We start from the raw sequence: 258453 nt of genomic DNA, 5'->3' as shown, positions 1-258453 counted from the left end.
CACATTTTAAAACGAGACAATATAACTCAGGAAAGTAAAACCGTCAAACACATTTTTTCTACCTTAAGAACAGTAAAGTACAGCCCATATATTTTATACAACAGATGAAAGAAAAAAGTCTCCAGTATTTCTGCTACTTAGCTCCCATTCCTGTCATCAGCTGATCTTCCTCAACGTTTCCTGATCAAATGTGTAATAGCAAGCAGATGAAAATGCTAATGAAAAATATGAAGCCACCATTAGAACTATTCTTAAACATAATCCTATTCTTCCAAAAACAAAGTGACCCTTCCGTTTGAAAGCAGAACGTATGTGCCAACTTGATGTTATGTGCTTATTTATTTGCAACAAAGTGTTGCTTTATTTTCACATGGAAAAATTAATATTTACAGAGGTATATACTACCACTGCCTTCTATCAAAAGTACCTCAACGCAGTAATGTACCAGTGAAATGAGCACACATTGTGCCCTTTTAACCAGTCATGTGAAAATAAGATCTTGGCCAAGTAAGTTGGCTGCAGAAACAAAGACTTAGCACTCAGCCTTCTGTCATATTAATTAGTAATTGTTCTTGCTGTATGTTGTCCATGGCTTTATACCATTAATTACAATCCATTACAATTATTTAGAAAGTTAATAAGCAGCTAGTTGTTCAGAAGATCATCTGATCAAGTGCTTTAGGTTAAGTTGTCTATTAGTCAGGTCATTACGTAAGTGCCATTCAAAAACAATGCCTCAGCAGAACTCAATTTGACTTTAAATATCCGCCAAAATGACTGTTCTATGAACCAAGTGAAGCAATAGTAAATTTCCAACTGTGATCAGCCATTCAGCTTCCTCAGAAAGAGGGTGGTAAATGGAGCAAAAGTTACCTAGAAAGGATCTGTCATAAGTCAGAGAGCAATAGGTTAAGCATTGGTAAACAATATAGTTGCCTCTATCTCTGAGGCTGAGGTCTGAGCAACAGACACACATGGATCCAGGAGTGACAAAAGGCAATTAAAAACCCCTGTATCAAACATATTTCTTACACATCTGTTCTCCTCCAGTTTCATTAATAAAGTTACTTTCACATATCATATAAAATTGCAGCCATTTGTCCTTCAAGCAACAAGAGCATAATGAAACTTCAAACACCTAATTCACCTTACTCCCAAGAGAGTTAGAAATTAGATTTTATGAGAAATCAATTCTGTTTACAGAAGTGTGAAGAAAGCAAGTTTTACAGGTCCTATTTCTAGAAAGCTTCAGAAAGGTGAAGGTTACTTTGCCAACATATACTGGCAACTAATACAAATTTAGAAATTGTATTAAAGATTAAAAATAATAATAATAATAAAAAAAAGGTAGTGTGAAAAAGAAGTTTAGCAGTTATCTTGGAACAGCTTCTTCTGCTCCTCTCTCCCTATCCAAAGTCTACAAACATAAAACATACATCTTAAGAACTTTTTAAAACTTAAGGTTTCCTTAAAGAGAAAGAAAATCAACCCCTTGAAGGAGATAAAGAGAAGGTCATCTAAAGGATTTGTGTTTTTTTTAAGCTTTCTTTTCCCTACATATTCATACAGTGCACTCTGTGACAACAGTAGAGGTTGTGGAGTTAAGCAATTGATGACTAGTTACTTCATGAGAACTTCCAGCAGTAGTTGAATCTTTAATTGGATGTGATTACTTCTCAGAGCAAGTTGTTAAGAAACCATACAACTAAAGACTGAAAGAAAAGCACATCTGTGTCTACAAATTACAAAAAAGATAAACTGACATGTTTAATTCCCTCACAAACCTATCTGAAATTTACTGGTTTTCTACCTTCCTAACTTAGAGTCTGGAGAGCGTTCTTGTTGTTGGTGGTAAGTAAACCCATTAAGTGGAGCTTTGCTTGTGAAAAACAGACTTTGGAAAATCACCTACTCTGCTTGAAGTTAATACATCATTTCCTGCAAGGTTAATCATGTTGTTCACCCCTCTGAAGGCAGTCTGGTCTCTATTCCACTACTGCCTTTTAACAAGTAGCTTGCAAAGCACAAGCTTATCTCAACATTAAAGCTATGCGTCATATGTGTCACTCTTGAGCCAGTTTACAGGACTTCCAAGATACTAGTTTCAAGTAGAGAACTCTTTGTCATCACATAGTTTTCAACTGCAAACTCCTCCAGTTGTCGTGGAGGAATGTACACTCAGCTTTATTGCTGGAAGACTGTTCAGAGTATCCACTTATAAACCTAGAGGAACACAACTGCGAATTTGAAACACACATTCTTATATCAACTTTGGAATAGATGTCTGTCTACTCCAGACCCATGTGATACGCAACTTGGTAAAATACATTAGGAAGCTATATGACACCATGAAACCTGGCAGAGCTCCAGCTGCTGTTTTGGATTCTTCAGGATTAGAGAGACAATGCAGGCAGGCATTTTCCGCATAGCCACTCAAATGCCAGCTCAAAATACAAATTACTTCTCAGCTGAACCAATACAGGATGAAGGATAGGATGCAATTCACTCTCTCCTATGGAGAGAAAATAAGTAGAAGTACTGCAGATGGAGTGAAAGAAATCTTGTGACTGATTTCTGCACTAGCTGTGCAGGTAGATAAGTTACTCGATTGTCATTTCCTAGTATTGCTACTGGGTCCCAGGGTTTCCAGACAATTTGTAAAAATATGACCAAAGACATAGGATCAAGAAAAGATACACTGACACACTTACAAATTACTGCATGGAATCATTGAATTACATATAAATTGGCATTCTAATTGCTGGTGGTTACCAGCTTATCTTCCACATAGCAGATGCTGCAAGCTACTGTCATTAGCATAAATTTGAGTCAGGATATAAATGAATACATTATTTATTTTCAGAATAAATGCTTTCAGAAATAGGAATTAAAGCTCTTTCCCTCCAAGTGTTTTGCTGCAGCAAAACCAAAGGAATCCACTTCTTTCTTGTGGCATGTGAAATAACAAGTGTCCAAGAAAATAGACATGGAAAGAGAAATCTGAGTGTAAGAAGCTGTGACTACAGCAAATAATTTACAGAAGTCTCCCAAAACTTCTACTGTAACCTGAGGTCAAAAAGGCAGTTATCACTACATGGTAACTAGATGACAGCTGGATTAAAACTTGTTTCTCAAGTTGTTTATCAAGGAGAAACAGCAAACTGCAGAGTACAGAGATGCAGAGCTCTCTCCTGAAACACAGTCACAACTCCCTCAGGAGGACTGTTAGCGAGATGCTTCAGCACTGTTGGGAGAAACTCCTACCACTGTTTACTAAGGAGGCCCCAATCTTGATGCCGCGGGCAGCAGGGATGATTCTTTTCAGCTACTATTTTCCTGTATTAATGAGTGTCCTGTTTTTGGCCAGGACTGGGTTAATTTTCATCCTACTAGCTGGTATGGTGCTGTGTTTTGGATTTAGGATGAGAATAATACTGGTAACACATCAATGTTTTAGTTGCTGCTGAGCAGTGCCTGCACAGAGCCAGACTGTTTCCTGCTTCTGGTGCTGTCCTGCCAGCGAGGAGGCTGGGGGCGCACCAGGAGCTGGGAGGGGACAGCCAGGACAGCGGGCCCACACCAACCAGAGGGATGTCCCACGCCATAAGGCATTGTCCAGTAGCAGCAGTGCAAGAGCAGAGATGCTCTGTGCTAGATCCTCTCCTACCCGGTGCATGAGCATACATGTAAGTCTCAGACAGTGAAGACTAGATGATTACATGGATGCCCCAAACAGAGAAGATTGCAATCTAAGCAAGACAAAATGCTAGACTTCCTCTTGGAATACACGCTGACACATTCCTAGAGAGATTAAAGCAAGAGAATTCAGGCAATGATCTCCTCCTGTGCAATGACCTTTCCAGGTAAAATTAATTAGACTATGTTGCCTTTCAACCTCAGCTGTTACACAAGGGTTTTCTTTTACAATTCACAGATTGAAAATCTGTTATTTTTGAAAAACTCGATTAAACTGAGTGTTGTTTCTTAAGAGGACTTTCAACTAAATGTACAACCAGTTCATTCTGCCACTGTTAAAGCTTCTTATTCATGAACACTGCATGAGATATTGTGGGAAAAACAAACAAACAAACAAACAAAAACTAACCACACACACAAAACCAAAAAACACCATACCAAAGAATAAGAAAACAGTAAATTTGCTTATTTTAAATTCTCACCTTAAAATAAATTAATCTTAGGTTTTACCTGGCTAGCTAGGTAGCATTAAAATAGTACACTGCAAAGAAGAAGTAACTCTAAGTTTTACTACTATTAGTATCACTTACTAATAAAAGGTATATAAGAACATTCAAATTAGATAAAGTGATACACAGCCAAATTTAACATTAACATACAAATAGGGCTGTATCTGAACCACACATTTTGACAGCCACTAGGCACTCAAAATCTAGAGTTCACTCCAGTAGCACACTATATTCTTTTTCCTGACAGAACAGTTCCACAGCTTCCACAGCTATATTCCAACACAGGAATTCAAGAACAAAAAGTAATCTGTTAACACTTAGTAAGGACATTTCCACAAAGAGTTTTCCTGTCCCCACTGCTACATGTTTCAACAGCTCAGGAATCCAGCCCTGGTATTTCCATATTTACTTAGACCACAAAGATTAGCATTCCAGTAACTGTCAGCAACAAATCAGCTCAGCATAGCAGCAGTGGTGTGAACAGGCATGCACAACGGGCTCAAAGTTTTAACAGCTATGTTATGAATACTTATAAAAACATACTCAACTCCTGTAAAACTGAAGGCAAAGCATTTCACCAGATTTTCTTTTGTGTAGTGACCACTACCAGAAGAACAAACACTGCCTCTACTGCACTCTAATGGAAGTAATGGAACAAAAACAGCGTAAGAAACATTTCTCATCTGTTATCTCACAGGAAAAAAAAAAAAAAAAAAGAACAAAAAACAAAGACCACATCATACACTAAGTAGCTATACAACATTTCTAAATCAGGAAACTCTGTAGAAAACTACTTTTGGAAACATAACAAAACTACAAAAGACTTTGCAACATTTGTATGTTCACATTCAACTGTAAAAGCAGTGTAACTGTTGCTCATCTGTTACAGCATTCTATACATGAAACATACAAAGATACACAAAACAAGTCCTTTCCTTGGCCTGCCCCCTATACTGCTCTTTTTAACAATTCAGCTCTTACTGCTGTAGGCATATTCAAACCACTAGGAGACAAATACCAGTTCCTTCCAATTCAAATTAAGCAGTGAAAATATGACTGTTTTAATAGCAATTTTTCAGGTTGTCTCAGAAAGATGTTAGTTATAGTAGCTCTAACAGGAAGATGTCAAAAAAGCTGCTATAACTAACATTTTCCTTACCTGCACAAATAACAGCAAAAACGATTGCCTCACTACCGCTAAAAGATATCTGATCTGTTTTGTAACTCCAATTCTGCAACCCAATTTAAGGTGCAAACAAACCACAAAAGAAGGTTTGTTCGTTGGGTTGTCGGTGGCGTAGGAAGTACATGCAGGAGGGAGCAGAAGAGACACAGAAAGAAGGACGAATTGACAAGAGTTTGAAAACTGGGAGCTAACGGCATACTCACATATGCGACTGTCAAGTGTAAGAACACAAGTGCTCCAAAATCAGACAGAGGTGACACTATGAGAATTACACAACAGAGAAGCTGAGGAGTAGTCTGCATTTGTTGCTTTTAGTAAGCCACTCGGCTGTACCCAAAGGCCTACCACAGCTCCCACACTGTCAGATGAAAAGCCATGGCCTATGTTAAAGACAACTGCAAACAGGCCAAATTCCTTCCGTTTACAGGAATGCCACAAATATTTTGTACACTGTTCCAAAACCATTCTCATGTAGTACTTCACGTATTACTCAACCAGAAAAATTAACAGCTCCCTTTCCACAACTGAGAGTGACCAATCTTTCAGTTTCACTTCACTGCTCTACTAAAACCTGAAGAAGCATTCTGAACAACCAACAAGAGCCGGTAGTCTTCCTTGACAGTTATTTGCTCCAAATGTTTTCCCTGTCCTGTTAATTATTGCACTGTTACCTGCACTCCATCTTCAGCTCTTAAGTGCACAGGTGCTTTTACTCACGCTTTTTTTTTTTTTCCTGCTTGGTAACCACAAAGACGTTTTTCTGATAAACCCCTTGAAACCACTGAGACAGGAGGGAACAGAAACAGTGTTTGCCCTGCTCCACTCAAATGCTCTGACCATTAGGCTGCCATAATCCAACTGCATGATCCCCATTCACCAACAGTTTTCTTTAAAGCTGTGGGTTTCTTCTAACAAGAGAGAGCTCCCTGCTCCAGGTTCCAAGTGGAAAGTACCTACTGTGCCAAAACTTAACAGCGTGATGCCTATGCTCCAGACCAACAGGAGTCCACCTTACTGGCATTTTCTACCAGAAACAACTGTGGCTGGTGCTACTTGCAGAGGGGCTTATATTTCTTGAAATAACATAGTTGGACTAGCCTACGAACTACAGTTGCCCAAATCTGCCAGATACATGGATGTTTTTACCCAAGAACCGTACTACCTACATGCTTGTGCCTAATGTGGGGTTTCAACCTGACCCACCGTATCACCACAGCATAGCCCTGCCGACTAAAACTTTACAGCTGCTCACAACCATATGAACCAGGGTTCTGTTAAAAAGCCAGCTTACAGACAGCAAAGACATGCGCTTTATGTTGTTGAAGAATGAGGTTTCTAGTCTTAAAACACAATGGCCATAGTTTTCAGACAGTAACCTGTTGGCTGATTTACCCGTGTTTGATTTCATTCCTAGTGATTCTGCAGTTAAGCAAAATATTTCTAGACATTTCGTGTTAACAAAGTGAAATATCTTTTCAACGCAAATATCTTTCCCTCATCAAATTATTCACTTGCAGAATCGCTTTTTTCCTAACATCTCATTGTTTAAAAGTACTACTCTTCTGCATGTGTATGGAGGTCTGCTGAAACCTACTCAGAGTTTTAAATTGAGGCACCCCGAATACTGCATTTACCACAGCCTTCAACCCCTTAGCAGTCAGAGAGTGGAAATGGGAAAATCAACCAGTAAAATAATTCAACACAAGAGTCAGAACTACCTTAAGAGAAAAAAAAAAAAAAAAAAAAAGCATTCTGCTGAACATCACTGTCCTCCCTTCAAGACAGAAAAGGAGAACTTTTTAAAACAGGCAAACAAACCGAGGTTTGGCATGCACGGCCAGCGCTCCCGCACAGCCACGGCGCAGAAAACCCGCATGCCACGAACCGCCCAGTCCATTCCCCAGCCGAACCTGGCCGAACACACCGCACGCAGCCACCGATGCTCGCAGCGACTCCGGGCGTTCGGAGGGAAGGGCGCCTTTTGGCGGAGACCCGATTCGGGAACGCGAAAGCAGCCCCTCCTCCGCCTTCTCGCGGGCAGAGGCGCCTCTTTCTCCGACTTTCGACTTGCAGAGATGCGACAGCCCAGCCCAGCCCAGCCCAGCCCCACAGCCCCGGCAGCCCCTGCAGGCCCGCTCCCCTCTCACCGCAGCGGCCCGGAGCACCGCCCAGGCAGCGCACGGGAGCCGCCCCCCCGGCCCCACGCTCCTCACACGGTCGCGCCCCGCCAGCACCGGCTGCACCCCCGCGCGGCTTTGTTACGGCCCGAGCCTTGGGCACTGCGGAGCTGGGGGGGACCGGGACGAGGGGGGCGGGCGCTCCGAGGGCCCCCCAACCGCCGCCAACGGCCCCCAACGGTCCCCAACCGCCGCCAGCCTCGCCTCGCCTCGCCTCGCCTCACCTGCGCGTGGCGCCGGCGCCGCCCCCGCCCCCCTCCCATGGAGGAGCCGCCGCCGCCCCGTGCTCGTGCCCGTGCCCGTGCACGAGCGCCCGCGCTCTTTCCCGCGCCCCGCCCCCCGCGGCTTGGGCCCCGCCCCCGCCGCTCCCCGCCCCATACTGGCCGCCGCCGCCGCCGCCGCTGCGCTTCCGGGAGCGCCACATAAGTCGCGTCTGAGGGGCAGCGGCCGCCGTGGGGAGCAGGGCGGAGGGGAGCGGCCGCGGTACCTCGGCTGCAGCCGGTGAGTGCGCGGCGGCGGCGCCCCGCGGCCGGTTGGGGGCCCGGGGGCGCGGCGCGCAGGGCGGGGAGAGGTGGGAGGGGGGAAGGAAAAAAAGATCGCATCGGCGCCGCTCTGCGCATGCGCGGGTCTTGCCGCGCTGAGGTGCCCACACCCGGCGTGGGCGGGGCGGTGGCTGAGGGCGGCGCGGTGCATGATGGGGGTTGTAGTCTGGAGGGCGTGGCGGGAGGGGGACGGCGGGGGTCTCTTCCCGCCCCGTGGGCTGCCATGGCCGCGGGCAGGCGGCGCCATCTTGGCAGCCCCCCGTGGCGCCCTGGTGCCGAAAGGTGCGGCCGGGGGTGCTGGCTGTGGGGCTGGAAACCGCCTCGCAGTTACTGTGGTGTTCGTGCGGGAAAGTGGGCGTTAAAAAGCGAATTAGCCGAGTGTTGCGAGCCACAACTGCTTTGGCTAAGATGCTGAAACAAAGAGTTATAGGGAACTTCCACCTTCTGCTTTCTTCTCCTCCTCCTTAAAAGGTGTTGAGAGCTGATTAGCACCTGTATAATTATGCCATTTTTATAGAGTCCCATATACAAGTAATGGCAGAGGTAGCACGTGAATTACCTGTAGCAATGATTTTTTCTAAAATAAAACTGGAAGATCACGTAACTTGTTGTCTTCAGATTTACTTTTTTTCCTAAGATAGAGCAAAACAAACTATAAAGATCTTAACACTGGGGGGAAAAATGAGCAGGGACACAGGAAACCAAATATACAGGCAGGAAGCACTCTTAATGTCTCCCTTCTGGGCAGTGATCCAGCAATCTGCTCCAGTACTTAAATCAGTTGCTTTAGGTTCCTGCTCGGTACACTAAATGCATGTGGATGCTACGTAATGTGTTCTTTCTTCCCCGGCTTATGTGCACACCACCCAGTTTTTATAGCAGAAACTGGCACAGCAGGAATGAGGACAGTTTCTCCTCAGCTGAAAAGAGCTGTGGTCCTGCTCACATGTATCTTCTGGATGTGCAACATTGTTAATTTTTTTAGAGCCCACAGCCATGTGCTGCAGAGGAAACATTCACTGTCTCAAACAAGACATGCACAATAAGCAAAAACTACAGGAAGAATACAGGCTATTCTGGAATGTGTTTTCTTGCCATGTGTGAAAATCTGTCAAACCAAAATGGTCCATTATCCCAATGTTTCAGTGAGGAATTATACCTAGCTACTTTTGACTTCCAGATGTGCTTGGGTAACTGCTGATTCACATTCAGGAGAAGCCCTGAGCGAAGCTTAAGTGCATATCCCTTGTAGATAGAGTGCTGGTAAAGAACAGTTAAAATAATCTTTTCTTATCAGATATACTAGTTAATCAACTGCTTTAAAACAACAAAAATAATACTTTTATCATGGTAGCCTCACCTTCCTTCCTGCTCTTATCCAATTTACCAACTCTGTCAAGTGTTTTGGCTTGTACTATCAGCTCTAAGTTTCCAAGAAACTGCTCTGCCAGCCAAGATTGCTAGAAACAGTGCCATGTTCTGGCTTCACTCCTTCCTATTCTGAAACACCCTCTTTCCTGGTAGAGAGGGTTGTACTGCTAAGCATTTTATCTGTACGAGTTCTCTCAATTAGGGGAATTTTGCTTTAAAATTGTAATGTTGAATGACAAGAGACTTGGCTGTTTGTGAAAGCCAGGTCTTGGTTATGTAAAACAAAGTATTCAGTGGGGCAAAGGTCTTGTCATTACTTGAATGTGAAGTTCCTGGCATTCATTTGACGTTGATAACACAGCCCAGCTATATACGAGGAATATGATATTCTATAAATAACATACAGCATTTTACTTTCTGGGAGAAACAGTGTGACTAAAAGCAGACATAATCACAGTAGAGCTCTTTACCTCTTTCCAGTTCCCGGTGTAGTAAAGGCAGGTGAGAATCTCCAAATTGGAAAATAAATATCCCAACTTACACATTAATCTTTCAAATAGCATCACTGCATGATGAAATTGCATGGATGCTGGAGTGACTGGATATTGTCGTTATCCCTACAATCATGTGCCACTTAGCAGATAGGGCAGACTACCTGATTATTGCTTTTAGCAGGCTATGCATTGCCATGCTGTGTAGTCTTGGGACACTGCAAAGATCAGAAATTTGGCGAATGCTCTGGATAACCAGCATTCATTAAAAAATTATGACATGGCAGACTCCGAGTCTGATCATGCTCTTGTAGGAGGCAATTAGAGCAGGATCAAAGAGCTGCTTCATCTACTAGTTTATTAATGCAGGAGCAGACCTTAAAAAACAACAACAACAAAAAACAACCCTGAAATCACACAGTGTCTGCATGAATATGTCTGCCTATCATTAATTGATAATTATTTTGAGGCTACTCATGGTAGACCTAAACTTTTCCTGTGCCAATGACGCATTTTCCTAATGATATTTTAGTTTATTAATATGATCAGAACAGTCAGCCCATGTCAGGGAATTAACTGCCTACTTATGTGCAGAATCACGTTTGGGACTTCAGAATCCAGTTGTCAGACGAATTAATGATGAAAATAAATTTGTCAGTCTCTGTCTGGGGAGTTGGTTTCTCCTATTTGTCTGTTTTCTCATCAGGGTGTCTATTTGGACACATTTAATCCCCAGCACAACTGTATGGGGAAACTATCCAAATGTTTAAGAAAAATTATTTCTTTCTGGTTTCATTTTCCTCCCCATTCTGCAATGAATACAGTGGAAGACTCCATCATTCAGAAGTTTTAAAATATACATTGACAAAACTAACCTTGTATACAACAGAGTAGCGTGCTCAATAGTGTTCCTTATCCTTATCTCTCATGTTGATGACAGCATGGGTTATCAAAAGCAGTGCAGTGCATGGTGTGATAGGCTCTCAGGGGCACAAAGCTTGAAAGATACGAAGCAATTCATAGGATTAAAATACAGCTGCCCTAAGCTTTCTGGAGAGAGAGCTCAATTGGATCAGTCAACATGCTGCATTATCAGGATACCTCTGTCTAACTATAGTAATCCAGTAAATTAAACTAGCCTAAACAAGGAGAAACTTGAAGATATGCTGCTGTGGCAGTTGCTCCATCTGACAAATATTGTGCATTTTGTGCAGGTTAGCAATGGTACGCAGTGGAAAAAATGGTGGCCTCCACCTGAAGCAGATTGAATACTACAAAAGAACGGGGGAATATCATCCCACCACGTTATCAAGTGAAAGAAGTGGAATCAGGAGAGCAGCCAAAAAATTTGTTTTCAAAGGTAAACATATTATTTCAAACTAATTGGAAATTTTAATTTTTTAGGTGAAGATGTACTGATACAAGAATTGAAAGTGCTATCTTGCTCTGCAGAATGCTATGATGTTAATATACATCCTTCATGAAACACACAGGCCGCCTATCCCACGTTAATATATAACAGAATGTTTGCAGAAACACTACCTGCTTGAGTCCTTACTGGAAAGGTTTTATGTATCTGTCTGAAAGCCAAGCCTTGTTTTAGATACTAGGTTTGTATCCATTGCAACCCACGATTCATAGAACTGCAGGAGGACAAGCCCTGGTCTGCAGCTATTGACAGGGAACATTTGACCCTGGGCTGGAGCACCCTGGATGTGGGCAGCAATGCAAGCATGGGTTTGCTGTCTGTCACCTTGGAGCCTCCACACCCACCCTAGCTTTGTTGTATCCTCAGGAAGAAATCTGCAGGTATTGAGCCTTGGTGGTTTGCTTTGTGCTCTCAATCCCATCAAACCTGCCCAGCCTTTGCAGAGAAAAAAAGCAGGAAGGAGTTAAAGCTGCGGATCACAACGTACAGTTACTTGGCAGGGAGGCAATATGTCTCATAACAAATCCTGCATTCCCTTCTCACTCCCAGCACTAGGTTTAGTTTCTGATGGACTTCCCATGAGACCATAGTTTGCAGTCTGACTTGACCTTGTAACACCTCATGTCCAGGTTAATAAATACTGGTGAATGCTTGGCTCTTGGGAGAAAATAGTTAAAAAGAAAATTCAAACAAACACACAGACAAAAACAAACAAAACACCAAAAACAAAACAAAACCTACTTTCACACAAAGGTAAAATGAAGATGGCTTATTAAATTCTATACTGGGTCATGCCCTGTAGTTTACTAAACTAAACAACTGCAGAAGGCAAAGCACTCATGTATAACTTCCTGGTATTTTTCTTCCAGAAAATAAATTGTTCTATGTTGGAAAAGACAGAAAACAAATGCGCCTGGTAATTGTTTCAGATGAAGAGAAGAAAAAAGTGCTTGCGAAATGCCATGAAAATGCTGCAGGCACACATCACGGTATATCAAGGACACTGACTTTAGTGGAATCTAATTACTACTGGACCTCTATAACAAATGATGTCAAACAGTGGGTATGGTTTCATAGCTACAGGATATTTTTTTAATGTAGTCTGTGTTGCAAGCATTTTGTAATCATATGACTTTGATACAGTAATCACCCATACTGCTTCATGATGAGGAAACATAAGCTAACAATCAAACTGTAAATTGACTGTATGCCGAAGCACAGTGCTTTCTTTTTCTTTTTTCTTTTATTATTGACCTTGTAGTTTGCAGTATGTTAGCCAATGGTAGGGAGCCATACTGCATTTCAGTATGCGGGTCACATGGGGTCTTTTGGAGAGATTTCTTTGGCAAGCTGTATTGCCTATCTTCATTAAGATGCGGTGTACAGCTGGCCAGAGTGGCTGCTGGCAGATGAAAATTGGCTTCTGCCTTCAAACTAGGTGTGTTTGGGAAGCAAGTAAGCAAATTGATGCTTAGGACAGTTCCTTCTCCTCCTTCACCCAAATATATGTTCACATAATCCCTAGGCAGAACATGATCCATGAGCAAACCCTATGTAAAAATGTTCCTTGTGGCAAAATTATTGCTGCTATCAGCTTGCTGTATCACCTAAGTATTTAGAGTCCATGTGCAACTGTAGCATGAACTGAAAATGAGTCTTTGCTTTCGCTTCAGACTTAGAAAAGTCTGGTTCTGTCCTGTAGCTAAAGCTGACCCGTGTTCTGTATGGCTGATGGTGCTTACTGCCAATGTTTGACAGCCACAGCATACTCAAAAGAACCAAAAGGGAAATTATTGGGATTTTTTTCCTTTCAATCCAGATGTTCCATACTTCCTTTAGCATTTACAGATTATCGTTTTAAAGTTTATACTATGGACCTGAAAGAGCGCAGTGCTCTCAGGATGAGCACAGTTCATCCTGAACTGCTGTGCATTTCCTTTCCCTGGCCTTCACTATTTGGTTTTGTTTTGTTTTTATCCTGGGGCTGAAAAACCTAATGACAAAAAATCATAGGAAAAGATAAAAACGAGTTCATCTGACATTGCCTGGGTCTGACCTGACCTAGAGAGGAATAATGGAGATTTATGATATTTTGTTGTTGTAAACCTTCTACATCACTTTTTATTGATAGCATCTCCCCTGGTTTCTGCACTAGGTATATGCATGCCAGCATTGCCAAGTGGCAAAGAATACAACCACCACCACGCCCAAACCACACCCTATCAAAGCAGAGGACCCCTGGACAGCAGTCACTGTAGCCCTAGTGGGACCTTTTAATGTTACCAACAGAAGCCACAAGTATATCATAATCATGATAGATTTGTTCACAAAATGGGCTGTTATTTTGCCTCTGCATGACACTTCAGCAGCTGAAATTGCTAAGGCAATCATCAATGTATTTTTCTTATATGGACCACCTCAAAAAATGCCTATTGATCAAGGGAAGGAGCTTGCTCATCAGGTATGTCTTTACATAGGTTTTGTTTGTTTGTTTTTGAGAAAAATACTTTTTTTTTTTCCCCATAATAATTTTAGGCCATTCTTGTGGGAAAAAAAATACATAAATCCGATACCCGAATGTTTATTTTCTTTAATCAAAAAAAGTAGGTTCAGAAATTGACAAACTGATTATTTGCAATTGTAATATTATGCAGCATTTCCCAGGGTTGTTTTCTTTTGGTAAAGAGCAAAAAATGCATAATGTGTATCTTGCCACTTAATTGGAGTGGCTCAAACTTTCACATACCAACATGTTGCTGTATTTCGTCTGTCAAGTATTTCATATTGCTCAGTATAGCAGATAGGCTAATGTCAAAAATATCCTTAGATACAGTGATAAAGAAGAATTACTCACTCTTTGATCCCTTCAGAGATCATGAAATCATGAGGCTATGATATGGAAAAAATGACAAATTGTGTTAGTGGCAGAAGTGCTTTTAGAAACCATCTATTACTGGCTCCAGAGCTATACTGATTCCTTTAGCTCTCATTCCTAAGTCTGGACTGTTACGTGGGAATATGTATAGAAGAGTTTTGCTTGGCCATCATCTTACCAACAAAGTAGGTAGAAACTTTCAATAATTGTCTTCTTTTTCTTTTTAAGATAAACAAAGAACTATTTGCGCTGTTTGGAATGAAACAAATAGTATTGTCTTATCCTCAGACTGATGAAGTAAATGAAAGAACGTGCAAGACAATCAAAGCTTTCCTTAACAAATACTGCACAGACCATCCAAATGATTGGGATGAACATTTGTCTGCTATTGCCTATGCATTCAATTTGACTAATTTGGTAAGTCAAAGTTCTTCCTTTTTTGACTGAAGTCCTCCAAAATGCCTGCAAAATGGTATGTTAAATTTGCTTGCTTTTTGCTCCCCACTTAAACAGGAGCCAGATCAAACCACTCCCTATTTCCAAATGTTTAATCGTAACCCATATGTTGTTGAACCAATGAATGTATGTATGGAAGAAGACAATATGTTTGCCAAAATATTTGAAGCAACCAAAAGAGCCAGTCAAGCACTGGAAGAAGAGAAAACCTCAGACTGTCAGGTAAATGGTGTAATTTCAAATTTTCCTAGGATGGGGACAGAAGAGAGAAAAGATGGAAAGACTTGAGGTTCAAAGTATAACCTTTAGCAATATATTTTTTTTCTTCTCTTTGGCCTGGGGTCCCTAGATTCCAGCGTACGTATGCTTGTATGCATATGGAAGGAGTAAACTTGAGAGGAGACCTATTTCCAGGAGATTCATGTTTGACTTTGAGGGCTAAGTATGCATGGAAGCTGAAAAACATTGCCTATGGACTATTGACTTAGAACATGAAGATAAAATCCCCTTCTACAGAACTCTCTAGCTTTACACATTATGAATTACACACATCTAAAGACATCTAATATTTTTGATATTGCATTATTAACCAATGTTATGAAAATACATGATTACTTCTGGAAAAAGAAAATGTACTTCATATCTATATCTTTTGCAGGTGGAGAAAACCTCTTCAGATGAACAGAAAACCAGAAACAAAATCACTGTCAAAAAGAAGACAAAGCAATTAAATACCCTTCAACTTAAAGTTGGTCATGAAGTTCTCAGACAAAGAAAAAACTGGTGGAAAGATGGTCGTTTCCAGTCAGAATGGGTTGGTCCATGTATTATAGATTATATCACAGATAATGGCTGTGCAATTTTAAGAGATGCTACAGGATCCAGGTTGAAAAGACCCATCAAGATGTCTCACCTCAAGCCATACATAAGAGGGTCCAATGAAAAAGGTATATACGTGTGTATTTTATGTGTGTGTATATGTTTGTATGTATTTTTGTTAAGTTTTCCTGTCATGTCTTGGTGTTAGGTGAGGTAGTGAGCAAGTATCATTCACTCACTAGTGTGAATTAAACCACTGGGTAGTAATTACTGTAATCAATTTTCAGTAATGAGAGCAGTGAGTGTGAGTGGCTTTAAACCTATGCAGAACATGGAACAGAGCTAATGAATCATGTTTAAAGCCTGTGTAAAAATAGTTTCCATTACAGTTGCTTTTAATATGTGGTTTGGCCCTGTTAATGCTGGCTGGCCAAAACATGTGAGAAGTATAATTCAGCTGAACTATATTCAAAGAGCATTTTTTAACTCGTATGTTCCTGTTTTGATATAGACAGGATTCACATTAATTTTCCTCATGCAATGGGAATGTAATTTCTTTTGCCTTATCTGACTAGTATATATGGTACCTGTTTAGAGTTTATTTTTGAGCAACCAAAACAGCCTATTTGCTAAAACCTTAAAAAACAAAGACTACCTCAGAGAGCTGATTTTTGAAGAGTTAGTTTTAAGTTTCAGTACTGAAGAGGTAAACAGATTTCTTGTCCCAGAGCAATAAAATGTCATGCTCAAAAGTAGAATTTGCGGAAATTCCCAAACACTTGGGAAATCAACTGACAATGTTACTCTTACACATTCAGTGTACTCTTTTGCAATGGTGCTGCTTTAATCAAACAACAGCAGCTGTTTCTTTTCTGCTGATGCTATCTTTGGGTCACTTCAGGCATTTGGAATAAAACAAGTACTCAGTGTTCGGAAGACTTTTGTCTCAGAACTGCTTTGTTCAGGGTTCTTGAAATGAAATTCCTACCCTCTTGGCATGTGTGGTTAAGTCCTGATTCTTCAAAATGCATAAACTGCATTGAGACAGCCACCTCTTCCATCACCTCCTAAAACTGAGGAGCTTGCAAAGCTGAAACTAATTCTGGAATTTCACATAGGAAGCTGGTATTGAGGCCACTTGTCAGCCTCCATTGCAGTTTGAGTAAACAAGAACAGCAGTGTCACATTGCTTCTCCTGGACACTGCTCTGCATCTCATTCTGCATCTTCCAGCTCTTTGCTGAATTACTGAGCTGTATGGAGGAAGTCACATATGTGTCCTGCAGGCAGGTCCTCTCCAGCTGCTGCAATGACTTCGGAATGTGGAAAAAGTGCATCTTAGGTGAGGTATCTGTGGTCTGTAGGTGTTATTAAGTATTTTGCTTACACTTCAGATTTTGGAGCAGCGTATCTTCTCTGTATAACACTAGAAGCATGGATTTAGACTCTTTAAGCAGGAAAGACAAGTCCTGGAAATGGAGTGCTTATTTTTTTTACATGATTTGAAAATCTTCTGCAGGTAAGAAAGGGCAAATAGAAGCAAGGTATTTTTCAAACCTTTTGTAACAATCTTGACCTAAAGATTACTCTTGAGTCAGTGCATTGATATATGCTCTTGGTATAGGCATTACAGATTAAAAGTCTGTGTGGACCTGGGTTGTTTCTTGCTACCCAGATGTTTGTATAGCCTAGTAGAGGTTGCAGGACACCATGCAGATGTACGTAAGTACATCCGTGTGTCTGAAGCAATACTTTTTCTTGTTTGAGTGTTGTTTATTTTAAATATTAATCTCAATAGAATCCCAGTGGCTCCAGTGCTCAGACAATTCAGAAGTGCAAATACTTTGCACTTCAGATTGAGGACACATCTGTCAAGAAACATAACTTGCGAAGGAATTTGTAGCCCCTAAAATACTTGATTTGATGTAAGGGTCCTCATTTGAGTAAGAAAGTTGGCCCTAAGTCATCTTCCAAAACAAAAGTATAAACCCCATGAGGACAGTTACACATTTAATTTGGCTGGTCAGACTATTTTTATTTTATTTGAACTCACTTGGAAAAATCAAACATAGCAAGCATATGCTAGATAGAAGAAAAGTTCAGTAGTACCATACAGAAGCAATCAACATTATGGCCTTTACATTCCATAAAACTGTTTTATTTCTTTATTTCTTAAAGTCTATTGTTTTGAATTGTGATTTCCCAGCAATAGTTAGGAGATGACACATTACTTTGTGAGTTGGTGTACAACATGGAAGAATCCACATGCCTGTTCTTGTTTGGTATTATTAGTTCAGTAGCTGACTATGACAAGCCTCAAGCTAGTCCACTGACGTAGCAAAAAAAGAAGAAAAAAAAAAAAAGGCAAACTTTCCTTCTTAACATGAAGTACTGCAAGCATTATTTTATGGATATATGAGATGCAACCAAATATTTGGTGCTTAGTGAAATTAGCACCATGTAATCAGATTCCTGCCACTCAAACTTTCTTGTCATCTTACAAAAATAGTTTTGAAAAGTAAGTTGGCAACTCACTATCATTTTAAGTATGGCTTTCAGTAAACTAGGACCATCTACTTTAATGGGTGCTTTTATTTTGCAGACAACCACTACTTCTTACAAGGTGCAGTAGTTGTTGACCATGACTACATTGGTGTATCTGAAAGATCATATACTCCAAGCCAGCAAGACCCTATTGCTGAAGGGGAAATAAACACCTATGCAAGAGGTGTCATGTCTGTGGCGCAAGTGCCACTTTCAGCCTGCAAAGACCAAGATCCAACAGATGGCAAACATCAGTCTGAGGCAACAGAAGATCATTGCATTGAACCAAACAATGCAAAGCCAGAGCAATGGCCTTCACCTTGCTGGACACTTCCGACCAAGATAGAAGACACTTAAGCAAGCTGTCTCCTGTCATAGTTCAGTGGCAGTTTGGAGCGCCTGTGGCAGACTGAACGGTTCTAAATTCCACAGCCAAATCCACTTTACTCTATGAATTTAAGAATACTGCAGGTATTCAGTGGTTAATTTATATAGGCATTAAGAAGCAATCACTCTGTTAACAAAATGTAGGCACAACCTAGTAAAAGCACATGTTCTACTACTGTTTGAATTTAAGAGCACTATAAGTGTTCTTAAGTGTAAGTGGTTAATTTACGTGGGCATTGAGAAGTAATCACTGGAGTACCAGAAATACTGTCCCAACCTAGTGAAAGTGTAAGTAGTTTTCATTGTGCATTTGAATTCCAATTTTTGCTGGTAAAATGGCAATATGGCCCAACCCTACTGTCACCCTCTCAGGACACAGCACATCCTTTCACAGTAATGACATTTTCATTAATCCTTACCTGACTCATTGCTAATATGTAGACGTATTGTGGGATAAATATGAACTAAGCAACTTAAAATATTTTTTTTCTCCCCTGTACAAATGTAAAGAAGATTATGTTGTCATTTTCTTGTTAAAGAACTGTTTCTCATTCTTTCTGAGAAGCTGCAAGCTTGGACTTTCACAGGTTTTAATTTGTAGTCTAACTCACCCCTCTAAGATCTCACAAAACAGTAAAGCCATCAAAATCAAATACAGCGAGTATTTTGCATATGAAACAGTGCGGCTTTCGCTGCTCCCTGCTCATCAAAGCTCTGCTAAGGAGAGCAATTTCAGTTCCTCACATGTGGCAGAATCTTAGCAGTGGTCAGCATTCATTTGTGCTTTCCTCACAAACATCTGGTTTCCCTGACTTCTTCCCAGATCTAGCGTGGGTTTGGAGATTTCCGCTGACAGTTCTCTAGGAAAGGTGAGGACCAGCATTACTTATTCTCTGAATTCCTTGAGTAAGTTATTACAGGCTTCCTGCAAGGAAGACTCTATTTCATGGTAAGATGAAAACATATCTACTGCTAAAGTTACGTGAACAGGAACTCTTTCACGTGTAAAACTGATGAGGGCAAGCTGGTTCTATTTATAGGGGAGTGACAGGAAGAGGAAGAATGCTAGTAGAGAGCTGAATTTAGAAATGCAGCAACTTATGTCAGTTGCTGAGGAGGACTTGCTTATCTTGCTCTCTGAATAGCTGTATTCTGTCATCTTTGCTGCTGGATGTCATGTGACATAATACAGGTGGCTTTTAGTTAGCTTAAATGGCTGGATGCATTGCTATTGTCTCTTGTCAAAATCTAGAAGAAGAAAGTATTGTTTATTAAAGGTTTTCAGCTAATCTTAGGTAAAAAGACTTTGTCCTCAAGGCTAATGAGATATTTAGCTTATGCAGAAATTCACACCCATTGTGCAGTATGCCCACAGTGTCATGGGCCTGAGCTGTGTAAAAGAACAGCGCAGCACAATGGTGGTATTCCAGCGTCTGATCTTAAAACCCCTCTGAAAGTGCTTAATTCTCAGTACTTTTTCCCCACTGAGACTGAGAAGGCAGTTGCGGGGAGGCAACTGGGGATGTGGGCTGTACAGAATGGTGTGCAGCCCACAGTATTTGCGGTGGGTGTGGACAGCAGCAAAACATATTTATTAACTGCTGCTACCTGCAGGTTGTGCCGCCCTCTGGGGACTGCTGCTCTTCGGATCTCTGCTCTAGTGCAGTCAAGGTACGGTTGGGAAAATATGCCTGTTGTCTTTTTTGTTGTTGTTGTTTGTTTGTTTATTTTTATTTTTTTATTTTTTTTAAGAAAAAAGCTAGGGAATTCTTTGAAATTACATTGAACTATTTGAACATTGAATAGAAAAAAAAAAAGCTTGCAAACGGGATGTAACTGGAGCATTGGCCTTACTTGGATTTTATTTTTTCCACCAGTAGTGAGCGCTGTGGTCACACAGTATTTTTTTTTTTCTCCAGAACAGCAATATAAAGAGAACAGCCAGTTCAGGTGCTGTGCCCAGTTTCATGGGCAGCGGCAATTCAAGTCCTGAACCTTCCCGAGCAACCAGAACGGTGGCTACCAGATCCTTTAACAGAGACCCAGGTTATTTAAACCAATCCCTCCTCCTTCATATCTGCCTTTATTTCTTCCACTACGCAGAGTGATCACTACCCAGAATAACATCTGCTAGGATGGCTTTATATTGTTAGATGCATTGTGTGTGTGTGTGAAATATATATATAATTATATATTATATATATTTTTGCTTTACCTTCCCTGTTCCTTATTCAGACGCAGTTCAGTGGAGCCCTTTTCTGTGGTAGGTGTGCAGGGGAGCTCTAGGGTAACGAGTGCTGTGTACTTGTTATAGCTACATTGGAGAGAAATAAAATGCTAAACTGGTAGTGGATAGGAAAAACAGCAACTATTTAACAAACTGTGTAATGCTGATCATTCAGGTTTCCTAGTAATTGCGATATACTGTGTTAACAGGCAGCCATTAGTGCCTCTTGGATGCTCCCAAATGAGACCTTCTCTGCACATGGGAGGTTTATTGAAATAAAATACAGGAGTTTCAAGCTAGCAACTCAAAAAGCAATCACTGGAAACTGAAAAAAGATGCCACCAGGAAAACTGAGACATAGCAAGCAGCATGCTGTGCTTGGTAAGCTGAGGGAAACCTCACACCTTGGCCTAGTGAAGCATTCCTCAGTATGTCCCTATGCCCACAGTGAGTCGTCAGCACCAGCTTCTGGCTCATGTTTTGACCAACCTGTATAAAATTACTAATGCCCATCTGTAATCGTCTTCTCCACTGGCACACAGGTCTGATTTACGATGGGATAGTAGTGGAAGACTACTGTTGCCGTAAAAGCGTTCATGGAAATTCTGTTTTCACATAGAGTTTGTGCCCCCTCATGGCCTCTTTCTCAGAGAAGAGAAATAGAAGGGAGCACAGCATGAAGGAACTGACAATTCCCTTGTTTCTTCCAGAGCAGAAATATGAGCGTTTTTCCTTTGGGTTTGCTACTACCACTAATTACCACCTCCTGTTTGTACTGGGTCTGGCTGGGATGTTAACTTTCCCTGCAGCAGCCCATACTGTGCTGTGCTCTGCACTTGTAGTTGGAACAGCAGTGTTATCCACACCAGTGTTGTGTCTACTGCTGAGCAGCACTGGCACAGCATTGGGCCTCTCTCTAACCCTCCTAAGGGGTGGGCAAAAAGTGTGAAGAGAAACATCACCAGGGCAGCTGACCTAAACCAGCCAAAGGGATATTCCATACCATGTGATGCCACACCCAGCAATAAAAGGTGGAAACAGGAAGAAGAGGGGAGGGGTGGGCTCTTGTTGGGAAAATGTAGGTCCTCCTCCCAAACACCAGCTATGTGTGTTGAGGCCCTGCTTCAAGGATGTGGTCAATCATCGCTCATTTGTGGGAAGTAGAGAGTAATTTGTTTCCTCTGCACTTCCACATAGCCTTCATTTGTTTTATTTGTTTGTTTTCCTACTTTTTTTTTTTTTTATTTCCCCTTTCCCTTTTTATTTCCCTTTAGTTAAATTGTTTAGTTCATAATAATCTTTACTTATTATTATTATTTCCCTTTAATTAAATTATCCATATCTCAACCTGTGAGTTGTTCTTTGCTTTACTTCTAAAAAAGATTTTCATCTAAAAAGAGGGGGGAGTGAGAGAGTGGCTGTGGGGTTTAGCTGCCCAGTATGGTAAAACAACCACACCGTTTTATTAAATTTAAAACATCCCAGAAAACAACAATCTTTCACTAAAAGTATTCTAAGCAAGCACTCACAGTGTTTCAGCATGAAATAAAAAAGTATCTCTCTTATACGTATCTCTCTTATTTGAATACTGCCTGAACTTTTGTGTAGCATTTGCCCATTTTTTGCTAAAGTGCTCTTCCATTCCAGCTTCAGACAATACTTGTCATTTTAAAGTTTTTTCCCTCCATCTCCCTAGAACTGAATGTTCCCTGCTGGAGGACGGATGAGTCATGATTTGTTTTTCACAATAAGCAGTTAAATCTTCTGGAAATACTGCTTTTGAGATATAGATAAGTTTCCTTTATGCATTTGGGTACAACATCTGTCTGTCTCAATGACCTTTAGTAGCTGTATCGTTTCTGTAATGACCTAGCATCAAAATCTGTTTGCACAGTAACCTTGGTATTTTCAAAATAAGTAATGGAATATTTTATTTTTATTCTCATGGCAGTTGAGTGGATGCTTTCAATTAACTTATTGGAGTACCTGAAAATAAAACATGCAAGCACCCCCAATGCCAGAAACTCAGCACAGCGGCAGCTGTCCATCATGGCCTGAGAGCGTGCTGCTTTCCTGTGAATTCCACGGAAGAAAATGACACCTTAGAAGTCTGTAAGACAGGACACTTCAATTAGAAGGCTGAATAAATGAGGGGGAAATAGCAGTGTCTCCAGGAGATAATGGGTTTTACCTCTTCTACGCATACTGGAGGACCTATGGGCCTGGTGCTAGGCCTGCTATATAGGCCTGCAGGAACTGTTAATCCTGACAGGTGCATTCCCCTGCCACTTCTCCTTTCCTCCTGTGCTTTTACACTTGCAAACACAGTATGGGGCTGTGTAAGTTTGCAAACCACTGTATGTGAGTTGTGTGAGCTGCCTGCGAATTTGTCCCATGTATTGCTGCAGGCTCTGAGGGTCTGGGTGTCTAAACCACAGGGCTCCTGGCTGTGGTCTGTGCAGTGCTTCTTGCCCTGGTGCTGTGCAGAGCGTGATGGTGAGGAAGGGACCTGCAGCAGCTTCAGTAGCAGAAATTGCTGTGCTGTGAGCAGGGCAGGTCATAGGAAGTGCAGCAATCTCCGTCTGCAAGGCAGTGCTGCCCTGCTGCAGATTGCCGGTGCAGTGGCCCACAAATCACATGGATAAAACTTTCCATAATTTACAGGTTGTAATGTATGTGGTCCTTTTCTGGTGCTTGGTAAGAATTGCTGAGCTTTGATCAGAAGGAAGGGAGTACCCAGAACTGCAGCTGACAGCAAGAAGCAGTGCCTTGAATGTATAAAGTGATATGCAAGTGGGTTAAAAAGGAACAAATCAGATTTCACAAACTCAGTACTTCAAAGTATTTGACATTTTTTGACAATTTATGCCTTAAATCTCTCTACGCCTCACTGCCGCCTTCTGTACAAAATGAATAGCACCATGTCAGTTCTCAGGCATACTAAAAAAAAAATAATCATAACTTCACAAAGCTGGCAGGCACAGCAGTGAAAACCTCCTAGAAAAAAAAAAAAAAAAAAAAAGTCCATAGAAAAATGAGTTCTGTATTTTGCGCAGAATTTCAGTGATAGGTGGTTAATAATGCACGGGGTTCCCCATCAGAGGGATTAACTTGACTTTGAATGTTTGTCTTGTCAGATGCCATCCATCATTTCCACAGATTAAAGACCTAGAAAAAGAGCAGGAACTGTTCCTGTAGCAACAGGACAGGATTTGGCAAACTTTCAGCGGTATTTTAGTTTAGTTTTTCCATTTAGTTTAACTTCCATGCTCTGCGGGCCCAGGTACCTGGCGTGGTTGTGGGGTAGCCGCCTGTCCTGGAGGCCTTCACACCCTGTGCCCGGCACTGCCTCAGCCTCTGAGGCACTGAGAAAGTGGGGCAGCTACCAAAACTGTTTCTCCAGGAAGGCATTTCCTTCCCAGACTATGCTCTCATAAAAGGCTGCACATCGGTGTTTTGGCACTGGCTCTGTAGTTACACAACAGTTTTAGCATGTCAACTGAAAAAGAATTAACAATTTAACGCTTACTTCAAATGTAACTGTAGCCATACACACAGGCTTAGTATTTGGCTGAGTCAACACATTCCTGATTTTGTCAGTGGGCTGTAGTTCATTGCAGGTAGGGAAGGGAAATCCCTTGGAAACAACGATGGGAGGAAGGTTCTGGAAGCCACCAGCAGGTTAAACGCAACCTGGAGCATGCTGCCTCCTGCTGGCACATTGGTTTGGGGGCACTGGCAGCCACTAGCTCAAGGACTAGTTAAAAGACATCTGTGTGTGGAGGGGCAGGGAGAAATAAAGTATGATTGAATAGGTAGAAATGTTCCTGGGGAAATAGCACAGGCATCTGCCTGCCATTTTTGTGTCACTGGCTCTTTGCTTCTTCATGCAGAGGGAGTCAGCAAAACCTTAGGCAGGTAATGGAGTGGGAAACATCAGAATGTTAACTGGAGCCAGATAATTATGGAGATATAGATGTATTTCTGGGAGCAATGCAACCAGCGTTGTTTGAATGCTGCATGCCTGACCTTTCATGTAAGATATGTATCAAAATAGTCTGCTGGAGCACTAGGTAGCTCACACCATAACTGCCACTGGTGACAAATATTCAGTATAGCTTTGCAGTTTCCTGAGATCCAGCCTTCTTTAAGTACCCATTGAACTTTGGTGGCTGTGATCATGATCTTACAGAGAAGTGCCTGGAAAAAGCCACCCTTGCAGTTCAATGTGAGTGGTGCAGGGTGGGACCTAAGAGACACAACTTAAAAAGAAATGGCAACATTGTCCTTTTTGCATTAAGACTTTTTTTTAAGCAAACAAGTCTCTCCTGAGCTGCAGCTTTAGGACATGCCAAGAAAGCAATAACAAATGTTGTGGCAGTTGTGGTTATCAAAGCACTGTGGGCTGGACCTGCAGTGGCTGGGACAGGGTTCTGCTCTTAACACCCGTGTAATTAGAAAACAGATTCAACCTGCTATTGCTTGTGATGGCTAGGAACATGGGTTGCCATATCCCATTCTTACTTTTTTTTTTTCTTTTCTTTTTATTTTACATTCTAATAATAATACTAAAAAGATTTCAGTTTCTCATATTTGTCAGTTTGAAAACTAACTGTAGTCAGCAATTAGTAATTGTTTACCAAGTTTGCTTAACTGTTACGCCGATTTGCTAGGAACAAATTGTTCCATGGCGTTGTTAAAATGATACTTTTGGCATAGGTCCCTAAAAAAAATTTGCATCTACGTCTTTTATGTTTTTTTTTTTGTTTGTTTTTGTTTTTTGTTTTTTGTTCAATGAAATCACTCAAAGGATCACTTGCAGAATCTGTTGCTTCACATGCAACAAATTAATCGAAACACTAGCAGAAAGGACCTGAAGAAAAGATCAGTTTAGTATTTAGAAACATCTAGAGCAACTTGCAAGTTGTGTCTGATATAGCTCTCCCATGCACCTCTCCAAATACTTGTGTAGCAAAGCCAGGTAAATGCTTCTTTTTGTTTTGAAAGCCCTATGTCCAGAAACAGCAAGAAGTTTGCAGGTTTTGCTTGGTTATGCAGATGAATCTCAATATTTCACAGGAACTGAGGAGGAATTTGAGAGCAGTTACAACATAACATAAATTTTGCTAACAATTTTTGGTAATTTGCAATGACGAAAAAATATTTTCACTTTTAAGAATTAAAAACAAACAAACAAAAACCAGGCTTGCTTATACATAAAGGAAAACCAGGGTGCTAAAACTTTAGGGTTTACTACCATCTATTTTACATAGAAAGTGCACTAGCATAATTTCAGCTCTTAACTGACATGAACTTTTTTTTTCTTTCAGTACATGGTTTCTGTACTGTGACCAACACTTAATCCTAACCCACTGTAACATGACAGATATTACTGACCTAAAAGTTCTGATAAGACATAAATAAATCTTTGCCGAGAAAGAAGCTGCTGCCATTTATTGTATTGATCTATAAATCCTCATTAACTACTACAGTGCACAGCATAATTAGAAAACCCTACTTAATCAAGATGCTTCCCAAGGAATCAATTAGCACCTAATGATACTTGTGGCAAGGATAGCCGCTTAATTGGGGTGGTAGTTCCATTAATTCCATTTAACTGGGACACCTCCAGGTGACTTGGTGTTACCTGCCCGCTACAATCCAGTTCTCCCCATGACCGCTTGCAGTTACCTCCATGTGCCCCACGTGCAGCTGGCACACAGATGGCTCGCAGCTGGCTGCTGAATCACCCTGCACTGGTAGCCCGCTCCGCACAGCCTCTGCCTTTCCTACCACTCCCAAGGGCCCCTGTTCAAAACAGGGAGATAGGCTTGGTACTGCACCACCACAGAGAACAGTGCCTTGCTGGCTCATCAGCCTAAGTTGAATGGCAATATTCAGCCCCCAAAACAGCCAAGATTCTTCCATCTCAAAGCCATCAGCAGCTCTTGAAAGTTAGCATCATGTCTTTGGAGTTTTAAGATGGGCAAGTCTGTGTTTATTAAAAAACATGGTCTTACCAGAGACAATTGCTGTAATTTAATTAATCACAGGCATTCCAAATCCACTAGCTGAGACCAGATAACCAGCATTCAACACTTAATATATAAATAACAGTATTAGCGGCTATAACCTGCTAGGCTAGAGGATGGTCCATTCATTTATTAAAATCCTAGCGATGATTAAAGTCTTCCTTTATTGTATTCTTAAGATGCATCTTACTAAGGGTAACAGAGAAAGAACATCCAGCACCTTTAAGCAGGTTCAGATTTTCTGCCACCGTACCTGCACAAATTTAGAGGTGCACCCTTCCCTCAGAGGCACTCGCTGCTGGGAGGCAGTAGCTTGCCTGCCAACCCAGCTGTCTGCCCATGGCTTCTTTTAGAAACCAGCCTCTGAATTCTGGCAAGCAGGGACTGTGGCTGGTTTTGAATTACTCTGCCCTCACTCATACTTGTCATTGAACTGTGTTCAGCTACTCTTCTCTCAATATTTTTTTTGTTTTCAATTGGCGATAAAGATAAAATAAATGTCAGGAGGAAGGAGGTAGCTATATATAATCTTCAATAATCTAAAACCTGGAAGCAAAGAACACCCAATATCAGATTGGCATAATGTGAGCTATTCACGTGATAGAAAAACACATCCTCACTGATCACGTCTGATAAAAAGCTGATGATCTTTTAGATTTGATGACACATATACCACCTATGTTAGCAGTGCCACCACAGCTTTAATAGCTCTCATCAGAAACGTCCTGTAAACTAGTAATTACTTTTTTTTTTTTTTCCAGAAAATTTAAAAAAGATCCTTCCTACCTTACGTCTTTATCCTTATATAAGATGACCAAAAGCCACAGCTAAAATAACATTGCCTTGCTTCCAAAAGCAAGACAGAAAAAGTCTGTTTTCAGTGTAACATTAGGAAAATATAAAATAGTTGGAGAGGAAGCAACACTGAATACAGGCTATGAAATGGAGTTCTTTTCATCGCCAGCACTAGTCCGTTACAACACCTGCAATGACGATAATGAAGCAGTTTCATAAAACCCTGTGGCAATTACAGCTGTGTACACTCTGCTCATAATACAGTTTTTAAAAGAAGATTAATCATGCTCTGATCCTCAAACTAGACTGATAAATCGTGACAGCGTCACACAATGATTCACACCTAATTATCCTGGCTGTGAGTCATCTATCTAGCAGCTCTTCCAGAAGTCTTCTATTCAAAGAGGGAGTACATTACTGGAATTGGGACTACTCTTGTGTGAATGAAAAAGGAAGAGAGGAGAAACAAGAAAATCAGTACTACAAATCAGGTAGCACTGATGCCTACCCTGACTAATTTTCGTATGTAATTTGAGACACGGGTTTCCTCTTAGCTGTGACCATGTTTTATTAAAGTAAATACCCTGCAGTTTTATAATACAAGTATATTTCCTCTTTAAATCTTTAAGCTTGACTTTGTACATGTATATTAGTTATTAGTCTTAAAAAAAAAAACAAAAACAAACAACCCCCCCCAATAAAGCAAACCTTGTGACATAGCAAAATATTTTCCAGCTTCCATACAAAATAGCACGTTTTATCTGCTAGTAGAAGACATTAAATCTTTTACTGTATTAAGTGGTCTGTGTAACTTTTACAAAAGTTGTATACAAAAAACTTAGAAAGTATGCAAAAATTCCAAAGTACACTCTGACAGCTAATGCTCTGCGAACACTTTATTACACAAATTACATTCAGCTTCTGAAAATAGTGTTCTAACAGTGGTACCATCTAAAAATAAGACATCCCAGAAACACATCAAGTCAAGAAGAAGAAAAAAACAATTAAATAGATACTTTTTTTTTTTTTTCTTCAATGCAATATAATGCTAGTGATTTTAAAAAAATAGAAGAAGATTTAGCAGCTTCATTTTCTTGTGGCACTGTATTTTCTCTGTACTGCAACAGGTTAAGGACATTGAAGAGGAAAGGCACAAAAAAGAAATTGGCAACTGAATATTTATAGGAAAAATACTTTGTTGAAGCAGGTAATACGACTTATTTACAAATACAGAAAAGATCCCCAAGTTGATATGAGAAAATACTACTGCTTTAAATCAGTGCTGCAATTAGAAGAAGACTGTTTGTTTTATTAAGATGTTCACATAAAAAAAAAAAAACAACGGCACTGATATGAAACTTCCATACACTCCTCCACTTAAAAAACAGAACGAAAACCAAACAAAAATTAAAGAAACCAGTGTACAGCCCCACACAGACTAGTACAGTTTACAATTAAATACACAAAAATCTTAAACGTGCTTAAGGGAAATGGAATCTGACATTCTGGATTGAATCATATAATGGAGAACGCAAAGGTTGTCTTCATTCAGGATGATGAAGGTGCTGGTGGGGGTGGAGGTGCCGAGTACTCTTCTTCTGAATCTGTGCCATCATCTTCATCCTTCTCTTGGTCACTTCCTTCCGTGCTGAGTCGGTCAAAGCCTTTTCGGCTGTAGCCTTTATGACTTGCAAAGAAGTTCCCCAGGTTAAGGCCACCACCACCTTTCCCTGTGGAAAAGAAACCCTTGTCAGAAGCTTTGCTTTCTTGTATGGGGGAATAAATATCTACGCAGTCAGCACTTCTTTTAAGTATCCTTCCAGAAAGTTTTTTTTAAAGGTCAGTAAAAGGCAAAAGAACTAATTATATACATTATGGAAGAGAAGGAAATTTGTCTTTAAAATAAAAGTTTCAAATGACTTTTTTTCCAGCATACATTGTTCCATTAAGAAGAGTCTTTATGCAGGTATCTGTGTTCCTACCACCTTGTCATTTTGACCATAATCTCAGAGCACTTCATCCCATTCACCAGATATGCTATGAGCACCACTCATCTTCCAGTGGTAGTGACACATCCTTTTCAGCAGGCAGATACTGACAGATGAGGAGTTTTAAAAGATACTTCCACAGAACACCTGTGGTTTGCCCCCGAGTCCTTGTTCTGAGAAAGTTCCGTCAAATCTCTTGTTCACAAAAAGTGAACAAACGAAAAAGCCTTCATTTGCTGAGTGCTTATAAGATCTTAACTGTTTCTTACCTCTAAGTCTGCCTAAAACTCTGCTCGAATTTGAGTCAAGTTTGTGTTCCCCATCAGCTGAAAAATAAGGTAGATTTAAAAAATGAGCTTAAAAATCATACCCTATGTTTAAGTAATTTTCTCTATTTTCTGACACAGAGCACAGACATTCATAAAAATTGATCAACAGCACTAAGAACACTGAATTTTCAGCTTCTTGATTAAGGTGAAGTTATAATTCCTAACAGAACAATCATGCAACAAATGCTTATTTTATGCCATTCAGCCATTAAGAAGATTCACATGTAAGTTATTTCTGAGAATTTCATTACTTTAGCTGTAACTTATAACATGCACTACATTCTGGCACACTGAAAAACACGGTGTGACATTTGAAGGTGGTATATATTCCATTCAGGCATGACTGGCTTTCTTGAAAGACAGCGATCTGTAAATTTCTTCAGATATGTTGGAGGATATATACTCTTGTTCAGCAGAGTATACTCTTCCCTGATTAATATTGCTATCCTTGATTTGAAGAAAAATAAAATGCCACCAAACCGTTTTTCTGTATATAGTACTCAGTTTCCATAAATTTGTGCAAGTTTATTTTACCAGTGTCACTCTTCGACACTGTAAATTCAGACACAGCTTCAATCAGAATCCAATGCAAAGATGCTGCTGTAGATCACAAGCATTAATGACAGTACTGTAACAGTCTAGAGCATTAGCACACCAAGTGCTTGAACACTGAAAACAGTCTGAAGCAGATTTTAACACAGCAAATAAACATCCAACTCAGTTACACTGTTGCACTATCAGACTGCTTAATTACCTAGTCTTTTACAGTATGTCCTAGCCAATGACAGTACTGTTATTTGCCAAAATATATATATTTTTGTTGTTTATCTTGATAAAGCTGTTTATGGCATACAGAAAAAAAAAGAAGAAAAAGAAGTGTAATGATCAAACTCGACTACAGTCTGTCAGTGTCTCAGAAACAATGCTATTATATAATATGAATTAAGAACAAATTTACATAACATTGTAATTATCAAGCAAAGATCTCATAGCAATGGAGAAAGGTGCATCACGGAAACATCTCAAAATTCATAAGATGGTAGGGAATAAGAATATACCATCTCAGAAATTTTATCTGTTTGCATTTTTATGCCTCTCTAATACCCACAGAGTCCTCTGTTGTCAAGAATTTAAAGATCCCAAGCTGAATAATCAATTCTGAACTGAGTATTAAAATTAATGCATTCTAGACAATAACATGAATGTATTTTTGATGCCAATTAAAGGAAAGCATTTGACACGTTGTGAAAAAACGGTGGCTTAAGGTGAAAGGCATTGTTGTGTGCATGCTGATGGTTAGTTTGCATGCAGCATCACCACAACTGTGTACAAGGGAAAAGGGACAGCAGGCCTCTTTCTTCATACTGTTGTCCCTCAATATTCAGCGATGTGTTTAAATGAACAATAAAAGACTGTTAGTCATGGTTACCTCCATAGACTATTGTCTTCCTCCAACGAATAAATACTAAAATTGCCAGCAGGACAACAACAGGGATAATTAGAAGAGTCGTAATAAGAACAAAGGAAACTCCAGTGCTGGCCTGTCGGACCAGATGTTGTTTTTCCTGCTTCTTTAGAGGGTCTGTTGGTTCTGGGTTGTTTTTCAGTCTGGCTTCCACAACTGTCTCCGATTCTTTAAAAAGAAGACAATTTAAACAGGCAATCCATATGCATCAAGCAACAAAGAACAAGGAGCTAAAGAAAAAAACAAGCTAGAATATCTAAAGAAAAAAACAAGCTAGAAGTGATGAACAACAAGGAAACAAAAGGCAAACATTTATGGAACCAGTTTTAGCTCTTGCTGATGTTATCCCAAATATAAGACAGAGTCTGAGCGATACCACTCCAGCAAGAATGCCCTCTCCTTTTCTCAGATGGGGAAAGGAGAAGTGTCACGGAGATTTTTGCCTTAAAAAACATCTACCATTTAAAATATGGGCAAATCCTGCAAAAAGGCGTATTGGCAAATAGTGATCTAACGATAGTGATCTACTATCATTTAATATCTCCTTTTGGTATTAACATTTCCACAATAAATACAGAAATCCAGTGTGTGTTGTATTATCACGGACAAAAAGGAAAACATTTATATTTATTTTCAATAAGTTTGTGACAGAGAGTCAAATTCTCCTAACAGCTAAATCCCATGAAAGGCCTTTGGCTCTGAAAGTCTGTAGAGCTTTAGAAGACTGCATCCACTCACTCCTGGATATTTTGTTATCACTCCATCTACCGCAAGAAAAATAATTTCAGTAAAATCCTCTACACAGTGTTGTGATTGTGTATAAAAGATGACATTCTTCATGCTAACTTTTAATGAATAAAACTGTCCTGCTATGTATTTTAACATTTGATCTAACAGCAGATCTTAGCTGCATTGGAGACACTGAATACAATTGTTAACTCTGTAACAAGTTTTAAATGACGTTCTGTTCTGGATGAACAGTAGAGGCTTCAATTTTCATATAACACTACTACAAAGATAACCTGCTGTCTGTTCAAGTAGTAGTAACACACTTTTTTTCCACTAGCACCTTGCCCAGCTCTGAGGAGTGGTTCAGTTCTCCACATTTTCCCTTTAGAGCTTCTTACTTAAAAACTGTTTCTTACCCATGTGATACTATTTCGTGATTCCCTGTAGCATTAGAAATGTCAGCCAGCATGGTATCTTCCTAAAGAAAGCTGAAATGCATTGACATACCCCTAGATTAGCTATACTGTGGATGCTGTGCTGTCCACACTTGCCCTTTTGAGTGCTTCAGGAGGACTTATGTACCAATAGAGATAAAACAGAAGGACAACAGTTCTCACAGTAAGAATTTCACTGTTTTATAAGGCCAGCCTAGTTTATTCTACTATATGTTGTAATTGGCAGGTGGAATCTTTGGTATATTGCATGAAGCAAACCACAGAAACACTGAATTCAACCAAAGAAAACCACTTAAGAACTTCTGAACATTTTTTTGGTGTCTGAGAATTGTGGAGCAAGGGAAAGGTTGCTGGGGAGTAACACTCACATTTCAGAGCTTTCTCTGCATCTAAGGGGGCTAACAGACATACCAGATGGTAATGTGGAGTTAATCTACTAGTTAAATTTTCATCTTAGTGTCTGTGAAGCACATCACCACTGAAAAAAAAAATGTTGCTTGGTTGTAAATTAGTGTCTACTAGGTACAATGGTTACAAGCTGCTTTGTCTTACTACCTGTGGCAGCTTGGTTTATGTACAGTAACTGTATGAAACAGTGGTGAAAAACAAAACAACAATCAAACTAGTTAGCATTTTTTCCTCCAGGGTGGCAGAAACAGTCATAGCCTATGTGAAAATACCAGTTCCTTCATTTCTATTCAGAATCAGACTAACCTTTTATTTCCTGTACCTCAATACCAGCCTTTTTAACTGACCGATGTTCCATTTCTGTAAAACAAAATTATTCTTCAGGACAACTGACATTTTGAAGACACTCAGTGACATTTTCCTGCTAGCTCTGTCAAATGTACAGTACAATCCTACAGTAAACAATCCTATTAGCATCTGAACTTCACCAAGCAGAGCCAATGTAAACTATTCAATAGCTTACAATACCATGAAAAAAAAAAGAGAGATGTTGATTCATAAAAGCTGTTTGCAATAATTAACTCTTAATGCCACAGAGACACTTTATGGGCATGTGTAAGGGTTCAGGGAGTCCCATAAAAATATCACTATTAATTACAATCAAAATCATGACGGATTAAAGACTGGTTGAATCAGGACTCTTTAGCTACTGCAATGTTATACTGCAGTTTCAGTCAAAAAGAAAATAAGATACATGGACTTTTCTCATCTAACCTCTAAGTGATGAAGAAATAAATTATTTTTTTGTTTTTATGTTACTTTGAATAGAAGTCTAGAAATGCTCTTTTTCAGGTTAATACATTCAGAAACAAGCCACATCCAGTCAGACTTACAATTTATCTGGTCCAGTGTCCTGTTACTAACAGCATCTGATACCAGATGACCCACAAGAAAATCAATAAAATATAAACAGACAAATGCGGAATAACTGGCTTAGTCAGAAGTTTATTTATAATAACAGATTGTTACTGGTTGACTAACACCGTGAAGCCTGAGGCTTTCTCCCTCATACATTTTTTATCTGATATAATGTAACAGTAGATTATATTTTTATTCCTTAAAAGTATATTTGTAAATCCTTACATAATCTTGTTTCTTTTATTCCTCTCTCTGAATCCTACTAAACTGATGCCTGATTCATTGGGTTCCTCTCCATGATGTCAGGCTGTTTGGCTTGGGGGTTAGTGGATTAAAACTGGGAAGTGTTTCCCCTTGATCGGAATAGGGTTTCAAATTATACTAGATTAATTTTCTAATGATAAATATTCCCAAAGAAGTTTAAAATTGACGTCTGTTTTTATTTCAGCCCCTGAGAGTTTCTGATATAACTTCAAAGAAAGCAGTGAACTTGTCAGCAAATGACACATTAAAAGACCTAAAATGCAAAAAAACTCATACTTTTAAGCATATACTGATATGATAAGGTACAAATCTACCGTAAGGCAAATGCATTTGGATTTCTCCTCCTGTGAAAAATCAGCTCACACATCCTGGACTCTTCTTTGGCAGAGTAATGCTGAAGAACAATCACTTTACACAACTTCTGCAGTTGTTCTGTACTTAAATCATTGTCATTAAACCAGTACCAGATAAGTGACACTGATCTCAAGATACAAAATGTGAAGTTGTGGCATTAAGAACAAAAAACATACTTTCTGTGGATGCAAACTTCCACACTGTTCTGGCATGAACATCTCCAACGAATACTGTTTTGTCTTCTGAAGCAACTACATCATGTGGCATCTCAAAGCTCTGTGAAGAAAAGGAGTGACAGATTACTTTTAGCTGTCTACACATTGTCATATCCAGTCCTGGAAAAAACAGCAGGTCTAATGTGAGTGAAGGGAAGAGGAATTACATTTCCATTATATGTTTGCCTTCTCAAGGGATAATATCTTAGAGATTATCAGATACATTCATGCTAAACAATTCACATTTATGTTCTTGCATTTAGTTTTATCCTGTGAAATATAATATGCATAGTGCACATACACAGTGGTAAGTAAGTTATTATGTTGAGAAAATTGAAATATCAAAAAAGGTGGACTTTTTGAGATACTACATAGTGATGTACAGTGTATGTACTCCAAGAGCAGCTGTAAGCATTGACACTAGACCATTCATTCTCCACCAAATCTAGCAAAGGTCTGAGCTAACTTGTTCTTTTTTTTTTTTTTTTTTTTTTTTTTTTTTTAAATCAAGGAAGCATATTGGAATGCTATGCCAATTTATTATTGTTTACAGATATAACATTTGGAACAGGTGAACAGAAGATCCTATTTTGCTATCTAGGAGTGTAATGAATGAAACACCAGAATTTAACAAAAAATACATTGCAATTTTTGTAGGGCAGATCAGGAGAAAAAGATAATAAGTTTGGCCATGTTGCTTTTAGTTTATCCAGAATGGTCTTCTCATGTCTTTAGAATTCACATTTATTCCCTGACCTGAGTTATTGTCCTTGATACCTACAGACTTCAATGAGAAGCAATAAGCTGCCACATGACAAGCACATTCCAAAGCAGCACCTAAACCATCTGCAACTTAAAATTAGTAAAACTACGAGAAGAACAAAAAAATCATCTGACTCTGTTTTGAATAAATGTCTCTTCCCTATTTTTTACTCTTTTTACTACTTTTACTGTTCCCAGAAAAAGGTTTCAAGAGTAAGGGGCAGTTCACTTTCCTACCACTGAGAAACCAAAGAACCTGGAATAAAAACCTGGGGTAAGGTTTTTATTAAACTATCTTTGTAGTTAACATGTGTTGTTCTGTTAACATGTAGTTAACATGTGTAGTTAACATGTGTTGTTCTGGCCTAAATACCTTTCCTGAGGATGTACTATTTTAGTCTAGATTCCTCCCTAAAACAAGATTCTCAACACTTCCAGATCTATTTCAGCAACTCATATTAAGAATTTTTCCTTTTTGTGAGTAGACTGAAAAACTGAGTATTGTGAACTACCTTACCAGGGTAAGTTCTGGTAAGTGGTCTATTTCAGATCTCAGGACTAAATAGTGCATCCTGTATACACCATTATCACAAAGAATTGCTTACTGAAAAAAAAAACAAAAATCAAATACAAACCACCAAACCAAAAAAAAACAAACAACATCAAAACAACAAAAAAATAATAATTAAAGAAAATAATCCCTGTAATCCAAACTATGTTTCTTTGTGTGAGAAATTGTTTGTGAACCAAATAGGATGGAAGTGATGTATATAACAGATGTTATGTATTAGCAGAAGATTTCAGTAGTCATCCTTCCAAAACATTAATAAATGAGACAGACTTTCATCACTTAAATTCTGTTTTTCATTATCTTTCTTATAAGTTTTTTTTTCCCAAATCAAGGAAAAAAAGTGAATATTTTACTTGTATGTATAATATTCCATAAATACATGAAAAACAATTCAGAAGTAAGAAGTTTGAACTTGGAGTATTTTCATTTGTCTTGTGCCAAGCTATTCCTGGTTTAAAGACTGATCTTGGATCACCTTATGAAAGCTGTACACCTGCTCTACTGTCTGAAGTCAACATTTAATACAGTAATTTTCTACAGTGATCTGTAACTGTGCACAGATAGTTAACATTATCTAATCCCTACTGAATCTCAAAACAATGATAAATCCACTCTCAGTTTTTGTCAGTTTGTAGACAGTACAGCTATTTGCTATACTTAAAAAGAAATATCTTTCTGTAGTATCCCTTAAAACTGGGCTGCAAATCATTGAGCATATGTGCTACCCAGAAATGGGAGTCATTCTTTAATCTAAGACAATCTATTTATTTTTTAAGAAACATTTTTAAACTTTATTTTGCACAACACTTTATAAATAACATCTAGCCCTCAAACTAATCTTCTACAAAGAACAGATATAACCATACAACTCAGTTTTATTCCTGCATAGAAATACACTTTTTTGGACATGTAATGGACATTAGTATCTAATTCTATAAATATTTCTGGACCTTTATTCTTCTTTTAAATTAGCTTTTAATAACTATCTGCCAACAATAAAGTGAACTTATCCTAACTAAAGGTATTATCTGTAGGGATCATCTCAAAGGTGGTGTAATTTTTGAGCATTTAATACATGTAGAAACTAAGATCTGAAATTCTAGCATCTCCACTAAGTTTGGATTATGAGGAATTCCTTTGAATACTATACATTTTAAAACACCTGATTTCCTGTAATAGTTGTATAAAAGTTAGAGAAGTAGGATGTTACCAACAATCTCCTGTACATAATTACATACACCAGGCACTCTGCAATACTCTACCTTTCTAAGCGGAACGAAAGTATCAATTATTTCTCCAGTAGAGAAGTTCATCACAAATCCTTGCACTGGTTCTGCTTCTCCAGGGTAAGGCATTCCATTAACAGCGAAGAGGAGACCACCTGCAACAATATTGGATTTTCTTTAACAACCCACACCTTGCAAACTACAGTGCAGGTCAATAGTAATTGTATTGATGTAAAAAGCTGTCTGAGAAAATTGGAATGACTGACAGAGACAGAGGTAACTCAACAGGAAACTAAATCACAACAGAAAAGTTAAGTAAGGTATCACAGGGAAAAACTGTGGACAACCAGTCTATAGAGAGATGCTATAAAGAAGTGGTCAGAAGCTACTTCCTAACAGTCTTAAATAAACTGGTTGTGGGTGCATGGGAAGCAGGAGAGGAGTGGACTACAAAATGGAGTCAGACTTGCTCACTCTCCCTACAATGCATCTCCTGCTGTCAGAGACAGCAATGGGCTACAAATACTGAGTATCCTAACTTGTACATCATTTCTTAAATTCTAGGCAAACGCATCAGAGATTACCTTGATATTAAATTTGATATCAACTACAGAGTCAGGAGACTGACATTCCAAAATTCCTTGTCCAGCTGTTGACATTCCCACCACCTTCAGTATTGGTATTAAAAATCTGACTACAACCTTTAATACAGCTATTGCATTAATTATCAGATTTTGATAATAAACTACATAACTTCTAAATAAAAACTGTTTGTTTTCAGATTTTATATTTTAAAAAACTCAACTCTTGATGGCTTGGAAGCTCGTTAAGTTTGCTCTCTTCGATGGAGTTTGAAATGAATATTTTAAAACATCATTACTAACTAATTATGGACTGTGCCATCACTAGGAAGCAAACAATATAATCTGCTTGTTGACAGTACATTTAGAGAGTCTAATCAGTCATTTCTCAGGAGTAGAAATTATATGAAAGCTTCTTTCATCCCCCCCCCCCCCCCCACTGCAAACAGGAAAATAGGATAGTTCTAAAATTTTCCATTACATCAGCACTACTTTGAAAAAGAATAAATACCTGGCTAAAGATACATGATAGCACTCTTTATGAAATGACATTGTACACAGTGACATACTGGCATTAAAGAACTACTTGAAATCTGAAGAATGGGGAAAAAAAATATTACCTGGAACATAGGAAACTGCAAACAACTCTCTTCCAAATGACTTGTGCTTGATCTCTCTTATGAACTCCCCAGTTCCTAATCTGAAACACTGAATTCGACCATTTTCCCTGTCTGCAACACAGAGCTGACTGAAGTCAGGGATCAGGGCTAAGCTGTGGGGGATATGAAACTGTCCAGGTCTGCCTGAAGAAGTCTCTGCAACACAAAATACACACATTTGTGTTGTATTTTAACACGTTCTGCTTAGAAATAGCAATATTTCACATAATGCAGCATAACATTAGGAAAAGTTTTTTGTTCTCCTAACAGTTTTACTCATTTAGGTAAACTCTTGTAGACTTTTGCATTATCTTTGTAAAACCTGAATTTGTAAATTAGCTATTTCTCTATAATAGCATAATCCCCGATGCATAAATCTGAGTTGGACAGAAATGTAATGATTCACAAAACTTAAAATAGATGGGATCATGGCATAAATCTTAGAAAAAATGGTAAAGGCTTACCATTTGACCACACTTTTAGAAAAAGATATTATTACTTTTGAAAGTTTAAATATTTTATTGCTAAGAAAGGACGTGCTGATACTTGGGTTGAATGCATGCTAACAGACTCTTATTTTTTATTTTTTTAGGGAATATATAAATACCCACTACAACTAGCTGTATAAACATTAGAGAAAAAACTGGAATTTGATAAGAAGGGCAAAATTGAACTGGGACCTTGATAGTATTACTATAATAGACGTTTATAAATGACACTAATAATAGTATCAACAATCTCACAGCTGATGATAACATGAATTCATGATAGCAGAGTATCAGTGAGCTCTGACCTCCTCCCCACTGCATGATGTACAATCCATTTGGAGAGAACTGGATGATTCGGCTGTTACAGTAGCCGTCAGATACATAAACGCTGCCGGAGATCGGATCCACAGCCACATCAGTTGGTTGACAGAAATGATTTTTGTCAGTGCCTGGTTGCAAAGCTACTCCTAGGGTCAGTAATGGCTCTTTCGCATCTGCTCCCAGTTTGAAAACCTTTTAAATCAATAGAGAAAGATAAGAGGTTTCAATTATGGAGGGTGAAATACAAGACGGATGTCTGCCTATGAAAAGGATATCTATTCACTCTGTATAAAATAAATGTATATACTGAACACAACCTTAATATCTTGACTATGACATCTATTATCAGTTTTATAACCATTCTGATTGTGGGAAATTTATGCATAAAATATAATTTCCTGTGATTACAGCAAACAAATTAGTTTCATATTCTGAGCTTGAATGCATAGGAAAATTGATAAGCAAAGACGTAGCAGAAAAATCTGTTCTCTTTCAAACGAATTGCTGTTTTAAAACAGGTACTTTTAGTTCTAAATACGTTGCTCAAATTATTCTACACAACTATTTTCCAAGAAGGCTATAGGCATATAAAGCTATAGGCATATAGGCATATATTTCCATACGCATATTCTTAATGTTTGTCTTAACAAGCCTACATAAACAGTTTACATCATAATCGTAAGTTTATGTAAATCTCTAGGAGAACAAACAAACAAAAATGGCAAAACACTAAGTCTCTTGTGTTAAAGGTTCAAAAACATACCTGATGGAGAGCTACATCAGTGACCCAGTAGTTACCATTCTTATCTATACTCAAACCATGTGGTAAGTAAAACCTGCAAACACAAATGCAGAAGAATCAAGTTAAAGACATCTTTCAGGAAGAATGATATAAAGTAGATTTGAAGATTTTCTTTTTTATCTACAGATCAAGAAATGCTCTAAAAATAACAACCTGTTAGTATTTCACAAAAAATATACACTATAACTATAGAATTTTCTTGACAAGAGTGTCTCAAATCTGGAATTCACTTGATCTCTACTTTCTCAGTCTGACTAACATTTGGTATCTTTAAAGAAAATATACAATACTCTTCAGCTCTGCATTTCTGTTAATCTGGCTGGTAGATGAAATTATACGAATTACCAGATAACAGATGTAGTGAAGATGGCAAATGATTGTTATTATTGTTTGCAGAGCTTTTTTAGTTGTACAAATAAACACAAAATCATATAATGTAATACAAAACAGATATGTGAAAATGGCTTGGTGACTTTTGAGGCAAAATACGTAGAAATTGTAATAGTTCTATTAATAAAAACAACAACAACAAAAAGAAAAACAAAAAACTTACAGACTTTTGCCTGTGGAATGCAGCAATTTTGCAGTACTTGGATTCAGGACAAGAATTGTGTTCTGTTCAATTGGTCCAAGTCCTCTTTGTTGATAAACAAATTTGCTGTCAAAAGAACTACACAAAAATATGTAACACAAAGACAGCATTAGAGAACAGTCCAATGATGACCACTACACATGCAACTTCAAGTTAGGTTTTGTAGTTTAATTCCAGTGTGGGTTACTAGCACCTTTTGTTTTGTTTTTAAATAAGCATTGTAACATTGTATGATCATAAGGGTTCTAATGTTGGGATGTCTGCATTTCCTACTGAAGTTATGACTTCCTCACTAAAGGAGTACCAAATCATCTCAGCAATAATTAAGACAATCCCAAAGCAAGCAAGCAAACAACAAAAAAATCAATTTTTTTTAAGTTGTTAGTTTGCTTTTTTATTTACTGTGGCAAGTTAGAAGTGGGAAATAAAACAATTTAGTAAGAACATAGCAAGAACATAGCTATAGAACATAGCTAATCAGCAGGGCAAAATTACCTGTATGAACTTGTATACTTTGTACTAAGGTAGGCTGTGTTCATGCTTTTTTTGTTTTTTGTTTTCTTTGCAAACATAATTTGTTATTTTGCCAGAACCTGCTACAGTAACATTCAGATCTTAAGGTTCTAATCCTTAAGAACCTGTGCCCTTGCAAGAAACTAAAGGACATGAGATGTGTTTCTCTTAACCCCACAACTCCACATGTAATTTTCAAGGTACATGGAATATATTAATAGAAACATTTAAACATGCTGCTATATAATTCAGACATAAAGAATGAGCATTGCTTAACCTTCTAGAATGCACTGGCCAGGTGTAAAATTATCATGCACTTAACAAAGAATAGTTTAGTCATCTGTACCCGTACAGAGAAGCTGGCTATTACAGTAGCCTGTTGAAATGTGTTCAGACTTCAGTGAAGGTAAATAGAGCACGTAAAACATTTTGAAAAACAATTAAGCCTAAATGTTGGAAAAGGATATTTGATTATGGATAAAAAACACGTGAATGCATGACACACTCTTCCCTCCTGTCTTATATTTTTAAAGCTGTTTATTAATCCCCCCAAGATAAATCCAGCTATGACTGATGCAACTTGGTAAACAGGAACACGATTTTTAGTCACAGACCAGACTATGAATAAAGCTATTAAAACTTTATATGGTACAGTACTGGTAGCCCAGCCTCTCCATAACATTAAATATTTACATGTCTAGAATTTTCAATGCGGAAAGGCAATACTGGTTTCATATATAACCAGAAAAAATCTGACAGAACGTGTTCTAATTCTTCCATAGGCTACAATTAGAAATAGTGTTTAGGTATTATCTTTATCTATGGTAACTATCTGTGCCTATTTCTTCAGCCTCTGACAGGAATCAATATACCCTTGTCACTGTGACTGGTTACACACAAGGCATTACTAAATCTCTCTACTGCACTGTCCTGAACACTCTGCCGTGATGCTGCGATGAGACACACAGAATGGCTGAGGTTGGCAAAGACCTCTGGAGGTCATCTGGTGATAACCCCTGCTCCCACAGGACCAGCAGGTTGACCAGGACCATGTCCAGATGGCTTCTGAAGATCTCCAGGGAGGGAGACTGCCCCAGGCTTTCTGGGCAGCTTGTGTCACCCATACAGCGAGGCAGCACTCCTGGTGTTCAGAGGGAACCTGTGCTCCTGTCTGTGCCCACTGCCTCTTGTCATGGCACAGGGCACCACTAAAACGAGCCTGTCTCCATCCTCTCTGCACCATACCTTCATGTATTTCTACACATCAACAGCTGAAGCTTCTCCAGGCTGAACTGTTGCAGCCCTCTCAGCCTCTCCTCACAGGAGAGGTGCTCCAGCCCCTTCGTCACTGTCATGCACTGTACACCAGGTGTGGCTTCACCAGCACTGTGTAGAGGAGAAAGGCCACCTCACCCCTGTTGATCTGCAGGCAGTACTCTGCCTAGTGCAGCCAGGAACAATGTTAGCTTTCTTGGTGGCACGGACACATTGATGGCATGTAGCTAACAAGGGTACTACATTGTGTGCTACTGATACACAATGCCATACTGATATTTATTTGCTTATTTAATGATGGCCCAGTAGATTTTGGTTTTTATCATTATTGAAAGTTATATTCTAAGGCAAGTTATTTTGTTTTCAAGCGTTGTTTTTATTTATTTATTTTTTTAAAACAAAAACAAACAAAAGATCCAGTAACAAAAGCTCCCACAAAATTAAAAATAAAAAAGCCCCAACCCACAATGCTTTTCAGTAAATGACAGGGGCCCAGGAATCTAACACTCCTAAGGTACAGATGACCACAACTGTAAGACCAACACTGGACAGATTGAACGAATGTTTGGCAGCAGAACAGAAGCTTCTGAGGTGCTTGGCTTATGTTATACCTTTATGTATGCATGCAAATAACTGGGCTTAGGGTCAAATATTTTACTCCAACACATGGATGATTTTTCTCCTTTCCACAGCTGCATGATGAATGCTTGCTTGCTAGCTATTTACCTTTGCTAAAATGTTTTAGTTTATCTTACGTTAATGGATATGGATGAAAACAACCTTTTTAGGCTCAAGCTCTGTGAAGACTATTATTATTAATCAGCACAGATAATCACAGATGAGAATCTTAGCGAGGGTAGGTATTGTACAGAAACAGCAACAGCAATAACAAGAAGGAAACAAGATTCTACCTCTTTGCAGAACTGACTAGGTAGACGGTTTAAAAACTGATTGTTTTTCCTTATTATTATTCCTGATCCTAGTAACGGTCCTGTCCAGACTTCTAAGCATTTCCTGTTAACAACTACCCAGCTCTGCTGGGAACCGAGTGCTTTCAGCATAAGTATGAGATTGCATGGTATTTTCAGCAAAGGAAGCTTAGTGAACTTTGAAATGAGGTTATGGGACTGATCTTTTGTGTGTATTCTCCCTGACAAATATCTTTTTCTAGCAGTAAGACTGGTATGCTAGAGAGTCACTCTTTCCTTTCCAGGGCTTATGAACATTTTCCAAGCTATTCTGTGCTTCTTTGTTTTATTTGATAAATGAGGACCCAGACTACACTGACTCTTTCTAGCTTAAAAGAAGCAAAAGCAGACCAAGAAAAGAATTAAAACCTTACTGTTGTATGTCATATTACTCTGCTCTCAGCATGGCTTTCTAATAGGTTCTAAAGTTTCATGTTAACGGACAACTGAAACATGCTGCATCTGTCACAACTTCTAATTTCAAGCTCCAATACAATTTCATAGCATGTTTTCTACTTCAGCTGGCCACTTCACACTAATGCAAACAATTTATTGCTACATCTGCTTTTCTTCTGGTGTGCTACATATTAAAATCTAGATGGACCACCTGATCTCATAAACCTTGAAAGTACAAGCCTGAGCTCTACTCTTAATCAATAATCCATCACCACTGTGGCATCTTCCTCAGCCTAAATTAACCTACCTAGCTTGTTAAGAATGCAGCAGCAGATGTTCAAGAATGCATTATATATTCTGTATTATGTCTTTTATAAGTTGCACACATGGTCAATCATTTCTCATCGCAAATTCCAGAAGAATTCTCAGCTGATTCATTGCTCAGCCTGTTGAATAGTTCATATATATATATATATAATAGTTTATATTTATATATAAACATTTACATTTTGAATAGCACACACTGAATATGGTACGAAAGACATAAAACTGAGGACAGCGTGTGGTAAAAGAAGATGACTCATTAAAGGAGTATTTTTTATTTTTTTTTTTTTTAACCATGCCCAGAAGGAATGTTAGAGCCGCTGAAAAGCTGATACTATATTACAGAGCTTGTCATTTTGTAACCGTTTTTGCTCTCTAAAGCAGACTGAAGTTGCCTTACAGGAGCACAGACCATTCATCCAGCTGTATTTAGTTGAATGAGGATCCAGCTTTTATGGCATATATTAATAATGCATTGGAAACATTTGCACAGTGCCTAACAGCACAGATAATTTTATTTTATTTTATTTTTAATTTGTTTCTGTACTGTGACAGAAGCACTGAAACAGAGAAAATATATTCTGGGCTTTCAGGCTCAACTCATGTTTATGTTTTGCCGAGGAATATTATACTTCGTTACTTGTGTATTTGCTGCTAATGATAAACATTAACTTACAAGCCTGATAACTTCTTATCCCTCTTCTACATATAAAAACCATGATAATTCCCTTTCAAAATAATCTTTTTCTATTCCTTCTTAATGAAAAATAAGAACAGATACGTTACTTTTTTTTTTTCTTTTTTTTTTTCAGCACAGCCCATGAAACAGTCCCCAAACTATTTCATATGCGCATGAAATAAATGAAAATAGAAAGGGAGGCTCACTGGTTGAGCACACAAAAGTATGCATATTTCCTATGCAGCAAGATTTGGAACAAATATTTAGCTTCAGTTATGTTTTCAACATACATTGTTTTAAAATCACTCTAAATATAGGCCCACAGAATTTTTAGTTTATCTATTTTAAGGGCTCCTAACAGCACTAGGCTTCACAGAATCGCAGAATGGCTCAGGTTGGAAGGAAGCTGAAAGACCATCCAGCTCCAACCCCCTGCCATGGGCAGGGATTCCACCCACAATATTGGGTTGTTCAGGGCCCCATCTGGCTTGGGCTTGAACACCTCCAGGGATGGGGCATCCACAGCTTCTCTGGACAACCTGTGCCAGTGCCTCACTTCCCTCTGAGTGAAGAATTTCTTCCTAACTTTTAATCAAAATCTCCCCTCTTTTAGTTTAAAACCATTCCCCCTTGTCCTGTCATTATCTGACTGAGCAAAAAGTCACTCTCCGTCTTTTTTATAAGCCCCCTTTAAGTATTGAAGTGTTGCCATAAGGTCATTCCAGAGCCTTCTCTTCTTTGGGCTGAACAGCCCCAGCTCTCTCAGTCTTTCTTCATAGAAAAGAAATAAATTTCATATGAACTATTCAGCTATGCTCCACAAGAGGAAGAATAAAACAACACTTGAGAACAAAACAAGTGAATCCTTAAGTGAATCAGGATTCTACACATAGATATCTTCAGTCAGGAAGTTTTACTTTTTTCCAACTCCAGTCCGTGCATGATGGCAAATAGGTGAGCCTCCACACTAAACTCACGTGCAGATTAACACGTGATATTTTACCATTACTACGTGGAAACATTTAGCACATTTCATAAAATAACCAGGTTAATTACCAATTGACAGAAAGAAGCTGTCAGCTGTTAGCTCTAAGGTGCTAGCTCAAGGCTGACTACTCAGTGGCAGACAAACGAGTGAATACAATGTTATACATTATTCAGAAAGAACAAAGAATGGAAGAGAGAAGGTGCTTTAAACCTATAACCCTGAAGCATACTTCCTTTCCCCCATTTCAGGAAGTAAGAACTAGAAGAAGATATAGAGATGACAGTAATAGTGATGAATTATTTTGATACAAAGGGGACCAAATGCACTGGGACTCTCATGGAAATACCTCACTGGAAATGAGGGAACTGATAGGGATATTAAAGAAGCTCAAAGAAATTATGAGTGTCAGGAGAAGATAAACTGGAAATGATTGTGTATTGTTGGCAGAAGCAAAATGATGAACATAAAATGAGTGATGAGGTAGCAGGTGCAATACTTTTAAGACAAGGTCTTTTTCACACTTAGTGCAACAGTCAAAATGCAGAACTCACTGGTAAGGGTGTAAAGGTTTTATACAACTTCCAAAACCATAAGTAACCTGGCACATTTATTGATGGGGAAACTCCCTAGAGATTATAAACATAAGTAGTTTTTTGTTTTGTTTTGCTTTCTTCCCCTCCTAGGAAGTCCCTTAGTCAAGCTTCTAATACTCAGAATATGGGCATCTGCTGTTGTCCAGGACTGGACTGGAATAAGTCAATCTTTAGTGTGACCCAGCACAGGTATTGGGTACATCAATTTCTAGATTTCAGACCACAACTCTGATCCTCTGCACCCGCACCATAAGAAGTTTTTGTTTTATTTAGAATCACAGACTCATAGATTGGTTTGTAGGGGACCTTAAAGACCATCTAGTTCCAACCCCCCTGCCATGGGCAGGGACACCTCCCTCCAGACCAGGCTGCCCAAAGCCCCATCCAGCCTGGCTTTGAGCACCTCCAGGGATGGGGCATCCACAGCTTCTCTGGGCAGCCCGGGCCAGTGCCTCACCGCCCTCAGAGTAAGAAATATTTCTACCTAATATCTGATCTAAACCTACCTTCTTTCAGCTTAAAACTACTTCCCCTGGCCCTGTGACTACAGGCTCTGGTTAAAAGCCTTTCTCCTTTTTATAAGCTGCTTTTATACACTGGAAGATGGTTATATTGTCTCACCAGAGCATTCTCTTCTCCAGGCTGAACAACCCCAACTCTCTAAGCCTCTGTGCACAGGAGAGGTGCTTCAGCCCTCTGAACATTCCTGTGGCTTCCTATGGACCTGCTCTAACAGGCCCATGTCCTTCTTGTGCTGGGGCCCCCAGAGCTGGCCACGATCCTTTCGATGCAGCCCATCAGGATACAGCTGGCTTTCTGGGCTGCAAGTGTACATTGCCAGCTCGCATCCAATTTTCCATCTACCACTATTCCAAGGTCCTTCTCTGCAGGGCTGCACTCAACCACTTCATCACCCAGACTATATTGATTGTCCTGACCCAGATGCAGCATCCTGCACTTGGCCATGTTGAACCTCATGAGGTTCACCTGGGCCTACCTCTCAAATCTGTCCAGGTACCTCTGGATGGCATCCCTTCCCCAGTAAAGTGTTTACTGCACCACTGAGTTTGGTGTCAACCGCAAACTTGCTGAGGGTACCTGTGTCATTAATTAAGATAATAAATACTATTGGTCTCAGTATGGACCGTTGAGGGACACCACTGATTACTGGTTTCAATTTGGACATTGAGCCATGGACTAACTCTTTGGATGAGGTCATCCAGCCAATTCTTTATCCATCAAATAGCTCTTCCACCAAATTTAAAGTTTAAGTTTAACCTCTGTAGACTTCCTAAAGACTGCTTGGTCCCAAACTCCAGTTTTGTGCTCTGGGCTGTGGGTATACCTCAGTTGTCAGAATCCCCCAAAATATACATTTCAGAAGTGAGAAATGAACAAAACTGCCAGATTATTTTCAAATGTTTTTTCAGTACTTTCTTCAATGACGCAAAGAAGAAAATTTATATTCATCTGTAGGAGGATGAGAAAAAACAAATCAATACCAGCTTTTAGTTGAAGATTGAGTAATACAAGTTGCAGCATGCATCATCCTTTCAAGTTTGACAGTCTACACTTGCATACTCTTGAGCTGGAGAGATCACTGATACCATGCACAAGAAACTTAAATGATTGCCTTACCTTCTACATTACATCACTTAGCCAAAAAACAACTGATTTTTCTCCATAGAAGAGTATTCTAAGCATCATTTTACTATAACACTGAGAAAGCTGCCTCCTCTAATTTTCAGAAAATATCTTCTCTTAAAATATATTCATCAAGAGTTGGAAAAAAAACACCATACTGTTTAGCCTTGTAAGTATCAAGAACAGATACTTAGAAGAAAGATTTAAAAAGCACACTTACAAGGAGTACTATATAGTATTCTGTTATAAACTAGCATTAATTACTCCCAGTGTTCTGTTGCAGTTTCACGAAGTGTTTTTTTTTTTGGCAACTAAATGGTTAGATATACTGTTTAAAAGCTGAAAGACATAATGAGATATATTCCAGGACTCTGGAATGTTCTGCTTTTAAAATAATAAATAGCCAACATAAAATCTTGATTTTGTGATGACACTAGTTTTTAATGATGAAAGTCTGTTTCGAATGAATGCTCTACATGCCCCCCATCCCTCCCATTTGTTTTTTTCAGCACTGAAGCTAGCTTTGCATGTCTTAAACCCAAGTATTAATAGTAGTGTACCTTACTAAAACAGCATTCTCCCCAACCTATTGTTCCAGCCGAAGACATGGACAAGCAGGGATAAGTTTTGGGACATAATGTACAATATTTTTTTTTCTCTGGAGACATATTCTTACCGTCTAAAGATCTAGCAACCCTATAGCCCTGACGACGTCAGTCGACACTTAAATTCTGAGTCTCCTGAAGGCACTTTCAGCCAAAGAGCTGAATCTTAAACAGAAAGGAACTGCAATCTATTTTGTTTCTTTGAGAAGATGCACAAGATATATACACTAAATTGACCTTTTAACAAGCCATTCTGCAAAATGTCTACTTACTTTTCATCCCAAACATGATCACCTCTGTGGAAGACAACTAAGTTATTTTCAAGGTCCAGAGCCAAGCCAGAAACTTGGCCCAGCTTGAGGTCTAACCCAGGCCACTCCACAGCCTCTTCTATGTGGAAATCTGACCAAAGAAACGAACAACGACAAAAAAAGGCAGACATTAATGTAGCACATTTATACTAATAAAACACACACGCACACACACACAAAAGAAAGAATATAAATCTGGTTAACTGGCTTTTTGCATGTATGGACATACTCTTGCATGCAGAATTTCCATGAATGCATTGCAATTTAATTCCAAGCATAGCTTTATGCTTTTTAAGTAAAGCATGCACAAACATTGGTATCCTGCTAGTAGTCTGGAAGGACGATAGAAACTTCACAGCTTTGTTAATACTTTCTAATATTGGTTGATTGGTTGATTACAGAAACATACAAATACTATCCAAAATAAGCAAGCAAATTTAAATAATAACCTATCAGTATTTTATTTAAAAAGCATAATGGAAGAATAGGAATCACTAGTCTATCTATAAATCTGAAGTGGCTGATTCACAACTTTTTTCAAAAAAGTTTTTAACACAAAGAAAAAAAAACCACAATGCAGAGAAGCAAGATAAACAGCAAGATAAACAGCAAAGAGAAACAAATAAAACAGTACTTTTGTGAAGTTTCTTCTCCTATGACATTTCTTAAAACAAACATATGCACTAATTAGCTGTAGTTAGTGTTTGTATCCTAATGCAAAGATTACAGGCATGAATAGGAAATAGATGTCTAAACCTGATGAAAGAAATGAAGGAGGGTATCTGTCACTGTTTATGTATTAGGGCACTTTTTAAGAACATATGCTGGAAGTTTTTGAATAACACAAATGTGATTTTCACACTAAGCCAAAAATACAGGATTTAGCAAGGGAACCACTACTAAAAAAAATGGATACTTTCTGTTTTTGTCTTAAGTAGTAAAACTCCTCAATGAAGGGAGAAAAATATAGCTGCAAATTAAGATTAAAAAAAGACTGAAATCAGACTTTTAAAAAAAAAGTTTGCTTCAAGCTAAGTATGCTTTATATAAAAGTAGACTTACAATGATTAAATGTGTGAACAGAGATGTCCAAAACTTGGAAAAGCAGCAGAATGTTGGCTGCAAGGATTAATTTCTTACAAATAGACTGCTTAATATGCAATTTGAAAGAGGTTGGTCTGGATTGCTCTTGCATTATTGACAGATAATTGAACTGTATTCCCCAAAATAAAAAATACAACCACAAGAAAAATGTTACTAAAACTGATAAAACAAAAAAGAAAACAAAATCTGTTAAGAAGCTTTCTATATGTTAGAAAATCCATCACTCCTTTCTTTTGGATGTGAATTTATTCAACGTAATTCAGATATTTCTAAGGTACAGGCTTTGTATGTAGGTACACACTGACAAATTGAAGGTGAATAGAAAAGAGTTTTTTTTCAGTTATCTGAAACTGGAGCTGTTCCAGTAGTATTCAAACTGTCTGCTAGCATCTTTTTCGCTATTTTCAGTTTTGCAAATTTTAGCTCAACCTGAAGTTTGTGTATTTTGCTGTGATCCTCAAAACCAATCATTGGGGTACAACCTAGCCACATGTAATACTACATACAATCTCCATTCACAGAGTGCTGAAAGATCAGTGTTTTGAAACAAGTTCTCAACACAAATTACCCAAGGAATACAAGAGGCTTCACTTGGAAGTGTTATTCTCATGAAAGGAAAAATAAAAAGGGACAATATCCCCAAAATCTTAATCGCAACCTCTGCAACCCAGCTTTCTGGTAAGTGTAATTCCCACTTCCTTTTTACTTGGAAGAGATGCAGTCTGAGGAGAAAAAGCAAACATGGTGGAGGGAAAAGTATTTTCTACAATCTACACAGGGAAAAGAGAAAAACAGTGCTGAAAACTTAGCACAGACTAGGAGATATTTTACCTTTGTAGTTCTAGATACCTAGCTGTGAGTAGCTAACAGAGAAATTCTGTTGGGTAAAGCAAACCTAAGACAAATCTAAGATAGTCACCACCAGTGAATATAAAAAAGCAATCAGAAAATTCAAAACCAAGAATCCTAATGCAGCAGTTTTAGGTGAAAAAAAGTTCCAAACTAAGAGAGGATAAAAATAAAATTAAACATATTCATAAAAACCACAGTACTTTGGTACTGTTGAGTTGGTAGCAGCAGGTGCAATACCAGGTATGTTCACCTGTACCAGGACACCAGGATTTTGTAAGCAATAAAAGGACAGAAAACCAGTGTCTGCTTCATCAGTTGCTAAAAGTTAGCCTGCATGAAACTTACATACATTTAATGTTTCAGTGCCCCGTGGTCATTGAGACTTTTCCCAAAAACATAGAAAAACTAAAGTCTCAATACAGAAAGCCTGTATTTTGTCCTTTGTAAAATTCAGTTTCCAAAAAGGCATGCAGGATACACAATTTTTATAGTTACTTTTAAAGGACAAAAATATTTCTCATAGATGAAAACATTAAAATCATAGAATCATTTAGATTGGAAACACCCTTCAGAATGAAGTCCGAACATCAAACAGTGTAATGTAGTCTAATTACAAGAACTCCAGCTACACAACCTTTGGATTTTCTCAGTTTTTCAGAATTGGTTTACTGTTATTTTTTCTTGTTCATGTACAGGTTTCATATTGAAAGTCCTTCCATGAAGGGAATTAACTTTTTACATAAGCTTACTTACTAAATGTATGTATCATATATTCATATATCTAAGACTGGTTGTTAATTCCCTGCAGAACTAAGTAGTCCATAGACCTTAGTTCTATATATATGAAACCAAACACAATTACATTTCCCTATTAAAACAAATTAAAGTTACTTTTTCAAGTATATAGATACACACTCATTGCTTTTGTTGTAAATGAGATTTCTAAACTAAAAGATCAGATCTTCTATACTGTAATTTAGAGTAATTCATTTGGTTCAATAAAACTCTTAAGAATTAAATAGCATTAAAACACGCAAGTCAGATTTTAATCTCCCTACAAGTGAAAGTCTAAAGCCCCTATTTATTAGTAAAATTGCAACTTACTGTCCGTAAATCCCTAGCAGCTATTTTTTGTTCTTATCTACAAGTTTTATTCATGTTACATTTACTCCCTGCCATCAGAGTAGTCATTTATATTTTGACAGATGTAAATAAGCACTGTAAAAGGAGTTTTAAAACTTGGAAAATTATACTTCTTGCTGTAATTAGAAGGTGTAATTGTACCAGTTGCAGTGATGTTGAACAACTCGCTTGACTAGTGTTCACTCACAGGGTGGTAATATAACAGCAGTACAGGAAGGTTATAAGTAGTATAAAGTTATACACATAATATTTATAACAATCTTAATTAATGTATTGTTTGCTTGCTATTTCAGGTCTGTTACATGTTAGAAAAATGAGGATTTCTAAGACTAAAAATGTTAAACTTTTGGAATTCTGGTAATTACTAAATAGTTAAATGAAGTTAATACTATAATTTAACACAAGCCAGTCTTCCTTTTTTTTTTTTTTAATTCAATTTAACAAAGAATTTTATGAAGGGTGCAATTATTTTTTTTAAAATTAAATCAAGACAACATGAAACCACTTCACATTCCACTCTTTCCTCCTTTAAATGAAAATCTGTTAGAGAAGCAGGTTTGTATTCTTCTAATATGTAAAATTCCAAAACAGAATTTAAACGTATGCTTGAAGATTTTTTGCAATAAAAGTTCTTTTGCCAAAAGATGGCGCTGATAGCTTCTGAAGTTCAGAATTTCTGTAGTTAGTATCAGAAACATTGGAAAAGAATGCTAAGATCATTTCAGTTTTGCTTTTTGCTGTATCTCATTTCAGAGTCATTTCAAAGTCCATTTATTAGCACTCCACCAACAAATTCCCCCACCAGATGAATATATAACTACTAAAGTAGCAGAGCAAACAATTTCTACAGTCAGAATTCATGCCATATGGTGTTGCAACTTAGGTATTTATTCAGTTCACTGACACTCCCTCTTCTGAATCAGTTAAAACAAAGAATTTTCTTAGCTTTTTTCCTCTCTACACATCACATATGATTATTTTGAGGTTAACAAACTTTTTTTTCTTTTTTTTTCCCAGAAACAGACACATTACTCTTCCAATCATTTAATTCCAGCATTGCCTATGGAATTTTTTATGATTATCACTTGTCAAGGCACATGATAACATTGCGCTGTTTTTTTTGCTTCTATGCCAATACTTTGATAGGTTCTCATTTAACCAACTAAAACAATACAACGTTGGAAAGTCCTCATTTTTGGCCTTCTGTTAAATACAAGCCCAGAATTAAACTGAATTTGAATACTGTGACAGAATCTCATGTAAACAGAGATACTGCATATTCACATTTTGAACAGAAATAAAAATCAAATGGATGACATATGATATGTATTTGTATACAACAGTACTTGGAAACATCAAGCTGGGTGGTTGCAACATAAAAGCAAGCATGTGTTGCTACAGCTTATGCATACAGATGACTTGCATGCATACGTATTTTTTTTATGAGATACTTATCACATACTGTATTATCTGGCTTTCCACATTAGCAAGACTAAGCACAATCAATATCACACAGACGAAAATGCAAGTAAAACAAACACAACACTTCCACGGTTTCTGCTGTCATAGAAACCTGAAGGGAATGAATTATAATCCTAGTATAATAAAACAGCCAGCCCAAGAATATTAGGATAGCCAAAGCCAATTTGAAATGAATATGCACCATGTTTTTCTTCTGAAGAATTTTTCATGACTCTTCTGAATGAGAGAAAAACAGCCGATAGGATTACAGCAATAAACCTCATAAAATCTTGTGTCTGACAAACCAAGGTAAATCAGAAAGCTCATAAAATACATAGGTTATCCCAGTGATCATTTCACAATCATTAATCATATTAAAAAAATCCATGGTCCCTGACTTTTATATTCTCTTGTGTTTAGCTTGTTTTATAATTGATATGTTTTATAATTGATACCAAATAATTAAGTACAAGTCTTGAGAGTGGAAAAAATACTCTATATTCCAAACAGTACTGGCATTCTGCTATTGGTATACGTTCCTTCTTCACATAGAGAAAAGAAGCCACTGAAACAGCTATAAAAGAAAGGCAGAATATTTCCATAATTAGAAAAGCCATTATGCAAAATACTTCCAAGCATCAATTGATATTCCCTTCAGATTTTGCTAATGTGGATCACAGCTCTTACATTGCATTTCACTGTATAAAATTAACCCCTAACCCACCTCCTGTATGTTCTTTATCCCAGCTTCCCTCACCATGCTTAGGATGCTGTAAAGAGAAATGTCTGCTTTCTGGTGGCCTCAGAGTAGACTCTAATCTGTGAAATTTGTGAATTCTGTCTCTTACAAGAATAGCATTGTCCCTCTCATCATGATTTGTGATTTCTCTGGCAAGGTCCTTCTTTTGGACTACATTAGCAATCTCAGCTACAAGATCTGTTTCTGCCTTTTCTGTAGGGTTTTGCTTATGCACACGAGCAACATCTTCCCTTTCTCCTAGCAGCTTGGAAAGAAGTGAATAGAAATCACCTGTACAGAAAAGAGAAAAGATAAGAGGAAAGGAAGGAAGAAAACAAAACAAAACAAAACAAAAAAAAACACACACAAAACAATTATAACAGATCAAATTGTTTTAGAAAACTTCAGCAAAGCACATGTAACATAACTAGTCAAACAATCGTCAATCGTATCATTAGAGTGAACTGTGTCTTAGGAATTGAATGAGCCAAGTCTGTGGTATAAAAAGATAATGTCAAATCATTATAATCTTCATTTACATAGAACAGTCCACTTTTACCTGACATTTTGCCATCAAAAAATCATTACCTCTGTGCAGATGTTCTTGAGGAAGAAAAAAAAAGGGTGAGCATAATTTCAGAAAATAATATTTATGACACAATTATCTAGATTTGCCAGGTTACTGCTGCATTATTCTATTTTTATATAATAGAGATGCAAAAACTCCACAGTTTTATCAATTTACTCACTCATAAAGACAATCATATACTTAGATGCATGTCAAACTATATTCCTTTGAAATCTGTCATCAAATAAGGAGCTTAGGCTGAAAGAAAACAAACCTTTACAGATCTTATACAGCATACTGCTGAAAGAAGACTGCCTAGTGAAACTCTGAGTGGTCCACTACATTTTTGATGCACCAATTTAGTCTGGGTTCTGCCCCTCCTCTCCCCACAAACAGTAACAGCCATCAGCCATGATATCAGCTGGCAATGCAGGGAACAGTACTTTGTCAAGTTGCTTAACATGGTCATCACTATAGATTTCTTAGAAACTAATAAGCATTTCAGTAAATTCCAGAACAGCAGCTAAAAGGATACAACCTGAAATGCAATAAATACAACTTGCCTCATAAAATATACAAGTCATCTGAACTGTTTTTGAAGTCCATTCTCAATTCATGACATGCCTACTAACCAGCAGGTTAACAGTATAAACCCTACTAACAAGCAGGTACCCAACTTGTTTGAATTTACTAACCAAGAATCTTGGCTGTCTGAAACTATTACAAACTGCAGTTACACCATTGGAGTAGAATGAGTCATTCAACTCACATTTAGATTGAATTCAAATAAGTGCACTTCTATTTCATTTTAAGTACAAATCACTCATTATTAAAAATCTGTATTATCTTATACCGATTTCAGGATATATTAAGCACTATTTAGACAAGCAAACTATAAATAATAAAATTTTCATGCAAAAAATCACACAGAATCAGAAACTATGATCTGCAGCCCAGAAATGTTGTCTTTTGGAAATGTCCTTAAGGGGATCTGTCATGTTTATAAACAGTTTGAGTAGCCTTCTATTCCTTGCCCATGCAAATGGAATATTCCAGGTGAAAATGTCTGTCAGAAAATAATTATTGAAGTAACAGGGCCAATTTTAATGAAATTAAATGACCAAAGCAAATTAGGTAAGAGAAAAAAATGTTAAGCTATATTAAAAAAAAAGGCAATATTTGCTTCAAATATAATTATGAAGCTAGTATGCCTCAAAACCCTCATAGCGTCATTCAGCTAGTTCAACAACTGATTGAACTAGTTCAAGAAGTATGACATAATAGAAGCTTTGGATACAAAACATACATATTCTGATAAAGTTTTATAACTCTGTTAATCAAGTTTTATAGTCACTAAAAGCATCCAGGAATTGGTGCTGATATAGGAACACCTTTGGAATCTTTACTTAAGGAACAACTTTTGGTATTAAAATAGTTTTCATTGTCTTTAACTATTTTTTTTGCACCATTTTAGATATTAAACAAAATTTGTAAGTACAAGAGTTTTTGGTTTTATCCATGGATTGAGATCTGCAGATAAGAAAACTTTTTTTATATGCAGTCATTTCTAAAGGTGAGGTTTGAATGGTAAAAGCAGTGTTCGTAATGTAACTATGACATGTTTCCCCACAGCAAGCAAGCCTGGTGGTGTTTTAAACTTCAGACCTTTTTAAGGCACCTTTAGTGCTCTTTGACCAGTTCACTCTTTCCTAGTTGCATATCAACAGTCAATTCAACATATTAATTTGCTTGTAATTCTTTGTCACAATGAGAAAATGTGACAGTTTGTATAAAGGTTTCAGCTTCCTAACTCATAATTCATATGCTCATTCATTTTAAACAAGTTTTCCAGCTTTTTGCTTCTGCCAAAGACACCACATTCTACGTCTGATGTGTACTGTTTGACTTAGAACTATTAATTCACCCTCTAAGATTTATAGCACTTGCTGCTTTTTCTTTCTTAAAAAAAAAAAAAAAAAAAAAGAAAAAAAAAAGAAAAAAGCTTTAGTTTACAAAAAAGTTTCAGTTTACCTGTCCAAAACTAGCTTTAATTACTACAAAGAATGCTGTGAAATAGGACTCAGTGGATTACGAGAACTAAGAAGAAAAGAGGAATCTAACTTAGAAACAACAAAAGTCAAGGGAAAACTGTCAGAACAAGGTGCTTTCAGGGAGAATTCCTGTGGACTTCTCAGGAACTACTAATCAGGGACTCAACTTCAAACAGGTTGATCAGATTTAGTTTACTCCCAGGACCAATCATAAGAGATGTTAGGTATTTTCAAGCACTTTTCAAGTACTGGTGTACTAAGTAAGGGAGGTTGGACAGGTCACTATCAGTGGCTGTAGACCAGGTATTTTCCAAATTTCCTGAAAGGCTTTCAGTACGGAGCAGGGTTGTAACCACAATAGATATGAATATTCAAGAACTGCCTGCAAGTATGGAAAAGGGCACGACTCACAGAGTGAAGGTGGTGTGAAGTGCAGCTGCTCTGAAACTGTGAACTTTAGCCTAAGTAAATGTGTTTCTTTGACAAAATAAATATGAAATCCCTATACCTAAAATTCCAAAAGACATCCACGAGGCTTACAATGTATTTGCCCAACATCTCTATATGCTTGGCACAAACAGCAGGCTGAAGTCTTCTGTCAGTTTCTTGGCAACTTTACACTGCTCACAGTATTTACAAAGCAGAAAAGATGTGTGTAGATACCAAAGATTCCTAATTACTCAATGTAACCAACCGATTCCTGAACTCCACACATTTGAATTCCAGTCCCATATAATCTGGAACCAGGCTTTCTCAGCTTTGGTTATGAACCACAGGCAGACTCCAATAAACTTGTGAGCAGCATCATTTTAAGAAGTTATTCAGAATCCACTACAGATAACTTACAAAGAGTAGGCTCATGTTGTCTCTGATTAACTGTTGGCTCTCTGCAAAGTCGTATCCAGCAAATGTCAAAGCAAGAGCTCATGCTGCAGCTTTACATGTTTTGTAATAGCTGGAACAGCTGAAGGATGCTGCTTACCTGAAGATATTCAGTGTGAAAGGCACACCAGCAAGATGTACTGTGTTACTTGTTTGGTTTTGTTTGAGATGAGACAACCTGACCTTTAGAATGACTTGAAGACAACACGGTTGAATGAATCACTTGCTTTTGTTGAAATAACTGAAATCTAGCATGAATAATTTATTTTCTTCCAGTACTCAGTCCAGTCTCAGGGATGCTGGCTGATTAGGTGAGTTTCAGAGAGGATACTTACATGTACTTATTCTTAAGCTGTCAGGACACTTCCCTCTATGTAATACAGTATAAGACGATTGGCTACAAATAGCTGGAGTTAATTCTGTTCTGGAGGAATCAAAGCTGTTAAGACCAACAACTCCAGAATTAAAAAACACAAAAGCTGTTAGTTAGTTTAACCTTAAGTTCTATGGCACTTCTATGCTAGTCAAATTCTTTTACAGAACCTGACTTGACCTTGGTGTAGAGCTGGATTAGTTGAAGACAATACAACGGTTTAGTATGTTGACCACAACGGTCTGGGTAGAATCCTGAAAGAGTTGAACTGCCCATGAATAAAATCAGACTTCTTTTTTTTCACCTCTATGTTGTAATCTTCCAGACTTTCAGAGAACAGTCTCTGTCCATGGTTCTTAAGCTTCAGACCATCATGCAGTTGGAAGTACCAACTTCTTGTCTGTAGGAAGTATCTGGCCATGGTGCTGCAAGATCGAGCTAAGGGATGGATAGAAAATTCAACCTTTCAAACACCAAGACTTTCGGCAGAATGATATCTTGCCAGGAAATAAACAGAATTGAAAGAATTGAGAGCAAAAGCCTGTCTATGGCTTATCTACATAGACAACGTACTGCTACTGCAAAGTTGATTTGTGTGATGCTGCAGTTAGTTTTAACTGAAGTGTGAACACTTGCATTGAAAGTCATCTCTTTTTGAACACGTCTGATCTGATATAGAATCAGTATGGCGGTCCTTCTAAACTCCAGTGTTTCAGCCTATTATGATTGCAATAAGAGACAAAACTTCATGGTTAGCTTTGGTTTTCCAAATTATATCTGAATAAAATCTAGTGTATTCTGAAAATATATCTCTGTCTTATCAGAAAATGTTTCTTTTTATCCTGTTGGTCTGGCAAAAATAGTGACTGATTTTTATTTATTTTTTTTATTTGTTATTTTTTTTGGAAAGTCATGAAATCAGGGTCCAAATGGTATGAACTCCAACTATGACATAGCCTCATTGTAAATTTCAGCCTAATAATACCTAAGTGCTATATCAATAGTTGTATCAGAGAAATGCACCCTTTAGATGACTAACTATCCTATCAATGAAGAAATCAAAATCTGTCCGTCAATATCACCTTCATGACTGTGCCCTCATGACTGAATGCCTTCCAAATATTTATCAGTATTTGTTAAAGCAAAAGTTCCATTTTCTGTATCTGTTTAACCATGCCTTCTTTGACTTCCACATGAAGCTAGTGAGCGTGCTTGAACAGACATACATGAGATAACACTGCTGGTAGAAAAGAGAGAAGAAAAGCAGGGAAAGACAGTGCAGAAGTGTGCAAAATCCAATGTCTGTTTATTTATAGTAAGTTATATTAGACACAGTTTGACGTAACGACCCAAATCAATTTTCAAAATGTTTTCTAGTCTAATATTTTTCACAAATCCTACCGTTCTGATTTAATCTGCTGTTTTGATGAAAGCATTGGAAAGATTCCTCAGAACTAAAAACTGTTAAATAAGAGTGTTTCTTTATGAAGGAATATGAAGGGGCGGAGGACAGAGGTATAACTAAGGAGGAAATGAAAACTGTTAAGTTACTCTAAAGGTTGTTGGTCCCCATCATTGTGCCCTAGGTGATGTACACTTAAAGCACAAACTGACATGTTTGAAGAAATGGAATTGCCTCTGTTCTCAAGCCATTTTAAAGCAGATTAGAGAAGAAAAATGGTGGAAGCAAAGGTTGCAAAATAGTATCATTAGCTTTGGTTGACAGTAACACAATTTTCTGTTTTGTTCTATGTCTGCATGTTCCTAAGAAGGGCTTTTACTACTATTCCAATGTAAATCTGGCTTCCTTTGTTTTTAATTCAACCATCAAAATATTTTAATATACAGATGAATACAGTTTATAAAGTCACTAGGTCGAAGGATTTTGTAACTGCAAAGACAGAGATAAGCGTTAGAGAAAACATAAAAGAACTTCCACTTAAGAACCACTCTTTGGTACAGATGGGGGTTTCTTCCCCAGCAAGTTGGAACTTGACATTCAAACCCCAAGCTGGTCACAATTTATTCTCCAGACAAAACAGTAGTTCCTCAACTTCATGAGCGTATCAACATAGCAAAGTAAATTTCTGCCTGTTATTACCAGGACATATATATTTATATATTACGGATACCTAAGTATCCTTGTTTTTGGTCATTTTTATTTAAGATCTATCATCATCATTCTTTAAGATATGCAAATTATAAGAAAGAAACATTTTGCACAGAATAAAAAAAAAAAGTATTCTGTTTAATGAGTTTTATATTTGTGCTACAGTTTTACTTGAACAACTATGAAAACAGCTCAGAATTCTCTGAACTCTTCCTAGACTAACACAATGCCTATTTTCAATTCTTCAGACACGTTGATATTATAACCAGGTTTTGCAGCTGTTCAGTGTTAAATAAATATATATTTTTTGGCATTACATAAAATACCTAAGTGAAGCCCCTCTGTAATTCAAGAACTTAAACCATGTGTCAAACAGTGAAGACTGAAACACACAATTTAAAATAGTTTCTTTTCATGCTTGTTATATTCTTCTCCTGCTTAGGTAGCCAACCCATACCAATTGCCATGTTTTGCTTAGATCTGATGCTCCCTTTTCTACTGTGCTGAAAATGTTTTTGTAAAGATTATGAATAATCCTATTCTAACCTAATTTGAGCCTCATCTTTTATTTACAGCTTCCAGCAGGGTCTTTTAGTGCTAAAACAACAAACAGATTTTTAATCTTTGTAATTCTACTTCTCTAACTGTAAATATTGCTCTTAGTACTTCTTAGTAGCATTGTCTTCCAAGTTTTAATGCAGATACTTTTATTGCTGCACCCTATTTAAGGAACCTCATCCGATCTCTGTGCACCAAAGAAACATTCCAGGGCTAAAATATGTGGAATTTCTCTAATACTTGGCCTTAATCTAAAACACATCCATTCTATTCCATTCCACATCAATACTGGAAAATAAATTTGTCTTCTCTTTCAAACCTCATATTTTCTCCATCAACCTCAAGAATTTTAGCCATCTACCATACTGAACTCCTCCCTTTTCTTAAGAACAGCACACAAGCTAGAAAAAGTAAACTTTTAAGGTAAACTATGACAACTTTATTTTAGAAAGGAATGTAACTTATGAGTACATGTGTTGGCATAAACATACATCAGGTCTCACAGTTTGACACTATCATTACGTAATATCACAGAAACATGCTACTTCATGACTTGAAAAAATCAAGGATCTGCTTGCATGCTGATTCTGCTTTGTTTCTCCTTTCACCCCACCTCTGCTTGGAAATCATAGACATTTTCTGCTTTGTTTCTCCTTTCACCCCACCTCTGCTTGGAAATCATAGACATTTCCTCCCTTTTTCATTCTTATAAGAAGGAAACAAAACAGAGATAAGACAGAAAGAGGAAAACTGTAAGCTCTCGTTTCACTTAAATCATTAATTTCTATCCCAGGTATTAAGAGACTTGTTTAGTATATTTTTATTGTATAAAATTTCATAGAGATGCACAAGTAAACAGAAGAATACTACACAGTAAACAGACATTTCAGCTTCTCAACTCACAGATTCTGCTACAACCTAGCAAAATATTTCTAGCAGTGTCACAAAAATGTTGGGGAAAAATATTTATCCATGTGTGGATGTGCACACATGCATGTGCGATTATAGCTTACAACAACTGAAAATGATTTAAAGATCAGGTAGGCATCTAACAGGTAATAAATACCAGAATTATATGTAACCTTAATTCACCTCCCATTTTGTATGGATTATGGTGTCACTTTTTCTTACTTGGATGCATACTATTTTTCCAAAGAATTGCTGTTTTACAATCAATGGGCAGTCCCTATTCCCTATATTTAACCTCATCCAAAGAATACTCCAAGCACCCCTGAAAAAATGTTTAACTGAACAGATAGACTTCTCCTTAACATTTCTGTTAAAAATTAAATAGAAACTTTTATGAAACACACTAAATTACTTCATTACCATAGCCTGTCCCATAAAATTAGGATCCATAATTACTACTATTCTGCTAGAGATTCCAGCCAGAATTGCCATTTAGTATCCATTAATTTTGGTTGTTCACCTAGAAACGTCTCAAAAAACGATTTTACAGGATACTTAACATTGTATTTCACATCATGTATTCAAACCATAACTACACTGAGTTTCAGCAGGAGCTGTCTATATGAAAGAGAGATTTAATTGTTTGTTTCTGTACAACCGATCTTACCACCAGGTCTGCAACCATGATCACAGACTTAAAGCTCTCCTTTATAAAAACTAAAATCTGTTTGTTTGCTTGTTTTTTTGTTTGTTTTTGACATCATTTTAAATATTAGTTTAAATGTAGGAGGTTTTAATAGGATTTCAGTTAACACACTCAACCGTGCAAAGGGGATAGTCTGGCTGGGACATTCAAAAAGAGATTTTGAATTCTCTTGTATTGAACTTCACCATTCAAGCTCCCGGAATAGCCTGTGTTCATAGTAATCATGAAATAATGGGGGATGAGAAAAAAAATATCCAAATGTATTGCCAATACAATTCACCAATTCTGAAGGCAAATGAATGACTTCCATGACTTCCACTTCAGATTCCAACACAACAGGCAAAATGATAGGAGCTATTTTTTGGTACTAATTTCTGAATTCCCTAAGCCAGACACAATAAAAACATGTAGATTTTTATTTTTTACAGTATCACAGTAAACATTAATATAGTAAGAAATAAGATGAAAACCGCTTCCTTTTTGTCAGCTGTACATGTGCAAGTAACACATACATGTGTATGCAACAAACCCTTCTGAAACAAAAAATCAACTTTGAATTTTGTTTTATAGGCTGCAAATGAATTTTCAGTTCAAGCCAGCCTTGAAATATACAAACTGTTTATGCATAATTATATTGGCTTTACTAGAAAAAATATTTGCCTTTTCTGCTTCAAAGGAAAGTTTATTACCACATCTAATGCATACAAAGTGCACTATCAAATCACGAGCCACAAGCCAACAGTTTAAATAATGCACATTTGATTTACCATCACCTGTATATTCCCTCTTGTTATTGAGAAACAACTCCTGCTGTTGTGTCTACACAGCTTTCAGGTATAGCAGCAACTGACTGTCTTGATAGTAAGGCAGCTTTACTGCTTGCACATCAAAACAAACCTACGCTGCATTATACCATACCACAGTCTATGGCAGGGATAATGTTGAGCAAACAATGAAAAACATTTAAGCCTTTTTTCTACAAGGAAAGATGAGACATCTAAAGATGTGGGAAATATTATGAAAAGATAATAGTTTTTTCAGTACTGTATCTGTTGAATCTAATTTTATTAAACTTCTCTTGATGAAAAAAAAATAATGTTTTTGTGCTGGAGAGTTTGTGCTTCAGCAGGAACAGAAAACACTCAAATATGCACAAGTGTTTAAATCAACTGCATTTCCTGCAGTAAGTAACTTTTTATGAACAGTTTATCCTTACCAGGCAATGACACTGTTGCTTCAGAAAAAATATAATGAGGTCAGCTTCATTAATGCAAGTTCATTTTAATTTTGACATCAGAGGGATTTAGCTTTGTCTTCATGCTGAGTGATGATTCACTGTGTGATGAATACTACTTATTTCAGTATATTTACAGCATTTCTTAACATGCTTCTCATTGAAGATGTTGGAATCAAGAATTTAGAGTAAAAGCAATGGTAACTCCAGGAGGTATCAGTAATATAAACCAGCTACATGTAGAAGTAAATCTGCTAAAACTATGTCCAGGTAATCATGTAAATTATTAGCAAGCTGATATTATTAAACAGCATACATTTATTCTTTTTCCCTTTTGAGGCAAACACTTAAATTTAATACTAGCCACACCAAAATTTGTCGCCATCATCATCATGTATCTATCTCCCTGGATTTGCTAATATTTCCAGGGCAATGTAATTACTATTTGAATTTTAGTGAAGTAACAATGTTTATTTCAATTACCTGAAAATAAGAAGAGTAAAATGAAGTTGCTCCAGCATGAGTGATGAAGAAAAAAGTAAAATGCAAGGGTAAAACACAGTTGTGGAAAAATCACTGAAGTATTATCTTCAGAGTGAGTGAAAGGCTGAATTTAATAAGCAACAGCTCAGCAGCAATAGAACTAATCAAAACCTAACTCTTGGTGGATCTGTGTCTTGAAGATAAGTTTATCATACAGAGTATTTCACATCACACCATAAATAAATTTTAAAAAGCTATAAACTTTACCTCAGTATTTATTTGCTTCTGTGTGGGTTGGGGATCCACCACCCCACGCTGTGCTGTAGAACTTTCATTCTGTCACCTATAAGACTTTGTTCCAATTTGGTTGATACTGGCTAACTCACTAAGGTTATTGCAGAAGATAGACAAAACCACTTTCAGGTCATGATTTTCCCAGTGTGTTTTACCAAACAATCATGTAGACCCAGAAAGCACTTCTAAAAAAAGCCTTACAACTTCCTCTCTTTGTAGACAAAAATAAAACCAAAGTCTTTTAATTATTGCTTTTGCTTTTTTTTTTTTTGGCTTACATACATATAATTGAACTGAAGTTTCAGGTGCCTCAATGCAAAATTGAAGCCAGGGTCCTGTAAATGACGGAAGAATTTATCTTAAGCTAACAGCTAAGAACATGAAACAAAATTTGCTCATTGGAACTACTGTGTTTTGATATTTCACATCACGATCCTACCTAACTTCAAACAGACAGTGCAATGAAGTCTGTTTCCATAGAAACATGTTAGATGAGGATGTATACCAACTAGTGGTCTAAGCAAACAAAACTGCACTACAGAAATGTTGCTTTGAAACACATCTCAAACACAACTGAAAAGTATTTTAGAAAGAGCATCTTGTTTCAAACATTAATGAATTCAATAAAGCACATGGGTAACATCCTCAACCAAGGCTAATACACTTTCTAGTAACATAAGGGTGAAGCTGCTTATCAGCATAAACTTTCATATATATATTTGTAAGCAGCTAGCTCATACTGGTCTGGAATAGGCTTAAGAAGCAAATATTTTTTGAGTTGTATTTATTTGTAAAAAAAAAAAAAATCTGTTTTAAATTTTTTAAGGTAAGTTTCAAATTTGCAATTGTAAATATTGCCTATAGTAATTTACAATACCTTAAGTAAAGATGCTCTTACACTCCAGAAGCTAGTTTTTAATGTAACTGTAACTTAATTATTTGAGTTAACTTCACAAAATAGCAGTGCATATAGAAAGCTTAACCCCTTTGGGAGATGTTAGTAAATTTCCTTCCACCTTTAATGAAAACAAAGATTAGAAAGTGCACAGATTATCATCTCCCAAATATTCAGACTATTCCCTTAATACCACAAGAGTACAGCTAATACTGAGTACATTTAAAAAAAATAAAATTGTATTTGATATATATTTTATGAATTCATTCTTCCTTAGCAGTCCAGTTTCATCATAGGCATCTGACTTTAATTTTACATTTTATACTAGAATCATAGAATCACTACAGTTGGAAAAGACCTCCAAGATCTTCTGGTTCAACCGTCCCCCTACCACCAACTAGGTAGGTACTAACAATACTAAGCTTAAGGCCCATTCAGCATGAAAATGGGTGAGAATAGTCAACATACACAGAAGCTTATCCAAAGTCCTACAAGCCTCAGCAATGTTCAATTAACAGAGAATGAAAGTATACCTGAAAAGGATTTCTCCTCCTGAAAAAAAACCTCTTGATACTAACCTAGTGTCAGATAATATACTATCCAAAAGAACTTCAACGTACAGCCATATTTTAATAACTCTGAAACCTAAGTAACAATCAGCATATTTCTAGACACATTAGTCATGCTTTTTGCTACAACTAAATATTGTACACATCCATGCATGAGTTGTTACGCGTATATGAAGACATACATATTTCGTGAAAAAGATTTAGCATTAAACATTAATAGCACTCAATCCACAGCATGTACTACCAATATTGAAGCGTAGTAACATACATACGCACAGCAATACAAACCAAGGAATAGAAGGAGAGCTAATAGCACGTTACATAAATCACCACATTAAAGAGTGAATGAATTCTCTTTCTATTGGACTGCTACAACTTCTTCGTGTGCATTCTCCAGGATTGCATTTACAGATAAATTACAACCTTCTTTAACAAAGTAAAACAAAATCAGAAAAATCTAATGAGATTATAATGCACTAATAAATTTTACCTACAATGTCTTATATAACTTCCAATATTATTATCTGAATAGAACATTACATACTGCATCAGATAAAGGAAAAAAAGATTTAAAACTTCATTATCATCTACAATCAGGAGTTTTAATTTATCACAATTTAACATTAATGAGTTCCTTACTTGAAAACGAAATAAACAAGTACATACCCTGATCCAGAATCTCTCCCTCTTCTCCTTTTGACAGTTGCAAAGAACTTTTATCAGTATCCTTGGTTTCTAAAAAAAGGAAATTTAGAATATGTTATTCATTTCTGCATGCTAATGGGACTAAACATCATCTACTAATGGAAATAGTCCTTCTGAACCGAATACGTGTTGTTTTTTTTTCTTCCCCTCCATCATCTATAGTAGGTACACCAACCAGTGTAGCAGTAAACCAACTAGAATAAATAATTAAGATTTTCACAAGTAACAGGATAGAAGGAAGGTTTAGATAGAAATTTAGAACACTACATCCACCTCTCTATCCATCATAACCTAGGCAGACACATTACACAGTTGTAGTAAAATCTAGGGTATTTTTTTTTTTTTTGAAATTCTTAAATTAAAAACAATATAGGTAACTGATATGAAATCTTGTGCTATGCAAGTTTCATAAAAACTTTGTGAAAGGGTAGCATAAACCTGCTTGATCAATGGGTCAAAGCTTAATTTATATAGCAGTCCCAAGTCAATGAAGTCAGCAGAAAAAAAAAATAAATTATTACTCAGTAACTAGGATGAAATACATTCCAACTTTTATGACTTGTAGTGCCTAAGGATTGCCCAACAAAAATGCAACAAATGATTCCAAGAGAACTAACTACAGAATGAGAAATGATCTAGTCCTGTCTGGGCAGTATTTTGCCATAACTAGTTATTAGCTTTCCAAGCGCTTGTTAAAGCATTCTGCCTCTAATATCTGCTGCCCTGCATGGAACTGTACTTTACTACACTGACATATGTGCCATATTGCTTCTGAATAATACTGCTGTGCCAACATATATGCACAGTAGTGTTTAACAGACATTTGATTCCTTCCATATCAAGGTACTAGGACCTAGAAAACTGGGATCTGGAAATGCTATGCTTCAACTTCACAGGAAATAGAAGCTAAAGCAACTATTAAAAAAATGTTAATGTTAAGTGCTGATATTTACCATAGCAAAGAGGTCAATCTTTGGGGTATATAGCTCAGTTAGCTATAAAAGTATGTAGGAAATTGAAAGACGACAACAGGAGAAAATAGGCAAAAGTCTTAGAGACATTTTTCACCAAAATCAAGAGTAGAATCTCATAATGCTCTATAATAAACAATTTGGATTTTATTCAAAATTGCATTTCTTTTCTATGAAAGTTTATCATAATAAAGCAACGCAGACAAACATATCAGTCAGCAAAAAAAAAAAAAGGCCTAAAATCAAATGGATTGCAAGTTTTGTTTTTCACCTTCATGATGTCCATGAGTCATCTTTAGCATATCAGGCTTGACTGGAATAGGGATATTTGCTTCCTGTGGTATGTTTCTGAACATCTCAGGGTTTGCATTCTGTGTGCAGGTCATATATGAGACAGCATGTTTGGCTTCCATATAGTACATAATGTAAAAATTGCACATTTCATCATTGGCTGTTCCCCTATACAATACAGAAAAGATGCAGCAGTTAGAAGAGGAAAATTAGCTCGATATAGAAATTATCTAATTCATCTAAAATGCTTAACAGAATATTAAAAAAGTTGCAATTAAATGTTTAGAAGTCCCACACTAAAACACTTCATGGCTTCACCAGTATCAGAAGTTTCTCTAGAAGAGAATGAGTCTCATTAGGAACTACCAGCTTGCACAAGCTCCTCTAGTATCTCAGGAATTCCTGAGAACTAAGTTTTGACTCTAGAAAAAATGGCATCAGTCATTTAAACTGCTCTTCCTTCTCCTCTTTTGTACAGTACACTCTTCATATTCCCCAATGTGTCATCAACTATGTACATGTTCTGATGAAAAAGACAGAACTGTAACATTCATTATAACATATATTTTTGACTACCTGGGGTAAACTTGATTTAAAGTCACTTGATTTAAAATCATTGGAAATAACTTCTATGTTTAATTTCAGCAGCTATCATTTAAGACAGTTGTTTTCCTCCACATTCAAGTACATGCATTCAATAGCCAGTAACAGTGGTTCCAAAACAGCAAAACTTGATTACATATTAAGATACCATAAATAACTCTTAAAGAAAATATATCATTGCCATCTTGAGAATAACTCGATCACAAGCTTCTGTACGAAGAAACATGACTAAACAGTAGGCAAAATCTAGTTCTTTGACAGCTGTTATGCATGTACTTGAAACAGAAGAGGCTCTTCTGTATTGCTATATAATCCTGCCTTCAATACAAAGTTCAGCTGGTATGAGAAAGAATTTTCTCTGAAAAACTTTACTTTATGCAGCAGACAATACCGGGGCTGTTTGCAACTGTGATCTGTTTCTGTTTATTTATGCCATATGTGCTGACGCCTTTTATGATAGATATAGCCCTGACAATGGAATAAGCTATAACTTAAAAAGAAAGGTTCACAAAGTAAAGGGTTTTATGTTAAGACTTTTTAATCAGCTTTCACAATTAACCAGTGAGCCCACACTCATAAAATGACACGGGGGTGGCCTATTAGCTGTTCGCAAAAGACGTCAGTGCTGACTTTTCCAGCAGCATACTGCAGCATTCATTTATTCACCATAGCAACAATAATGACACCAGCCAGAGGGGGGACCGAAGGAACATGGGAGAAGAGACTGTTTCAAAAGGGGAATTGGTATTTTTCCGTGGAATGAAAATTTACTGTCCCTTGGAGACCACAAAAATCAGACTCTGACTTGGCAAGCTCTGCCTAAGCTTTTAGAAAGCATTCACTTCACTGTTGTACTCCAACTATGATGGTTGCTATTACAAAAAGGGAATGGGGAAGTTGCATGAACTCTGGTTCACCTGACATATAACTGTAAAAAATTTTAAATTATAAACCCTGAAATGCATAGACACAGTAAAAAACAAACAAAAAAACACTATCAACAACAGTTTTAGTAAATTCATAGAAAACACAGAATCCTTCCATTAAATGCTTGAACTACTAAGAAATCCCGTTTTGTGAATGAGTTTAACGAGTAGAAATGCTAATGTACAAATTAAAAAAAAATTAAAATCACATAAACCACCTTCATATCACAGCCACAGATATCTAGAAGTATGTCTAAAAGTGTATTCAGATCTTGGTATATGATCAATACACAGTGAAGTGAAACTAAAACAGGATGTAGCATCAAAAAGCAAGATAATACAGTTAAAGAGTCTTTAATACTGAATATGGAACATTTTGCTACAGGCACATGAACCTTCTCTGGAATGGTACAATACTTGTTTATTTTTGAAAATTATAATTTCTGAAATTTATATTGATGAAAATAAAAATGTTTATTTTTGAAAGGGAAAGATACAGCTTATATGGTTTTCCATCCATTAAGAGTTCCGTGCAATACACTGAATTACAACTGGATAAAAAATGGTCAGTGGCACTTTCCTCTACAAAGACATGAACCTTACATTGACTGGGCTCCAATTCTTTGAAGTTCTTTAGACTACCAAATTACATATTGCTTGACACAACATCAACTCTAATTTTTACTCTGAAACATCATTATGTTATCTGTTATAAAACTGTAGTGGGTCTTTGCATGGAGTACTTACTGGTTTCTAGGAAAAAAAAAAAAGAAAAAAAATCCTTTGTAAATTAGTAATTATTCTTATAGTTGTTGATCATACTTGACAGAGGATAATTCAATCCTCTGTTATGAAGTTTGAGTTTGAGGAGAAATACAGATAAATGAAACTGTTAAAGAGATGACTCCTGCCTCACCTATCTACAACGGAGACTTTAAGTCTGTGATCTTGCAATTACCTTGAAAATATACACTGTCAACAGCACAAGCAAAATCAGGTTTCATTTCTAAAACTTTTTTAGTCAGAGATACATACGTATACGCATGCCTCAATACCACATTTGATTTTTTCAGACTAGGAGAAGAGAAGGCTAAAAAAGGCTAATGCGAGCAATGGACGTCATGAAATAACAGAATAAGATAACAGACATGAGCTAGTGTAACTAAATGAAATCATGGAAAAAAAATCTAACGTGCAAAGAAACAGACAACACAGCTATGAAGGGTCTAAATACAAAACAAGAACATCTAATACTACTTCATATGTAAGTAGAAGAGGAAGGAAAGACTTGGGCAAAAATGGCAATTTCAATCTTAATTGGATAAAAATGCAAAGAAATTGAGGTAAAAATAAACTAAGCGAGCATTGCATTACAAAAAAGACAATCACTCAGCATTTTGAATGACAGTGCACTTGGACGTTATTATAGACAAAATGTTAAAACAGTAAGTGCACAACAGCCATTGAGAAAGGCAGCAAGAAAGAATATCAAAGATCTATCGTGGACACAGTATTCATCAAGATAATTTGAGTGAAGCATAGAATACAATAATATGATAAGGTGTCCACTCCTTCAGAAATTCAGAATATAATGAAAGTAACATAAAGTAACTCAAAAAATGTCAAGCAAAAGAACGAGTGCATTCATATGCAAGGCACTAGTTGGCTATTGCAGAAATTACAACACTATTAAGGAACTATAACACTGAAAACATGATTTAATGACAGGCAGAAAGCATATACTAGGAATAGTTAAGCTTTTTTAATAAGTTAAGCTTTGAAAGGGGGAACAGACAAAGCAAATCCATAAGTTTGTTTTAGCCCAGCTTTCTATGTATATTAAAGATAAACCACATAAGGAATTTAAGATCTTTTTCAGATAGTTCAATAGTTCAAAGATAAACAAAATAGTTCAAAGAAAAACAAAAAATTCAAGCAGAAAATTACAGACCGGGAAAGTGAACATGCAGACTTGATCTGATCCTTTTCAGGTATGTATTACTTCACAGTTTTCCTTTCACACTTGCATTTCCTGTTTATTTTCCAGTGTACATTTGAAGCTTAAAGGATGGAACTCAAAAAAAAATTTTTTTGTGGGGGAGGGAGTGGGCGGATGTGTCATTCCAAACAGAAGTAAGACAACGGCAATATAAGGAAAACACTTTCTAAGATTTAAACAACGCTCATACATTTTAACTGTTACATATACCCATTATTGTTGGGAACACATTCCTTTTTATCCTTCCATTTCATATTTATGGTGATAGTTATTTCCCCATGTTTTTATACATAGTTCCAAATTTTGCATTACTTTTTGTGTATTATTTTAATTTTTGCTTAAAATGTTTGTGTATTTTTTCCTCAAAATTTACAAGCAAAAATTACATAATAAAAGTTCCTATCACTTCTTTCTCATTGGAAGGTTATCAGCACATTGAAAATGAAGATCATAATTCTCCTGGGACTGTTTCTTATTCAACAAACAGAAAGTACTTTGCACGATGTTATAGAAACATGACAGAATTTTAGAACTTCAAAAGGTCTACTGTTGAATGTTACATAAAGGTTTTGGATATTACTGTTATGACCTTTGTAAAAACCACTTCTCAAACAATTCATTTTAGTTCAGCATTTTAACTGCCAATGAAAAAGAGTTAAATTTCTGTTGAGCTCTTAAACCTACACTGAGATGTAATCTTAGCATGCGTAGAGTGTGAAACAAGTCATCCCTTGAGGTGCTGGTGCATTTACTTCCACTAAAGAAAGACTTCTGCAAGGTATGTTCATATCTCTACATATCCAGTAAATTATAGTTTAGAGAACTGGTGCCAGTTAAGAGAATATTAATATTGCATGTATTTTTAAGGATGAATTTGTCAGCTTGACCTTATAGGGCCCTCTCTGTCATCTTTGGCTAAGCAGCATCACTAACAGTTCAGATTTTTCTATTTGTTATTAGTCACTTAATTGTTTTTCATAAAAACATGTAATTTTTTTATATTGAGAAAAAGGCAACTGGAACATTATTCTGAGCTTTAAGATTTGATTTCATGATGGGTCAGAATTTATCGCTGTTTTATAAACTTACAGAAATCTTGTTTCTGAAATAGTGAAAAGAAATTGCAAAGCTTTATTATTTTATTTTAAATGGTCAATAACTTCAATTTATTAAAAATACTGTTTTTATAACTGACATTCTGATCATTGCTCTAAGCGCAGAACCACCCAACATCTGAGCAAGACCTTTGGTAGCATAGCTTCAGCTGAGAGATGTTCTGAACATTTCAGAAAAGTTATTATTCAAAAAAGAAAGGCTATGAACATACTGTAGAGTTAAATCCAGCAAACCAGACAGCAAAACAGATCGCTCCAGTGGAATTTAAGTTTCACAGAATCACAGAATCATCTAGGTTGGAATAGACCTCCAAGATCACCAAGTCCAACCTCTGACCAAACACTAACAAGTCTGCCACTAAACCGTATCACTAAGCTCTACATCTAAACGTCTTTTAAAGACCTCCAGGGATGGTGACTCAACCAGTTCCCTGGGCAGCCCATTCCAATGCCTCACAACCCTCTCAGTAAAGAAGTTCTTCCTAAGATCCAACCTAAACCTCCCCTGGTGCAACTTTAGCCCATTCCCCCTTGTCCTGTCACCAGGCACGTGGGAGAATCCAACCTTGCTACTGCCTGCTTTAAGATACCTGTAGAGTGCAATAAGGTCACCCCTGAGTCTTCTCTTCCCCAGGCTGAACAAACCCAGCCCCCTCAGCTGCTCCTCGTAGGACTTGTTCTCCAGGCCCCTCAACAGCTTCATTGCCTTTCTCTGGACTTTCTCAAGCACCTCGATGTCCTTCTTATAGTGAGGGGCCCAAAACTGAACACAGTACACGACGTGCAGCCTCACCAGAGCCAAGTACAGGGGGACAATTACTTCCCTAGCCCTGCTGGCCACGCTGCTGCTGATACAAGCCAGGATGCTGTTGGCCTTCTTGGCCACCTGAGCACACTGCTGACTCATATTCAGCCAACTATCAAGCAATACTGGTTGAGTATCAACCACGTCCTTCTCCACCAGGCAGCTTTCTAACCACTCATCTCCCAGTGTGTAGCATTGCTTGGGGTTGTTGTGCCCCAAGTGCAGGACCCGGTACTTGGCCATGTTGAACATCATACAGTTGAGTTTGTTAGAACTATGTTACAAGAAGACAAAAAAAAATTATTTCTGCACATAACCAATACCTTGGATAAAAAAGTAGTTATAGAAGAATCGGCAAAATAGAGAAGATTTACCCTATATGTGTTTCTGTAGTTCTGCCTTCACCACTGAACACACATCTAGCTGCCAGGATATCATCATAGCTAACATCAACAGGATGTTCTACTGGATAAAATGCCTGAAAGAGAGGATGATTCACTGTAATTAGTAAAAGTGTCTCATTGACGTCAGTTTGCACACAAGAAGGACAGTACTACATGTCTGAAAAGTAATTTCAGAAAGGTTTTTACATCATAATGTAATCACAATAATACTTGTCAGTATTCATGCTTAGTGGCACAATAGTGCGCACCAGTGGAAACGTTATGATGCAGACCTATGGCCACATGACTGTTAGATAAATTTATTAGTTTTAAATAGAGACAATTAAAAATTTAAAGCTATAATGACAAATAAATAAAACACAACAACAACCAACCTGCGGTAGCTGTGGACTCTGTCTACCAATTAATGTCCATTGACCATTTCTCACTCTGTATCCACTCACTACTTTTCCTGTAATATACAAATGTGCACAGGGATATCAGATACACTTCTAGAAAAACATGTTGCAGGCTCAGTATTTTTCTATTAAATACTTTAAAATCCTAATGTTGCAATAAAATTCTTACCTAGTCTGTGTGTATGAACTCTGTAGGCAAAAAGGTGCATTGGAAACCTTTTGTAATGGCAGGCAATGTCTGCATCAACCACTGTTAAAATATGATGGCAATAAACACATATAAACATATTATTTACTAAACAGAGGAAAGCTACACTACTGTATTTCATTCAGCATGAAACTAGTTTACAAAAAGCACACCTACACTGGACAGACAATTTTAAAAGAGGATGGATAATATCTTTTATTTCTGTAGTATCTATCTCAAGACATCTTAAAATAAAAACAAGTAAAATGTATTACATATACTTACTTTCTGTGATGATCCAAAAGTTGCACTTTTTACTGTGTACACTACCACTATTTAATGAAGTATAATGCATTTTCTTACAGAGTGCATTCAGGGACATTTAAGATATGCTATGATAAACAAATAGTCTACTCTGGGAGAAATTAAAATAAACATAATTCTAAAACAATATAGTTTATAATGAAAGCCTGATTTTAAGATCATATAGTTATAGACCCACTCTTACAGATTTAGATACAGACATTGTCAAAGAGGTGTGGTACAGACAACACCTGCAAGCTAGTAGTTAGGTGCAGGATCAGTAGCTAAGGGGTAGTCTACAGAGAAATTCCTCTGCAGACGCCTCATAGAGAAGTACAAGGGGACTGGCTGATGTTTTCCTGTGTGTATCAAACTCGATGCCTTACTTAAGGGCAGCAAATTTGAAGGAACATGAAAAGGCAGTAACTACTTGTTACTAACAGGTATAGAACTGGTTTTGTTCTCCCTTCTCTAATCCTATACAACTGAAAAATTCATTTCTACGCTAATGAAGTATTTCAGTAGAGGGGAAAAAATAGTGGGATGTTTTTAGATTAAACAGCAAAATAGCTAATTTTCAGTTCAAACTAAAAAGAGATTTCAAGTTGCTGAATTCATTGAATAGATGGGAGTCAGTTAACCACATCATCCTATTTGGGCAGCTAAGTTGTAACTGGGAAAAGTGGCATCTTCAGATATCCAATTTGAAACTCAAGCATAGCAAAAGAAAATGCAACTTCTATGTTCAACTTAGAACATTCCAGGCTAGCTTGAAAAAAATGATATTAGGACTATTTAATCTGAGTTTTAGATACATTCTACCAAGCATGATTCTGAATAGGAACCGATCAGAAATTTCATTTTGCAGTTGTTTTTTTTTTCAACATTTTGGCCCTTTAACCAACAAGGAATATAGGAATAAAATTTTTAAAGAGCAGATCCTTCCTGATAGAAATTCATTTATTGAAAACGACCTTTTAAAAAAATCACAAATGTATAGCATGAATGATAAATGTAGATAAAAGAGTCCAAATTTTACGGATTTATGGGAGAGGGGAGAAAATAGGTAGGACCTTTTTGGTAAAATATTGCTTAGGAGGACAACAAATCAAGTAAATACTTTTAAGAATCCTAGTAATGTCAATGCTGCATGGATCATTGTTGTTTTGTACAGTATTACTTTCTACAATATTGACTGCCTCTGCAGATATAGATGACTAGGAAATAGTGATAATTGTAAAATTATATCCTATTTTTAATTATTTGTTTATTTTAACAATTAACTCTTCCATCAACTAGTCTCCAAAAATATTTTCTTTCACAATCGGCAGAAAATAAAAATCATAATGAAATTACATGGCATTCTGTAGAATTACAACTTACCTTTCTCGCCTGGTGGTATTACAGTGTTCACAGACATCATGAGATACATTCCAGCAATCAAAGGCTGCCTGCAATTCAAAACCCAAGCTCTTCTAACCAATCTTTTTGTAAAACCAGACTGCAAGTGACATGATATGTTCAATACCATTAATTTCTAAATGTTGGATTACTTTCAAAACTGGTCTACAGGAAAAGAAGCCATTACACAACACTTACTCTTCCCTCCTTTTATATTCTGACCTACAGTTTTTAAAGCATCTACTACAAAGTGTATGAAATAGGACAAAATGATTATCTACATAATTGCTACCCTCTTCCCACATTTCTAAATGTGAACCTCTTCAACTCTGTCCTTATAGCAACCTATAACCAGATCTCATAGCAGGAATAAAACTTTTGCCAGCAGATGACACATGGCTTCATATTGTAAGTACGTAATATTTTTATTTCTTTTTTTTTTTTTTTCCAAGAAATCTAAAGGTTTCAAAGTCTTCTCTATTGATGAAAAAAAAAGTTGTAATAGGTATATATTTTTAAATGTACTTACTTTTGATGTGTCAGATGTAAAGTTACACCAGAGCAATCCTTGTGCTTATCTGTACAAATTACAAAACAGTTTAATCATCGGAAATGAACGCATGAAAAAGTACTGCACATAGATAATATTCTTCTGGTGTATAACAAACAGCAGACAAAATAAGTTTTAACCTTACTGTTTTCAGTAAAACATTCATGCTGCATTAATATTACTCAAATTTGCACAAACCTGAACATCACAGGGCTGTATTTATAGCAAAGTCTGTACAAAGTTATTGTGGATGAAAAACTAAACTTGTTTTTTGACACTAGAAACTGCAGATCTTTGTGAACTAGCATCTGGGAAATGAAACCATGATGTTTTTACAATAGCAAGAAAAACTACTTTGCATCAAAAAAATGTATTTTGACAAAAATTAGAAAAAAGATTTGGGGATAATTTTTATTTTAGCCATTTATATATGTTAGCCAACAATGAACAAAACAGAAAACCTTGTAATAAAATTGGCATGTGAACTTGACATATCTGTACATACAACTTCATTTAATGTTGGATAGCCTACAAAGGCAATAAAAAAACCCCTCACAGATATTAGACTTTACTTTCAATACATTCACAAAATAGACAGTCACTATTTCTACGTAATATAAAATTCAGTATATGTGTTATGAGAGTGAAAAAGCTGCTGATCCAATCTCACTCGATTTCCATAATGTCCATTGTCATGTGTCCTGAGAATTCTTACTTTCTCCAGTTTTGTGTCTCTCAACAAACACTTCTTTATCTAATAATATGAACCAATAAGCGACAGCAGTGATACCTTTAAAAATAACAATGAAAAGAAAAATCCAGTCTTTGTTTGTATGGTAGCTCTTTCATTTAAACTACTTAATCCTGTAGCTGCATTGAATGAATTAGGAAGGCATGCCTAGTTAGAATTTTTGAAACTAGGTGCAACAAAGCAGAAGGAAAACTGCTGGAAATTCAAGTGGCACTGCAGAAAGAAAAGAGGATCAATGCAATGCAGATGGAATAGAGTAACAGTCAGGGGACACGAAATCTGCATGGATGAGCAAGTAGCTCCTGGCAAGACACAAACAGAAGAAGGAAGTATATGGAATGTGGAAAAAGGGACAGGCCACTTGAGGGAAATATAGGAACAATGTCAAAGTATGCAAGGGTGTAATGAGGAAGGCCAAGGTCCATTTGGAATTAAATCTGACAAGGAATGTCAAGGACAAGAAGAAGAATTTCTTCAAATACATCAGTAGAAAAAGGAAGATGGGAAATGTCGGCCCACTTCTGAATGGGTGCCCTGGTGAGAAAGGATACGGAGCAGGCAGAGTTGCTGAACTCGTTTTTAAATTCAGTCTTTATTGCTAAGATCAATGCTCAGGAATCTCAGACCCCGGAGACAAGAGAGGAAGTCCAGAGAAAGGAGGACTTTCTCTTAGTCAAAGAAGATTGGGTCAGAGATCATTTAAGCAAGCCTGACATCCACAAATCTATGGGCCCTGATGGAATGCACTCACAGGTGCTGAGTGAAATAGTTAATGTTATTGCTAGGCCACTCTCCATCACCTTTGAAAGGCTATGAAGCACAGAAGAGGTGCCTGAGGACTGGAAGAAAGCCAATGTCTCACCAGTCTTCAAAAAGGGCGAGAAGAAGGATACAGGCAACTACAGGCCAGTCAGCCTTACCTCCATCCCTGAAAAAGTGATGGAACAGCTCATCCTGGAGGTCATCTCCAAGAATGTGGAGGAAGAGAAGGTGATCTAGAATAGTCAGCATGGATTCACTGGGAGTCAGTCATGGTTAACCGATTTGATAACCTTCTATAATGAAACTGACTGGCTGTGTAGATGGGGTAGAACAGTGGCTTGAGTTTGGCAAGGCTTTTGACACTGTCTCCCAGAACATCCTCATAGACAAGCTCAGGGAAGTGCTGCCTAGATGAGTGGACAGTGAGGTGGATTGATAATTGGCTGGATGGAAGAGCTCAGAAGGTTGTGCTTAGTGGTACGGAGTCTAGATGGAGGCCTGTAGCTAGTGGTGTCCCCCAGGGGTCAGTACTGGGTCCAGTCTTGTTTAACTTACTCATCAACAACCTGGACAATGGAACAGAGTGCACCCTCTACGAGTTTGCTGATGGCACAAAGCTGGGAGGAGTGGCTGATACTGCAGTGTGTCTCCACTGGTCACAAACCAAGGCGACAGAGCCATCAATACCTTAACAAGCTAGTGGAAATTCATAAACTAGAGAGGTGAGACCCCAAATTATGTTCAGTTTTTGTACAGAGTGAATCCACCGTGATGTTTATGCTGCTTGTGTCACATGTGTGTCTAGAGTCCTTCGGCAAATGCCATCCGTAGGATAATCCTGTAATTATTTTTTAATTAGGGGATTGTTTCCTTCGGTTTCTTTTTTTTTTTTTTTTTTTTTTTTTTTTTTTTTGTGCTTGCATGTGTGAACAGTAAACCACAGCAAGGAGTTCAGAGATCTGATCTGCATATTGAAGAAGTGGGAATTACTGTAAAGGTTTATTTCCTCTCTTTTAGCATGCTTGTTCAACCCACTTCATGGTAAATCAAGGTGAAAAAAAATAAAGAAAAAAGACAAACAAATCAAAACACCAGCCTAACCCAACAGTCTTTGTAACATCTGGGGTAAGGTGCTACAGGCCCTGTGGGGCAGATGGCCCATGGTGATGTCACTGAGTGAGGGGCTGTGACCCTATAGCCCTCACTGCTTATCTTGCGGCACCAGCAGAGGCCACGTCAGCCTGGCTCATAACTGGCCTCCAGCTGAGCATGTGCCTGAGGCTTGGAGCGTTGAGCAAGAGAGTGGTGGAGCTGTGCTGTGGGGCTGCTGGCAGCCTCTCACAGTGCCCATCCCTGCAGCCATTCGCGTGTTTCCCTGGCCCTGCCTCGCTCAGGGGTGGCTGGTGGGGGGCACAGGACAGCGAAGGTGCAGGGCCAGGGGGTTTTCTGCTGAGGGGCTGGGTATTGTGCTGGGGTGGGCAGCAGCAATGAGTGCCTCTGGCCTCTCTCCATTGTGCAGCTTGGGGCAAACCTTCAACAGCTGCAGTGCTGAGGCAGACGAGCAGCTCCTTGACCTCAGCTCTCCCCAGCCCATGAAAGAGTTTGATGGTCATGGATGTACCATTAGACTGGACCTGCCCAGGCTGTGGGCACAGTCGGGACGATGTCGCCTATGTGACCCCCGTCTCCACCAGCTTTGCTATGGCTGTGCACTGCGGTAGGCAAAGAAAAATCCAAGTTACCTCCTCTGCAGGAAGACAATTAACAGGACGAAAGAGTTGTTAGGCATTCGAATGTGCTGCCCAGGGTAGTGGTTGAGTTACCATCCCTGGAGGTATTTAGAAAACGTTTAGATGCAGAGCTTAGTGATATGGTTTAGTGGAGGACTGGTTAGTTTAGGTCAGAGGTTGGACTAGGTGATCTTGGAAGTCTCTTCCAACCTAGATAATTCTGTGATTCTGTAAAATACATCAGTAGCAAGAGGAAGATTTGGGAGAATGTGGGTCCACTACTGAATGGTGCAGGTGCTCTTCTGATAATGGATGCAGAGAAGAAAGTTACTGAAGCCCTCTTTGCTTCACTCTTTACTGCAGATCTCAGGAATCCCAAACCCTAGAGACAAGACAAACTCTGGAGAAAGGAAGATTTTCCCTTGTTTGAGTAGTACTGGGTTAGAGATCATTTAGGCAAGCCTGATAGCTTGCCACGTTGCATGGGGCTTTGAGCAACCTGGCCTAGTGGGAGGTGTCCCTGCCCATGGCAGGGGAGTTAGAATTAGATGGTCTGTAAGTGTGGAGGGAGCTGATGGATGTTACAACTAAGCAACTCTCCATCATCTTTGAAAAGTGATGGAGAACAGGTGAGGTACCTGAGATCTGGAAGAAAGTCAATGTCATTTCAATATTCAAAAAGGGCAAGAAGGAGGACATGGGAAATGACAAGCCAGTTGGCCTCACCTTCATCCCTGGAAAGGTGATGGAACAGCTCATTCCTGGAAGTCATCTCCAAGCATATGGAGGAAAAGAAGGTGATCAGGAGTAGTCAGCATGCATTCACCAAGGAATGCATGCTGACGCTTAACGAATGACGCTTAATGAATCTGATAGCTTTCTATGATGGGATGACTGGCTGGGTAGATGAGAGACTGTCTGGGAGAGCAGTGGATGTTGTCCACCTTGACTTCAGCAAGGCTTTTGACACTGTCTCCCAGAACATCCTCAAACAAGCTTGAAAAGCGTGGGTTAGATGAGTGGACAGTGAGGTGGATTGAGAACTGGCTGGATAGAAGAGCTCAGAGGGTTGTGTTGAGTGGAACGGAATCTACTTGGAGGCCTGGAGCTAGCGGTGCCCCCTCAGGGGTCAGTACTGCATCCAGTCTCGTTCAACTTATCCATCAATTACTTGGATGAAGGATCAGAGAGCACCCTCAGGAAGTTTGCTGATGATACAAAACTGTGAAGGAGCGGCTGACAAACTGAAATGCTGTGCTGCCAGAGAGACCTGGACAGGCTGGAGAGTAGGCTGGAAAAGAACCTCATGAAGTTCAACAAAGGAAACTGCAGGGTCCTGCACATGGGATGGAAAAAACAGGACAGGTTAAATGTTGACCTGTTGGAAAGCAGCTGTGTGGAGAAGGACCTGTGAGTCCTGGTGGACAACAAATTAAGCATGAACCAGCAATGTTCTGTTATGGACAAGAAGGCCAGTGGTATCCTGGGGTTCATTACGGAGTGTTTCCAGCAGGTCAAGAAATGTTATCTTCCCTCTCTACTCAGCCCTAGTGAGGCCACATCTGGAGTACTGTGTCCAGTTCTGGGCTCCTCAGTACAAGAAAGGCATGGAGTTTCTGGAGACAGTCCAGTAGAGTTATATGATGATGATGATTAGGGGACTGCAGCATATCTCTTAGGAGGAAAGGCTGAGAGACCTGGGCTTCTTCAGCCTGGAGAAGAGAAAGCTGAGAGTGGATTTTAATGAGGAATACAAATATTTTAAGGAAGGATGTCAAGATGATGGGGCCAGACTTTTTGGTGGAGCCCAGCAGCAGATGTTCCATCTGAATGTAAGGAAAGACTTCATTACTGTGAGACTGAGAGCGCACTGGAAAAGGCTGAACAGAGAGGCTGTGGAGTCTCCTCCTTGGAGATCTTCAAAGCTTCCCTGGATGTGGTGTTGTGCAACATGCTCTAGGTGACCCTGCATGAGCAGGGGAGTTGAACTAGATGACCTCCGGATGTCCCTACCAACTTCAACCATTCTGGCATTCCATGAATTTCTGACTGTCCTTCCTAAGGTACACGTAATATTGCCTCAGATACAGAGATTTAGGTACCTATATTTCATACAATGGAGTGAGTATTGGTTTGGTAGAGCACTGACAAATGCACAAGTTCACTTGCAATTACACTACAAGTATTTTAACTACTAACACACACACAAAGCTAGCCAGCCAGTTATTGTCACTGTATTGACCATGTTTTAGCTGTTTTATAAAAACAGCCAAATGAACAATGCACTGTATAAAATAGAATTTTTCAGTAAAATACAACACAGTCTTGTATACAGCATTTCTGTGCAATTATGTGCAGAAAAATATTAGACACTAATAAATTAATTTGAACTTTAAGATAAAAATACTCTTATTTAAAATAGTCTTTAAAACACATTTGAAATACAGTCTTTGAGCACTTTAAGTTACTTTTTAAAACCAAGAACAAGTTTTTTTTTTAGAAAAACTCTGCTCTGCTGGGGGTGGCAGAGAGGGAGGAAGAGAAGAAGATGATGAGGATGAAGTAGAGAAGGGACTGGACCAAATAAAAGACTAAGTTACAGCAGATAACAGCAGGTGACAAGAATTAATGTATTGTCAGAACTGGCTTTAAACAATGAAACAGGTTACAGAGATAGCAAATGATGGAATGTGACTAACCTGTTTTAACTGGTTCTGAAAGCTATTGATAACTACTTTGATTCTAGAGAATAAGGTCTATATTCTCACATCTGCTGGGAACTACTAAAGTAATAGTACGACAGGTTAGAAACAACATTAGTCTTTGTTACAAGGGCAGGAAAAAAATCTAGGGATTGGAAGAAAAAGTATTTTTTAAATCAGATTTGAAATCACTTATACAGAAGAATGAATCATGAATAGTATGACAACTTCACTTTATATCACTAAAACCCAAATTTTAAATTTTGATAGCAGAGCATAAAATGCATACCTAAACATGGATATTTAAATGTGGATTATAGCTAAGAGAAAAGTAAAGCATAATTAGCTTAATAACTGGTTAATGAAATGAAGAAATATCCTTTTTACAAATAATTGAAAATGAGTGTTGATAAATTTTAACTATATTTTTCTCCCCAAAGTGGATAGGAGGTAGAATTGGGTGCTAATACATAAACAATTACTATTTCAAGCCAAATATTTTATATTTGCAATGATTTACAGGTCAGAAAATTAAACTCTGAACAATGCTTCTGAATTCTTGATACACTACTGGAAGCATAATAAGGTAACTGAGTATATTTCATCATTTGTCATCTATTATGAACTGCACCAACTGTGCAATGATTATGCAAAGTGTAATGACTATATTCTTACATTTTGAAAAGCCACATTTATCAACAGACATCTCATTCCACACAAAAATAGTTTCAGATAATTCCTGAAGTTTAAAAGTATCTCTAAAAGTAGTCTAAGGTTCTGTATTATATATTCTTCAACACAACAGTCAAGGTTTAGGGGACTTTAAATTACTAGGACTTCAATTACTTAAATTATATTTTCTCCTCTGGAATTTTCACAGGCAGAATAAATTAGAAGTATCTTCTCACAAAAACAGTAAAAGAAATGTAATTACTTTTCACTTAAACACAGTATCAGACTACCAAATAAAACAGCGAAAGCACCAAAACTAAAGCAGAGTACATCCTGTCATACTCCTCATCTGCTGAAACAGTACACGACACTAGTACTGTCTCATAAACTATATCCTTCTTAGCAGCTCACACTTCTTAAACTTCCATCTTTCTGCAGGTTTGTATCCCTGACATCAATTCACAGTCAAAAAAAAGGAAAGATGCGCCATGCTAGCACACCATTTTTTATTTCCAGTTTTAACTTATTTCACTACTTTCTCTCTTTGAGCAAGAGGATTTTTTGACTATAAAATTTCAGAACTACATTGATTTATTAATAAAAAAATTCTAACACATCCTGAACTAATGCACAAGTTATTCTTCTAATTTACTTCATTTTTTTAAAATAACAACATAGACATAAATTATACTTACGAGTGAATATAAACATTGAGAACTCTCACAGTCCACAGGCAATAATGAAGACAAGGTTCTCAACAGAGGTTTTCTTCAGAGGTTTGTAACTTTAATTATTTGTGATTTTAGCAGGCAAAGAATTGCACAGGATGTACAAGTCCATGAAAATAAATACTTTCAACTTCTGGTCATGCACTTTTGCACATGTGCTCCATTTAAAAGGTCTGGCACACTCAGTTCCTTCCTCTTTGTCCTTGCCCAACAGCATTACTGCCATTAAACCACAATACATCTTCGTATCATGAAGTAAACTGTACCATCAACCTCAGACAAGTAATAAAGACAGTAGGACATTGTTACCAAAAAATCTAGATGAGTATTGCTCAAACTTGGCAGCGAAGAGGTGTACCTAAGAAGCTGCATTGCACAGGGAAGCCGCTAGCTAGCGGCTAACAGGGTTACTTCTCTCTTCAAAACCAAATACAGGTGCAAACATAAAACCTGTACCAACGTACAGGTTTTTTACCAAGGTACCACAGAAGGATTCAGAAGCCATGAGCATAGCTCAGGAACTACCAGTGTAATGCATATTCCTCGCTGTTCCTTCTACAGCTGTAACTTTTGTTTTGTGCTTCTGGTTTATGGTGTTTTTTTTTGAAGTGACTTTTATATTATCCTCTCATTATTAGGTAATCAGTCTCACAGGTAATGGTACTGAAACCAAGACAGATTTTTAAAGTATATTTCTTGCTATGCATATTTTCAAAAAGGCTATAACTTTTCCTTTTTTGTGTGGTATTATTCAGTTTACTTTCCCTTTCTGAAGTCCAACATTTTTATTATCAGTTAGTCTGTGAGAACCTGTACATCCTAGTCTAAATTCTACACAGTAATGTATTACAGGAGAGCTCCCAGAGAAAGAAGATCCACAGGTTTCTTTGTTCTTCAATGCAACAGAAGCCCTTATGAAAGATTCGACTCAGAATGTGATTCACATAAATAAAAACAAGAATTTATGCCTATCAAAAGTGTCAGAATAAGGCACTTGATGTTTAAAGAACATACTGCAGCATGAAATAAATAATAAAAAAAGTTAAATAATCTTTTTCCAAAACACTCAAGTCAGACAGAGAGGAGCAGCCTCATGTTCACAAGCTGTGTCCGTCATGGGCAACTTCAGCCACCCTGATATCCGGTAGGAGGTTAGCAAGACAGGTAATAAGCAATCCAGGGGTTCCTGGAGCACACGGATTTAGAGAAGTTAGAGAAGGAGCCTACATGGAGAGCTGCTATGCTGGATTTTGTTCTCACCAACAGGGAAGGATGTGTGGGGACTGTGAAGCTCAAGAGCAGCCTTGTCTATAGTGACTCTGAAATGGTGTAACAGTGCCCTAGATCCCTAGGGCAATAAGGAGGGCACACGGCAAGCTCACAGCCCAGGACTTCAGGACAGTGGAATTAGGCCTCTTCAGGGTTCTGCTCGTTAGAGTACCACGGGATAAAGCCCTGGAAGAGGAAGCTCACTAATATTCAAGGATAACCTACTCCAAGCTCAAAGGCGATGCATTCCAATGAAGAGGAAGTCAGGCAAAAATGCCAGGAGGCATGCATGGATGGACAAGGAACACCTGGCCAAACTCAAACACAAAGAAGCAGCCAAGGTGGCTTCTGCAAAACAGAAGGCAGAAAGAAGAGGTAGCCTGGGATGGATATAGAGAAATTGTCCAAGTAGCCAGGGATCAGGTTAGGAAAGCTAATGCCCTGACAGAATTAGATCTGGACAGGAATGTCAAGGGCAACAAGTAAAGCTTCTCTAAGTAATCAAAGGAAAAATAGGGAAACTGTGGGCACTATATCTAGAAGGAAATGGGAGACCTGGTTAGAAGTCGAGGCAGAGAAGGTCGAGGTACTCAGTGACTTTTTTGCCTCAATCTTCAATGGCCAAGTGCACTAAACATACCACCCAAATCACAAAAGACAAAGGCAGGGACAGGAATAATGAAGCACCAACCACTGTAGGAGAAGGCCAAGTTCAAGACCATCTAAGGAACCTGAATGTGCCTTCAGGTGCATACCATGGGACCTGGTAAGGTACGGCTAAGGGTCCTGAGGGAACTGGCAGATGAAGCTGCTAAGCAAATATCCATCATATCTCAAAAGTTGCAGCAGCCCAGTGAAGTTCCCACTGACTGGAAGAGGGGAAACATAACCCCCAGTTTTAAAAATGGAAAAAAGGAGGAAAAAAGGAACTACAGGTCAATCAGTCTCAACTCTGTGCCTGGCAAGATCACAGAGCAGATCCTCCTGGAAACTGCACTAAGACACATGGGAAATAAGGAGGTGATTGGTGATAGCCAACATGGCTTCACTAAGGGCAGCTCTTGCCTGACATATCTGGTGGCCTTCTGTGATGGGGTTACAGCAGGATAAGGGAAGAGCAACTGACATAATCTACCTGGACTTGTGCAAAGCATTTGTCAATGACTCCCTTGATATCCTTGTCTCTGAATTGGAAGGACGTGCATTTGACGGATGGACCTCTCAATATGTAAGGAACTGGCTGGATGGTTGCACTCAAAGAGTTGCGGTTAACTGTTACATGTCCAAGTGGAGATCAGTGATGAGTGGTGTTCCTCAGGGGTCAGTACTGGGACCAGTGCTGTTTCACATCTTTGTTGGTGCCATGGACATGGACAGTGAAATGGACTGTACCCTTAGCAAGTTTGCTGATGACACCAAGCAGTGTGGCGTGGCCAACATGCTGGAGGGAAGTGATGACATCTAGAGGGACCTGGATAGGCTTGAGAGGTGGGCCTGTGCCAACCTCACAAGGCCAAGTACAAGGTCCTGCACCTGGGTCAAGGCAATGCCAAGCACAGATGCAGGCTGGGAAGAGAATGGGTTGATAGCAGCCCTCAGGAGAAGGATTTGGGGGCACTTGTTGATGAGAAGCTCAACATGAGCCAGCAATGTGTGCTTGCAGCCTAGAGAGCCAACAGTATCCTGGGCTAGATCAAAAGATGAATGGCCAGTGGGTCAAGGGAGGTGATTCTCCCCCTCTGCGCTGCTCTTGTGAGACTCTACCTGGGGCACTATATTCAGCTCTGGGGCCTCAAGCACAAGAAGGACATGGGTGTGTTAGAATGACTTCGGAGGAGGGCCACGAGATGATCAGAGGGCTGGAGGCACCTTTCCTGTGAATACAGGCTGAGGGAGTTGCAGCTGTTCAGCCTGGAGAAGAGAAGGCTACCTTATAGAAGACTTCCAGTACTCAAAGGGGACCTACGGGAAAGCTGGGGAGGGACTCTTTGTCAAGGACAAGAAGTAATGGCTTTGAACTAAAAGGGGGTAGACGAAGAAATTCTTTACTTAGAGGGTGGTGAGGCACTGGAACAGGTTGTTCAGAGAAGCTGTAGATGCCCCATCCCTGGAAGTCTTCAAGGCCAGGCTGGATGGGGCTTTGAGGAACCTGGCCTAGTGCCCACGGCTGGTGTGTTGGAACCAGGTCTTTAACGTCCCTTCCAATCCGAGCCATTTCATGAGTCTACAATCCTATGACTTTTGGAATGTGCATTAATGAAAGCCAAATGCCCTCTCACAATAATAAGCATGATTTACGACTTTTAGAATTGCAAACACAGATACTGTATTTGACTGGCATACATACTGTATGTCATCTTCCCCACCAGCTATTCAAGTGTGGTTAGCCGTTTTCATGTGTGTTTGTTCCAACTTCCTTAAATACAATGCTGAATTATACAGTCACAAAGGCATTTCTCCCTAAACTTAAGATTATTCATCTATTTAATTCACCTGATCTCGATCTTTAAAACAAATCTGTTCACCGGAAATAAAGCAAGTTTATAAAGAAATCAAATTAATATACAACCTTAATTACAAATATGCCAGATGATGTTTATCTTTGTGGATGGTACTAACAGAAAAAATACTTTGTGCAGATTATGTAAATATAAAGACATTTATATTCTGAATTTTTCTAACTGATACAGCAATGAACGAAACTCAAAAATACCTACCTCTAAATGCACTGATATCACCATAATGTACCTGGAGTACAAAAAACTTGCCACCTGTTTCTCCCCCAACTCTGAATCCAACACCTAAGGGAAGGAAAACACATTAAATAAAAGGCAGGTTTTGCCATCCCTGTAGGATTTGGTAGAACTTTCATCTTCGAATCTCTTACAGCTTGTAGCCTTCACAGTAACACTTATTGTGAACATATGAAAATTAAAAGGAAACAAAAATTCAAAGTAAAATATTTTTAGTTGAAAATTAACATTGTACACTAAGAAAAATCTTGTGGAATTTATGAAGCTCTGTTGCTTGCTGAGAGAAATAACAATAGGCACAAAAAATGGAGGAATTTGAAATAAGTTCAGTAATTGCAAAACATCACCATCACCAAAGAGATTTTTCTAAACTGGTCCTACAATTAAAATTCCTGGAAAGAAGCAGTGAAAGCAATTTCTACTTAGAAAAATACTGAGTCCCACTAGATTAAAAACTGCCAGTGGCAAAAGTGGTAAAGTGGACTGCAGCCTCTCTGTGCACAAAGGAATATCGTTATGATAAAAAAAACACTCCATACGTGATATTTACGAGCAGCTTAAAGACAAGAAAATTATTACTAGCTGAGGTTTAACAGCAGAGCAAACACCAGGTTTTCACAGAATCCTTGAAGTGTCAATTTTTTTAATTGACATTTTAATAACCAGATCAATCAATATTTCTGGTGTAAAAATTGATTATTTAAAATTAACTGCTTCATGATACTGCTCCCAATTATGAAATTAGGCAATAAAATATAAGAGAAACAGAATTTCAAATTCCAGGTATTTTACATGTATATACATACATTTATTTATATATAAACTAATAGATGCTGGATGTTTCTAATACTACTGGAGGTAATTAGAAAAAAAGCACTTCTCCCTGTCTTCCTAGTAGCCTACAGAATTTTTATTTTGAATCAGCAAAGTGATTCATTAATTCATCAAACAAAAGTGAAAATAAACATGTTCAGCTACATGAAAACATCAAGAAATGAAAAAAAAAAAAAAAACCCACAAAATTATTCAGTATATTTAACACAGAAAAAAAATAAATCAATATTTAGATTGAATTTGTTTGTGCTTTCTCAAACACACAAAAACATTGTTATGCAATTTCAGAGAGACGGCATAAACTGTGCCATTGACAGGTATATAAATAGTACCTTTCAAATAACATACAGTTCAAGATTAATGCAATATATATTATGCTATTAATTCCTCATCACCTTTTCTCCCCATAATGATAGTGCAATTTTAGCACTATTCCCAATTATATTCCCAACTATATTCCCAATTTATGAAGTTAAAGTTTATACAGTTTCCATCAGCTAAACACAGTTTTATATAAAGTTCCCAGATATGCCAGCTGCTTATTTCCACATCCTCTTTTCTCCCCTGCACCTGCACAAGAAGACTTCACATTAAAGGCACGATACCTTTGGGTAGCCTGGTGGGTGGAGCATTTCTTGCCCAAGCATACAAAATGTTTGATTTGTCTTTGCATGTTCCTTCATCACAGTCCCTACAAACATGAAAAAAGGATTATTTTTTTTTTTTTTAGTTCTGAAATCAGAAAACAGCAAGTGAATTACATGGAAGACACTAATTTTAAGATCTGTGATGATGTTTTTGGTTCTATTTTGAGTAAATGCAGTTCTTCTAATGAAGTCTGCTTTCCTGGCTATCATTATTAGATCCTACACCTTCTTCACTTTTTTCCTTCCTCTGCTTTAAGATAATATTAGGCAAACAGACTCAAAACCACAAAATTCTTACAGCCTCTTGCCAGTCTAGTAGCCACTATTAAGAAATAAGGAACCTTTTTGTGAGAAAGACCCATCTGGAAATTTCTAGCACTATTAGCTCAAGTGCCACAAAATGGCAACAGATGCCATACTTACACAGAGGGACAGAGTTATAAAATACACAAAAATGCAAGACACGGAAGTTTTAAGTCAAAACTGATATTTAAAATTCATCTAAAGATTGTTGGCAAAAAAGAAGTATGCTACAGGTGGTTGTATGTGAAGCAAGTAGAAGGTATTCATGCTCCTCCCTTTCACAGAAGGAAAAATATGATATCATATAAGATATGCTATCATATAAGATATGATTTTCTAAGATTTCCAATAGCCTTAGCTATTATGTTTTCTTCTAACTGAAAGCACTGCCATAAATACGAGGCTTCCATCAGCGAAGGGCACAGGATACTTCTTTCCCTTTGCTAATTTTGCTCATAACACATATTTCTAGACCTTCACGATTACTAATTTGGAGATCACTTCACTACACCCTCCACCCCCTGGCTCCCCAGTGAAACATATCTAAAGAGGAACTTCATTTCTAGACAAGACAAACAGATTCAAGTGTAAGTGAATCGTCTCATCACTAACGATTCATACAGCTGCAGGTAAAATCTGCGCAGCTTTCAAATGCTAAAAGCTAAAAATACAAAAGACTCCAGGGATCTAACCAGCCACTGGGCTGCACAGGTCAGAAATACATTAATGATATTGGCTAGGAGGATCAACAGCAGAAACCACAAGCACAGTCACAATTCCACCACCACAAAGCGGGACAGCTAGCCTTCCTTTATATCACAGTATTTAAGACCCTAGCAAAAAAAATATTCTATCACATTAACTAGGTAAACCAAAACAAAACAAAAGGGTAGGCTGTTCCAAATTTTCCTCCTGAGGCACCAGGAAAGGAAAGAATGAAACATTCATGCTGTTCTTTCATTACACTTTAAAAATGGTCAACTTTAATTTAGGCGTAATTGCTGGTCTTGAAACTTCAAGTTTTCATTTCTTAACCAAAGTCAAAGGAAATTCAAAAAAAAAGATAGTTGAGGAACAAATTTAAAAGCAGCAAAAAGCACTAGCACTAACAGTAGCTGGTAAAAGCTAGTAAAAATATGTTTACAAGCACAAATAAAACGACCTATCACTTGGGAACAGGGCTTCTTGTCCATTTCCTCCTATCTTCTCTACTTTTTCTAAATTCTTATGGACTTTCCAAATGCATTCTCCTGAGCCTTGAGTAAGCTTAGGAGCTGGAGTTTTTAATGTCACTTTGATTGAAATATGAAATGATGAGTCTGAAAGCAAAATATTTAACTGTCAACAAGACTAGTATTTTGCCATCTTTTTAGAATACCTACATTGTTTAAAACAGCAAAGATCTTTTTCCATTTCTTTCTCTATTATTTGAGGTTATTGAGTAAGAAAAATTATCACATCTAGTTCTCAAGCTGAATAGTGCAGAACATTCTCCATTCACCACTAGGCAGTGACGGTACTAGTAAACTATGCTTGGACATATAAATCTTTATACTGTTCTCCCTCTCACCTAAGCAGTGAAATACTTAGCTTACGGAACCAGTCTTGACATCTGTTGCAACCTTTTGCTGGAACTATTGATGCAGTTCTTCTAGTCAAAAGCTGCCAAAGCCATGCTCTGTTGCCAACAGAAGCACCTAATCCGATAGAGGAATTTTTGGGTGGTGATCTATGGCCTGTTCTTTTACATTCGTTTAGATTAGATGAGCTATATAAAGTTGCCCTGCCTGATCTCAATAAAGACTATGCCTATGAATCATCTGAAATGGGAGCTCATTTCAGTGTTCAGTTTGACACAGCGTGAGGCTTGTCTTGCCAGGAGGGTCTGAAGTTCCAAATAATTCAACAATTTCTTTAAGCCATCCAAGTGTATTCTTGATTACCCATGAATTTTCAATGAATCAGCTCAACCATGCATCTTCAATATCAGTAGTTTATCAGCTCAGATAAAACTGGTGAGAGCAGCTGAACTGTTTTAAGGCTGACTACGATCAAGGAGCAGAAGCTGCTACCTGTTGATTTTTTGTTGTTGTTTTTGTTTGTTTGTTTTATGTGCTGGGCAACAGCAGAGCACATGAGCCCTGTGAATCTACTTTATTTCTGAGGAAATTTTAACAGCCTGTACTGTTTCTGTTGAAATACCAAGCCCTAAGGTAGGGAAAAACAGCTGTGCATCTCTTCAGCATTTGTTCAAAGACTCTCCCACGCTGCAGTAAACATGTCACTCTCTGAAGAGTCAGTGCAGGTCCAACACTGTAACGCAGCCTTACACAGTCTATACACATACATACTACATTATTCATATGCATACACAGATGTATACCAGCTATTTACACAACATTACCTAAGTGTGCCAAAAAGGTATGAATGCAGAACTCTAAAGCCTATTTTCTGTAGAACTGAGTGATCACCTTTCTTTCTAGCCTTGCAGGTTACCACGGGCAGAGCGAAATGAAATGGTACAACATTTTGCAACAATAGTAATATGAAATGATGAGACAGTGAACAAAGAGTTTTTAAGAATATAAAACAAATATTAAGCTTCAGAAGCTACATACAGAAAAAAGCAGTAAGATTTAATCAAAATCCGGATGTGAAAAAATCAGAAAGATCACAAAAATACAACACTAATTATGTGTTTCATCATTTGACAATCCGCTTTTTAAGTACAGCAGCCAAGAACAAATTCAGTATCAACTGTTATGCAGCACACACTGCCACTGCTGAGTCCCTCTCTGCTGGGCAATCACTCTCCTCCAAGAAAATGATAATATAGTCAGGAAACAAAAAATACCTCAACCCTAGTCTCAAGCCTGATTTGTGTCTGATTCAGCTCTGAAGAACTTTAAGACTTTCAAGCTTTTGATCCATCTGATCTTGTACAAGCTCAGGAAGTAAACATTTAAGTTAAATCTTCAGAACATCAGCTAGATGTGAGTTTAGCACAAACAGAACAATTTCCAGACACTTTAAAACAAAACACACTACGAGCAAAGTTTAGATGGTTTTAAGTAACACACTCAAGATGTAAACTGGTTTTCAAAGAACACACAGTCTTATGTTGGTATATTTTTGACATAAATTTCAACTCTTTAAAAAACACATTCTACTATATAACATAAGCCTCAATAAAAAGAATTAAAAAGTCTGTTTGCTGAGAAAATAAATCAACAGAAAGTAATGTTTTCATAGCGTATTTTTTACCTGAACATTTTTAGCACCTACTTTTCTTGCAAGACAAGATTGTAACATTTTTAATCAGTAACAGAAATGTTAGTTAATAAGTAGAAGGTAAATATAACTTTTGATGAATATTTGTTATATGTTCAAAATATCAAATTATCTCCCCAAATCATGTAGAACGGCTAAATTATTTTTAAAGAATAAAATATACTATACTACTAAAATCCATCTCTATTTATCTTTTTGATAACCTCAAATTTTCTTTTAAATGCTTACAGAGCTCTGTCAGAAATGTTTTAAAACTGCTACACAGATAACAGTAAATTGTACGAATTTTGTAGTGTCAAACTATCCCACCTGCTCTTCCCTGAAAACTTGGAAAAATTGTGGGAAATTTCTGATAGACTAGTAATTTCTCCAGATAGCCCCGCCTTTACCTTCTCAGCTGTTTGGCTCCTACATCAGTTTTAGAAGCACTCAGAGCTTGGCTCTCATAGGTTAGGCATTTTGAAAGGTAAGTCAACTACCACATTACTTGACATAAAGTACCTTCTTTAGCTTACTTTTTGCTTAGTTTCCTTCTGTACACCTGATACTATAATTTTCCATACTCAGAAGAGAAGCAACCCACACATAAAGATGGATCTCTGATCTTAAACTACCACTAGCATTTCTCCTGTAATACACTGAAAAATGATGAAGATAAGAACAATGAGGAATGCATAAAATTATACTTGTGCAGAAAACTATAATGTAGGAAAAATGCAACATGGATCTTTATTTATTTATTTATTTAAAGTAAAAAGTGGATACAACCCCACTTTTAGAGAAATTAAGGCATGAGGTTTGGTTATTGACTGCTGATGCTAACAATTTGAAAGTTGACTACAAAAGTCAAAAATAACACAAATAAAAAATAAAATAAAAGTCAAAAAAAACCCACAAAAATAATGGGGGAAAAAAAGAGAAGGCTTTGTCATATGCCTATTTAACTCAAACTGACAATTCATATACATGTGGTAACTTCAATTTGGCTTTTGGTTCACAAGATCTGTCAAGAATTAGGATTACAGAACATCTTTTGAAGTCTTCATGACCAATCTCTCCAAGGTACAGAACCTTCTCAAATTCTTATTTGAGAAGAAAATTCTTATCTTCAAGAATTAAATCACATTCATCTTGCTAGGAACTTTAAGCACAACTTTACATCTGTTCCAGTCCACAAAATCTTTTTTATGTAAAAAGGTTTCTCATGATTCAGGGGAGGAGGCAACGTTATCCTGAAACCAAAAAAAACCTTATTTCAAGAATGCTTTCTAAGCTCATAAGAGAGAACCCCTTAGATACAGATTTACTAATTATTTGCAGTAACTTCATCTAGATACTGTAAGTGGCATGTTTGTCATAACAAAAAAGTAAACGCTGAAATTTTGACAAAAAGCTACGTATATTTTTGTAAATTTTATTTAGCAAATTTGTCTCTTAGCACAAGAACTCTTTACATACACATATATCTTTGTACACATAGCTTCATATATATATCAATTATATTAATAGTACACTATCTCATTAAAATATTTAAATATATGTAATTTTATATATGCAGGTGTGTGTATAAATATTAATTAACTAGAGAGACCACAGCTACATTAAAGTCCACTGGCAACTTATAATAAACAAACAAAAAGCTTAAAATTTTTATCCTGACCAGGATAAACCATCAACACAGAAATCTTTTGGAGAAGAAACTATAGTCTGCTTAACAGTTGCCATCAATAAGGTCATTTCCTTAGTGACTCCTGATATGCCTCACAGGATTTGTTTCTTTTGAAGAGCAGGTTACTGAAAAACAGGTTACTGATTTAGTCTTCTAAATACAAATTAGCAGCCTAGATTTCTTGGTATCCAGTGGCGCCCTGCCACTATAGCTCCTGTCTCCTTCTCAGAGATAGGGAATTAGTCATAACGAATCAGAAAATCTTTTATCCGCCTTACAAAGGAGTCAGCTAAAAAAAAAAAAAAAGATAGGTGTAGAAAGACAGGAACATCATGAATTTCTTCTTCCTTCTAAGTTTTTCTACTTTTCAAAAAACTGTGACACTGGAAAAGGTTTTTGTGGAAACAAGCAACACAAGAACAATGTGGTGATTTTACACAGCTGGGCAGCTGAGCTGCAGCACATCCACTCTCTCACTCCTCCTCCTCAAGAAAACAAGGGAGAAAATACAATGGGTCAGGGTTTGAGATAAGGACAGGGAGATCACTCAACAATTATTGTCATGGGCAAAGGAGACTTAGCATAGGGAGATTAATATGATTTATTGCTTATCACTCGTATACTAGCACAGTGAAAAACTAAAAGCAAACTAAAAGCTGCTCCAGCACGGGTCCCCCACGGGTGGACGGCAGCTCCCGCCAGACCCCCTGCTCCTGCGTGGGCTCCTCTCCACTGGCTGCAGCTCCGGCCCGGGGCCTGCTCCTGCGGGGGCTCTCCATGGGCCGCAGCCTCCTCCAGGCCACATCCACCTGCTCCACCGGGGGCTCCTCCACCCATGGGGGGGCTGCAGCGTGGAGATCTGCTCCATGTGGGACCCATGGGCTGCAGGGGGACAGCCTGCTCCACCAGGCGCCTCTCCCTGCACAGGCTGCAGGGGAACTGCTGCTGCCTGCCTGGAGCACCTCCTGCTGCACTCACCTGGGGGGCTGCCGGGCTGCTTCTCACTCCCCCTGCTGCTGTTGTGCAGCTTCCCCCCCCCCCCCCTTTTTTAAATCTGCTCTCACAGAGGCGCAAGCAACACCATTTATTGGTTTGACTCTGGGCAGCAGCAGGTCTCTTTGCAGCTGACTGAAACTGCCTCTTATCTATCATGTGGCAGCTGCTACATTCTTCTCACAAAGGCCACCCCTGCAGCCCCCTGCTATAAAAACCTTTCCTCAAAAACACACTACAAACAATTAGATACAATAACAAAAGCAAGTCTGCATCTCTTACCAGTAATTTTCGGTAGAAGAGGGTTCATTACATCCAAAGAGTAACATGTGATGGACAGTGTCCATGCTGGCATGAGGTTTAAAGTCAACTGAAAAACAAAATAAAAGAATATCCTTACTCTCACGATGATTTACATAAGGAAGAGCATTTCATGCTATTATTTCTCTGTAATACTGAAAAAATTGGAAATATCCCAAACCACAATTTTTGTTGTAACCAGCCTAGTACAAATCTTAGCTTCAAAATCTGCATTTCTGCATTCGTGATTTAACAGAATTGTGTTGTTTTTTTTTTTTTTGTTTTGTTTTGTTTTTTGACTTCTTCAAAGATACAAACATTAAATTACAGTTAAGAGCAAGTAGTACCTTGTGCATTGGTTGGAGCAATATCTTCATGATGTATTTCATTTTGTTTACGCTTTTACTGCACATTTCTTGGGACAATAGCTCTAAGAATAGAATTATGATTTATTCCCACTAATGTGACAACCGTTTTGGAAAGGAAAACAACGTCCGCTTAAAGTCAACACACTCGTTGCCCAAATATTTCTCATTATTAGAAACTTAGATGAAGGTGAATGTATGTCAGCACTCCAATGTCTCTGTTCTTTATCCAATGCCACAAAACCACTATTTTTGTTTCTCAAATATTTCAGTTCTGTTCAGTACTGAAAAAAGTTTACTAGATCACACTGTAGTAATATTGATCATAAATGTACAATACACAGCATTTCTAAAAATAAAACAAGATACATTGTGCAACTTCCTCTGTTATTACTGTGCCAGATGCAGGGAATGTGAAGGAATTTTTCTTCAGGCGAGACAAAGAAGAGGGTTGGAGGTTTTTAACCTTATTTTACAGCAGAAATTCCAAAACTGAGTCACTCCTTGCACTACATGTACATAAGCATTTAGGAGCCTCCAAGTAAGTGTCTTTTAGCTCTACGAGTGTTAGTATAGGCACATCAAGAAGCTGTAAACCACAGAAATGATTTCTACTTCAGAATTTTGCAGATTTACTTGCACTCTGAACTCAATATGTTAACAGCAGCTAATGCAGAGCTCCTGAAGTGAATGATGATGTGGATTATTGTCCTAGATTTTGAGAGGGGGAAAAAGAAAACAAAACAACAAAAATGGACAGCTTTCAACCCCTACTTTTTGGAGCTGAGATTTACAGTAAGAAATGAGGTAAAACAGCCACATGTTAAAGCATGGAAGTCGAAAGCTAGCTTGAATACATAAGGCTAACAGGTAGATTGTAAGAAATGAGCTTGTGGGGGGCCTGGTCTGGGAAATAAGAGATGCATCCACATGACCAGGGAAAAGAGGAAGCCAAAGTTACTTTAAGTGCTACATATTTTTAGGAATGAGTTTGCAGAAGTGATAAAGTCAGCAGCATGAAAGTCCAAAGATTGTGTAACATCTTTCTTCCTACTAGCAAATGTTACTCATTCCTTAGCTGTAAACTAATCTGTGTTACATAATGATCTTATGTTTTGGTATTTTTATGACTAACAATTAGTAGTGAAACCATGATTTACCCTTGCATGGGGCAGATAATGCATTATGTTATATGGACTTCCTATCTTAGTTTTCAGGTGTTTTAAGCTACTATTGCCAATGCAAGCAAGAGAGGAAATTTCTGAAGGCATTCATCAGGAGTTTGTTCACAGATGTGAAATTTAATGATCTTTATTGCAGAACTCAATACCTGTACAAAAGGTACTGCAGCAACACATTGAAAAACAGCCTTCAATAAAGGTTAAATTAAAGATTGGGCTTTTCATCTGCTGGAGACACTACCTCTTCTACTGTCTTAATGTTTCTCTTTAATCTCCTGCCACTCTCTCATTCTCTATAATTACTGTAATGAGTGAGTCAAGAGGTCTCTTATTCTTTACACAGTGTCCACCTACAATGACATTCTGGTGCATGAATGGGACCTTCAAGCACCATTATAAAACTTACTCTTAATAGCATAACAAATACTACTAGTATAAATAAAAAATAGAGCACTACAATTAACAAATTAAAACCAGATTTCTATGTGAACCACTTACACACATTACTCAAGCTTACATTTCATCATTCCTTCTGAAAGAATAATAAAAATGCTCGTGAGCTAAAGAAAGCTTTGCAAGAGTCAGCTACTCTTTTCTGGTATAGATATTTTCTTGGCAACACTGCCAGGTTTATACCAGTTTCCCAAAAAAAAAGATATAAAAAACTGATATAAAAAAAATGATATTTTGACCCTGGGGGGTCAAAGCTAACCACACAAAAACCATCAACCCAAAACAATAAAAAATAAAAAATGGTAAAAGCCATAAAAATTAGTGTCAGTTTCAAACCAAATACAATACCTGTTACAAACAAAGGCTTAAGAAATATCAAACAAAAGCCTCTAGTTACATTTCTAGCCTATACATTTTGTAAAAAATGAATACAACACAAATCAATATGTAAAAGATTTGATTTCCTGTAGAAGAAAAAATCATAGTTTTGGAAAAACACAGTATCAACACCTGAGAATGGTATAAGTGGTATAGTTGGACAACACTTCATACTTGAGAGTTATACACAAGATTGAGAAGAAAGCCTGAAAAGACTTTCACAGTTCAAAATTAGAGAAATAATAAACTCTGTATCAGTGATATTTACCTATTGTAGTATGTGACTGGAATTGTACTGTTTGCTTACATGACTACAAACTGACCCAAGAGATTGGTATTTTTCTTACTAAAGCACTCAAAATGAGATATGAATTCAGCATTTTTAAATAAAAAAAAAAAAACTTCTAAAAAATCTGAATTATTACTGTTTCTCATTTTTTTTTTTATTTTTATTTTTACTAACTGGTTATATTAGTTAATAATACTCTATTTAAAACCAAATGTTTGAAAAACAAAAAACAGGAAAAAACACAATACCACTTCTGATTTAGTTTCTTTTCAGGTATAGCCATCAAATAAATTTTAACTTTTTTATTATTATTTTTCAATGCACAGAGAAGCACTACAAAGTGATTAGTGAAATATGAGGAAGAGTTTCAGTATATAAACTAAATCCGAATCAAGTTTTACTTACTTTCCTGACAAAATACTACTATGAATTATGAACTCTAGAAGAAACAGGATAGGAATGAACAGACAGGACATTAATTAAAACATAACAGTATCTAGCTGAGGTATGGTCATAAAAAATAGATTTCTATGAAGTTTATCTTTACAAACAGCAATCCAATGATTGTTGATATTCTTTAAAAAAAACTAGCTCTTTCAGTATAATTGAGTTTAATCATATCAACACATCAATGTCCACAGTTTGACAGATTAGAGGTCTTCAATACAGTCAAGTCCCTATATAAACTTTGCTATTGCCAAGTAATATGCCACACTAGAGAAATAAACTTGCAGCATCTGAGAAGCATATACAGAAGGAAAATAATAAATCATCTATTTCCTTTTGTGTTGTTGAGTGTTATAGGTTTCATCTCATTTCTACAGCACATTCTGACAGATAGGGACTTACCATGAGTCTCCAAGAAAAAGACATGTTTATTTACTGGTCACCCATGTAAATGCACGTCAGAAGGTGATGATGACAGTCAAATTTCTTGGCTGAGTGACTCGCTGTCAGACTCGATTCTTAACAGTGTCTGTAGAACACCCTTTAGCTATCACTACAGCTCAGTAGTCAAAAGTTGATATTTATCGACGCCTGCGCCATTAAAGACTCAATCTGTTTTTCTGGTTTGTCTGTTTATCCATAAACATTAATCGGAAAGGAAGTGTAAAGACAAAACCATTATGTGATTTTCAGATGTGATCGGAATAATACTTTCTTGAAAAATTACATATTGATATCATTCATTAATATTTTTTGCATATAATTCTCATAGTCATTTCATTTCTCTTATTATGACTAATTGTCGGTCATAATTAGGAGCAAAAGGTATGCTCCTAATATCAACCTAAATGCAGAACAGCCCAATACATAAGTGAACACTCCTCAACGTCCAGCATTTGCAGATCTTTCACCACAGAAAAGAGACTGGTTCAAACAGAATCCTCACCCTTGACAATCTGATCCTCTACTTAACAGCATCTGCAGCAATACACAGGTACATTCTTGAAAAAGACCTTTAAGGCAAAACTCGCTGTACTCATCCTAGTTGATAACACTTCATAAGTAAGCTCAATCAGTTTCTTCATTTGATACTGTCTGAAAACTGACTCTGAACTAGCTGGCATATTCTGGTACAGTATTCTTCCAGTTTTGCACAATGAAGTTATATACCCTTTGTCCCTGTACAAGCATGGCAGTCTACTGGTTCCAAATATTTAGGAAAATAACAAAGCTGAAATCTGAACTCAAACCTGGGGGTGTTGGTTGAGAGGAAACTCAGTATAACTCACTGTAGTGGGTAACATGGCAAGGTTTTGGTAGTGGGGGGCTGCCGGGGTGGCTTCTGTGAGAAGAATCCAGTAGCTGTCCCGTGTTAGATAAGGGCCAGTTTCAGCCAGCTCCAAAGGGACCTGCTGCTTGCCAGAGTCAAGCCAATAAAGCATGCTGTTTGTGCCTCTGTAAGAGCAGAGATGAGGAAAAGGAAAAGAAAACAAAAACAACAACAACAACAAAAACTGCTGCACAATAGCAGCTGCAAGAGTGAGGAACGAGAACCACCCCAGGATGCTGGGGCCCATGGAGAGCCCCCACAGGAGCTGGCCCCGGGCCGGAGCTGCAGCCCGTGGAGAGGAGCCCATGAAGGAGCAGGGGGTCTGGGGGGAGCTGCCGCCCACCCGTGGGGGACCCGTGCTGGAGCAGTTTGCTCCTGGGGGATGGATGGAGCCCATGGGACGGAGCCGTGTGGGAGCAGTGCTTGAAGAGCTGCTGCCTGTGGGCAGCCCCTGCAGGCTCAGTTCGGGGAGGAGGTGTCCATCCTGTAGGAGGGACACCACATGGAGCAGGGGCAGAGAGCGACTGTGAGGGAGTGGCAGAGATGAAGCATCAGCGACCGACCCCATTCCCAGTTCCCCTGCACTGCTTGGGGGGAGGAAGTAGAAGAGGGTGGATAGGGGGAAGGTGGTTTTAGTTTGTTGCCTTTCTTTCTCACTTCTCTAGCTTGTTAGTAATAGGCAATTTCTCTAATTTCTCTTACCTCCCTACGCTAAGTCTGTTTTGCCCATCACAATAATTCTTGAGTGATCTCCCTGTCCTTATCTCAACCCTTGAGACCTTTCCATTGTATTTTCACTCCCTTTCCTTTAAGGAGGGGGAGTGAAAGAGTGATTGTGGTGGAGCTCAGCTGCCCATCTAAGTAAGACCACCACAGCTAACAATGTGAGCTTGCAGCCCAGAAAGTCAATGATAACCCAGGCTGCATCAAAAGAAGCACTGCCAGCAGCTCAAGGCAGGTGATTCTTCCCCTCTACTCTGCTCTTGCAAGACTCCACCTGGAGCCTCACATTCCGCTCTGGGGACCCTACCACATGAATCACAGAATCATACAATCATTAGGGTTGGAAGAGACTTCCAAGATCACCTGGTCCAACCATCACCCTACTATCAACGTCACCCACTAAACCACATCCCGAAGAACCACATCCAACCTTTCCTTGAACACCCCCAGGGACGGTGACTCCACCACCTCCCTGGGCAACCCATTCCAATACCCGACTACTCTTTCTGAGAATAAATGTCTCAGAATTTCCAACCTAAACATCCCCGGTGCAACTTGAAGCCATTCGCTCTAGTCCTATCACAAGTTACCTGCAAGAGGAGGCTGACTACCAGTTCCCCACACCTTCCTTTCAGGTAGTTGTAGAGAGCAATAAGGTCTTCCATGAGCCTTCTCTTCTCCAGACTAAACAACCCTCAACCACTTCTCATAGGACTTGTGTTCTAGGTCCTTCACCAGCTTTGTAGCCCTTCTCTGGACATGCTCCAGGGCCTCAATGTACTTAGGGGCCCAAAACTGAACACAGTGCTCAAGGTGCAGCCTCACCAGAGCAGAGTGCAAGGGGATGATCACCTCCCTGGTCCTGCTGGCTATACTGTTCCTGATAGAAGCCAGGATGCCAGTGGCCTTCTTGGCCACCTGGGCACACTACTAGTTCATGGTCAGGCAAGCATTAGTCAACGCCTCCAGCTCCTTTTCCTCTGCACAGCTTTCCAGCCATTCTGCCCTGAACCTGTAGCGTAGCGCTGCATGGGGTTGCTGTGGCCGAAGTGCAAGACCCAGCGCTTAGCCATGTTGAACCTCATCCCATTGGCCTCTGCCCATTGACCCATCCTGTCCAGGGCCCTCCTACCCTCCAGCAGATCAACACTTCCACCCAACTTGGTGTTGTCTGCAAACTTACTGAGGGTGCTCTCAATTTCCTCATTCAAATCATCAATAAAGATATTAAAGAGTATGGGCCCTAGCACCAACCCATGGGAACACAACTGGTGACCTGCTGCCAGCTGGATTTCACTCTGTTCACCACCACTCTCTGGGCCTGGCCATACAGCCAGTTTTTAACCCAGCAAAGAGTGTACCTGTCCAAGCCATGGGATGCCAGTTTCTCCAGGAGAATACTCTGGGAGACCATGTCAAAGTCTCTGTTGAAGCCTATGTAGGCTACATCAACAGCCTACCACCTCATCCATCGTGCAGAAGGACATGTTGGGTGAGTTAGGGCTGTTCAGCCTGGAGAAGAGAAGGCTCCAGAGAGACCTTATAGCAGACTTCCAGTTCCTAAAGGTGGCCTACAGAAAAGCTAGGGAGGGACTCTTTGTCAGTGGATGTAGTGACAGGACAATGAGCTTTGAACTAAAAGAGGGTAGGTTTAGATTAGATGAGGGTGGTGAGGCACTGAAACAGGTTGACAACTAGTAGCTGTGGATGCCCCATCCCTCAGGTAATTTATGCAGCTAAAACAACAAGTCCTCTCTTCCAAGGCCCTTATATTTCATCAATATACAACAAAACAGTGCTGCTGCAGGTTCTTTTAACAGAACCTGCTCTTCCATGCTCTGTTGGAAGGAGGAGGAGAGAGGCCAAAACCACGAAAATAAAGGAAAGCATAAAAATATATACCAAAGAGAAGAGAAAACATTTACTTAGCGGTATTGAGTGTAAATAAATTGAATTGGAGGCAGAACACAGATTCTGGTCTTAGATTTATCACTATACTGTCTCAGAAACTCATTTTGTTTTCATTATGCATATTCACACCTATTGAGAGAACATACTGTCTTTTCAATACATTACTGAAAAAACAGCCAGTATGTCAAATCATCTTTTATTTTTTTTAATGCTGTCACAAAGATAAACAGGAATTAATGAGGGTTAATTATGTCATCTATTTGCAATGCAATGAATGCAGATTTTGCTTAAACCATTTGAAAATATAGACAAGATCCTATTAGAAAGATATATTTAATTTTCTATGTCAATATAATGATTATTAAAACAACACAAAATACTTGCATGCAAGTAAGTAAATACTAGGTTTTGTAGCACTTGAAGATATTAAGTTAAATTTCTTGGATGACGCCTATTGTAAAAATCTCTTTCCTGAGAAGAAGTTGAAATTTCTATTTATGTATTTTGTAAGATAGGTCAGTTTGTGTTCTTTGTATTTGCTACAGTCAGATATGTTTGAGTCTGGTCCTTCCAGTAATTAGGCAACTTGCATTGGTTGTGAAGACTCTAATCTGACAAACCTTTTCAACGTGAAGTCAATGAAAAGTGATTTCACTGAAGTCAGATGGAACTGATCACATGCTTAAGATTGACCCCAAGCTAATAATACATATTGGTGGAAGTGACCAAAGAGGAAAAAAATAATTTAAATTTATTTTCAAAATATCCAAATATAAGATGTTGTAAGCAATACTCTTGAGGGAAATCTTCATGTTCACAGAACTGGATTTTCTTTTTAATTTGCTGATCATGTTCCTATTGCTCTCCAAAGCTTCATATAACAACTAGAATGGTTTTGTTGCCCAGACCTTGTATTGCTTTGTATTATGTGTATTCAAGCACAGTGATCATTGGAAAGATGATTAAATCTGGTCAAAATCTGATTAAAAAAAGGAAACATGAAAACAAGAAGTTTCTCAGTTGTCAGAGAAAAAATTGGTTTTCTGGCTGAATCACATTGAGATTTTGCACAAATTCCATTTTTAATTATTTTAGTAGGTCTTTCTAAACGTATATACCACTAGAAGTATTTTGTATGGATTTAATACATGTAAACACCAAATGACAGAAATAAATGTGCAGCAATCTAATAAATAATTAAACTATGCAATTTTGCAACTCAATGAAGCACTAAAAAATAAACTGCTTAAACAGCAGGTTAGTGGTATGCCTTTCTATGAATTACTTGAAAGCAGAAGAGTCAATCGCATGCATTGCATGGTAAGCTGCAGAGTTTATCAGAGAATGAACATTCAATTCCTTTCATTATTTATTTTTTTTTCCTGGGGTCAGACTCACACATAAAACGTAATTTCATGGTCAGGGGCCAACTTCTTTGCTAAGCAGAAATACAGGGAAAGCATTGAAGAAAAAATAACTTTTTTTTTTTTTTTTCAGTTACCAAAATGTAACATGAAAGACTGAAAACAAGACTCCATATCCTAAAGGATTTCCACATAGAAATCTACATGGAACAATAGTCTCATAATACTCTAAAACAAAAATACAGAATTTCTATCATATTTACTATAAATGCAGATATTCTGAAAGACAACAAGGGATAATAATATAGACATTTTCAGTTTAAAGAACATACTGATAGTGAAACTATCTAAAGAAAAATCATCATGCTTTCTCTCTACTTGAACAACTGCAGGTTCACAAGCAAGGAAAACAAAATTGAAAGTACCCTCAAAAACCTTCTGAACAGATGGTATTGCTTTGCAGATCTGTATGATCTCTGTGCTGGTACACTATTTCCCACTGTTTGTCTGCCACCTTTTTCAAGCTACAAAATTAAAAAAAAATGGAGGGGAGAAGTTTTTTTTTTTTTTCCTCTTTTCTTTTCTTTTTTTTTTTTTTCCTTCTTCTTCTCTTCCCTGGATAAGTAAAATCTTACTGCAGCCAATGCAGACTGTAAGTGCAAAGGATTTACAGCCTCCACCAGTAGGTAAATAAACAGTGTGTTCAGTGGAGCAGAATTAAGTATCCGGCCAGAAGACAGGAAACCAATACTTTACAAATGAGGCTGTTTGATATTGACTGCCAGAGGCATCTGCATGCAGCTCCTTAACTACTATTACTCATGAATCTCTCCAGATACAGTTTGTTACCTTGACTCTAAGTAGCGCTCTCTAGTTTGTTTCTGCATTAGTCATGATGAATGCATTTTAGAAACTTTGACAGCCAAAGATTAAGTCAATATCAGTCAAAGAAAAAAAAAAAGAAAATTCTGACCTTCTTCAAAATGGTTCGCTTAAGTTCTTATAGTAAACCAATACTTACCTACATAAGCTTCATCATCCACTGGCAGGGGTACTGACATGCAGAGGTAGGTATCAGACTGTTTAAAGAGAAAAGAAGAGAAATTTTCATTTTAAAATGAAAAGATGAAATCAACTTTAGGTCCTACAGAAGTGCCATCAAGGAAAAACACCACTTGCTTTACCAAGATATTTGTCCAGCAATTATGTAGGATGTCTAGATTACTGTAAGAAATTAATTCATTGCTATATTTATATGTAACAGAGATTACTCTATAAGGTCATGGATATGGTTTGTAGGTTGACAGTTATGCTACCATCTAATTTAAATTTTATTTTTCATACTTAAGGCTGTTTAAGAAAGAAAAGATCATCAAATACTGGCATTTGTCTACAACTATGAACTCCAAATCTGACAGGACTTTCTCTTTCATGAGGACTGGGCAAAGCAGACAAAGAAAAAATTCCTCCTACAAGAAGCTTCAAATTAATTAAAGATACTAAAGATAGGCTTAAACATTTTGGAAGCCACTGAGAAGGAAAGACAGGTACAATGGTGATAACAATAAGTGATTACACAGGGCAACAATGTGCACAGATAAGAAACTGACTTTGGTGTTTTTGATAGATGATGGGAAGTATGAACAAAGGTCAGCTTATGCAACTGATATGAATGCCTTTGTGAACTCTAGGTATATGCAGCTACACAGGGAACATTGAACATGCAAACTGAAAAGGAAATAGGTTTTTTTTCTATTTTGCCTGGATTTTGAAGTAATTAAATATATATATATATATTTTAAACTTCATTTGAACCTTATACCCAAACTTTGAAAGTCAACAGCAGAAATGCTTCACAGCGTGAAAGACATAAAAAACAAAGAATCTGCTGTTTATTTATAACGCAAACTTGAGTTTAGTCACGCAAACTGCCTGGACCAAAAATAAAGACAAAATGTACTTTTTTGAAAGCATTGTTTACCCAATTGCAAATTAAATTAGTTAAGGACAGAGTATTACGAGTGAACAGAGACATAATGGAATGAGATTTTATAACTTGTGACTTAATGTCTACACAGATTATTAGAAGTTTAAATGAATCCATATTTTTGTCTTTCTTTTCGTAATCAAAGATTGTCATCTGGAAGTTGCAAATGTATTAAAAATGGTATTGTGCTACTTATTTATGTGAGCTGTTGCAGAACTGTTACGTCTCTTTGGCTTGCTGTTCTAACACATCTACAAGTAGCAACTGTCTCAACTGAACATCTTTCATGCTCTCTGTCATCTCTCTTCAATGCTTATAATCTCTCTTACGTAGTATATATATAGTGTAGTTTAGACAGTCTTTGTTAATCTGATCTGCATTTAGGAAGGCTCATGTATTAATCCAATGGATGAGTGAAAAACAGCAACAAAAAGACTTCCTGCTTTGCAAAAAAAAAATTAAAGAAGGAATATTCAAAGTCTTTTACTTCCATCTATCTGTTATCATTTATATTGCTGTAGGATAGCCACTTTCAGATTGTTCTCCAAGGTAATCCGAAGCAAATTCCTCCAAACAATGAGTTTTTAATGGTTCTTTTAACACGCTGAGCCTACAGATCATCAGTACAGGCAAAGCCATGAATTGTTCCCAACCCATTCTATACAAGGCATAGTTTCATATCCCTTACCCCTGTCCTTAAAGTAGTTCCATTCCACAACCCCATATTATTTTCAGTTTGTCCCCCTCTTCTTTCCTAAAAGCAGAGAAACTAAGAAACAAACCTGCTAAATTACCCTAAACACAACCTCCGCTTAAAATATTTCCAATAGCTGTAAAATAAAAAGCACTGAAGCACATTTGAAGAAAAAATATGCCAAGATAATAGATGAATTAAAAGTAGTATTACAAATTAATAACAAAGAACTATCATTATCTGTTAAACATAACAATCTGGACTAAAACTCCAAGCCAATAGACCAGGTTGCCCACGGCCCTGCCCAGCCTGCCCTTGAACACTTCCAGGGATGGGGCATCCACAGCTTCTAGCTGGCAACTTGTTCTAGTGCCTCACCACCCTCCAAGTGCAGAATTTCCTCGTAACATCTAGTCTAAATCTCCCCTCTTTTAGTTTATAGAGTCACAGAACATCAATAGTTGTAAGGGACCCATGAGGATCATCAAGTCTCATGGCTCCACACAGGACCACATGTCTGAGAACATTGTCCAAATGTTTCTTGAACTCCGACAGACTCAGTGCTGTGACCACTTCCTTGGGGAGCCTGTTCCATTGTGCGACCACCTTCTCGATGGAGAACCTTTTCCTAATATCCACCCTGATGCAGTCTCATGCCATTCATATTCTTGGGTCCTATCACTGGTCCCCAGAGAGCGGAGCTCAGAGCCCACCCCTCCACTCCCCTTCTGAGGAAGCTGTAGGCCACAATGAGGCCTCCCCTCAGTCTCCTCTTTTCTAGACTAAGCAAACCAAGTGACCTCAGTCACCCCTCATGTATCTTGAAATGCATGCTTCAAGTATAAAACTGTTCTCCCTTGTCCTATCACTATCTGCCTGAGTAAAAAGTCACTCTCCATCTTTTTTACAAGCCCCCTTTTAAGTACTGAAAGGCCACAATGAGACTGCAGGGAAACTTGAAGCTGTCTTTTCTCCAAGCCGCACATGTCCAGTTCTCTCTGCCTTTCTTCATAGTAAAGTAACTTCAGACCTCTGATCATCTTCTTATGTTCCTTTTATATGCATCTGCTGTTAAACGTAGTTAGAGAAAAGATGACTTGTTCAAATAGATCATGCAGTCAATTAATGCAATCATTCTGAAGTCTTTGTCATTACTGGTGTGAAAACTCATGCTGGCATAGTTGGAGGGATTTTCCATGTAATTTATTTTATTTTATTTTATTTTTTACATACAAGTCAGGTTTTATTTAGATTATAAAGAAAACAAATGAAAAATCAGCTAGTGTATTCACAAAAGAATTTCTGGTAGTTTATCTTGAATTATCAGCACCACAGTTTTTCCCCTTCCATCTCCTGCCCTCCTTCCCCTCTTCTATTCATTAAAGGAAGAACCCTTGTCATTAACATCCATTATTGACTCATAATTGCATTATTTCTCATAAAGCTCTGGTATTGACATTCACTGTGCCAGGGTCCAGATTGATATTTAACAGAATTTTACTTTTTGCAGAATTTCACCATAAGAAATAATCAAGTCATTCACACAATTTTCTCCAGAGTCAGAGTCAGTCTTGGGATCTTTGGATGAGGTCTCAACTTGACTGTCTTAGTTAAACTAAAGAGGTGCCAGTAATTTATGGGTATCTGACATAGGACATTTGCTCCCTGTTTTATGTGTTGTTATCTGATACAGTATACCCACACAAACTGGAGATGAGAAATTATAACCAAGGATGTCAAACTTACTTAGTTCTTAGAAATAAAACTACAAACTTGGGTATACAGGTATTACAAGTCACCATACTGGCAGAAGTTCGAGATAAGCAAAACGTACAAAAGATGCTCAAGATCACAGAATCACAGAATCTCAGAATTTCTAGGTTGGAAGAGACCTCCAGATCATCGAGTCCAACCTCTGACCTAACACTAACAGTCCCCACTAAACCATATCCCTAAGCTCTACATCTAAACGTCTTTTAAAGACTTCCAGGGATGGTGACTCCACCACTTCCCTGGGCAGCCTGTTCCAATGCCTCACAACCCTTTCAGTGAAGAAGTTCTTCCTAACATCTAACCTAAAACTCCCCTGGCTCAACTTTAGCCCATTCCCCCTTGTCCTGTCACCAGGCACGTGGGAGAACAAACCAACCCCCACCTCACTACAGCCTCCCTTGAGGTATCTGTAGAGAGCGATAAGGTCGCCCCTGAGCCTCCTCTTCTCCAGGCTGAACAAGCCCAGCTCCCTCAGCCGCTCCTCGTAGGACTTGTTCTCCAGGCCCCTCACCAGCTTCGTCGCCCTTCTCTGCACCCGCTCAAGCACCTTGATGTCCTTCTTGTAGCGAGGGGCCCAAAACTGAACACAGTACTCGAGGTGCGGCCTCACCAGAGCTGAGTACAGGGGGACGATCACCTCCCTCGCCCTGCTGGTCACGCTGTTCCTGATACAAGCCAGGATGCCATTGGCCTTCTTGGCCACCTGAGCACACTGCTGGCTCATATTCAGCCGACTATCCACCATCACTCCCAGGTCCTTCTCTGCCAGGCAGTTCTCCAACCATTCCTCTCCCAGCCTGTAGCTCTGCTTGGGGTTATTGCACCCCAGGTGCAGGACCCGGCACTTGGCCTTGTTGAACTTCATGCAGTTGACCTCAGCCCATCAGTGCAGCCTATCCAGATCCTCCTGCAGAGCTTTCCTACCCTCAAGCAGATCGACACACGTGCATAGCTTGGTGTCATCTGCAAACTTACTGAGGGTGCACTCAATGCCCTCGTCCAGATCATCGATGAAGATATTAAAGAGGACCGGCCCCAGCACCGAGCCCTGGGGGAAAGATATATATAAAAAAATCACAAAAGAAAGCAAAAAACTTGTAGAATCCATTAAACAAGAGAAACTCTACACACAGCCTTCCCACACCAACAGTATCTCACTAAATTACATCTTTTATCACTTTTTGCACTTTTAGCAGTGCAAAGTTTCAAATGATTATTTAAGAACTCAACCAATACTGTACCAAATTAATGTAGAAAAGAAGAGTTCGTCCAGACTCAAATACAGTAGTGATAAATTAAAAAAAATCCCTATTTTTAATCACACAGAATGACTTGAGATACAGTGTTAATTGAACTGCAATATATTATCAGCATTTCTTACTTGCTTTGTAGCAAACACAGGTATTCACAACAGCAAAAATGTATTACTGGCAGAGTAAATATGTTTACCTGCATTCTCAATAACACTTTCACAAAATAGCCTTCACTTTGCTTAACAATACTGGTTTTGTATTGTGTTTGCTCAAATTTAGCTGATCCCATCCCTTTTTAGAAGATAAAACGTGCTGCTTCACATTTAAATAATCAGTCCTTGAGTAGTATTAATTTACTGTGAAGAACAATAATTTTTATACCTTTCTCAAGTATAAGGAATGATTTATAGAATGTTTCCCTCAGATCTGCAAAAGCACCACAGCCGTCCTCTCCACAGCTCCTAAATTTCTTCCATCCTTCAGCACCACACCAAAATTATTCTTCACATGACATATTAGCGGCAATTTTTTCTTACTGTGCAATTAGAATAAGCATTAAGAAAAAAAAAAAAAAAAAAAAAAACAGAATATTTATGTACTGCAGGTATTTTTCCCCCACATCTAAGAAGTGGTAGCATTTGAAAGCACCAAGAAATATAAAATATTTATTAACCAAGTCAGAAAACTATTCTACTTCACTGGTTTTCCGATTTGTATTGCTTGAATATACACTTCAGTGATGTTGTTCACAAAGGCTGCTTGGAACATTTTCACAGGCATGTTTGTGTTTGACATTTATGCCAAAAGAATGCACAACCCAGGGGCAGATTCTCACAGTTAGCAAACTTCTAACCCATGTAAAGTAGATGGTTCTCTCTGATTCACTCACAGGGAAGCAGGGCAGACAGAGCTACAGAACATAAGGCAAAAAAGAACTACAACAACAAAAAACAACAACACAAAGTCACTGAGTATAGGTAATCATTAGAATAAAACGCATGTTTTTCATAGCAACCTTTCCACTGCCTAGACAGCATAAGATACATTCTCTTAATGCAGGGGCACACAGATAACCTAACAATACAAGGACAGACTTGGTTCCAGACATGTTCAAATCTTTCCACCAAGAATTACACCACCTTCATCATAATATGGAGCTACCTGTGCAGACCATACAAATGGTCGGAGTTTCTTTCTCCTCCACCACCTCCTGCCATTTGGAAGTGTGTACCTATTGCTCTGTGAGCCACCTGTGTATTTTATATGTTAGCTGTAAGCTCCTGCATTAAGAGAATTCAATGATTCCTACAAAAAAGGCATTCCAGAACAACTATGTGAATATTCATATGTGGTGGTTTTACCGTGCTGGGCAGCTAAACCCCACAACCGCTCTCTCACTCCCCCTCCTTTAGATAAGGAGGGGGAGAAGTAAAGCAAAGAACAACTCACGGGTTGAGATAAGGATAATTTAATTAAAGGGAAATAATTATAATAATTAAATAAAGATTATTATGAACTAAACAATTTAACTAAGGGGAAATAAAAGGGAAAGGGGAAAAAGGGAGGAAAACAAACAAACAAAATAAATGAAAGCTATATGGAAGTGCAGAGGAAAGAAATTACTCTCTACTTCCCACAAATGAGCGATGATTGACCACGTCCTTGAAGCAAGGCCTCAACGCACGCAGCCGGTGTTCGAGAGGAGGACCGACGTCTTCTCAACGAGAGCCCACCCCTCCCCTCTTCTTCCTGTTTCCACCTTTTATTGCTGAGTGTGACACCACATGGTATGGAATATCCCTTTGATTGGTTTAGGTCAGCTGCCCTGGTGATGTTTCTCTCCTCACTTTTTGCCCAACCCCTAGGAGGGTTAGAGAAAGGCCCAATGCTGTGCCACTGCTGCTCAGCAGTAGACACAACACTGGTGTGATAACACTGCTGTTCCAGCTACAAGTACAGAGTACGGCACTGTATGGGCTGCTGCCGGGAAAGTTAACATTCCAGCCAGACCCAGTACATCATAATCCACAAAGACTCTTCATGGTATTATCAAAAATTCACGTCAATTTCAGAGAATACATACAGATGGTTAGACTTTCCAGAATCCAAAAAGTTTGTTTCATTTTTAGCATCTGTTTTCAATGAGAATTACTGAGAAATACAATGGACTTTGGAAAATAAAACTAAATGTAACTGCCTACAGAGACACTATGGAAGACCTCACTTCAGCGGCAGAATTATTTCAGTAGTTCCCATTCTTTTTCAGGTCTGGGGATATTTTTGACTAAACAAGCAATAACTCAAGCCCTTCTAGAACAATTCTTATGTTACACAAACCTTCTGATTGCAGGTCTATCACAGGTCACACAAGTCCACTGGTCATGAATTATAAACAAAGCACTAATTAGTTCCATTAGACACCTTTCTGCTCACTGTGATTCTAGACAGAAATATGACTGTCACATTTGTGAACCACCAACACAGAAGGAGGACAGAATTATGTTTGTGACATCTACTCAAGGTATCAATCTGTGTCCAAGCAGGGAATTCAGCAAGTTGTAATCCTACATGTTGCTGGGAAAAAGAGAAAGCTGGCATTGAAACTTTCAGTTTACCTGAGTTTAGAGTAGTCACAAAAATTAGCACTTTACAGTTTTAAGTTATGCAAGTAAATTCAAAAAACAGATAATCCGAAGACACAGCAAACACAATACAGTTTTCTGAACAGTTACTAGTGCCATCATAGTTAGCTAAAGTTGTGCTGTCTAGTCTCCAGCTGCCTTACTCTTTTGAAAGCACTAGCTTCCAGTATGAGTTGAATCCTATTTGTCAACCTCTCACAAACGTAGTTGTTTCAGAAAATTTGAAATGGTGTGTGGTACCTACGTTTATTTAGCTAAATACATATATTTTTGTGAGGCTGTGTTTTAATCATTCAGAAAACTGAACTCAAGCTTACTTAAATTACTCGACATGCATGTTTAAAATAAGATAGTTGATTTACTGAGAAATGGTGAAATGAGAAACAGAACTTATAAGATAAAGCATATCTCAGAAATTTAGGATAAAATCTCTTAACATAACCTTTCCAGCATTTTTTTTGTGAGCAGAACACACTGACAGAAACTCTTACTAAGAAACTTGCAAAGCTGCCCAGTATCAGGTTTCTCACCTTTAGAAGGTCCTAATGCTATCTAGTTATTTAAATTAAAAAATAGTATGCAAGAAGCAATTCAAAGAGTTTTGTAGAAACAAGTATTTCCAATGTCAAAGAAAATGCTTAAGAGCAATAATGAAGTTAATTGGTGGCAGAAGGAGGCGGAAGAGCTGAAGTTGTTTCGTGATACAATTCATGGCATACAGAAAATATCTTAAAATTGTAAAAATTCAGCCACTAAGTTTGTAGAAACAAGTGGGCAACTGGGCATTTAAATGTGGTTTACAAATACCTTTTTCAAGAAGAAGCAAACAGCCCAACCCCCCCCCCTTTTTTTTTTTTTTTTTTTTTTTGGCACTGTGGCTGTTTAGTAGTTGCCTAATAGCCTTTTTCCATACACACTATTATTTTTATGTTCTTTGTGAAGGACATGATGTAAAAGAAGAAGTCTTTCACACCACAAAAAAAGATATCGCTCAGTTTGTCAGATTAACCATTTGCTTATCTAAATAAAAGTTCCACTTCTTTGCATTAAATCACAGCTTAATGATCTAGCTGAAGTGTAAGACATGATGAAGAACAGACCATATGGAACATACTGGTGTTACTCTACAGATACTATTTTTTTCTCTAGAATTTAACTCATTCACAACTTCTCTAATAATTTCTGTTCATCCTCCTTTTTATGTTTTTTTTTTTTCATTTTTACCATAAAAATTGTTAAGATTCAGAACTCAGGAACTGAATTTAGTCACAACCAAAATAACAATACATCTCCAGAAATCTGTTACCAAAGCATTTTAAAAATTGCACTCGTCCCCTTGCTCATTGGCATCTTTCATGAATAAAGATAAACTTACAGATAGGCCCTGGAATTACAAACCTGTATATGCTTCTATGTAACTGTTAGTATGGACAACTTGCAGATCTGCAGTCACTGACCACATAAATCTGCCAACAATTAGGGCCAAAAGACACATGAAGAAGATAGCAAGGTAGTAAACTGCTACTACAGAAGAATTTCCTCTCTAAAGATGATTATTCACGATTAGCCACAAGTGAACTAACTGCACTGAAACTAAGAAGCTGTTGGTTAATTCCTTTTGTGAACCACAAGAAAATAAGCAACAATGACCGGAAAGGCAATCTTTGCTGTGGATATAAGAGTTTAAGCTGCCTAAATAGCAACCGGGTTTCCTGTTCAGCTACTGTGGGGCAGTGTGGAAGGAGGAGGGGAAATAGAGGGGGCAAGGGGAAAGAGTTGGTGAAACAAAGAAAGGAAAGTATGAGCTGGACAGTGGCATATAAGGCTAGGAATTATTATTACCTTTTAAAGAATTAGTTTGGAAAGTTGCTTTCTATTGCTGTCTGTCTTCTCCATCCCTCCCCCAAATCTATACTACAGCGTAACATTTAAGTTCATGTAAAAGCTGCTGGATATAAGCATACAGGCACTTGAAGAGAATTATTTCCCAACAACTATTATTATAGCCTTAACTAAAACTTATGTAATTACAAATGTTCACCTTGAAGAATTCAAAGTACTTTTCACTCTCTCAGAAAGGAATGTTTAATGTTTTGTTGCAGGCAAGTTAGATAAAATAGAAGAGCAACACTCCTGTTTGCAATTACTGGAATGACATCACTTGCTCTAAATTATATGTTCCAAAGGGGTGGTCCCCAATAACTGAAAACCTCATTTTCCCTTCAGTATTTTTTGAAACTGCTATCTGCAACAATGAGTCATCAGCTACTGCAGCACAACATCCTGCTCTTTCCAAGCATCTGCAGCCCTTTAAAAGGGACGTGGTCTTTTAATGAAATATATAGTTCCCTGCATTGCCTCACTGAAAATTAAAAAAACAAGAAGCCACGCACTGTTTATCTTCCTTAATGAAACTACACGATAGTAGAAACACAGACTTTTAAGTGAATCTTAAAAATGTTGATGTTAGAACTCCTAACTAGTTTCTTTAACTGACTTGGCTCAATAGATAAGCAACTTCAAGCTCGAAAGAGTATGGAAATATAACTGATTTACAGTAGCTGTTCTGGAATATTTTAAGGCTTAAAATACTATTATTAAGCTTGTGAAATGCTTTCTGTTTTTTCTCTCAGTTTGTCAAAGTTGCAGCAATGTTCAATTTCATGGAACTAAATCCACTGAGGCCCTATCTGAGATTTGGTTTAAGCTCAAATTCTAAATTTTTGTCTCAATAGCACAGCTGCATATGTTTCACTTTAATAAAACTCATTCTTTTAACAAGCTTCAGCAATTCAGCTTATGAAACCAACGTATTACAAACAACACTAGTCAGATGAAAATTTTTCAATCATTTGAAATTACTTTTCAGATTCCTACTTTCCTCTGGACATACACTAATCTACTAGAGTTACTGTTTTCTTTGTTCAGTTTATATTAGTGATATTTTAGGCAAGGATGCATTTTTCTGGCCTACAAGGGAAAACAGTAGGTGGCAAAAAGAAAAAAAAATCATTTTTCTCACCTGCTTAGGCGTCACTCCAGGCATGCGAATGTCCAATGCAAAATCTGACAGTCCAAGTGAAATCACTGGCCTGTCACTTCCAAGGCATTCACTGGAAAGAGATCTAGTAGCATCTTTATACCTAAAAAGGAGGACACATTTCAAAAATACTGATTTTTACTCTACCTTTCTGGAAGAATAGGCCTTAAGAACTAGAAAAGAAGTTTGACAACATGGGAGTAAAACTGGCAGTTTCACTTCTTCATGTGCTCTGGAAAACATTTTAATGAACCATCAGATGGACTAGTCTGGAAAACATTAGCTGAAAATGTAATCTGTCATTTCATCTAGGTAACTGTCTGAGGTAGATGGATGTACAGACAGAATTATTTCACTAGAATAGGTTAAGTAGCATTAGTCACTCAAGACAGAAGTATTTTTGGTTGTTTTTGTTTTAAGACTATGTATCTGTTGCATAATTCAATACAAATTAAATTTAAATAATGTGTAAAGGGGAAATTTTTTAACTCTAACAGCATTACATATATAGCAATCCCCATTACAAGCAGAAAAGCAAAACAGCAGGTTTTGCCAATTCACATGAATATCAATATCTATATTGACTGCAACATATAAACAAATTAAAAAAACAATATAGTAAAATACTTCCAGGAGAGAAAAAAGGCTATTTCTCTTGTGCACCCTACATTCAAGTTTGCCTATGCAATTTTACATTCAACCTCCTCCTTTAAAGTTTCCCAGATTTCCCAAAGTAAATTTGTTAACACTTTTTTGATAAAAAACATCATTTTAGAGTGCTAGCTATCTAGGGTAGGTAAAACGTATTTACTCACCATGTAAAGTCTGAAATATACCCGTAGCATTACGTAAAATGTTACTAATTAATTATAATTAGTTATAATTATCATTAACAATATTGTTTTTAGCATCCTGATGATAAGCATCCTAAACTCCCATTTTAGAACTACCTGTGGAAAAAAACAGTTTCTGTCATTAATGACGAGAGTGCCATTTAAATTTTTGCAAATAAAACTCAGAACAGATGATCAAAACCAAACAAATAGCATATACATTTTTGCCTAGGACATGCTTTTTCATACTTTCATTATATAATAAGTGATCGCAGCCCTAAGAAGCATGCATTCAACACGTCTTCTTGCATAACCCACCTCTTGAAAACAGAAAGTGGGCTTCTGAAACCCAAGCAGTTGTTTTGAAAAACAAGAAACAGTATTAGCAGGTTGTTAACGAGGCCAGCCATGTCCACCCTGCTGTTCCTGGCCCGATTAAGGGAGCAGAAAAAGGGCAGTGCAGCTCGATCAGCTGTGATCCTGACAATTAGACAGCAGCAGCAGCATCAATTCACTACTTCATTATTACGTGCTCTGCAGGCATCCTCCAGCTTCTGACAGACCATCTGTCTTGGAAGGTGATGAACTGTAAATCAGGAAACTGGATGACGCTATGTTGTCTTTATTATTAGCTGTAAAAATCTGTTGAAGGATCTTCCCTTGGAGATCGATGACACCGTGCCTTCGTTCACTTAAGGAGCTGAAACGAAGTAGCACTCCTGTTCTTTCTCCCCAGGTTGTGCAGTTAAATCTGCATGTTCTTTATCAGTCCACGGTGCCAGAGACTCCCAGTGGCATCACAGAGACCAGCGTCAGTCATCTTTCAGAACCTGTAAAAATAGAAGCAGATAAAGGATGACTAACAGATGACAGCATTAGTTCTTAGCAAATCCCCATTGAGGATTTTTGACACATTGGGAAGTACTTTCACCAGACAGCCCAACCCAGTGAAGAATGCTCCACGTCTATCGATTCCTCCCCCCTCCTCCACACAGAATCCAGAACTGATACGCAGAACTCACTCTGGAACACATTTTACATCTTCGGAAAAATCCCCAACAAAACATTAACAGGTAAAAGGCAAAATTTGGAGCATTTCGTGTATATTCTATAAGCAGTTAAAAAAGCCAAACACTGATACAGCAAGAACCAAGGTCTGCAAATGTTATCAACTATCACTAAATGATTCTGCATTTATAGCAGGCTGGGATAATGTTTTATTTTTAATACAACCTGTAATATACCATTATGTCATTAATGTATCTGCTCCTTGTGTACTGTAGTTATTATTGTTATCCATTTCAGATAATTGATACTAACAAATCATTTTCAGAAATACTAAAACAAGAACTACTGAGATCAGAGTGCTTTATGTTACTTGAATACTTATTTCTATATTTTTCTCTTATGGTTATTTCAGCTTCAGCCATTACTCTCCTCATTGCTTTAATTAACTTCAACTTTAACTGCCTTTATCTCCCTACTTTAGCTGATTACACACTCAATTTCAAAAATTTAAAAGGTTTTTATAAGTATGTTAGAAAGTAATAGTGTGTGTTACTGAAAATATATACAAATGGTTGGGGGTTCTTTTTGAGCATTACTACTCCAGCAGAAGAAAAATTTCAAGTCACTAATAAAACCGATCTTTAAAATGTATTATTTAGTAATTCTTTAAAAATTAATATTAAATACAAAACCAATGTAAATAAGAAGAAAACTACCTTCCAGCCCCTGAAAAACATGGACAAAATATTGCTATAAGGATGAAGAAGCAAAAAACTGTTCCGAAATGAATTCCCATTTCAAGAAAAATCACTTCCATTTCAAGGCATACTCACTGAAAAGGTTTCAAAAAGTGCTTATGGATAGACTAAAATCCATGCTGGCAACTTGCCTGATGTTTAGCAGATACGCTGCTTTTGCACTGAACAATTTTTAAGAGATAACAATTTAAAAACTTTTTTAAATTAAACATTATTAAAGATTCTATTCTTTATTATTAAAGAATCTATTCTTCACTGAAGGATGACACAAAAGATTCCATCACAACGAGAAATAGACTTAGATTTCAGCTTGCCAAAAACATGCCAAATCTGTCTAAAATTCATGCAAGCGTTGAAACGAGACTAATTCTTTTTGTTTATGTAAATTCTCATGTCTTCCTTTCTGTGATCTTTATCTTGACTAGTGAACTATGGAAAACTGCAGAACATGTCAAGGATTGCACTATGATGAAAACTGAACATTATTTTAAAAAAAGAGTGAGATACACTTCACAAAAAGTAGACAACTATAAAGATGGAGGATTACTTTTACTCTTGAGGGCCTAATTATACAACAGTAACTGAGTAGCATCTTCGCAAGTTATTTGAAGTTCTAGCATAGCTTCAGTACATATGCAAGAAAGGAAAACTGGTCATCACAGACAGAAAAAAAACACATACTTACGACCTTTTCATAGACATGCACACATACAAAATTATTTCTTATCAAAACTGAAAATTACATTACACTGACACACCTAACTGTGAGATTCAAATCCAAAACAGAACTGGGGGCACTTTGCAGAATACTGATTCAACTTGATACATTTTTTCTAGTAAGTTAAAAAATGAATATTGACGTACTACAAACAAACATTCTTTGATTGTTTTGCTCCCATGTGTCAGTTCTTTTTGTGTAGATTTTCATCAATATATTCAATATTAGTTTTTTTTTCTGTATTACTTGTGAGCACAAAATTGTTAAAAAATTATTAATATTTACCTAGATATACCTACCTTTCAGTTAACTTTTCAGTTATTTAACTTACTGTTTCATTATAAAATTTGAAAAGTTGAATGACTGAATAAACCTGAAGGTTTAAAAGTCTACTTAACACATTTGCTAAAGACTAACAGAGTAGATAGTGCTTGTGTTTTTTTTGTTTGTTTTGTTTGTTTTGTTTTTTAATCATATTACTCAAGAAACTATGTCTTCATTCTAAAAACTTGCTTGTCACTTGATAAGCAAGATCTGTGAAGAAAATAGGCAGAAGGAATACACTGGACTTTAACATACAGTTACAATGTTCTAACTTAATTTTCTGGAACGTGAAAAGATACTTTCTAGTGACTAGAAATAAAAAAAAAAAAAACAACTATTTCTTCAGCTTTAATAACTCTGATATTATTTATACCAAGTCTGTTATAAACATCTACCTGCTACATGAATTAATAAAAGGAAGCTATTGTGAAACCTCATCAATTATAGTCCTCCCTCATCCCAAATATGAGTTTCTTTACAGCAGCTTTCAATTCTCCCCATAGAGTTAAACACGGTAATAGTGAAAATGACTAGAATACGTCTTAATATTGCAGTGAACTGCCTGATGACTCATGTGTAGCTTTTACAACACTGATCACTGACAAAAAAAAAAAAAAAAAAAGGAATAATACTCTGGAATTATCTAACAAAGCAAAGAAATCTCTAGTGAGATGAATATATATATACTTAATATCTGTATATTCTTGTTAAAAAAATGGGCCAACTTATTCTACAAGCTTTGTTACCACCTACAGTTTCATCAGCTATATGGATATGGACATGGTTAAAAATTTAATGCATCTGGTACTTAACATTAGGCTCTTGCACAACTTTATTTAACATCTAGGGACATGATGAAGAAAAAAAAAAAAAAAAAGGAAACTAACCTGAAGAGATCTCAATCTAATTTTAGATATGATGCAATAAGCAAGAATGCCAAACAACAAGGGAAAAACTGAGGATGAGAGATTCAATAATAAGATTACATGGTTACTTAGGTTCATTACGTGGACATCCTGATGCCACAGTTCTGCTTTCAATTTGGAGTAAGAGAACCCAAAGGAACAGGAAAAAAGTGAAGTAAAAAAGATGTAATTAATTACAAAGACTGTAGTAAAAGGAGAGAAAGGTAGATGAAAATTAGCTTGAGCAACATAAGCATGATATTCTAACCCTGACACCCCCATCAGATACTATAGAGGACAGATATATATATTAAAAAAAAAAAAAGGAATGTAGAAAAAACAAGGTAGACAACAGCAACTAGCAGCAAGACATCTTACTGAACAAGCTGAGAAAAATCAGAAAAAGAAGGGGTCAAGAAGATGCAATTAAAAATACAACTGAAAATAGCATGAAAAAATAAAAGTAGTAATTTTTCAGTGTGATTGCATAAAAACTAAACAGTGAAATTTCTAAAAGAGTACTAATTAAATGACCGATTTCCAAAAGGAACTACTGATAGAAAAAGCTTTGCATTAATCAGTTTCACAAAGCATGCTGTAATAATTTTTTGTTTGCAGTTTCATAATTAGAACATTTTACACAAAGTAGAAAGTGAGCATGCCACAAGCAAAAGTCTCATCTTCAACCGCCACTACCTCCAAAGGAAAAAAAATAAAAAAAAATGTTCAACACTAAAAAGTCTTGATCCAAATGTTCATCAAGGGCATTAATTTCTCACAGATGAATCTTGTTTCGTGTTTCTCATTTACTGAGATCATGGAACTGAGAATGGACAACATGATTTCTGTCTTCAGCTATAGCACGGAGTCAGTGTTTTATCTTTGACTAAGTGTCAAGCTTAAACAACTCAGCTTTGCCATCTTTAGATCACAATTAGATCACAAACAAGTATATTTTGCAACCTCTGTTGTCAAAAATGAGGTTAAAATTAATGTTTACGAAGTAATTTTTGAATGCCTGTCTGAAAATGCAGACTATTTGATGAGGAGTATCCATTTACTGACATCCTCATAAAAGAGGATTTTATTTATTTATTAAATTTTGGAACTTTTAGCATGTGTTGTTTTAGAGCTGGGATAACTCTGACAGTAGACAATTTTGATTCTCCAAAACTCAAGAGTGTGACACTGAGACATTCATATATTGCCTACTTTTGTCAAGGCGACATCCTAGCTCTTCATGAAATAATTACAGAGAACACTGAGAAGGTATCTGATAGTTGGATATACAGGCATGCTGCTGTACCTCAGGTATACAAACAAGAGTGCCAGTTCAACATACTGAGGCATTTCATTTCTTTCTTTGTTATTTCCTTCTTTCTTTCTTTGCTATTACACTGCAACATCAGCATGTTGTGGGATCAGCTTTGGTCACATTCATTACTGCACTGACTGCCGCCACTCACAACACTTTGGTCAGAGATGCATACAAAAAGTGTTTGGCACAAGACCATCGAATTAACCCTTCTCAACAGAACCTAAAACACCCAGGAAAACAGTCAGATACAGAGGAGATGGGAGAGCTGTTGTCAGGAACATGCACATGTATGCAGATGACCCAAAAGTACCTGAGGGCTGTGGTGCCCTGAGGGGCCTGGACAGGCTGTGAAATGGACTGACAAACCTCAGGATTCAGCAAGGGGACATGCAAAGTCCTGAAAAGTTGCTTTACGCTCATTTCCAGCTGCAGTACAGGTCCCAGGGGTCACACTTGTGGACACCAAGTTGAGTATGTCCAATAAATGTGGTAGATTCATCTGTCTCAGTGACCTCTGCAGTAAGATTTGAGAGAAATACATGGCAGGTGAAGGGTCTTCCCTATGAGTTTTAGGGATTAAAGTTCTAGCATTCTCTTTGATACAAAGATAAAGGCACCAGGAATAGATGGTACCAAGGATTTTCTCTGTGGATTTTGGCAGGTAAAGGTGAAAACTTTCTCTTCCAAACTGAGGTCTCTTGGTCACTTTTACAACCCCAATGTCTTTACAGGGGAATGAATCAGTAAGATGATGGCCAGAAGCACAGAAAAGTCTTCCCCAGATAAGCTGGTTTTACAGTTTATATAATTCTTTGGAAAACAATGAATTCATGATTACAGAAAATTACAGGAAACACATATCTTTTAATGTTACTAAGGTCAGATAAATGTAGCCCTGCATTTAGAGATTTAAAGAAAAATACATAAAAAACCAAAAAAAAATATTGACTTCTATGTCATATTTTACTAAACTTTTAGAATAAGTAACACACCAGCTTAAAAAAAAACAAAACACTTTTTTTTTTTTTTTTAATGTTTTGAGATGTTGTTTTTGTGCAGAAATTTCACTTTCATTGAAACAACTCACCTTTAAATAGTTTTACAGGAAAATATTTAGAGCATGATTATAAATAATTCAAAAAACCTAAGGAGCTTCCTATAGTAGAAGCTGCTGCTGCAGCAAACTAGACTTCATTGGTCTGTTCCTCCAAAAAAATTAAGATGAACTTCCATCCTAAACACTATTGTACTTGTAGGCTGTCTTAGCTTTGCTTCCTCTTCTTGCTCTGGAGTTGTTCATCAAGCTGATGCCCTCCTCATCCCACCCCAGCAGAGTGCTACTTTTCCATCCAACCGATCAGCCAACGTGCCAGTCTGCACTGCTCTACATCTGTCTGTCAGTAAAGAAATGGTGCGAGAACACAGCTGGAAAGTATCCCATTTCAGCAGCAGTCCAAACCGGATTAGGAGTAATATAATACTCATTTTAAAATCATTTATCTTCATGAGTTGTCTCATATAGTTGGCCTCTTGGTTAATTTAGATTTTGCAAAATTTTACCTTCTGCTACCAAAAACTTTTGCAGATATGGATATCCAAGAAAAAACAAACAAAAACCCTACTATTGTTTTTATGAACAACTTTTTCTATGGTTTGATCAGCTGAGCATAAGTATGGTGTGCATTTTTAAAATAAATGTTTGTGATGACAAGCAATCTACTGTTTGTTCTATGGAAAGAAATACAGCATTTATACTTTGAATGAAGAACTGTGACTTGATTTTTCTTCTATATATTACAGCAGTTTAATTGGATGCTTTCTAAATGGATTTACTCTGCATGCTTTCAGAATATATTGAATGTGGAAAAGAAGTTTTTTTCCGTCTTTTTAACTGTAAGTATTAAATTCACACAAAGAAGTGCAAAAGAAAAAAAAAAAAAAGAGAGAGAGAGACTGCCTGAATACTTAAATTCATTTTGAGGGATTTTGCTGATCTGTTAGCATTTTTGTTGGTATCCTATTGAGAAACGAGTTCCATATATACATATATGAAAACAACCTATCTATACCAAGAAAAATCCTTGCAATTTCAGTAGGTATTGAGAGTTTTACCTACTGGACAGCTTTCTTTTGAGATTAATTGAAGCTTTCTACAGCAAAGGGATAGGGGATTAGAAACTGTCATTTACACTCTGCCTTTCATTTTTGGAGATCAACAGGTTGACAATACAATTTGTAGGTTCTTAACCACTGTAAAGAGCGAGAATCTCAAATATCATAAACCTTATCATCCAAGCCGTAAGTACACCCTTCTTAGTGAACAATAAAGGAAATGTTTAAATTATACTTAGTAGGCTACATGTGCAGCAAAAGAGGTTACAGAAATTAAAAATAAAAGGAGGTATAAAAAACAATAAGAGATCACAGAATCACAGAATTGTCTAGGTTGGAAAAGACCTCAAGATCATCGAGTCCAACCTCTAACCTAACACTAACAAGTCTGCCACTAAACCATATCACTAAGTTCAACATCTAAACGTCTTTTAAAGACCTCCAGGGATGGTGACTCCACCACTTCCCTGGGCAGCCCATTCCAATGCCTAACAACCCTCTCAGTTGTAATACACAATAAATGTTTGTTCATTGTCTTTTGTATTATAAAACAAGGAGTTCCGTTTGAGGAGCAGGAGTCGCAAAAGCTTCCTGCTGAAGTAAGGAGATGTATAATACTTGGCTAGACACTATGAAAATTCTTTTGCTTAATGTAACAAATGAGAACCCCCTCCCCTTCTCTCCTTCTGCATCTCAGTTGCCTCTTTTGTTCAAAGACACTGCTGCAAAGTTCATGTAACCATCTCCTGATAAGTTGCTAAACTAGTGTATCAACATCCTGCATTCCTGTCTCATGCTGGGCCAACATGACCAAATAAAAAAAGAAGTTGAACCACAACGCTGAGGAAGACTACAGCCTTTATCTTCATGACCACCAGAGGGACAGAGATGACCCCCTAGCAACAGTGCGCGCAGTCGCAGAATATACCAGGATGTGCTGCGTAATCCCGGAATTACCAAGATATAAAAAGGGACCCTGGCGGGGGTGAGGTGCGCGCCGTTGAAGGAGCCGAGACTCCCCAGCCGCCCAGCGCTGTTTTGCTTGCTGTTGCTTACTCAATAAATTCCTTTCTATTATTAATACAATGCTCTCTGAAAATTAATTAAGGGGACAATTTATAACATCAGTAAAGAGGTTCTTCCTAATATCCAACCTAAACCTCGCCTGGCACAACTTAAGCCCATTCCCCCTCATCCTGTCACCAGGCACATGGGAGAACAGACCAACCCCCAACTCGCTACAGCCTCCTTTAATGTACTTATAAAGAGCGACAAGGTTGCCCCTGAGCCTCCTTTTCTCCAGGCTGAACAAACCCAGCTCCCTCAGCCGCTCCTCATAAGAATTGTTCTCCAGACCCCTCATCAGATATACTTATGCAAAGAAAGAATATGGACATTAATTCCAGGAGGGTTAGGTTTATTATTGTCTGCTAATTTACAAAATATGATGACATTAGAAACAGGCTCAGAACTCTCCTGCAAGCATCAAGAGATGCTTGCAGAAGCATCCATGAGGAAAAACAGACAAACCAAGAGAAGCGAAAATTTAATTTACTGTCTAACATTTCTTCCCTCATTACTTTAAGATTCATGCAGCACATTTAAATCAATAGTTAAATGATGTTCGCAAGCACAGATGTTTAAACTACATTCCTGTTTCATCTTTGACATGGATGGACAGCATCTGCGTGCATAACTAAGACGGAACAGAAGCTTTTTGGAAAAGGAGTCACAGTGACAAAGTCAAAAACACACATACTGAAAGTGTCAAAAAAAAGTTTAATTTCTTATTTATAAAAAATGATTTATCATAAGTGTTTTTTACATAGTAGAAGATAAGAAAATAAGGAATTTTGTAATGAGACAAATGCCACTAAGGTGTTTGATGACAGCCAGTAACTCTCAAGAGGAGAATGCTGAGAGATTGTGAAAGCTGAGCAAGCTGGACACTGAAATTACAATTCTGTACCAATTGTTTTGGGATGCAAACTGTCAGAATGGCTGCCACCAGAGGCTCTGAGGTCTGCCCACAGCTGCTGTCACAAGCTCCTAGAGGACAACTGAAAGGGGCAGACTTCAAAGTCCAGACATCTCTGATTTTGTCAGAACAACTTCTAAAATAGTCAATTTCATAAAGAGTGAAAATTAATAGAAAATGCATATTAAAGAGAAAGCAAAAAATATTTACCCGCCGTTTCACAGAGATCTTACAGAGCAGCCCTTGCTTAGCTGCCAACAAGTAGATCTGTCTCACCAACCATATTTTCCCCTTGCCCAAAGTTTGGGACATATGCATTGTTACCACGTCCTTTTCTCCAAACAAGATTTAACCTATGTTAGAAACTTGCTATAGAAAAACCAAGAAAAGATACAAATTACAAATGCTACTTCTCAAAATGATGGAAAAAGTTAATTATGATATCACTCAGATGTGAGACTAATTTCTGAAAAGAAGGAAACATAACATTATGTATCCTACAGATATGCATTGGTATGTTTCAGGCCAAAATAAAACTAACTTTCTTGGAATTTATTCATTTTCTCCATCATCACACCGTGAACTATTGGGTATAAACTTGTTTAAGAATGCAAGATTGTACTTTTGCTACAGAGATAAGCAAAAAAAAAAAATCATTTCCTGCTCACATTAATGTATAAATATTCTAGCATTACTAACGTGTGAGAAGATTTCAAGCAGGAGTTCATTTTTATAACCTGATTTTTCATTCTTCCACATCCACAGACAGAAAACACGATAGTAAAACATCAGGCAAATTGCACATCTTTATTGCACATCTTTTCAGAAATTCTGATAATGAAAGGCTTCTTTTTTACTTTTTCCTTATCTTATAGAACTAATTAGCAATTATCCAGTTTCTAAGTCAATAGTCCTTAATAAATTGATACTAAAATCTTACATAATTCTCAAATATCTGCTGGTGAAACTGCTTGAAACACTCTAATATGAGATGCAAGAAGTCTTTCCCTTCTTGTGGGAGTCATGCCTTCTCAGAAGCTTGAAGACCAAAGAGATTACATTTAAAATGGCCATTCTGCATTTCCATGGCATTTGAAATGCATTTTATTTCAAAATAAACCACGTTGTAATCCTTCTGCTTTGACCAACCATCAAAATAAGAAAAGTTCTCTTGTCAAGGAAGATCAATGCTTTTAACTGAAAGATGACACCTTCGCTAAATACTAATTTCATACTCTGAAAAAATGAACGAGTTGGATGGTACTAATTACTTGCTTAAAAAGGGAAACATCTGAGAAGCTTCCTGTTTCATTTTAATATTTAGATCACTATCAGTAGCAAACGCAATAACGATAAAGGTTCACTGAAGTGTCCTTTGTTTTCCCTTTGCTGTGGAAAAAAAAAGAAGAGAAATTTACTAAAGGCAGGATGTTTAACAGAATTTGGATTAGCCTCCAAGGATAAAGCAAATGAGAGATCATGAGGAATATTTAAGTTGAATTATGCTTTACAGATGGATGAATTAAATTAATCGCATGTTCCTTCACTAAAAAGGACTTCAAAACATGCTCACTGAGTTCCTTATACATATATATATATATATATATATATGCACTTGTACAGGAACAAAAGCAACATTTTTTTTCAGTCACAACGTGCAGAATTTTTTCAGCATAGCTATTTGGTGTTTTTCAAAGGGCCTCGTTCCAAACACTTGTGGGGTGGCTGTACAAGCAGGCAGCAGGCCCTGGGAGCATCTCCTAGCAGAGTATTTCATTTGAGAGACACCAAGGACAGAAGGCTGATGGTATTCTACCCCCAACCCAACCAAACATTTTTTTTTTCTTGTGTTGTAGCAGGACACTCTTGACTGTGTCCTACTGCAGATTAGAACCTGGAAAGTGTCAAAGTGACATAGTCAAACTGCAATTTGTAGCATTTTTGCTTCATTAAAATCACAAGCTACTTTAGATTTGCAATACACTCACACAAACTTCTTTAAGTTATATTCATTAATTAATCTGGTAGTCGTTCCTTGTTCCAAAAAGCTCAAATAGTAACACCTCTTAATGAAAGAAGTGATAACGAAAAGAGTGAAAGTCATTGTATCTAATTCAATTTATCATTAGTTAACTGAACAAGATAAGATGCAAACAAAAACTCTTACAGTTCCTATTTTATGGCACAAACTTTTTCCTAATGTGTGTGTGTGTGTGTATATATATTTATTTACAACTAGCATCAATGGAAGTGAAAATGATTCTGCAGTCATCAACAATGGTTGGAAATCTGGTAATGGGAAGTAACTTCAGATTTTCAGTATCAAAAAAATCTAATAGAACTAATTAGCAAGGTTGTTTTATTGAACACAATAAAATAGACCAGTATTTCAACTGAACACAATATTAAGTGGAATTTTTAAAGAGCAAAAAGAAAAGTAAAAAGACGAATTGCCTGTGATTACACAAGCAGCAGGCTTTTCTGTCTACATAGATGGGAGTTGTATAGAATATAAATGGATAATCAAGTAGCCCAAGTTTCTTTTGTAGAAGTCACCACTACATACAGAAAAGCAAAAGAAGATCACATGAGAAGACAGAAGAAAAACAGAGCAGAAGGAGAAAGGAAGAGTAAAGAAAAAAAGCAGAAACCAAAACCAATGTGAGAAACAAACACTGAGAACATACTAGGCTCAGTTACGCTGGAAGAATCAGTATCTACTCTTTTCAAGCAAAGAGCAAGTCAGATGAAATAATTATCTCCTGTTAAAGCCTAATCAAATTTAACAGAACGAATTCGTGCTCAGAAAAGGTCAAGCCTTCCACAGAAAAATAAGTTTGTGTAATAGGTATCTGTTGTTAAGAATGATGTCTGAAACCATGCACTCGAAATTGCAATAATAGTGCTTTCAAAAGGCATCCATAATACAACAAACCTGCCACCATAATGGGGAAATGCATTTACTATAGAACAAAAGTCTCATGAAAATTATTCAATACCGGAAAACAGTAGCTATCAGTTACATGGAAAACATACAGGTTGATCCAAAGATTTTAAGCTTAGAATTAGTAAAATGCAAAAAGATTGTACAAATCTTGGCATATATACATAGAGCTTACACTAAAAATTTTGCTGCCTTAACTGTGAGCAGGATCAGTATGAACAGTACCACGTAGGAAAGAGAAGGCATTAGGCAATACTGTATTGCCTAATGAGAAGAGAAGAAGTAAGAGAAGGCAATACTGTATGCTACCTGAAAAAAAATAAAGGAGGAAGGAAAAATGCATATCAAAATAAAGCTCCCCTTTACATCTGTGCAAACGTTGGGCAATATTCCAACTGTCAGCCAACTTGATAACTTAATGGGTAATATTAGCAAAAGCTACTCTCAATAACATGTATTTTGTCTTTGTATGAAATGTTGTAAGAAGCAAAAGGAAATTAGCTGCAATTTGCCTTGAGAGAAGAGTATAAATGGTGATGAAGTTTATGACTGATACTTTTTTTCTGTGTTTGGTGTCTCAGTCAAGCAAAATAAGGCAAAACAGATATAAGCTTTGGGGAAAGGTGCGGGGGGTGCAGGAAACAAATCATTTTCAGTGTCTAAAATTTCCCTGCAAACACGTGCCTTACACAACTACTGGTCTAAGGGGAGGAGATTGCAGGGTGTGAATGTATAGAACTTTTACTTCGCTCAAGCCTGTTCATTGAGTCCAGTGCTCCTGGTTGGGAAATGCTATTCAGCTGTACACCAGTAGGACTAGGAAAGGCAATACAGGAAAAATAATATGGTGTTTTGTTTTCTTCAAACTACATTTTAATTTAAGACTCGATACCTAAATAAACGGAATCACTGCCAAATAAATAATTAAAAAGGAAATATTTCTAGGAGCACAGGATATGAAATTAAATCTATGCAGGATTGGAAAAAATAGCTTAGCCTTTCTGTGATTTTAAAAAAACATGTTTTAAAATGTATTAATGTAGAAGATGTTTTCAAAATGTAGGATTTTTCCATAATTCTGCTAAATGGCAGTTCAAATTATTCTTAATCTTTTTGTTTGTTTGTTTTTGGCAGAGGCAGAAAACCCATTTTAGTCCAAGATATTCCAGTAACTCTATTGTCTGCCTTAGCTCATGCAGCAGTCAATTTGACTTAGGAGGATGGGCATTTTTAATTCACATTTCTTTTTCTTCCGTTATTTGTTCAGACGAAAGCATATATAGGCATCAGGGAAGACTCATGTACCTTTCCTCTCCTCTTAATAAGCTATTCAAACAATTACTTATTACATACCTGAGATCAACGGTACATGCAATTTTAAAAGCTTACTGACGTACTGGTTATTCCGAATTGTGAGTAGCATTAGCTTACATTTATTCTCAAAATCATGGCTGGCATTTAAAACAATATTCTAATTATACTCTATGCTAACAGCCATGGGTCATACCAATTTTTTCTCTTCCAGAGTCTGCTCACTAATTTCATAGGCAACAAGTTACCTTAAGGATAAACAAAACTAATTCATTATTGCTAGTGTACTTGCAGCATGCAATTAAAAAGCAAACCTGTTCTTGATCAAATGAACAGAAATCAGATACCACTGAACACACAAGAAGGAGGAAGAGGCTACTACTGAAGTAAAGTCTTTCATGTATCAAGAGGTCCTTGTGAGTGCCAAAATTAAAGATATGCTCTCTTTTTTAAAGATCTGGCCTCCCCTGTCTGATACAGCACGCAAATGCTCTGAACCTGAAAAAATGTATTAGCTTCCTTATTAGAGAAATAAAGAGAACATTTTAATAACAAATCTGTGAATACACACACATTCTTTTAGTTAAATTCTGAACTGTGAAAAAAAATCATGACTATCTAATGTCACAATATATCATAATATTTCTAATGAATGAGTGTTAACAGACGAGCTCTTGCTGTAAAGGGCAGACAACTGCACACTGCTGGAAGTAGAGAACTGCTGTCCAGGGGAGAACAAATCCAGAAAGTACATACAAAGCTGTACTGTGCAATTCTGCTCAACAACGTTCAAGAGCAACTTAATTTCTCACATAATTGAAATTCAGGTTTAGTAGATACACACAGATGTACAGTGCTAATATCAAAATCCTCAAGCTTTGTGTTTTCTGATTCCAGCAGGATGGCTGTGATTTAAGAATGATCCACTCTAATAAAAAGGAAAACAAAGGACAGAAGACTTAGCTTGTCCTTACTAATTTCAACAAATTAATTAAGAAGCACTTCTGCTTGTACAGAATCTAAGAACTCAAGGCCAGCTGTAAGGAAATTTCTTCAGCTTTAAAAAAAGGACTTAGTTTTTCGACTCAGTAAAAGTCTCATTGTTTATGGCCACTCTTACAGGCCTTATATTGGTATAGCAAGGAATTTCCCCTCACCTCTCATTCAATACAACACTGGCAAAAGCTGCAATTTGGTAGGTAAATGCAAAGTTTAACCTACTTTCATATAAAAACATTACCTGAGAATCACTGCATGTATGTATTTTACGCTGATTGCCTTTTTCTTCACAACTCAATCTCTCCCCTATCCTATTCCATTTGTCAGGTGATAATTTTGATTCTTGGAGAGCAGAAATTAAAGCAGCTGTGACTTATCATGTCAAAACACCGTCTTTTATTAAGTATGATGTAATTGATTTATGCCAGCAGACCATTCTGATGCTTGTTAAGTAACAGCAGCTGTGAAAGGAGGTAGTGAACCAGAAAGGACTCAGGACCCCAGAAGTTACCAGGAAAAGATCAGTTACTGGTAGCACAGCTTGATAAACCAATGGCAACAGATAAAACGTCACAGAAAGCAAGAGTTTAAACACCTTTCAGTAATTTTAATAACCTATGACTTCTCTATTCTCATTCTACTTGGAGATTTCTTATTATGAAAGAGAACTAAGATAAACTCAACAATACTATAACTTAACAGCCTACAAAAAAAATTATGGTACTTTCTTATTTGTCCAGTTTACCTTTCCCCTGATTAGTCCACACTTCTACTTGAGTATAGCTTAGTGTCCTTTGTCAGTAAACAAATATAGAATAAAAGTAGCCAGGCAGAAACTTAAACATTTATCCCATTTTTACCGATCTACTTTTTTTTTTTTTTTTTTAAATAATCTGATTTTACTTTCAGAGTGTGAAAGCTAGAGGGCTGGAGATAGAAGAAATAAATACAAGTCACTCATATTCCGGATAAAAATAGCAGTAGAAAAGCTAGAACAACAACAACAACAAAAGAGAACAATGTTGAATATTCTGTTCAAAAATCCCAATTTTATCTTGCAGCATTTTGTTGTTGTTGTTTTTGTTTGTTTGTTTTACATGTAAAATATGAAAATGTCATTTTGTTTTCCTGCCTAAAGTCCTCATGGGGCACGAATATGCATTTATGCAGGAAAAGAAAAAATAAAAATCAGTATAGGGTTTTCCGCAATACTCATTTAAAAATATATTTATAAAGTACTACATATTGAGCTAGTATACAGCCAGAAACATCTACCTCTCAAATGCTAAGCAGAACATTATAGCAATTTTTAGCATAAACATTATTTCTACTTTCAGACGTACTTTCAGAAGTAAATTATTCAAGCTGAATCCCCAAAACTGAAACCCAAAAGACTTCAAAAGTGCAGTACTTGAAAGTATTCAGATTGAAATTTTGGTACTTTGCTTACAAGTCTAAGATTGAAGTTTTTAGGTCAGCATTAAAAATTGTTTACAGAAATATTTCATTGTCCTGTTTTAAGTCCTCCTTAACCATTGATTAAAAAAAAAAAAGTGAAAAGAAATGAGACCTTGTTATGTATCTTGGTATGAAGTATGACAATTTATAACAACAAAAAAAAAAGTGCTCAGCTCACAACAGGAAAAGCAGACTTGAGCACACTACCAGAAAGGTAATCTGTACCTATATCACTTGTTGGGAACAGCTAACATTTTCAACACCATTACTATCTTAAGTGAGGAAGCATTTTTGTCCAATGGGTTACTTTAGCTGACAGCTTAATATAACACAGATTATTTCACAGACTAATAAAATAAATAGGTGTAAAGTAAAAATTAGCTTGCAATCCCAATAAAGTGTTCTCAAAAATCTGACCACATCAGGTAGCCCATAGAAACTGGACAGCATAAACAGTGGTCACGGATAGAGTAGAAAGGTTTTAGCATTACATATTCATATTCATTCATTACATATTCCTTCCATTTCTGAAATTCGTAACGCCCATATGGAGGTATACAGCTTAGCAGAGAACGTGCATTACTCCAAACTCAACTTGGAGTATACAGCTTTCCTGCATTTACCATTTGAAACTAACCTTATAATTTCCAAATTTATCATAAATCTGTTGGTTCTACCTGAACAACCTTGTGGCACTTCACGCTTGAAATCAAGGTACTGGAGAATCTATTGTAACAAGGCAAAGACTAACTTCCAAGCCAATGATGGAAGCTAGGTGACAAAATAACAAAGATAGACAGTAATTCTGGAATTTCATAATTGACGTGGCTTTTTTCAGACGAAATCTTCAGACATCCTAAGCGTTAGAAACAGGAGCAGAACTCATACAGCTGAACCTTCACACCAGCAGGACATCTTTTTCCTGTGGTTCAAATCAAATCCTACACTTTTTTACAAAATACAGACGTACAAGAGATGCTAGCAGGCACCTGGTCCTTGAGTCTCACAGACAGGTATAATGACATTAGAAACTGAAACATGGGAAACGTCACGTCTGAGAGAAAGAAACTCCATGGGCTAAACTGCACTTTGTACCCAGAGACTAGGACATTGTAAACTGATTGTGAACTAAAAACAAGGAGTATTGATTTTAGATACAAACATCCTTCTGAAAATTAGGCCTCAAAACTCAATGTCAATTTTCTCTACTCAAAGCTGGATTACTGTAGCAACTACTCATGCCAGTCCACTGAGCAGTTGCAATTTTCTTTGGTAAAATATTTTTACAACCCTCCTTGTATGGCTGTTTAATGGATTATATAAAGTCCCATTGTTTGTGAGCAATGAGGAATTATCACACAGTGCTGTTTCTCTGCAGTGAATGAACGTCATTTCTAACTAAAGCTTTCAAGAGGTAAATCTGTGTTCTGTATCAGCAAAGACCTCACATCTTCCACTTATGTGAGAATTAATCACAGCACTTTATCAGATCTTTATAAATCATATTAATGGTGTTTTTTCATAAAATACTTGAAAGCAGAGGTGACTCAAATGCCAAGCAATTGGCTAGCATCTCATCAAAAAATTACACAGTAGACTTCTTTGTGCACTTGTGTAATAAAAGTTTAAGAAATGCTTATGTATGATTCTTATGAGATTACCATATAAAAAATAATCACAGTATTTATTATTAAGATAAGACTGACAAAGTGAGGATAGCTGGTCAAAACATTGAAGAGAATGAGGGAAAAATGGCTATTACCTTGTAAAGGTCCTTGTAACTCCCTCCTGCATTACACCTTCTCACACTCTGAATTATGCCATACCTGTCCCTGAGCCACCAGCATCTCCCTGCAGGTGCTCAAATGCACAAAAATTCTATGACATATTTTAGAGTTAACTTTTAAATATCGTATCATTTAACCCTTAACTATAGATACAGATTTACAACAGAGAGAGATGTACGGAGAGGGGGAGATGCAGAGAGGTACCAGGGGGTGGGAAGGGTCAGCCAGGTAAGCAATAAGGAAACTTGTTACATTCTTTATCCAACTGTTACCTGATGAAACCTGCTGGGAATTTTTCAGTTTTCCCACACATTGCAACTGAGTGTTCTCACCTTGCTAATGAATAACCTACACTGTTATTTTGTACAGTGCTCTCCTTAAACCTTCCCTGCATTCTGCAACCACTGCATGTCACTATTAAAAAGACTAAGGAAGATTTTAGTAAGGTTTATGTAGATGGAGCCTGCTGTTACGAAGGTAAAAGCCATGTTAAGAATATGAAGCTGACACTGCCTGTTTAAAAACATTAAATAAAAGCAAATTAAAACAACAACAAGGAAAAAACAAACAAACAAACAAAACAACACAGACATGTTTTGGTATCTAAACTTGCAAACAGGAAAGCTGAAGGTCTTTTAAGTTCTATCTGTATGGTATTTAAGAAAATATGAAGTAAATAGACATCAGTTGGGACACTGCTTAGCACAGAGTAAGATAACGCATGCTACGTGTATTGGGAGGGGGCCACCCTACACAGAGATGTGTCAGTTCCAAAGCCTCCTTCCTCTCCAGAGCAACAGAAACAACGGTTTTAACACCAACACTGAATGCTACTCTTTTGTTGAAGACAGGTAATGAATGAAACAGAAGTTCGTACTGGAAAAATAACTGCCTTTCAGTTTGCACACCTGATTTATTCCTTGCAGAACTCTACAGAAACAGTGTAAGAAATTAATACTCACTCTTGGAGAAACATAACCCTCCTTACTCTCCATTTCCAAAGTTATGGTTTCAGTCTACTGAAACCATACTCATATATCTGGAAGCACAGCTCCCCATCTAGGTTTGTATGCAGTTTGCTACTTTCTCAACGCAAGCTACCTGAAACAAACAGTAGAGATGGCCACCTCTTTGGAGCTGCGCCGCAACTTGTGTACAAGCACCATGAGACAAACTGTGGCAGACTGCCAAAAGCCTGAGCCCCACGGTTGAGGTAGGTTTACACAGGATTTCAATCACAGATAAAAGCTTTATTTATTGGTGCTGTAATGGCAGAAAATACATCAGAGTCACACAATGCGTCACGTAGCTATAGCTTCCTAACAGGCAGCCTTCGGAGGTGTAACAAACCCTATGGGCCACGCAGAAATAAGCCCCTTTGAAATACCAGGCAGCCAGGTCACTACTCCACCTGCACCCAGATGTCTCTCAGAGGACCTAGACAGCACCATTTGTGCTCCATGCTCCCTGTGAGGGTGCGCAGCCGTGCACAGAGCTGGGCTGGAGGTAAGATGACAGAGGCAGAACAACCGTGGTGTTGCCATGAGGAAGCCCAGTGCCACTCAGATGCAGGCACTCACTCCTTACACACCCATAGTTACTTACATAACTCACTCCTTACACACCATAGTTACTTACATAACTACTAGAAGGTCAGCTTCCTCCTTACCATGCAACCGCCACGTGGAGGAACTTTCCAGAAACATACGACTAGCAGTGGAGTTACCTCCCACCGGCTTTCACTCTGTTTTAACAGATTTTAATGCTGGCCAAGGAACTGAGCTTGAGGTTTTAAAGGGAGATGCTGCAATCATTCTCCAGTAAGAATATATAAAGTTGGTTCTAACATTGCTTCTTGTTTTCCCTATATGCTTGATTTTTTTTTCCTTTTCATCCCTTTCTGAAAGGAGGTAATTCAACTTAATTTGTAATTACTTATCTAGATTATGTTTTCGTTGGTGTTTTGTATCAAATGACAAAACAGCTGCATCATTTACAAGTCTTGTCACTCTGCTTTGACTCAAGAGAATCAATTCAGACCCTGCATTAAGCTGCAAAGAAAAACATGTTCTCAAGTTGTTTACCAGGTAGAGAGGCTTGATACAATAATTTGAAGATCACTGTGATGTTTTGGGAGGGAAAAAAAAAAAAAAAAAGAGTGTCCTTTTCATTATTAATTCAGGCTATATATGACATTCCATGAATAAAAGCCAACACTGTGCTCTTTCAACACAACTTTGGCCATATCAAGTAGAGAGTCTGACAGCTTTCTGGAGGGCTAGTTTTGACTAGATGAGAGATAAAGAAAAAAAATCTCACAAGGATTCAGTTTAAAAATAAATAAGTTCTCCATTGTTAAAAAAAAAAAAAAAAAAGGCAAGAAACACCAAATAAATTTTTATACAAACATTTCACAGGTCTAAGCTTAACTTAGAATTTTCTCAAATCCTGGAATAGTTCTCCTATGTAGACAAAATTTTAAAATATGTGATCTCCAAAACAAAATGTAATAATAAAAATTAAGAATCTACATAAACCAGTCCATGGTATTGCCTAAGATTGGAAACATTCTTGCTTTGATTTTAATGTGCTACTAACTAATTATTAGACGCATCAGCGGACACAAATATTCAAAAAATTTACTGACCAATGTTTTAACTAAAATAATCACTTTTTCCATCTCATCCAACAGTGGAGATCTGTTTTCCAATTATATTTAATATCTTTGGGCAGGAGACAGATAACTTGCTAAGTAGGAAAGTTAAAATTACCTCATAATAATCACAAGAAATTCTCCTGAGACCACCCTTTGCAATCAGGCTGAAAACAGATGGTGCCCATGTTCAGCACCAAGTAACACTGACCACAATATCTGCCACTCAAAAACACTTGAAGGATGAGCTCCATCTGCGTCTTAATTACTGCTATAGTAAAATCATCCACTGTAACGGCAACAGCTCCATGATTTTGTAACATTAAAAGATAAAGCATTTTATAGCTAAAGGATGTTACACAGGACTAGCCATTATGAAAAATTTCACTTCACTTTAACCAATTTCATTTCACTTTAACCAGTGAAAGAGGTTAAAATCTTGAAATATGAACAAAGTTGAATAGCTTCCTAAAAAAAAAAAAAAATAAAGAGAGAAAGCAATACATCTTCTGTGAAAGCATATGTTTTAAATACATCCTTAAATAAACTCTCATTCACTCACTAAAATAAAAAAGCAAATTTTAGGCTTATATTTTGCATGGAAGTATTGCGAATAATACCATGTTTAGAAAAATGTAACAATACTGTATTTGTTTTCATTTTTGAAGTGTTCTGTAACATGAAGCATAAAGCTTTTAGGCATAGAATAACACACCAGAATTTCATACTCTGTTGTCACACAAACTTGACAAATAGAAGTAAAAGATAAGAGATATAACCTACCTCCGTTATATTCAACATAACACAAAGAGCAGTGTTAAATCATACTTGTAAAGCACACACATTATGGAGCTCTGAAATAGCAAACAAAGCTATGGAAAAAAAGTACTACTGGTGAGTTACAAAATCATTCCTTAAGAATACTTACGATGAAGAATACAAAACATACATAAAACAACTGTCTGGGTACTTCTGTAATACGTGGGTATTTATCTCAACAGCTAGTTATATCTAAACAGATCAATTCACAAGCATCACTAAATTCTTTTCCTAGAGCTTCCATGACGTTAGGAGGTAGCTAATTCACCATACAGACTGGAAACTGAAACACATGACCCTTCACGGCATCTTGGGACCAAGCCAAGAACTAAATCAAGTCCACCGGCACCAAAGTGCTGTTCACAACCCATCATCATAACTGATTCTCATAAAGTCACAATGTCCTCAATAAAACTCAGAGCTAGAATAGCCCATAATTTGACTGGACATTTCTAAAAGCTTACATTAGAGCTATGAGTGACAGATGTGTATTTTCCTATTATGATATTAAATTCTAATTACAGGAGGACAGAAATACAATATTTATCATTCATAATTTTTACATGGTAGCTCTTCTTATTGTCGGGCTACTGTAACTAACAGGTAAAATAACACGGACATTGTGTACTTCATTCCTAGGTATCATGACCAGAACTGTTTCAAGATCTCTTTCTTCCCTTTTTTTTTTTTTTTTTTTTTTCTTTTAAGCTGATGAATTGAAAAGGTTTTGTATTAAAACAAACTTGAGACTTTCTCAAACAAATAAAAGAAATTGCCTACTGTTGTCTTCTCAGGAGGAGAGAAACAGGTTCAACCCCTTTTACTGACACAAATGCAGTGGCCTTTCACCTCTCACCTCCCAGAATAGAAGCAAACTTTGTACTGTCATGTTCATAGTCTTTGAATATAAATCCCAGTTTAAACTCCAAGTCACTGCCATACTGATGTTCTACCCTACTTTTCTGAAGAAGATGGCATGCTCCTTTCTTGCCCTTCAAAACTAGTCTCACTTCCCTTTGATTAACCACAGAGTAAACTACAACCCTCTTTTCATGGATGCCTTACTGATAATATAAAAGCATTAAATTTACACTGAATTTATTATTTTTTTTTTAATAAATAAAGTCAACGTAGCTAAAAGGTAGAAATCAAATCTTTCTCCTTCACTAACCCTACAGTGGCATTTCTCTGTGGCTGAAGCACTTAAGGAACACAGTGACTGATCTTTCACCGCTCAATTCTTTGTGCACTGAAGCTTCTTTCAGGTATGTTTTAAGGACACAAGCAGGTGGCAAGAGATCCCTTACACACTATCAAGCGAATTTAATTAATCAGGCTGATCAATCTTTTAACTATTGGACTTGCTCAGAAAGTATCAGAAGTCAGACACTGATATCTTGCACAGGTACACAACTGCTTTATTTCTGTAGAAGTCTAGGTTTAGTTCTGGAATTAAAGCACCCTTCTGACTCCCACTTCTTTCCACTGTTAGTCACTTACAGACTTACATTCTGACAATCTCAAATTAATTTCATCCCTAGTTTAAACTGTGCAGCTTTCACTAAAGTCAACATGATTTTTCAAGCATGATTCTTGCAGCACCCCCAGAAGACCACCATTTCCTTTTATATAAATTTTAGTGCACTAAAAAGAATGGTACTGTTTTAAAAAGAGAAAAGAAAAAAAAAAAAAAAGAGAGAGAAAAGAAAAAAAAGAAAAAAGAACAAAGAATACATCCCTCACCTACAACCTCTCTGAGGTAATACATGATGGTACTACAGAAACAGAGGTACTTAATTGAATCATAAATTAATGTCTCTGTTAGAACCACAGCACTGCTTCTGTTCTGAGGTTAAATAGTCAAAAGACAGAGAGAGAGCAAGAAAGCAAAATAATTGTGTGGCTTCACCATTTTGACTTCTATTCAGGTCACAAACTAACACCACCACAAATTGAGAGGTGAAGAGGAGGAGGTTTGAAGACCAAAACATAAACAAAAACCACATAAACCCCAAATGAAATCCTATAAAAAATACTGCAGTCCTACTTCCCCCCTCATGCAGAACATGCCTAATAGGAATTATTTTGATTTTTAAAGAAGTTCTCCAGAATTAGGTGCTGCAGTTAGACACTGGAGACACAAAATACCCAGCTCAGGATAACACAAGCTCTACTGAATGCTAAAACATTTTTCTCAGTACACTATTACTTATATTTTCTACTTGCCTTTATACACTTCAAAGAATGATTACCTAAATTACCCACCAGTGCAGAGTAATCATATATACAGGATATCATAATAATCCCCAAACCAGGAAGTCATAGTTTTAGAACAGAAGAATATCAATTTGAAAATCAGAACACCACTGGAGCAAAAACAGGTTAGTAGTCAATATGTACTGAAAGTATGTGTAAACCCCCAGAACTTCAAGAATCCCTTTAAAAGAACAGAAGTTCTAACTACTATTTCTACCTCTTTTATCATCATTTTGTTAAACACGTTTAGTCACAAATGTTTACATGGTTTCAGGCAAAAGAAAGGCATACTGAACTTGAAAGACAGACAGTTAAAAGAATTTTATGCAGATTGTTTTTCATTTTCATATGGCTACAGAGGGAAAATGCTACATCTTCAGGACAGAGCAGAAAAGTTTTCAGGGAGATTTTTGGAACAATGCAGAAAAAGACACACAAGTGTTGCACATGGATTTTTCTACCTTTGTAGTCCTCCTGACTGAAGGATCCAAGTTTCTAAAAATCATACATGCTTATCTCTAAGTCATTCTATTTATTAAGACTAAAATACTACACACATCCTGTCAGTAAATCTTAGCCAGACTGGGACACAATTTGTCTCATATTGACTTAAATGCAAGCTGCATAGCCTTCATCTCCGCATTCCACATACATCTGTACAAATAAAGCCATAACAGACAGGATGCAGTTGAGTAAACACCAGTGATTGATTCTCAAAGACTACACATTTCCTCCATTATAATTAACTTCTGTGGAAAAAAAAAGGGCAGATGCACCATCCCATGGAGACAAAAGTACGCAAAAGAGCTTAAAAACTTTGTGTTAAGGGGGAAAGTCTGGCCAGAGATAGAAGGCTGAGAAAGCTGAGGCAGCTATGGCTCCTCATCCACAGGAGTGGCCAGAAGTGAGATCAGGTGTGTCTTCTCAGGAGGCACACCACCCTGTGGCCTCACCACCAGCCAGCTGGCCTCTCCTGGTCTTTTAACCAGCCATCTCCTCCCATGGCCTCAACCTCACAGGTACTTATACATCTGCTTCCCTGGGCACCTCAACCACCCACCAGCCAGCCTGGCTTCACCTATGGTGGGTCACCACAGGTGGTCCCACGGCCCCACACCCCACTCCAGCTGCCAGCCCTTAAACCCACCCACACATGGGCACCACAAAGGGAGGGTCCCTCCATCCTGTGGTCGGACCCCCATGGTGGTGCCCTGGCCCCCTGCGTGCACAGATCAGAGCCCTCGCCAGGGAAAGGGCCTGAAGGGAATCTGACAAGATGGCAGGAAGCAAGGTGCTTCGAGACCATGGTGCCAACCTGCATGCTATCTATAAACAGCTGGCCCTTTTTAACTCCTTCCACCCTGTCTTTGCTTGAAAGATTGTTTTTTGTTTGTTTGTTTGTTTTTTGTTTTTTTTTTTTTTTATTTTGGTCATCATTTAAGAACATCATGCTCCTTGTGTCAGATCTTGAAATGGATTCTCTTGTTCAAACAAGGTCAGAAAATTACCTGTGATTTCTATCTGAATAGTAACTTTACAAAATCTTAGTGAAAATATTCAGAAATTTGCAATTCAAATTAAGTAAAAATCAATTCACTAAAATCACTTGTACCAGCTCTTGTCTTTAACAGCTGTCTCAAACAGAGAGATTTTAAAAGCCACAAAACCCCACCAAAATGCTAGGGCGTGGTTTCACTTTACAACTGAGCCAAAACACAAAACAAAACAAACAGGGCATGCTCAGGTGCCTATGCTCTGTGTGCCAGTTTGTTGTGTCTTCTTGACTATGACAGAATTTGTGATTCCACAGATTAAAGTGGAATAGGTTCATCTTGCTAATTTGGTGGAAAACCTACTTGTTTTGTTACAGATTATGTTTCTGTCGTATCATCCAGACAGTCAAATTTACCCTATGACTGATAGTGAGAGAACGGTACCAGGAGAGTGAGTCCAAGGAAAGCAAGAGCAAAACTGCTCTTTTCTGCAGCAGCCAGACAATGAATTTTGATGTTAAGTAAATTTAATATGTCATTATGTTTATTATGTAACCTTGTTTTCTTGTTATATAATAGAAACAGAAAGGGCTCCTAATTTACCCTGCTCAAGTCTTTTTTTGCTTAATAACTTCTTCTTCAGTCCATTTTTAAGGTATGTATCTCCATCGCTTCATTCTCAGTATTGTTTTAAAACTCCCCATAATTCCGCAATGTCCTCAAGCTGTATGGCCTGTATTCAACTTTGTTTTTCTTAAAAAAAAATAAAAAAATTAAAGTGTACTATTTTTCCTTTCCCTTATTCCCCCTATTATCTTACTTGTTTTCTACTCAGAATACTGAGAATGGAGAAAACATGCCAATGATTAATGATGCCACTCTAATAGAGGATCTCAAGTACTTTTACAAGTATTACAACACAGAGTCCACCCAAACGTGAACCCCTATAAACGACCTTACAGGATTATAGTGGAAGAACAAACACAAAGCTTGTTTTCATTAAGAATTGTTTGACTGTGACATGTGAACAGAGTCTGGAGCTCTGGTGGGAAAGAAAGGAAAGGAACAAAGAAAGGGAAAAAAAAGTAAGAAGCTCACAAGCCCAATCTACTGCTATCTCCTTAGCTGGGGACATTAAACAAACAGTTGTGCATTGGACAATCACCACTCCCCTTGCTACATGGGTTATATACTGGACGGTTGTATCTAATCTACCAAAGCAAAATTTTTTCTTACAACTGCTCCTCAAAAGCAATACTAAATAATTTATGTTGGGTGCATAAATTCATGCTGCCTCCTCTGCCAAGGATACAAAGCAGGAAGAACTCCTGAATAGGTATAAAAAAATAAAGTCAGGTTTCCACCCATGTTGTAGCTGCCAGGTATCTGCCACTAACCAGACACAGCTTAGTTTTCCTTCCTTTCTAAAACCACTTGAGTAACTATTCAAGATGCCATTACCCAGAATTAAAATGAAATAGGACTGGAATTTAATCTCCATCTATGTATGTGATCATCAACAAACTGCTGATGTGAGCTGTGGTCAGATCATTAATCTTTACTACAGCATCATATGACAAAATTTTCCCCAATGACTTTAAAAAATAAAACAAAAACCAACAAAAAATTGTTTCCTTTCAGTGATAACCATGTAACATTGTTTGCATCCAGAAGACAATACAACCAAAGCAGTTTAAAAGCAAATTTAGGCAGTAACAATTGATAGCTAATTGTCATTTCAACCCCTTTAAGACATGTTTAAAAGCATGTTGCTTTTAATTGGGACTGTAGTTAAGAGCAAACGCATATGCTGGAGAGAAACGACAATGATACAGAAGGTAATTAATACAATGCTGTCTTTTGGGACAAGAAATACTGTTCTAAAGATTAGAAAAATGGCTATGTCATCACCATTAGCCCATACTACAAAAAGTAACACTTGAAACTACTAATTCCCTTTCAGAGGTTAAATATGCTACAAGAGTATTTGTTAGTATCTAGATTAATTGTTAGTATCTGGCTTAACTAGTAGGGTAGAATTATAAACTCAATATATATATAATATATAATTATATCAATGTATAATAATATATATATAATAATTACAATCAATACATAATTCAATGTCATGATCTGAAAAAGACATTTTGAGTAAATAATGCGCTATAACAATTTTCCCATTCCCCTCCCCCCTCCATACCCAATCAACTTGTGGCCAAAACGGGGCTTATATACATATAAGTGTAGTAGGAACTCCAAATTAGAGTGTAACTGGACTGGCAAAGTATTTATGTTTGTATGCAATTTTTTAAAATTTATTTTGTCACATTCAAAATGCTTATTCAAAAAAGCTAAGCAAGTTAGAACTTCTAAAATTAAATTAATATCGTAATCACTTTTACCTTAAAAATTACAATTACAAATTAACTTCATGCCCAGTGGAGAGTATTATTTTTTTTCTTTAAGAATCTTTCCTTTTTCTTTCTTTTTTATAAAACATTTGATATGTTCTTTAATATATATAGTAACCTAATATATATTATATATGTGTATGTATATATATATATAGATATAGATATAGATATATATAGATATAGATATATATAAAAACCTAACTTGCAAATCACCTTTTTATGTATAGATTCAAATTGGCCCACTGAAAAGTATACAGAAACCTGTTCAATTAAAAGAACTTACAAACTACAAGTACAGTCTACTACAGAAACTACAGTCTACTGCTCTCATATGTACTTCAGATATTCATTCTTTTTTTTTTTTGTTCTGATTGAAATCTGTTTTCTAATACAGTTTCTGGTTAAAAAAGTGTTCCCAGTATTTTTATTTTATTTTATTTTTTAATATTCCTAGTGTTTGCATCCTAATCTTGTTTGCAGTTAGGCCCACCATTAACATTCTTAATTTCATGAGAAACTGCAATAGGTAACAAAATATATGCAACTTGAAATATGTTTCCTTATTTCCATAATACGGAACTGCTCACATTGAATTCAATTGAAAAAACACAAAATCCTCATAATCAGCTCTTTTCCCATCACTTTTAGAAGGGAAAATTATGAGTCAATCTTTAATCTCAATTGCATGTGTCCAAACAATATAAATCTTTTGACATTTAATACAAGTAGTGTCAAAACAAAAAGACTACGGAAACTTTGAGTGTATTTTTTTTTTCCAAAACAGAGCACCTAAAAGTGATAAATAACAGAGTATACTGTGATCAATACAAGATTGCTTTTAGAACACACATAGATAAACAATTTTTTGTAAGTACCAAACATGAAAGTTAAAAGACATCAACACTGGAAGGGAAAGTAGCTTCTTCAGTTTAACTGAAATAATCTTTATTACAGTAGGCAATATTTAGTCAGTCAAGTAGAAGAAAAAATAGCACATTTATCTTTGTATTAGAAAGGAAAATCCTTAGTCTACATGAGCTTAAAAAAAATCCAAGAAAAGACATGATCATCACTAGACAGTCTAATTTTTCTAGTGCATCTTGCCTACAATGATTAATAAGTTTCCAGTGATCTTACACACAGCATTAGACTGCCTAAGTGCCTTATTTAATAGCCAGTGCATACTAAGTACTTTCAGGACCCCACTCCCAGACAATTTAGTATCTAAATAAAACAATGGACATTACGGTCAAAACACCCAGAATAAAACAAGAAGAGAGGGAAAAATATATGTAAGTATTTTTAAAGTACGCATGCTGTATAGTTAACCAGAAAAAAAGGTAAATTGACTTGTACAAAATTCACTTCATGTGCATTAATGTATGTTCTCCTGCAACACCAAAATCTCCTTTTACAAACTTGTTTTCACTTGTACTAATAGTTATTTCCTCACTGCCCACCCCAAACATTTTTTGTTTTAATTTTAAGTATTAAATACACAGATTTTTATTTTTAAACAGATAAAATCCCATAGAATTTTCAGGGTGGAGAAATCAAAGAACAATAAACCCAAAATGAAGTTATACGACATTACATGAAGACACAAAAAGAAGACATTATTTATTATAATTCTGCAGCTCAGCTCCTCCAGTTGTTTTTTTGTTTTGTTTTGATAGAAGACTGAATTAAAAACTAAACACTGGGCATAGCCAGTTGCAACAATGTAGATGTAAAGCAATGCAGAAAGTGGACTGGAAAAAAAAAAAATCCACCTGTGAAACCAAATAGTTCATGGCTTTTCATCTTGGGCTTACTAATAAACTTAGCTTGTAAGACCAAAATGTACAAGAGCCTTGTCAGTTTCTCATAAAAATCAGTGTGTTCAGTGTTTTATTACACTTTTCCACTACTCAATATAAAAACCAGAACCTCTGCTTTGCTGAAGAGTGACAACATAATTTCAATAAGAATTCAAAATTCTTGCTATAACCGAAATTGCATACAGAACAATTGCATGTGTACTCTGTTTATCCACTGCTCCATTATCCACATAACTAACCCACAATTCAAATTACTTTTTTTCCCCTATTTTATTTATCTTTATTTTTTTCTTATTAAAAGCTTCATCTTGTTTCTCTTAAGTAATGCTCCCATTACATATTTTGTGTTCTCTTCTGTTGATTAGAAATAAGAGCTCAGGGAATTTAAATTGGTAAATAGAAAAAACAAAACAAAACAAAAAAAAAACAACAACTACTTACTTAGTAAAGCAGTTTTTAACTTAAAGAATTTTTAGTTTCTATTCTTCATATTGTTGAAGATTATTTAGACTTTGCCAAGTTTAAATTACACAAGCTATGCAATTAGTTCACATAAAACACACTTTATGTATTTTGTGGACGACTGCAACAGAGGATAAAAAAAGCAATGCCTCACAGCGTTAGGATATAAAAAAAAAAATAAAAAATTATTAAATATGAAGCAAAAGCCACTTACCTTCCAGCTTCATGAATTTCTAAAATGATGCTATACAATAGAACATATGGAGGGGCGCTTATGATCTTTAGCAAGGGCTGAATCATCTTTATGTAGATGCTCTGAATAGCCCCTGTATGCATACTGACATCATCAGTAAAGACTTGTAGGCAGAGGATACTATGGTAACCATGCAATGTGCTGCAAGAGAGAAGCCTTTAATTGCTTTAACAACTTCCTGAGGCTCTTGCTACCAGGCTTCGATTTGCTAAGTAGGAAATGAAGGCTGTCACAGAGGCAACGAGTGTGACACTGTGCGGGAAAAAACCCTCACTGAATCCTGAATCTCTTAATTGCGATGTGACTTTTTAAGTGACAAATGTCATAGCCTGAATCCATTACTGACATTTTCTGACACCTGCAAGCTCTGCCAGAAGCCATAGGTCAAGAAATAATACTGTCAGGTAGCAATTTTATAAGCATTTGTATTTTGCTTTCTTATTTGCACATGTTGATACCGATGCATCGAGATGTTATTTTCTCCAAGTAATGTCACAGCATTCAGTACAGGATGCTCTTCGCTAACAGGGGGTCAACGGACCAGTCACAACAAAATCTGAAGTCCAGATACTGCGGCTCAGGTACAGCATTGACTGGCATGCTGTAAAATCTTAAGGCCGCCACATATTTACCCCACCGTCTCTCAATTTCAGTAACTGTCTGTCACTATATCACATATGAAGCACAAAGCTCACATAAATATTAGCAGCAGTGACATGATATAACCAACAAATAGCTGTATATGAGGTTTTGGCAAAACTTTCAAAAGAGCTGTAGTATTTTCTCTTAATTTTGCATATAAATAGCTCAGCTCTTTTTTTTTTTTTTTTTTTTTTTTTTTTCCTTTTTTTCCCCCCCTATTTTAAAAATTAAAAGCTAACAACATGAATAGCAAGAATTACACAAAACCAAAAAGCAAGCCTTGGAGCAGGAATGGGATCCTACCCAGTCACATTGTTTTTTGTTTTCAGTTCCAACCAGTTTGGGGTTTTTGTTTCTTAAGGGGCATGATGGATGGGGGAAAGAATCATTGTCTGTAGGTTTGACTTAAGCATGACAGTGTTATCCTGAAATCAATTTCACTTCTTTAACACAAATATGACACACATTGCAAAACAACAATACCAACATTGCAGTTTTGAATTCCCCAGGAACTCAGCCTCCCCTTCTTGATCTTCTCCCAAGCTAATGCTCCGCTTGAGCACTGAGATCAATTAAGAATTATTCTAGATGGAGTGTGATAGTTACCCAGAAACGACAGAATCAATCATTTACATCTATTGCTTTTGGCTCAAAACTGCAAGATAGAATTTTATTTTTTCTTCCCTTAAAAATGCAACTATTGGGAAATCTTTAACAACTTCTGTTTCAGTCTAGTCCTCAACTCCCATTTGCCACAAGTATTAGATATTTAAAAAAATAAACAGTAAAAAATGCTTTCTTAATGTATAAATACATTATACATTGGAAGAGTAATGCTACCAAAATGTCATTGCTTCTGTGAATACTTGGAAGTCTAAACCTATACATTGATTATAGATGATTATAGAAGTACTTCAACACCACAGCTGAGGTGGTCGGTTCATACTCTGTACCTGTGGAAAAAGAACAGCATACCATGCTGAACTGTACGGCCGGCAGTCTGATCTCCACACACATCATTATCATATGGTATCAAGCACAATTGCCAATTAAAATGTTCAGGTTTATGTTTAGACTCCAGTCTGCCAATGCAGAAACATTTCTTTCTTTCTAGAGAAATCAAAACTACTTCCTGTGCAGGAGGCTGATGTCAGCTTCCCACAAACACATGGAGATCCTAGGCACGCTTTATCGTTAGGATTCCCCCTGATATCTGAAACAAATGTCTAGAAGAGCTGCTGAAATGGGTTGTTTAATAAGTGCCATAGTTTCAATTCTAACATTAATCAAATCCTTGCAAGGAAGCTGTGCTTCCCACAGGTAGGTAGAAAATTCTGACATGGTAGATTAAGAAGGCTTTTAAGGCCTTATATGCCATCCACTTCCACAATTAGCTGTCATTCAACAGATCAAATTTTGTACTTTTTAAAAAACAACCAAAGAAAAGCTTGCTGGTCTTTTTTCAAGTACAAGCACAGAACACATCTATTTTACACACACAGACTGCTTTTCACAGCAAACTTTCTGTATGCACGCCTGGTTTAAAAACTACTGAACCACGGTACAAAGAAGCATATTGCTCTCCATCACAGCCTTTGCTACTTCATACATTTAATGTTATGTAATTGGTAGGAAAAATGTATGGAACAGTTGGAGAACTGTCATTATCAAGAAATTAAATATACAGAACTCAAACAAGTTCCCGCCAACTGCAGCGAGGCAGAAAGCCATAGCTAGTTATTTTCCTTATTTCTCTGCTGAGGCAGGATTAGGACCCTAATGGACACTAACAGCCCTTATCTTCGTAGGTGAGCGGGTTCAGAGACAAAAAGCAGCTCAAAACAGAAGCAGAAAATGGCATAGACACTCTGCCCCCTCTGGCTCTGCCATCAGACTGGCACAACAAGCTGGTTAGCGCAGGTGAAGGTGCCCGATCAGAAGTCAAAAGGGCCAGAGGAGTGTCAGGAGTGAAGCTCCTTCTAAAGCCAGGGTGTGAAAGGTGCATGCCATTTCCAACTGGTTCTTGAATGACTACAGAGAAGGAGGAAAAAAAAAAAAAGGCAGACAAGTATGCAACCAAATATAAAAGCCTGTTCTAGAATGGAAGAATGAAGTGCTAGTATCTTGACTGTGTAGTTGAAAATGTAGTTGCACAGGACAAAAATGAAAACCTACGCAACCTTAAACTGCTAAATGACACATATGGCATTTCAAGTGACATTCATCTACAAAACTTTTCCCACAACACCCTTTCAGTTTTGGGATGAGGAGCGACAGGCAGTATCTGGCACCTCGAAGAAATTAAATCCATCCCCTCAGAAGATGTAAAAATAAATAAATCCAAAAAATCCATTACCTCAGAGTCTTGATTTAGTAACTAAGTGACTGTGTCAGTTTCTTCAGTTAGAATATCTTATGAAAAGTATTTTTCTGGGAAAATTCTACAACCTCCTCTTCCATCTCAAGCTAACCCACCTACAACTCATTTAAAAAGAAAATAAAAATAAAGGGTAGTCATCTGTTCCTTGAGCATTCTTGTAGCTTAATTTGATATGGAAAGTTGATACTGTCAGCCATAAAGCTTTGTCTGTATAATGTTACGTTTTTTAATCTCCACCACAAAAAAAAAAAAATAGGCCAAGAAAGTACAAGTATCAATTACAAGGAAACAACAAAAAAAAGAAATAGAAAAAGAACAAAATTCCAAGTAACAGTTTGGCATGCTTGTTCAGCTCAAATCAAGCCTCTAAGAAAGTGTGGGTTCTAAGAGGAAAAACAATAAGCAATCACGCTATTTTGGACTAAGACTGTAGACAGGCACAAGGTTAGGGCATCGGCATATGTTAGAATGGGATTGCAAATTACAATGAGAGACAAGCACACAAATTTCTTCTTAAGGTCAAAAAGCCAAGTACTGAAATATTAAGGTTGGTGTATATAAAACAGCAATCTTGACTTCATTTTTGCAGACACATGCAATTGTTTCCTCATATGTGTAAGCTTCTAAGACTCCATAATCATCCAAAAATCTCATTTCAACAGCAATAGAAAGGATGGAGGAAAAAAAATCTGTTTGCATTCTTTAGCAATCATGACAGCATATTCTGAAGTACTGTTCTTATTAAAAGGCATTCCAAACTGCTTACATCTGTATATTTCACTAACCTCTTCCCCCACACCCAATCTCTCTTGAAAGAGACCAAAAACATGCACACAAAATTTACCCAGAACATAGTGTTACATACCCAGTGTTTACCCCTATTCCTACTGAAACCTGTGCATAAGCCATGTAAGTCAGTAGGTGTTGAACAGGTGGGTACAGGACATGCTATAAGAGGTACCACCTGTAAGGTGGTACCACCTGTAAGGTGGTACCTCTTATAGCATGTCCTGTACCCACCTGTTCTTATAGCATGTCCTGTACCACCTGTAAGAGGTGGTACCTCTTATAGCATGTCCTGTATAAGCTATAAGAAGTGCTGAATATTCAACGCATTAACACCTAGCAATAGATCAAAAATAGCTGAAAATAAGCAGATGGATTTAAGTTTAAAATATGTGAAAAATATTATGATGCAATATAAAGGATTATGAATAGAAAATTCAATTAGAAAACTTTTGAATTAGAAGATTACTGTGCTTACTTCATATATATACATATATGTGTGTGTATATATATGTAAATATAAATGAATATATATATATACACACACACACACACACCTCCAAATTTAGGAGTTGTCTATTCCTCTATAGTCATTAACACATTGAAATAGAGTAGCAGTTCTTATCACCACTAACACTAGTGGTAAAAAGGAAGGCAAAGAACCTCAGGCAGGATCTCCTTACTCTATCACATGGATTCCTGAACCTAGCCACATCACTGAGTGTACGAAGGGTAAATAACACACACAGCCACTTCAGGCCAAGCAAAATATTTTTAAATGCTTCACCTGGTTCTACCACCAAACCTACTCAAATCTAGCTCTTACTTGGCACCAGCCCCACTTAAAGTCTATTATGGACTGCATAGTCCTAGAAGTCTCTCACAGAAGCAGGGTAGTATCAAACTGCTATCATAGCTTTCTCTTTATAGACTGTGCCTGGATGTTTGTTCTTGCACTCAACTCCATAACAAACATCTTTCCTGATACTGGGAAGGGACCAACACGTGCACATGCTTCAGGAATGACCACCACCACTGCTGCCCATCTCTTCAATGGTCTCAGAGCTGACAAAAGGCACTCAACCATCCTGCTACCTGTTACAAAACACCCAGTAAAAACAAAAGCTATGATCACATTACAGCTGGGAGCAGTGGGGAGTGGGTGTGGGGAAAGGAAGATAAAAATGAAAAAAAAAAAAAAAAAAAAAAGAAAAGAAAAGATGCACAGCTATTCTCAACAAGTGACTTTGTCTCCAGATACCCAACTCTTTCTCATTTAACCACCTAAAAAATGTCCTATTTTTCTCAGTCTGTGCATCCCTTCAGTTAGGGTCTGCTGCTTGGGCGGGCTTGCTTTATGCAATACCCAGGGATTAGCTACAAAAATAAAACTCAGAATCAGGACTAGGCATTTCTGAAATAGTTATGTCACAACATATTTACAAACAGCATGCACCCGGGCACTTGTAGTGATAGATTCGTATTTGAAAAACTGTAGTAAAAGATGCCCCACAGATTATTCCTACAGTTCAAAGCCTAGCTTTGAATATTAACATCTAAATACAAACACTGTACTACAATACTGATTGACACAATTAATGCTTGTAAATACTGATACATGACACATATGAGCAGTTTTCTTGTAGAAGGCAAAAACTTCTCACATCTGATACATTTCCTTAAAAGGAACATCAATGCACACAATGATATCTACTTACATTTGTAAGGGTGGAATAGTTCACCTTGAGAGCGAAGAATGAGGTATATAGCAAGACTAGTCCTACCGTTCATTTCATTTTACATTTCTGCATTTCAGACAAAAATTCCAAACTAAACCACAACTTTCCATCATCTAAAAATACCCTAGTGTCGCTCTGTCCAAATGCTCCTCACAGACACAGAAAAAAAAAAAAAAACATTTTAATTTCCTTCCACTCTCTTAGCTTCGTGTATTCATGGTTGTCAGGTAGATTTTGCAGCTCTGCCAATGGAATGTCAGCACAGCTTTTTGTTCAATCCACAGAAACTTTCCTGCTTTGCCCTAAAATAGTGTTATCCTTCAGTCACTGTATGCCACCATTTCTTTACTGTGTTACTGCCCTAAGAGCTAATTAAGCAAATCGAAGGCCAGCTAAACACTAGACAGAAACAAATATATATTCCTCAATCCATTCCACTAATTTTGTCCAGTAATTTTAACACTTTCACTTCAGGGGACATACCGAGTTTATGCCATTTGCAAATCTCAAAAATGTCTTGGTGATAAGTGAAGACTTTGTTTTCCAAAGTTGGCAACTTGGCTCTAGAAGAATGACTTTGCCAGATTAACCACATTTTGAGATGCACACTTTTAGGACCTAAAGGGGGTCCCTAGAAGAAAGGTAGGAACTCTTTGTCAGGGTGTGTAGTGATAAGACAAGGGATAATAGCTTTAAACTAAAAGAGGGTAGGTTTAGGTTAGATAATGGGAAGAAATCCTTCACTCAGACAGTGTGGTGAGGCCAGGTTGCCCAGAGAAGCTGTGGATGCCCCATCCCTGAAGTGTTTAAGTCCAGGTTGGATGGGGCTTTGAGCAGCCTGGTCTGGTGGGAGCTGTTCCTTCTGTCCATGGCAGGGGGGGTGGAACTGGGTGTTCGTGAAGGCCCCTTACAACCCAAACCATTCCACGATTCTATGCTTCCAGCTTTTATTATAGCAAACTGGGTTATGGTATGATCTCAGACTGCTTATGGAACAAGAGTTGTGTATTTGCCATAGATGTTCCCAGCCTCAGACACTGTCACTGTTACACAAATGGAGTCACTGTCCTGAACTAAGTGGGTCACTTTTCCAGGTAAGAAAATCCCAGCTGAAGGGAAAGATGAGGAAACTTAACACGGTAATTACAACCTATTTCCTGTTTCATGCTGAAACACGATTTACTGTTCATGATTTACTGTTTCATAGCACTATAAAACTTTCAAATTTCAGCACCGAATACTTCACAGCAGAAGTGTACTACATCTGTGATACCCACTAGCTCCTGTCAAGCTTTTAGACAGAAACACAGAAGGTAAATTTTGATGAAGAAAATTTTAGTATCTGCTTAGGACAAGATAATGCTTTATGGAACATCTGGCAAGCAAGCTTAGCAAGGCAAGCACTCCCTAAATGAGCTCAGCAGAGACTTCACAGTGAAATCTTACACCTTACACTGCCATTTGTTTTTCCATGTTGGCCTTACAGGTGAGCAAACAGATTATGTTGACAAGTTTATTTTTATTTAAAGATGACTCAAAGCATCCAGCTTTATTACAAGTCAGAGACATGCTTGAATTAGTCAACTAAAATAAAGGATTTGAATCATTTCATTAATAGTGAAACAAAAACACAAAATCATAGCAAAATCTACACAAAACACTTAAAAGGCCAGTATCCAGAGCTGTAACATTTTCCTCAAGAAGAGTTCACATATTAAGAAGCATAGATAGAAGAAGAAAACAGAAACCATTGCAAATGCATCACGTTTCATTATTGATTCATTTATTTGCCCTACGCATAAAGTACCCAGGTAGGCATAAAGAACACAGATTTATAATTCTATGTCAGAGCACAAAATGAATAGGAAATTGCTTCTGGTGGTGATTTGTCATTTTCGTGGAACCTCCTATAGCAGTGTGCAAAAGAAGTAAATAGTATCAGTGAAAAGAATTTCTTAAAAGTATATTGAAAAGACAGAGCATGCTAAGTGAAGCAGTTTAACAAGCCTTTAAGCAAAGCACTTTTTGCTTATTTACATGTAAATCCAATTTCTTAGCTCTCCTTTGAAAATAAACAACAGCAGCAGCAACAAGCACACACAGAGTTATAATCCTAAACCCATATCTACTGGTAACACATGCAACACTTGTCCTTAACAGCAGTTTAAATAAAAACAAACCACTCCATTGTAACAGTCAGTTTGAGTTTCACCATGAAATAGCAAACAGTTCTAACAAAACAATGAACAACGGATATGATGCTACCACTCTTGATAATTATCCCAAGTCATAGACTGCTTGGAAGGCAAAACAACAAGCTACTGTAGTAACCAACTAACTGTACAATACAGTTAGCATATCTAATATATCTAATCCAGTCAATCATATTTTGGTGTGGTTTGAGAGGAGAATGATGTTGTGTCGGGTAGCACCATACAGAGATACTGCTGAAAACTTGTCCTAATGCCTCAGTGGAGGCAGAAGTTCACAGCAAATGCTCTCATTATCTCCCAACAACAAAAAGGCTTGAGGCATTCCTCCGGCAGCAGGCACCATACCAACACCCAAATATCTCACCCCCAGAAAGTTTCAGTGTTTCTTGCTAAGAGCTGATGCTGCCATGTCAACACAGCACTTAAGGGAGGACTAAAAGCTTGGGGTACTTTCTATGTCTGTGCATAGTCTACAAAATGAACACCAAGAAAACGCTATGGAGATGTGCATTAAAATTTTAGCAAAATCAAAGATACTAAAGAAAAGGCAGTTTGACATAGCTCATAAGAACTTACAGATGACAAACCGACTTAGATTTTGATACAAATGAAGGACGTATGGCAAAGATCAGTGTACAGATAGCAGGTGCATCACATTCTTCATGTCCACGGTGCGACATGACTGCTTTGTATTTTACTTAACTGTAAAATACAGTTATGAATATATAATTACTTGTATAAGCATAAAACGGGAACATAGAATAAACGTAACTATTCATTACATTGCCAACTTTTAGTTACTTTTCTCAGTCTGAGAACATGACAGCCCCCACTGTTAAAGTTCTGGCTTGCAAATGAGTCAGAAATAACAGTCGCAAAATTGAATATCCTGGTCCTAATCCTATCTGATTGTGTGTGATTAAGATGAAACAATGTGATTTTCCTTAATTCTCCTTTGAAAGAAAGAAATAACTCAGGGTATAGTTCGTGGAAATTTAGTACTGTAATCACTTAAGACCTGCTATGGACACCTCAGAGTTTAAGAAAATTAAAAAATAAACAACCCAACAGCTTATGTACAGCAAAGAGAAAAGGCCTCAGAGAATTCATATATGCAAGATGCTAGAATTGTATATAGATGAGAAATGGTTTGCTCCTTTACAAAGCCTGTGTTACTGTCCTTTTTCCAGAAGCTTTGTTAAATCAGGGACAAAAATACAGGCTATAATAATATTTGCTTTATTGGGTTCAGAGTGCATTCTTTGAGCAAACACTAACAATGTTTAAGTTTGAAATTGGAGGATAGGTAAGAAGTAAGACAGTTTTCTGTGTAAAAGTGCAGCTGACAAGAGCTGCAGGGGCTGAAATAACTGCCCACCGATGTGCCTAGGATGTGTGTCCTAGCCTAAATATCACATTTAATTTAAAAGTATATCCGTCTACCATCAGATCAACACCAGTGTGACAGGCAGAAGAGAGCTCCAAGGCAGACAGCTGGCCACAGCTCTACTCTCTCACGTACTAGAAAAACGCTAACCCAGAGCAGAGCAGGAGCTGATGTGGCTAACAGCAGCAGCCACCACAATCAAAATAAATAAAACCTATTTAATCACTACAGAATAAGTTTTGTGCCCACATAGAAGCAAATAATTAAGCTTATTCAAACCAATCTGTTGGCCTCTTTCTACACTAGAAAACGTGAGGAGACATCATATTAAACATAACCACCTCACAGGCATGGATGCCAGTACAAAGTCCGAAGCAAGGAAAATGCATCCTTGGTGGAAGAGGACTGGGTCAGGGAATACTCAAGCGAACTGAACAGACATAAGCCCATGGGCCTTATGGGATCCACACAAGTGCTGAGGGAGATGGTAGATGTCATTTTAAGGCCACACTCGATAACGTTTGAAAAATCCTGGTGACCCAAGTAGGTATACAAGGTCAGGAGGATAGCAAATGGTCACTCAAATCCTCAAAAAGGGTAGGAAGGAGGACCCAGGGAATTACTGGCTGGTCAACCTCATCTCAACCCCTGGGAATATTAGGCAGCAAATTATCGAAACCATTTCCAGGCAAAAGAAGAAGAAAACCATCAGAAGGATTCAGCACAGATTCACCGAGTAGAAGTCATACTCAGCCAGCTTCAAAAGCTTCTACAGTGAAATGAAAGGCCTGGTACATAAGGGGAGAGCAGTGGGTATCATCTACTTTGCCTTACTTCAGTAAGTTTTTTGAAACTGTCCTCAGCAAGATTGTCATAGACAAGCTGTTGAGATGGATAAGCAGACAGTGAGGTGGACTGAGAGCTGGATGTAAGGATAGGCCCATAGGGTGGTTATCAGTGACATGATGTCTAGTTGGAGGCCAGTAACTAGTGGCATACCCAAAGGGTCAATACTGTGTCAGTCCTGTTTAACATCTTCATTAATGAACTGGATCATGGAGCAGTGTGCCCTCAGAAGCTTTGCTGATGACACAAAACTCGAAGCAATGCTTCATACACCAGCGGGTCATGCTACCATCCAGAGGGACCTCAACATGCTGGAAAAATGGTCTGAGAGGAACCTCATGAAGTTCAGCTAAGGAAAATGTGAAGTCCTGCACCAAAGGAGGAAAGAAGCTTGGCAGAAAAGAACCTGTGGTGCATCCATATGGACACCAAGTTGAACATGAGCTCTCAATGTGCCCTTGCAGCAAAGAAGGCCAGATGTGACTGCACAAGGAACAGTGTCATCAGCTCACCAAGGGAGGTGGTCCTTCCCCTCTCCTCAGCACTCGTGAGGCCACATATGGAGTATAGTGCCCCATTCCAGGCTCCTCAATACAAGAAAGACATGGGCATACCAGAGGGAGTCCAACGAAGGGCCACAAAGTCGAGTCCAGAGAAGAGATGTCTCGGGGGGTGGTTTTTATCAACTTCGATAAATACCTGAAGGGAAGGTGCAAAGAGGGTGGAGCCAGACACTTTTCAGTTGTGTCCAGTGACAGGACAAGAAGCAAGGGGCACAAAATGAAACACACAAGGCTTCTTCTGAACATTAGGAAGCATTCCTCTACTGCGCGTGTGACCAAGTACTTCTAGTTTTTGTCTTTGTTTCTCAACAACTACTCTATTTTTAAGTGGCAATTATCTTAATTTTCCAAGCCTAGTCTGTTTTGCTTGTAATAGTGACTGGTAGGCCATTCACTTGTCTTTATATGGACCCACAAGTTTTCCCGCCTTATTCTCTCTCCACTGTTGAGGAGGCGGAGAAAGAGAGTGGCTTGGTGGGGGTCTGGTAGACATTGAAGTGAAGTGGTTATGCAACTCTAAAACAAAGTAGGCCAGTTTTAGATGCAAGTATACCATCATAACTCCAAGAGTAACATCAGTTTGCAGTGCGTAAAAAGGTCAGCATGTGAAAATTCCTGCCCTTGAGTACTACCATCCATTCATTTTAAAGATTAAAAAAAATGAAAATAAAAAACAACCCTCCCCAACAACTTCAAATAAAATGAATATCCCAAATAGCATACCGCTTGATAAAGATCTTACCTCAAAGATCGATTTTATAGATACTGTCTCAGTGTCAGTTCTGAGGTAATAACTAAATATATACTACTTTGATTGAAAAGAAATTATATATTCAATTCATATCTCTCTCACACACACACACATAGAGTAACTCAAAAATTTTTCCTAAGCCAACTGACATAATTGTATGTAGGTCAAGTTGTCCTGACAGTGATGAAAAAGATGAAATAAGACAGAGATAGAGATCTTCATAATTTAAAAATCCTCCAAAAGAAAAAGCCCTGGTGCTTACCAAAACCAACCACAGACACAGTCCTGTTGTGAACATACAGTTTCTTCATCACTGTGTGACAGAATACATCTTGCATATTAATGGAAAATATATTCAAAAAATTTTTTTTGAAATACTTACTCCTAGCACAAACTTGAGAGTTCAGGTCAGTCTGTATAAAGAGGGCATACAGTTTTTGGCAGTGGTCTTCCAATTTCAGTAAAGCGTTGATTTCCCTAACTCAACTGCTTAAAGAGAAAAGTACTCTGTATTAAATGAAAATACTACCTGACAAAAATTAATCAAGTGCAAAAGAGGGCAAAAAGCTAATTAATTATAAACAGAGAAGAAAAATGAAGCAAAAACTGTATAAAGACAGTCCAACTTAGAAAAGCCAATTATAGATAAACAACTGTTTTAAATAAGTATTTTGAAGATGTAGTTACAAAGCTGAGAGTTATTTTGTCTCAAAAACAGAAAAAGTTTGTCTTGAAGTGACAAACCAATGAGATAATCCACTAATACTTAATGATAAACAGTTGTTATAAATAGGAATGTTTAATAAATTAATATTAATTAAATTAAATTAATAAATTAAAACAAACCAAAAAGCATACAAGTGTCAAACACGACAGCTTTAGTACTCTCTCCTTGTGAGTTAGGATAGTATTGTCAAAATAGCACACTTCCCCTCCCCAAAATATTCAACTTGATAGACATAAAGGTTTTAAAGAGACCTTTAGAGAGACTGGTCTGGTTCCACGTTCTGTTATCTGACCTAGCAGTAGGAAAATACTTCCTGCCCCCCACATTTTTTTTTTAAATTTTTTAATTTTTTTTTTTTTTGCAACTCCCTTACCATCATAACAGAAAAGAAATGCCCCAGTCTCAGATCAGGTGGGACAGATGCCTGGGTATTGCAAAGGAAGACAAAACCAGAAGAACAACGTTCAGAAAAAATGGTCTACAATGAAATTTGATAGGTTGAAGAAATGAAAAATGGAGACTGGCTAAACAGTGAGACAGGAAAAAACAGATAAAAGGTTCAGGCTGGCTAAGACCTAGTGCGAAGATGGGTTTCCTGTGTCTTAGGGTCAAGAATCAAGAGGCAGGAGTGGCAGTCAGCTCTGCCCACAGCCGGAAAGGTCCATTAAATTTCATCTTGGCAGCATCAAGAAATTCAATGACGTGGCTTTATGCCACAGTTAGCTGCCTTCTGGCACACTTTTTTCCATCAAGTTTGTATCAACAAACCTTAGTAACTACAGACAGTACCTTATAGGTGAAGCTGCCAACACTGTAAGAAATTAACCGTGAGAAACTTTCATATTGTATTTCACAGTGAATAGAAATTCTTCAAAAAGCACTCAAGTGTAACAAGATAATTATTTATAGTCTATTTTGCAGGCATATTTAGTACAAACATGTCCACTAAATGGATAGTCAGAACAGAGTATGAATAAAAGAGGTCAAACAGAATAACTAAATAACAAGAATGCTATTTATAGCTGCAAAAAACTGCAAATTGCCTGAAGATGACAGGAAACTGCACTTATGCAAATGAAGAGAGTTGAGCTTGAGATTAATTAAATCATTAATCCTTTTTGTTTGCAACTCATTTTCAGAAAACACTTCAGCTTGACATTAGGAAAGTACTGTATGTGCAATAGTTTATACAAGTCATCTTGAACATTTTGATATTGCTTCTGTATTCATAAGAAAAAATCCTTAGTTTGCAGTTTCTGAAGCTTTTTTCTACCTTCTTTTTGTTGTTTAAGCCTGTTTTCCAGAGCAAATTCATTCTGAAATCTCCTTGAGACCACCTTATTTGTTTACTTCTTGCTGTCATATAGGATCCTGAAAAAGCAAGGTGCTACACTATGAAGCACTAGGCAATAGGTCTACCAAAAATTAAAAAAATATAGTGAAATACAATTCATCAAGGCAAGGTGCTTCTGATTCACTTTTCTAGGCTTTACCATTAGATATTACAGAATACAGCTAACCTCACCCAGAGGGACCTTCCTCCTGCAAAAACAAAACTTCCAGCTCTAAGTAGGAAATGTATCATAACAATTCTAAAAGCCTCAGTACAGGTATTCTAAAATGTCTAAGCACTAATATACACCCAAGAGCATTGCTTAACATTGCTACACTGTGCTGAAGCTCTATTTCACTCTTTTTTTTTGACACACAATACCAGTGTCACTCTTTTTAACCTTGTAATGTTTTTTTTTTTTTTTTTTTCAATTTTAATTTTAAACAGTTGAAATATCAGAAATGGCAGTAAAGGAACTGTTTGTAATGAAAAGTTGAATTCTTTTCCCTAAAGACACAGAGAAGCATTGGGTTTGTTTCCTACCTGCACAAAGCTTCTGGATCTACAGCACAGCCATTTCAAAAATAAATGAAACCACTTCAATTTAACTGATAACTAACTAAAGGTAACTACCCTGGATTAAGTAAAAAGTAGCAAACAACAACAACAAAATCTATATTCTACACAATTATTTAGTTTAATTTCTGTAATGAAATACATTTTTAAAAGAATTTACAGACTGAATGATACAGGTCTCATAAGGTGCACTTCTTTTAAAGCCTTGATAATAATTTAAATCCCATATGAACTTAAAAGCTCAATCTTGAATACATATCCCCTCAAAACATGCCACTGGAATGTATGCCTCCTGAAAATATGCCCTTGAATCTCCCACCTACAATGTACTGTAATTTGACTGCAACTGTAGACTCATCTCTGTAACTGTTGCATAGCTAAAAAGTTTTATATCAAATAAGTTTGAAGAAATCCACTGTTAAAGTATGAAGATATTTCAAGTAAAGACAAAGATTAGTAACAGAGGAACACCTCTGTTTATATTCTCTATAAAAGCAACAAATAAAATGTAATTTTTTAGGCATTCTCTTGAAGCTCAAGGCTGTAAAACACAGTAGTAAGAATAAAAGTTTTCCATAACATACCCACTGAGAATACTAGCTACATTTCTAGTACTTACCTAAAACTTCCAGTACTTAACTGGAAAGTGAGAGAATTGGTGCTAAAAGCTAATTATTTACTCCTAAGCAGCAAGAACAAGATAAAGACAAACCTCAGAGTGAGCCAGAGGATAGCTTTGGGATGACCAAATGACAAAAGAACCAAATGTTTCCACAGATCAGATACTCTTTCACAATCAAGTGGTGGTCTGATACTAAGCACAGACATCTGAAGAAATCTACATCACTTCAAAGTGAATTTTTCAAAATAAATTGATTTTAATTCTTCTGTAGTGATAGTTTGTCAAAATTGTATTTGCAATTAATTCCTGAATCAGCAGCTATTGCAAGTTATAACAGCAGGTAATTAAACGAACAGATAATATCCTTGATACATTAGATAACAATAGAATACTTTCACAACAGGTCAAAAGATGTCACAGAAGCAACACGGCCTCAACATGAATAATTCCTACTATGGATGAACAAACCCACAATGCTGTCGTAGTGGTAGAAGTACATCTAACAAATCGGTCTGACTTTTGCATGTGGCCAAAACAACTTTCTCAAATCCTTAACTTGGTGCTACCTCTGATCATGCCCCCTTTCTCCTCCCACCCCCCCAGCCAAAAAAAAAAAAACAAAAAACAATTCTGCTTCCCCTCTGATTAGATTCAAATGCCAACTATGGCAAGAAAGACTGAATTTATCTTCAATTCAATACAAGTGACCCAAATCTCCACGGAAATATATCATGAGTGCAATGGCAATTCCCTGATACAATAACACAGATAATGTAGCATTGCTACCTGTATTATCCTCACTAACTCTTAAGAAAAAAGGCTAAGCAGCACATTACAATGAAATCACTTTTAGAATACCAACCTGCAAATCACAGCCAGTCTTTTGAAGACGTTTATTGAAAAAAAAATAAAATAAAGACGTCTATTTGCCAAAAGCAAAACGTCTATTTGCCAAAAAAAAAAAAAAAAGAGAAGATTTTGTAGGTATTCACTTCATTCAATTCAATTTGCTCTGAAGATGAAATGGACCACGTTAGATAAAAAGCAGTGAAAATGAAGAAATGGGTATTTCATAAATCCCATGGGATGTGGTAGGGAACCAAAACAGTACTATAATATGGACCAAAACAAAGGCAGACGAATACAATGTCCTTTTGTTTGATCTTTTCACAAAGAAGGGTAAAAAAGCTTCACTCTTTTTCATGGTATCTGGCTCTCCTCGTTTTGTTTCAAGACATGTATAGTTCTAACTGTAAGAGTTTTTTGACCATACAGCATCAACACATGAATATGCTTCATGGGCATTTCTGCTTTCACAAGTTTTGTGACTATGAGCCTAAAAAAAAGACCTATTTTTTTAAAACAAACAAACAAAAAAAATATGAAAAGAAGCCTGCTCTGAAAAGTTTAATTCCCTACCTCTTCTTTAAACTTTGGGCCAATCATTCCAAAAACACCACACCATGATGTTGTGTGCCACGCAGCAGACATTTTGTCCAAGATCACCAACTCCTCAAACAAGCCACACCTGCCCTACTGGGCCTTGTACTCAAGGCATGGGAAGTCTGAACACCAGCATGAGCAGCTGCTGTAAGGGAACATGATGGAGTGCCCCAGGGTGGCCTGTGCTGCACACTGGTGGACTAGATGAAAGAGATAACATTACAGCATGTTAGGCAATGATATGTCATTATATATAAATTCTGTAGATTAGCCTCAAAAGTGCTAACCAAAAAAAGATACTTTTAGCTTTACTTCAATCTGAAGTCCCAAATGACAAAACTGTTGGAACTCTACTTTATTTATGGGAAAAGTATAAGCAAGTGAAAGGGAAAAAGAGACCACAGGACAGTGGATAGACCGATGGTGCCCTCTGCTTCCACACTCAGCTGAGAAAAGGAGAACACACTAGAAGCAATTAATTACCCCTACCTTTTGCAGTGATTTTACCCTTCCGGGCAACTGAACTCCACCACAACCACTCCCTCACTCCCCTTCCTCAAAGGGAAAGAGGGAAAAAATATGATGAAAAGGGATAAAGGGGTGAGATAAGGACAGGAAAGTCACTCTACAACTATCATAACAGGCAAAAACAGAGTCAGCACAAGGAGATGAATAAAATCTATTACCTATCACTAGCAGACTAGAGAAGTGAGAAATTAAACTAAAACCCCCCTTCTCCCTATCTACTCTCTTCTACTTTCTCCCCCCGAGCAGCACAGGGAAATGGGCAATGGGGGCTGCAGTCAGTGCCTAACGCTTCGTCTCCGCCGCTCCCCCACAGTCCCTCTCTGCTCATGCTCCCCATGGGGGCCCTCCCACGGGATACCGTCCTTCCCAAACTGAGCCTGCGGGGGCTGCACACAGGCAGCAGCTCTTCAAGCCCTGGTCCCACATGGCTCCGTCCCACAGGGTCCATCCATCCATCCCCCAGGAGCAAACTGCTCCAGCATGGGTCCCCCATGGGTGGGCGGCAGCTCCCCCTAGACCCCCTGCTCCTGCATGGGCTCCTCTCCACAGGCTGCAGCTCCAGCCCGGGGCCTGCTCCTGCAGGGGCTCTCCATGGGCCGCAGCCTCCTCCAGGCCACATCCACCTGCTCCACCGGGGGCTTCTCCACAGGCTGCAGCGTTTTTGTTATCACTGTGCAAAAGGTGGTTATGGGTCCTGGTGGTTTGGGCCCTCTCCCAAACAGACTGCATCGAAACAGTACAGACTGCCCTGAGATCACTCGGATGACCACACATCCACCATTAGAGGCTGGAACAACTGGAGAGTTCAGCCTGCTCCTCTCTCATTTGCCCCAGTTGGTCAACAAAAACACCGGGCAGCTTCTGACAAAACAACAACAGGTTATTGATTATCATATCAGGTTCCCACACCCCCACAGCTGTAGCACCCAGCATTGCCATTCTCCTTCAGTTAGTTGAGTCTGAAGCCGTGGCACCATCCAGACAGAAAAATCCTTGGCAGTCCAGCTGCTAAGGAACTGCAGGAGCAACCGATGCACTCCTGGCATGCTGCTGCCCTGAGCTATTGACACAGCCCCATCATTCACAATGGGTTGGCAGCCCCACATTTGGAAGATTTCAATGTTTCTCTCATGCAGTAGATCACTCAACTGTGTGGATTCTGTTATGCACATCGCTCGTCCCACAGAGGGAGAAGTGGGAGAAGCACTGAGTGATACTATGGAGACTATGCAAAATCATGGCTGGGGAACTGACAACCAAAATATTCAGAAATATAACAAAGAAGTAAAATTTGGAAGGATAATTTGGCAGGGCCATTGTAGAAAGATACCCAAACCAGCTACACAAAACATTCTATATAGCAGAAATGCAGAGTAGAAGTACAAATTTATTAGTCTTTGGGGTCTTGGAGGCAATGTATGCCATATTCAGTCCAGACATTAATACCATTATAAACAAGGAAAAAAAAATACTCTTTCAGGAAAAAATGGAAGCAACCACCTCTGATCAAGAAAAGCAACTGCTTCTTAAGCAGTGTTAGCCCAAAAGCTAGCCAATAAGCCTTTCAAGCTCCAAGCACTGGATGAGGCTCATTGGAGCCTGTGACAGCAAAGAAACAGGCTACATACACAGTTGGGATTTTGTTCGTAGAGGTTGCCCCCATCGGTGCAAAACTAAAAACTTGAGCTGTTTTTTCAGCCCTGGATGAAACAAAGAACCACCCAGTTGGCCAAGGTAACTAATAGTGGGGCTTCTGGCTTTGCAGTGGGTACCACCAAATGATTGTATTCAATAAATTGGGAAGACATAACAGACTACTACTATGAAATGGAAATGGTGAATTTCTGTGTGGCCTATACCAGTCCAACTACAGTGAGTGCTTTACAGGAGAAAATAGTATAAATTGGCTTGGGTAATGACATTTTCTATCCAGTCTGGTCTGCCTCCATCTTGGCTGCAGTAGGCTTCACCATATGAGCAATTAACCCAAGAGCAGAAGCAAAATGCATGGTTCACTGATCAGTCAACAAGATAATGCTAAAGAGAAACAGCAATGGAAAGCAGCAGCTTTTATAATGGCTCAACAAGCCTTCCTAAACTACCAAGAGAACAGGAGGAACAGCCAATATGTCAAACTGATAGTCGTGGCTATGGTGCTGGAAGAGCTGACAGCCTCAGAAATCTTTATACTGGCTCTTGGGCAGTATATAAAGGTCTCACACTGTAGTCTAGTGATGATAAGCAGATGACTGGATGATATGCAGCAAACCTCTCTGGAGTCAGAATTTGGAGAACACCCAGCCACACCCAGAAGACAAATCATACTGGGCTACTGCCAGAGTCAAAATTTATAGTCAGGTGATGGTAGCAAACAACTAGCTGTATTTCCTCCTGTACATGCTGACCAGAAGGCCACTATCAAAGGTCTTTGCTTATTAAGCCAATGGTGAGGTATTTCCACTTGTATTCAAACAGTTAATGGCTCGCAAGACAAACAGTCCAGAAGAGGCTGGTGAAAACCACGTAAAATGAGTTTATCACACACTCCATCATCCTTGGGGAACCAGTTTAGTAGAGCATAATAATATCTTACTAAAAGAACATTTGTGAATTCTTCCACCTACGCACACCTTGTAGAACCAGCCAGCAGTGCTGGCACAAGCAGTAGTAAGTCTGATTAGAGGGGGGAGAGTCCAAGGCTACACCACCTACCAACTATTGTTAGGTCACCACCACACAAATGTCTACTGGGTTTGTGTCTGAAACAGGAGACAAATTTAATCTCAGCACAGGACAGATGATAATATTTAGAGAGGACTCTGTCAGGCAAACTTCTCTCTTCCAAAATGCTGGTCCAAGGGCAGGAGGCTATATTCTTAATCTTGGAATGCTCAGCCAATACTCTTTAATATGCTCCACAGACGTGATTTCAACCTGTTTTGCAGAAAGTGGATATGGGTAGTCTCCTTGAGAAGTCTCAGTATTGCACAAATCCACAGCGACATCTGTCGGCAACCTTTGGATTACACTGATGCTCCAAGTCTTACCAGACCAGAATATTTTGGGGGGTCAATGAGTACTATGGTTGGAGCTGAAATACCCACGTTTAAGCAGATGCCTATGCTGGTTGACATCTCAGGGTGTCGGGAATGGGAATCTCAGAAAAGTGTGTGTATGTTGGGGGTAGAGGAGGCCCAACGGGGGAAGGACCTCCATGTTTTGACCCTTGCAGATTGCTATATATTGCTGACCACTTAGAGATGGAAAAACAGATTATATTCATCAGTAACAGTTTCACAGAATCACAGAATGGCTGAGGTTGGAAGGGACCTCTGAAGATCATCAAGTCTAACCCCCCTACTGAGCAGGATCACCTAGAGCATATTGCACAGGACGGCATCCAGGCAGGTTTGAATATCTCCAGAAAATGGGACTTCACGACCTTTAGGCAACCTGCTCTAGGTTCACTCATCTAGGCTGCACTTCTCAAGCTTGTTTATGAGGATGTTACAGGAGACAGTGTCAAAAGCCTTTCTGAAGTCAAGGTAGACCACATCCACCGCTCTCCCCTCATCTACCCAGCTAGATTTATATGAAAGAAAGCTAATAACTAACTTTAAAATATCTTTAGTACAATAGAGTTATTCATTGAGTTATTGTCATTCGACAATGGAAAGACTGTAATAACTCACTGCTACTACCATCACAGCTTGTGACTTATAGAAGATACAAAAGATAACTGTCTTCCCTGAGTGAATTATATGGTCAATTTCTTATGGGAGTTACATGGTGTTATCATATAATGCACTGTCTTAACAATTTAAACAAACTTTAAATGTTGAGACCTTACTCTAAACAAACACATTTTCAGGCCTGCAAAGCTACTGCGAGCAAAGAACAACCTCAAACTGTTGCTGGAGTTGGACCTTTACCATGCAGCAGCAGATTCACTCAGAACCCCCATATAAGCACTATCATTCTCCATGAAGTTCCAGAACAGCACACTGTTTCAAAGAACTGTTATTTTAAGTACACAGTCTAAATCACCCAGCCATGTACATTTTGCACAGTTTTTCATAATATCCTCATAGACAAAGTGATGAAAAACAGTCTAGAGGAATAGACAGTGAAGAGGACTGACTGAGCTGCCAGGCTCATATGTGATCAACAAAGACCAACCATAAGCTGATCACCAACATTATACCCCAGGAATAAATACTGGGTCCAATCCTGTTCAACATCTGCCTTAATGATCTGGGTGGTGGGGAATACTGTACCCTCAGCACATTTGCAGATAACACAAAACTGGGAGGAGTGGCTGACAGGGAAAGTCCTGCACCAGGGGAAGAACAACACTGTGCATTGGTATAGGCTGAGGACTCACCAGGTGGAAAGTAGTTTTGCAAGAAAGACCCCGACGGTTCTGAAGGACAATGTAGAAACGAGACAGCAACTCATTGCACTGGTGGCAAAGCCAGCCTGGGACATCCTGGTCTGCATGAAGAACAGAATGACCAGGTCAAAGGAAGTGATCCTTCACTTCTAGTCAGCCCTAGTGAGGCCACACCTTGAGTACTGTGTCCAGTTCTGGGCTCCCTAGAAGCATGAACATACTGGACAGGGTTCAGGAACAGGCTAAAGAAATTATGATACTGGGACTGGAACATCAGTCATGTGAGGAGTGGTAGGACTGTTTAGCCTGGGGGTGAGGAGAATCAAGGGGGGAGAGGGTGGAATCTTATCAGTATATATATAATTATCAGATTGATGCAGATACGGGCAAAGACAACAGTGCTAGGTTCTTCTCAGCAGCACCCACTGACCAGGCAAGAGGCATGAACTGAAACACAAGCAGACACCTCCTTATGAGGGTGGCCAAAAATGGCCACACCCTGCCCAGAGAAGCTGTGGAGTACGCATCCGTGAAGGTATTCAAAAGCCAGCTGGACACAGTCCTGGTCTACTTGGTCTAGCTGAACTTGCTTAAGTGGGGTGGGGGATTACATGTATTAAATTACTTCCAAAGGCTCCTTTCAACTTCAGCCATTCTGTGATTTTGTATTGATATCTCTGGGAAAAAGGCATTCCTCTAAGTGGTAAGACAAGGAAAAAAAAAAAAAAAAAAAAAAGCACTAAAGCATATTTTCGCTGTCAAAAAAGAAACGAGAAAAACAAAAATAGACATCACTTTAATTAACATTTTCATCAACTGTCAGGAGTAATAAAAGCTATGTAACATTTTACACTGTTTTTTAAATGTATGTATCACAGAAAGATCTTCTGAAAGGACTACTCTGAATTAACAAACTTTAGAAAACTAATAATTTTGTGATCAAAATATATTAACAGTGTTCCAGCAAAAACATCAGTAAGCAAGTAAAAAGCAAAAGGTATTTTGTTTAAACCACCATAAAGATTTATTAAAATCCACCACAGAAATCCTAATCTCTACCATAATGAGATTGGAATTCTTAGTACCATGCAATCCAGCTCCTTAACTGAGTTCAGAGTACAACACACATAGAAAAGAATTAAAATCCAACCACTCTAAATATAAATAATCCACAGAAAACCAAGTAATATAACATGGAAGTCTGAAATAGAGCACTGGTGTTTTAAAAATAAAGTATAGCTTTTCTCTCTCTCCATCCATCCCCCTTCCCTTTTAAATGCACTGTTTAGGCATGAGAACTGATCAAGTCAGCTTTGCAATTTTCTTCTCTCTACTCCTTAAAACATCTAGCTTTAGGACCCATGAACGACGCCTAAGGAGAAAATAACTCTATTATAGCTGACTTGTAAAGCAAAATAATCACTGGGATTCCAGAATCAAAACCAATCCCCAAGCAATAAGTAAGCACTGTTGTTGTGGATAAAACACTGGGGTATAACTGACTTCAATACCTGAACAGATGTAAAGGTGTAGTTTCACACTGAGTAGACTCAACTGAGGAGGGGACAGGGAGGAATCTGCTTCCAAGAGAAAGTTCTGTGGCTTCCTGGAACAACGCAGACGGTAGTATAACAGTGCATCGCTGATGTTGGATTGTGAATGCATACTAATGAACATCACAGTTACACCCAATAATTATTGATGTCATCCACAAGTACAGAAGTTGGGAATGTTTTAAGCACCTGTTAATGAAGACGTGAGAAGTAACACATTTGCTGCAATACAAGTTAGATACATGAGCCTGTTCTTGACTGCCTCCTGTCTTCTACCCCACTTCACATCAGCTTCTTCTTCACTCTTCCAGTGACACCACATTTCTCTGTACACTGGCTTGCTTCAGGGCACTTACCTTCATCTCAGCTTCTCTACTTCTCAGTTCCCCTACCTCTATTCTCTTCAGAGCAAAGCTAGACCTCAACCCCAACATGGAATGGCTCACCACCAACACTTAAATTTGTCCATACTAAAAGCTACTGACCTCTGAAACTTACTGTGGGAAGCACCAGACAGACAACTTTTTGGTTGACATCATCCTGTAGCTTAGAAATATACTTTGGAACTACTTCTATTTACTATCTACATACCTGCATGTAAGTTCACTTTAGTTTCACTGAAGGTACATTTAATAAAACAGAATCAAATAGAAGGGGAAACCAAACAGATTCTTAAGTAAGGAATAATTAGAGACAGAAGGAAGTGAGTAATGGAGTGCCAGAAGAAATTAAATATTAAATTATTTACGTTGCATTGGCAGATTATGCTGTTGTTCTTTGATGAAATAAAAGATCCTCCCTCCAGACAAAATAAAACACAGAAGAGTTGGTCTAGTGGGAACTGTGTATATTTTCAGACATACTATAGCATGAAAGATTATTAGTTAAGCTAGAATACACTGCACTGGAAGATAGATTAAAAAAAAAAGAAAGTATGAAACTCATCAAGGAAGGACAACCACAACCTTCATTCAAATAAGGATGATGTGACAGAGTTCCATTAATTCGGACTAAATCAAAAAAATATTCACATAAATATTCTAATATTCACATAAAGGAGACAGAAACAAAATACAAAGTTCTTCAACACTGCATCAGCAGATTCCATAGGCGCAGAGGAATCTGTAGAGGAATCTCATTCACTGTAAGTTCAGAATATGATAAAAAAGAAATGGACAATTTTGTGAATCCAAACAAGTATTTTTAAAGTTTTGTTCTTAAATCAAACATGTAGGGATTTTCTGTTCTTATCTACCATTTTATCAGCTGTAAAGAGGAGATGTAACTAGTGAGCATACAATCGAAGCTACTATTATGTATTCATAACAACAAATAATAATAAAAAACAATTTTATGGGTTATCCATTCCAATTTATCTCCATTACCTATCTGTTATACTAGCGTCATTGTGTTTGTCTGGAAGATCAGGTACAGTCCCAGTCGTTGTGTACAAGAAAGATACATTCAAGCTGTAGCCAGCAGGAAAAAGGGCAACTAGGATCACAACAAGCTCTTAATTTTCCTGGTATAAAACAAGTGAAAGCTTGAATCATTCAACCTAGCAGTAAAAAGTCTAAGACAAAACATGATTGTTCTTTATAAAGAAACCAGAGTAAATACTACAGGGAAAGAAGTAAGAATTAAACTACTGCATCATATTAAACAAGAACAGGTGAGTATATGAAGACCATGAACAATTATATGCTGGAAACTAGATGGACATTTTTGAAACAATCCAGAAAACAAAGACAATCCACAGTATGCCCTAACATGAGTAAGTGTCTTATTGTAAAGATTGGAAGACGTGACTTACAGGCCTACAACACAAAGCAAATGCACAGCTAAACAAAAACTCTCGTGTCCTTGGAGGATAAAAGCAAACCAAACATTTATAGTTTTACAGTGGTCCTCTAGGTTTAATCTAGTACCACAGCTTTAAAAGTCAAAAACCTTTAATCTGAAAACGAATAGGCCACTTCCTACACCCAATGGGAGTGTCAGAAGCAAATACACATATTCACTTTTAAGTTAAGCCTCGATTAACCCATCACACTAAGGATCATGACAGAATGATAGATGATTTTAAAAGGGAGCACAAACAAATGTTCAGATTCATAAAATATTCCTTCAACCAACCTTCTGAGATACCCTTCTTTTATAGAAATTTATATAGTAAACATTATACTGGCATACCAGGAGCATGAATGCAAAACAGCACAGACTAAAAAATCAGAGCAAGAGGAAGAGGAACGGCATGCACGCTGCAAATAAAGAAATCAAGAACAGCCATAAAATCCAAGAAAGAGTATTGATAACAAAAGGAACTGTCAGGCTCCGATGGAACATGCAGTAGTATACCAGGTTATGTGGAACCACAAGTATGTGGCATGACTCATCCTCTTCCTTCTTTGTCAAAAGCGAACATAAATGCAGCAAAGATCATGCAACATCATTACCAGTCACAAATAACCCGAACGACATGATAAGGACTTGGCAGGCAGCATCCCTTACCCCTGGCCAGACCGACAGGATACCTCCATCTGCCCTGGTATTCATGAACATAGGAGCGTGAAAGAATGAGTACAAAAGGATGAAAAAGACCTATGAGAAAATAAATGCAAGTGACTGAAGTGGGTTTTGTTCAAAGTAAAAGCTTTATGTCTCTGTATGCAGTATTGCCTGTGAACTGCTTTCACCTGTTTGACTTGCTCTGATTACAAACTCTGTTTGGCTGTTACAGAACCACAGCATCTTAAAACAGACTGTTTTTGTCGAGATGGCCGTTGTGTCAAATGTAGTAAGTTCAACTCTGCAGCCAGAATAACCTGGGTTATCATTTGTTGCCTTTCAGTTTCTGCAAAGCACAGATTTTTTTTCTTCTTTGTGTTGAATGGTGGGATTCCAAAGATTTGAATAAAGATAATAAAATACATGGGTAGATAGAGGGAGAGAGAGAGAGAGAGACATCTTTCACTGCAAAAACTATGGTTCGTGCTCAAGATACATGGAGTGCTGCTGAGACAGAGCACTTCAAACTCATTACTGCCAAGCCTCTCCCTTAGACATAAGTCAGTCAGCTTGATTCAATTAACTAAATCAGAAAAGCTTCCTTCCCATTGGCATCTCTTCATGCATAATCTCCACACATCCTCTAAACACTATTTCTACATTTCATTCACTTTCTCACATACAGATGAAAAAGATGCCCTCTGCACAATTTGATGCAAACAAACACACACAAAAAAAAAATAAAACAAACAACAGTACCATCAAGATTTCTATCCAAAGAATGGTGAGTTTCAAAAGCCAGTACTGCACATGAATTGTGTTTCTTATTTATACCCGTGTTACCTTTCTTTGTCAGTACTTTTCTCATGTGGTCACAACCTACATCTCAATCCGCACATTTATTCCCACATAATTCTAGTAGCAAATTTGCAAAAGCTGGTTTTAACACAAGTTACAAAGTAACCCATAGTCATTATGAAATACTCAATTGAAATATTTTTCAATAACACCTTTACATCTTTCCATAGCAATACACTGAATCACTATTTAAAAAAATAATAATTCAGAACATTAGGAAGGATTCCTCCATTATCACAGAGAAACAAAGAGGATTATTCATTAAGGAGAAAACCTCACTGCCTTTCAGCAGCCCAGTGTATGTCCATTTTATATATTCTCATTTACTGCCTTAAAAAAAAAAAAAAAAAAAAGAAAAAAGGAAAGCAGAAAAAAAAAAAGCTTAGAAGCAGAGAGAAGGGAAGGCTACCGTTGGACAGATCTTAAATCTACAAATACTAAGAGTCTCAATGGTTACACCACTTTCCAATTTGCAGTTTTCTGTAATCGGAAAATACTTAGTTGTGCCTTGGGAAAACACCCTGCATTTACTTGATGAAACCAAATTCTGCAGCATGAGAAAAAAAAAACAGAACTTCAACAATACTATGTAGTTACAGTACATCCAGTGTTTCTTTCTGTCTCTTTAGCATTACACTGAACTATGATGCTTTAACTGTTTGTTTTCCTTCTTTTTTTTTTTTTTTTTTTTTTTTTTAAATTGCTTGAAATACTTTGACATGAAGAATACAAAGTGTTATTCTAGACCAGACTTGTAAGCCAGTCTAGCAACAATTCAGCTGCATGGCCAATTCCAGATATCCTTCTGAAGACACAAGAACAGAGTAATACGGTATAACCTGCTGTACGGAACATGGAAGGTACAGTATAATCTATAATCTTGTCCATGAAGTGTTTAACCGTAATTGTTAGAAGTTATTTTCACATGCAAGTCAGACAATTTCTCTAGCTTGTTTGGCTCAATTTGTGATCATTTACAAATCTTTGTTTGTTTGCACTTGCAACTCTAAGTTTAGATATAATTACACACATAAGTATCCCAGGAGCTCTACTAAATTCTTCATCTCAAATATCATCAGTGACAGTCAGATCAAACTGTTATGTGGAAAACTGGCAAGTTACACAGTGACTTTTAAAAACAGTCTTCGTTTCACTGCACACGCCATTGTTCTTGAGCACGCAACATGGGTACTTCCCTCAACCTGTCAGAGGAGGACTGCAGCAGAAATCCTGAGCCATGACTACTTGTAAAACCAGGCAACATGCCAGGAACAAGATTGTCTGTAGTACGTATGCCTTTATCACCACAGTTCCTTAGGATCTACACACAAGGAATCAAGAAGAAAATTTCTCTCAAACTTAACATTTTCCTGAAATCAACCACATGCAGGGAAATAATATCTGAAAAAGCAGATTAGTTCGTATGCTATTCTATTCAACACACAGTGCGTTGGAGGGCATCTCACTTGACTAGAAAACCGACAAAGCAACGCAGAGGTGGACCTGTACTCTGGGTCAGATCTCTCTGCCTCCACGAGCCTGAGGGAGAAAGGTATGCGTGATCCCCACATGCTCTTGGCTGCACCCGTGGGCCTCTCCTTTCTACCTGCACCCGCACTGGGACCAGCACAGAAACTAGACAAGTTCAGGACTCAGAGTTCAAACCAAATTCAACATGCTTTCTATTTTTTCTGCAAGCATGAGCTGGCACATGCTCACCAGCCTCTGTCAGAATTATTTTTAATCTCCTGATGTTGAGGTGCTGCTACAGGTTGCCCAGAGAAGCTGTGGATGCCCCATCCCTGGAGGTGCTCAAGGCCAGGCTGGATGGGGCTTTGGGCAACCTGGTCTGGTGGGAGGTGGCCCTGCCCATGGCAGGGGGGTGGAACTGGGTGGGCTTTCAGGTCCCTTCCAACCCGAGCTGTTCTGTGACAACAGGCACTGAGTGAAAACAATAACATTCTACAAAAAAAAATCGGTTAAGAAAATGATATTTGGGGACTGAGCTGTAGCTGCCTGAACGCAGGATTTGTCACCAACCCTGTTAACACGAAGATGCAGAAGGGCCACCCCCCACGCCCGGGAGGCAGCACAGGGGACGGAGAGCGCCGGGCTCCCGCAGCCACAACTTGCGGTCCCCGCGCCTGCACCCTGCCCACACCGCTGCCTGCCGGCGGGGGCTGCCCGCTGCTTCCCTCGTTTTTCCCTTTTCTCCTCCCGAGGAGCCCGGGGCCGGCGCCGGTGTCACCGGGGCCCCTCCGGCAGCCGCCGCCGCCACCAAGTTGGGGAGAGGCGAACAAACCCCGGACGGGTGCGTGCGGCACAAAATAAGAGACTTAAAATAAATAAATAAATAAATAAATAAAGGAAAGAACAAGAAAGAAAGAAGGAAAGCAGCAGCCGCCGCCGCTCGCAGGGCGGTGGGAGCCATAACACCGCGGCTCTACACACCCGCCTCGGGGCGGCAGCGAGCGGAGACCCCCCTCGGTGTTTTGGGGGTCCCCCGGGGGCTCAGCGCCGCCGTCTGCGGCGTCCCCACGGCCCCGCAGGAAACTTCGCCGGCTGGGGAGCGGCGCCGCCGGGCAGCCGGGACGAGGCACAGCCCCGGACCCGGTCCTGATCCCGGCCCCGGTCCCTCTGGCAGCTCCAGCCCCGCCGGCCGGGACACCACCCTCCCGGGAAAGGCGGCCCCGTCCCGCCCGGTCCCGTCCCGCCCGGTCCCGTCCCGTCCCGTCCCGTCCCGCCCGGCGGTGCGCAGCGCCCGGGGCCCCTCCGTCCGCAGCCACCAGCCGCCTCCTCCTGCTCCTGGCCGCCCGTCCCCACTCACTCACTCGCTCGCTCGCTCGCTCGCTCGCTCGCTCGCTCACTCACCGCGGCGGCCGCACTCCGCTGGCGGCGGCAGCGACACCCAAGGCTGCCGCGCTCCGCCGCCGCCGCCGCGACCCCTTCCTGCCACCGCCCCGCACCGCCCCGGGGCGGAGACAGCCCCGCCACCGCCCCCCGCCCCGCACCGCCCGCCCCGCACCGCCCCGACCGGGACGCGGCGCCGCGCACGTCGCCCTCTGCCGAGCGGTTCCCGGCGGCGGGGCCGGGCTGCCCCGGGGCGCTTCGCTCCCCGGCGGCGGCACGACCGCATCGCGCGGCGGCGCTTCTCCCTGTCGGCAGCGCCTGACTTGGTGCCGGGCTGCTCGCCTCCCGGCCGGGAAGCTGAAGGCCCGGCCGAAGGGCTGCGGGCCTTACCCTGGGCCATAAGCTCGCGATGGGTTTGGGGAAGGAGCCCCAAACAGTCCCGGCGACGCAAACCTTCCCTGGGGCTGTCTTCAGGGAATAGCGGGGTCCTCCAAAGCCGGCCCTCCTTGTGAGAGCAGCAGCTCTGACCTGAAGGTATTAACACACGGAGCCAAAGCCTCTGAAAAGGGAAATTGAAAAAAGCACTGAAGAATTAACGCTGTCGCCTTTTTGAAAAGGAAGGGGGAAGTTTGAGGAGGATTTTCTTTAAGACGTTGCTTCGGATTTTTCAAAGCGCTGTCTTCAAAGTTGGAGGAAATGAACATTTCAGCTTTTTGTGAATACCTTTATATAGAGGAGGTCACTAATTTAACTCCTATAGTAAACATCATGCAATCTACCTTAGACTTCATGTTTAATGGCCCTCTAAATAATTCTGCTGTACTTACTTCCATTTGCCTATATCGCTTTCATTACTTTGAGTGTTGTTTGATTTTTTTTTTAACTTTAATCTCACTTATGTTACTTGTCTCTTTGCCAAGTGAATCCATACTGATTCACAAAGGCCATAAAATGGATACATTAAAACATGCTGTTTAACTTCTGCCTCCTCATCTTCTGAACCCTGAGATTAGACTTTCCATGTCCTTTTCTTTGAATATGATATATCCTGGCATAGAAAAATAAAACAGCTTTTTTTATTTTGCAACTTAAACTGTAGCCTCCTAGCATGAAGTGCGGAAAAATAAATTTACTACACATTAGTCCCTCTAATTTCCTGTAAGGAAATTAAACCGAGTTTTAAAAATATTTGTCATCATATGTGATTGGGTATATACTCTTAACATCTTTTTAATAAAGTCAAAGTATCCCAAATGTTCTTTTTCATAAAAGATAATTTATTATAAGGCTTTTGTGGGAAATAAAACTGTGTGTATGGTTTGGGGGGTAGGGAGTCCTTTAAATCTATAGACTCCTGCATTAGGTCCTAATTCAACAAATGCTTCAAATATTTGGAAGGTAGATACATGCTTAAGTAACAAAATTTGAGGTGAAATTTATATCACATTGTAGAATGATTTCTTTGGTCTGTGGATACAATGTCATAGTAATGCAATTGGACTTCTTAGTATGCAGGAATGGACTGAATTCTATGTCCTAAACTTTGTGGCAAGTATACTCATTCATCTGTCAGAGATGTTCATTATGAATGCCAAGTGTGGAGTTGCCACATGCCAGTTATAGACGTATGAGAAAGTATTATTTGAATGTGTCCAAAAAGCTTCTGAGTCATGCAGTCCTCTCGTGTGCACTTCCAAAACACAGTAGTATTGGCACCGACAAACAGCTATAGTAAATGTTAAATCATAAAGGCTGCTAGCATATATCTTGATGAAATATTTTAGCTGGATGAATAAACACATAGATACATAGATAGATTGAATGATTGAAAGCTGTTTTGTTCTTTATTTTGAGTATCATCTCCTCTGTTTCTGGCAGAGAAGCTCATTTCCTTTTCCTCCTCCCTTTTAGGCAGAACAAAATGCCACCCTTCCCTTTTTTATCTAGCATATATAAAAGCGTAGACAGCATATACACTGGAGAGCAGCGTGGAGATTTTACTTTGCAAATGGAGCAGCATGCTGGCAGCATAAAGGATGAAAGTCTTTGAAGAGCTCTTTTGAGGATAGAAATCAGCCCATGAACTCCTTCAGGCTGCAGTCTTATTCATCGTTATTTCCAAGATTTTTTCAAGATCTATCTTTTTCAAGATAAATTCCAATTTTTAAAAAAAGAGAACCACTGAGCTGGATATGTATTATATAGATATATAACACAGACATAGTGTACTTCTCATACCTCAACATAATGCAAAAATACCACAAAACAAATACCTTTCCATTGGAGATTTAATTTTGTCTGGGTAAACAGGGAAATATTCCACAAATTCAATTACCTCTGCTAGCACCCTTAACTTTGCTAAGGTTAACACCTTTGTGCAATAAATGGTCTCTGTGGATTGCAGAGGATGTCAGCTTTTTGTGGCACTGCTGTCTTTCCTATGAACAGAAGATATTAATCTTTAGCTCTGCCAGGCCAATAGCTAAAAAACTGTAAATAAAAATCATTCATAACTATTGTATAGAATGATGCCATATTTTACATACAGCAGAAATTATTGTTGGATCTCTCTGATCTATTTGGGGTTTTGCTAGCCCACATATACACTAGTCTTTGATCATAAGGCATATGAGAAATCTGACATGACTGAATGTGTGTGCCAGTGATTACTGGTGCCCCAGTGCTAGCAATTCAGTTGTTGTCATTAATCTGAATGTGCCAACACAAATAACCATCCTTGAAAATTATCCTGAGGCCTATGATGTGTCTTTAAATAACCTTACTCTTGCCCATTTGCCTCTGGTCTCACTAAAAATGTATTTGAGACCTACAAAGGTCTCACTAAAATGTATTTATTTGTTTATTTATTACATGTATATATATATAGTGTGTATATATATATATACTCAGTTGTTTTTTTCTCTTTTCTTTTTTTTTTTTTTTTTTCTCTTTTTTCTCAAAACAATTGGATGTCTGTGATAATAATGAAGGGAGACTTGCCAAAGTGTTAAGTAGATGTGAACCAGACCTTAGACTCCATCTTAGACTTTGTCTAAGTATTTGATGTAAAGAAAACAGTACTTCAACATTCATGGCTGGTACTTGACTGTGTTAAGCTGACTGATGCCAGATACCAGCGCACCACTTGTTTCTGCCATACATACCTGATGACTAAGGTGTCTAGTGTCAGTGAGAGTGAGTGATTAGTGATTCTAAAGGTTATCTAACGTCATTCGAAAAGGTTACATCTTCCTAATGTAACAATGCTTGTTTATAAAAAGGGAAGTAACAGTAAATTTTTAAAGTGTTTTGAGCAAATCTGGCCGTAGTCCTCTATGCTTGACGGGGAATTGTGCTGCTGCTACATTGCAAGGATTTAAGAAGTCTTACCATTACTCTGTTTTAAGATGAGATTCCAAAATAGTGACAGATTTCATAAAACTTACCATAGGCCCACTAATAAGGAGGGAGGCCCGGTACTGTTATGAAACCTTGAAAGAGTAGCTGTGGACAGAGGATTTGAAGGAAGATAAAGAGAGAAGACTAGTGATGCCAAATTGTCCTCTGCATATACTTCCGTAATTGACTGTACCTATAAATGTTTGTTTGCATAGAACAAGACAAAATCTGCCAGCAAAGTCCACTGAACAAACAACAATTGTTTAACTTTTAGAGGCAATTTGTTCTATGCTAACATCATTTTTTTAAAGGTAACTGCAGCCAGGGGCACATGAACAGAGCAGCAGTTCTTGAGGCCAGAGCAAATCATACAGTGGCAGCTATGTATAAATAAGTAGATTTATGGTTTAAAGTGTGAGAAACAAGTACTGCAAAACAAACAATTGGAAAAAAAAAAAAAAAAGTAAATGTTTAGCCACAATTTATTCAGGGGAAAATTTACCAGTGTTGGGCTGGAATTAAAGCACTTTTCGATGGGTTGAGTCATGCATCCACACCCTTTTAAAATCTAAATAGCTGGAGTTGTCATGGGCTAACTGATGGTAGGTTCATTGCAAGCTAATTATTACGCACAAACAATGTAAAATGTCACCAAAGTTACCGGTCTGGACAAGGATGTAGCTTCAGAATGAGTGCTGGGCAGATCATTCAATCACAAATACAGATCATGGCCAAGTCTGTATGTGCTATGACAAGCAGTAGGATGCTGGATGGGTGCCAGCTCTTACTTTGCTTCAGTCACTCAGTAAAATCAATAATATCCTGTTCAAAATTAATGCGAAAGAATGATGTTATGACACTGGTAAGAGAAAGAGTGAAATAATTTAATATTTACTTACTACTTTAGGTTTATTATAGAGTATTTAAATGCTAACTAACTGAGCTTTGCAACAACAATGTAAAGAAGATAAGGCATTTCCCCCCATTTCTACCATGTTCCACAGAATCTGGTCAACTATTCGGTTTTCTAAGACTAAAAACAAAGATACCTAGTTGTGGATATAGAACTAATTAGATAATCTACCAAACTCCCAAGGTATTGCTCTTTTATTAAGCTATCAGTCAATAACACTTAGTTAATCTATTTCCCTTATTCTTCTTTATTCCAGAAATTGTTTGTTTGAGTTCTACAAGTATTGTAAAGCAAAAGAGTCACTAGGAATCATCTCAGAAAGCAGAGTTCTTGAGCTATTCCCCTTTCCCAGAGTGAAGGAGGCAAGATCCCATCACTGTGAAATGTTTGAGGGTGGTGGCCAAATTACCTGTTCTTGAAAAGAGAGCATCCAGTTCAGACATCCAGTTTCACTTTGTGTGACAAAGAAGACAACCATTACTTGAGGCCTCTGAGGAAAGGAAGATATCTGACTTTTTTTTTTTTTTTTTTTCCCCAGATTTACTCCATCTGCTCCAAAGAGACCCTTGGAAATTCATTTAATCCTTAAAACAGGAACTCATCTTCCCCCTCCTTGTAATGTGTACATTCATTTTCCTTCCTTTGTCTTGGATTGATCCTTGCTAGCCAGAAGATTAGCCCTGGAAGCACCTCTAACCAGATGAAGAAAGCAGCAGGATAAAATGCTGAAGTCTGGCAGATGGCCTTTGGGTTAATAATTAGATATTTCATTGTGGAGGTCATTGTCCCTCAAGTGTACAATGCTCACCTACAGAGAATGATAGCAAGCCACTAAGTGAATTTGGAATATGTGGGGGATATGACTGCACAGCATGCCACCAAGACCAATTCTTTCTTGGCTCACAGGCAGAAAGCTGAGCAGAGTATGCAAACCTACCTGAAATTCCCCCATGCATGACATGCTTTTGTCTGTGTCCAGTGAACCCAGATTTCCAGAAACTGAATCCTTTCACTTGGTCCTGCAACAGAGCAGATAATAACATCTGAGTCTAATTTTTATCCTGATATATAATTATTCTGAAATAATTGAGCATAGTGTTGCTAGAGCCAACTACATTGTTTTTCATCCATTTTCATTTCTTACATTGTGGCAGATATATCCACTCCTATTATGTTGCTGGAGTCCTCTAAATATAAACCCAAAGGTTTAACTCCATTCTATAATCCATTATAAATTATATATATAAATTGCCTGTTTTTATGGGGAAATGCTGGACTGAAATGAGTATTGACTAAAATGCAGATAGTGCTTTTGGCACCTGCCACAGACAAAGACGCAGAATAGTTTTTAAACCATAAACAAGATCTTTTTTTTTTTTTGTTTTCCTCTTGAAGGACATAAAATCCAAATATCTTGTGAAATACCTGTTCGTGTCTTGTAGATTTCAGTATTTTTTCCTCTGATTTTTGTAGTCCTTTGATATATATAGTTTGATATATATACATGTATATATATTTCTAAGATGCTACTAATCTGTCTTCCTTATGATTTATAAACCAAGGAATTCTATCTCCAAGTCTAAAATCAAATTCAGTCATTGGCTAGATCTGCTGTACATCACGACTATATTCACATGGCATGAAAACCCAGAACATCTATGCAAACAATAAACATTTGAAGTACCACATTATTTCAATCCCTATTGAATTTCCTTTGCCATTTAGTGCAAATTCCTTAAAGTGAATAAACAATGCAAAAGCAGGAATGTTTCAGTAGTGCTTTTATATGCAAATACTCTTTGCATTCAGAGCAGACATGTTTGTATACATGTAAATGCTTATATGAGATTCCTCTGTTTCTGTACCAAAACGGTGTTTTGGTACACCATGTGTACCCCACATCTTCAGTCAGCCTAATGCAGCAGAGATATAAAGATTTCCACCATGGAAGCTACTTGTTATGGATGTAAACTTCAAGCACAAACCACAGTTGTAAATATGTATGTAGACTGCTAATGACAGGTTATGACTTATCCATCAGAACAACTAACAGCAATTCTTGGAGCTTTGTCTTTTTTCAAGAATAGGTGAGAAATACTTATCAGAGTCTTAGTAATTCCCGTCCATGTCACTGAACTCCGGAGGAAGGAGCCTAGATGCTTCCTTATCAAACAGCCAAGTCAATCTTTTGCTGAATGCATAGAGTTTCTAATGAAAATAGTGTAAAGTTAGTGTAACATACAAGTTGGTCAGTAGAAAAATTACGTGTGCTTAAATAGATCTTCTGGTTCTTATAGGAGCAGGTTTTTGGGGGGAGGAGTGTGGAGAAAAAATGTTTGTGAGTTAAAGCTGCTGTTATACTATTTGTCTTATAGTTAAGTAGAAGTTCAGTGAAACACTAAAGTAACACCATTGTCTGTCTTCTGATCCACATGTGGTATGGCTGAAACTTGTCCAAGTGTCCAAATGATCTACAGTTGCAGTAATCATCCCCAGGTAGGTCTCATGGAAAATATGAATGTGGCAGAAACACCCTAGCATGTATGTTTGATGGTAAGTTGTGCCATGCTCCATCAATTAAATATACATGTACATATAATTAAATATACATGTATTCTTAAGAGAGGATTTCTTCTTGTCTCTATATTCTTGAATTTACATTTGACTTCAGCCCTGATTCAGGCATACGAACAGTGAAAAACTGAAAGGTTCAGTATGACTGCCTTTTGTCCTTTCCTTTTATTTTCTCTAGTTTAAATTTAGAGGATTTCCTGCTCAGCATGTACATGTTTCAGGTCACCTTTTATAGTTTGCTGTTTTTTTTTAGGACATCTGACTCATTCCCCATATTGTATATGGAGCCCAGAAGGCTACCCCTAATCCTCTGTTTTGAGGATTCACTTCCACTAAGTGAAATTCTGCCCTTGAAATACTGCATTTGTACAAGTTTTTTTTTTTTTTTTTTTTTTTTTTTTTTTTTTTTAGTCAGCTTTCCCTCACTTGAACTTTCCTTCGTACCACAGATATAAACATAATTTTATGAAAGAAAATATTTGTTCTGTTAAACCGCATTTTCTAATAGTGGCCCTGTTGTTTGGGATGGCAGAGTGACAAAAGACTTACAGTCAGGCTCTTTGTGAGCTTTATACTGTAGATCATAAAATAAAGTAGCTATATTTCCATTAAACTCTCTTAACAGCAGGGGTGGGGTTACATTATTCAGACAAGCTACCATTAAACTCTTCATTTTAACCATAGCAGAGAGGGCAGTAGAAAATGTGGGGCAGAAGGTTATTCTATTCATAACTATGAATTAGTATGGCTATTAGTATGACTTTTGTGTAAGAAATAAAGAAGTATTTCAAAAGAGGTGGTGCCCATAGTGTACAGTGTGCTGATCTTCATTGAATAAGAGTGAAAATATTCCCTTTAGGAGACAGTGTCCCTATTGGAGAAAATTACTAACTGCTTTCTCATAAATAATTAAATAAATAAATAAAAGCATGCACAAACAAGCCAAAGCCAGGTGACACACTATAATAACTGAGAAATGCTTTAACATTTTGGCAAATATCCTGAAAATACATACGAAGAATTCTAAGTGTTCCTGCTTAGAATAATAATAGTGGATGCTTACTTGCTTTTTCACTAGAATTCTGAAAGAGAAAAGCTCCTGTAAAACTTGTTTCTGGGTTTTATGGTTTACTTTAATACATTTTCCCAAAGGTGAAATATATATTTCTGTTCACACACTGCAGAGATTTCAAGAAAGCCTGGTCTTGCTCCCTGAAAACACACAAGCATTGCACTTGATATGTCAGGAATCCTCACTTATTCCTGTCCACAAACTCTACCTGGTAATGACTTAATATATATCAGGAAATTGTGAAAATACAGAATGCAAATTGCAGATAATCTTCCAGTCACTGCTGTGTCTTTGTGTACGAGAATGTACTAAAGTTATCACTGCTAGTTTCCATATATTTTTTTTTCAAATATTCTGTTGATATTTTCTTTTATGAAATTCAAAATTATTAGAAATATGTCTCATTTCAATGCCATTGCTGTCTCAGAAGTTCCTCAGAATGCTGTAAGCATTACCTTGTTAAAGAGAAGTCGAACGCGTTTGTTGATGTCACGTATATAGGTCCTTTCATTAAACTAATTTGAAAGCTTTATTTTAAACTAAGTAATATTATAATAGAATAATGAATATACAAGGAAAACAGCCAGGTCTTCTTAAAGCTTAGGAGGAGCTGAAGGGTTAGCTGAGGCCAGCTCGGACTCCCATTAGTGAGTTATCCACAAAGCCAGACACAACCAACTGAAGTGAACTGTCTTGAAAGAACACATCACTGGGACAAGGGGATTCGCTGTTAAGGACTTTGGCTCAAACTCATGAGTTTGGCAGACTCTCTGAAATGCACATGTCTATCCTCACTCAAATTTTGCTGTGTCATCACAGGTGCAGCTGTGCTAGATAATTCAATTCCAGAATGCTATTATAAAAATCTATGTGAATCTATGTAAATTTATTTATACTTCTGCGTTACAATGAATTAAAATGACAATAATTTATGTAAATTCTAGTAATCAGCTGGACAGATTTCTTTGGGTATCCCTCTGATATTGTTTATCATGAAATGAAGACATCCAACATAAAGCAAATCCATCAGCTTACAAATGCATTTTTAAAATAATTCATTCCATATTTTTTGTTATTTGTAACTGAAGTATTGAGAAGAGTACTGATGTTATGTATATCCTTTAGAGACATCTGCCAGTACAGCTTATTTGGCACAAGGTATTAAAGAAAATGAAAATATTCACAGAAACAGTAATTCCTCAGTAAAACTTTAATGTCTTGTTTGTGAAAACTTTGTTCATATAGTGGAGTGAAAGAGAGCCCAGAAAGTTACCTGTTCCATTACACTGCTACAAAGCAAGGTCATTATGTCTAAAATGAATACTTTTTCAGTTAAGTACTTCTGTGGGTTGTAGACAGATATATCTTATATCTGTCTTCTTTCAAATTAAATAATTTTGGAAAAAAGAGCTTTTTGAAAACTAATGTGATCATAGTGCATATTTATTAGTGTTTCCGTTAACATTTTTCTTTGACAGTATACCAGCAGGCAATATTAAACATACTCCATTTATTTTATTTTATTTGACTTTTCCTTTTTACTGTCAGCACCTGGGCACATTATCACATTATATACACTACTAGATAAATACTACTTTTTTTTTTTTTTTTTTTTTTTTTTTAACTCATAGCAGACGGTAAATGAGATAGGAAGGTGGCCCTTTGAACGTTTTTGACCTTGGACAGCAGACACTGAAAAATGCATGCTGTTCTAAAAGCAGGTTGTCTCAATTTGTTTACTAATGATCCAGAGGACAAGGATCGTGTGTTTATCTCTGGTGCATTATGCATTGGATTCCTGCTCCTGATCCAAGTGTAAGTGTGGCAGTTGCGACATATTTTTAACCCTTCAGCATAGACCTGAAATTAGAGCACCCTAATCGTTCAACCACTAAAAGTAATTAAGTAATTTTTCCTTATTTTGGGATCCAATTGGAATTTTTTATTTTTTATTATTTATTTATTTGTTTGTTTGTTTGTTTGTTTGTTTATTTATTTTAATATAGTACTGCTGGAAAATCAGATTCACTCAAATGGACTAAATAAAACAATGCTCTTCGTTCATAAGCTGATGCAGAACAGTAAGGTATGTTTGAAGATCTATAAAATAACTTCATGCCACAAATGTCTATCCACTATAGTCTGAATACATCGTATCCCTCTGAACTTCAAACACTGAATCATAACCAGTGTTTTATGGTGCTGTGAATGGTGTGAATGGTGCCTACAGGCTAATGAAAAGTAGATGCAACCTTAGAAACTTTTCCTTCCTGTTTGTCTCTTCATCACTTTTCATGCTAAATGCATACTACTTTTGGAGAATATTTAGAAATTTTGGGGAAATTCAGAGACTTTAGTTCCCCCACTCCAACACCCCCATAACCTGCATATGTTCATACCGGTGCTTGTTTGAATACTTGTTCTTGTGCTAGGAATAAAGCAGGTGGGTTACCTGATTTACAAAGCATGGCAGGTTTCCCAGGGAAAGCTGATGGGCAAGCCCTACTCTGTTGCCACCTTTCTGAATGCCAGTAGCTTGTTTCAGGGCATGGTTAGTCTTACTGCCTCCAACCAACAGCAGATGGCCACAGGTGTTTTTAACAGTGGTGTTTTTACAGCCTAGATATTGTAGTAGCACACAATTACCTGCTCAGGAGAATATAGGAGGTCAGAAACAACACTACCATTGGTGAGTTGTATTGTAAATGTGCATGCCAAGAGTTTCCCATTGATGTAAGGCAGAAGAGAACGTGAGGACACGTTTAAAATTGACACTGGAAATACATGTATAATGTGATTCTTGATGCTTAAGAAATTTGTAGCGCAACTTAACAAACATTCCATTAGCACTGATTTAAAGGGCAATGTATTCCCAACCTTAATGATATAATCGCAAGGTTATTTGCCTTGGAATATGTAAATACCCAGCAGATTTACTCATTTAGGATTTTGGTTCATTTAACAGATTAGGCAGTAGTTCAGTAATTACATCACATCATTTGCTACATGGGGTTTCTAGTTATATAAAATTTTAATTGTTTTTATTTCATATTTGTTTGAGATTTTATAGGGGGAACAAAACTTTAATAATCTAGAAGAGTGTCTTGCCTAACAAACATTTCTTTTTCTTAGTAATTATGCTGATGCTATATAGCTGGCATGCTTACCATGTGTGAAAAGTGACTGTACATCATAAAAATCTCTCCATGACCGAGAAGTAAATTCAACCTTGACATCATGGAGACTGAAGCTGAAGAGCAAATTAATTGTTCATTTCATCAGTCAAAAATACCTTCTCTTGGAGGGGCTTAGCCCACAATGGCAACCAAGTCAGAGCTCCTAGCCAAAATGAGAAAACGTGCCCTTCAGAGCTCTGCAAATACCTCTCCACTGAGCTGTCAGGTATCTTTCTTCCTTTTGGAAACTGTCAGCGAGACTCATACCGGTGCATTGCTTCCAGGGATCAGGCTTAACCACATGCTGTTCTGAACAAAGCACAGACCCTTCAAAAGGGGAGAAAGGAGGGGGAGGAAATGACATGAAGAATAGCAATACAGAAAAGAAGCGAGGTTTTGCTAAAAGGAATGGGAAACAGGTAGGAGTGATTAGGGGACAAGGACGATGAAATGGGCAACACAGTGCCAGCAGGCAGGCATGCTGTGAGTTTACTACCCATGTTTACAACCCAGCTGGTGCTGCTGGGTTGTCCCCGGTGCCTGTGCAGGATGGTGAGAAGCCACAGTGCAGTGGCTGGGGCAGTGAGACCACAGTGTGGGGCTGCACCATGCCCAGGCAGGCTGTGCTACAGGCCCTGCATGGGCCCTTCCCACTCATGGCCAGGGTGGCCTGTGGCCTGCTCCTGGGAGGGGAGAGCGAGGCACCACGACCCTCCTTGTGTTCACACCTCCTTTCTCTTTCTTCCTCTCATCTCACCCCCCACCTCATCCTATTACAAACAAATGCCCTGAAAGAGGAGAGTATCCTCGGTGCCATTCTTCTAAGTGCAAGGGATTTGCGCAAGCTGCTTCATTCGTGTTTTAGATCCTGGATAGGATGATGTTGGGGTATTGAGGATATTGTGGGATAAAGATTATTTCCTGAGCTGGATGTAGAAAATCAGGCAGATGAGATGATATGGAAAGACTTCTGATGCTCTCCATCTTACTCTCTCTGTATATATATACAAATGTGTCTGTTCTGTTAGTGTGTACGTGCATATACGTGTGTTAATAAATCATACCTAAAGGCAAAAATTTCAAAAAAATCATTGTTTCTGTCAATCATTCCAGGGCTGGGGCTTCTCCTAAGGACCTGCAATTGCACATGCAGCTGGGTACATTAAGGAAAATACACATTCAGAATATAAATTATATTTCTGTGTGTAGATGGAGCGTTAACTCTAAAGCTAGTTAGCTGGCCAGCAAAGTATGGAAATAGTGGATTTCACTGTGTCAAAATGGAGTCACTTTGTTATATCATTTTACACAATTCTACCTTCATGCTTCATAAACTGGCATAAAACCACTCCCTTTTGGTCAAGCAGCCTATGTGGCTGTTCTCCCCAGCAAAGTACTTTTGCCCAGATGATATGCAATCATATACAGCTGAACATTCTTTGCTTTGCATGAACTCTCTTCGCTTTTCAGGGCAGAGGAAGCTTTTGCCATTGGAATAGGGCAGAGGATAGGAATGAGTACAGAACAGGACCTGTTTTGAATTTAAGAAGGACCATGCTAAAAAGGTTCTTTTACAGCTTTCCTTCCTTGTAGCCCATGGAAACCAGAGTTTCTCTTATTTTCTTTAAATTTTATTCATGTGTTAGAGAGCTAACTGCTCAGTGCTCAGAGAATATGAGTAATGTGTTTCTTTAAATAGAGGAGGCAGAAGGAAAACTGACAAAAGGGACTGAAAACGAAGGAAATAAGAGGTCAACTGGCTTACTGGCTTTCCTAAGTTCATACTGCTTCTAGTATTATTGGTAGTATCCACCTTCCCATATCCTTCAAGTCTCTCAACAGTATCTTAGACCAGAGGCCAATGCTGCTTACTGTTGTTATGACTTACTGCTTGTTTGTGTCATGGCAGGCAATTCTACCATCTTCATTTCCTAGCCATGTATCCGGTCCTGTCCTGAACTTACCAATTCACTCGTCCTTTATAATTACAACTCTGAATGAAGGGGATAAATTAACCTTATAATTATCCCCTCCGTTTTAATAATAATAAAAGGAAAATCTTGCTATGTTTACAAAATCAAAGTCAATGGAAAATTCCACAGCTTAAATAAATTAGACAGAATAAATTAGACCAACAAATACCATTGCGAAAAAGATTTAAGGAGAATGCAGCTAGAAGTTATGCTGGTTACAGATGCAATATGTACGATATTTTATGAAAATTAAACTGCTGTAAGGTCAGAGACAAGACTTATTTTTCCCTTTTTTGACCTAGACTGATCTTAATTGGGCAATTACAGGACAATATTTTGCTCAGGCTTCAGCTGTTTTCTTTCTGTTTCCCTGAGATGTTATAAGCACCATCTCTATTCCCATATCCATTATTAAAATGTGCATTTTTTTTTTTTTTTCTCTGAAGATGTAAGTGGAACCAACACCGAGGCTTGTAAAAAGCCCATGCCACCACAGCTGAACAAAAATATTTTAGCAGGAGGCCAGGTTTACAAAAGAAACAGAAAAGTCTCCCCAGGGGTTCCTGCTTTATTCACAGCTTGAGTGACCTAAAAATAACATATTACTGCATAGAATCACAGCCATATTATTCCCCATGCAGTTCTACCAACATTTCAAACTAAATTAAAGAAGCCATTCTAAGTTTAGTTTCCTGAAGCTGTTTTCCAGCTCATCTTTCCATCTTCTCTGACTTCCACTTTATAACCACTCATTTTTTCTGCTTAATTAGGTGAATACTGTTTTATTCCTCATATGACTGTCTTGATAATGAATATCAACATTTTCCCCTATTCCCAAATCAGAAATATATTCCTACATGCACATGTTCTCCTGTAGTTCTGTTTCCAGAAACCCACAAGATTTGTTGATGATACAGACAAGAGTTTAATATTTTCCTCGTCTCTCAGCAGTAACTGAATAAAATAGCTTGAAACATATCAAGGGCATTTCAAAGAATCTTTGGAGCTTATTATATCATAGACGAGGTTGTGTTGCCAGATGTATTTTCTTTATTTTGATCCTTAGTATTGCTTCACTTATTAAAAAGAGCAGAGCAAGATGACATAGTATGCCCCTTTGTCGAAGGCTAAATTTATATTAAATTAATCTTACACAGATATTTGTGTTGGTCAATTCTTTCTAGTTGATTACAGCTACAATGCCAATGGCAGATAGAAATAAGTATGTGTATGCGAATTAATGTTCACTGGATTGTTTTGACAATGTAACCTCTCATTTCCAATTTGCATTATATAATGCTCATCGGTCAGTGTCGGGAGCTGTATGTATGGTGGTAACCATACATACATACATCTGGAACATTAGTTGCTGTGCAGTGTGTGAAAGCTAGTCATCCTCTGTTAGGAAATGGAAAGACTGTGTCATTGGGTTGTGATCACATTCTCACTCATAATAAAGTGGACACAAAAGTTCTTATCAACATCTGTATCTAATGAAAAATACAATTTTTGCTGGAAATTGAGAGTTAGGAAACAACCATCTTCTATATCTTTTTCAGCGTTCACAGCTTTTCTCTCAATGCTGTTGCATATGCATGTTTACTTCTTTTAGAAAGGCCTTATGAAACTTTAAAAGAAGAATTATGAAAAGAAAGGGTATAGACTTTTCCCCAAATAGTAGAAGACCTGTCAGTTTCTGTCAATGTGCAAACCATGTATTCTATGGATGGAACAGAGGAACCTTTGGGCAAGGCTGCTGGGGAAAGCAGAGAACTTCTCCAGGTTCTATACAATTGCCTCTGCCTGAATGAGTTGCCAAAAGTAAGAAAATGCTAGCATTTAGAACATATAGTGCAGCTATATCTGCTTATGTACTGTACGCTATATGAACTTCCCTTGCCTTCAGGTTATTTTCGTTCACAGTACTCCAGTGCTGCATAGTGCTTTTGTCGGTTAAGAGAAGGAAGCATTACAGCATTACCACCAAAACAGCTGCTTCTTGCACCAAAATGAGCCATCAGTAACCAGAAAGAGAACACATATATATGTGCACATATATAAACAAGACCAGAATGCAATAGCTAATAATGTTGATGTTTAAATAATAATCACTAAGCACATGTATTAATTCGTTAAGGAAATGAATGAAACCGCTCCATTTCCTTCAAGTGTACCACATTCATCCCCTATTTGGTCTCATTTACATTCTGAATTGCTTCTATTTAGAAAGAAGAGAGAGAGAAGACACTGGAGACTAGAACAGTGATTTCTTATAGAAAGTTTGTACAGATAATATTAACTGTATCAAAACTTAGCCTATTATAAGGCTGAAACATGATCTGAGACCTTGATGCCTGAGATGGCATTAAGCTTGACATTTCTAGCTCTGCCTGAAGTCCAGATTAATTTGTGTTTTGACATTGGTTACATTGGTAGGGGTTAAAGGAGAGGAAGAGCAGTTGGAAAAAACAAACAAAAAAACAAACAAACAAACAAACAAAAAACAGGGAAGAAGGGGATTGCAGGTAGTTGCAGCACATCAAACTGATCAGCTTTTTCTTCAAGTGCTAAGTGTGCAGAAATTTGCTAGAATGAACTCATTGCACTGGCGTGTGTGGAAATTGGGAAGCTATAACATGACTTTTCAGAGGCAGACTGTCAGTTTTGTAAAATACTTTCTGCCAGTCCAACTCTAATTTACATAACTCGGTTACTCAATTATGCCTCCAGAGGACAGAGCTGTAGTTTTTCTTCTTTGAAACAAGAACCCACAAGCACCTTCATCATATTGCTGTTGCTTATTTAACCTACTGCCATTTAAGGAAAGGGTTTCTGTTGCTGGTTGTTAGCTGCTGCAGAAATGTGGTTTGGCAATATATACGAGCTTCCAGACACTAGTAATGCAACTGATCTCACCTATTCTATCCTCTTTTCATATAATGACATTTGGTTTCCATTAATCTACTTCTATTCTGTTTTTTGTTTGTTTCTTTGGTTGGCTGGCTTGTTTTGTTTTCTTTTGGAAAAATTAATAGTTTATTTTACATCACCTTTAAAATGTTTTGCTTCATTGAAAATTGTATTAAATATATATATACATATACAAATACAAACAACAACAAAACAAAAACACAAAAAACTGCTTTCAAAAGTAACCACATCACCGTATCCTTTCATAAACTTTTCCATGTAAACTGAATAATTCATGATTCAATTTCAGGACACTCCCCGAAGGTTCAGGATCCAGTCAGCCTGAGCATTATGTGGGATTCTGGTCTTCATTTATGTATAGATTCTTTACTAAGATTTTTTTTTTTCCTTCTCATGTTCTCAAATACATAAATATCCATCCTAAGACCATACATTTTGGACTACTTTTCAGGGATAGACATGATTTGAAAAAGCTGGTGAGAATCTGCACCCTTGAAAGCTGTTTTTCTTGTGCTACTCACTGTTTCCATCTTTTATGTAGGCCATTATAACCAGGCACAGAAGAGAACACAACACACACTGTAGAAACTTCACGTAAACTTAAGAAACTAAGTGATTGTTATTTGTAGATGCTAGTAAAAGTTTCAGTAAGGTACATTGTGAGTATAAATAAGATTGTGTTGAATGTTGCCCACTCTACTCAACTGTGGTAGAAATAAATATTTCCCATATTCTGATATGAGATTTACAGGGCAACATGTTATATAATGCTGAAACAATTACTAAATTTAAACTTCATAATAGACAGAAAGCAAACCAAGAATATAGTGAGAACAGCAAAAATGTAGAACTTACACATTAAGTTAGTTGTTTTCAATATGAGAAGATAATATATTATTAAAACCACTCCACACAGTGCCATTGCAGACATAAAGTTGGTGACAGGCAGGGAGTTTAACAGGATGTCTTCCACAAGAACACACTGCTATAGAAAAAAACTTTTAACATAAATATTACACGTTTTTCTTCTCAGTAACAGATCAGTCCTGGAAACTTGCAGGATACAAAGCCCCAAATAGGCACAAAATGGCTGTAATAGAAAAAAAAAATAAAGAAAAGTTGTCCTTTTGGGAACATAAGCAAAAGACTTAAAAACTGGAACAGCAAATTAGAAGGCAACTGGAACTAAAAAGACGTTTAGATGTAGAGCTTAGTGATATGGTTTAGTGGAGGACTTGTTAGTGTTAGGTCAGGGGTTGTACTCGGTGATCTTGGAGGTCTCTTCCAACCTAGATGATTCTGTGATTTTGTAAATGAAAGCAAGTTCTGAAGTTGAATGATAGCTGTACTCAGTGTAAAGATTCAGGGATTCAGTGACTTTCCATCAGTTTTCCATGGAAAACTCATGTTCTCACTTTAGGCCTAAAGGAAGCTTCTAAACAGAGAAGAGACACATGCAGCCATTGCTCCATTTTAAAGGTAGTGAATGAAGAAAATGAACCTTTGACAAGTACCTGAGTCAGTGAAAATGCAGCATCTAAAGCAGCTCTATCCTCTAATTCTCTCAGTGAATGTTCTCTTGTGCATGCCATCTTGATAGTTTTCAGAGAAGAGATCTTGGTGTTTGTTTTGTTTTGTTTTAACAGAAAATTACTGTTATTTAACTAATAAGAACATTAAAAATAACGCGTTTTGATTTTTATGATTACCTCTTAAAAAAGTATCAATTCTAATGTAGAAATAAATGGTAAATTCTGATATTTCTTCCCTTCATTCTTTCAAAGCTCTGGTTCCAATCACTGTGATTATCTTTGCTGGACAATCAAGATATCTGCAGGTCAAGCACAGCAACACAAATTCCTCTTAAAAAACACAGATGTCAGTCTCAATATCTCTTCTCACTATTCCTTGTATAATCAAAAGGGCTTGAAGAACAAGCAGGATTAGACTTTTCGAAGATATTAGTTATGCTATTGTTCTGTCTGTCCCACCTTCTGCTGCCGGGTGCAGTACATGTGTCTGATTACATGTCAAGAGAATACCTGTGCACCCTCTCTCATCCATTAGAAACAGCCCTGTATGACAAGCACATAATGTGTTGTTCTTGCCTTTATTTATTTTAACTTTGAATCTGATATTCCATTTCAAAAATAAAATAAAATACAAATCTTGATTTATGTATCAAGCAATACATAAACTGATAAAGTGATAATTTCTAAGAAGAAAGGAGGAAGGGCTTTTGGGGTTGCCTGTTGCGACTCTTGGGTACTCATAATATTTTAAAATGTCTGAAACTTACGCAGTGGTAAAATCAATGTGCAGGAGGAGAGCAGGCTTTTGCTTTTGTGAAACAAGACATTCACACAGGTGTTTGCCTGCTTTCTGTCTAAGTACAAACAGCACACAGTGCATGTATTCATGTCATGGCCTTCACTACCTTTTGAAATGTTATCCTGGAAAGATTTAATCAAAGGATTAAAGAAACCACTGGGCCACTTCAAACTGATACTGGACAGTTTATAAGCAGGAGATGCCTAAATGGTGGCAACACTGTTAAACACTTTGCATCTTTCTTTACAGAGGAACGCAAGAGATCAGATCAGTTCAAGTCAGAGATCAGTTTACATGTAATGACAGAGAATGAACTAGACCATGTACAGATTAGAGTATTACTTCTTAAAGGCTTAGATCCACTTATTGCAGACAAAGCAGGCTGCCCTGATGGCATGAGCCTGTAAGTCTTAGAGGTTACAAGTGAGGAAATGAGCAAAGCAGTAGCTGACTTGTTCCCTCTCTTTTAGGGGATTAGCAAGTAGATTTCATTATTTAAATTTATTTGAAAAGATAGGAAAGCAAAACATAACAGTAAGTATAAAGAGTTATTTTTTTTTCTTTTTGGAGAAATCCTGGAATTTGAGGCAACGTTAGGGAATCAAAAGAAAGGAGAGAAGAAAAGGAAACAACTATCAAAATCACAGAGGGAAGTTTAACTTAATAACTGCTATGCTGCTTTGAATGTGATAAAATACCTGCCACATACTTGAACTCCAAAGAATACGATAGACTGCAGACAAATAAAAGCAAAACAGACTAGCCAGATTTCCTACTTTGTGTAAGTAGATGCCCACCCCCTGTATCCTTGTGGGCCCATTAAATGAGGTGCCACATGCTGGACTTTCTTGCGAGGTCACCCTGGAGCCCATCATATGAGAAGATGAGTTATGACATGATGTTGCCAGTGATGGGGTGTAAGTCTCTGACAGCTTTTGACTTTTTCAATGCAAAGTAAAAATCCTGCTCACTGGCTCTGCATCAGAAAGTAGCAGATATTTGGATCTGTAGGTGAAGAGGGCTGATGTGGGCTCAGGCCTCATCTCCCTGAAAGCACAACAGCTTTACAGCTGTTCTCAGTCCTGCTGGGAACATGGTGCAGAGCAGAGAGCAAACCAGCCCATCTATTTTAAAGGCATTTGGAAACGTGGGTGAATGAGTCATGAGGGAAAGGATGTTTCTCACTAAATGACCAGATTTTGTGTGTGTGTGTTTGTACTTGTTGTTATTATGTTCTCATTTTAATTTTATTGTCACAATCGTATTCTCAATATTTTGTTGTGGTGCCTTGGTGCTTCTCTGAAATTGAGGAGGAAATGACTCTGGAGTGCTATGAAAATATGACAAGGTCTGTTTCTACCCAAGACTTGATTCACTTCCAGGTTGTCCTGTTCATTTTCAGAATAGCAGGGCAAAAAGCAATGCTCCAGTTAACAGTTTTTCAGAACTTGTAGTTTACACAACATAGACAACATGTTAAAAAATATATTATTATTATTATTTTAATTTTGTATTTTTGTCCTAAAGCTGTGGCAATACTGGGAGAAATTATGAGTGGTTAAACTGTTCTGCGCAAACCAGAAGCAAGTATATAAGAATATGAGGAACCCAGTAGGAGGCATGAACACATTGTAGTTAAATGGAAGTGTAACATTTTATTTATTTCCGGCATTTCTTTGTTTTAGACAATCCAGGGAAAGATCTGGAGGCTGTACCTCTGGGTTGATGAAAGATATTTGAGTAGATCTTTAGGTCACCCATGTAGTCTAGCCACAAATGCTGATGCCAAAAATTACTCATTATTGATGCTGAAGGAGGAACATCTTCTATATTTCCATTACAGCCCTAGATTTTCTTGTCATGGAAGCACCTACCATAAACACACATGGATAAACCATCACACTGGGACAAAACTGACAAGTCTAGTTTTTCTTGTTAGCTTTCAGCCTTGCTCAGTCCTCTTGCAGCCTCTCTCCTTGCCTTTCCATAGTCACACCTCATCCCTCTCCTCTTGCACAGCCAAAACACGTCCCAACTGCCAGCATATTCCTGTGGCTCTTGCTGCTGTATGCCAGAGTGGCATCACCTGGTAGCCTATGAGATAGGTGCTGGAGGTCCCTGCTGTGGCTGCTCCTCTTTGACTGCAGCAACAGAATGGTCAGAAGCTGATGCACAAAGTTGTATTTAGTTACATGATTCAGGATGCCCCATAGGCTTCCTAAGAAGGAGATGCAGTAAGTTAGAATATATTCAGCTATGTTGTGTTTTGTTTCTTATTTTCTTCCTTTCCTTACATTGCTTCCTCCTCTTCATCCTGCAATTTCATCATAAGGAGCTCACCACAAGGTGATGAATTGAAATCGGTATGTATGCTCACAGCCTTTAAGGTTTCCTCTGCAACTGAAGTTGGTAAAGTTGTTAAGATGCAATGTAAATGAAAAAAACAAACAAACAAACAAAAAACAAACAAACAAACAAAAACAACACATATCTCCTGTTGATCTAGCTTCCTTCATAGTAATCAGCTAATAGTTGGTAAATACATTAAAATTGTTTTAATAATATACTCATATTGAATGGAGTGTCTTATTCCCTGATTTTGTAAAAAATTCTGTCTACACAGCCATGTCTTATTAAGGACAAGCTATGCCATAGTGTTATTTATTATCTAAAGCTATTTATTTTTTTGGAACCTAAATATTTCAGATGTGTTTTATGACGTGATGTCATTACTAAGAAGGGGCAAATTGTCATCCATTGTCTCCATTTTTAAAACTCCTTGTCAAATTTATAGAAGTAATTTTTTTTGTGACAAATTATTTTGGATTTGTTGCCTCTATGAACAAGAGTCTGACTTCTTACATGAAAACAAAACTTTGGACAGCAACCTGGCTGTCACCCATGTTTATATACTGGAGAACTGAAACACGGAGTTACAGATTCATAAAAATTCCGTAGGTAAATTTTCAAAAGTTTCTTAACTAGAAAATATTATAATACCTTCTTGTAGTTACTTTGTATACAATGGATGTTAAAAAGTTAATGGAAGTTTAAAAGGGTGGTTACACAGTTTATAATTAAGATAGTAATATTCACAAAACAAAACAAAACAAAACACCACCACCACCACCAAAAAAACCCCACAGATATACCATAACACAATATTTACCCAGCCATATTTTCCACCTGAGCAAGTAATATGACATCTGGATAAAGCATTTTGTGCCTCAGTAGAATAACTGAATAGCTAAAATTGCATTCACAAGAAAAAAGGTATGGGGGTAGGCACACATGCATGCACATGCGCACACACACCTATGTATCAGACATTACATTATTATCTGAAGGAATGAGACGAAATTGCAAAGCTGTCTTGAAGAGCAGCTTCTAACTGGGTTAAGATATTTGATCTGGCTTTGCTGTCTTTATCGTGAGGTAACATGGATAAAGACCTGTTAAGCCACTGACTCCTGGCTTAATGAGATCTGTATTCTAGGAGCAAACCCCAAACACCATCTGGCTAGCTCTCAGCAGCGTAGAAAAAGTCAGCCAGAGGAAATGGAGGATTGAATTTAAGGCAGGAAAAAAAAAAAAAAAAAAAAAGGAAAAGACGTGAGTGTTGTTGGTGAATTTATTAGCAGGACACTGAGTGTAAATTTAAGTGTTCTCCCAGATACATTGAAATAAATAATGAACGATCAAATAATAATAGTATTACAGAAGAAACTCTGCAGTCACATTCCCATTTGAATGAATCAAACACATTTTTTAACCAAATCATTGAAAACAATGCTCCACAACTCAATTGCTCTAGAAAGAGCTCTTTCTGCATGTTGTTCCTGGCAGTCGCCAGCAGGTCAGGATAGAACATGCTGAGCTCTGGCTGCCTTGTGCACAGGGCTTTAATTTCCAGTACACATTCCCTGGATAAAGATTTCTATGTAGAAATGAAAGGCATTAGACAGCAGTTGAGCCCTAATCAGTGGCTAATCGCCCCAGTTTTTCTTCTGCTAGAAAAAACAGATTACGAGGTATCATATTTATGTAATTAAAAATATGATTTTTTTTTTGTTATTAAAAAAAATGAACCGAAGTTAAAAAAAAAAAAAAAGTATGCTATACATTGAGGTGGAAGTAAAAGAAAAAGGAAAAGATGTGCAGAGTCACTGCAAGTTTTCCAGTTTTCTGGATTTTGGAGCAAGTGTCACTGCAAGACTGCAGTAGCCTTCAGTGGTCTGCAGACCAGCCACAGTCCCCAGCGCCCCCCGGATGTGGCAGAAGCACCAGACCCACAGCAGCCACATCCCCATGCCAGAACACTCTGGCAAACACAAGCAGCCCAGGCTTGCTCAGATGCTGGTTCAAGTGGATTTGTGCTTTATTTTGCTAGCAGAAACCACAGAAACAAGCCACACTGGAAAGCAGAATTAATGAGAATGTGTGAGATTTGATCATGTTCCAATTACTGTAGAAATGGAAACTTTCACAATTCCTGAAGTGCTTTTATCTTGGTGACCAATGTAGTAATTTGTGAGGTGGTACACTTAGCCAATATGTTTAAGGAAGGAAGCGTGGTTTTGTGGTAAAGGCAATGGACTAACCTTCCATTTCTTGCTCTGCTAAAGGCTCCTTGTTTGACCCTGAGAAGGAATTTTACTCCTGCAATAAGACTTGTCCTACATATTCCAGACTTTTAATTTGCAGCACCTGCAGCAGAGCTTCTTGAAAATTAACAGAAGTGCAGTGGTTTGTAGTTAATAAAGCCCAGAATATTAGGTGGGTGATTTTATACAGTAGAAAAGGTGAATTAGTCATTGGTTGTCTGGTTTAAATTAGGAAAACTTTGACAGGAACTGCTTTCCAAATTCATGGAGTTGCCCTTCCTCTTTTTTTTTTTTTTTTTTTTTTTTTTTTCTCCTCAGGGGAAAGAGAAAGTATTTTCTCTCGAATAGCCTGGACTCATCAACCCTGACTAGTTTAGCTCCTACAGTGACCTAAGTCAGTGGTAAGCAGTGGAGAATAAGAGCTGCCTTTCAGTTCAGTGTGAAAAATATCAGAGAAAACTACTGCTGTATGTAACACATACACTACAGTTGTTACTCTAGCTAGTGCTTTACATTACAAAATACATTTGAACTCATTGAGCCATATGAAGCAAATTTTTAAAATGCCAAATCTGTAGTAGAGGATTGTCCCTAGAGGCAGAGGGGGTGACATTTGTGCTGCTCTGCTGGCGTTATCAGCCAAGGAAGAGGAATACATCTGGCATCACATTTAGACTGATAAATATGATGATAACAAGAAAAAAAAATCCTTAAGCATCAGCAGCATGTATTTACTGCTCCAAACCCATCATGGCTGTCATATTGTATAAAGGAAACAGAACAGAAGAGTTGCAGGGAATAGGCTATGTAAGAAGATTAGACCAATAGCAGTCAGGCATCTAAGTATGTCCTTCAGCAGTACAGATTGTCTCCTTGTCCATAGGATTCCATTTTCCCCTTTAAATACTCACTATATCACCTACAGCTACTGTAAGAGCTACCTGTATGTGAGGATAAATCACAGCAGTCCTGGGCTCTGCAGCACAAATTGCAGAGGGTTTCTTGAGGTAAATCTGCAAACAGGAGAGGGCTGTGCTCATGTTTCTCCTTTCTGGCATTTACAAAAAACAACAGCACAAATATGAACATCTGATGTTTGAAACAGAAAATCACTCAACTGATAGAAGGATCAGGAGCTAATGAAGCAGGAAAATACTGAGTACAAATGAATACAGCTTCAGTGGCATTAGTTAGATAATTGTGCACAGCAAAATTAGGGAGATACCCAGTAGGAAATCTCTGTGTGGAGGGATGTGCTAAGATTTCCATTATCAACTACATTTTTCAGGGGTCAGCAGTTCATCATCACCATCTTTTCAGGCAGAGATTTTCTTTTGATATTTTAAGTTCAGTTTTTTATCAGTTGGGTGTCAAAAATAAAAAACCTTGATTTGAATCATGTGGAGGCATTAACAGTAATAAGCACTTTGACAGTAATTTCTTCTATCCAAAATATGGAATTATTTCACAGTGATTAAGGACAACATATTTAAAAGCTTATCTGAAGCCAGCCACCTGGGGACACGAACAGTGATTTTCAAAGGAGCAGAACAGGTAGACTTTCATTGCACATGTGCTTTTGCTTGGGTGTTCAGTCTGAAGGAAGGATGAGATTATTAAGGAGCATATGGGCTGGTTTACTTATATCTCTGTTCTCCTAACTGTAGTCAAAGTTGTGGTATGTAAGCCATGTTAAAATATTTTTTTTTCCCTGAATGACATACTCCTGGGTAAGGGACAGGTTTTTCTCTCATTCTTTCTCTTTCTCTCTCCATTTCTCTCTTTTCTTTCTTTCTTTCTTTCTTTCTTTCTTTCTTTCTTTCTTTCTTTCTTTCTTTCTTTCTTTCTTTCTTTCTTTCTTTCTTTCTTTCTTTCTTTCTTTCTTTCTTTCTTTCTTTCTTTCTTTCTTTCTTTCTTTCTTTCTTTCTTTCTTTCTTTCTTTCTTTTCTCTCTCTCTCCCTCCCTCCTCCCTCCCTCCCTCCCTTCCTTCCTTCCTTCCTTCCTTCCTTCCTTCCTTCCTTCCTTCCTTCCTTCCTTCCTTCCTTCCTTCCTTCCTTCCTTCCTTCCTTCCTTCCTTCCTTCCTTCCTTCCTTCCTTCCTTCCTCCCTTCCTCCCTTCCTCCCTTCCTCCCTTCCTCCCTTCCTCCCTTCCTCCCTTCCTCCCTTCCTCCCTTCCTCCCTTCCTCTCTCTCTCTCACTCTCTCTCTCTCTCTTTTTTTTTTTCTCCCTCTCTCACTCTTTTCTCTCTTTCCTTTTATTTATTTATTTATTTATTTTTAAACTATTTTTTTCCTCCCCTCCTCCCAGCAGATAATTCCTCTGTACAGTGATTTGTAGTGGCAGGTTTACAGCCTTCTCAGTCAGCTCCATCGAACACTTTGAAGTGCTGATTCTGTGGCTGGGCAGCTTTCTCCTCTTGTCTTGAGCTGAAATGTGTTGTCTAGCAACAGACAGCTCTCTTTGCCACACTAGAAGAAATATGATGCTTATCTCACCTGTTGCCTTTTCTCCATTTTTCTATCTGACAAAAAGAAAAAAAAAAAGCTAAGTATATGAAAGTTTAGCAGGGAGTGCTTTATGTACTGAATCAGAGACTCATGCAAGAATTTCAGCTGTGCTGAGACTGTATACTCATGCAGTAACATTGTAGGTCAGTCTGAATCAAATGCTTTTCTAACTGAAATCTGAAACTTTAGAAAGGAGTAGTCTGTGAAATAGTTTAAATTAAACTATTTTTCTCTTATTATTAAGATTTCTTTTCAGGATTAATAGAGTTTTTGATGATAGCTATCCAGGATAACAGCCTATGGAACATACGGCTGTACAGGGGAAACATTTGGATGGCAGACAGCAGAAACTGCCTTCATACACAGTGAATACAGTCACACCCCTAGGCACACACAACTCTCCAGATTTTATGGAGAAATCAAAATATTACAAATGTTCCCATGTTCTGAGAAACTCTAGTTTACATGTTCTGTTTAAGGAGTTATCTCTGAAAACATGGTTGTAAATTATTATACTTTGCAGTGGTTCTTTGTGGTTGGCAAAAGAATATTATTTTACACCTGACAGAAAATCCTGGATACACAACTGAGTGCCACATGGGGACAACTATGATGTGATGAGAAGTCTGTCCTCTGACACAGTGCTAACAGCAACCAAAATTCAATATTTCTTCCTCAGGTCAGCGAGGGAAATAAATGAGCATGTAAATGCAATACCTAATGGAGATGTGTTAGGAAAAGAAAACCAGTACACAGACTAGCATGACTGCTAATCCTTTCTCAAGCCTATGGCAGCAGTGGGCATAAATCAACCCTAAACTGCTTTGTATTATTCTTGCAAGGTAACCTGAAGATCACATGTAACATCAACTTCAACTATTCTCATTGGTTGCCCTTTAGACAGCAACAAAATAAAAAAGTTAAGATATTATTTAGAATGTAACCTCTTCTTAAAATTTAAGTTAGAATTGAAGAAAGTGCTTTTTTTTTTTTAATATATATATATTTTAGGACTTAATGAAAATATTTTCTGTGCTCCTATCCAAGAAATTGTCTGTTACATGAAATTTAAAAGCAAATTCATGTATGTGCCTAAGTGTTTTCCAGGACCAACTACTTATAATTTATCATATAATTAAATCTGAAAGCTCATTATTTTAAATACACTTGAATTTGAGTGCTGTGTATGTATAGCACTTTTATTGTGTTCTGAACATCAGTGTCTTTTTTAGCATCACAGAAGCTATACTTCATAAACTGCATGTTACAGAAGATGCCTAATCTGATGAGGGTTTAAATATTACTTAGGTATGGACAAATCTGTCCTTTCTTATAACTGTGTGACTCTAAAGTACTTTTGTTTACCTTGATAGTCTTCAAATGGTAATTTCAAAAAAATTTTTTTTAGGCACAGCTGACATCCTATTATATACAGTAGTATAACTACTCTGTGTATAAAATCTCCCATACTGATCATGAAAGTGTGAAAAATTAATACATGTAAAAAGGGGTTGAGCAAGATTTTCAGACATCTGTTCTGGACTGCATTTAATGAATTCCGGTGAAATTGCATGGGTTCAGATTTCCATTATATCCATTAGAAACATCCCTGGAGTGTAATGGTAGGCAGAATACTTGAATGGGTCTCTTCTGTATTCTCCTAACTTCCACCTAAAATACATGCCAGGAGCTCACCAAGGTATAATAAAAGGGTATGTTCATATAAGTGCTCTTCCAGCTCTGGTCGCTCTGAGTCTTACCCAGGGTAGTATTTTCTTTCAATATTCTATACTAAGCTTAAAATAAAGCAGACCTATGCATAAGTCAAATATTTGAAACGTTTTGTCCCTATGCCCTGCTCAGGAGAGTCAGGTCAGCCTAGTTATTTAATATATCATGTGCCTAAAGGTTGATAAAAGGATAACTAGAGGTATGATGATAAAAGCCCATGCTGCTTCATGCAGAACTGAAAACTAGAAAGTTGAATTTCTTTGAAATTTTACATTTGTCTGTGATGTTTATGTTTTAATGAAATAGTGTCATATGAGAAAGACAACATCCATATTAAATAGAGAGGCACATTTAGAAGCAGAATATGCGGCATCCATCCACGATGTGTGGCAGAGTGCCCACTGACATAACATTCAGTTTGCACAGCTAACTGTATCACAGACAGCAAATATGAAACATATGCATTTCCATGAAGCTCCCGGATGAAACTTCATCCAGAAGAGCAATCCTTAAAGTAAATGTGCAAAGACAAATTAAACAGAAGAAAAAAAAAAATGTTTCTCTGGCTCTAAACCAAAACTATGCAAGAGCCAAGAACAGTCTGAAAACCAATTTCATGCTAATAAGCAAAAACTAGTAAATTATGATATTTTATAAACGATTTTCAGTAGAAGTACTTTTACATACTTCAGTGGTTTGTAAGATAAGTATTATTTATCCCCATTTCACAGACAATGAAAATGAGGGTGATAAAGCTGCTTGTCTCAGGACAAGTTCTTCTAATTCTTTCTCTCCAAGGCTCCATACTAACTGTCCCTATGCTCTAGCTTACAAAGTTCTGGTCAGAATTAAGATATTTAGTTTCCTGGGCATTACTTAAAATTCAATAAGTTTCTGTGTTGAATTCTCTATTTTTTATTAAAGGCAATTCATGTCAGGAGTCTATTACCATGCCAGCTACTGCAGGCAGCTGTAAACCAACCATCTGGCATATGAGAATAATGATCCTGATACATATTCAGTGCCTTTCACTGAGCCCTCTGGAAATCAGATGCACTTCAGGAGTAAATTAGGAGGGATGAGAGATCTGGGAACACAGCTATCTGAGGCAGTATTCTGCCTGCAGTATTTGCAGAAACAGTGAAGCATAAGAAGATGATGAGCCTGTCACTAGGACCTCTGTGTGTCCCTTCCCTCCTTTGCAAGCCACACCTCAGTGGTTCAGAGGAAGGAACAGAAGGAGCACATCCTTCATGAAATGCAGACTGGGTTCACTCATGGAACACATGGATGTGAGGCTGATGTTTTACCCAAGACAGGCATATTTGAAAGTCTGGTTACTACACTTTGTAACATCAGTTACAAAGTTTCTGGCAGTTGCATCCCTTAGGCTGAAACATCCTTCCTGCCCCTTTTTCAGTCAATTCTGTTACAAAAAAGGGAAGTATCTTCCAAACTATTATTTCATCTTTTGTCTTGGCATGAACGTTAAGAACCTGTTGAAATGAAGACATAACTGCTGAACTCCTATTTTGCAAAGCAAACAGAAAAGAAGTTACTCAACTAGAAGGTCTGTGGTAAAATGCTGAAGCTCTTGTGAGGAAAGATCTTATACACAGAAGCCACAGAACTGACTAAAAACCAAAAACCTGTGAAAAAATAATTCATTTTTTATCATGTGCTTTTTGATTAATGTCCATAATTACTCATTAGCCTACTGTTGCAGTAGTGACTTCTTCAAGGGCTCTTGACTGAGAAATCCAGCAGATGGTGAGGAGATGCCCACCTGCTCTGTAGAATCAGTTAGGAATATAATATGATGCTTCTGTAAGGACTTCCTTTGAAGCAGACAGAAATCATCTGCTAATTTATAGTCATTTGTCAATCCTTTCTGAGTGCCTGTTCTGCATTTTTTCATGGCTGAAAACTATTGCAGTGCAAATTATTTCCTTTCCTTTCTATGCTGAGATTACAACAGGCAAGGTGACCAAAGAACACAAATACTCCTGGGGTAATGTCATACCTTCAGAGCTGGCGTTTGATTCATAAACCTCATTCTATGCTTTAAGCAGTGGCATCCATCATAGCTGCTATGGCTTCTTGTTGGGAAAACATTTTGATGTTCAGAATAAACTTCCTTGCAGAGAATCAAAAGTAGTCCTGGAAGATAATTCATCATCTTTTTTTTTTTTTTTTTTTTTTTTCTCAAATGTATGAATATTTAAAATGGTAATGTCTATTACATTAATTACTGGAAAAAAAATGTATACAAAATGGACATTCATTTAAGAGTTTTCACTTAATTCACTGAAAAGGTAGGAAATGCCAGAATTAGACACTTTTTAGTGTATTCATTGTGACAGAATTAGATTCTTTTTGATATATCAACTTTATACTGTCTTTACTGAAATTAATGGTCTCAAGTTGCACCAGAGGAGCTTTTGTTTGGCTATTAGGAAGAACTGTTCTATAGAGAGGGTGGCCAAGCATAGAAACGGGCTGCCAAACAAAGTGGTAGAGTCCCCAGGCTTTGAGATATTCAAGAGACATGTGGATGTAACACTAAAGGACACAGTTTTGTGATGGGATTTGGTAGGTTATGTTGATTGTTTGACTTGATGACTTTGAAGGACTTTTCCAATCTAAATGACTCTAAGATTCTATGACCAGATTTACTTGCAGATGTGGAAAAATGTTGCAAAACAACAGATGTACTCTCATTTAGAATGGTGGGGGATGTACATGTATGCTTCTTTTCTTTGGAGATTGGGAGAACTCTTTTAATACTTCCCCTCAGAAGTATGATTTTTAGCTTTTATCTCTACTCACCACAGGAAATGGTGTTTGGGGAATTAATCAAAATTATGATAAGATACCACACCAGAAGGTGCCATAATGATTGTGTTTAACTTCTCTTCTTGCAGGCATTGTCCTTCATCTAAGTTCGGAGATTAGTCTGATAATATCTCTTATTGTTATTTTACAAGTCATATACAAAGAGCTTCAGGCCAGACACAAAGAGCTTCAGCTGCCAACAACCTGCTTCATTGATTCTCTGACCAGTGACATCCTGAACGAAAAATCCAGCCTCTACAGGAGATTATTGTGAATGCATAAGCTATGGGTTCTCCCCAAGGGACCATTTCTCACCTGAGACATGACACCTGATATTAGCACAGGAGAGTTCTTTGAACATGACATTAAATTTACACTTAGTTCCTACACCCAGAACATCCTGTTGTTTTCCTTCTCTGTTGGGAGGAATTGAAAGCAAGGGCTTTTGGAGATAGAAATTAGAATCTTTTTTTTTTTTTTTTTTTTTTTTTTTTTTTACACTTCTCATACTGTTTTCTTGGTTGTTCCTTGTATACTTATTTTGGCTGGGGTAGAGTTAATTTTCCTCATAGCAGCTGGTATGGTACTGTATTTTGGAATGAAAATCATGTTGATAACACGCTTATGTTCTAGGTGTTACTGAGCACTGACTTTTCAGCTTCTGGTGCTGCCCAGACATCCAGGCTGGGGCATAGCCAGCACGGTTGACTGTGAGGAATATCCTATAATATATAACATCATGCTCAGCAATAAAAGCTGAGGAAAAGAAGAAGGATGTGGGGTGGACATAATTGAAGTGGATGATTTCTTTCCTAAGAAACCATGCCACATGATGAGCCCTGCTTTCCTGCAAGTGTCTGACACCTGCCTGCTGATGGGAAGCAACAAATGAATTCCTTGTTTTGCCTTGCTTGCAAGTACAGCTTTTGCTTTACATGGTAAACAGCCTTTATCTTATCCCATGAGCTCCTTCACTTTTCCCTTTCAATTCACTCCCCCATCCCACCTGGGGAGAGTGAGTGAACAGCTGTGTGAGGCTGAGCTGCCCACTGGGGTTAGCACACAACGCACCTCAAAGCAGCTTCCCCTCTAGCTCCGCTCATTTGTAGTATTTAACACCTCCAGAACTTTTGTGTCAGAGTGCTAGGCAGAGAAACAGGAACTTATGTTTGCTCACATTCCAATGCTGGAGAGATTTTCAGAAAAGGAAATTAAGTAAGTCATTTAATTTTCTTTGGAGAACAAACACAATATTATTATGTACTCAAAATCAATATCACTAATGGCAGTGTTGGCTGTACCTATAAGTAGGTGTACAGTAGAAATCCTCCCTCCATCCAAGTTAAAACTACATAAGGGTGAACATACTTTTCAATCTGTTGGTCTGGGAAAAGGTAGCTATATTCTTCTGGTGTCTCTGAGACGGGATTTTGTATGAAGAAAATGGGCCCTGCATTGTGAAGAGGAATTTCTGCCTGGCCAGTGTGCGTAGCAGTCATTCTACAGTTTGACCTATGTTGAGATATTCAATGGCAGAAAAGGGAAGTTTATGAATGTTTTTAGTAATATAGGGCCAAATTCTGCATACATAAGGATCAGTTTCTTCTAATATTTTAGGAACACCATTAATTATGTAGTACTTTGTGGACTTTATTTTCTTCTGTACATGTGCCTATGCATTTAGTTTAGTTAATAAAGCAATGAAATCTGTAAACATGGTTCCATACACAGACTTTGATCTACCTGGGCTCTGTAGGAAAGGTTAGTCCATAATGGCAGTCTACATGTCAGTTCTGTGATCTTTCTATAAATGGTCCAAAGCAAGATCATTATTAGCTTTTGAACACACATTTCAAAATTTTTGAGCCTTTGGGTGCTTGACATTTGTAATGACAAATGTCAAGCACCCAAAGGCTCAAAAATTAAAAGCTGTTCACTTTACCTAGCAATTTGTACTCTCCAAAGTTTTCTGAAGCACAGTGCATTCCAATGCTCCCTATGTTGGTCTGTCCTATAATTACGATCCACTGCTATTAGATTTCCTCAGTTGTATCCTAATAGTAGCACTACCAGCTTAGTGGAGGCGAATCTTACTTTCTGAGGTTCACCCATCAGCTTGTTTTGCTTTGGGAGTTAATTGATTCCTTAGAAATCCAGAACATCCACTGAAAAAGGTGGGAGTTGTTGCAAAAGTAATGTTGGATTATGGCTGGGATACCTTATTAAAGTTCAGTTAAAAGACTTGCTGAAGGTAAAATGGTGCAGCAATATTGTTTCAAACTTGAAATAGCCTCAGTGGTCCTGTGGACCAAAGTAATGTGTTTATGTATTACATGCAGAGTAAAGCTTAGCTGTACTAATAGTTCCGTGAAAAGAAAATCCTGCTAAAATTAAACAATCAAAGAAGATAGGTGAGATGTGACTTTATGTAGTAAACAGTGATTGAAGAAAGAAGAGAAAACAGCAGGACCCTGCATGAAGCAAATTAATTCATGCTGGAGTTTCACGCTCCTGAAGAAATTAAATTGCCCACTTCTTAATCAGCACAGCTCCCTGCCATGTCAATTCTTTTCTTCATATTTCCTCTCCCATATTTAGCATAATTTGTTCTGTATGAAAATCCCCTAATTTATGCTTTTAATATATCTTAAATATTTTTTTTTCAATTATTTTACAAGAGTCTGCCTTTCTTTGCATTACTTTAAGAAAATCATCATACAGCTGTTCCTTATTCTTGCTCTTGCAGATATAACTTCGTCTTGGCCCTTGGTTTCCTTATTTCTTCTTTCTTTTTTTTCCATAAAAGTGAAGTATGTAGCTATGCCACTACTGCATCTTTGAAACATAATAATGCTAAATATTTTGTGTGGCATAAACATATCAAATACACTACTTGAAAGGTAAATGAAGACAGTGAGCTTTTAAACTACATATGGAAGTAAAATCAAATCAAAAAGCAAGAACAAAACTATAAGAGTAAAGTAAAAATAGATAAAGAGCTAATTTAAAATACTAATTCTAAATATATTTTTTTCTTTTTGAGGATGTTTGGAACTGAAAGATCCATTCCAGATCTTAAATTAGCAACGCATTAATACACAAATATTATGATTGGAGTAGTGAAGTATTATTTTCCCTCATCCAGCTGAGTCTCTAAATCTGGCAGCATGAGTGTCATCCATTCTTCTGAAATGCTAGCAGCAACTGCAGAGAAAATGTAAATACCCATTATATGTTGTAAAGGAACACTGAGATAAATCAGAGCATTTTGGAGATGACATCAGTATTATACTGCAAGCTAAAATACAGGCTTTGTACTGTACACAGTTCTTTCAGCTTTCTTTGTTATTAGGTATTCTTAAAATAAACCCGTTATACGTGCACTCTTTTTTTTTTTTTTTTTTTTTTTTTTGCATAAATTGTTATGATAATTATCATAATCTAAAACCTCTGTTGAACAAAGTGACATTTTGACTGAACAGAAAGTATAAAGAAAATGGCTTTGTCAGAACCTCTCATTCTCCAGACTCAGGCCCAGATTCAGAAAAGCACTTTAGCAAATGACTAAGTATAAACATGTGTTTCAGTTTGTGCTTTTTCAATCAGGAATCAGCTTAAGCATGTACTTAATGTGTTTAACTGAGCTGGGGCCAGAGTTCTGAAAGTGAGCTTTAAGCTGTGTGTTGTTTTGATGGTAGGAATACAACCCACACGTAGCACAGCTGGCACATTGAAATTTGCATTATTTCAAATGGATGTCATTTTCCATTGATACCTTATGAGAAGAGCTCATCAGATTTTGTCACTGACTGTGAACCTTGGCATGATCTGGCCTTGAGCCCAGACACTAAGCTTTAGCTTAAAACCTGGTTCGGATCTGACTCTGAACACTTTGTCAGCTCGTTGTTGCACTATGTGCTATGGAAAGTGAATTATCTTTTAGCCTGGAGATCTACATTGTGGAATATCACTGGCATATCTACTATGGAAAAAGGAGAAATTGGTCCTTGGGACTTTCATATCTGCATCTATCCTTACCACTACATTTCCTTTAGCATTTTGTATTTCTGTTTTAAGGCTCAGCATCCTCAGTATGACATGCACCTGAAAAGATTACAAAACAAACAAACAGTAAATTTGACTCTGCATGTAACTGGATCTAAAATTTCTAGAGAGCTATTCAAATTATTACTAATATATATAGCTTGCTAAATGGTGCTATAACATTTGCAGTTTGTTTTCAGGTTAACCATCTCAAGCCTTTTCTTCATGTAAGATTTTATGTATATATATATATATAAATATATTTATATATTTATATAATTATATATATATATAAATATATATAATATATAATATAATAAATATATAATATTATATTAATAATATATTATTAATATTAATAATATATTAATAATATACTATTATTAATAATATAAAATTATTATTAATAATATTAAATGTATATATTTATATATATATATTTTTTGGGGGGGGGGGAGTAGGAGAATTGTCTTTACTGTTGTTTTTTCTTTGTTTGCTTGTGTGTGTGTCTTTGTGTATTTTCTCTTTCTGCAGAAGAATATATGAAATTGTGAATTCCCAGTCTACTCCCTACTTGCTATTTTATTCTTCATCTGACAAGCTAACATGCACACAGTTCCAAGTATCTGCATTACCATTACTCACAACATGCAGAGGTTAACTTCAGGTAGTGTCTCCTTCAATTCTGACAAGGAAGAGACCGAAAGAACCAGATGATAAAACTGGTATTTAACACCATCATAATGAATAACTGTACTACTAGCAAATGGGATATGATAAATTAAAATAATGAGTTGTAATTAAAGAAATGGAACTCATAAAGTCCTTGCTTGTTATAAAACTTTATTCTTCTTTTAAGTCTTGAAACATAAGGTCCATCAGACCAGTGAGATCAAATTATTTAGCCAAAACTCCTGTTTCCAGGAGCACATTAGTAGATGCTTAAAGAAAAGTCATAGAACAGTGCAGACACTGAGTAACCTTTGCCCCAATAACAAATACAGTAGCTGAAATTTCTGTACAATTTCTGCATCTAGATGGTTACTTCATAGTATTCAACAGACCTTGCTGCATGAATGTGTCTAATTCCTTTGTGAGTTTCCTTATCAGTATTACTCTTCTCACAGATAACTAGTGATAGGACTAGAGGGAATGGCCTCAAGTTGCACCAGGGGAGGTTTAGGTTGGAAACTAGGAGAAATTTCTTCTCAGAAGAAATTGACTCAGTCAGGCATTGGAATGGGTTGCCCAGGGTGGTGATGGAGTCACTGTCCCTGGGGGTGTTCAAGGAAAGGTTGGACATGGTGTTTATGGACATGGTTTAGTGCATGACGTTGGTAGTAGGGAAATGGTTGGACCAGATGAGTTTTTTTTCAGTCTTAATGACTCTATGATTCTATGATTCCTTATTATTTTCCAACAGTAATATATAATCAGCTCATTTTGTATTATTATTATTATATTTTTTTCTCTAAAAGAAAGTCTACCAGTTTCTTGGGCTCAGAACAAACAGTCATGTCATGAGACTCATATTTTCCTTCAGAAGTATGATATTTTATGCAATATTACATGAGTGACCAGATATATAAACATCTCTAAGTTCTCACAGATCAAGGAACAAGTTGCTGTGAGTGCATAAGCTTGTCTGTGATGGATAATTTTTTTTACCATGTCTTTAAAACACAGATTCTGCCTGTTCTGTGTGAAGGACCTTAATCATTTTAGGGGTGCTATTTCGTATTACTTCAAGTGGTAGAAACCTGGACTCAACAGACGTACCTGTGATGCCCCCTGTGACAAAAGACTTTTGGCTATAGCAAGTACCTTTGGTATAGCAGGCCAAATGGTCACCTTTGAAACACAGTACCTTTATATAAACTAATTACGATTTCCAAGCTTGATATGTCAGTGAGATTTATAATGCTAAGGCACTTTGGCACAGAACTTCAAGATCTATATGTTAAATACAGCGTCTCTGTGACAAAGCAATATATGTGCTTTTAGTGTACTTTAACATTGTTTTTCTATTCTCTGTGTTGCACATGCATGCATGCATGCCTAAGTAGAGGAACACGATGGATAAACAAGTATTGTCAGTTGCATATTGGATAAGGCAGGAATTTTATGAGCTTGGTGAGCAGTACTAATCATTTAATTTAACAGTCTGGTGACAAGTTCATGCTATTTCTTTCAGGTTTAGCACCCAATCACAACATTAAAAAAAATAAAAATTGGAATGCCCCTGAATTTTTCAGAGTAAGCCAAGTTTACAAAATGCCAAGAACATATTTAGCTTCTACATTTTTTAAAAAAGGTTTAGAGCAAGAGAATGAATATGAAATTCTATGTGGCTCTCCATAATAAATATTCATTTCACCAAGTATAAGGAAATGCATATTCCATCTCAATGTTCCAAAAATACAATTGAACATCATCATACCATCTGTTTCTCCAGCTTAGACAGCAGCATTTTTACTTGACTTCCTAGAAACACTTTTGAGAAATACTTTGAATTATCCTCTGACAACAGTTTTTGCCACTAGCAGTTTTTAACAGTATGTTAGTAGAAAAAAAAAAGTGCCAGTTGTAGATATGGGAAGTGCATCAGATACAGTGCACAGACCCTTAGGAAAAGCAGTGAAGGGAGCATCTTTCTTGGGTTAATTGAAGGCTTTCTGGCTGATTAAGAGACATTATTGTCTGAAGCACTTGTTCTCAGTCATGGTTCAAAGTGCACTGTTGCATACAGAAAGACATGATTATAACAAAGTCTGTTTTGGGGGAGGAGGATTTGGGGAAGAAGATGGATTTTTGATATCATCTACTATCTTGAAAAAAGAATTTCTGAGGGTCCACTGTCTCAGATAATTCTATGACAAATGTGTAAAATAGGGATAAATACTGATCTTTGAATTGATATAAGAGTTTGAAAATTTTCCACAAACTATAAAAAACTGTAGTTTACCATAGAATTTTAGCAAAATATCTCACTACTTTCAGTATGCAAGCTATCTGTTCAAAAGAATCAAAAAGATAATAAAAAATAAATAAATCATGGTTTCTATTTTAATATTTTTCACTAATTTCTTTGGTTTTGTTTGAAAGCACTTTTATTTTTGAAAACTTACTGTTGTACCAAGGGACATAGCAATAGCATGTTACACCCCTGAAGTGGCTGCTTTTCAGTAAAGTGTAAGTAAACCTTAAATTACGCACATTACTTTCAGTCATAGGAAACAAAAAAATAGGCAATGCTATTATTACTTGTTCTTTGACGCAGACCTATCCTGGGTGATATGCTTTTGTTGCTATAAAGTAGATCTCCAGAAAAATGTACTGAGAAAATGCTCTCTCTTTTATTTTGTTTTGAACGTGTTCATTCTTGAGCTAGAATGAATCATTGAAGCTAATGTTTTGGCTCTTAGTCATCTGATGGATTCATTCCTTTGTTACACAGAAGAAAATATGGAACCCTTCCAGGAAATCAGAAGTATACATTCTATTCTAAAATAATTGGACTAATTTTGCGTGTCATAACTGGACTTCATGACTCTGTCTTCATTTTATGTTGAAGAATCTTAAAAATCTAACTGAAAAAAACACACACACAAATATTTTATCAATGTATAATTTATATGCAGCTATAATTTATATACAGTTCTGGAGAATTACACTAGCTTTGGAATGGGAAATAATCTAACATTTTGGATGTTATGTTAGTCAGAAGGACTCCAGGATCTCTTTAAGGTCAATGTGCTTACAGTAAGAGAGGATTTATTGGACTTAATGTTACTACTACAGCCTTGAAAATGTACATCAAGAGCAACTGATGGATGTCTAGTTTCTGAGATCCAACATTACATAACCCATCTCTTTATCTTAATTAAAAATCATCCCTGCTGTTCTTTGTGTGCCATCTAATGTTATTATGAGATATTTCATGCTATAAGCAACTGTCATGGCAAATGGCAGTCTTGTTCACAATCCGAAAGCAAAGGAACAGTATCTATGTTAATTTATTGGCCTACTAAACAACTTTAAGACACAAGAATGTGTGAGCTTGCTAGGGAAAATTGAATCCACTGCACTACTAAAAGACTCACATAGCAAAGCTTGTAGCGTAATTAAAAAGTGAAAAGCATTTGCAGCCTAGTTTTTTTGGCATGGTAAAACCTGAATGACATTTCAGGCATGACCCATGAAAACAAGGTCTCATATTTGTAAATTCTCATTCATTTAGATTAGATTAGAATAGTTCAGTTGGAAGAGACCTACAAACATCATTGAGTTCAACTGCCTGAGCACTTCAGGGCTAACCAAAAGCTAAAGCATATTATTGAGAATATTATCTCTTGAACGTGTAAAGGTATGGGGCATCAAGCACATCTCTAGGAAGCCTATTCAAGTTTTGACCACCGTCATGGTAAACAGTTTTTTCCTAATGCTCAGAATGAACCTACCTGGATCAGTTTTGTGCTGTTCCCATGCATCCTGTCATTGGTTAGCAGGGAGCAGAGATCTGCACCACCGTCTCTGCTTCACCTCCTCAGGAAGTTGCAGAGAGCTATGAGGTCCACCTCTTGGCCTTTTTTTTTCCAGACTAGACGACCAAGGTGTCCTCAGCCTCTCCTAACAGGACATAACCTTCCAGCCCTTTTAACATCTTTGTTGTGCTCCTCTGGATGTTTTCAAGCACATTAATGTCCTTTTCTTACCATGGAGGCCAGAACTATACATAATACTTAAGGTGAGGCTGCACTGATTCTAGATGTAGCAAGAGTAAAACCTCTTTTGACTGGTTAGCAATGCTGTGTTTAATGCACCTCACAATGTTGTTTGCCCTCTTGGCTGCCAGGGCATGTTGCTGCTCATGCTGAGCCTGCTGTCAGCCACAGCTGGGTGGCCCTTGGCCTGACTGGGCCTGGAGACCTGGGAGATGCCCTGTGCCTGGGGCTGCCCTGGTGGCCCCTGTTGCCTGGATGTGGTGGTGGCATGAGCTCAGACCCAGCCCCCACCATTTCTGACCCCACAACTTCCAGGAAGTTTCTCACTCATGTGGCACTCTGATGCATGATAAACAACACAAATAAATTGACAGGGTCTGTACTTCACTGTATCTTCCATTTTAGTGAAGAAGAGAGTCTTTTGATACAACCAGGCTAGGGCATCTCAGATTCTCAGTTCACAGAATCATGGAATAGTTTGTGTTGGAATTGATGTTATTCCATTCCATCTCATTCCAACCTGCCACCATGGGCAGGGACACCTCCCACCAGACCAGGTTGCCCAAAGTCCCATCCAGCCTGGCCTTGAGCACTTCCAGGGATAGGGCATCCACAGCTTCTCTGGGCAATCTGTTCCAGTGCCTTACCATGCTCTGAGTGAAGAGTTTCTTTCTTATATCTACTCTAAATCTACCTTTTTCTAGCTTAAAACTGTTTCCCCTTGTACTGTCTCTATGCTACCTAAGAACAAATCTCTCCTCGTCTTTCCTGTAGGCGCCGTGGAAGGCCACCATAATTCTCTTCTCAAGGCTTCCCATTCCCTTCTACAGGTCAGAAGATTGGTTCTTATTGGTAGGAAAGCCAACTGAAGGTTTCTCAATGAAGCAATTCTGCATTTCAGTCCTGGAGAAGAGAGTCAAAAATTATCCACTCTTTCTGTGCTTGTGAAAGTGTGAAAGAGGAGCAATGGCTGAGCCAAATAGTGGAAAATGAAAGTTATTTTCACTGCTACTACTGAAATAATTTCTAGAACACAATTTGAGCAGTTGATTCTGAAGAAGGATGCTTTACTTACCTTCTCATATTCTCAGTGGTCTTCTATCAGTCTTGACCTCTCCTTCAGCTGGAACACTGAAGGACCCAGATGTTTTCCCGCTCTAGTTAATATACTGCTTATTTTTTTTTTATCTCTCTTGTTTGCTGGTAAAATGGTTTCATTTTCTCATCCTTTCAATGTATTCCCTAAAGGACACCAGAAACACAAGACTTTTGTCTGTTTGAGCAGCTCTATTCTGTTCACTGAAAGTCCTGGAAAGAGGCAGTTAGCTACCTGATCAACCTTGCTGCATAACTTGGGATGAATTAATGAAAAAAAAAGCAACATATTGTACTGGAACTACCATGGCAATAAAACAAATATTGTCTTTTCTCAAAGACCTTGCTCAAACTGTCCAGGAAGCCATCCACAAGGGAAAGTGTTACCTCAGCTTCCAAACTTCCTTCTGAATTCCGAAAGAAGCTGTTAGACCCAAAGCTATGCTACAACAGGGAAAGTGCATTATTCTAGGTCTGTTACCGTTGTGATGTGGTGTTCCTGAACTTTCTTTGGGCACAGCACCTAGAATCCTTCACAAACATTAGGAGAACACCTCTGCCTAGACGAGTTTTTTGTGTTGGCACATGCATGAGTCAGCTGGGTAACCAAATCTAGGTGTATTTACTCTGCAGAGCCTCCTGGGGTACTGGGGGCCTGATACTGTAACCTAGTGTTACTCCCAGTGCCGTGTTGCAGCAAGCCCTAAATCTGTGTGCAAGGAGTCCATTTATGAATGGCTTGACTGGCTGGTGTTGAGAAGGATTATGTTGCTGTTTTATTAAGTGTTTGGAATTCTCCAAGATAGATTTATGAAAGGTCTGAACTTCATGTCCCATAGATGGTAGAATACTGGGAGTGTCAAGACTATCTTGAGGTATACTGAGAAAGAAGAGAAAGAACTAAATAAGTAGACGTTACTCATGGTAATATTTTTATAGCATTAAAGTATGAACTAAATACACCATGAAGTAGCTTAAATCTGCTTAGGTTAGAGCTCTCTCTGATTTGGTATATACCAGACACAGCTCTGCCAAAGTGACCTGTGCTAATGTGATTCTTTTAAAGTACAGCCACTTAAAGCATGGTGTCACACTGTGGGAGGGATTCTGTCCACCAGCTCAAAAGCAGCCTTTTCTGTTACACATTCAGTCAAATGGTGTTTTTTTCAGAGCAAAAATTGCAGGTAGTGGTTTCATTTTGTGCCTACCTTTTCATGTATACTTTTATTGGTAAATTTTATTGGTAAATAGGAAAATGCTTTCCCCTACATTTAGCCTAAGGCCATGTCTTGAAAATTCCTGCTCAAGTACAAAAAAATACTCTGAATTTAGAAGAATACATAAGCCATGGTAATACAAAACCTCTACTGGGTGCAGACACACACTTCCATTCTTAAATCAAGTACTTTTATAATGCCTTAAAGAACCTTCTGAGAAATTGTTATGCATTATCAGGCTTCCAAACACTCTGCATATAAAGAACAAGCAAAGCACAATCTGCTGCATTCATAGACTACATTTTATGTGTTGAATGATAGACTTAATCAAATATATATGACAGACAGAGAAAGCAACAGCACTATTAAAAAAACATTTATCTTCCTTGAAGAGCCTTTGTTAATTGGCTTGCAATCTTTTTACTTACTCCTTTTCAGTTAACTGTTTACATCTTACAGAAATTCATAGTGAAATAATAAACTTAGTGCCTGAATCATTATATTCTTTATAAGCAATAATTAAGCTGTGTGCTTAAAATAAATAGTTTGCACATAGATTTGTTTAATGTTTCACTCGTATATCATTTTAATGCTGAATAGCTTCTTTGCAGGGAATTCAGCCTGTCACTGGATGTTTAAATTTTCAGTGTCTGTTGTCATGACAACGAGAATTGACTCTGGTACCCACTGTGTTCAACATAAATTAATTTAAAGACATAGCATTTAGAAACATTTTATTCTTAAAAAAAAAATCTTGATTTTCCTTAGATACATTGCAGTAAAAAATAACTATATTTGAAATAATATTAAAAACACATTGATTCTCAGTTAATTGTTAGTTTTATTTGAAGAATTCAATAGATTGTACTTAATAAATAATGTATGCATGGAAATTTGTTCCTCCGTTTCTTGTGGAACTGTACTTTTCAAATAATATTACTGATATATTTCAGCCATTTTTTACTTTGAATTCTTTTACTTTCAGATTACAGTTTCAGCATTTTTAAATCTGCACATTAGATTCTCCAAGTGAAATGTTACTATTTGTGATTTCATCAAGTTTCCTTATTCTTTTGCAGGTTTGTCATGATTCCATGAAAACTGCTAACTTACATCTTAGTTTAGCCTATTAACCTTTATGAAACAATCTTTAAAATACAACTATGTATATGATGGAAATAGAGTGCTTCATGTGTGAGATCCCCTGGGATTCTCACAGTTCCAAAGAGGATTAAGAAGAAATATTAAATGCTTGTGTTAAGAGAGGGAAGATGGTTCCAACGGGCATAATAAAATATTTTTTCATAATATTTGTAAAGTGCAGTCATTTACAGCATGGCTGTAAATCATCATCTTATATTTCAGACTAAAAAGAGTAGTTTATGTCATTGTCTAGGGTGCCTCAGAAGAGGAAGCTGTAAATGATTGTATTTTGCATAACAGTATCATAACAGTATTGACATTTAAAGAAGAAATCTGTGCTTTAACCTTCCTGGTACAGGTAGTTTTACATACTTCATTCCTTATGTTTTCTGTTGTACATATACTTTTTGTGTGACTATTGCTGAAACAGTTCTTTGACAGAGCAAAGTTTCAGTTTTATTTTATGATGAAAATATCATTTAATGATTTCATAATGCATGTGAACAAAACATGATCCTTGTTGAAAATGCAATTATCTTGAAAAAATAACATTTTGAAAGAAGTATTTTTTTTCCCCTAGGCAATCAAAGCCATAGTTTTTATAGTTTATTCTGAAAACCTTGAAAAAAAATATCCCATTTTAATTTGAACAATCACCTCCTGGATATTGAGTCTTACATAATGAAACACTTTACAATGTAATACAACATGTTGCTCAGATCCTGTTTCATTTCTGCATGGAAAACACTGATTAATATTTAGGGCTTTAAAAATTACTGCTGAAATTCAGATGTTAATGTCTGTTGGTGTCTCTGTGTGTCTAGCAGTTGTAACCTTGCCATATTGACACATACTGTAATGAGACATTTAAGAAAACAGAAATCTGCTGCAGCTCTGCATGACTCATTTGCACCAGCCACACACACTCATTAATAACCCAGCAGAGACAACAAATCTGAATCCAAGGTTCCTGTAGGGATTTGTGTTGCAACATTTTCTACAAAAATGTTAATGGCTGCAAACTTTCCTCATTTGGATTAAATCTTCCAAACACCTCTATTTCTTAATGAGTATGCTGTCACTCATTATGTTAAATCTTCTGTAACGAGCTTCTGAGGAGTAAGGCTCTGTTCTCATCTGTTACTGATGGAACAATTATGGTCTTATAAATGACTTCATTTTGTAGACTGCTTGATTCAAACCACAAGTGAAATGGAATCTTCTCACTCCTGAATTACTGAGAGGGTTTTTCTTTTAGGTTCAGTAAGCAGTAAGTATCATAAAGTTCACAGTGACATTGTAGAGTCACAAGGGTGTATTTTTAAACAAATGTGGACTTAGCTATCACATCAATAAATGCCTTCCATAGCACAGAACTTTATTTTCAAGTTTACTGCAGACTGCTGATTGCGGACAGCTGATGAACCATTTATTGAGTCCCTCCTTTCCTTGAAAAAGAGAACCAGTTCATCACTATTAGCCAGGTCTTGCAGTAGGCATTGTTAGGCGCACTCAAGATGTTGTATAATCCAGGATCTTTTACTTGTGCTATTAATTTTTAAAACATCTGTTTAGGGACCCTTTCAGCTGATCATTCTGAAATTTTCTTTAAGCAGTTTGCTAATCTTAAATTCTTTTCCTGCTACAAGTAAATAAAGTGGTGCCTCTTTAAGATAAGCAGATCTGACACATATTTCATTTCAGGTTTGATTTCTCTAAAGTAATTGTTATTTTCATACTACTAAATACCATTTTTGAGAGCATGAATGACTTAACTAACACCTGGCAGATAGTGAGTAGAGTATTACATAGCTTGGCTTCACCAAGGAGATGGTAAAAACAAAATAATATCAAGTCTGTTGCATGTTTGAGAATGCATACCATATGCTTCAGAAAGGACTTTTGCTATAATTTCTCCTCATAAATGGAGAACAGACTCCAAGTCTTTTACAAAAATATGGAATAACAGCACTATGAGTATATAGTAGGTTCACTTTTTGAAATGTTTTGCAAAATTTCCTTAAATAAATCATACTTAATGTCTTTGCTGTTACTCTAGGTTAAATCAGATAGAAGAAACCAAACTTCCAATGATAATGGTGTAATTTTCATTTATTTGGAAATCTGTTTGCCAGTTGGTTTTTTTTTTTTTTGGTTCAGTGAGTATTTTTGTCTCTATCGAGAGGTTCTAGACATGTTTATGATCTATTTTTATGCTCCTATAAAAGAAACAAGACAAAACAACATGCTAATTAATCTTACTATTTTTACTTGAGGTCAAGATTACTGTATTTTTATGTATTCGTTTGTTTATTAGTATTAGTTTCTTCCACAGTTATTAGTTCTGTTCCACAATAACATTTCAGTTTTAATTATTATCTAATATAATCTCTTGCTGGTATTTGAATGATGTCAGTTTAAATGAACAGGGCAGTCCAAATTCAGAAGTGAGACAGCCAATTTATTTGCAGCTAATAAAGTATACTGCCTGCCCGCTCCTTGAACATTCCACTAAGAAATTCTTGAAAATCAGGCCACTTTTTTATTGATACTTTCTGGATACTTTTTGGTCATTATTTCATCTCTTGGCAAAATTTGTAATAAATTCTCCTTTAATCCTGATTTTTCTTTTTTCATCCTTGAGATCCCATGAACACTCAGAGAACTAATAACACAAGTTGCTCTGTGTTCTGATTTTTCATGAAAATAAAAAAGAAGTGTCATCTTGAATTTAGTATGCGTTTACCCTGTTAGATTGTCTGGTATGGTTACAATTTTGTGAACATGCATTTAATGCTTCAGTGAGTTGAATGCTCTTAGGATAGTAGCCTAGGTTTTTCAGATGTGGTTCAGAACACAATTTTGATCACTTCTGTGAAGTGAAAAAAAAAACAAACAACCACCGTATAAAATATGGAATAAAAAAATAAAAAACAATAGTAGCAGCAAAATCAATAGACATAGGTAGGGGGCTGGGGCCTGCTTGTCTCTTTTAGAGTAACCTAGGAGTTGCAGTGATAGCTGCCTGTACTCATGCATGGCTTTCTGTGTATTGTGCATTGACTCAGGGTCTCATTTGAACTTTTTCTCCCCTCTGTAATTAGCAATTATTTCAGGGAAATGCATTTAACTTTCTTCATTCCAAGGTTAATTTTCCTCAGCTTTCTTTGAACTCAGTAAACACAATTTTCATTTATAACAACAATGTTTTGAATCACTCTGTTATCTTATTTCCATTTTAAAGGGCTTGTATAGTGACAGTATGGTAGAACAGGTCATAGTGCAAGTGGAAAATCAAGGCCAGGAGGGTTTCTACACATCTTGTTTGTATCTTTCAAATAAATAAGAAGGAAAAAAAATGTTCTTGTCTTTTTATTTTTTTTTTTTCTTCCCAAATATTGAATCTTTTTTTTTTTTCTTTTGTAAGACAGAATGTCTTACATTCTTCTGTAGAAAAATGCTATAAAAATGCATTTCTGAATGGTATTAAAAACATTTACAGCGTTTCCAAAATGAATGACACACTGTAAAATGTATCTAAGTTTATTTAGAGATTTTTTTTAATTAATAATACTTCATTAATATTAGACTGGAACTTCTGGCACTACAAATAGTATATGCAGTGAAAATGGGTATGAAAAGAAAATCCCCTTTCTCAGTTTATAAAAATAATATTTTGTCCATAACATTGTGATTGTACCCTGGACCTACCGAGGACTGTGCAAAATTCCTAATGAATTCGTAACCAGATTACAAGTACTTCTTTCAAACAAAGCTTGTTTCATGTGGTTATATTTCCCAGAGATCTGTTCAGTTTAACTGGAAGCATCTAAGGGAAAATCCACTTTCTTATGGAGTTTTTCACATAGTCCAGCAAATCTTCCAGACAGAATATTTTTCACAGATAGACAGCTTCTGTTTTCCTTACAGCCATGTTAAAACATTAAATTTCAGTCCTTTTAAGGGACCATTTAATTCCAGGGCATTACCACTAATGTTTACAGAAAATATGAAGCCTCAGAGATTTTGAAGAAGGCTATTGTATTGCCTAAAAGAGCTAGATAGCCACTTCTTATGCTTAGAAACAATTATTTATTTATTTATTGCTAGAAAATGATCAGCAGGACAAAAAACTTCAGGATTTTCTGTTTTAGTTGTCTGTATGGCTATGAAGAAGTGTTCGTCTTCTTCACTATTGTTGGTTTTCATGTCAGTTGTCAAAATTTATTATTCAAGGAAGAAAATGTAGTAATGTCCAAATGTCTAAATTTAATGTCTAAATGTCTAATGTCTAAATAACTAAAATCTAGTAATGTCATAACTAATGCCTAGAATCTTGAATTCTTGACTTATCTATGGAATAGAATTGAATTCTTTGTTTCAGTAGAGACACAGTTGTCTGTAAGTCACACCGAAACAACCACTTAGTAAACAGTGAAATTACATAAAGAGCAAGCTCTGGAAATTTGCTGGGGATGTATCTGCAACGCAATGGGTTCCCTTTTTATAGTTTGGCCTTGTAAGCGTTAGACCTACATAAATAATAAAGTAGACCTATGTGGTGGCATTTTAAACAATTTTAAAGAAGAAAAAATAGTAAAATCATCTTCTGGGGAGTTGCTGTGTGCAAGGCTGTAGAGTAGAGCTGCAAATAACCCTAGGAAAATGGCAAAAGCTTTTGTCAAATTAAGGCAGCCTTCAGCACTTCTTGAGGTCCAGGGTCAGAAGGTATTACTTGTATTTGAAGAAGAAAAGCCTCTCTCTGTAACAAATAATATGGAGGAATTTCCTTCCTGTGGGCATACTCTGGTTAGCAGTAAACAATTGTCACTGTGATGTATCCATGTTCACTGATCTATTTCATTTTGTAACCACCTGCTCTAACAGAAACAGTTGAAATGGAATGATATCCCAAGGATAAATGTGTACTCCTTGGAAACATTTGCCTCTCAGTGTTTATGTTCAGTAACTCTCTTGGTTTCTTGGCTTCCATCCAGCAACAGGAGACTGTTATCCTGGGACAGAATTGTATGCCAATGACATTATCCCTTAATTAAAATATTGCTTGGACTGTAGTGGTAAATGTTGTGTTTCTCCTATTTTCAAGCTGAACTGATGAACGACCCTGTATGAATGACTCTGTAATTCAGAGCAGCAGACTGTGCACATCAAAACTGCTGTCTGTTCCTCTCTTGACACATAATTCATTACGACAGTGGACCCAGTCCTGGTTTGGCCAAAAGCAGTAGAAACAGCTCTACTGACCTTATGAAGAAAAGAACAAAGTCCAGTGTACAGAAACCATGTTCACTGTTCAAACAGAGTGATAATGTTTTTACTTTTCATTTTAGAAATGAAACATTTCATTTTTATATTATTTTATCTAATACAGACATTTGGCCAGAAAAATAGTAATCTATTGACCTCGCTCATTTAGATGGGACAACAACACCGCATTCAGTCAACTAATTGATTAAAAGAATTACAATTAGCTTTTCTATTTCCACTGGGACTTTAATTAACTGTGAGTTACGTTTTTGTCATGTTAAACAAACCAGGTAACATAATATTATTACAGATTCAATGATACGGGAGATTGCGTGATCTAAGTAACTGCATCTCTTGTTTTGACTCACTATTTTGAAATGATTTTTATTTGTAATGTAGATTTTCCTAATTATTTTAAATGTAATGCTAGTTATGCAAGGCGTTATTCTCCTGGTCACTTGAAAGTACTTTCAAACAGAAAAAATATTTACTGTCTTGAACATCGATTAACTTCAGAACAGATCCACAGCTATTTGGTATTTCTCCATTATAAAATTAGGTATAAATGTCAGACAGTTGTTTTCCTCTTTTCTTCCTTCTCTCAAGTGATGAAATGCCTTACCTCTATCTTGCAAAAGACAGATGCAATGCTGAGAAATACATTTGCTTACCCATGCAAAGAGGTGCTTCTAAGTACACGAATAGTAATGTAATGGTCTGATGTCATTTACTGTATAAAGCTGTATAAATGTAGGAGATATATGTATTAATTCAACCAATGTCCTGGTTTCAGTTAGCACAGAATTAATTTTCTTCCTAGTAGCTGGTGGAATGCTGTGTTTTGGCTTAGAATGAGAAGAGTGCTGATAACACCCCGATGCTTTAATTGTTGCAGAGCAGTGCTTATACTAAGCCAAGGACATCTCAGCCTTTGCTCTGTCCTGCCAACGGGCAGGCTGGGGGGTGCAGTAAGAGCTGGGAGGGGACAGACCCAGGACAGGTGACCCAAACTAGCCAAAGGGGTATTCCATACCATCTGACGTCATGCTAAACAATATATAGGGGTGGCTAGCCGGGGGGAGGGGGCCGGACTGCTCGGGGTTAGGCTGGGCATCGGTCAGCGGGTGGTGAGCAATTGCATTGTGCATCACTTGTTTGTACATACTATTATTACTTTCGTATTATCCCCATTGTATCATCATTATTATTATTGTTATTATTATTTTTGTTATTTTTTTTTTTTTCCTGTCTTATTAAACTGTCTTTATCTCAACTCACGGGCTTCACTTTCCATTTCTCTCCCCCGTCCCAAAGAGGGAGGGGGGAGGGTGAGCGAACGGCTGCGTGGTGTTTAGCTGCCGGTCGGGTTAAACCACGACAGTCTTTTTGGCGCCCAACGTGGGGCCCGAAAGGTTGAGATAACGGCAGATCTGATCAGAGTGTGTTAAACTAAAATTGGTGTAAGGATTAGACCTGCTTAATAGTCACTTGTCATGATGCTGATTGCTTTAATCACAACTCTGCTGCGCCTGTTTTCCAAATTGAGTATTATAGTACATTATTTTCCATATTTGCTCTCTGTAGTGTTGTTTCTCCTCTCCGGGCCCTGGTTTCATACCATTATGGTACTAAGTGTTATAGCAATGGCTTATGAGACGATAAGATATCTGGTCATGACTCTAACTTGGTATTTATACTCAGTAACATCGTGGACTCTGTACTTTGGAAACAGCATCTTGGGAACTATTAGCAATTATACCTATTGTTTTTCTCCATTAGAGAGTCAATCTGTGGAGGGGAAAGCGGAGGATATTTTTCCTTACTTGCTTACTCTCCCTTTCTCCTTCACCACCCCTGTATCCTCCTGGGTCACTCTGCCTTCCTCCTTCACCACCCTCTTATCCCCTGAGCTTGTTACAATAGCTCTCCAAGATATTGAATATTTCTGGAATACTCAGAATACCATAGTCTTGTTGTTCTGCCTCATGAATGCACTTCAGATTCTGCTTAAAGTTAAACAACTACTTATGAAGCTCATCCGGAGATCTGCCCGGAGGCAGTATAGTTGTGGGTGGCAGGGAGTATGGGTGGATATGGGCAGGCATCTAGAGCAGTTGGCACCCCCAGTGCGTTGGAAATTCACCCCTGAACAATGGCAAAATCCTCAAAAACTGGCAGAATGCTTGAAAAAAAGGTGTAATGATTCTGGCAGTTCCAAAGTAACACAAATCATTGTAACGTGCTGGGGCCTGGCTCATGCCTATCGAGCTGCCATTGATACTGCTGTCAACTTAGTGACAGACCCTGCGGCCACTCCAAATCCTTCTGAAAGCCGGTTTTGCCATAAAACAAAATAAAGTCAAAGGACCTGCACGGGAGATCCAGTTTTTAGGAATAAAATGGCAAGATGGACGTCGTCAAATCCCAATGGATGTGATCAACAAAATAACAGCTATGTCTCCACCAACTAACAAAAAAGAAACACAGACTTTCCTAGGTGTTGTGGGGTTTTGGAGAATGCACATCCCAAATTACAGTCTGATTGTAAACCCACTCTACCAAGTAACTCGCAAGAAGAATGAGTTTGAATGGGGCCCTGAACAACGACAAGCCTTTGAACAAATCAAGCAGGAAATAGTCCATGCAGTAGCCCTTGGGCCAGTTCGAACAGGACCAGATGTAAAGAATGTGCTCTACACTGCAGCCGGGGAGAACGGCCCCACCTGGAGCCTCTGGCAGAAAGAACCTGGGAAAACTCGAGGTCGGCCTCTGGGGTTTTGGAGTCGGGGATACAGAGGATCTGAGGCCCGCTATACTCCAACTGAAAAGGAGATATTGGCAGCATATGAAGGAGTTCGATCTGCTTCGGAGGTGGTCGGTACTGAAGCGCAGCTCCTCCTAGCACCCCGATTACCGGTACTAGGCTGGATGTTCAAGGGAAGGGTCCCCTCTACGCATCATGCAACTGATGCTACATGGAGCAAGTGGGTTGCACTGATTACTCAGCGGGCTCGAATAGGAAACCCCAGTCGCCCAGGAATATTGGAAGTGATCATGGACTGGCCAGAAGGCAAATACTTTGGGATATCATCAGAGGAGGAGGTGGGTCGTGCTGAAGAAGCCCCACTGTACAACCAGTTGCCAGAGAATGAAAAGAAATATGCCCTGTTCACTGATGGGTCCTGTCGTATTGTGGGGAAGCATCGGAGATGGAAGGCTGCTGTATGGAGTCCTACGCGACGAGTTGCAGAAGCTGCTGAGGGAGAAGGTGAATCGAGTCAGTTTGCAGAAGTGAAAGCCATTCAGCTGGCTTTAGACATTGCTGAACGAGAAAAATGGCCAGTTCTCTATCTCTACACCGATTCATGGATGGTAGCAAATGCCCTGTGGGGATGGTTACAGCAATGGAAGCAAAACAGCAGCATAAAGGTGAATTATTTATAGCCCGATGGGCCCATGACACCTCAGGCCATCAAGGTAGAGATGCAACATACAGATGGGCTCGTGATCGAGGGGTGGACTTGACCATGGACGCTATAGCACAGGTTATTCATGACTGTGAAACATGTGCTGCAATCAAGCAAGCCAAACGGTCAAAGCCTCTTTGGTATGGAGGACGATGGCTGAAATATAAATATGGAGAGGCCTGGCAGATTGATTACATCACACTCCCTCAAACTCGCAATGGCAAGCGCCACGTACTTACAATGGTGGAAGCAACCACCGGATGGCTGGAAACATATCCTGTGCCTCATGCTACCGCCCGGAACACCATCCTGGGCCTTGAAAAGCAAGTCCTATGGCGACATGGCACCCCAGAAAGAATAGAATCAGATAATGGGACTCACTTCCGAAACAACCTTATAGACACTTGGGCCAAAGAACATGGTATTGAATGGGTGTATCACATCCCCTATCATGCACCAGCCTCCGGGAAAGTTGAACGATACAATGGCCTGTTAAAGACTACCTTGAAAGCAATGGGCGCTGGGACGTTCAAAAACTGGGATACGCATTTGGCAAAGGCCACCTGGTTAGTCAATACTAGGGGATCTACCAACCGAGCTGGACCTGCCCAATCAAACCTGTTACGTACTGTAGATGGGGATAAAGTTCCTGTAGTGCATGTAAAAAATATGCTGGGTAAAACAGTCTGGGCTACTCCTGCCTCAGGAAAAGGCAAACCTATTCGTGGAATTGTTTTCGCTCAGGGACCTGGATATACTTGGTGGGTGATGCAAAAGAACGGAGAGGTCCGGTGTGTACCTCAAGGAGATTTAATACTGGGTGAGAATAGCCCATGAACTGAATTGCACCATGTTAAATAGTATATTATACTGTATGTTATCACTACCATGATTACTATAGGTGACTAATTAGAATGTATGGAAAAGAGTGTAACCTGAGCATGACATAAATGGTATGGAATAAGGGGTGGATAGATGTCCTGGTTTCAGTTAGCACAGAATTAATTTTCTTCCTAGTAGCTGGTGGAATGCTGTGTTTTGGCTTAGAATGAGAAGAGTGCTGATAACACCCCGATGCTTTAATTGTTGCAGAGCAGTGCTTATACTAAGCCAAGGACATCTCAGCCTTTGCTCTGTCCTGCCAACGGGCAGGCTGGGGGGTGCAGTAAGAGCTGGGAGGGGACAGACCCAGGACAGGTGACCCAAACTAGCCAAAGGGGTATTCCATACCATCTGACGTCATGCTAAACAATATATAGGGGTGGCTAGCCGGGGGGAGGGGGCCGGACTGCTCGGGGTTAGGCTGGGCATCGGTCAGCGGGTGGTGAGCAATTGCATTGTGCATCACTTGTTTGTACATACTATTATTACTTTCGTATTATCCCCATTGTATCATCATTATTATTATTGTTATTATTATTTTTGTTATTTTTTTTTTTTTCCTGTCTTATTAAACTGTCTTTATCTCAACTCACGGGCTTCACTTTCCATTTCTCTCCCCCGTCCCAAAGAGGGAGGGGGGAGGGTGAGCGAACGGCTGCGTGGTGTTTAGCTGCCGGTCGGGTTAAACCACGACAACCAAAAATGACAGTTATGCTACTGATAGGCATAAGAAGCCTCCAGACTTTTATTTAGTTATTTATTTTTCCTACTTTTCATGCTGAGCCTTTACTCCTCAGCAGGTATCTAAAGAATCAGCCACAAACATTCTCTTTTTGCAGCATAAGTCATTTCACACTTTTATCCTGGATTTTGAGGGCTTCTTCTGAACAACTGTGCAGCAGAGAAACCTGTAATTTGAATCCTTTCCCATGCTTAATCCGTAATAAAAAGGGAGCTGCTGGATTTTAGAACTGCAACCTTCTCAAACTTGAGCCAACTTGCAGCAGCCAGTTTTGGGTGATAATGATTAAAGGTTTAACTTCAGATTAAACAAATCCTTCTTATTCCCATAGTAATAATAATAACAATAAATAAATAAATAAATAATAATAATAAAACCACAACCATTACAAAAATTAGACCTGTGAAAAATGGAAGCATGTAACAGGGTTGTGGGGGAGTTCTTGGTAATTCCTGGTTTTCTCCAGGAAGATGTCAGTCACTGAAGAGATGCTAGATATTGTCTGTTAACAATCCAAGCCTCCTTTCACTTCTTAACCACTAAAACAATACCCACTGCAAGTGAGATACTCTCATTTTTCGTGAATGCATCTGACAAGTCAAAGAGACCAGAAATACTGTCCCACAAGACAAAGAGAAGAGAAGCAGAGCACCCCCATATTGTATCATCATAACAGTTCTAGCAATTGTAAAGTGCGTTACTGGAGATGTGGTACTTTGTTCTGAAAACAATTAACACAACATATAAAGTCCAGGCATCTGCTTACAGATGTCTGATTTATAAATAAAAACAATCCTTCCACTTCTGAAAAACCCTGTTCTTTAAAGTTTGTAAAGATATTTCTGGAATACATGCTGTATACTGCTTACTTCCCTTTATAATGAGAACAATGATTCCACATATTACTTCAGTGTTACAGCTGAGAGGTTGCCTCTCTCAAGTATGTGGGTAGGCTGGGTAGATTAATCCCTGGTAATGTTTTGCAACACTTAATGGACAAAGTTAATGCAGCTTGTGTTATATGGGGCAATCCCAAGCCTTGAGGCTTGCATAAACTCTGAAGTATCAATTATTTAAACCAACTGAAATAATTTCTAGTGCTGAAAGACTTCTTTGACTCCTCCTTTCTTTATTGTAATTTCCTTCATTTTTTTTTTCTGTACTTCAAGCAGTTTCTTTGCTATTTATTTCAAGAAAACATACTTACTTTAATATTTTTGCTTTCCTAATATAACCCTCAAAGAAATGACCTTTGTGACAGATGTTACTCTCAAAATCCTTCCTCTATATCCATTGCTTATGTTATGTGGGAGTTAAGTAGGATACAGATATTAAAAAAAAAAAAAAAAAAAGTGTACCTTTTGCCCAAGTATGGCATACTGGAAATAATTTAAACTTTTAAAGGAAAAAACGAAAAATACAGCTTATCCATGAAGATAAGCCACAGAAACAGATTTTTTGAATAAAATTTCAAAGTCATAAAATATTGTTGCAGGTTCAGGAAACTAGCCACATTGTGAAAGCCTAGGTGAACTTGCTGATCAATAGAATGGTTGTCACAATATCTTCTGCTCCTGAGTTTCATTTGACTGTTTAACCATAGCTAATAACATATCTCTTAGAGCAGTAATGATAACTGAAACGGTATAAACCTGGAAACATTAACATCAGTATTCTTGTGCTTACATTCTTGAAACCAGTTTAGAGACAAAGCTCTTATAAAAGTTTGTTCACCTAATAATTTCCTTCATATTGCATTGTTAAATTTTAAATTTATTTAGAGAACTTTTGAAATTTATTAAAAAAAGTCCAAACAACTTCCCACTCATAACACGTTCCCCAAACCTGCGCACAACGGTAACTAGAGGCTTTTCTAGCCAGCAAAAACTAATTGATGCCATCTTGTGGTAAGTAAAGAAAATGCAAAAATGATCCACACTTTCTCTCTCTCTCTCTCTCTCTCTTTTTTTTTTTCTCTTTTCTCTTTTTTTTTTTTTTCTTTCTTTTTTTTTTTCCTTTTTTATCTTTTCTCTTTTTTCTCTTTTCTCTTTTCTTCTTTGTCCCTCCCCTCCCCTCCCCTGCCCTGCCCTGCCCTCCCCTTCTTCCTTCCCCATAAATGTCATTTTATTATCAAAGTTTATCTCAGCTTTGAAGACATACTTATACAGTTGAAAAACAAGGTTAAATTACAAGAAAAGCAGCAATCATCAGAAAAAGAACTATCTGAAATATCTAAAGTGCTCTGATAAAAACAGGAAATACAGAGCAAGCAGTTAAGTTTATGAAACTACACTAACCTTCAGATTTCTGCCTTGACATGTAAATTAAAAGCAAAATTATGGAAAGTTTCTGTTTGGCTTAGTCATCACTAAGGTAGCACAAATTTTGGCAAAGAGTCTCATTCTAGATTTTCAATGGAAATGCTTGTCTTTGACACTGGAATTTCTCTTCAACATACTTCTGATATCATCTTGGAAACTCTCAGTCTCGAATTCTCTTTGAGATGGAGATGTTTTTCCCTTAGCATGTTTTTGTCAGTTTGGCCATTCCAGATACTACACTGCATTCTGTAGTGCTCTCTGTCACTACCACCTGATCCAGAATATCAGTTAGAGTCTTTTAGGAGTATTCCTGGAGTGTAGTAAATCTACCTTGTGGTTTTGATTCACAGGCATCTCAAAGAGGAGTAAGAGCCTCGTTGTGTCATTACATTGTCAATATTCCTTCCCAATGTTGTTCTTTCTCCATCATTGTAGTGATGTTTTTGCAATGAGGTAATTATTAAAATAATAAACATGCAGTAAAGGAATATATCTTTCCTTTATGGTGTCACTGAGAGCCCATGAGTAATAGAAATGCCATAAGACCCTTTATTCGATGCTAGATTATTTCTTTCTATTCTAGATCTATGGCAGAATATCATATTGAGTACTACCTTTGTAATAGATGTAAAGAAAACTCTCACACCCAAATATCCATATGGAGTACAGAAAACCTAGTCCTTCTGCAGGCAGGCTTGTGACACTCTTTGGTAATGCATTTCCATCATTAAAGTCTTATCTGTTTGACCGAGTTTCAATATAAAATCTTTACCTAGCTGTTCCCAGTATCTTCCTTTAAAAATAGGTCCTGCTATTCCAGAGTAGTAGAAAAGACAAGTTCTTTATTCATATAGAAATCTTTCCTTTATAAAGTGTGAAATTAGTAAAAAATATAAAATAAAAATAAAAATCATGGGCACTCTAGTCACAAGAGAATAAAGGAAGAAAAAAAGGAAAAGTAGAAATTAATGGTTGGTCAAGTAAAACTGTACATATGTGGTCTAATAATAAGCATTGAGTAGTTTGTGAAACTGTAGTGCTCAGCCAATGAGGAAACAGGGGAGGAATCAAGCATCAGGCAATAGGGAATATAAGGTTATGATATACTTCTATTGTGCATTCCTGCTTGCAGGGCACCCACCATTGCAATCATGAATAAAAATGCTACTTTACTGAGATCTTTGCCTGAGCCTATGTCATTGGCTACAAGGTGTTTCTCACAAATCGAGAGCTTGTCTGGGATCCAGTCACCTTCTGTAGAGCCCCGTTACCACCGAGGGGAGTGCATCCCCTGTTATTATAGTCTTCCCTGGGGAAGTGGTTCTGTACCTCGGTGACAGTGGTTCTGCAGAGAGCTGACAAAGGAACAGAAGGCAGGATCGGTGAAAGATTAGGGAAGAAAGGAGGGTATGCACTCTGGGTTTGAGAATTGACCCGTTAACTCTGTGCACAGACCAAGGTAAGAAATATTAAGTATTGCCTTGGGTGTCGGGCAAGACTTGTGTGACATGTGATTGAGACATACATCTGTACGAAGCAAGTGTGGAGTCCTGATCCATGGTTCCATAGCTCCAAGAGGGGCATGGCTGCAAATGGACATGAAAACAAATAGTGAGAGTGAGTGAAAGAGTCTTGAGGAAATCTGGTGTGCAGTACCTCTTTGCATGGTAAAGTGCTTGGCAGTACCACCCCCATTGTCTAGAACTGGAGGGGTAGTGTGTGGTACCCTGCAGAACGAAGAGTTCTGCGGCACAGTGACAAGGGCTAGAAAAAATGGGAAATATGGATTCCAGGGGATAGGGATATATCCTTCGGGCAGTGCCTACTGACAGTTCCTTCCAGAAGAATGATAACTAATTTGAAAAATAATCCCCAAATTAGAGGAAATTATAAAAAGAAAATAATTAAATACTGTGTATTAATCTGGACAAAGGAACCAATTAAAGAAACTTCAATATTTTGGCCAAAATATGGGTCTGACAAAAATTCAGGCTTTAAATTTATGTCAACAATAAGACTCCCTTTTCAGAGAAAGAATCAAGTTATTCTCCCTATATTCCTAATATTGCACTGGTGGCAGCAGCAGCCACTCCAGGAACTGCAATTAACACTGTCCCTAGAAAAGGAGCACACTCTAGGCTCTGACAAGAATTAAAACAAGGTAGAAGAGATATTGAGAATTTTGCCTTCCCTGAAACTAACAGTACTAACACTCCTATGCATCCTCTTGTGTGACAACTCCTCCCCAGCAGAGAGGTTAGGAGTTTTAAAAAGGAAACGAAGTTTTTAATTGAGGACCGTATAAGAGTGGCAGAACAGCTAGATCAGTTTCTAAGGCCTAGTTTATATTCCGGGGGGGGGCGGGGGGGGGGAAAAGTCAATCTTGAGTATGTTATTCACTGGAGAAGAATGTTTAGGAGGGGAATGATTCGGCAGGCAGCTATGCAAGGATGGGAGAGAAACACAGCCCCTGAAACGGGAGTAATTCTGACAGAGCAGAAATATCCGCTTATCCAACTGGGATAATAATAACCCACAACACAGAAATCATATGAGACAAATAAGGTCGGAATGAGAAAGAACTCATGGATGAATCCTGAGGACTCGGTAGCCCAAGGGCTCTTGAAAGTTAATTTTGTGATGAAAACCTGGCCAGATACACAGAAAAAGCTCCAGAATGTGGGAGGATGGAGTGAACAGTCACAGGGGGCCCTCCTGTGGGAGGCCTAGGAAGGGAGATGAGAAGGATAAGCAGAGTGAAACTAACGTCATCCACAGTGGACCAGGTGGTGAGGCAGAGAGTTGGAGACAGAGGAAGAAAACTGTCATGGGGAGTTGGGCTCAGGATGGAAAGAAGAGGAAGAGAGATGAAGGAATGGCAGGCAAGGAAAGATACTGGTGTTGCAGCCTAAATCCTAGCAGGGACAGGCTTTGAGAAGATGTTTTAAGTGTGGCCAGGCCGTCCACTTCAAATAGGAATATCCAGAGTGGAAGAAGGAGAGACTGCTGTATAAATTCAGAATGGGGAGGAGAGAAGAAGGGGGAGGGGGGAAGAGAGGAGGGTTGTCAGGGCTTCTCAGAAAGCTAGTCCCCTCAAGAGTGCCTGATAAATGAAAAGGGTTCAAGGGTTGAGATAAGAACAGGGAGTTCACTCTACAACTATTGGCACTGGCAAAACTGATGTAGCATGAGAAGATTAATAAAATTTATTACCTGTTGCAGATGAGCTGGAGTGATGCGAAACAAAGAAACAGGCTGGGGGCACCTTCTCCCATCCACTCTCTTCCACCTCTTCCCCACCCTGTGTGGCACACAGGAACAGGGAATGCGGGCTGTGGTCAGTCCCTGATGCTTTGTCTCTGCCACTCCCTCACAGTCCCTCTCTGGCCCTGCTCCATGTGGGGTCCCTCAAATGGGAAGCCATCTTTCCTGAACTGAGCCTGCGGGGGCTGCCAAGAGGCAGCAGCTCTTCAAGCACTGCTCCCACACGGCTCCGTCCCACGGGGTCCATCCATCCATCCCCCAGGAGCAAACTGCTCCAGCACGGGTCCCCCACGGGTGGGTGGCAGCTCCCCCCAGACCCCCTGCTCCTGCGTGGGCTCCTCTCCACGGGCTGCAGCTCTGGCCCGGGGTCTGCTCCTGCAGGGGCTCTCCATGGGCCGCAGCCTCCTCCAGGCCACATCCACCTGCTCCACCGGGGGCTCCTCCACCCATGGGGGGGCTGCAGCGTGGAGATCTGCTCCATGTGGGACCCATGGGCTGCAGGGGGACAGCCTGCTCCACCAGGCCAGAGAATTAACCAAAGAATTAAAAATCAAAGAATTAGAAAATAACATCCTAGATGTGACCCAGGCACTATGAGAGAATGTTAAAAAGTTTGTCAAAAATGGTACTCTGGGATTGAATGGTAGGTATTAGATTTATTATTATTAGCCTCACAAGGAGGAGTTTGCACTGTAATTGATGTTGGTTGCTGTATATATGTAGACCAAGCAGGATAAATTTAGACAAATCTCAAAAATAACTGGGAAAAAAAACCAAGATCTTAGTAGTATCTTGGTTTCCATTAACATTTTTCTAATACCAGTCCCTGCCCAAAGGAACTTAGACCTAAAGACTTTTTTTTGGTCATGTGTTTGTGTGGGGACACTTTCATATTTCTTTGAGTTCTCCCTGTCCCCAGGTTCAGCACACAATATGTCTCTCGAAGGGGGTTCATAAAGCACGAGACCTCTCCTTTCTGTACTTCTGTAGACCATTCTGTTTCTGCAAGAACTTCTGCTCCTCTTGGTTTAAACTTTCTGCAAAGACAGACAAGTGGCACAATGTGAATATTTGGTCTGAAATTGTATGCAACACAAACTGCTAATTGGAAGAATATTTCAGACCTTTCTGTGCACTGAAATGCATACTGTAAATGTCTTCTAATATCTGATTTTATGCCTGAGAATGTCAATAAGGAATTTTCTAATCACATCTCTACACTTGAAAACATACTATATTATTCCATTTTGCTTTCAAGTATTTTAAAACACATTCTGACAGAACCTGATCTTATTGAAATGGGTCTGAACACCCAACACTTCTATTGTTCCTCACCTATCCTACTCCAAATCTATTTATTTATTTCAGTATCTTAATCATGTAGATGGAAATTGAATAAAGAAATAAAGAAAACTTTGTGGCCAGAGTATCTGCATAGCAGTTCTATATTCATCATGCAGAAAGGAAGAGAGAATATATTTGTGTTAGGTGGTTTACCAAAATCACAATAAATGATTCAGCCATAGCTTTGTCTTCCCCTATCTATACTGAAAAGAAAAATCCTACATTTGAAATGGCTGAAACTAATCATGAAATGAGATTTAGCATGGCATATAGTTCAATGAAAACCTTTAGACTAAAGCCCTTATATTTTTCATTTCAAGTAGCATTTTTATTTTAAAATGACTCAACATTTTATAAAATTATATAAAATCCTGGGCTCACAGTACCTTGCAATATCACTTGATCCAGCTCTGGTCTGTAAGTCATACCCTTCAGCTTTTCTAACTAATATTTATTTAACCTGGTCCTAAGGTCCTCTTGCAATGGAAACTCTAGCAAAACAGCAGGAAATCTGTTGCAGTTCCTTACAATCCTTAGTGTTGACCTATTTATTCCAGTGTTTAACCCAAATATTCCCTGCAGCAAATGTGCTATTCAGCTTGGAAATGTAGAACAGGCTATTCCCTTCCTTTTAGCAAAAACCTTTACAAACTTGGGAGATTTATATTCCTCTTCATTTTTCTTTTTCTGAAGCTGTTCAAACTTCCCCTGTAGATCATGCTTTCTAGGGTTTTGAACATCTTTGTAACTCTCATCCTTATTGATCCCCATGTCCCCTGAAGCATAGTGCCAAAATGCTCTATCAATGCCCAAATACCTTAATACTGCAATATAAAGGAAAAAAAAATCACTTCATGTTCTCAGAGCTTCTGTTCCTTTCTATTGAACTTGTATTCTTTCTCTCTCTCTCTTTTTTTCTGTCCTTTTTTTTTTTTTTTTTTTTTTACCCACTTGTATGCCACTACCCCCATGGTCTGCTTTGCCAATCACTATGAACTCAGTTCCTCTTCTAAGAATTTGTTGCCCAAGCACTTGTCTCACATTCTCTATTTGTGCAGCTGTCAATTTCCGCCTACACATACACTTGTAAATTTGACACTACAAGTTTTGTAGTTGGCCTTGGATTTATTCATTATTTATTTATATGTTTATTTATTTATTTATTTTCAGATCAGTTCTCCAGTTTTTCTGTGTATTAGGTGCTCTAGATTACAGCTCTGTCATTTGTCATGTGTAAGGATCATATTCTCTGCAAATAGAAAAAACACAGTGTATTTTACACAGAAAGTTTAAGAAGTCTGAAAATAGTACACTTTCTTTGAAAATGATTAATTTATCCAGGTTTTTCAGGTGCTGTAAAAGGAACCCTGAATGGTTCCTTTTCTGTATACAGTCTCTGTATACAAATTTACAAAACTTCCTTCCTGGGTACTATTTCTACTCATAACTAAATATTCTCATAAGCAAGAGGAAACAGGGGCTCCGTTACATTTCTTTAGCCTCCCAGAGTTGTTTCTTTGCACTGCAAGTTATCAAAATACTGGTTCTGATAATCTTTGTATTTGTTCCCTCTGAACTGAAGATGGGACTCTGTACTTAAAAAGGGTAGATTGTGCAGGAATTCTCTGGTGTATTACAAAAATATTTGCAAGAGACCTGTTTCATTTCCTCATATTTGCTGTAACAGGGTTCAGGGTTTCAAAATTCAACACCCTTCTCATACATCATGACTCAGTAGTCCATAGTCACTTTCAGCTGTAAACTGTAGGGCTGGACTTGTTGTTATTATTATTATTATTATTATTATTATTATTATTATTATTATTATTATTATTATTATTATTATTATTATTATTATCAACAAAAAGGTCCAGTCAAGACTGTTTTTGAATGTTTCTTTTCATTGAAATTATTAAACTCTTATGTTGTTTGTTGTTGTTCTTTGTTTTATTTTTAAGTAGGGTAGATTGTGTTTGTACTTTTCTTTTTTTGTCTTTTTATTATTATTTTTTTTTAGGCTCCCTGTTACGTGTTAGCTATAGTCATAGCATTGTGGGTGGAAAGAAGCTAGGGTTCAGTGGTAGTGGAATGTTTTCGGTGAAGTTTCATTACCCAATTAGCTTTCCTCATTCATTGCTTTCTCACTATGCCGTGAGCTACAGAGGTTGTTTGATATGTTGAAATATTTCTAAGAAGGAAATACCTCACAGCAAGCAGCATGTAAGTAAACACTGCTTTCATATCACACAGAACTTTCAGTGCAGACAGAGGAATTGGCTCAGTATTCATAAACCTAACAAATCATTCTTGTTTCTGAATGTGTACATTTTATGTATCAGCATAAACATACATGTTCTATACTTTTATTGGATGTATGTGCATCAAGAAATATTATAAATATAGAGGCAATAATCACATATTTTAGTGTAAAAACTGATGGAAACAGAACATTTTTTCTTTGATACCTATTTTAGGAAATAATGAAAATGATACCTGAATATATGTGTGAACTTCTCTTCACCTGCTTTTCCATTTTCAAGATGCATCCAGGAAGACATGGCAGTTTATTTTGTAGCTAATTTTTGTCCATTTCTGAAACACTAAGTCAGAAGCTGAATACATAGAATTTCATTTCTATATATAAACATTATTGCTAGGTATAGAATAGCAGACAGCCTGTGGAAACATCTACTTATCCTTGCAGTATGAATCATCATACCAAAGTTTTCTGGATATTGGTGTTTCAGTAATCAAAACAATGTATGTTTGATGATGGATATTTCAAAGAAACACCAATGAAAAACAATGAAAACATTAAAGAAATATTTCATGTTATATTCAGCTATTGCTTGAGGCTTTTCACAGTACACACAATATACAATGATTCATTGTATACAAAACCAGCTAAAGCTTGAAACACCTTCTTAATCCTGCAATAAGAGATAAAAAGAGGGATATCTGACAAAAGTAATCTGAAAACAGAATTACAGAATTATCTACCTGAAAGGCTATTTACTTTTATGGCTCCCATTTGTATTTTTAAATGAAAATAGATCCCTGTGTTGTCTTGGGAAATACAGATGAAACAGTTCAAGAAATAACACACCTCGCTGAAGTACTGCCACAACAGTTCATAATCATAAAAATGATCATTAGTCTCACTCTGTCATATTGAGATATTTTCTTCTAAAATACCACCTCCTCACTTCCTGCCTTAAAAACCAAACCAAAACAAAAGACGATAGTTTCATCACTACAAACCAGAAACAAATAAATTCTTAAAATATTCAAGCACAATAACTTTATGGTTGATAGAATTATGTACCACATACCATTGATTTTCTAGGTAGCATTCATTTTTGCTTACATATGAAAAGGCAATATAAAAATTTCTGCATTGTCTTTGTCATCATCTAGAAGGAATTCTCATGGAGAAGAAGCAGAAAAAATCTGATAAAACTCTTCTAGCTTACTAAACAGAACTGATGGACAGGACTTGAGTCAGTCTTGTTTTAATGAGGCTGATGTTTATAGGAGGTTGTATAGATGAAAATTAATATTTACAAAAACAATTTATTCCATAAGCAAAAAGAATCTGATGACACAGAATATGTTAGAGGTTTTTAGATGATAACTGAGGTCTCCTTTTAAGTGTGGTATACATAAAAATTAAGCATGAAGTTACAAACCTCTAAAGGCATTACAAAGCCCCCAGATGAAATAAATATGCTGGATTGCTGACATAATTGAGAAATAATGAATTTTACACAATGTCAAAGTAATATCATTGTCTCCTGTGAGACACAAAGAGGACCTTCAGCAGAAAAGAGGTTCGGTTACTGCAGACAACGAGACTTTATAGACTAAGTCACTTCACTCTATTTGGAATGAGAATATCTGATAGTATTTCAATAGTAAATCATCCTAGAAATGTTCTATTTTCCTTTTTGTCATTCTAACTTTGCAAGCACAGGCTATGCTCAATAAAAAAGGATGGTAAAATCCATCACTGATCTCATTCTTGTCCTCATGTGAAAAGATCAGGCAACTGGAAGGTAGGAGAGTGGCTGACATTAAATTTCTTTTCAGCTTATAAATCAAATGATTGCTCTCAAATGATAAGATTTTGCAAGTATTATAAACTCCTATGAACTACACCTATAGTGTATACCTGTACAGTCTATAGTATAAAATTATAATGAAACAAAATTCACATGGATTATGCAATATAATTGGTACCTTCAATACAAAAAAAAAAAAAAAAGAACAAATGGAGAGTTAAATTAAAAACTTTTACTATTTTTGATACCATTATACTTCCTGTTTTCATTTTTCAATTGTGAAGCTGAGACAGATTCCACATTATTAGTATCAAAAAGGAAAAATAAATAATGCTGAAGAGAGAAAAGAAATCCCAATAAAGTAGTGAATTGCAGACTAGCTAAACTTTTCTGTCAAAACTTTTTTTTTTTTTTTTTTTTTTTTTTTTTTTTTTTTTTTTTAGTAATAAATACCTTTAGTTTTCCCTAAAATACCTTTACATAAATTTTGGTCTAAAATGCAAATTCCCATTAGGGATTTTTTTATCTTCAATGAAATCTGAAAAGAAGTTTTGCCTAAGTATATTGCATACCTAGAAGTCTAAATTTAAAAGTTAATCTTACCCCATGTAAAACAAAAAAGAATGATTAACTAAGACCAGTTTCAGACAAAGAATGTGATCTGTGATCAGTTTCTTTAAATACACACACACACACACACAAACAGAAATCTTGTGGCTATTTTGGCTCCTAAGAGATTATCTCTTCACTTTAAAGAATTACTCTAGTTTATTGCAATTATTTTGTCTGGGAAAACTACACAACTAAATGAATTAAGATGATTTTCAGACAGAAATGTACCCTTTTTTTTTTTTTTTTCTCCAAAAGATTGTCTCTCATTAAAAAAAAACAGGACTTTTTTTTTATTATTTATTTTATTTTTTTTTATTTTCCAGTTCACATTCATGGTTTTGCTACAGGATCACTGTAATCAAAAGAAATTTCATATCTGGATAATTAGGAAAATCTCTGCAAAGATCTGAAGGAGCTTTTCACAAGAGATGACTAACAGCCAATTCTTTCTCAATGTGCAGGCAGTTATCTTGGTCACTTTTATTAATTATGGCTGGATAATGAGCTTCTGCCTAAAGTAGTTAGATTCAAAACAACTGGGTGCTGTCTGGATCAATACGCCCACCATAAAATTCACCCAACTGGAGTCATGGAGTCTACATAACATTCCAATATTTTTTCTTGATGTGGTGGATTGACATCATCCAGCTGCCAAGCACCCACACAGGTGGCTCACTCACAGCACTCACTCCACCCCTTGCCCAATGGAATTGGGAGAAAATATGAAGAATAAAAGCAGAAAAACTTGCAGGTCAGGATCAAGAAAATTTAATAGGTGAAGGAAGAAAAAAAAAAAAGTGATGGATCACTATCTCCCAGAAGCAGGCTGATGCTCAGCCACTCTCTGAGCAATGGCTATCTTGGAAGCCCAAACCAGCTCTCCTCCTTTTTCTTCTACTTCCAGTTTTCACTGCTGGGCACAACAATACCAACAATACAGTATTGTTGGTATACCAACAATATGGTATAACACATATCCCTTTGACCAGTCTGGGTCAGCTGTCCTGGTTGTGTCCCCTCTGAGCTCCTTGTGTATACCTCCTGGCTGGGGGCTTTGGAGGTAGGGGAGGACAGAGGAATGAAGCCTTGATGGTGTGTAAGCACCTTCCATCAACAGCCAAAACACTGGTGTGTTTTAACCACAAATCCAAAACACTCAATTTGAAAAACAATATAATAAAATAACAATCAAATTCTTTATAATTACAAGATGTTGCATGTAACATATTGTTCTTTTAGATAATTTAGGTGTTGATAGATGCAGAAATATCTCTTTTTCCTGTTTATTTATTTATTTGTTTTTAAAGAAATGAGAAATGAATCCTTTTCATCCAATATTCCAAGTATTTCACCAAGTATTTGAAGCTACCTGCAAATAATTTTACTAGCAGACAGTACTCACATATGAAAACATGAAAAATATTTCGTGATTGTTCTTCCTCAGTATAGGCTGTGTTGTTTCTATTGATGATTAAACCAGTTTAAAACTACTTGTCTGGACTGGGGTCTCCAAGCACCAGTCTTTGCTAAACAATACTAAGAAGGCATAGTTGATATCTATGTCCAGCAGATCTGGACAACATTATCATGTTAGATTATCAACATGTCCATTCAAGTGTCCTTATTAGGACTTCAATAAATTAGTGTGTACATTTAAAAAAATGACAAGATGGAGCCTTATTAAGTTCTGTAGGTGTAACTGCCTTCTAACACTCCTTGTCAGTGTTCTCAGAAAAGCAGCATATCTTCTCAGGATTAGCTAGGGGAATACAATCTCATGATCATTCCTATCAAAATAGATGATACATATACATGAGTGTGATATGAGACTTTAATTACTACCGAGTAGAGCACCTAGGCAGGAAACCAGACGGCAAGAGTAAATATGAGAGTGGAGTTCTCTAGCTTGAATTCATCACATTTTCTTTATATGAATAAAAATGAAGAATTGAAATTGACAGGCAGCTGGAAAAGGTGTCTGTGAAAGAGGTAGTTTCTCGTGATATCGCTGCTGCTGTATATTAACAAGGCAGAAAAAATAGGGCTTTGAATTTAGTGGTGGTCAACTGCAATGTGCCGTTAGACTTAGGCAATATTAGAATATGTCCACACAGTATTTGTATTGCCTAAACACACAGCTTAGAATTTATTCTAAGAATTAATTGGCATCTCTTTGTAATGCAAACAGTTTCTGAAGGAATGAGTGATTCCCGTTGCACGCAGTTATTAAATTTTTGAACCGATTTCCTGGAACAGAGGATCCTCAGCAGCCTGTTCAATAGCACCCCCATCACTTTGGATTTGATGATTCATTGTAATCTAAAGTCCTAATAGTATCTTAATGTTCTAATAATATCTCAATGTTAAAAAAATTCTGTGTAAAGCTAAAAATGTTTATTTGTTTGTGAGTCATGATGATTAGGTTATCTTCCTTTACTACAACATTGCAAGGTGCATATCCAGAAATGTTCATCTCAGTAAAAGGTTAAAATTGACCCTGGTTTTGGTTTCCACTATCAGAAAGCAAATAGCAAGCCAGTGGTATTTGTGGGACAGGACAATCCCCTTTCTGCTTCTGTTTGCAGAAGTTAATTCATACAAAAGGAATATTAGAATTAATTTCAGTGTATAAATAAATATATCTATTCTGTATTTCTCACCACAGTTGTAAAATTCTGAAAAACATATTGTCAACAGCCCTTCCTTTAGTCATCAAATGATCAGTATTCTTAACAGATTAGTTTTTATTGTTTTCTAAAAATCAGAAATTATTTCTTAAAAGTAAATATAATACTTATGTTCTGTTTCCCTTGGTACATTTTTTATATTTGCTCACTAATATTTAAAGTATTATGTTTGTTAACTTCTAAGATCCCAACTATAAACACATAGAACATAAACATAATTCTCTGTATCTCTTAAACATACTTTTCCAGCGTTTTATTTTTACCATATTACCAGGTTTTATATGCCATCGTAGCTGTGTGAGGGCTGAGAAAAATGTAGAGATGGTCCTACTGTCTTCACATAATACTTGAAAAAATTACTCATGTCTTAGTTTTCTGTATCCAGAGATAATAAAACCAGTTTATTTACTTTAATAATAATAATAATAATAATACTGTTTCCATTTCCTGGCAGCTTGGTATCTAGAGGAACACCCAAGGACAAGAATGTGACTTCATCATTAATGTAGTCATTTGTTCAAATCTACATGTAAAAAATTTGAGGATACAGTGAGCAATCCTGTATTTTATTTTAGTTTAGTTTGGTTTATTATATTTATTTATTTTTGGTATCAGAATAGTGCCATTTATTCTTTATTAAATTTATATATTGCTTGAACTCAAAAGAAATGACTCAAAGAAATGGTTCTGGGGGATCATATAGGTAAAAACAAGTAAACAAAGAGGGAGAAATAGAAATATACCCCCAGTTTGGTGGGGAAGCAAAGAATCAACTAGAGCTATTCAAATGAAGATGAAAGTCTAACTGACAAGCCAGAAAATTATTTTAGCAATAAGGTTTCAACCAGATTACAGTCAATGGACCCACAGAAGTGAGAAAGTATAACAAATGAGTTCACAACACTTTCCTCAGAGTTTTGGATGACAGTGAATATTCCAGTGTAACGTGGAATGGTAGAAGGGAGGACTTAGAAAAGATGGGGTATTTGCTTTTGTACTCCCTTTGTTCATGTTATGAGTACATGTAGGAGAGGGTGTCAGAGGGACAAAATGAAATGCAGGAATGTAGTTTCTTAGTCCTGTAGTAAAATTCTATTTTAAGTGTAACCAATTTGGCATTATATCTTTTACAACTTCCTGTTATCTGAATAGTCACTTGTCCTTGAGTAAACTAAATTTCTTCAGTTCTAGTCTTGTTAACAAGAAAAGAAGCAGTTTATAATGTCAAGAAAGCTTCCTCAATGATTCATTGCTTAACACAATGTTAATATCTTATTTTGCTAACAGATGCTTAAAACAAAATAACAGCTGGGTGGAAGACTTCAGATTGTGAAATTTGGGAATATTTTATAACATCTGCTATATAGTTTCTCCATTTTCATCTTTTTCCTCAGCTACCACTGAAATCACTGAGGATAAAAATTCTGTTTTTGAATGGGAACTCTGCTATAGTAACAAAAATGAGTTTCTATCCATGCAAATGTCAATACAGAAAAGTAAGGTTTCCCTAGTTACTAGGCCATCTGAAACCAGCCATCTGGTCTCATTGCTATTTTAATAGTTCAGTTCTTGTGCAATTGTTAATGACTGAAAATAAAAGTCAAAGAGGCTCACATATAAACCTCAATTTAACTCCAGTTCAGTTTAGTGAAGGAGCTGGTGCTTCCACAGCTGAATAAAGATCTCAAGACAGACACCAAAGATGGAGCAGACACAGCAATTGATTTTTTTCTTTTGCTGTAACAATGGTCTTCAAAAAGCTTTAAGAAATCCTAAGTGACTTTTATTGAAAAGAGACATGTATTATTAGACTTTATAGCAGGTGCTGGATATCGAAAGGCTCTGACAGCCCTGTTTGTCCCTGCTGAGCCTGCCCAAGGATCCCCCACCTGCCCCAGGTCCCCATGCCAGCCCTGGAGCCTCTGGACTCCAGCTTCCCACAGGCTGGCTCAGCCATGAGCCCTGCTCAACTGGGCCTAGCCATGGCCTGGCCTGGCCCTGTCCTCCTGCAGGTGCATGGTGCTGGGGCTGGGGCTGTCCTTACTTGTCCCTGGTTGCCCTGATCCTAGCTGGCATTGTGGGATGGTCCCTGGCTGTAAGATGCTGCCAGGCTCCTCAGCTCCTTCCCAATGGAACTGCTGGTCCTGGCTGGGTCATGGTATGGGGAGGAATTGCTGGAGGAGGGAGTAGAAAGAGGTCTCAGGTTAGACCGGTGTAGTGGATGAGTTACTCCTCTGCTGTGGAGAGTGCTTTGTCAGGCCTTTCTGTCCCACAGCTGTTGTACCCACCCCACACTGCTGGTCTCTCTCACTGGAAGGATGTCCATCAGGAAATTAACTTCAACATCCAAGCAGAAGTCTGAGAGGAAAAAGCAGCAGAAAGCAGTAGCAGCAGAGGAAATGCTTTTGTTAAGCAGCTGCACGTTGTTATAATAACAAATCTGAGCTCTAATATAGTTCTCATGCCCTTTCACTAACTTTTAATTATGGTATTATTACATGTTTCACAGTTGTTCTTTTTTTTTTTTTTTTTTTTTTTTTTTTCCTTAGATACCTGATTAGAAGCTGCCAGTTAATTAATCACTTTTTGTGTACCCTGGCAAAATATACAATAGTAGCAAAGTATCACTTGTCAATGGATACAATGACAATAATAAATGTGGAATGTCAAAAGAAACAAATACCAAATGAAACAATGACATTAATAACAGAAAAATATTTGTTATGACCATACAGTTTATATCCAACTCTTAAACAAATCTTTCTAAAAGTTTCATTTGCCTGCAGAGGCAGAATGACATGTACTTTTATGCATTGCTTAGCCACTAAGGAGAAAATTATTGCCGGTCTTGTTGTAATACCTCTCCAGGAAACTTTCAATGTGAGCAGGAACCTTCCCCAAAGTTGATTATTTCTCTTAGATTCTCTTAAGCAAAGATAATAACTAAAACACCCTGGAAAACAGTCATATGAACTCTAATTCCAGTGACTTAGCATCCTGTTAGAAATTATTTCAGAAGTCTGTTCAGACTTCCACATGTAGCTCTTTAGAACCTCCTCATTTTGTTAACAATGTTGGATTCCTGGTAATGCAGCCTGTGTTATTATATCTCAAAGTTTACCAACAATTTTTTTATAACAATATTTTATCTCAATTTTTACCAGCAGATAGCTAGTATCCAATCCTGTAATATTATTTAATTTTAAATTAATGTATTAAACATGTAAACCTGTGCAAACTTCACACATATACTATGTTTTCTCTCTCCATTAATCAAGTCATCTTACAGTCTGTCTTAACAATGCCATATGCCAGAGTGACAGTTAATAGTGCCATTGAGTTACTCTATTTACTCTAGCTTTACTATGGTTTACTGCCTTTAAATCTTCAGGTAATTGTTTTATCTGGACACCAGCATAATAACTTACTTCTAAAATACTGTTCCAAGCAGTGGTATTGAGCTTCTTGTACTTACATTCTCCACTGGGCTCTTATCCAAGTACCTCTTGTGAAAATGCACTGCCTAAGTTGGAATAAATCTACCCAGCCTTACCTCCAGTTTCAAGCCAACTGAAACCCAAAGAGACTTCTGAGAAGAGGCATGGAATGTTGAAATAGGAGAAAATTACTTCCTTGTGGCTAAAAAATTTGGCTGAGACAAGTTCACTGTAAAGGAAGAAGTGAAGCTATATGCAGCACTATTTATTATTTGGAAATTTTGAAGTTACTAACATGAATAGTCTATTAAAAATATTGTTAAACATTTCATAGAATGTGAAAAGGCTGTTTTTAGTATTAGTATAAAGAGTCATTTTTATTCAAGTACCAAACCCACGTATTTTCTACAATGTTTTACTGACTTTGTATCCTTACATACTTAAAAAGTCTCCAATAAAGAAAGAAAAAAAAAAAAGTACCACCAACATTTCTGTTAGTGTTTGCAAGTATTAAGAAGACACAGCTCAAAATTTCTCTGCAGCAAAAATCCAAATACAGACCCAGAAAACTGGCAGAGCAGAGATGGAAAGCCTTGAAGATTCAGGCCTCTTTGCCAGTAGGAAGTTGGGGAACATGTTGGCCCACGTGCTAATGATGGGAGGAACTGGTGTCCCTGGAACAGTCACTATCCCTGACATCTCAGATGTTCTCTCAGCAAAAAAACTGTAGTGGGCCTGCCTTTTCAGGGCTTCTTATTGGTAAGGTAGTCAGGGGTACTACCACAAGCAGTTTGACTATTAGCTCTTCTTTTCCTGTGTCTAGCATTTGATAGGTTAAATTCAAAGCTTTTTATGTTACTGCGTTTTTAAAGAGAAAGATTCTGCCCAGCTCTAAAGGAAGAAGTGGGAGGTGGGAGAGGCTAATAATAAGGGGAAGAGGTTTGAGGAACTTCCCTGACAGCCTACCTCTACAGCTGTCCCTGGCTGATTGATCATTGCTTTAAGTTTCTCTGAGAAGGGCATGCAGTCACAGTGGAAGAACTGATCTCCATTTATCCATACCTGCTAGCACCAACACAGCTTTTGAAATATTCATACAGTGCTCATACTCTCCCTGCAAGAGATTACTTCTGGTAATGGCCTATGCCTGAGCGAACACATGGGCTAGTTCAGTGTGTATAAATGACTGTAAAATGAACTGCAGCACAGAGTCTTGTAGATCCTCCTCTGTGTTTCCAATACCAAGCAGGAATTTCCAAGTAGGAATTCACCCTATGCCTGGACTGTCACTGGGACTGGATGCCTCTTTTTTGCTTTAGCATATGTTCTGTCCTGGAGGCACAGGTAGACCTACGAATAAATTATTACCAGAAAGAGACAATGTTATTGTCGTAGTAATAAGAAAAATTGCTTTCTTATTCCTTTGTGCTTTCCAAAAAAGCAGCTGAAGACTAAGTATATGCTAGTGTCTGTTAAACAATATGAATACAGGAATTTTACAGGCATTCTGTTCCACAAGAAGTTTCAATTATACTGTTGGTTTCATAGTGCAACATAATTTCAGAAATAATATCTAAAAAAGTGACATACTTACAGTCAGTTGGAACATAACACCTTCCACCACCCAGAAACTTTAGTATTAAGGAAATATACCATTGGGAAAGCAAAATATATGACTGGTTTTTATTGTAGGTGCCAAGTGTGAAGCATACTAATAAAGGAATTACCATAACACAGGCTATCATTGTATCCAGCAGATGCATATGTTTCAAGGAGAAGCTGCAATACTTTCTGAAGGTGCATCTGTGAATGCTGTTGGAACTTCTGGCTGTTGTACAGAATATCACTTTAACTCTTAGACATTTTGGCAGTTTACTTTTTGTCACAAGTTTTATGAAGTGATGTGATAAAGTTGTTCTTTCCAGAGACACACTGAAAAGGCCAGTTTCACCTGTTAATCACATGGTAGTTAATATTGTGATCAGGGGCTTGGGCAAATTCTTACCACACTGTTGCAAGTTTAACAGGGCAATTGCTCCACAGCTGGCTGAAGCACAGATACAGATCTGCCAACCGACTGACTCATGCTATGGACTAAACCTGGTGTCTGTGCCTTCAATTTGTGTTGAAATCACAGTGTAATGATCACTGCTGTAATGGATTGCATTATTCATCTTTGTCCAAAAGGCGTTCTTAGGCCTTAAAAATTTAGAAACTAAATTCAAATAATTCAAATAACTGGAAGATGTTATGTATGTATTGAAGTTCATCCTCCTTTTTGTAAGAACTTTTTGCTTTTGAAAACAGAAATACTGTAAATCAAGCAAATAGGAAAAAGCAGCAGAGATTTTAATACATATCCTTTATGAACTAAATAAATACTTTTCTAAATATATTGTTTAAAAAAATGTGGGGTGTAAATCAACTAATGTGGCTAACCAGGTGCTAGCTGGCAAGATGAAAAGCAAACCAGTAGCAGTCAGTTAGGAATTTCCAGAGTGTACTAATGTTTTTGAATACAAAACAAAATAATAGTTAACTAAACCAGTCCTTTCAAAATCTGGGCTGATCCACCGAATGTGGATCCAACGAGAGTGTTGTTTTTTTTATTATTATTATTCTTTTATTTTTTTTTTTCCTTTTCACTACTTATCAGTCCTTTTCTGAGCTCTCTTCCTGAACTTCCAAGCACTGCGAAGGCCAAGTGAAATTACAGTTAACTTTGAACACTTGAGATGTCATGCTGTCATTGTCCTCTCTCAAAATCAGTGTTTCTTCATTCTTTTACTTTGAGTCCTATTTCTATAACAGTTCTTCTGTCTCAAATACCATATATCATACATGGTGTTTGTAAATACATTGTACATATATCACTTGTACTACTGAAACGCAGAACTTAAAGAATTCTATAGCTATTATCCATTTTAAAAGGTACAAAATTGGCAATTCAAGGCATGCTACTGATTTATATTTCCTAAAATGTTATACTCTTGTTAACATTAATCTAAATTTAATTTCAGTTATTTGTACAAAAATACAGTTATGTAAAGAAAGAAGACTGCTTTCTCACACTTGCAAATGTTATTTAAATATCAGAATTGTGAAGTGATAGCCATGTATTTAACCTGTTGAACATAAAAGAGCCTATTGATACAACATTTGAATTGAATATAGAGCTCACAGCACAGAGTCCATACTTTCTATTACAGAATTTTTGAAAATTTCTCATTCAGATATACAGTTTTGAAATAAAGCAGATTTTATATTTTTATTTCTCAAAGGAGAAACTAAAAAAGGTGAGTTTGAAATATTACACAGAAAAATGTTATGTGAATTATGTCATATATTCAGCTGTTAAAGGTGGCTGGACCTGTTTTCACACCCATCTCAGTATGTAAAGATGAATTGAGAAAGTTAACAACAGAACAAGTGTGAAATGGAATATGAATACACCCATCCTTTAAAACTGCAAAGTAATACATGGGTGGACACTGCCTTCCAATGTTATTCATGCTAGATATGTCAATGGTAAACACAAAGCGTGACTCATTGAATGAAAACTTATTTTGCATGGCTACTTCTGTATTTAGTTCTTCCTCATGAACATTTCAAATGATTACTACACAGTTGGCCTTAGTGCCATGGATTTAGCTTAATGTTTATAGCTAAATCAATCAAATATGATGTAAGATTACCATTTACATATTGACACATAATTTAAAAACTGAGGATTGCATTTATGAACTAAATTTTCAAAGTTGAAAATTGCAACAGAGATATACAGTAATGTTGCCCCTGCAAAATATGTATTGCATAAAGATTTTAATGAAAACATCAAGCATCTTTTGTTTTCACCCCATAACAACATTTAGATGATGAGAATATTCAGGTGTTGTGGCTTGACTCCAGCAGGCATCTAAGCCCCACACAGATGCTTGCTTACTGCCTCCCAGCAAGATAGGGAAGAGAATCAGAAAGGTAAAAGTGTGAGAACTAGTGGGTTGAGATAAAGACAGTTTACCAGGTACAGCCAGAGCTGCATGCACGAGCAAAGCAAAACAAGGAATTTATTCACTGCTTCCCTTTGGTGGGCCATTTCAGACATTTCCAGGAAAGCAGCATCCATCACACACAGCATTTCTTGGGAAGACAAACACCATTGTGGCAAATGTCCACCCTTCCTCTTTCTTTCCCCCTAGCTTTTATTGCCTAGCATAATGTCTTATGGCATGGGACATCCGTCTGGCCAGTTTGGGTCAGCTGTCCTGGGTGTGTCCCCTCCCAGCTTCTGTTGCACCCCCAGTCTCCTCACTGGCAGAGCAGCGTGACAAGAGGAAAAGTTCTTGGCTCTGTGCAAGAACTCAGCACTACTCAGCAACAACTAAAACATTGGTGTGTTATCAGCACTGTTGTGGTCACAAATCTGCAACACAGCATCATAAAAGCTGCTATGAAGAAAATTAATTCTATCCCAGCCAAAGCTGGTACACAAGAAATCATTTTATATAGCTACCTGGCTGAAAAGAACACATTTGGAGAATCACCAAATACATAATACTGCCTTGCTTTCTTGTTTTCATATAATGAATTTATTCCTCACTCACATCTGCTACTACAGGCACACAGTTGTTTTATTAATATCAGTGGATATTGTCTCTTCACATCTTGTGAAAAGTACTTCCTAAACAGGTTCACCTAAATTTATGGAAGAATACTGCTTTCATTGACAGTTTGTGCACTCTTCATGGAGAACACATACTGTGCTGTTCCTACTTACACAGGTGGTCCCATTGATATCAAGGCGATTATCAGAATGGGTAAAGTGTATGAAATGGGTTTACTCAAAGGAAAAAAATCCTTGCTGAATGATGTAAATGACAGGATGTGTTTCAGCTTCAAGTGTTCATTCTGATTATATTCTTACATTAGGCTGTTGAAATAAGTCCAGTCAATGGGTTACCCACTCCTGGAACACTGAACTGAAAGTCAGCATTTGCAATTCTACCCTCAAAAACTTCCTTTTCCCTTCTTCTGGACAAATTTAAGTTCTCTTTTGGGACTTACACTTTAAAACCTGTATTTCAAATGTGTAGTTATATTATAATTATACTCTGTTTTTTGTATGTTTTTTGAGTGCTCTTCCCAAAGAATGGTGCATTAAACTATATTGCACAGTTCCCAAGAGAACACATCTCTCAGCAGAATTTGATTTAAAATGCTTGTGAAGAGTTAGATAATTGTTCAGTGAAAAATGTTTGGTGTCACATCAAATCCATATGTTCGCTAGGGTATGTACTACCATAACTTGTAATTATGAGAGTTATAATTAGCTGCAAAAACAATGGAATCATAGCTAGGACAAACTAAGGTGACACAAGATTTGCCGGCAAATTCCTGATATGTTGTCTCTGTAAAGTAGTTTGAGCTGCTATATTTAAACAAACTCAGTTATTTCTTTCCCTTCCCACTCAAGTTGTGACATCTATCTCTTGGATTACATGCCAATCTTATTTATTTAGAATGCTTTCCATTCTGTTTAATTCCTTCTCAAAATTTTCCTTGGATGACTAGCACTCTTCCAAAGAGCACACATGTATACTCTAGGTGGAATCAGTTTGTCAGTTTCTCCTGGTTAGTAATCTACTATTCTGAAAAACTCTTAAAGTCAGGGTGAATTTTAACAACTTATAAGATCTCCAGCTCCACAGGTATGAGCTGCATGCTTGGAACAAGTACAAGACTATCTGAAATTCATTTAATATTGCCAATAGTTTATAAATACACTTAAAATAATAGGGCATTAAAAAAGACATGGTTAAAAAAAATGTGTACCCCCTGCTGCTTATCATTCCATCTTTGAATAGTTGGCACTATTTAATATACTGTATTCCAAGAAAATCTGGAAAAGTATTGATAATATGAGATATTTCTTAATCAAATCTGTGAGGTCCCCATGCCCCAAGAGTTACTGCAGTCTATTTCCTTCCATCCATCCCCGTCCCTGGTTCTGGCTGCCTGTGACACCAGCCCTGGTGCAGTACAGACAGGTCCACAGATCAGGCTGCTGGGCATGGAGCTCTATGTGTAGAGCTGGGAGCAGCCCTACTGTGGCAGCCCCTGACTTCCAAATAGCTGCATCAAGCCCTGGCTCCTGCCCTTGGTCCCTGTGCCCTGTGTCTTGTGCCCAGCCCCTGCCCCCTGGACCAGACTGGCCAGTTGTGCCTGGCACCAGCCTCATCACAATTCTCTGGTCTGGTGGTGATGGCCTGCAGGCCTGCAGGAAGTGATTCCTGGCTGCTGTCCCTGCTCCCCCACTCTCCCTCCCACAACTATGGGTTGCACATGATCCCCTTGCCCACTTCCTTGCCTCATCTCAGCCTGACCATCACTTGTTTGGAGGTGCTGACTCGCAGCAGATAGGGTCATAGGGGGTCTTGTTCACTTGGACCTTCCCATGGCAATATCCTTTTTTGTGAGTCGTGTGGGTGCAAAGTGCATAGTAGCCCAGTAAATATGAATGCTGTTGCTTGCAACAAGACAAGGTTTTTTGTTAGGCTGATATGACACCATCCTCAAGACTTGTCAGCCTTTGTATTGCCTGAATTTGCATAGCCTATATGACTTCACTTGGCCTGACTGGAAACTCAGTATGACTTGCCACACTTGCCCCCACGATTCAAACTGAAACTAGTGACCCATGGGATCTTTGGGAGTGTGCATGTAACACCAGATAGGGGGCAGACACTAGATATTTCTTTATATGTCATTTTAACTGTATACTACTTGAACTATACATGTATTAATTAGTAATTGGTAATTGGACTAACAGTTCTTTGATTAGACTGTTAAGACGGTGTGTTTGTTTTACCCCAAGGTAATGTGTAACAAACTGTTGGAAATTCAAGCAATCAACATTAACTTGTATCCCATAAACTGGTGACAGTATGAAGTGCCCCTTGATCTGTCAAAATCTTCCTGTGCATTGCTGTGGTCAGATGTCTCCTGCCATTTTTGATGGGTATGCTACATGCCCTCCTGGTGTAGTTATTGATTCACTTATGGCTAGAAATCTTTCTGATACCTTTTCTCTCTACTGTTCTTCTGTTACTCTGGTATGGCTGTGAAATATGGCTGTGAGTGTCTTTTTCAATCTTTGTTAAGTTGGCTAAAGCATTTTATAACTTCTAACATATGAACGGTTTATTTATTTATTTATTTATTTATTCTCTTACATCTATTTTAAATAACCTGAGAATCAAATCCACTTCATCAATATATTCAATGGGATGCTGGAGAAGGGAAATTAAGTAATTTACTGCTAAAAATATTTTAAACTCCAGTGTAACTGAATTTGAGTTTTCACTTTTTATTTTATTTTTTTTTTCCCAGTTACTGTTCTTAATTTTTAAATTAATTTTAAGTTAATATCACAATTTTGCTGTTCTTCTAGTTTAAGAGAAACATAAAACACAAGCATCAGGTGAAAAGTTTCATTTCTAGATCCGTCTGTACAAAGCAATTTTAAAAATCTTAATTTGCCAATGGATTATTTTTTGACAGAGATATAGATATTCTAGGGATTTCATCAACTTGACAATTTTCACGCACAAACACCATGTTGTAATGCATATAGTAGTTTCCAGTTTTTATATTTCACACATATAATTATCATGATTAAGCAAGCACACTTATTTAGAAAATAAGAAATTTTAGAAAAGAACCTATCCAAGAATCATTAACAGAAATATTGGTTTTGGCCAGGAGGATAATAGCTAGTAAATGAAATCAGACTGAAACCTCCTAAACAAACAGAAACTTTATATATTTTGAAGGAGGGAAAATCCTTGGAAAACCCCTGACAAGTTTTGCTGCTTCAATGAAAATGTGGAGCAGAATTGTGCAATTTCAGCTTTATTGCACTTGATGCCAAAAATCTGCAGTAAAAGTCTAGAACAGTTGGAAATATTTGACATTAAAACATTTCTCAAAGTCACAGCAACAGATTCAGGGCTTATATATTTATGTGAATTAATTTACTTTAATATCCATATATCTACACAGAAATATTTATAATCATAGCTGATTATAAGCCTTGTTCATGTACTATATGAGTCTAATTTGAAGAACTGCTAAAGAAAATCTTGATCCTTTGGATTGCACAGCAAGTTCCATCAATTGTTTTATCCTTTATAACAGAACTAACTACAAAACTGAAAATGTCCCTGACTTAGAAAAGCCTGAGGCATTCCTGAGAAAATTCAACTCTCTCCTACAATTCTTTAAGATAAAAATATGAAGTGTTGGAACAGGTGCCCAAATCTTACAATCATAGTTTATCAACTCTTTTTGAAGCTTTAACTCTACACTCAGTACAGCCTTAACATTAACTGAGTTGCTTTTGCAGTGGTGTCTCTAACATACTATCAAATTTCTTTCTACACATCTTTTTTTTTTTTTTTTTTTTTTTTTTTTTTCAGAAACATTTTGTAAAGCTCAAAATACTCAATAGACTCATCTGCTAGACACGTAATCATAACAATATCCTCTGTTAATAAAACGGCAAAGCCAATGGTAACTAAAACAGTGAAGTGGGAGAACTGCATCATCCCACATAAACAGATGCGTTTTTTCTGCTGCTGAAAACTTTTCTATGGCGGATAACAGAACCACAAAATGTCTGAGGTTGGCAGGGACCTCTGGAGCTCATCTGTTCTAACTCCTCCATTCCCACCCAATCAAGCAGGAACATCTAGAGCAGGTTGCATAGGACCACATCCAAATGGCTTTTGAAGATCACGAAGGAAGAAGACCTGTCCTGGGCAACCTGTTCCAGTGCTTTGTCACCTGCACAGTACAGAAGTGATTCCTGATGTTCAGAAGGAACCTCCTGTGTTCCAATTTGCACAGGCTGACAGGAGGCAGAGCCCTGAGGCCCAGGGGCAGAGGGGGTAGTGAGCGGGAGGCAAGGCCTGGGGTGATGGGGATGGGCACAGGCTGGCTCTGGGCACCCCTTGGCTGCAAACCTATCGCTGAGAGCAGCTACAGAGCTGCAGGCCTGCAGCTGGGCAGCACACACTTTCAGTGGGAGCAAAGCAGTGGTGCTGGGCACCTCAGGAGGGAAATGCCGAGACGAATACCCCAGCCCTCCTGGCAAAGGGTGGCATTACCCTCTCCCACCAAACTGAACCCATCGGATTCTGGGTGCAGTGGTCATGTGAGGAGGCCGTGGGCACAGCAGCAGGAAGAGGCAGGGACGGCAGCAGGGGTGGGGATGGCAATGACCAATGCATTGTTGACAGTACTGAGACTTTTTCCTGTAATTTTATTGCTTTACTACTCTCTGTGATAGTGAGACACTGAGGACTTCTCTGTGTCCTGAGGGGCTGGCACATGCCCCAGCAGCTGGCCTGTCCATGGTCTCACCAGCTCTGGGGCCACTGTCCCAGCATCACCAGTGGTGTGACCTCTTGGGGGGTGGTCCTAAGGCCTGGGAGGTGGAGGCCTTCCTCTTTGGGACCCACTGGGGCCCCCATATGGGTGGTCCCTGCCCCAGCTGGAAGTGGAGAGACCTGCCACAGCCTCCCTTGGCTCTCCATTAAGGACTTCTCGCTCCCTGGGGACATCAACAAGGGTGGCAGGGGGTATCTGGGACTTCACAAAGGCCATCTCCTGAGGTGCTAGGAAGCTCCTCCATGTTGGTTTCCCTGGGGCTGCTGGAGGGCTCTGGGTTGGGGGCAGGAGTCACTGCTGGGGCGGCAGCTGGGCTGGGGGGTACCTGTGGTTCTTGCCTGCTGTTCTGCGGCAGGGTGGGAGATACCAAGGCCCAGCAAACTGTGGGTCTCCCTGCTGTATGATCACACAGTGACACCAGTTAAATGGTGTACAAATATTGCTGTACATTTCCAGTGGTTGAGCTCCAGCAGTTTGACCAGGAGCTCTTTCTCCAGGCTGGAGAGACACAGGGTACCAGTGTAAGAATTCTTCAGCATGAGTGCCTATGAACACTTGGTCCCAGAGATGAGCCCCAGCAGCTGGCACAGCCAGGACAGCAGGGGCAGGAGCAGCGATGGGTTCGCCTGGAAGAGGTACACCCAGTTGTGCTGGTGGAGCGTGCCCACAGAAGCCCTGGGCACCAGCCCTGCAACACATGGCCAGGCTGCTTTGGGACAAGGGCAGCTGGGCCTTCCTGAGCTGTTCCTGCCTGGCAGGTGATGACTGACGCTGCTGCAGATGCTCTCATGATGAACTCTTGAAATTTGTCATTCACCTGTCTTGAGTGCACTGCAAAGCTCAGTCTTCCTCTTGCAGAGAGGGCACTTGTGCTTGCTGTCAGTCCACTGCTGGATGCAGGTGAAACAGAGCTGGTAGAGGCATGGCACTGCATAAGCTGAATCACCCCAGATGTTGAGGCATATGGGGCAGTGATTGTCCAGGTTCATGGCCATGCTATCTACATGCTGTGGTGGGCTGGGGAGAGCTGAGGTTGATTAGCTGCTCCCTGTCACTGATACTGCAGCAATGTCTGTCACACTAGAAAAGGAAGAAGGAGGCCGTAGTCATTCATTGGCCTGGGGAGGGGTCCCTCAAGAAGGAAGCCCTCTCAGCTTCCCAGGGTGAGGTGTCCCCATACTGCTCACCCCTGCTATTGCAAGCTCACCATCTGGGTGTCCTGTCTGCCTGATCCAAGCAGGGCCAGGGAAAAAGTCACAGTTAGTCACAGCACAGTTAGCATCTCTCTGAGCACGTGTGGTGGTTTTACTCAGCTGGGCAGCTGAACTTCACCACAACCACTCTCTCACTCCCCCTCCTCAAAGTGAAAGGAGGGAGGAGGGGAGAGATACAATGAAAAAGGTCCAAGGGTGGAGATAAGGACAAGGGGAATCATTCAACAATTATCATCATGGGCAAAACATAGTCACCATAGGGAAATTAATATAATTTACTACCTATTAGTGACAAGCTAGAGCAGTGAGAAAAACAACAACAACAACAACAAAAAAAAACAACAAACTGAAAACACCTTCCTCTCATCCTCCCTTTTCTACATCATCATCTTAGTGGCCCTTCAATGGACTCACTCTGGCAGCTATATGTCTTTCTTGTACTAGTGAGCCCTGAACTAGACACAGTACTTCAGGTGTGGCCTCACCAGGAATGAATATAAGGAAACTGAGAATGAAGACCGAGCAGTAGAATGATCACAAAGGTGGAGTGCATTTTCACTTACCGTATGAATGTTACAGATTAAATTCACTGCTAAAAAAAAGAAAAAAAAAAAAAAAAGGAGCTGCCATCATGGTCAGATAAGCATTTAAGAGAGAAACTTTGTGGAGTACCTGCTCCTGCTCTTCATATGCAGAATTTAGTTTACTTCATAAATCATTACTAACAGCTTGCCACTAGAGGTCATGTATTTGCTGATGGAACAAAGAGTCAGACCTTAACAAACAAACAAACAAACAAAACTAAGGGCAAAAACAGAAAAAAAGAGACTGTCAAGCTCTAGAAAACACTGAAACTAGTGTTTCTGAAACTAAATGAAATAATTGGTCCTTCTGTCTTCATCGGTTCATTAGATTCCAAGAGTAGAAAACAATCCATGGAACTCACTATGTGAGAAATCAATGACTGTTAATTTTGTCACATTATCAATGAATGTGAAACATGAAATCTGAAGAAAACAGGCAAGATTTGGTTAGAAGTAAACTACAGTACTGAGATACAAACAGGAGATGCCTCGAGTTCACACTGGGTAACATTCAATAGACAGTTTAACAAACAATGGTAATAAATGTAGGAATTAATTTCAGGACACCAGTTTAGCCCCTTTACTATCACTAACTATGTAAAACAAACTTGTAAAGACTAATGTCTTTACACTTAGATATATACCACTGCAGAATAAATTGGCTCATCTTCCCAAGGAGAAAAATGTTGCAGAAGTAAAAATAGAAGGTCCATGACTGAAGCCTTTAACAAGATAACCCTCCAAGAAAATTTTTCTTTCGTCATATGCTCAAAACATGGAAAAATTGATGTTGGTTCTTTGTACCCCTACTGTTGACAGAATTAGACATAAGGTCGATTAAATGATAGTTTATTTAAATTAGCATAGACACAAAACACTAAAGGTACCAACACTGTAAAGTTAATGCTACTTTGGCAGAATCACATGACTGCCCTGAGGCACAATGTCATTTAGGGACACCTTTAACTAGTTCAGATCCTACAGCACAAAATCACCTAGGTACTCCATAGGTTTTAATTTGTTCACTTTCAAAAGAATAAAAAGAAACAAAAGCAGATCATTTTTGCATAAATAATGAGACAACTACACAGAAAAAATCTAAATGCTGATTTTATATTGTTTCCAAATTAAATATGTCATCAGGATTTAAATGGAATTAAGATTTTAGTTCAGATATGAAACAATGAAGTTGGTCAAGAAAAGGATGACTGATGTATTAAATTTCTGGTTCTGCAAGCCAAGAAAACAGGCTACATTCTGCTCTATTATGAGTCTTTTGGGGTGCTAACGTATCCCAGTTCCTATGCCTGCCTGTATTGAGTTTATGTGGCACGGGTTTTGTGATGAGAGTGGGCACAGGGAGTCTACAGGGGGAACTTCTATGAGCTGAGTTCAGAAGATGGCCCACGTTAGATAAGGGCCAGTTTCAGATGGATACAACAGGGACCCACCACTGGCCAGAGCCAAGGCAGTGAGCGAACCTGGGTGTGCTTCTGGAAGAATAGATTTAAGAAAGGGAAACAAACAAACAAGAAAACCTACTGTGTAACAACAGCTGGGAGGAATGAATGAGAAAATGTGAGAGAAGCAGCCCTGCAGCCCCCAGGTAAGTGCCGCAGGAGGGCAGGAGGTGCTGCAGGCACAGGGCAGCAGTTCCCCTGCGGGCTGTGCAGGGAGAGGCCCCTGGTGGAGCAGGCTGTCCCCCTGCAGCCCATGGGTCCCACATGGAGCAGATCTCCACGCTGCAGCC

At 37.8% G+C, this 258453-nt stretch overlaps 2 protein-coding genes across 7 annotated transcripts; one reads left to right on the top strand and one right to left on the bottom strand.

The window, feature by feature from the left end:
- Positions 1-7955: 7955 nt before the first annotated feature.
- On the top strand, positions 7956-18451 carry GIN1 (gypsy retrotransposon integrase 1; the record flags this gene model as incomplete). Its single annotated transcript, XM_084305756.1, has 8 exons — positions 7956-8069; positions 11187-11332; positions 12271-12464; positions 13557-13862; positions 14505-14693; positions 14790-14954; positions 15391-15679; positions 18153-18451. Exons 2-8 carry the CDS (start codon positions 11194-11196, stop codon positions 18449-18451), a joined length of 1581 nt encoding a protein of 526 aa, XP_084161882.1. The 5' UTR covers positions 7956-8069; positions 11187-11193.
- Positions 18452-28155: 9704 nt separating this feature from the next.
- Positions 28156-175207, bottom strand: PAM (peptidylglycine alpha-amidating monooxygenase). 6 transcript variants are annotated; one of them, XM_084305005.1, is made up of 28 exons: positions 175124-175206; positions 171398-171487; positions 116933-117444; positions 115764-115884; positions 105414-105471; positions 95934-96021; positions 89354-89439; positions 87879-87962; positions 76527-76575; positions 75980-76047; positions 74276-74356; positions 74083-74159; positions 73679-73782; positions 67837-68024; positions 66556-66624; positions 54367-54548; positions 54243-54288; positions 48920-49049; positions 40624-40740; positions 40032-40104; positions 39253-39460; positions 38421-38615; positions 37256-37374; positions 34622-34721; positions 33216-33269; positions 31282-31485; positions 29793-29849; positions 28156-29265 (listed from the first exon to the last, which is right to left on the bottom strand). In XM_084305005.1, the coding sequence occupies exons 3-28, from the start codon at positions 117022-117024 to the stop codon at positions 29084-29086; spliced, it is 2832 nt and encodes a 943-aa protein (XP_084161131.1). In that variant the 5' UTR covers positions 117025-117444; positions 171398-171487; positions 175124-175206; the 3' UTR covers positions 28156-29083. The 6 variants fall into 6 exon arrangements, with proteins under 6 accessions (XP_084161131.1, XP_084161127.1, XP_084161128.1 ...); XM_084305001.1 differs by having other exon boundaries at positions 54243-54548; XM_084305002.1 differs by lacking the exon at positions 171398-171487 and having other exon boundaries at positions 54243-54548; positions 175124-175207.
- Positions 175208-258453: the final 83246 nt, after the last annotated feature.

The sequence above is a fragment of the Netta rufina genome (assembly GCF_964035555.1).
Source record: "Netta rufina genome assembly, chromosome: Z".
NCBI lineage: Eukaryota > Metazoa > Chordata > Aves > Anseriformes > Anatidae > Netta > Netta rufina.
Note: the sequence above shows the minus strand (reverse complement) of the source record. Positions and strands in the feature narration are given on the sequence as shown.

Coding starts and splice junctions, on each gene's coding strand:
- PAM (XM_084305002.1), bottom strand. CDS start 117,024: ATGGCTGGCCTCGTTAACAACCTGCTAATACTGTTTCTTGTTTTTCAA. Junction 76,576..87,878: donor TGATATCAGTGCATTTAGAG/GTAGGTATTTTT, acceptor TAATTTGTACAG/ATAAGCACAAGGATTGCTCT. Junction 37,375..38,420: donor TGCAGTTTCCTATGTTCCAG/GTAATATTTTTT, acceptor ATATTGTTGCAG/GTGGTCTCCTCTTCGCTGTT.